This window comes from Lithobates pipiens, unplaced genomic scaffold (genome assembly GCF_037356315.1).
Source record: "Lithobates pipiens isolate NorthernLeopardFrog02 unplaced genomic scaffold, aLitPip1_a1.2 Scaffold_8, whole genome shotgun sequence".
NCBI classification, from domain to species: domain Eukaryota; kingdom Metazoa; phylum Chordata; class Amphibia; order Anura; family Ranidae; genus Lithobates; species Lithobates pipiens.
Window position 1 is genome coordinate 103,859,351 of NW_027507903.1, and position 258,573 is coordinate 104,117,923.

General features: G+C 44.3%; 5 protein-coding genes across 5 annotated transcripts; 3 read left to right on the plus strand and 2 right to left on the minus strand.

The window, feature by feature from the left end:
- Positions 1 to 10,347: 10,347 nt before the first annotated feature.
- LOC143963352 (cathepsin L-like) lies at positions 10,348 to 49,884 on the plus strand. Its single transcript, XM_077472967.1, has 8 exons — positions 10,348 to 10,401; positions 16,473 to 16,576; positions 19,323 to 19,465; positions 29,702 to 29,893; positions 31,614 to 31,796; positions 33,929 to 34,088; positions 47,463 to 47,580; positions 49,573 to 49,884. The coding sequence occupies exons 1-8, from the start codon at positions 10,367 to 10,369 to the stop codon at positions 49,670 to 49,672; spliced, it is 1,035 nt and encodes a 344-aa protein (XP_077329093.1). The 5' UTR covers positions 10,348 to 10,366; the 3' UTR covers positions 49,673 to 49,884.
- Positions 49,885 to 94,369: 44,485 nt separating this feature from the next.
- Positions 94,370 to 171,091, minus strand: LOC143961979 (uncharacterized). The gene is made up of 4 exons (XM_077471324.1): positions 171,001 to 171,091; positions 168,351 to 168,418; positions 95,094 to 95,244; positions 94,370 to 95,001 (listed from the first exon to the last, which is right to left on the minus strand). The coding sequence occupies exons 1-4, from the start codon at positions 171,089 to 171,091 to the stop codon at positions 94,844 to 94,846; spliced, it is 468 nt and encodes a 155-aa protein (XP_077327450.1). The 3' UTR covers positions 94,370 to 94,843.
- Positions 132,280 to 134,093, minus strand: LOC143961242 (olfactory receptor 6N1-like). The gene has a single exon (XM_077470479.1). It carries the CDS (start codon positions 133,874 to 133,876, stop codon positions 132,947 to 132,949), a length of 930 nt encoding a protein of 309 aa, XP_077326605.1. The 5' UTR covers positions 133,877 to 134,093; the 3' UTR covers positions 132,280 to 132,946.
- On the plus strand, positions 171,085 to 218,844 carry COMMD4 (COMM domain containing 4). Its single transcript, XM_077472564.1, has 8 exons — positions 171,085 to 171,202; positions 185,850 to 185,921; positions 186,810 to 186,875; positions 187,079 to 187,118; positions 200,066 to 200,185; positions 202,097 to 202,177; positions 212,131 to 212,301; positions 218,322 to 218,844. Exons 1-8 carry the CDS (start codon positions 171,200 to 171,202, stop codon positions 218,360 to 218,362), a joined length of 594 nt encoding a protein of 197 aa, XP_077328690.1. The 5' UTR covers positions 171,085 to 171,199; the 3' UTR covers positions 218,363 to 218,844.
- An 11,302-nt stretch (positions 218,845 to 230,146) lies between these two features.
- NEIL1 (nei like DNA glycosylase 1) lies at positions 230,147 to 254,891 on the plus strand. The gene is made up of 11 exons (XM_077473050.1): positions 230,147 to 230,257; positions 232,502 to 232,585; positions 234,908 to 235,331; positions 238,980 to 239,099; positions 239,303 to 239,366; positions 239,512 to 239,611; positions 243,318 to 243,442; positions 244,923 to 244,950; positions 245,861 to 245,916; positions 251,355 to 251,799; positions 254,671 to 254,891. Exons 3-11 carry the CDS (start codon positions 234,910 to 234,912, stop codon positions 254,697 to 254,699), a joined length of 1,389 nt encoding a protein of 462 aa, XP_077329176.1. The 5' UTR covers positions 230,147 to 230,257; positions 232,502 to 232,585; positions 234,908 to 234,909; the 3' UTR covers positions 254,700 to 254,891.
- The last annotated feature ends 3,682 nt before the right edge of the window (positions 254,892 to 258,573 follow it).

Below are 258,573 nucleotides of genomic sequence, written 5' to 3' on the forward strand. Positions count from 1 at the left end.
CATACTTTGCTTAAAGTCTTCTGAAGACATAGGCGGGTTTTATACCTTCATTCACAATAAACGTTATCACCACACGCTGTTCCATATACACACTAACACTGTTGTCTATCATCTTCATTAACGGTCTCTGTACTGGCCCACGACATGTGCACTGTTTTCAGTAATAGGACACACTTGCCACTTACTACTGTGTGTAGTACTGCCATGCTAGCATACCTTTTTATACCTGTAAAAATGAAAAGTCACAGTTTCAATTGAATATCCCTTGTATTTCAAGTCTGAAATCATGAATGTCTTGATCTGTGGAAATAATGACAAGCACCTCTCAGGTAAGTCAGTGGACTTTTCACCTTTTTGGCTACCAACTTACCCTCCATGTGTGACTTAAAGGGATAACCCCTATCTTTCAGACAGCTTTTTTCTATTTTTGTGTATCTGCACAGAGTGCGACAATAGATCCTTGTCCCAAAGAATTTGTTTAAGCAACTGAATTTTGCCATACAATCGTTTTAAACTTTCTTTCTGAGGAACACACTCCCTATCTATGTTTAAAGCAAAGCCAGCATATCTATAGCATATCTGTATACAGGCAGTCCCAGGGTTACAAACAACAGTTCTGTAGGTTTGTTCTTAAGTTCAATTTGTATGTCCTTTGGAACAGGTACATTTTTGAAGTGTTATGCCACGTAAACACGATCAGATTTTCTGACAACAAATGTTGGCTAGCAGGTTCTCAAATTTTCCGCCAACAAAAATTTGTTTCAGAATTTCCGATTGTGTGTACACAAGTCTGACGCACAAAAGTTCACGCATGCTCGGAATCAAGCAGAAGGAGCTGCACTGGCTATTGAACTTCCTTTTTCTTGGCTCGTCGTACATCTTGCACCACATTCCCACGTTCATAATTGTTGTCCAACATTTGTGTGACCGTGTATATGCAAGACAAGTTTGAGCCAACATTCTTCAAACAAAATTCCATGGTTTTGTTGGCGGAAAGTCCGATCGTGTGTACGGAGCATAACTCCAGCCATTAAATATCATTTTTATGTTTTTGGGATAGCATAGGGAAGGGTTAACACCCCTGTAATGTTTGTTTTGCTCTGTGCCCCTGTTCACAAGATTGTCCCTGTGACAACTGGATTTAGAAAATTTTGGGTTGTTCTGGAAACAAGGATTGGTGATAAAGCTTCCGTGGATTTTTCCCAGGTTAGCTCTTATGCCCTGTACACACGGTCAGACTTTCCGACTGAAAATGTACAATCGGACTGTGCTGTCGGAAATTCCGATCGTATGTGGGCTCCATCTGACTTTTTCCATTGGAAATTTCCGACACACAAAGTTTGAGATCTAGAGCTAAAATTTTCCGACAACAAAATCCGATTGTTTCAACTCTGATCGTTTGTATTCAATTCCGACGCACAAAGTGCCACGCATGCTCAGAATATATTACGAGGCGAAAGCTTTTGGCGGCTGGCCACTTTATAGTCCCGTCATACGTGATTTACGTCACCTCGTTCTGAGCGATCGGATTTTCCGACAACTTTGTGCGACCGTGTGTATGCAAGACAAGTTTGGGCAAAAATCCGTCAGAATGTCCGACCGTGTGTACAGGGCATTACAGGAGAGAATTTCCCTTCCTAGGGGTAGATTTTCTCTCGCTTCCTGTTGTGTCCCTCCGTTTGTAAGTAGCAGTCATATGTAAGTCAGATGTTTGTAACTCGGGGACTGCCTGTATTTTGAAAATAATGTCCAGCTATGGAACAGTACTTGACTCAGAGGGTTGCTGTTATGAATCCAGTAATCCTAGTTGATATAAAATGTGGAAAAAGTCTCTTCTACAATGTAGGCTATTTTTCTACCATTAAAAAATCCATTATGACATGTATCTAGATATAAAAAAAGACAGCACTCTGAGGCCGCGTACACACGGGCGGACTGTTCGCCCAACTTTGTCCGCTGAACAGTGTTTCAGCGGACAGTCCGCTCGTGTGTGGGCTTCAGCGGACAGTTTCAGCGGACAGTTTCAGCGGACAGTCTGACGAACAAAGTTTTTCGGAATTTCCGTAAGACAGTCCGCTGAAACTTGGTTTTGTCCGTCCAAACTTGGTTTCAGCGGACAGTCCGCTCGTGTGTAGGCAAGTTGGACGGACTAAGTATCGCGCATACTCAGAAAGGCTTTACACGGCCGAAGGTTGCATTGCAGTGTATAGGACGTAGTTTTTCTTGTCCCGTCGTACGTGCCGTTCACGTCATCGCGCACGCTTTCAGCAGACTGTTCGTTCATCGTGTGTGGTCAAGTCCGTTCATGCAAATTTTGAGCGGACTGTTTGTCGGATTGTTTGACGAACAAAGTTGGGCGAACAGTCCGCCCGTGTGTACGCGGCCTAACTGAACTTCCGGGATGACTGTTTACTCTACATCCCTGTAACATTGAAAAGGAGGGTTTGCGATCCTAAAGCCGCGTACACATGACCGGAATTTTCGAGGGACTAGGTCCGACGGTCTTTCCGACAGACTTTAGGCGGAGTTCCGACAGACTTTCCAAATGAACGGACTTGGCCACACACAATCACACCAAAGTCCGACGGATTCGAACGTGATGACGTACGACCGGACTAGAATAATGAAGTTCATAGCCAGTAGCCAATAGCTGCCTTAGCGTCGGTTTTTGTCCGTCGGACTAGCATACACACGAATGGATTTCTCGGTCCGGCGGAGTTCCGGCGGAAAAATTTAAAACATGTTCTATTTCTAAAGTCCGCCGAATTTTTGGCAAGCAAAGGCTATTTTTCTACCATTAAAAAATCCATTATGACATGTATCTAGATATAAAAAAAGACAGCACTCTAACTGAACTTCCGGGATGACTGTTTACTCTACATCCCTGTAACATTGAAAAGGAGGGTTTGCGATCCTAAAGCCGCGTACACATGACCGGAATTTTCTAGGTCCGACGGTCTTTCCGACAGACTTTAGGCGGAGTTCCGACAGACTTTCTAAATGAACGGACTTGGCCACACACAATCACACCAAAGTCCGACGGATTCGAACGTGATGACGTACGACCGGACTAGAATAATGAAGTTCATAGCCAGTAGCCAATAGCTGCCTTAGCGTCGGTTTTTTTTTTTTTTTTTTTTTTTTTTTTAAATTAGTTTTTATTGAAGAAAATTTTACATACAGAATATAGTATAACAGATAGCAAAATCACACAAGAAATGAGTGGGCTTCAAAACAGTCGTGGCTGGTGCCACCTTTAAGATTAATCATAGATACATATTAGCATCAGTGCAGATAAAGAGGGTTATTAGTCATGCTCATATAGGTTGAAGGCCATAAGAATAGATAGAGAATAGAGATAAGGGAAAAGAAAAAGAAATATTAGGAAGAACGGAAACAGAAATCTGGTGGATGGACATCAGGAGGAGAAAAGCTACTTATTACCCTAGAACTTGGCAAGGAAGTGCAATAACAAACTCAAAATACAACGTAACCATTAATGATTAACAATTGGAGACATCTAAACATCAGTGAGCTGTTTTAGACCAGTCGACCCAAACTTTCCATTGGTCATCAAAACTTGCTCTGTTCCCCCTTCTACCAGCTAGCAATGATTCATACACATAATTTTGTTTGGTAATGCTAAGCACCTCTGACAGGTTGGGGGTGTTGTTGGATTTCCAATTTCTGGTAATTGACAATCTAGCCGCTAGTAGAATGTGTGTGACGACAGAGCGGCAGAAAGGAGGGAAATGGTCGATACCCAAATTCAAAACTGCCAATGTAGGATTCACCGGAGTCAGGATCCCTGTAACACTGGAGATACATCGAAACACACTGCCCCAAAAGCTGGAGAGGTGTCTGCAGAACCAGAACATGTGTGAAATGTTGCCCACCTCCCCACACCCCCTCCAGCATAAGGGGGAATTAGCCGGTGAAAACTTTGCTAAGAGATACGGCGTCAGATACCACCTCAAGGCTATTTTTTGGGCAAGCTCCCAATGATTTACACATCGAGATGCCGTATAGATCGCTTGAAATGCCTTCTTCCACTCGCATGGATCAAAGCTTTTAATAAAGTCTATTGACCATTTAGTGAAGGGCCGTGTGTCGGTAAACAAAAGTTTATTTTGGAAAGTGGAGTAAAAAAGGGAGATACCTCTAGTTGGGGATGGGGTTTTTGTGTAGAAGTGCCACAGATTGGTCTGTACGGAAACGCGGGGGCGTCCTAGAGTTTTAAGGAGATGTGAAGTTTGTAGAAACCGGTGGAGGTCTGTAGGAGGCAGATTAAATTCTTCTCTAAGTGATACGAACGAGTGGAGGGAGTTATCCCTATACAGGTCTTCGATCTTAGATATTCCTTTTGTTTTCCAAGACGAGTAATCTGTATTGGGAATCATGTGGGACAGTAGCTCAATGGGGACAGGGAGTGTTGTGACTTCAGTAGCCTTAGTGGTTGATCTTTGTAGATCCCGCCATGCAAGTAGCGAAGCCTGAAGGGTAGGGGCAAGTCGACACAAGGAGAGAGGTCTCCAGATGTCCAGCAGCAGGAGCATACGCAGATCGGAAGTGGGGCTGAGGGCCCGCTCTATGTTGTACCAGAGTATGTCTGGCGATGGGGACATCCAATGTTTAAGTGCTGTAAGCATGGCTGCTCTATAATAGTCTTTAAGATCAATCAAACCCATGCCACCCACCGATCTGTGTTTGATTAGAAGGGGTCTAGAACACCTAGGTCTCCTGCCCCCCCAGATGTACTTACTAAGGATGCCGTTTAACGCTAACAAATGTGTATTTTTGAGAGGAATGGGCAATGTGCGAAACACATACAGAATCTGGGGGAGCAGGAGCATTTTAAAGGATGCCAGTCTACCAGACCATGTGAGTTCTGTCTTGGCCAGTCTTTGTGCCTCTTTTTCAATTTTAGCTATAAGGGGGATATAGTTGGCATCTGCCAAATTAAGGGGGTCTGGCGTTAGCTGTAAGCCAAGGTAAGAAATACTAGACTCTGCCCAGGCGTAGGGGAAACTATTCTGGAGACCGGTTCGGATTTGGGGAGGCAAGTTAAGGTCTAGAATAAGGGACTTTGAGAAGTTTACTTTGTAATAAGATATACGGCTAAAGTCATGAAGGATAGAATGTGCATGTAGGAGGGAGGTCTGTGGGGAGGTCAGGAAAAGAATAATATCATCCGCAAATAAGCTAATGGTGTGGGACTTGTCAAGAAACTTAAAACCGTGAATGTCGGAGTGTGTTCTAATTTTTTCAGCAAGGGGTTCTATGAGAAGGTTGAAGATGGAGGGGGATAAAGGGCAGCCCTGCCTAGTACCGTTAGAGATAGTGAAAGGAGTGGAGAGTATGTTGGAAGTGTAAACCTGGGCACAGGGGGAGGAGTACAAGGCCAGGATTGCCGACAGGATAGGACCCGAGAACCCGAACTTGCCAAGAGTCTGGGACATATATCCCCAATGTATCCTGTCGAACGCCTTCTCCGCGTCCAAAGACAATAGCAGAGAAGGCGTCCGACAGGAGTGTGCGTGATGCAAAACATTAACGACTCTTCTGGTAGCGTCCGATGCCTGCCTTCCCTTTGTGAACCCGGTCTGTTCCGGCTTAATCAGTGACGGCAGGATCGGAAGAAGTCTATGGGACAAGATCTTAGCAAATAATTTTACATCAGTATTTAAGAGGGAGATAGGCCTGAAATTAGCTGGAGTCGTGGGGTCCTTCCCGGGTTTTGGGATAGTGACTATAAATGCCTTAAGCATTTCAGGAGGGAACGAGGCAGAGGACATTGCAGCAGAATAGACCTCTCTCAAGGTTGGGGAGAGAGTCTGGGAAAAGATCTTGTAATAGCTATTCGGAAGGCCATCAGGCCCCGGGGATTTGCCGTTTGGAAGAGTTTTGATAGCCCGTCGGATCTCAGGTTCCGTAAAGGGCGAATTGAGGATCTCTAATTGTTCACTGGTCAGGGAGGGGAGGGTGAGGTCGATGAAAAATTTCTGGATGTCTTGATCCGTGGGTTGTGGGGTGGAGGGGTCATCCCTTAAATTGTACAGAGAGGCGTAATAATCCGCAAAGGAGTTTGCAATGTCGCTAGGATCATATAATTTACCATGATCTGATTTACGAAAAAGAAAGGGGATCTTGGTTTTAGCTTTACGATCTTTTAACCTCTGAGCCAGTAATTTACCAGCCCGGTTGCCAGATGAATAATGGGATAATCTCAGCGAGTGGACGTGTTTATCATATTGCTCTAGCAGTAGGAGCCTGAGATCCGAGCGTAGTGAAGTCAATTTGTGCAGAACACTCTGATTTGTAGCAGTTGAGGATTTGTTTTGGGCTTCTAATAATTTAATCTCCGTAAGCAAGGAGTCTAGCCTTTGTGTCCTCTGCCTTTTTGCCCTTGCACTCATTTGTAGAAGTATTCCCCTAATAAAAGCCTTATGGGCACACCACAAGGTAAACGGACTAACATCAGAAGTAGCATTAAAAGAGAAAAATTCTTGCAAATGTTTAGTTAGGAAAGAGACCTGCTGTGGTTGTTGAAAGAGGTGGGGATTAGCCCGCCATACACTAGCAGGAGTCAGAGGGCGCCCCCCGTCCACCGTAATGGACACGGGGGCGTGGTCCGACCATGTAATTTCATGTATGGACGAGTTTGTAATTCGTTGAAGAAGTAGCTTATCAGTCAAAATTAAATCTATACGTGAGTACGAGTTGTGTCTAAGAGAGTGAAAAGAATAGTCTCTTTCAGTGGAATGTTGGCAGCGCCATACATCATACAGGTCCTCCGTGTGGAGCAAAGGTTGTAGAACAATTCTCGGGCGCTGTGTTTTGGAGGTCGTGTCCATGCCATGATCAGGAATGACGTTGAAGTCTCCGCATATGATCAGGTCGCCCTTTTTTAGTAGATCCACTTTCCGGAGAAGTTTCCTCAGAAAGCGTATTTGACGGGTGTTGGGTGCATAGACATTTACTATAGTGTAGGGCTTGTCATTGAAGCTACCAAGTATGATTAGATATCGACCGTCCGGGTCTATAAAAGACTGTTGAAGAGAAAAAGAAACGGTGTCTTTGATAGCAATTAGAACTCCTTTTCTTTTGGTAGGAGCAGAGGCTCTAAAGATATGTGGAAACTTGTTGTGTTTGAAGATGGGTTCGCTCAGAGAGGACCAATGTGTTTCTTGTACGCACAAGACATCGGATCCCAGCCTGAAGGCCTCTTTCCAGAGCGATGCGCGTTTGGCAGGGTGGTTCAAGCCACGCACATTAAAAGAGGTTACTTTGATAGACATATTTCAGGTAAGGGAAAGATGCTGAAAAAGTACCTTGTTGGTCCAGGTCCGCTCCATGAGGCCGTAAAAGTTGAGTTGGCTGTTCGTCTCCATGGGTATTCCTCCGTGTCCATTCACCAATAAGTAGTAAATAAAAATAAAAGAAGTAATTAGAAGAGCAGCAAAAGTCAGATAGTAACAAAAGGGTAAGTTGGTAGAGAGCTAAAAAGGTGGATTCCATCCGGAATCTGTAGGCAGATATACTGCTTAAACACATAAACGGGGGTAAAACATGGGTCTTGAGCTCCAGAGCGCAAGGGATCTCGTCGTTCCACTTGGAATATTAAGATAGGTAAATCGAGGCAGCTAAACAGCAGGTTTCTTAGTGTGCTTCTTGCGAGATACTACTTGCCAGTCGTCGCTGGTGTTCACCCCATGGGCGGCAGAGTTAGTGTCAGGAACCTGGGCTGGCAGGATATCCCAGGACCGGAGCAGGGCCAGACCCTCTTCCAATGTTGCTATCACAGAGGTTTTGCCATCCCGCGTGGCAATAATTTTGGTGGGATATCCCCATCTATACACAATGCTGTGGTTCCTAAGAGCCTTGGTAATCGAGAGAAGGGACTTGCGTTGTTGCATCGTGTGTTGCGAGAGATCCGCGAAAAGTTGCAAAGTGGAGTATTGCTCCGGGGGGTTGGGGTTCCTGCGGTAGGCCGTCATGAGTTGGTCTTTTATATGATAAAAGTGGACCCTCATCAGGACGTCTCGAGGGACATTGTCCGAGAGGTGGGACGGCTTGGGCAGGCGATGAATTCTGTCAATGACCAGTTCGGCAGGTGGAGCTGAGGGGAGAAACGCCATCATGAGGTCTTTGGCATACTGCTGCAGGTGGTTCGGCAAAACAGATTCCGGTACCCCTCGCAGTTTGACATTATTTCTACGCGACCGGTCCTCGAGGTCCGCGAGTTTGTTTTTAAGCCAGGACACTTCATCTGCCTGATCGTTATGGGAGTCAACTAGGGTATTATATGAGCTTGCATATTCACCCATTTTTTTCTCTACATGATCTACTCTGGTCCCCAATTCAGTTACTTCAGTTTTAAAGTTCCGCATGCATTTCATGAGGTCAGAGTGTAGTGAACCTCGCAGAGAGATCAACATGTCCTTGAGTGTTGTGTCTGTGATAGGCTGGCTTGTAGTTGGGAAGGAGTTAATGGTGTCAGCAAGCTCTCTTGTGTCTTCTAGAGAACTATTGATTACACTAACCTTCTCCCCTAGAGGCTCCTCCATCAAGCGAGGTCTGGATTTGGCAGGACTGCATGAAAGAGGGGTTGAAGCAGCCGGAGAGTGCCGCTGTGATCCTCCGTCGGATCTCGGGCTCGGCGTTACAGGAGGGGAGCCGTCTGCAGACAGTGGGGAGTTGGCGCCGGCGCCATCTTGGCTCGCTCGGCCCACAGTTGTGAAGAAATCCCTCATTTTCTTCGGTTGCGCTGCACTGGCCCGCTTGCGAGTCATCCTCCGGTGTTAGGGATGAGCTTAGCTCCGGTCCCGTGTGTTTGTGAGCGAAAATCGCCGCCTCGGTGAGTGTGATGTCCCTTCGCTGGAGCGGAGCTCCTAGATCAGGCGTCCATTCCGCTGCGCGCTAGCCACGCCCCCCCTTAGCGTCGGTTTTTGTCCGTCGGACTAGCATACACACGAATGGATTTCTTGGTCCGGCGGAGTTCCGGTGGAAAAATTTAAAACATGTTCTATTTCTAAAGTCCGCCGAATTTTTGCCAAGCAAAGGTCTGATGGAGCCCACACAAGATCGAATTGTCCGACGGACTCGTTCTGTCAGACCTTTGCTTTCAAAAAGTCCGGTCGTGTGTACGTGGCATTACAGTCATCTTAGAAGCTCAGTTGAAGTGCTGGCATTTTTTTCTATATTGGATTTTCACGGTGTCACAGTTTAGCCAAGCAAACACCCCTATAGGTAAGATTTTTATGGTACAGTTTAATATATCACAAGTTCATTTGCATCTGGGGCAGGAGGAGAGATGTAGAAGCAAGTCTTTTCCAAAAAAAGATAGCATTTTGACAGAAATCTTTACTAAATACATTCATCAATAGGTTCATCTGCCACCAAAAATGCCATGGATATGGTCTATTCTGCAGGACAAATGGTGGAAATGGTCTATTCTGTGAGACCTCTCATGAACCTTTATTGTTTTTTCAGTGGTCTTGGTTTGTTATCACTGGTACTACACATGTCGAGAGAAGGTGGTACACAGCTGCATTCAGAATTCAGTCTTCTGGACAAATATGCCCGGTCTAATATGAACTGTTGATTAGGCCAACATACTGCATTTTATTAGCGTCCATTTTTATGCCATGATGATTCTAAATAACTATTGTTAGGTGGTAGGATCTCCAAATGGCCATGTAACATCTTTGGGTACCTGCAGACAAATCGAACTGTTACACATCTGATATTCTACTATATTTTCCAAAACTTTACACCTACTCAACATTTCCTAATAAATTCTTAATTGATATACTGGGAGTCTAACTTTAGGCAACCCTTTCTACAACGTATAAGGGCTCATACATATGGGTGTAATTTTAAAACTTTTTCTGAGCTTCAACAAAGCTCTTTGCTTTGGCTGGCCCAGGCTTTGTTCTGCCGTCAGAAAAGTTTAACAACACTGAAGAATTAAATTTTGTTAGACGAGCTTTAAAAGCTTTAGAAAGCTCTTTTCATATCACCTGCTGGTATGAACCCCTTAATGGCTTTCTAAAGCCTATTTAAGTTACCTATTTTTACATATCATTTTGACATCTCTTTGTATTTATGTACAATAGCAACGATTATCTTAACACCCATTATTTTGTGTTGTGGCAGTTTTTTCTCTTTCTTGATATGTGCTAAAATATCTTACGAATATTATCTAACCAACTGTTGCCACTTATCAGGTTCTTCCCTGGACCGTTGCAAGATTGGTTGAGTGATAATGATGATAACACTACAGTGGAGAATCTGAAGTATATATATATATATATATATATATATATATATATATATATATATAGATATGGGTTATCCATAGCACATGTCACAGCTCATCGGTTCACACAAGTCATTTAGGTAAGCTGCATATTCAAATGAAATTTTATTTAAAATGGGTAACTAATGCATATACTGTATATAATTCATACAGCTAGAGCGAAAAGATAATTGCACTTTTCAAAGTGCATAGTCTAATTTTCCTTTAGTAAATAAACCCCTCTAAGTGCCTGTTCACACCACAAAATGCCTCCAGATCTGTTCCGGATGCTTTTCAGCATGCACATTTTTTAATGCTTTTTTTTATGCATTCCAGTGAGCTTTTGATACTTTTTTAATGCCTTTTTGATGCGTTTCAGAATACATTCCAGATGGGTTCTTTTTCCTTTTTTTTGTTTTTTTTTTTATACTTTTTACCACATTCCAGTACAGTTGTGTGCAGGAAAAAAACAGCAGCATGTTGTATTTTTTTCTGGAACTGAGAACAACTGGAATGCATTGCAGTGGTGTGAACTATGCCACTGGAACCAATATTAACAACTTTCCATTGCATTTTAAAAAAAAAAGCACTGCATGTGGTGTGAATGGGTCCTAATACAGAAAGGTGTGTTACTGGTAGGGTCACCCTAGAGGGAAAAAAAAAAGTAAATTTTATTAATGTAATCACTACATCTAATGACTGGTAAGCTGCAATACATTACATTTTTGGTTTTGTGTTTAATACCGCTTTAAAGCTGAACTCTATGTGAACACTATCAATGTTATATTTTACATAAATTTATGAAAACTGACCATTGTAAGCACACCTATTAGTGGTAGATGGCTTGTCTCATCTCTCTAATGGCCATTTTTGCTGGACAGTTTGGTCTGTTAAAGTAAATTGAAAAATAACCATCTTACTGGCTGGATCACCATATGAAAAGAAAAAGCCATTAGTGAGCAGCAATTTAATAATTTTTTTTTACAGTTTTAACTTCCTTTATTGCAAAATGTACACAGATACCACCAAAACAAGTGTGCCCACCGGACATTTGTTTCCCTCACCTTCTGCTATTGTGACAATTTGGCTTTTCCATCACTCCAATCCTTCCTTACTTCATCAAAAAACGAAAGAAAAAGTTTCAATTTGGATGCATTTTAGGAACTGGTAATAATGAGCGCTCTGGTAAAACAACAAAGTACTTTATGTATGTTGTCCTGATTTCATAGATCTTCCATTATACACCTTTATTGTGCATGTGATACAAACAAATCACAAAGGTCTGCAGAACAGGTTAATATCTAATTACTACAGACAACACCTCTACTATACCTTTGTAGTACTGACTAGTAACTATGATGTGTTGTAACCTAATGGAATATACTACAGCAATCTGCTAAAGCATTTAAAGGGGCACTGTCATGGAAGATTAACAAAGGTGACCATTACTGAACTCTCCCAGTTCTCGCCCCCTGGCTGTCATTCTTATCATTTGACGTTATTGATATAGAGATAAGCAATTATGACACTTTTTTGATGCTCATTTAGAGCATGCTTGCTCCAGGACTAAGTAAATGCAGGTAGTCAGGCACGTGGACAAATTCCCAAATGGAAGGCATACATTTTTTACATTGTTACATACAGGGCTTTTTTCTGAAACAATAGGTGCTGGAACTTAACAATGGCCCCACAAACCCCTCCCCCTACACACAACCTCCAAATCACATCAAATAGTGGGTGTGTTCAGTCAAATTTCACAAAAACAGTAAAGGGTCTTAAAGGGGCATTAAATACCAGGATTGCATTACATACAGAGTACAGAGCTGTCACTTGTAAACATAGAAACCAGACTTCTGTGTTTACAAGTGATTGTGGTGAGCAGGAACCAAAGGGTCTGAGCCAGAGGTGGTGGAACTGAGTTCCACCAAGTTCCCCCTGAAAACCCTGGTTACATAGGTTCTACTGGCCACTGCTGCCCCAAGTTCATGGGACCAATGAGACTACAGAGAAAGATGGAAGGGAGGGGAAAGCGCTGTGCCAGAATAGAAACATTAATAAGCCCATTCATTGAATTATGTGAAATAACAAAAATCTGGTGCATCAAGCACGGTAAACCCCTCATGGATTTAGCAGACATATCAATATGTAAGTAAAAAATGTAGTTTTATTTGAACATCATATTAAAAGTACGTAGGTAAACATATATATAGCATGCGTGCTAAATATGTTTACCTATGTACTTTTATTATGCCGTTCAAATAAAACAATGTTTTTTACTTACATATTGGTCTGTCTGATAAATTCCTTATTAAGGTAAAGTCCAACATAGAAATACACATTGTACAATATATCTATATATAAATCTTTTCATTAACATACACCACACTAACCCCAGCCCGAGAAAACACACTGGGTCCTTGATCATGTCATCTTTAAAAGAGAGAAAGAAAGAGAAAAACAAAGGAAAAAACCCTTCCACTTACCTACCCATAACCAAAACTCAATTTGTGCAAAACATTATTCAAAGTATAATCAAGAATGGGGCTTTACAGCTCCCTATTATGTGTGTCAAACAGCCAAAGATACAATTAAAAAAAAAAAAAAATAATAATAATTCAAAAAAATATATACAAATAAAAAAAAAGTGTATAATTTTGAATTACTATTTTTGTGTCCTAATATGTTTAGTGTTTTAATGCAATATAATCTCACTCTACTATTTTATTTTTGTACCTCTCCACCTTTCATTTCAATCTACCCTTCTCTATGTAATTCCATTACGTGTTGCCCATCCCGTGCCTAATTTACTATTATAACTTATCCTCTTCCTTTAATGACATCAATCAGCTCTGCACTGTGCTTCCCAGAGAAGAAAAAAAAAAAAAAAGAAACAACACAAAAAAAAAAAAAATCCCACCTCCTACCAATTTCATAACGCAGTATTGCCCCCAAAAGGGTTTAATCCAACCCTATTTCTGAGGAGTAATACAGCCATCCTGCCCATGTATCTTTAAATTTATTCTGTTGGTCCTTATGTATCCATCTCTCTCCTTCCATTATATCTTCTACCTCCCTTTTTCCAATCCATTATAGTGGGACATCCAGACTGTTTCTTAAATCTAGGTATCAATATTTTGGCTGCATTTAGCAAATGGGGAATAACGCTTCTCTTATAAAACCTAGCAGATGATGGCATCCCATGAAAAAGAAAATGTAATGGAGAGAATTCTGGAGGAACCACAAGGATATGCCCCATGTGTCCTTATGCATGGAAGGCGGCCAGGAGATCCGAGGGCGTGCCTTTGAGTGTGACAGTCCACTGTCGCAGTCGATTTCCACATTGACCCCACTCCACGGCATGTCCTCGGATCTCCTGGCCTCCTTCCATACACAAAGACACACGAGGCACATCCTTGGGCACCTCCTAGCTGTGGCTGGCACCACTTTCCCATCCAGGTATCTATTCTGGCTCAGCGCATTCCCCTTCCCTCCATGTTTGTTCCTGGACTGTGACTGAAACATACCATATTCAGATACAACCAGGCATCTAGCATTTTCAGAAGGAGACCTGCTGCTTTCATGACAAAGTCACTTTAAATGAAGTTTGATCAATTAAATTAGCTGTAAGTGATGGAACTTTCTGAATTATTACTTTTGTTTTCAAGTACAGCCATATTTGTTTAGGAACTACTCCATTTGTATCTTGTACGATACTTGACAACATACTTTGCAAGGGGATTTTTCTTAGAGCTTAGGGAATGGGGTGAAATGTCACTTTGCAAAGATTATCCAACTACGCACAAGGAAAACGGAAAGTTAAAAATAAAAACACTTTTTTTTTTGCATGCACATGATTGGATGGTGGAAGTCAGCAGAGCTTCCCCTCATTTGCTAATCCAGGGGAAATTTCCTTTGAAAAGCAAAGAGTCTATTTGTCTTTAGTAAATCAACCCATAAATTCAACTTCTGTTCTCCGCACTAGGTATAGTAGGTAGCATGAGGGCCTACCTGACAAAACTGAATGTTTTTTTGAAATGCCCGCACTCAACATAGCTTTGGTAAATCTAAAGAAGATTGTACAGAGATTGTACATTCAGACTGCAATGTATGCAATTAAATTCAGAGGTACATAAAAGAATGACCAACGCTTTCCTGTTGGCTTTTGTGCCTCCTGTAGGGCCGCGTACACACGCGGGGACTGTTCGCCCAATTTTGTCCGTCAAACAGTTTCGGCAAACAGTCCGCTCAAACTTAGCATGGACGGACATGGCCACACACGACGGACGAACAGTTTGCTGAAACCGTGCACGATGACGTGAACGGCACGTACGACGGGACGAAAAATACGACGTCCTATACACTGCATTATAACTTTCGGCGTGTAAATCCTTTCTGAGCATGCGCGGAACTTAGTTTGACGAACAAGCCTACACACGAGCGGACTGTTCGCTGAAACAAGGTTTCAGCGGACAGTTTTTCGGAAATTCCGAAAAACCTTGTTCGTCAAACTGTCCGCTGAAACTGTCCGCTGAAAGCCCACACACGAGCGGACTGTCCGCCCAAACACTGTTCAGCGGACAAAGTTGGGCGAACAGTCCGCCCGTGTGTACGCGGCCTAGGAGATTGTGTTGGGTGACTGAAGTCTATAAAAAAGGTACCTGAAGGCTGCTGAGCTCAGCCCATCAAAATGTATCCATAACAAAAATGATTTTCTTATGAAAATAAATCACTATACTATATCTAAATGTATGTAACGTGTTCTATTCATTCATTGCTACTTTTTAAATAATTTTACATATTGTAACTTTTTGCAAATGTTTACATTTTGCTTTATATATATATATATATATATATATATATATATATATATTTGGTACAGTTGTAAATGTTTTGATTACTATACTGTTCTGGGGTAGGGTCACACATATGCAGGTTGGAGAAGGTGAGCATAGGTGCATAATTCCCCAAACAGCAGGTGAAAACTGCTGCTCTTTTGCAGATGCACGGTGGTGTTATTACTTGTTAATGGCATCTCAACGCATCAGATCACATGTTTTCCCTGCGTTTTTGCACAGGTAGAGCAGCCCATTCAAATGGATTGGCTGCTATAGCCGCACAAACATGGCATGCATTACTTGCCTTTCTAAAAATGTTTCTTTTGTAAAATACAGTTAAAGTGACACTTAAAGTTCGTATTTTTTTTTATTTTTTATAAATAACAAACATATCATACTTACTTCCACTGTGCAGCTCGTTTTGCACAGATTGGCCTCGAACCTGCTCTTCTGGGGTCCCTCGGCGGCTCTCGCGGCTCTCGCGGCTCCTCCTCACCATCAGATAACCCTTTAGGAGAAGCGCTCTCTAGTCCAGCATTCAAAGTCCATAGAGGCCGGATGCAGGACTTGCCTGCGTCATTGGATTTGATTGACAGCAGTGGGAGCCAATGGCTGCGCTGCTATCATTCTATCTAATCAAGAGCCGAGAACCCCAGGCAGAGAGTCAGTGCATCCCCGTGGGTCAAGTTCGAGGGTTCAGGTAAATAAAACTGGGGGGTTGGGAGGCCGGTCACTGACAGGTGTTTTTTTACCTTAATGCATAGGATACATTAAGGTGAAAAAACACCAACTTTTACAACCCCTTTAACAACTACAAGTCAGCATATGTGTTTGTCAGGATACACGTGGGGCTTTCATTGATGACCTTGTTCTGAAAATGGAGGTTAGAAATGGGAGCCCAATCATTAAAAAGTAAGGTTAGTGAAGATTAGCTATGTCTGTCCTGCTGATCCACTGATTTCAATCTCTGACCCAAGACACCCCCCTGCCAGAACACAATAGAATAGCAGGGGAGATTGTTGTACTAACATCAGATCGTTAGTTCCACAGCTTCAACCGGCTGAGTTGAACAAAAAAAAAAAAAGTGTGTACCAGGCTTTATTAAAGCTATTAATGCTGCTTTAATAGCGGTAAATAAGATTAAAGTGGTTGTAAACGCTATAGTACTACTTGTACCCCTCCGTCAGAGCTCTCCTGCGAGCGCTCTCAGCCATTGGCTGAATGCCTGCTCTTTTTTTTTTCTTTACATGTTCAAATACTGGAAAATACATTGAGCTGAACAATAAAACACCATATATGAGGAATGATGGCTCTAATTTCTAATATTTTACATTTAGGATGAATTTGGATAAGTACCTCCTGGTTTTGTCCGCTGTCATAATTAGCGTGTCTTGTTCACAATTCCTGGACCAAGAATGGGAAGCCTGGAAAACCAAATACGGTAAAAATCTAAAATATAAGCAGCATTGTTATTTTATATATAACTGTATTATAATAAGAGCTGTAGCCTTAGTTGGAAATTCTAAGTATTTTGAATAAACATAGTAAATAGAATAGTGTGAGCAGAAGTCTTTCCTAAGTTTTTTCTTTTTGTTTTGTATAAGTAACGAAGGGTCAGCCCCCCTTTTTGGCTATTTGTGTACAATTGGGGAAATTCCCATTCACTCCATGTCTCGGAGTTGCAAGTGAAAGTTAATGGCAATCTCTCAAAGGGGAATTCCCGAGAACAAGTGTCCCCGTTCAGGAGATTCCTGCTCACTCTTTGTTGTAGTGACAACTTTAAAATGTTGGAATTCTCCTCACCAGCAGCAATAAAAAAATCCACAGAAATTCTAATCCTTCCCACTCTATCAAAAAGTAAAAGAAATACGTTTTGCCTAGAGAAACACTTAAAAAAAAAAATAATAATTTTGTTCTTAGCTTTGCGTAAATTAAGGAAACAGTTAGATTAGCTAGGTAACCCTGTAAATTTTCCTCTTTTTTTAAAATTTTTATTTGTTTTTTAGTCTTCGTCCTGTTGTGCATATTTCTCCTGGCCATACACCAGTAGAATTAAATTTTTATCTTCGTAAGTTCAGCCAATAGTACCATTATGGACTCAAGTTTCAAAAGAAAACAAAGAAATATTTTTTTTTTGATTGCCATGTTTTGAATTCTACATTTGCTCTCGGGATGCGCATAACAATGCATATACGATTTTTCATGAATGAAAACCATATTCACAATTAGAATTTTGTTTGTTCGAGAAAACATTTCCATCCTTTTCCTTCCATTTTTCTGGTCACTTTCTGAACTAAATTCTACCAAACTATGTCCAGCTTTCCTTCCTAATGACACAATTGTTGCTGGAAAGTGAAGAGTAATCTCCAGTGAGAATAAAGAGAGCAATTAAAAGCTAATCAGGCTTTTAGACTTCCCTACACTAATAACAAATAATGGTTGATTTAGTAAAGGCAAATCGACTGTGCACTTTGCAAAGTGCAATTACACGTTGCAAGTGCAGTTGCTCCAGATCTTAGTCAATGAGGTAAAGCTTTACTTTGCAAAGAATACCCAATCACGTGCAAGAAACATTTTTTGCTTGCATATGATTGGATGATGGATTTCAGCCTAGCTTTTCCTTATTTACTAAGCCCTCGAGCAACTGCTCTCGCAGAGCGCAACTGCACTTTGCAAAGTGCACAGTCGATTTACCTTTAGTAAATCAACCGCATAGTGTTTTTATTGCCATTGCATCCGTTTGAGAGAGATCTACCCTCATTCTTCTGGTGTCAACTTTGTCACTGGGACAGGAAGTGAAGGAATATCTTTCAAATGGGGAAAGAGAGTGCCCAAAGAAGAAAACGTGAAAAGATATCTTATTGTTCCCAACTTTTTCTAGATAAAAAATATTTTGGCCTGAGATATACAAAACTATTTAGACAAACATAAAGTGCAAAAAAAAAAAAATTCAACTTTTTGTCGTTCCATTTTTTTCAGCTCTAGTGCCAGGACAAATTCCAGCTTACCAGCTGCAGGCTGCAGATAATGATCACTACGCTCTGTGTAAAAGCAGCAATCTGCAGCAGCCCAGCGCCCCCTGCTAAGACAAAACTAAAGCATGCCATAGATGATGAGATTTGCAAAACGCTCAATTAAACCAATTAATCGCTCAATTAAACATAGTTAGTGTTGATGGGGGAATCCCTCTTGCATTGCTGTTGTGCACAAGCCGCCGGCAGTAATTAAATGCAAATAATCCAACAGGCTGATTGTACTGAAGGATGGATTGAATCTTGGCTGGTTTCTGATGAATCGGCTGAGAATTGGTCCAGCTATGGCCAGCTTAAGAAAGGGGCATATTGGACCACTGCCTTAAAACGGAGGTCCAGCTGAAAAAAAAAATGTTAAAAGTCAGCAGCTACAAACACTGTAGCTGCTGACTTTTAATAAGCACACTTACCTGTCCAGGGTACCCGCGATGACGGTGCCCGAGGCCAATCTGTCCATCGGATCGGGTCCGGCCGCCACCAATCGAACTAAGGGAAACAGGCAGTGGAGCCTTGTGGCTTCACTGCCCATTTCCTACTGCGCATGCGCGAGTCGCGTGGCGCTTTGTGAATGGCCGGCTGTGTTCTGGGACACACATAGTTCCTAGAACACAGCACGCCCCATTCCCCAGAAGACAAAGCGAGGAGGAGAAGAATGAGGATCACCAAGTGGCAGATTAGGAAGTGGCAGATTTGGATGATCTGCCTAGCAACAGCCATTTCTGGTAAGTAAAAAAAAGAAAAATTTCTAGTTTTTTTTTCAGATTTTTAGGAGCATTTTTATGTCATTTTTATTTTATTTAGGGTGGACCTCTGCTTTAAACAACATTTGGGCTTTAAGCTGCCATTACCCACCCCACTCTGGCTTAGAGGTTTCATTACTGTATAATGAATCTTGCTGTATGTAATAGGCCCTGCACTGAGAAAGGGCATCTTCAAAGGGTTAGACGTCTGTTAAGGCTAATTTGATGCTGGCCATATATGATCCAATGAGAGCAAATAACAGATCATTTTAGACAATCTGGTCATCTAGAGACTGGCTTCTAGTAGTCACTATGATGGTGAAGAGAACAACTGTAGTTTTCTAGTGCTGTACATAATATCCAGCTATGTTGCTCTAAAGTGGTAATCTGGAATCCTGAGCTTTCCTTTTTGCAGGAAAGGGATATGTCACTGCACATGATGCAACATTTCGCAGAAAGGCCTGGGAAGCAACATGGCATAAAGTGCAGAATCACAATAAAAAGTATGAACAGGGTCTCACAAAGTACAGAATGGAGATGAACAAGTTTGCAGATATGGTAAGATTAAACATTACTGCTACAACAAGTTTAAACATAAATGCAAAGAACTAGTTAATACCCTATGGTTGGTTTGTTAGGCTGGTCATATATAAGAAGAATATCGATCAGGGGCTAGCAATCTGGCATTTTTAGCAATAAGCAAAACATGGGGTCCCAGAATATTATTCATTGGCTATTCACCAAATCTCAATCAGATGTCCATTAGTGAATCTACATGTTACTTAGTGAATAGTAGATAGAGGTTGTTGCTGCCATGTAGGGATGAGCTTCGTGTTCGAGTCGAACGTACGTTCGACTCGAACATTGGCTGTTCGTGCGTTCGGCGAATTCCGACCGTTTTGGCCGTTCGCGTCAAAATTCGAGTGACGCGCGCGCGGACCACAATGCACTGCGTTGGCGCAGTGCATTGCTGCCCGATGATTGGCCAAGCATGCACTTTGACCCCGCATGCTTGGCCAATCGCAGCGCCGGCAGCGAGGAGAGCCATGATTGGCCACAGGCATCCTGCCTGTGGCCAATCATAGCTCAGGCTGTGTAGTGCACGCCCCACACTATATAAGGCCGCCTTTAAGGCGGCCTCCTGTAGTGTGTTACTTTGCATCTGTAGCAGTGGGTGTTCTGTGTACCTTCAACACAGTACACACCAATCGTTTTTGGCTGATTTCCTATCTTGCTGCTGTGTAGTGGTTGTTGTCTGTGCCCTGACTGCAGTATACACCACTATATTCACCTCACCTATATAGCTAGTGATCTAGCTTTAACCACTTAACAACTGCCCATTGCCGATTAACGGCTTCAGGGCGGTTGTTTAACTCAGAGAGGCCGTTAATTAACGGCCTCCCAGAATTCTGCTCTCGCGTGCCCCGAGGTGTGCGCACTCGAGAGCATCCGTGACCGCCGGGTCCATAGCGTCCATAGCGCTCATAGCGGCCGTTTACCACGTGATTGCTCCGTCAAATGACGGAGTGATCACTTGGAAACAAACCGGCGTCATGTTATGACGCCTGTTCCTCCCTCCCCTTTCTGTACCGATCGGTACAGCGGAGGGGAAAGAGATCGGTGTCAGCAGCGATGTGGGCTGCATCTGCAGTGCCCACATCGCTGCTCAACGAATTTAACCCCTCAATTCCCTGCCAATACTCTGCAATACCAGTGCATACTCTGCAGTACCCTGCCATTACTCTGCAGTACCCCGCCATTACTCTGCAGTACCCCGCCATTACTCTGCAGTGCAGTACCCCGCCATTACTCTGCAGTGCAGTACCCTGCCATTACTCTGCAGTGCAGTACCCTGCCATTACTCTGCAGTACCCCGCCATTACTCTGCAGTACCCCGCCATTACTCTGCAGTGCAGTACCCCGCCATTACTCTGCAGTGCAGTACCCTGCCATTACTCTGCAGTGCAGTACCCTGCCATTACTCTGCAGTACCCCGCCATTACTCTGCAGTACCCCGCCATTACTCTGCAGTGCAGTACCCCGCCATTACTCTGCAGTGCAGTACCCTGCCATTACTCTGCAGTGCAGTACCCTGCCATTACTCTGCAGTACCCCGCCATTACTCTGCAGTACCCCGCCATTACTCTGCAGTGCAGTACCCCGCCATTACTCTGCAGTGCAGTACCCTGCCATTACTCTGCAGTACCCCGCCATTACTCTGCAGTACCCCGCCATTACTCTGCAGTGCAGTACCCCGCCATTACTCTGCAGTGCAGTACCCTGCCATTACTCTGCAGTACCCCCCATTACTCTGCAGTAACCCCCATTACTCTGCAGTACCCCCCAATACTCTGCAGTACCCGCCATTACTCTGCAGTACCCCCAATACTCTGCAGTACCCTGCTATTACTCTGTAGTACCCCGCCAATACTCTGTAATACCCTGCCATAAATTGCCATACCCAGCCATACTCAGAGATACCCAGCCATACTCGGTGATACCCTGAAATACCCAGCCATAGACGCCCCCCACCCCTCACCGCCCTCCGGTGCTTCTACCAACTCGCCAGTACGATCAAAGCCAGAATCTTTTTTTTATTTTTTATTTCAGGCTTCCCAGCCTAGAGGTGAGATGTGGGGTCATATTGACCCCCCAGATTTCACTGTAAAGAGGACCTGTCACCCCATATTCCTATTACAAGGGATGTTTACATTTCTTGTAATAGGAATAAAAGTGATCAAAAATATATTTTTGGGAAAAAAAATGTCAAACTAAAATAAATAAAGTAAAATGAACAATAAAAAAATAAAATAAAAATTAAAGCGCCCATGTCCCCATGTGCTCGCATGTGCCACACATGTGAGGTATCGCCGAGAATGTTAGAGCGAGAGCAATAATTCTAGTCCTAGACCTCCTCTGCAACTCAAAACATGTAACCAGTAAAAAAATATTTAAAGCGTCGCCTATGGGGATTTTTTAAGTAGCGACGTTTGGCGCCATTCCACGGGCATGTGCAATTTTGAAGAGTGACATGTTTGATATCTATTTACTCAGCATAACTTCATCTTTCACTTTATGCAAACATTGGGCTAACAAGTGGTTAATAATAGAGCTTGCAGTCAGTAGTGTTAGGAGATAGTGCGTGCTGTCTGCGTGCTCTGTACCCAGTACATACCGCTATAATATAGGGCAGGCCCCTACTTTCAAACATCCAACTTACAAACATCTCCTACTTGCAAACGCAAGGAGACAGCAGCAAGTGAGATGAAAAAAGATGGACGACAAAACAAATTATACAGGGGTGATAACCCTTCCCTATGTTTTCCAAAAAGCTTAAAGATAGTTTTTTTGACTGGAGCTATACTTTAAAAATGTACCGGTTGAAAATGACAAACAGATTCAACTTAACACAACAAACCTACACAGTCCCTGTCTTGTTTGCACTGCCTGTATACTGCTGTTCTGAGTATATAGGGCCTGGGGGCCACACGCATTTCCTTTTTTTAATATGGGTACGGGGTTCCCCTTAATATGCGTACAAGACCCAAATAGGCTGGTAATGGGCAGGGAGGGCTACCCATGCCATGTTTCTCAATGATTTTCAACCATATTGCAGGAACCAGATATAACATTAAAACCGCAAGCAGTTTTAAATGGTGTTATTTCCGTTTAATGTCATTTTGTGCAGGGACTGTTCTAAACACGGGAAACACGTGGCACTTCACAGGCATACTACAGACACCCCGCAGGCACCATATTTAAAGGAATATTTCACTTTTTTTTTTCACTTTAATCGTCATTAAAATCAGTGCTCCCGCCAAAACGGTAGTTTTTAAAACTTTTTTTTGCAGTGACCCATGTCCCCTGAGGCAGGAGGCAGGTCGCCAAACCCTTTTTAGGACACTATCTTGCATATTAGCCGTTAAAATTAGCCCTTTCCAATTCGAACGTTCGAGTCCCATAGACTTCAATGGGGTTCTAACGTTCGTACCGAACACGGGGGTCGTTCGCAAGTTCTGGTGCGAACCGAACCGGGGGGTGTTCGGCTCATCCCTACTGCCATGTGTAATGCCTTGTACACACGGTTGGAAATTCCAACGGAAAAGATCAGATCGGATTATATTGTCAGAAAATCCGACCATGTGTGTGCTCTATCGGACTTTTTCCTTCGGAAATTCCAATGGAAAAAATTTGAGAACAGGATCTCAAATTTTCCGACCAAAAAATCCGATTCTACTTTTTCCGATTGTTTGTAGAGAATTCGGATCAGACACAGTGCCACGCATGCGCAGTTCAAATTACAAGACCAAAGCTATTGGCTACTAGCCTCAACGTGGTCCCATTGTAACGAACAAATGTCATCACGTTCCGAACGATCGGATTTTCCGGCAGCTTTGTCCGACCGTGTGTATGCAACACCAGTTTAAGTCAAAATCCGTCTGAAAAAATCTGACGGATTTTGTTGTCGGAATGTCCGACCGTGTGTACAAGGGCTTAGACAAATGTGGTTATATATTTAAGTGGTACAAATAGAAGTCCTTAGCTCAGCCCAATGACTTTGAGGTTTGGCAGCTCTCTACAAAATGGGGGTCCTTACCAAGGTGCAGAGGTAACCTGACTTTAATGATCTATGTATAATTGAGCAAGAAGGAGCACCAAATACTTGGTTTGAGTCCAAAAGTATTTATTTGTTTCCGCAAGTAACCGAAAGGAAGCCAAAAGGCAGGCAACATGTTTTGGAGGCCCAAACAATCCCACCTCATCGGGTGGTTAAATCGGTATCTAATGGACTTTAAAGCGGGATTCCACCCTAAAGTGGAACCTCCGCTGATCGGATCCCTCCCCCCCTCCGGTGTCACAATTGACACCTTTCAGGGGGGAGGGGGGTGGAGATACCTGTCAAAGACAGGTATTTACACCCACTTCCGGGCATAGACTCCCGTGGGAGTCTACGCCATTTCCTGCCCTGCCGCGCTGTCTGCTGGGACACACACGGGTCCCAGTGACAGCGCGGAGATTTCCTATTGCGCGACGCGACTCGCGCATGCGCAGTAGGGAACCGGGAAGTGAAGCCGATTCGCTTCACTTCCTGATTCCCTCACCTAGAATGGTGGCGGCAGCAGCCGAGGGCCGAGCGATCGATCGGCCTCGGCTGCCGGCGTCGCTGGAACCCGGGACAGGTGAGTGTCCATTTATTAAAAGTCAGCAGCTGTAGTATTTATAGCTGCTGGCTTTTAATATTTTTTTTTTTGGTGGAATCCCTCTTTAAGGTCCCTTTCAGACGAATGTTCCAATCAGGTTTGCCTGTCAGTTTTTCAGGTGGACCTGATCAGAAGGTCCATGCGTTCCTATGGACAGGTTTGTGTAAACTGACTTGTGTCCATTTTCACTTGCCTACCTCCAGGTCTGATCGGGTCTGCTACAAAAAAAAAAAAAAAGAAGAGAGAAGACTCTATTCTCTGTCATTTAGGCAGCCAGGTGTAAATGGATAGCAGAGTCTGTCTGTGTCCGCTCAGAATTAACTGAGCGGACATGGATGTGCCATCCACATGCTCTTCTCTGATCAACAGGGGATCATCTTACAGATTCCCTGCTGATCATAATGAAATCATCCTTGTGTGAAAAAGGCCTAAGTGTTACCTACCTGGTGGAAATCAAGCTAAAGAGGAGACTTCTACTGCACCTCTTGTCCAATACCCCTGGTAGTAGTGACAGGCGATGTGGCGACAAAGAGTGGCAGAGGGGCAATGTTGCATACAGCACCAGCTTCCAGATGTGAGGAACAGATGTAGTAGTCCACTGATTAAGAACTAGATGCAGGAACAAGGTAGCACCCAATAAGCAGACAAGAATGAAGCCAGGAAACAAGCTGAAGGTTGTAAACAACTGAGCAGCAAGGTACTGAAACAGAAGACAGGAACAGCATCAGGATACAGGCCAAGGTCTGTAACAGCTGGACAGGGAGGTATAGGAGCATAAGGCAGAGGCAGTGTCAGGATACAGGCTGAGGTCAGTTAACAGATGGGCAGCAAGGTACCAAATAAGAAGGCAGGAAACATAGGCCAATGTCACAATGGACAGACAACAATCCAGAGACAGGACAAAGGCATACTTTATGCCAGTGTTTCTCAAATCCAGTCCTCAGGCCCCCCCCCCCAACAGGTCATGTTTTCAGGATTTCCCTCAGATGAAACGGCTGTGGTAATTGCTAAGGCAGTGAAACTGATCAAATCACCTGTGAAAAATAATGGAAAACCTGAAAACATGACCTGTTGGGGGGGCCTGAGGACTGGACTTGAGAAACACTGCTTTATGCACACAGAAGTTGAAGTAGCAGGTCAGGTCACAGGTAAGTCAGAAACTAGCTGAAGACCACTTAGCAATCTGTTCATTCCACACTCATATTTTGAGGCCAGTCCCGAGCATTCACATGAGCCTACGTACGCACCGCTAATAAATAAATTACAAATGCTAATACACGTCTGTTAGTGACCTTAGGCACAGATACATGAGCTTGTGCATGTCCTGGTCTTCTCATACTGGAACAAACTAGACCATGGAAACCTCAATCAGAGCTAGGACAACATTCATTGTGTGAATGCCGGGGTTAGTGAACAATCAGCAACTACGTTGGCGGTCTTCTCTGCGTTGCCTGGCTTTTGTTCACCTTTTGGTCTCTGGTGAAATCAAACAATTACTTTTGGACCCAGAGAAACATTTGTTTGGTGCTCCTTCTGGTTCAGTTGCACACATTTTATTAAATAGGAGGTTAGCACGCCTTGTGTTTTAAGCCTGATAGACGCTATTTCTTTTTTGTTTTTGTTTTTTATTTAACCCAGCGGGCTGGGATGTTAGTACAGTGATCTACCCCGCTGAGTTATTGTGTTCTGACAGGGCGATTTCCCCTGCAAGAACACTCCTGTCAGGAAGAGTTACAATTTCCGTCAGGTTTTTCTTGCCCAATTCAGCTCTAACCCTTCCCTGCCACATCCAAAACTAAAAAAAAGCTCTAACCCTTCCCCGCCATATCCAAAACTAAAAAAAAGTTTTAGCTGGAGTTACACTCTTTTACTGCCTGGTCAAAGTACAAATTACAGTATGATTTTACCAAACAATGTTGTATAGAACTGATAGTGATATTAAAGGCTAACATTTTTCTGAATTAAAAATTGTATTTATTTATTACAGGTACATTACTGTATATTCACATTAGTCCCTGCCCTCGAGGAGCTTACAATCTAAAAATAGGTTATACTTACCTGCTCTGTGCAATGATATTGCACAGAGCAGTCCCTTACCTCCTCCTTGGTGGTCCCCCAACAGCTGCTCCTTCTTCCTCTGACTGCTCCCTTAGCAAGCCATGTGCTATCGGGTCACTCATGCAGGAATGCTCCCAAACTGGGCTGCGTGTGTCTATAGACACACACAGTGCTGGTAAGACATACCCCTGCTCCCTCCTCACAGGAGTTTAACTGATAACAGCAGGAACCTATGGCACCTGCTGCTCTCAATGTCGTCTGTGAGACCAAGAAGTGAGTGAACTGCAGCCAGGGCAGTGCTGGATTGGTGACAGGAATCAGGTAAGTGTTTGGGGACAAGCTAGAACAAGCAGTATTTTTTTTCCTTATCCCCAGAGAATCTTGTAAGGTAAAACACCTTTTGAAGTTAGATCCATTTGAAGGTAACAGGTATCTCATGGTCACATATTTACAGCCTTACTCACTCCAGCCAAAGTGGGGAAGAGTTCAAGTTCCTTTTAGGATTTATATTTCTGTCTGTGCTCACATTGTGGATATATAGTGTATCTTTTTGCCTCATAAGAGTGGAACTCTCTCCAATAAGGACAAAGAGAAAATAATAACCTGAAAGAGGCTCCAACCCTTCTCTACCATACTCGAATCTAAAATAAAATGAAGTCCTTTTCCTCCTCTTCTTTCTTCTGACTCTCTTCCCTTCTCTAAAGCCCCATACACACTATCAGATTTCCTGCTGATTTTTTCCTTCAGATTTACCAAAACCATATAATATGAGGTCAAACCTTAGGAGTTTCAATTTATATGCAATCAGGCAGGCCCTTGCACTACATGGTTTTGGTAAATCTGAAGACAAAAATCTGCAGAAAATCTAATAGTGTGTATGGGGCTTAATACAGAGTAGATTTGGATGTCCTCCACTATTCTTTTCCTATTATGCAGAGTAAGCCTTAACAGATTTGGTACTTGCTGTCATCATTGATTGTACAGTTTTAATATTATTCAATGAGCACCCAGATTTTAACCACTTGAGCCCCGGAAGATTTTACCCCCTTCCTGACTAGAGCATTTTTTGCGATTCGGCACTGCGTCAATTTATCTGACAATTGCGTCATGCAATGCTGTACCCATACAAAATGAACGTCCTTTTTTTCCCACAAATAGAGCTTTCTTTTGGTGGTATTTGATCACCTCTGCGGTTTTTATTTTTGCGTTCTAAACAAAAAAAGACCGACAATTTTGAACAAAAAAAAGCAATATTTTTTACTGTTTGCTATAATAAATACCCTCAAAAAAATATAAAAAAACGAATTTCTTCCACACTTTAGGCCGATACGTATTCTTCTACATGTTTTTGGTAAAAAAGAAATTGCAATAAGTGTATATTGATTGGTTTGTGCAAAAGTTATCGCATCTACAAAATAGGGGATCGTTTTATGGCATTTTTATTATTATTTTTTTTTTTACTAGTAATGGCGGCGATCTGAGATTTTTATCAGGACTGCGACATTATGGCAGACAGATCGGACACTTTTGACACAATTTTGGGACCATTGACATTTATACAGCGATCAGAGCTACAAATAGCCACTCATTACTATATAAATGACACTGGCAGGGAAGTGGTTAAACAATAGGGGGAGATTAAGGGGTTAAGTATGTTCCCTGGATGTGTTCTAACTATAGGGGGGATGGGCTCACTACAACATGACAGAAATCACTGCTCCTGATGACAGGGAGAAGTAGATCCCTGTCATGTTGCTAGGCAGAACAGGGAAATGCCTTGTTTACATCCAGCACTGCCCTGGCTGCAGTTCACTCACTTCTTGATCTCCCCATTCTGCCTCTCACCGCAATCGCAGGTTGCCGGCCAACATTGAGTTTGCCAGACCCATGGAGCAAGGTGGGCGTGAGCACACTAGGCGGCAAATTCAAAGGGACGTACGGATACGCCCTTTTGCCTGCCTGCGGCATTCTGACGATGTAAATCGGCGTGCACCCATCGGCAAGTGGTTAATGTATATGTTTACTTTGTTGACGAGGTGACTCATTTCATATAAGACCAATATGCTTCTCCAGAAAAAGTATTTTTAAAGTTGTTCTAAAATGTGTTTTTTTTACCTAAAACAATAAACATGTTATACCTACCTGCTCTGTGATCCAGTCAGTAAGTCTGTTATTTTTTACCTTTAACAGACTAAGCTGTTGTGCAAAAGTAACAGGTTGAGACATTTACCCATGGCAGGGGTACTTACGACGGTCAGCTTTTATTAGAGTGATATTAAAGGCAAGTTAAAAGAAAAACAATTGCAAACATGTTATACTTACCTGCTTTGTGCAGTGGTTTGGCACAGAGCAGCACCAATCCTCCTCTTCTCGGGCCCTCTGCTGGCGCTCCTGGCTGCCGAGTGCCCCCAGAGCAAATAGCCCAAGCTGCTGCTCTGTGTGATCATTCAGACACAGAGCAGCGGCTTGGCCCCACCCCCTCTCTCTTCACATTGGCTCACTGGCTGTGATTGACGGCAGTAGGAGCCAATGGCTCCCGCTGCTGTCTTAGCCAATGAGGAGGGAGAATCCCCAGACAGCCGAAGCTACCGTGCATATCACTGGATCGCAAAGGCGCTAAGGTAAGTATTAGGGGGGGCTGCTGCATACAAAAGGTTTTTTTTACCTTGAGCCTTTAGAACCACTTTAATTTTGTGTAAAAAAAAAAAAAAAAAAAAAAGGTCAAAATAGAGGAAACAACGCTGAAGAAATGAAATGCAGCCACCACATTTAAAGTGGAGTTGCCCCCCAAAAAATAAAACTACTTAAAAATCTTAAAAAAAATCAAAAAAAAATAATTGGCAAAAAAAAAAATTTTTACTCACCTCTAAATACCGGTTGCTAGGGGGTCCCTCGTAGTCTGCCTTCTTCATTGCCCGGGCTGGTGACATCACTTCCCCTCGCGCCGCACATTCACCTGGGACCTGTCACGTGTCCCAGGTGACTGTACGGCGTATCACGGCGCCCTGCGCCGCTCGCGCATGCGCAGTGGGTGCCTGGCTGTGAAGCCACAGCCGGGTGCCCACAGTATGCATGACGGCGCCGCGAGCGGAGCGGGGAGCGAGGGGGGGGCTTCGTTCCCCCGCATCGCTGGAACCCGGGACAGGTAAGTGTCCGATTATTAAAAGCCAGCAGCTGCAGTATTTGTAGCTGCTGACTTTTAATTTTTTTTTTTTAGGGGGTACCCCACTTTAAGGACTTGTAAGCTGCAATATAAATTATATGTTTGTTTTTGGGTCTGATACTACTACGTTTATTGGCAACTTGTAAACATCATTGCTAGCTGCAGAATAAAATAAAACTGTAAAATGTATGGAAAAACGAATTACATGAATACTAACAATTATGTGCTCTGTCGTGCATTATATATATATAGTTTTATTTGTAACATTTTAACACTATAGTAAAAGTAAATGTATGCTATATTTGCAGTTAATAAACTAATTATCATACTTTGGTTATAAAATGTACTAATGTTTGATGTTTTTTCCTCCAGGCACCAAAGGAACGGAGCTCCAGGAGCTGCCTTTCTTCGCAAAAGAAAAGCGGCACTATGAGGACAAACTTTCCTGTGCGGACCTATTCAAGAAACTTAAATATACCAGAATCGGTTGACTGGAGAGACTCAAAGTGTGTTACCCGTGTTAAAAGCCAAGGCGTTTGTGGATCCTGCTGGGCATTTGCAACGGTAATCAAAATACTTCTGAAACTTTAATGCAGCATATGGTAGAGGTGACATATACAGTCTGTGCACACAGGGGGTACAGTTCTACCCCTCCCATTGTCTCTGCACTAAAGACTGCTGTATTGACATACACTTCAGTAAAAACAAAAGATTTAATCATCCTAGTCCAGATCAACAGAGCGCAACTCATGAGCTACTAGAACTTAAATGTATCTGAGCACCACATGATTGGATAATGGAAGTCAGCAGAGCTTCTGCTCATTTACTAGGCTCTGGAGCAGCTGCACTTGCAGAGTCCAACTGCACTTTGCAAAGTGCACAGTCTATTTGCCTTTAGTAAATCAACCCCATTGTCTACTCCTACTGATGCTGGTGCAGTTTCTACTCACACTGGCCACAGTCTGGCCCTCTAAAGTCGGAAAAAAACGCAAATTGATCCTTTCTTTAGAATGTCTGGAGACCCCTGAGCTAAAGGATGGATACATTATTATTATTATTATTATTGATTTATATAGCGCCAACAGTTTACGCAGCGCTTTACAATGTATAGGGGGGACAACACAATTACAGTAGAATACAAAAGGTACAGGAGGGCCCTGCTCATAGAGCTTACATTCTAAAGGGAGGGGGTGGTGGTACAAAAGGAAATAGCTGCAGAGAATGATTTGATGGGGGTACATAGTTCATCAAGTCCAACCTATGTGTGTGATTATATGTCAGTATTATATTGTATATCCCTGTATGTTGCGGTCGCTACATCAAAGGGAACATAGGTTCCTTATAGCATGCTCTGTGATTTGGGTTTCTCAACCAGGTTTCAATGGAACCCTGGGGTTCCTCCAGATGTTATTACAAGTTCCTTGAGCAATGAGCAACTTTTGCCTCTTAGATAAGTTCCCACTCACACCATTGATGTTTCTAACTATATGTAAGGTGGTAATTCATCCCAATGACCACAAGTGTAAGGAGTATTCTTCCCACTGACCATCACACTAAGCCCTTGTACACACGGTCGGAGATTCTGACAACCAAATCCGTCGGATTTTGTCCGTCGGATTTTGTCCGACGGATTTTGTCCGAAACTGTTGTATACACACGGTCGGACGAAGTTGTCAGAAAATCCGATTGTTCAGAACGTGATGACGTTATTTCGTTACGACGGGACTACGTTCAGGCTAGTAGCCAATAGCTTTGATGTAGGAATTTGATCTGAGCATGCGTGGCACTTTGTCCGATCGGAGCATTTTGTCGGAAAATATTTGGAAAATTTGGTCCGATGGATATTCCGACGGAAACAGTCCGATGCAGACCACACACAGTCGGAATATCCGACAAAACGCTCCGATCGGACACATTCCGTCGGAATCTCTGATCGTGTGTACAAGGGCTAATACACCTTGAGTTGTAGATACAGGGTTCCCTGAGACCACAAAGTTATTTCAAGGGTTACTCTGTGTTGACAAGGCTGAGAAAGGCTGCTCTATAAAGACAGATTCTGTATTAAATATCATTCTCATTATTTGCTTTTATTGGGCCATGTTTGGACAGCCTAAACATACAACCTTAGAACATTTTATAAATAATAACTGACATGACACCATTGGCTTGTGGACTCCTTGTTCTGTTTTTGTAGTTCCTGACAATTGTTTTCTCCAATTGCTGTAAAGAAACAGTTCAAACAAAGTAGTTTATTACCATTATATGTATTATTGTATAATTTCAGGTGGGTGTAGTTGAGGCTCGTAACTGCATTAAGACCGGTGAGCTTATTGAACTAAGTGAGCAGCAGATTGTGGACTGTGACACTGACAATGACGGATGCTGTGGTGGAGATCCAGCACATGCTATGAACTATGTTTCACACAATGGTATCATGAAGGCTCAAGACTATGAATACTCAGATCGGGTAGGCTCCTTTAAAGTGATTGTATTTCTGTAGATTTATTTTGTATCATTAAAGGCTAAAGCTGTCCATACAAGTAAACATTTCACTTGTTCAGCTGGCTGAATGAGAGAAATCCATAGGTTCCTCCATCCACGCTGTACAGCACAGATGGATGAATTTCCATCTGCCGATTATTGTATCTGTAGCTGTCATAGCTAACAACCACAGCTGTCAGAATACCCAAACAGTGACTGCATGCTAACTGGCTGCAGTCACTGTTTGGCTTTGTCAGCGGGGCCGCCAATGGCTCAAATTTCAGACAATTCACATAAATTGGCGTAAATTTGAGCTTTGTCTGTCCAGTTTAAAGCAGAACTTTACCCATGGTCCTCTCCTCTGCCTCTTTCCCCTTCCCTTTTACACATTAGCAAAAAAAATGACAAGCCACAGATTTCTGCCATTTCTCTAGCAGAGACCCCACAGAGTGGGGCGTCTTTTCCAGGTCTATGAGATTCATGATTTGTCTGCACATGTATTGGATCTCTATTAAAGATTGCAACTCTGTAGTAGAGGGGTAAAGAGAGAATGTTTTCTTCATGCTAGCTAATGCTGGACTCCATAGATATTAGGTATTTTTCTTTTCTTTTCTTTTTTTCCATGGGGGGGGGGGGTGGTTAGGCAATGTGAAGTTTCTCTTTAACTTGTATATGCCAAAAAAGTTTTTTTTAGTTTTATATATTGCAGAAGATTTGCAATTACTGTCAAGTTTTTATTTCTTTTAATGATCCCGTTGAGATTTTCATTCACGTCCGGATCTTCTGATGTGTGTGTATAAGAAATGCGGATTAGTTGTCACCAGTACAGGAGAGTATTGACAAAAATGAAAACATTGCGACAGTTCTAATCTTTTTGTACTTTATTAAAAATGGCAGAGGGAGGAAATTTTCATAATTACTGTCTTGATCTCTCCAGTAGGGGGAGAGATGACAACACAAATCAGACAGGGTCTTACCAGCTCCATCCCTGCGGGTGCCAAAGGCTAAAGATAGGTTCACATCTGTGGGTGCGGGAAGACGCATCAAACACATCTCTGCTTTTAAGAAAACGTGCAGAGGTGCCATTAACTCTTAAAGGCACCCCCATGCACTGAAAAATGTGGTGTGGTTTCCCACATACGAGAACGCATACTGTCAAAATTTTGGGAACCTTTTTTCTGCAGGAAACACAAGTACAGGCACACCCCACTTTTAAGTACACAATGGGGTTTATTTACTAAAGCTGGAAAGCGCAAAATTAGGCTTGTTTCTGCACAGAAACCAATGAGGTTCCAGGTTTTATTACCAGGCTTAATTGAACTAGCTGGGGTTAGAAGGTCATTGGTTTCTATGCAGAAGTGAGCCTGATTTTGCACGTTCCAGCTTTAGTAAATAAACCCCATTGTGTAGTTAAAAGTGGGGTATGCCTGTACAGCAGCCCAATGAAAGGACCAGCGAAAACTGCGCAGAGCAGAACTGTGAATATCTGAATCTAGCCTAAAGGTGATGTCCATTATACCAGTAAGATTAAGTATTATTTTTTCCATTACTGTAATGTACACACGACTGGACTTTTCAATGGACTAGGTCCGATGGTCTTCCCGACAGGCTTTCCAAATGAACAGACTTGGCCACACACAATCACACCAAAGTCCAATGGATTTGAACGTGATGACGTACGACCAGACTAGAATAAGGAATTTCATAGCCAGTAGCCAATACCTGGCCTAGCGTCGGTTTTTGTCCGTCAGACTAGCATACACACGAATGGATTTCGGCCCAAAAATTTGAAACATCTTCTATTTCTGAAGTCCATCAGATTTTTGGACAACAAAGGTCCGATGGAGCCCACAAACTATCTAATTGTCCGACGGATTCATTCCGTCTGACCTTTGCTGTCGAAAAGTCTGATCGTGTGTACGCGGAATTAGTCAATGTTCATCTGCCCTGTGAAGATTCTCATGAGACACAGTTATTCATGCACTGAGCTGCATGGAACTGTAAAAGATATTTAGCATAGATACTTTACAAACGAACATAGCAGGATTGTAGATGGCAATAAATCATAATATTCAGAATTTATGGTTGTTTATTTTATTTTTATATATTTTCTCTTAGCAAGCAGTGTGCGCCTACAACCCTAAAAAGTCATTAACATTTAATGTGACCAAATACTACAACATGTTTCAAGAAGACAACATGGCATCTTCTGTGGCACTAGATGGACCTATTGCTGTGTCAATTGATGCAAGTGATGATTTTGGTTTGTACAAAGATGGTAAGTTACAACAGGAAAAAGTAAAATATGCACTATAGAACCTAATACATTTAGGTTGATTTACTAAAGGAGTAGTGGCTGTTCACTTACCAATGCGAATATTAACCACTTGGGTACCGCGCTATTGCCGAATGACGGCATTAGCGCGGACCTAGATTTCCAGGACTACGTCTATTGACGTCGTCCTGGTTACGAGCGGCCTGCGCGCCCCCTGAGGGGCGCGCGCGGCGCGCTCTGTGATCGGCGAGTCCGTGAGACTCGCCTGATCACCGATCCGTGTAAGGGGTCGATCCCGACCCCTTATCACGTGATCAGCTGTCAGCCAATGACAGCTGATCATGTGATAGAACGGAGCCGGTAATTGGCTATTATTCCTCCTCGCGACAGCGCGAGGAGAAAAAAAAAAAGCCGATCACCGGCGGCCGTGATCGGGACATCAGTCCCGATCACGGCCAGCAATGAAAGGCACCACATGCCACCTGCCAGTGCCCACCTGCCTCCCGCAGTGCCATCCTGAAAAATAACAAAGTAAAAGTAAGTGCCCCCCGTCTGTGCCCATAATGCCCACAGTGCCACCCCACAGTGCCACCCACAGTGCCACCCCACAGTGCCACCCCACAGTGCCACCCACAGTGCCACCCACAGTGCCACCCACAGTGCCACCCAATCTGCCTCAAAGGTGCTGCACCCCAGTGCCGCCCATCAGTGCCCAGCAGTGCCGCCCATCAGTGCCCAGCAGTGCCGCCCATCAGTGCCCAGCAGTGCCACCTATCAGAGCCACCTATCAGTGCCACCTATCAGTGCCCATCAGTCCCATCTATCTGTGGTACCTATCAGTGCCCATCCGTGCCACCCATCCGTGCCACTTATCCGTGCCACCCATCCGTGCCATCTTATCTGTGCCCATCTTTGCCCATCAGTGCCGCCTTATCTGTGCCCATCGGTGCCGCCTTATCTGTGCCTATTAGTGCCACCTTAACTATGCCTATCAGTGCCCACCAGTGCAGCCTATCAGTGCCCACCAATTCAGCCTATCAGTGCCCACCAATGCAGCCCATCAGTGCCCACCAATGCAGCCTATCAGTGCCGCCTAATCAGCGCACTTCAATGAAGGAGAAAAATGACCCGTTTGCAAAATTTTATAACAAACTATTAAAACATGATTTTTTTTAATTTTTTTTTTGCATCTTTTTTTGTTTGTTTAGCAAAAAATAAAACTCCGAGCTGTAACTAAATACCACCAAAAGAAAGCTCTATTTGTGGGAAAAAAATGATAGAAATTTCATTTGGGTACAGTGTTGTATGCCCGCGCAATTGTCATTCAAAGTGCATCAGCGCTGAAAGCTGAAAATTGGTCTGGGACTGAGGGGGGTTTAAGTGCCCAGTAAGCAAGTGGTTAAAGTACACAACATTCTTGGTCTGAGGAAGACAAGTTTCGCATCATGCATAGACAATACATACCTTTTAGAGAAGCCATTCTCAACTAGGGTTCTATGAAACCTTAGGGTCCCTCCAGGGGTTGATAGGGGTTCTTTAAGCTGCGGCTGGTTGACCTATTTGATGCTGCCTGTATAGTCCCAGGGCCAACACCACTTAGTAGAGCCAGCTGCATAACACCAATTATATTGTTAGGAGAATTTCTCCCACTTACCGCCAGTGGTTTTAGCAAGTGTTCCTCAAGACCTAAAATGTATTTTAACCCTCCTGGCAGTATTCCGGAGTGTGACTTGGTATTAAATTTCAGTACTATTAGCGGTAACCCTGAGCCACACTTGGGATTGCATTACAGAATCCTGGTACAGCATACTTAACTCATCACCAGGATCCTGAGATGTCCCCGTGCCGTGTCCTCCACTGGATCATACGCCCGATGCTCTGTGTTCCGGGCTCCATTCCCTGCAAGCGTCGCCCAGCAGCAAATTCAAAAAGTACAAAATACATAACACATACAGTACATTGTAATCTTACAGATTACATTACTGTATCAAATCTTTTCACCTCCCGTTTGTCCCTAGTGCTTTGTGCTTTGTCCAATACCCTGCATACACTTTTTTTTTTCCCATGAAAATTTTATTAAAGGTAAAACGAGTAACAGCTCAGTAAGTAGCATTACAGAAGTAAACAGTTTTACAGAGGATATGGTCATATCATTTATCCAAGACAGAACGTTCATCTAGAACAAAACATCATTTAGGTCAAAAGGAAGCGGCATTAGGTTGGGGTGAAAGATGAAGCAGGGTACACTGTAGAACCATTTGTATATACTTTATCGTCATCCGTGGTCCAAGTAGTTTGGCCCCCATATTGGGCCGAGTGTGAAATATTCATTTGCTCTTACGCTCACGGTTCTGCAGTGTGCCAGGGTGCGGCATGGGAGAAAGTTTATTGACATCATCACCTCTTGCAGCGTAAGGGAGAATAGCTTATTCAATCTGGGATGAGTCTAGGTTGGATATCGCACTTCTGCATGCGAATGATGGGCATCAGTGAAAATAAAGAAAGGGTAATGGGCTGACAAGGGGTGGGTAGGGGAGTGGTGGCGGTTAGGAGCAAGGGGAGATAGAATGGGTGCCATCTCTCTCTCCCCCCATAGGGGTAAAGTGCACAGGGGGTATAGATGGGTTGGTGTGTTCAGAGATCGGGAGATACCAATTTTGGAGTATGTATTAAGAACCTAGGACGGTAGAGGGTAGGGGGCTGTCATCTTAGGGTAGGGCATCTTCCGTGGAGCTCGCTTGTCGCGCCACGGGGGATGTCAGGTTATAGTATTCTGTCGTTGTGGTGAAGTGGGTCCAGCAGGCTCATTTCGATGCAAATTTTGTGGGTGTGTCATTTGCCTGGGAGATTAGTTGCTCCATTTCAGCAAGGTTAGCTATCCTGTAGAGCCATTCTTTGGGTGAGGGGATTTGAGTAGTCCCCCAGTGAATTGAGATGCATTGTTTAGCCGCATTAACCATATGCATGGCTAGGGACTTAAAGTAGAGTCTATTTATGTGGTGTGAGTGATGGAGAAGGAATTGGGCTGGTGAGAACTCCAAATTGAGAGTGGTAACTTTCACAATGATGTGGTGGACCTCGGCCCAGAATGGACGAATTTTGGGGCAGCTCCAGAAAATGTGTAGAATCAAGCCTCTCTCTTTTTGACATCTCCAAGATATATCTGGGAGGTCTGGTTTATATTTATGGATTAATGTAGGGGTGCGGTACCAGCGTGTTAGAATTTTATATCCATTCTCTTGTGTTGTAACGTTCACAGAGCCCTTGTGTATGGTCTGGAAGATTCTGACCCAATCTTCTGGAGAGAGTGACAGGTCAAGGTCTTTCTCCCAGGACAGGCAGGCCTTGCCTGTGTTTGGCGGGGTGTTAGAGAAGAGAAAAGAGTGGATGGCTGATAGATGATGGCGTTGTGAGGTACCAGTGAAGCATAGAGTTTCAAATGGTAGTAGGGGTCTGGAGGTCTTGTGTTTACTATCTAGGTTGTTTAAGTAGTGGGCCATCAGTAGATAGTTCCACGGGGAGATGGGGGGCTTCCATCATTAGAAGGTAGCTTGTCCCGTGGTAAGAGTTTGCCTTGTGAGTAAAAATGATATACTAGCGCATTTTTATGTGGCCAAGAATCGTTTAGGAAGTTACTGCGTAGTCCGTGTGGAAAGTCAGGGTTCTGGCAAACTGGTGTGAGGGGGCCCGGAGTGGAAGAAAGGAGTGTTGTCCTGCAGGCATTTTGGAAACTTTGAAGGTAGGGCCAATAAGAGGGTGGAATAGGATATCAATTGGTATGTGTTTGTGGGTTATCCATGGCAGCGAGTGTAATGGTAGTGGGGAAAAAGGCCTCAAGGTGAACCCATTCTTTCGTGCCACTGTCGATGTTCCAGTCTGCTACCCTGGTGAGCTGGCAAGCATAGAAATAGTTTCTTATGTCGGGTAGACCGATCCCTCCTTTAGTTTTAGGAAGCGAAAGAAACTGGAAGCTGGCTCTGGGTTTACAGTCCCCCCATAGGAAGCGAGTACAGAGACTCTTGTAGTTCTTAAAGCGGGAGTCCACCGGGACTCCGCGTTTTTTTTTTAAAAGCCAGCAGCTACAAATACTGCAGCTGCTGACTTTTAAAATAGTGACACTTACCTGTCCAGCGCGCCCGCGATGTCGGCACCCGAAGCCGATCTCTAGATCGTCTTGTCGGGTGCTGTCGCCGCCATCTTGGGTATGGGAATCAGGAAATGGAGCCTTTCGGCTTCATTTCCCGGTTCCCTACTGCGCATGCGCGAATCGTGTTGCGCAATAAGGATGGTCCCCGCTGCCTCTGGGATCTGTGTGTTTCCCAGCAGGCAGCGGGGCACTTGCGGAAAGGGGCGGGCACTTGCGGAAAGGGGCGTAATCTACGCCCCTTTCCGCAGAGAGCTATCCCGGAAGTGGGTGCAGAATACCTGTACTGTACAGGTATCTGCACCCCCCTCCCCCCTGAAAGGTGCCAATTGTGGCGCCGGAGGGGGGGAGGGTTTCGATGAGCGGAGGTCCAAAAAAGTGGTGGGTATGTGGATTGGTGCGGTTTGCATAATATATAGCAGGCGGGGCAGGGTCGTTCATTTTTAATATGGCCGCTCTACCAAACCAGGAAAAAATGGGTTTGTTCCATCGCTTGAAGTCATCGGTGAGGCTTTGTAGAATGGGGAGGTCGTTTTTACTATATAAGTCTGTCAGGCGCCAGGGGAGTTGAATTCCGAGGTAGGTTATATGATCTTCCTTCCACTTGAATGGAAAGTTACCCTGGCATTGGGCTACTAGACTGTTGGGAAGGGAAACATTTAGGGCGTAGGACTTAGGGAAATTTATCTTGAGGTTGGAGATCAACTTAAATTGGTGGAATTCTTTTAAGAGGTTAGGCAAAGAGATGTGTGGATCAGTTAGTAATAGGAGAATATCATCGGCAAAAGCCGATACCTTATATTCCTTACTGGTCGTTCGAACTCCTCTAATGTCTGGGTTGTTTTTCAGGCATCGTAGAAAGGGTTCTAGGGTGAGCACAAAGAGCACTGGGGAAAGGGGACACCCCTGCCTCGTACCATTACGGATGGAGAAGGCGTTTGACAGAAGCCGTTAACTCGGACCTTTGCAGTGGGGTTAGAATATAGGGCCATTATGTAACTTAGGAGGCGGCATCCTATTCCCATGAATTTCAGAGCTGCTGTCATGTAGTCCCAGGCTACCCTATCAAACGCCTTCTCCGCATCCAATGATAGAAAGAAACCTGCAGTGTTAGGTTGAAGTCAGGAAGTGATGTAGGTTAATCGCTTTTAAGGTATTATCCCTGGCTTCTCTGCCAGGGACAAAGCCCACCTGATCCTGCTCAATAATATTGGGAAGAAGGGGGAGCAGGCGATTTGCTAGGATTTTGGCGAAAATCTTTACGTCCAGGTTTAAAAGGGATATCGGTCTGTAATTTGCTGTTTGTGAGGGGTCCTTATCTTCTTTTGGTATCACTGTGATGTGAGCCTCCAACATGGGTGGGGGAAGTGGGCAGTCTGAGGAAATAGAGTTGAACGCTTTATAGTATACTGCTGAGAGGCCGTCTGTCCCATTCATCTTTCCTTTAGGGTAGGTCTAGCTGAGCCAAGGTTTCCGGGGGTATTGCTTTGGGGCAATGGGTTTGTAGAAAGCTTTCACACACTTATGTGCTTCCCATTGGATCAGTGATGTGGTGTCGGGATTGTCATTGTCTATGAAATAGTTGGCAATGGTTGTTTCTAGTTTGTGTCATTAACTTGGTCGGTGAGTAGGTTGGTGTCAAGTCTCCAGATTTTGGTACTATGGTTAGTGAGCAGGAGAGTTAACAGCAGAGTAATCGGATTGTGGTCTGAGATAGTCATGGGTTCGATTGTGGAAGACGAGATAAGCGGTAGGTCTTGTTGACTGATGAAGAGGTAGTCTAATTGAGTGTATTTATTGTGGGGGGCTGAGAAGAACATGTAGTCCTTGGTTTGGGGGATGCATGGATCTCCAGGTGTCATGCAGGGCGAGTTCTTGTAGGGCTAATCTAATTTCTTTTAAAGCATGGAATGCCAGTTGGGCCGTACCCGTAGATGAGTCAAGTAGAGGATTCAAGGGGACATTAAAGTCTCCCCCCAAAATTAGTATTCCCGATTGAAAGGTGGTTAATAGACGAATAACTGATCTAAAGAAAGGAACCTGTGATGTGTTCAGGCTGTAAATGTTAGCTAGCGTTATGGGTTTGTTCCTTATCGTTCCTTTAATGAAAATATATCTCCCTTGGTCGTCTAGGAGGGTGTCTTTTATTTGAAGAGGAAGGTTCTTCGCTATTAGAATCGAGACTCCTTTTGTTTTGGAGCTTGGGATTGTTGCGTGAAAGGCTAGCGGATACCAATGGTTTTCAAGTTTGGGGGCGGATCCAGTTTTAAAATGAGTTTCCTGTAAAAATGCGATATGCGCCTTCATGTTATGCATTGTGGTCAAGACCTGTGATCTTTTTTCTGGCTTGTTGAGTCCCTTTGTGTTCAGGGAAACAATCTTAAGCGAGAGAGGCTTGTATGTGGGCCGAGGGGAGGTCATGGCTAGTGCGTTGCGTACAATTGGGTGTATAGATAGCTAGTTTGTATGATACACTCTATCTTCTAGGGTTTCAAGGGTCGGTGAAACGCTGGGCTGTGGGGGAGAGAGAGATGGCGGGCCAGTTAGGGGAGAGCCGGGTCAGAGAGGGGTAGGGGGGAGGTGAGGGTCTGATGGGGTGTCATTCAGGGAGTTCAAAGGGATATATCTGGTGTGGTTGGGGGATGGGAGTTGGGGTGTGATGGGAGGGGAAAGGGTTGTGTGTCCGGGGGTAAGTGTTTGGAACTACTGACTTACCCAAAGGGAGGAAAAGGGGGGTCCGGAACAGGTCAGCAGGGACTACCAGAGTTTGCTGGGTCGGGGAGAGGTAGAGAGGGGTTTCCGATTGGTCGAGATTTCAGCTACCATGGAGGTCCATAGTGCTAATGCGGAGGCTCGTATTTGGTGTAGTTGGAAGTTACGGGTTGCGGCCGTTACGTGAGGAGGTGTAAGTATGCGTGGATAGGTGGACCGGTTGGTCAGTTGGGTGTTGGACGTGATGTAAACACTTTTATATTATATATATATATATATATATATATATATATATATATATATATACCATATATACCATATTTATCGGGGTATAACACGCACCGGCGTATAACACGCCCCCCAAGTTTAGGAGGGCATTTTAAGGAAAAAAGTTTTAGAAGGGAAGTTTAAGGAAAAAAAACGTACATTTAAATGCCCATCAATGCAGCCTTATCAGTGTGCATCTGCAGCCTTGTCCATCATTGCAGAATGATCAGTGTCATTTGCAGCTTGCCCAGCGCTGTTTGCAGCCTTGCAGAGTGTCATTTGCAGCTTGCCAGTGTCATTTCCAGCTTGCCCAGCGCCGTTTGCAGCCTTGCCCATGTTTAAATATCCCGCCTCCGAGACAGACCGAGCGAGCGCCGCCGAAAAACACTGAGCGCTGCCGAAAAAGACCGAGCCGTCTGCTCGGCTCCGCTCGTAGTCCCGCCTCCCTGCTGTTTCTGGAGCGAGCGCTGCCGAAAAAGACTGAGCCGACTCTACTATGTATTCGGCTTGGCTCGGTCTTTTTCGGCTTGGCTCTGTCTTTTTCGGCGGCGCTCAGTATTTTAGCCTCACAGACAGTGGGGATCGGCGTATAACACGCACCCACGACTTCCCCCGATTTTAAGGGGGAAAAAGTGCGTGTTATACGCCGATAAATATGGTATATATATATATATATATATATATATATATATATATATATATATATATATATATATATATATTATATATTTATATATATATATATATATATATATATATATATATATATATATATATATATATATATATATACTGTTATTTCTGCCTGGAAACTTGAGATTGTCCATGGGAACCAAAAAGTTTCCCTTTACGTCAAAGCTAGAAAACAGTAATAGTAAATAAGAACACTTGCAGGCTTGAGTCATAGTGAATTGTTGGGAAATTAATTTTATTATTATTATATTATTATTTTTTATAATTATTTTTAGTTATTTATTATATTATAATTTATGATTTCGTGTTTTAAACATTATGTCTACTATGTCTACTACTTGTTTGGACAGAATTATGTGAGTTATTACTAAAAATTACAGGCCTACAATATAAAATGCCAAATTTCTATGCAAAACAATGTACCACTTTGAGATTCAAAAATCTGACATAATTATTATTATTATTATACACGATTTATATAGCACTAAAAGTTTACGCAGCGCTTTACAATGTATAGGGGGAACAACACAATTACAGTACAATACAAAAGGTACAGGAGGGCCCTGCTCGTAGAGCTTACATTCTAAAGGGAGGGGGTGGTACAAAAGGTAATAGCTGCAGAGAATGATTTGATGGGGGTGGCTTGGGGACAGTTAGGTGGGTGTGGGATAGGCTTCCCTGAATAAATGAGTTTTCAGGGATCTCCTAAAGGTGGACAGGGTAGGGGCTGATCAGATATACTGGGGCAGGGAGTTCCAGAGGATGGGAGAGGCTCTGGAAAAGTCTTGAAGGTGAGCATGGAAGGGGGTAACAAGGGAGACAGAGAGCAGGAGGTCCTGGGAGGAGCAGAGGGGATGATTTGGGCGATATCTGTAGATGAGGTTGGTGATGTAGATGGGGGCGATGTTATGAATGGCCTTGTATGCTGTGGTTAGCATTTTGAATTTTACACGGTGGGATAGGGGGAGCCAGTGAAGGGATTGGCAGAGAGGAGCAGCGGTCATGGATCAGTTAGTGAGGTGTATTAGTCTAGCAGCAGAATTCATAAAAGACTGAAGGGGGGATAGCCTGCTTAAGGGTAGGCCATTAAAGAGAGAGTTGCAGTAGTCAAGGCTGGAAATAATCAAGGAGTGAATAAGTTGCTTTGTGGTGTCATTAGTCAGGAAGGGTCGAATTCTGGAGATGTTGTGGAGGTTAAGGCGGCAGGATTTAGCCAGTGATTGGATATACCGCCAGGGAGGCTACAGGTTTCTTTGGAGCAAAAGGGCTGAGAAAGTCTATCTAAAGCCTCGTACACACGATCTGATTTTCTGCCGACAAAACCTCAGACTTTTGTCCGAAGGGGTGTGCCTGGATTTTGTCTTGCATACAAATGGAAAGGAATTGTCGATCAATAAACACGAATATATGTACATATTCGTACATACATAGTGACGTACTATGTGTTTTTTCAGCTCTTTAGTGCCACCCTTTGCGCTCCTTCTGCTAATTTTGTGTTATTAGAAGTTTGGCGAGTGTTTATTTGCGCTTTTCATTTTGCGCTTTTCATTTAGTGCTTTTCAGTTTGCTTCTGAATGGCCATTCGTCAACTAGCCATGCTGCAGAATCGGGGGAGATAACATGTTATTTATTATTGGCCTTGGAGTTATTGCTTTGACTCAAGTCCAGTCCAGGAACAGGAGGAGGACCAAAAATTGGTTGCTTTAATAATCTTGACCAATTATGTCATATACCTTTGCTGCGGGGGCTCCAGGAGAATAATCCAGATGTTTTTCAGAATTATCTCCAGATGACGGACCTCTGCTTTCACCAACTCTTGGCATTGTTGACCCCCTATATTAAGAAGCAGGACACATGCATGAGGCTTTTATTTAATTCTTTGGTTGAATAATAATGATTTCATTTGTTATATTTTCTTTATTTTTGAATGCACTTTTTGGTCAAGTTCTATTGGCAGATAGCATGTCTAACTGTATTTGTTTTCTTTTTTTAAAGCACAATTGTGTAGAATAATACATGGCTATGTGTTTTACTTCAAATTACATTTTGGGAGTAGGTAGTTACATTTAAAAAAATACAATGAAAAATTGACAAGGAACACCAACATAGTTAAAAACTACGGGATAATGGTGTTGTTGTAACTTGCCCCCCCCCCCCCCAAAAAAAGCATACCAATATTATTCTTGATATCACTAGAAAAAAAAGCCTTTTAAAATTTGTTTGTAATAACTCCATCAGTATCACCAGCAAAGAAGCTTCATTATTATCCCATTAAAGAAGAAGAGATTGTGTGCTGCATTTCGAGATTTCATAATTTGCCATGTCACTAATGTTAATTCTCCATTACGAACGCTAGTTTACAATACAGACTGCTTCTGGATCATCCTTTGTTCCGAGTAGGGATGAGCCGAACACCCCCCTGTTCGGTTCGCACCAGAACCTGCGAACAGACCTAAACTTCGTGTGAACTTTAGAACCCTATTAAAGTCTATGGGACTCGAACGTTCACAATCTAAAGTGCTCATTTTAAAGGGTAATATGCAGGTTACTGTCCTAAAAAGTGTTTGGGGACCCGGGTCCTGCCCCAGGGGACATGGATCAATGCAAAAAAAAGTTTTAAAAACTGCCGTTTTTTCCGGAGCAGTGATTTTAATAATGATTAAAGTGAAACAATAAAAGTGTAATATTCCTTTAAATTTCGTAGCTGGGGGGTATCTATAGCTGGGGGGTATCTATAATGAGTGTTCTCTGCATTAGCCGACAATTCATTCATTCATTGATAAAAAAATAAAATAAATAAAAGCGTGGGGGTTCCCCTAAATTCAATTACCAGGCCCTTCAGGTCTGACATGGATATTAAGGGGAACCCCGCATCAAATTAAAAAAAAAATTGACGTGGGAGTCCCCCTAAAAATCCATATCAGACCCTTTATCCGAGCACGCAACCTGGCAGGCCGCAGGAAAAGAGGGGGGGGACGAGAGAGCGGCCCCCCCTCCCTCCTGAACCGTACCAGGCCACATACCCTCAACATTGGGAGGATGCTTTGGGGGTCTGTGACCCCTCAAAGCACCTTGTCCCCATGTTGATGAGGACAAGGGCCTCATCCTCACAACCCTGGCCGTTGGTTGTGAGGGTCTGCGGGTGGGGGGCTTATCAGAATCTAACCCCCCAGATCCCGCCCCCCCCCCTGTTTGAAATGGTAAGGGGGTACAAAAGTACCCCTACCATTTCACAAAGAAAGTGTCAAAATGGTTAAATAAGACAAACACACTTTTGAAAAATTCCTTTATTAAAAATAAAAAAAAGATTCCAGCGGTGCTAATCCACTCTTGCTATCCAGCGACGGGTCTCCGGGGTCCAGCGATGGATGATCATATCCAGCGACGGGGATCTCTCAGTCCAGCGCTGTCCATACATCCTTCTTCTGTCTCCACTCCGGAGACACTGCAGAGATCCCAGCGCTGATGTTTCTTATATTAGGAGGGCAGGCCACCCATCACCTGACCCCGCCCCTCTGACGCTGGAGAGGGAAGCCAGGGGTTCCCCAGTGACGTGTGGGTGACCCGCCCCCTCTGATGTAACGCAGGTTTCCGTTACATCAGAGGGGGCGGGGTCACCCACACGTCACTGGGGAACCCCTGGCTTCCCTCTCCAGCGTCAGAGGGGCGGGGTCAGGTGACGGGTGGCCCCGCCCTCCTAATATAAGAAACGTCAGCGCTGGGATCTCTGCAGTGTCTCCGGAGTGGAGACAGAAGAAGGATATATGGACAGCGCTGGACTGAGAGATCCCCCGTCGCTGGATATGATCATCCATCGCTGGACCCCGGAGACCCGTCACTGGATAGCAAGAGTGGATTAGCACCACTGGAATCTTTTTTTTATTTTTTTTATTTTTAATAAAGGAATTTTTCAAAAGTGTGTTTGTCTTATTTAACCATTTTGACACTTTCTTTGTGAAATGGTAGGGGTACTTTTGTACCCCCTTACCATATCAAACAGGGGGGGGGCCGGGATCTGGGGGTCCCCTTGTTAAAGGGGGCTTCCAGATTCTGATAAGCCCCCAGCCTCAGACCCTCACAACCAACGGCCAGGGTTGTGAGGATGAGGCCCTTGTCCTCATCAACATGGGGACAAGGTGCTTTGAGGGGTCACAGACCCCCAAAGCATCCTCCCAATGTTGAGGGTATGTGGCCTGGTACGGTTCAGGAGGGAGGGGGGCCGCTCTCTCGTCCCCCCCTCTTTTCCTGGGGCCTGTCAGGTTGCGTGCTCGGATAAAGGGTCTTATATGGATTTTTAGGGGGACCCCCACGTCAATTTTTTTTAAAATTTGATGCGGGGTTCCCCTTAATATCCATATCAGACCTGAAGGTTCTGGTTATGGATATTTAGGGGGACCCCCACGTCAATTTTTTTTTAATTTGACACGGGGTTCCCCTTAATATCCATGTCAGACCTGAAGGGCCTGGTAATTGAATTTAGGGGAACCCCCCACGCTTTTTTTTTTTTTTTTTTTATCAATGAATGAATGAATTGTTGGCTAATGCAGAGAACACTCATTGAGTGTTCTCTGTATTACGGGACCCGACAATAGCCGCAAGTGATTTTAAAAGACTTTTTTTCCTGCACAAATGACACTTTGTGCAGGGACAGTTCTAAGGACCAGAAACATGCGCCCCTTCACAGGCATACTATAGATACCCCCCAGCTACGAAATTTAAAGGAATATTACACTTTTATTGTTTCACTTTAATCATTATTAAAATCACTGCTCCTGAAAAAACGGCCGTTTTTAAAACTTTTTTTTGCATTGATCCATGTCCCCTGGGGCAGGACCCGGGTCCCCAAACACTTTTTAGGACAGTAACCTGCATATTACCCTTTAAAATTAGCACTTTAGATTTCTCCCATAGACTTGTATAGGGTGTTCCGGCTTTTCGAATTTGCTGCGAACAGCCCAAATTGTTCACTGTTCGCTGAACAGGCGAACAGGCAATGTTCGAGTAGAACATGAGTTCGACTCGAACTCCAAGCTCATCCCTAGTTCCGAGCATGTGTGCTTGTACTTTGGAGTTCTGTCCGACTGACTTGTGTACACACGCTTGGAAAATCCGACAACGTGGAAAATTTTAAAGCCTGCCATCTAACATTTTGTCCTCGGAAAATCGGTCAACAATTGTCCGATGGAGCGTACAAACGATCAGATTTTCCACCAACAGCCTGTCATCACACATTTCTTATGGGAAAATCCAATCGTGTGTACGAGGCTTTAGTGTCTGACTATGACTGGGGTTTGGGAACTGCCACATTCATCATTACAGAGCAGATCGTGGGACTATAAGCCCTATAGAGATGACCACCACACAAATTTGGGATTTGTAGATCTATGTGCTATGGTGGTGCTAACTTGTCTCATAAAAGGTTCTAACTGTGGCATGTAAAAAACAACAGAATGATAACAGAAAATATTATTTGCTATCTCGGTAAGGTTGCCTATCCATGATCATAAAGTAGGCAGCTGACCTGAAGTAAGTTAATTTCTCACTCTTTCAATTTTTATCAGGTATCTTCACTGGAGAATGTAGTGAAGAGCTCAATCATGCAGTAATTGTAGTAGGATATGGCACAGAATACGATGAAGAGGAGGAAGAGGATGTAGATTACTGGATAGTAAGGAACAGGTATGTATCATAATGGTCAAACATTTTCATTTAATTTTGTCTAAAACTTGGGATGGATAAATGATACAAAGGGATGACTGATTTGATCTATTTATAGGACAGTCTGCCTATAACCAAAAGCATATGGCGTCCATTTCTCTTTAAGCATTGGTTTAGAAAGATTATAGGGCTCTCTCAATTAGGACAGAAACACCAAGATGCAAGCCTGTTAACAAATAATTTCAAATCTTTGCAATTTTTTTTCCGATCTTGAAGTAAAGTCTAGTTTTTATGTACTTAGGCTTCGCTATTTTGTACTTCTGTTGGCACTTACAAGTACATTGAGGGAAACTGATCAAAACTGGAGCAGCCAGAATGTAGAGCAGCTGTGCATGGCAAACAGCTTCTATCTTCTCCATATCCCAAAGGGCAATGCCAATGAGAAATCGTTCAGAGCACAAATTCTAAAATGTTCAATTTAATATACAGTGCCTTGAAAAAGTATTCACACCCCTTGACATTTTCCACAATTACTCATGTTACATCCAAAAACGTAAATGTTTTTTATTGGGATTTTATGTGATAGACCAACATAATTGCGCATAATTGTGAAGTTCAAGGAAAATCATAAATGGTTTTCACATTTTTTTTTACAAATAAATATCTGAAAAGTGTAGCGTGCATTTGTATTCAGCCCCCTTTACTCTGATACCCCTAATTAAAATCTAGTAGAATTGATTGCCTTCAGAAGTCACATAATTATGCCGTGTACACACGATCGGAATTCTCATCGGAAAAAGCTCTGATGGTTTTCCCGACGGAATTCCGACGGAATTCGGCTCAGGCTGTCTTGCCTACACACGGTCACATCAAATTCCGATCGTTTGTAACGCGGTGACGTACAACACCTACGACGTGACTAGAAAAAGGTAGTGTCGCAATTGTGTGTTGGTCTATCACATAAAATCCCAATAAAATACATTTACGTTTTTGATTGTAACATGACAAAATGTGGAAAATGTCATGTATGTTTATGGGTGAGATAAAAATCCCTAAAGCTTAAATAAATGAAGGCCCAGCCCCAGATCTCCTCACTCTTTAGGCCCCTTTCACACATGCGGACCGTATGTCTGTATTTCATCCATCCATTTGCGGATGAAATACAGACATACATGCATCCCTATGGGATAGCGGGTGTCTGCAGATGAACATTCGCAGACACCCAATATCGTCCGCCTCCGATATTGTCCGATTCTGCAGATGGAGGAAAATCCTATTTTTCTATCCGTCTGCAGAGCAGATCGGATGAACACGGACAGACGGTCCGTGCTCATCCGATCCCCCATAGAGGAGAGCGGAGAGCTGACAGTGTGCCGGGACCACCCTGTTATCCGCCGGCTCAGCGGGGACAACAGAGCGATCCCCGCTGAGCAAGCGGATCATCACGGGGCGGATCATTACTGATCCGTCCCGTGTAAAAGGGGCCTTAGGGAGTGTCACTCTTCCTGCGGTATTCTCTAAGTGTACAGTACATATAAAATGAAGTAAACTTAAACTCATGACTACATCAAGTATGCAAAGCGGGAACCCAACTGCATCACATGGGAGCCATAACGTCTTATATAGACAGGCAAATGCAGTATGCTTGTAGGTGCATTCAGTATTTATTCAGAAGTTTATGAACCTCTTCACAGGAGCTTCTGAGCCTCCTAGTATATAGATTGAGGTATACTTTGCAGTTGGGGAGAGCTTAGTGTTATAGTGGTAGAAACATTTGTGGAACATTTTAATTTTTTACTTGGCTTTGACACCCACTATTCTTGGAGCAAAAGACACATTGTCACACTGAAGGTAGAGTCATGTTGTAACTGTGTAAGATGATTGAGCAGATAATTACATCCATGTTGACCTGGAAGGATATCTACTTCTATAACCCTTTTCATTTAATTGGCTGTGAGTTTAGTTAATAAAATGGCAACCGTTTCACAAATGTTTATTATTTTGTTTTCATAGCTGGGGAGATGACTGGGGAGAAAATGGTTATATCAAGATGCAGCGTAACGTCAACCTGTGTGGTATCGCCACAGAAGGAGCTGCTATAGACTTGATCTAGTAGTTGCTCAGACTCATCTACTGAAGACTTGACAGAAGTGTGTATTCCAGGGTCTAACTTTAAATAATTAAATATCTTTTTAGCAATGTCCACGGAGCTCATAATGTATTTGTTATTCTGTACTGCTTGCCATAATAATTATGCACAAATATTTTTTTTTGTATCCTGAATGATTTGCTGACTTGTTTTAAAATAAAAAAAATTAAAGCAACTGTCCAGTTTTTGAATGTTCCTCATTTATTGGTGATGCTGTCTGCTAGCTAGCTAGCTACATATGTAACAGTCTTTGTTGATGGAGATTTAATACATTGCTACCAGACCCGGTAGCAGACCCGCATGCAGAAGGTATCTGAAAGTGGCTGTAAAGCTTGAATTTTTTTAATTAAAATAAAAAAAATGTCATACTTGCCTGCTCTGTGCAATGGTTTTGCACAGAGCAGCCCCCATCCTCCACTTCTGGGGTCCCCCCTGCACTCCTAGCTAGCTCCTCCTCCTCAGCGAGTGCCCTCATAGAAAGCCATTTTCTATGGGGGCACTCATGCAGGCTCAATGCCAAGCCGCCCTGTCTGCGTCTATAGACACAGACAGTTAGTCTCAGCTCCACCTCCAGTCACAGGATTTGATTGACAGCAGCGGGAACCAATGGCTCCCGCTGCTATCAATCTGCCCAGTGAGGAGAGAGCAGAGACAGCTGCTGGTCTTGCGCACAGTATTAGATCAAAAATAGGCTTAAGAGGGCTGGGGGTTACTCTGGCACAAAAGTTTTTTTGTCTTAATACATAGAATGCATTAAGGTAAAAAACCTTAAGGCTTTAGAACCACTTTAACCACTTGCCGACCATGCTATAGCTGAATGACAGCTACAGCGCAGCATTCTAGTTCTGGGAGGCCGTCATATGACAGCCTCCCGTGCTCGCGCTTCTCACACGCCCCCTGGGACACGCAGCCAGAAGTGTCCATGATGGCTGAGTTCTCGGAACTCAGCGCATCACAGATCGGGGTAAAGAGCCAATCACAGCGGCCCTTTACCACATGATTGCTCCGCCCAATGACAGAGTGATCACTTCTCAACAAACCGGCATCATGGCTGGTTCAGTTCGCACTGCTGTAGTGTCTCTCTCCCCTTTCTTTTCTTCAGATGCTGTATCAGTGCAAAGAGAGGAGCGAGAAACAACGCAGCAGCGCGAATGCCCTTCAGTGTTGCTACGATGCGATCACAGTGCCATTAGTGCTCCTATAGTGCCATCACAGACTATGTTGCCTGACAAGTCGCCCCAGTGTGAACCAAGCCTTAGGCCGCGTACACACGCGCGGACTGTTGGCCCAACCTTGTCCGCTGAACAGTGTTTGGGCGGACAGTCCGCTCGTGTGTGGGCTTTCAGCGGACAGTTTCAGCGGACAGTTGGACGGACAAGGTTTTACGGAAATTCCGAAAAACTGTCCGCTGAAACCTTGTTTCAACGAACAGTCCGCCCGTGTGTAGGCTTGTTCGTCAAACTAAGTTCCGCGCATGCTCAGAAAGGATTTTCAAGCCGAAAGTTATAATGCAGTGTATAGGACGTCGTATTTTGCGTCCCGTCGTACGTGCCGTTCACGTCATCGCGCACGGTTTCAGCAAACTGTTCGTTCGTCGTGTGTGGCCATGTCCGTCCATGCTAAGTTTGAGCGGACTGTTCGCTCAAACTGTTGGACGGACAAAGTTGGGCCAACAGTCCGCGCGTGTGTACGCGGCCTAAGACTTTCTACAGTTTTTGCATTTAGCTAATCTAAACTGGACGTTCAATTGGGCTTTACGGCAGGGCCAGCCCTACCATGGGTCCTGTTGGGTCCATGGGACCCAGGCAGCAGTTTAAGAGGAGCAGCACCAGGGCCATCTTTAATGTGGGGCCGCCGCATGATGCCACTGACATTGAGGCAGCTGTAGTCCACAGGGAGTAGGAGAGGCAGCGGGCCGGGATCGCCACTGACTCTGAGATCTGGCCCGATGCAGCCTGTATGGTCAGGAGAAGGCAGAGGCTGCAGGTGCAGCTAAGTAAGAGTGTCCGGAGTGGGAGCTGCGCTGAGATCCCTAGAGCACAAATTGGTTGGGAAAGCGAGCTGGCTGACATGTAGGTTCTTCTCCCCAATGTGGTGTGCACTTGAACTGGCTGCTTGTGTGGATTGTCTGACAAGGCTGCACTGATGGGCACAGAGGTGGCACTGATGGACACTGATAGGCTGCACTGGTGGAAACTGATGACTTGGCACTGATGGACCCTGATAAGATGCACTGGTTGGTAATGATGAGGTGGCACAGATGGAAACTGATGTGCACTAATATGCTGCACTGATGGACACTGATGGGCTGCACTGGTGGGCACTGATGAGGTGGCACTGATTGACAATGATAGGCTGCACTGGTGAGCACTGATGAGGCGGCACTGATAGGCTGCATTGGTGAGGTGGCACTGATTGACACTAATTGGCTGCACTTATAGGCAATGATGAGGTGGCACTGATGGACACTGATTATGCTGTACTGGTGGTCACTGATAAGCTGCACTGATGGACACTGGTGGGCACTGATGGACACTGATAGGCTACACTGATGGGCACTGATGAGGTGGCACTGATGGACACTGATAGGCTGCACTGGTGGGCACTGATGAGGTTGCACTGATGGGATTGGCACTGATAGGCTGCACTGATGGACACTGATGGACACTCATAGGTTACACTGGTGGGTACTGATAAGTTGGAAATTATGGACACAGGTGGGCTTCATTGGTGGGCACTGATGAGGTGGCATTGATGGGTACTGATAAGCTACACCGATAGGCACTGGTGTATGGCACTGATGGACACTGATAGGCTGCACTGATGGGCACTGATGAGGTGGCACTGATGGGATGGACACTGATAGGCTGCACTGATGGGCACTGATAGGCTACACTGGTGAGTACTGATAAGTTGGAAGTTATGGACACAGGTGGGCTTCACTGGTGGGCACTGATGAGGTGGCATTGATGGGCACTGATAAGCTACACCGATGGGCACTGGTGCGTGGCACTGATGGACACTGATAGGCTGCACTGATGGGCACTGATAGGCTGCACGGATGAGGTGGCACTGATGGATACTGATAGGCTGCACTCATGGGCATTGATAAGCTGTAACTGATGGGCACTGATAGGCTGCACTGGTGGGCACTGATGACGTGGCACTGATGGGATGGGCACTGATAGGCTGCACAGATGGGCACTGATAGGTTACACTGGTGGGTACTGATAAGTTGGAAATTATGGACACATGTGGGCTTCCCTGGTGGGCACTGATGAGGTGGCATTGATGGGCACTGATAAGCTACACCGATGGGCACTGGTGTGTGGCAATGATGGACACTGATAGGTTGCACTGATGAGGTGGCACTGATGGACACTGATAGGCTGCACTGGTGGGCACTGATGAGGTGGCACTGATGGGATGGGCACTGATAAGCTGCACTGATGTACACTGATAGGCTACACTGGTGGATACTGATAAGTTGGAAATTATGGACACAGGTGGCCTTCACTGGTGGGCACTGATGAGGTGGCATTGATGGGCACTGATAAGCTACACTGATGGCCACTGGTGTGTGGCACTAATGGACACTGATAGGCTGCACTGATGGGCACTGATAGGCTGCACTGATGGATACTGATAGGCTACACTGGTGGGTACTGATAAGTTGGAAATTATGGACACAGGTGAGCTTCACTGGTGGGCATTGATGAGGTGGCATTGATGGGCATTGATAAGCTGCAACTGATGGGCACTGATAGGCTGCACTGGTGGGTACTGACAATGTGGTACTGATGAGGTGGCACTGATGGACGCTGATAGGCTGCACTGGTGGGCACTGATGAGATGGCACTGAGGGACATTGATGAGGTGCCACTGATGGGCACTGATGAGGTGACACTGATGGGCACTGATAAGCTGTACTGATGGGCAGTGATGATGTGGCACTGATGGGCACTGATAGGCTGGACTGGTGGGCACTGATGGACACTGACGGCCTGCACTGGTGGGCACTGATGAGGTGGCACTGATGAACACTGATAGGATGCACTGATGAGGTGGCACTGATGGACACTGATAGGCTGCACTGGTGGGCACTGATGAGGTGGCACTAATGGACACTGATAGGCTGCACTGATAGGCTACACTGATGAGGTGGCACTGATGGATACTGATAGGCTGCACTGGTGGGCACTGATGATGAGGCACTGATGGGTATTGATAGGCTGCACTGGTGGACACTGATAAACTGCACTGATGGGGTGGCACTGAAGGCTGCACTGGTGGGTACCAATGAGGTGGCACTGATAGACACTGATGGGCACTGATTGGCTCCACTGGTGGGCATTAATGAGGTGGTGCTGATGGACACTGATGAGGTTGCACTGGTGGGTACTGATAAGCTGCACTGATGGGCACTGGTGGTTGACACTGATAGGCTGCACTAATGAAGTGACACTGATGGACAATGATAGGCTGCACTGATGGACACTGATGAGGTGGCACGAATGGACACAGATGGGCTTTACTGGTGGGCACTGATGAGGTGGAATTTATGGACACTGATGAGGCTGCACTGATGGGCACCGATGGGCACTGATAAGCTGCACTGATGGGCACTGATGAGGTGGTACTGACGGACATTGATAGGCTGCACTGGTGGGCACTGATGAGGTGGCACTGATAGGATGGACTGATGAGGTGGCACTGATAGGCTGCACTGATGAGGTGGCACTGATGGACACTGATAGGCTGCACTGGTGGGCACTGATTGGATGAACTGATGAGGTGGCACTGATAAGCTGTACTGATGGGCACTGATGGAAATTGATAGGCTGCACTGGTGGGCACTGATGTGGTGGCACTGATGGGATGGGCTGATGAGGTGGCACTGATAGGCTGCACTGATGGGCATTGATAAGCTGCACCGATGGACACTGATAGGCTGCACTGGTGGGCACTGACAAGGTGGCACTGATGGACACTGGGAACTGATAGGCTGCACTGGTGGGCACTGATGAGGTGGCACTGATGGATAATGATAGGCTGCACTAGTGGGCACTGATGGAAACTGATAGGCTGCACTGGTGGGCACTGATGAGGTGGCACTGATGGACACTGGAGGATGACACTGATGGACACTGATGGGTACTGATAGGCTGCACTGATGGGCACTGATGAGGACGAAGCAGCTAAAAACATATAATCACCGCAAGCGGACATTTACGGTCAAATGCTCCACCCATAGGCTATAGAAGAATTCTAATGTTGTTTGACTATTAATAATAATTAATAATTAATAATTATAATTATTACTAGTCAAACAACATTACAGTACAGTTTAGCTGCTCCATCGAACCTTCTTAGAACATCCACCAGATGCCATCAGCCTTCAATTGACAGATTCAACCTTAATTAATTCAGATTATCGTACGAATGCATTTTTTTTAACTAAACAAAATAAATAAAAACTAATTTCGGGAGTAACTAAATAAATATATTTAAAATACATTCTGAAATTCCAAAACAAAATATTTCAGTATGCACATGTCTACTGTCCATATATTACCCTAGCCTGTCCATATATTACCCTAGCCTGTCCATATACTGTCCAGTGTCCATATACTGCCCTAGCCTGCCCCTATACTGCCCTAGCCCACCCCTATACACCCCAATGACAGTGATATATCATCCATGGGTGCAACTTGTTGACTGCACATGGGCCCTGAGAGGTGGGGGAGGGGGTCCCACTGTGCTGACACACACCCATGGATGCCCTAAGGCTCCAAGATGGGGGAGCAGTAATATGGTGGTATGTCATATAATTTTGCATATAGACAAGGTGCTGTTGCATGTAAAACTGACTTCCTGATAAATGTAATTTAATTTAAATTATCATGATATAAAATAATGGATGTGAGGGCCTTTTGGTGGGCATGACTTTTTCTTGGGGGGGGGGGGGCAGCATTTCATTCTTGGGACCAGGCAGCACAATGTCTTGAGCCAGCCCTGCTTTAAAGTATTAAATTGAGTTATTCTACACAAATTGAACAAAGTTGTTTCAAAAAGATCCTAAGTTGTCCCCTTATAGCTATAACTTTGAATCATGCTGGTCTGCTTGCTAGAGTAGAGTACTTTATAAAACTTTACAATAAATTATAACACACTGCAGCACAATCAACACACTTTTCAAATGACTTAAAGCAAGTCCCTCAAGAAAAAAAATCCAATGTCTCTATTGCCAAAACTGTCCTAGGATTTTTGAACTTTCTATATACACTGCATTGTGCAGTGTGCATCTTGCCTCATTCTCAGGATGCTGGCAATAGAGTCAGGTGTTGGGGACAATGTAACTTCTGCATCTTTGACTGAAGAGAAGAAATACAGTATCTCACAAAAGTGAGTACACCCCTCACATTTTTGTAAATATTTTATTCTATCTTTTCATGTGACAACACTGAAGAAATTACACTTTTCTACAATGTAAAGTAGTGAGTGTACAGCTTGTATAACAGTGTAAATTTGCTGCCCCCTCAAAATAACTCAACACACAGCCATTAATGTCTAAACCGCTGGCAACAAAAGTGAGTACACCCCTAAGTGAAAATGTCCAAATTGGGCCCAAAGTATCAATATTTTGTGTGGCCATCATTATTTTCCAGCACTGCCTTAACCATCTTGGGCATGGAAATCACCAGACAGGTTGTCACTGGAATCCTCTTCCGCTCTTCCATGACAACATCACAGAGCTGGTGGATGTTACAGACCCTGCACTCCCCCACCTTCCGTTTGAGGATGCCCCACAAATGCTCAATAGATTTTACAGGACAGGAAATGTTGAATGCCAGCCAGGTACAGCCTGATGGTGTGTGGGATAAAGTCAGTTGCGTGTGACAATATGATCCGAAGGTCAAGAAAGCCTTGATATCGCCTGTCCCTGAACCATGACATGAGACTCGAAACCTGCAGTAAGTGTTCCAGGCAGTGTGGTAGGCCTTCAATGTGTTGTGGGACAGAGACTGGTATATCAGTCGGGTAGCGTTGCGTAGGTGGTCGTTCAGCCCATCGTCAACTGCGACCAAGGTGGGGCGGAAAAAGTGGTTGGCTCCAGGATTCCTACCTTCATTTATGATTTCGGCCATGGCCAGGTTGTCAGTGGAGAAGACTGCGGTTTGCCCTATCCAGGTGTGGTCCCAAACCTGCACTGCTGCAACAATAGAGTAGAGTTCAAATAAGGAAGACAACTGGCTAAACCCAGGGATCATGAGAATCTCTTGTGGCCACTGTCCTGTGAACCAGTGATGGCCAAAAATTGCTGTAAAGACTGTGGAGGCCATTACATCTGTCAGTACATGAGGTGAGGAGGCAGATGCTACCGGGATAAACATCAAATTTTCCAGGAACTCACCCCACATAGCCATATCAGCTGTTTCTGCTTGGTCCAGTCTGAGGACTTGATTAGTGTCCTAAGCCTGCAATAGGAAAACCAGGAGGTGTGAGATGAAGGAACTCCCCTGAGGAATAATCCTCATTGCAAAAATTAAACATCCCTAACAAGGCCTGTAGTTGTTTCATGGTACAGACTCATGAACGGGTGAAGGCATGAGTGACTGACCTGATCCAGGACAACTTGTCGGGCAGTAAGCTGGCCTGCATAGAGTGGGTGTCTTGACTATTGCCTAAAAGTTGATGGACTGCGCCGCACCTTCCACTTTATGCTCTGCGATAGGCACGTTCAGGTTGCCAAACACTAACCTTAACTTATTCTAATCTCAAGGTGGACTCGCCAGGCCGTTCGATCAGCAAGAAGTCATCAAGGTAGTGGATTACTTTCTGGCACTGCGCTTGGTGGGACAGGATCCAGGTGAGATTGTGTGAAAGTGTTGAAAAGCCACGGACTGCTCTTAGAGTCAAAAGTCAGTTTGGTGGCGTAAATGTTTGAGCCTTTCTGCTTGATATCATGCTATTGCCACAAGGACGACTTCATAGGCAATAGTTTGAAGGGGTCTGAAATGTCCACCTTGGACAGCCATGTGCCCGTGCCTGTGTTAATGATGCACTGTTTGGCTAGGATGACAGACATATAGTTTAGGGAGAACTCTTCAGACATAATAAAGGGAATCAAACTAGGAACATGGGAAGAATGAGGCACGGAGAAGTCATAAATCAAGTGTATTTTATTGGAGAACTTGCCTTTAACAAGCCCAATAGGGCTGACTCTCGCTAAATGGCAGTACAGAAAAGGGTCCAATGATGAACCCCTGGTCCAGTTTGGTCTGCAGCAGAGAGTCTATGGCTTGCATGTCAGTAGAGGACTGTAGAAGATTCCTGCACTCGTGGGTGGTTTGAGGCAATGTGATGAGCCCGCTGTGGAACCCTAAGGTGAACCTGCACACTAGAAAGAGTGCAAACGAGGGAGGTGGGTGAGAGGGGAAGTAGAACACCAACCACTGTAAGTCCATTTGGCTTAATCATGAATCGTTGGAGTGTTTGGGGGTGCATACAGTCTTGGGATGTGTTCTGTGGCAGATGATGCAGATGTGGAGCAGCCAGCATTGGCTGTACATGCAGGTAGCGTAATTGTAATTGTTGCAAATTTGTGCTTTCCCCAGCGACTGGACAGGCTGCCCCAACTTGTCCACCTGAGAATGCTGAGTGGGGTCAGGCATGCCCTGGGCAGCACTGGAGGTGGAGAAGAGTGTCAGGGAACGTCTGGAATCCACATTGGAACAACAGTTCACTGTATGTGTAGAGGATTGGCAAATGGGAAAGTAAACCCACAAAGTGGTGGCAGAAGAGCTCGGTATCGATGATGCTCCAATTGGTACCAACTTGACCTGAGAGAGTTTGGCTGCTGCCTTTGCTTTGAATGATCGATGGTAGTCGTAGAAGCTGAAGCTATGGCATGGAGGTACATATCCAGCTCTTCCCTCCTGCTAGGACTGACTGAGCACAGGATATCTCTGAAGATGCCAAAAGCCAGCACAGGCTCGGGGATGGAAACTTCCAGTTGAGTCTGGGATCCTTGAACCTCACCAGCACAGAGACATCATCCCAGGCGTAGGACTTGTTCTCGGGCATGTCATGGACTGAAATGAGGAGAGAGGCCAAATTCATGTCCTTGTCCTCTAAAATGTCCTTACTAATACTAGCTTGGATGAAATGTGCTGGGTTGATGGTGGGACTGCCATCCGTCGGAGTACTTTGACGCAGTAAGTGTGCTTAGCACTATATAACCATATAGTGTGACCAAACCCCCGTATTTTTTGAATAGGTTCAGGTGTTTTTAACTAGCCTGCAGGAAATGTCATTCTTGAATGTGTGCACTGTAATATGTTTTATACTGTTTGTTGGTCTTATAGCAGCACCATCTTGAATTTAAACGCATTAGGGTGTGCCCCCCAAATATGTTTTTTGTATATTGTAATAGACCCTGACCAGGTTTTTTTGGGCTGCAGCACCCCTCCCCCTCTTCATTACCTCTTATTTGGTGGCCACCAGTGCATATGAGGAATCCCTTCAGTTTCCCCACATAGAGGAGTTTGGCTCCCATGGTTGAGACACAGGATCTTTCATTCTATCACTAGGGTAGGACCCACTAATCGGGGTACTTTGATGCAGTAAGTGGGCTTAGCACTATATAACCATATAGTGTGACCAAACCCCCGTATTTTTTGAATATGTTCAGGTGTTTTTAACTAACCTGCAGGAAATGTCATTCTTGAATGTGTGCGCTGTAATGTTTTGTACTGTTTGTTGGTCTTATAGCAGCACCATCTTGAATTTAAACGCATTAGGGTGTGCCCCCCAAATATGTTTTTGTATATTGTAATAGACCCTGACCATTTTTTTTTGGGCTGGAGCACCCCTCCCCCTCTTTATTACCTCCTATTTAGTGGCCACCAGTGCATAGGAGGAATCCCTTCAGTTCTCCCACATAGAGGAGTTTGGCTCCTATGGTTGAGTCGCAGGATCTTTCATTCTATTACTAGGGTAAGACCCACTAATTGGGGTACTTTGATGCAGTAAGTGGGCTTAGCACTATATAACCATATAGTGTGAACAAACTCCCGTATTTTTTGAATATGTTCAGGTGTTAACTAGCCTGCAGGAAATGTCATTCTTGAATGTGTGCGCTGTAATATGTTTGGTACTTGTAGGTGGGACTGCTGTGATAGGGGCTGAAACCATGCCCAGGAGCCCGCTGCTGGGCCTACCTCCAGGACACTCATTCTTGCCTGGACAACGACCGACAACAACGCAGAGGCTTGCAAAACTATGAATGAGTTTAGGTTTGCGAGATAGGTAACACGACAAATTGCAACATCGCATATGGTACGAAAAAGGTTTGAATTCAGCCAGCGAGCAAGAACCGCCAACGATGACCCCAACACTCAGCCTCCGTTCACACGGTCGGACATTCCGGCGGAAAATACCCAATCCGACTGTGTTGTCAGATAATCCAACCGTGTGCGGGCTCCATCTGACTTTTTCCGTCGGAATGTCCAACCAACAAAGTTTGAGAGCTAGATATAAAATATTCCGACAACATGATCCGATTAGACTTTGTCCGATCGTTTGTAGAGAATTCCGATCGGACAAAGTGCCACGCATGCTTAGATCAAATTACGAGACCAAAGCTATTGGCTACTAGTCTGAATGTAGTGCCGTCGTAACGAACGAACGTCATCACGTTACGAACAATCGGATTTTCCGACAACTTTGTCCGACCGTGTGTATGCAACACAAGTTTTGGACAAAATCCGTTGGAAAAAATCCGACGGATTTTGTGGTCAGAATGTCCGACCGTGTGTACGGGGGCTAAGTTTCACGACCACAAAGTGAGCTGGGAAGAGTTGGCCTAGTGACATAACAAATCGCACACCGGAACCGACAAGGAATACAGGTGAGTGGGCTGAATATATACCCCCCTTGCTCCTCCCATAAATTCAGACCACCATACTGGCCTTCTTTTATATATATATATATATATATATATATATATATATATATATATATATATATATATTTATATATACACAGTTTTTATTGAACACACCATGTAAAAATTCACAGTGCAGGTGGAAAAAAGTATGTGAACCTCTAGACTAATGAAATCTCCAAGAGCTAATTGGAGTGAGGTGTCAGCCAACTGGAGTCCAATCAATGAGATGAGATTGGAGGTGTTGGTTACAGCTTCCCTTCCCTATAAAAAACACACACCAGTTCTGGGTTTGCTTTTCACAAGAAGCATTGCCTGATGTGAATGATGCCTCATACAAAAGAGCTCTCAGAAGACCTACAATTAAGAATTGTTGACTTGCATAAAGCTGGAATTGGTTTTAAAAGTATCTCCAAAAGCCTTACTGTTCATCAGTCCACAGTAAGACAAATAGTCTATAAATGGAGAAAGTTCAGCACTGCTGCTACTCTCCCTAGGAGGGGACATTATGTAAAGATGACTGCAAGAGCACAGCGCAGACTGCTCAATGAGGTGAAGAAGAATCCTAGAGTGTCAGCTAAAGACTTACAAATATGCTATCATCCCTGTTAGCGAATCTACGATACGTAAAACACTAAACAAGAATGGATTTCATGTGAGGATATCACAGAGGAAGCCACTGCTGTAAAAAAAAAAAAAATTGCAGCACGTTTACAGTTTGCACAAGAGCACCTGGATGTTCCACAGCAGTACTGGCAAAATATTCTATGGACAGATGAATCCAAAGTTGAGTTGTTTGGAAGAAACACACAACACTATGTGTGGAGAAAAAGAGGCACAGCACACCAACATCAAAACCTCATCCCAACTGTGAAGTATGGTGGTGGGGGCAGCTTCGTTTGGGGCTGCTTTGCTGCGTCAAGGCCTGGATAGATTGTTATCATCGAAGGAACAATGAATTCCCAAGTTTATGAAGACATTTTGCAGGAGACCTTAAGGCCATCTGTCAACCAGCTGAAGCTCAACAGAAGATGGGTGTTGCAACAGGACAACGACCCAAAGCATAGAAGTAAATCAACAACAGAATGGCTTAAACAGAAGAAAATACGCCTTCTGGAGTGCCCCAATCAGAGTCCTGACCTCAACTTGATTGAGATGCTGTGGCTTGACCTCAAGAAAACGATTCACACCAGACATCCCAAGAATATTGCTGAACTTAAATAGTTCTGTAAAGAGGAATGGTCAAGAATTACTCCTGACCATTGTGCACGTCTGATCTGCAACTACAGGAAATGTTTGGTTGAAGTTATTGCTGCCAAAGGAGGTTCAATCAGTTATTAAATCCAAGGGTTCACATACTTTTTCCACCAGCACTGTGAATGTTTACATGGTGTGTTCAATAAAGACATGGTAACATTTAATTCTTTGTGTGTTATTAGTTTAAGCAGACTGTGATTGTCTATTGTCAACTTAGATGAAGATCAGATCACATTTTATGACCAATTTGTGCAGAAATCCATATCATTCCAAAAGGGTTCACATACTTTTTTTGCAACTGTATCCTAAATGTGTGGAGTATTTTGTAGGAGCAAAGATTTCAGAATATGTGTGTACTGTATTCTGTTGCTAATCTCAGACCTTGATTGTTCCTAATATCTAGCACAATACTTTTCTCTCTTCAGTCTAGTCCCAGTGTCTAAAACCTAAAACATATCAAAGCTAAAGGAAAAAAGGTACAACACTACAAGCTAAAAAAAAGCCATTAGTAGACACCCATTTCTTCCTCTTAAACCCTACAAAGTGCCCCTCCTAATAATTTTTAGATGTTGGCAAGTATGAATTGTACGTCAGAAAATATATCCATACCTCCCAACCGTCCCAGATTCCGCGGACCGTACTGAAATTTGGAGTAAGTCCCGGGGTCCCGCGGATTTGGGCTGTAGTCCCGAAGCCCAGTGCTGGAACAAGTTCCGACACTAGGTTCCACTCAGAGGGAGTATCCTCACTGCAGCCAGTAAGGATTTTTGCCAGTAAGACATTTCAGCTTCTCCCTCCCCCCTCAAACTTCTTTCTAGTCATTGGTTGCCAGAACCACCAGTGTCCTGGCAACCTATGACACGCTCTGTGGGTGCGCTGTTCCATCTCAAGGACATATAGCTAAACCGTCTTGTCCCAATAACTTCAGATACCATATTTCTTTGATCTCAGTTTTATTAGAACAAGCCAGGAGAAACTACGAGTACAATATTGCATACAATACAGCATACATTGCAGAAACAACAATATTCAATATAGGATCAGACAGTAAAAACTTGCTTTTTAAGTTCTCTAAGGGGTGATGGCAATAGATTGAGAATGACATGTTTTCCTTCCTGCAATGTCTTGTAAAAATGGTGTCTGGTTCACTTCCTGTGAAAATTCTACCCAGAAGTCCCTGCATATTGACAACTTCCTTAACTACACATAGCAACTCTAAATAAACAGAACAACTGCAGCAATATCAAAAAGGAACGCTAGATGGAGCCTGCACACCACTTATGATTGTCTTATGTAAATTAAACATCTTACATGTAAATTTAACAACACAGGTTCAAATAATCAACATAACATCTGATGGACAGAACATGCGCACTGTGGAGGAAACTATCTCTGAGCAGAGTGTCAGCCCCCCAGCCCCGCCCCCTGACTCCTTGCTGCAAGTTGTTCCTGCACAGTAAGGTAAGAGAGGGGCCGGGACAAAGGGCAGACAGGTTCCCTAGAGGTAACGATTACATGGGAGAAGGAGGGGAGGGAGAGGAGCATCACATGGTAGTGCCCCCTCCATGCAGTCTAGAGCACATCGGGCTGTGCTTTCTATAGCACCCCCAGTCCCCCATTGGCAGCACAAGTGATAGCAGGACCCTGGGATTTCACTCACTGAGCACTGAGTTCTCCTCCTGGCTCCTGCTGCCTGTATTCACTGAAGAAAGAGAGATCCGCTCCACTAGGCCTCAGCTCACCCATGCCCCCCATGTGTAGCAGAGAGTGCCAGGAGTCTACAAAGAAGGTCAGCAGGTGTGTCTCCATTTGCTGTAATGCAAATGCCTAATGGGAATTGGGGGGGGGGGGCTGCATTGAATGTCTGGGGTTCTGTAGTGTTATGGTGTCTGCATGGGGGCAGAACTTTTTGGCATTGTTGCAATGATACACAAACCCCCTTCTGCATGCAGACTCCATAGTGCTACAGCCTCTTAGCCCCATCACTGTAGTCAGCTTGGCAATGGAAAACTGTAAGGAAGGGAGAGGGATCTGATCCAACAATGAGGTTTACTTTACTGACAACAATGATGGTTATTTTAGGTACTGATGGCAAAGGTGGGACTTATTTCACTCAGGCAGCAGCCACTGGCCTTACTTTAGATGCAAACAGACTGCAATATCCATCAAGCTTTAATGAAAGTATTTGAAGCTCAAAGGTCATGATTTATGGTGACCATACACTATACAAGTTGATTGTACAATACTCTTTAGCTCTGCCAAGAACTATATAGTGTCAAGCCTTGTACACACGGTCGGAGAATCTGTCGGAATGAGTCTTATCGGACCATGTCGTCAGATAATCCGACTGTGTGTGGTATGCATTGGACTGATTCCGTCCGAATCTCCGTCCGACCCAATTTTCCAACATGTTGGAAATATTTCCCGACCAACTGGGCCGGACGGACCTAATCCGATCATGTGTAGAGCATTTTCATCGGACCAAGTGCCACGCATGCTCAGATCAAATTCCTACATCAAAACTATTGGCTACTAGCCTGAATGTAGTCCCATCATAACAAAATTATGTCATCACGTTCTGAAAGAACACAATCCGTCGGACTAAATCCGGCAGGCAAAATCCGACGGATTTGGTTGCCAAAATCTCCGACTGTGTGTACGTGGGCTAAGAGTCAGTTTATTTTATACAACTGGAACGAAAAAAAGGGAAAAAAAACTGCGCTACGGAATACAAATGGTATTGAACGGAAGCTGCAATTCAAAATGTACACCAAAAATACACCAAACAGAAATGGAAAAAAGAAAGAACTGCGCTAACCACGAATACCCAAATGTGAGTAGGGTATGTATATGTGCCAGACCCACGATAAGGGTCTTAGTATCTTAATGTCTCCAAGACCACCTCCAAAGTATAATGCAAACCATATACAAATAAGTGCAATTTAAATGCAAAAACAAACCATAAATACGTGTCAAGAGTGTGAGTTCCCCAAACACAATAAGAGTAAATCAAACTCAGTGCATATACCTCTAAAGAATAAAAAAATAGAATAGAATATGAAAAAAATATTTGCAATTTTTTTACATAAATGAAATATCAAGAAAAAAGATTATATTTAGAGACACCCTATATAATGTCCATATAGTCATATGTCAAAAAATAATAAAATGTCCATATAGTAAACAAACACCAGTGAAGTAAAGCTTCAAGTGGAGTGCAGCAGTGAAGGACAAACTTCAAACAGCTGAATCATAAGTACACAAAATAAAATCTTCTCCAAAGATGTACTGTGCTTTTCCCAACACCGAATGAGTGAATTGGCTTCTTACCAGATCCAAGCGACCCCCCGTTACAGAGGGTCACCACAGGCGACAATAGTCAAAGGATATCCGGATAGCGATTCCTCCTCAAGCGATCCTGAATCTTTCACGCGATAGGGTTATGGCTGTTATTCCACATATCACTCCCAACTCAACGTGGTATCACATAGGGAAAAACATAGGCTCCAGATAGTGTAAAACCAAATGACTTTAATTTGCAAAAACGAACGTATACACTTACATAAAAGACTTTAAAAGCAGGTTCAAAACAGAAGCGTGCACCGGCCGGATGCACGCCAACGCAGAGACCGACCCGTCCTTCCTGGTCCAAAAAGCACGAACACGACTGGGGTGACGTCGACACGTTCGCATCGCCCTACGCGTTTCGTAATAATTTACGTCGTCCAGGGGCTCCTGGAGCCTATGTTTTTCCCTATGTGATACCACGTTGAGTTGGGAGTGATATGTGGAATAACAGCCATAACCCTATCGCGTGAAAGATTCAGGATCGCTTGAGGAGGAATCGCTATCCGGATATCCTTTGACTATTGTCGCCTGTGGTGACCCTCTGTAACGGGGGGTCGCTTGGATCTGGTAAGAAGCCAATTCACTCATTCGGTGTTGGGAAAAGCACAGTACATCTTTGGAGAAGATTTTATTTTGTGTACTTATGATTCAGCTGTTTGAAGTTTGTCCTTCACTGCTGCACTCCACTTGAAGCTTTACTTCACTGGTGTTTGTTTACTATATGGACATTTTATTATTTTTTGACATATGACTATATGGACATTATATAGGGTGTCTCTAAATATAATCTTTTTTCTTGATATTTCATTTATGTAAAAAAATTGCAAATATTTTTTTTCATATTCTATTCTATTTTTTTATTCTTTAGAGGTATATGCACTGAGTTTGATTTACTCATATTGTGTTTGGGGAACTCACACTCTTGACACATATTTATGGTTTGTTTTTGCATTTAAATTGCACTTATTTGTATATGGTTTGCATTATACTTTGGAGGTGGTCTTGGAGACATTAAGATACTAAGACCCTTATCGTGGGTCTGGCACATATACATACCCTACTCACATTTGGGTATTCGTGGTTAGCGCAGTTCTTTCTTTTTTCCTACTCTTTTTCTATTTTATACAACTGCAATGCATTGTTTAGGATTGTCCTCATATTACATTGTTTTGGTAAGTCTAAAGGAGATTGTATAATCACATTGTGTAGTGTATGGCACCCGACAACCCCCCGTGCCAGCTGCACAGGAGGATTGGGCTCAGGATGAAGAGCAGAGGGGCTGGTAAATATGTCATATTTGTAGGGAGAAGTGGTAGAGACACACAGAGGATGCCAGATTGCCCCTTCCCGACCATCACAATTTAACCACACCCACTTTTATAACACACTTTTCGCCACGGCGAAATGCTTTCCACAGGTCAATCTCCCCCTAAATGTCCCTCATTCTCAACTTCAAGTTGGGAGGTATGATATATCCACTGTGTTTGAAAATTATTATCCACCTTGTTAGGTTACTAAACTATAAAATGTCCTTGTATGTCCAATCTGATAACTTCTCCTATATGTGTGATGTGATTATAGTTGTGACAGCATCTCTCGTGGATCAATTATCATTTATTTTCTATGGGGATACTATCACAACCATAATCTATGAAAAACTGCCAATAGGCTTTTTGGTTTGAAGCATTACTGATATGCTTTATCTCAAGGTTTCTGATTCTTCATCATGTAAAGTCCGTTACCATGTAGTTCTCATGCTAAATCGTTTTTCTTTCTTGTGAACATCCATTGGAATTTGCAGCTTAAAGGTTTTGTTACACTGATGATTTTATATTCCTTTTGATCTAGTTTTTCATCCATTAGCCCACATGACTGATTTATTATTTTATGGGCAAATACAGCAAATATCACGTGTGTATGTGTGTGTATATATATATACATATTCATGCGCGCGGGAGACTTCTTTCCGGCAAGGTCCGGCATCTGCCAGACCTTTCAACCGGGAAATTCAGAGCACATGCACCGCTGAAGTCATTGCAGGGGGAATATCTCCTAAACTGCAAGTTCCAATGGATGTTCACAAGAAAGAAAAACTATTTAGCATGAGAACACAAAGAACAGGGAGAAGGTGCGCCAGACAAAGTGCAGTATAAAAGATAAAGTTCAGAGAGATTTAGGCATGTAAATGAAATAGGGATGTATCCATGTCTCAATCCGGTCCACGGGGTTTGCAGAGCTGATGGAGTATAAAAGCAGACAGGGGATGACAATAGGCTTGCCTCTGTATTCAAAAAGCTGATTTGGAGCAGCACCTCTGTATTTCCAATTGTTTTCATCGGTTTCCAGCTTTGTTAAGCGTCCGGATGGTCGGATGGCCAGAACCGGAAGTGCGTTCCAGCGTGGAACGCAAGCTCTGGAATCCGGAAGTGACACGTGGCCCACTCAGAAGACGCGTTTTAGCATGAGAACTACATGGTAACGGCCATTACATGATGAAGAAGCAGAAATATTCATGAGATAAAGCATATCAGTAATGTTTCAAACCAAAGAGCACATTTAAGCCTTTTGGCAGTTTTTCATAGATTATGGTTGTGATAGTATCACCATAGGAAGGAAAATGATCATTGATCCAGGAGAGATGCTGTCACAACTATAATCACATCACATATATAGGAGAAGTTAAAGTTATCAGATTGGTCATACAAGGACATTTTATAGTTTAGTAACCTAACAAGGTGGATAATAATTTTTGAACACAGTGGATATATCCCCCCAGCCATGCCCCAGTGATGGCCATGAGGTGGTTTGGGTGCCACCCTGCTGTGAACATGGTTCCTCCTCTTCCATCTCCTCTTCCTCATCCTCCACCTCGTCATCCTCCTGTGCCCTTGTTGGACAATTATGTACCTGGTGCGCAACAAGGCACACAGGTCTCGCATTGAGGCCCAGTTATTGGTGGTGAAGTGGTGCTGTTCCGCAGAGCGACTCATGCTTGCCTGCTGCAGCTGAAACTCCACTATCGCCTGCTGCTGCTCGCACAGTCTGGCCAGCATGTGCAAGGCGGAGTTCCACCTTGTTGGCACGTCACATATGAGGCGGTGAGCGGGAAGGCCGAAGTTACGCTGCAGAGCTGACAGGCGAGCAGCAGCAGGGTGAGAACGCAGAAAGTGCGCACAGACGGTCCGCACTTTCTGCAGCAGCTCTGGCATATGGGGGTAATTTTTAAGGAACCTCTGGACCACCAAGTTCAGCACATGCGCCAGGCAAGGGATGTGCGTCAAACCGGATAGGCCCAGAGTTGCTACGAGATTTCGCCCATTATCGCACACCACCAGGCCGGGCTTGAGGCTCACTGCCACCAACCACTCATCGGTCTGTTGTTCCATGTCCCTCCACAACTCCTGCACAGTGTGGGGTTTTTCCCCCAAACAGGAAAGTTTTAAAACTGCCTGCTGTCGTTTACCCCTGGCTGTGCTGAAGTTGGTTGTGAAGGTGTTACGCTGACCGAATGTGGAGGTGGTAGAGGATGAGGAAGCAGAGTAGGAGGAGTTAGCAACAGGAGGCAAACTGAAGCGCCCTGCAATCCTCAGTGGTGGAAGGACATGCGCCAAACTGCTATCCCCCCCAGGCCCAGCTGCCTGTGTGCTGTTAGGGAGATATAACGTCCCTGACCGTGCTTACTGGTCCACGTATCCGTAGTTAGGTGGACCTTGCCACAGATGGCGTTGCGCAGTGCACACCTGATTTTGTCCCCCACTTGGTTGTGCAGGGAAGGGATGGCTCGCCTGGAAAAGTAGTGGCGGCTGGGCACGATGTACTGTGGGGCAGCCAATGCCATCAGGCTTTTAAAACTCTGCGTCTTCACCAGACGGAATGACAGCATTTCAAAGGCCAGGAATTTTTAAATGCTGGCATTCAGGGCCAGGGATCGTAGGTGGGTAGGGGGGTACTTTCTCTTCTGCTCTAGTGTTTGGGAGATAGAGAGCTGAACACTTCCATGGGACATTGTGGAGATGGTTGGTGACCCAGGTGGTAGTGTTGCTAGCAGATCCTCTGTTTGCGGGTTGGCAGGTGCCACTGTCACTATAGAGGTGGATGATAAGGCCGAGACTGCAGCAGAAGAGGAAGCAGGAGGAGCCAGAGACCTTTCTTGGTTTTTGAGGTGTCTACTCCACTGCAGCTCCTGCTTTGCACTTAGATGCCTGGTCTTGCCGGTTGTGCTCAGGTTGAGAATGTTTATGCCTCGCTTCAGGCTCTGATTGTCTAGGGGACAGACGCACCCTGCTCCCTCTTCTGCTGTGCTTTTGGCTCTGTGCGACCACTGCCTCTTCCTCCGAACTACACTGGTCACCTGCATGACATTGATTCCATGTGGGGTCGAGGACCTCATCGTCCTCCACATCATCTTCCACCCAGTCTTCACCCCTGCCCTCCTTGTCGGTCTGCACAATTGCGAAAGCAGCATCAGTTTGCACCTGTGTTTCGTCATCATCCGAGATGTGCTGTGATGGTCCTCCCATGTACTCATCTTCAAACATAAGTGGTTGGGCATCAGTGCACTCAATCTCTTCCACTTCTGGGGCATCAAAAAGCAGAAGAGACTGATTTGGGGCTCAGACTGCTTGGCAGATTTGCAAGGGGGTGCGGTGAAAGACTGATGGACATCAGCTGCAGGTGCCAACTCTGATCTTTCAGCAGTAGACTGGATGGGAGACAATGAGAAGGAACTGGAGGCACTGCCAGCAACCCAATCTACTATCGCCTGTACTTGTCCTGGCCTCAACATGCATAGATTAGGCCCGACCAAATACCGCTGCAGGCTCTGTCGCCTACTCTCACCTGAGGAAGGTTTTTCACTTGTGCATGTAGCTGGCACAGATGGACCACGTCCTCTACCTGCAACAGGAGCTCCACCAGCAGCACCACGACCGGGGCCACGTCCCTTATTTGACGTTCTCCTTATATTTCTCAAATTTAGGATCTTGCCCTAAATGGGTGTTTTTTTGAATAGCAGAATAGAAGAACAGCATCTAAAGGTTGTATCTCACATGTACAGATATGAAGTAAATGCTATTGAAAAAAAAATATTTTTGCCCTAAAGTTTTTTTTTTGAATAGCACAATACAAGAACAGTATCTAAAGTGTGTATCTCACATGTACAGATATGCAGGAAACACTGTAAAATATTTATTTTGGCCCTAAATGGGTGTTTTTAGAATAGCATAATAGAGCAACAGTATCTAAATGGTGTATCTCACACGTACAGATATGCAGAAAATGCTATTCAAAAAAACATTTTTTTTGCCCTAAATTCTTTTTTTTTGAATAGCAGAATAGAACAGTATCTAAAGTGTGTATCTCACAGGTACAGATATGCAGGAAACACCATAAAATATTTTTTTTGCCCTAAATGTTTTTTTTTAGAATAGCAGAATAGAGCAACAGTATCTAAAAGGTGTATCTCACAGTAACATATGCAGTGCTGGTGCACTGAGCTGGCATAAAATGCCTGCCGACGCCAACCTAACTGACAGACAGATAAAAGTTATATTTTCTCTGGCACTGGGCTTGGGGCAGTGTAAAAAAAATGTGCACTGCACCCACACAACTAAATCAAAGTAGAACGTTGAGTAATTCGATTTCTGAAGCAGGACTCCTATCTAATTCTCAAAGCAGAAACAGCAACCTTTCCCTACACTATCTAAAGCAGAGTGACATGCTGTGCTGTGTGCCTCTAGCTTATATAGAGGCTGGGTCACATGCTGCACTGGCCAATCACAGCCATGCCTACTAATAACAAATATTTTGCAGTGTTTCCTGCATATGGCTTCTAAGGGCACACGAGTTAAATGAATGTTAATTAGCTGCCCTAGAGCTGTTAAAAAAGCGCCATTACATTACCGAACCCAAACATACAGTAAATTGTTCGGGTTCGGGTCCGGGACCCAAAAACCCAAAAGTCCGGTACGAACCCGAACTTTACAGTTTGGGTTCGCTCAACCCTAGTTATCAGATTGGTCATACAAGGACATTTTATAGTTTGGTACACCCCTCACATTTTTGTAAATATTTTATTATCTCTTTTCATGTGACAACACTGAAAGAATGACACTTTGCTACAATGTAAAGTAGTGAGTTTACAGCTTGTATAACAGTATAAATTTGCTCTCCCCTCAAAATAACTCAACACACAGCCATTAATGTCTAAACCGCTGGCAAAAAAAGTGAGTACACCCCTAAGTGAAAATGTTTAAATTGGGTCCAAAGTGTCAATATTTTGTGTGGCCACCATTATTTTCCAGCACTGACTTAACCCTCTTGAGCAGGGGTCTCAAACTGGCAGCCCTCCATTGAGCATCGAGTTCACCAGAGCTTCATAGTTTGCCCCTGGAGTCCTCTTCCACTCCTCCATGATGACCTCACAGAGCTGGTGGATGTTAGAGACCTTGCGCTCCTCCACCTTTCATTTGAGAATGCCCCACAGATGCTCAATAGGGTTTAGGTCTGGAGACATGCTTAGCCAGTCCATCACCTTCAGCTTCTTTAGCAAGGCAGTGGTCATCTTGGAGGTGTGTTTGGGGTCGTTATCATGTTGCGGTCCAGTCTCCAAAGGGAGGGGATCATGCTCTGCTTCAGCTCTGCCAACAGTATATGTTGGCATTCATGGCTCCCCCAATAAACTGTAGCTCCCCAGTGCAGCCCCAGACCATGACACTCCCACCACCATGCTTGAATGTAGGTAAGACACACTTGTCTTTGTTCTCCTCACCTGGTTACCACCACACACGCTTGACACTATCCAAACCAAATAAGTTTATCTTGGTCTCATCAGACCACAGGACATGGTTCCAGTAATCCATGTCCTTAGTCTGCTTGTCTTCAGCAGACTGTTTGCGGACTTTCTTGTGCATCTTCTTTAGAAGAGGCTTCCTTTTGGGACAACAGCCATTCAGACCAATTTGATGCAGTTTGCGGCGTATGGTCTGAGAACTGACAGGCTGGTTCAACCTCTTCAACCTCTGCACCAATGCTGGCAGCACTCATACATATGTAGCAGGTACCTCTTCAGGCTGATTCAATCCATGAGGGGAGAGCTGCCTGCTAGCAGCTGCATGTGCCTTTTCACTCCCTTCTTCTTTTCTCACACACACAGAACTGCTTGCTCTTTAGCCTTCCTATTGGAAGAGATTGACAGCCAATCACCAGGAAGCAGCAGCAGAGAAGTGTGGGCTATGAAGTCATAACACAAGGCAAGCTGAATGACTGTTTAAGAGACTAGACCACAAATCCCAAGATGCATCGCTCAGAGTCAGGAGGATTGTGGGAAGCACTACAAAGGAAAGGACGGGACTAGGCCAGGGCCTTGTTTTCCTGGATCCCATGAGGAGAGCAACCCCTCTGTTGCTGTGAGGGAGATTGCGGCCTGCCCAGTGACACACAGTCAGCAGCCCAGAGGAACAGAACCTGCATGCTCCAGCAAGACGCTCTGCCGCCGTGGAGAATATTCACAGGAGAGGCTATTTCAACAGCTCAAAGACAGGACGCCATTGTGACACACCTTCAGCCAGGAGAGTCAACCGATCGCTCTGTGGAGGACCAGTGATTGTGTAAAGTATTGGTGAGAGGGCTTTGCCCAGGAACTTTATTGCGTTCCATAAGATACCACACTTGAATGCTGTGTACAGGCCCTGTTATCTGGAACACATAAAGAAACGTTACATCACAGCACCAGCTACTTACATTCCTCCTCATCACTCTGCTATGTTGAGAGACCTTTTATCCAGTTAGCTCCTACATGCCAGTGAAGAGACTGAATGCAAAGCTTTACTCAGGGTACATTACTGAGGTATCGCTTAAAGGGGACACGCCACGGTTGTTTAAAATCCCTTCCTTGTGTGTATTGGAAGTGTTATAGCCCGGCCTGGGGTTCCCCTTTAGCCATAGCATTTGTCACACATCTATAGCGTGTTTAGGGGAACCTACTTAACTGGTGTATATTGTTATTTACCCTTTTATTTGTTGCATAGTGTCAATGACTGTTTTTTTTCTTACTGTTACAACCAAGTCCTGGTTATTTACACAGGCCTTGGCTGACTAATGTTAATCTAAACTTTATTCTACTCCAAGTAAACTTGAAGCACAGCACTGTGTTGGGTGTTATTATCAGGTTATTCTGTTTACCACCTTGCTAGGTGTGCCAGAGGGGCTGGGACAGGTCTCTGGGGTTGAGAGGCAGAGCAACAGATTGAACCAATAACCAAAAGCAGCTCCTTCAGGGGTTTGTTACATATATATTTCCCAAAGACAACCTCTGGATATGAGGCTGAGCACGCACACTCAACTTCTTTTGTCAACCATGACGAGGCCTGTTCTGAGTGGAACCTGTCCTGTCAAACAGCTGTATGATCTTGGTTACCGTGCTGCAGCTCAGTTTCAGGGTCTTGGCAATCTTCTTATAGCCTAGCCCATCTTTATGTAAAGCAACAATTCTTCTTTTCAGATCCTCTGAGAGTTCTTTGTCATGAGGTGCCATGTTGAACTTCCAGTGACCAGCATGAGAGAGTGAGAGCGATTACACCAAATTTAACACTTCTGCTCCCCATTCACACCTGAGACCTTGTAACACTAACAAGTCACATGACATTGGGGAGGGAAAATGGCTAATTGGGCCCAATTTGGACATTTTCACTTCTGGATGTACTCACTTTTGTTGCCAGCGGTTTAGACATTAATGGCTGTGTGTTGAGTTATTTTGAGGGGACAGTACATTTACATTGTTATACAAGCTGTACACTCACTACTTTATATTGTAGCAAAGTGTCATTTCTTCGTCATATGAAAAGATATAAAGCAAAACAAAAAAGTTAAGAAATTAAGAAGTTATGTGAAATAAAATGGAATGACACAGGGAAAAAGTACTGAACACATGAAAAAAGGGAGGTGCAAAAAGGCATGGAAAGCCAAGACACCAGCCGAAGTCTATCAGTAGAATTAGTATTAGTATTAGAAAGCAATCCTGCTCCTTGTCAGTGCAAAATAATATCATCTGGTTCACTCTCAACTGAAGGCCTATAAAAAGGTGTCTTATTACCAAGGTGTCACACGAGAAACATCTCATGATGGGTAAAAACGAAGAGCGCTTTCAAGACCTTTGCAACCTTATTGTTGCAAACATGGTGATGGCATTGGTTACAGAAGGATTTTTAAACTCACTCAATGTTCTAGTGAGCACTGTTGGGGCCATAATCCGGAAGTGGAAAGAACATAATTTCACCATAAACCGGCCACGACCAGGTGCTACTCACAACATTTCTGACAGAGGAGGGAAAAGAATTATCAAAAACGTTGTCCAAGAGCCAAGGGCCACCTGTAGAGAATTTCAGAAAGACAAGGAACTAGCAGGTACAATTGTTTCAAAGAAAACAATAAGTAATGCGCTCAACAGCCATGGCCTGTATGCATGCTCACCACGCAAGACTCCATTGCTGAAGAAAAGGCATTTGGATCCTCGTTTATCCCCCACCCCCTCATGACCAGGCCATTTTTTGCAATACGGCACTGTATTACTTTAACTGATAATTGGGCCATGCTGTACCCAAATAAAATTTGTGTCCTTTTTTTTGCACAAATAGAACTTTCTTTTGGTGGTATTTGATCACCTGTGCGGTTTTATTTTTTGCGCTATAAACATAAAAAACATAAATTTTGAAAAAACTAAAAAAACTATATCTTTTACTTTCTGCTTTAAAACATATCCAATAAAAAAATTAAAAAAATGTAATTTCTTCAAAAAATGTAGGCCTATATGTATTCTGCTACATATGTTTGGTAAACAAATCCCAAAACGTGTATATTGATAGGTTTGTGCAAAAATTATAGCATCTACAAACTATGGGATATATTTACGAAATTAGTTTTTTTTTATATTACTAGTAATGGTGGTGATTAGCGACTTATAGCGGGACTGCAAGATTGCGGCTGACAAATCGGACACTGGCACTTTTGACCCTTTTTTGGAAACCAGTGACACTTATACAGTGATTAGAGCTAAAAATATGCACTGTCGCTGTACTAATGACACTGGCTGGGAAGGTGTTAACATCAGGGGTAATCAAAGGATTAAAGTGGTTGTAAAGTCAGAAGGATTCCACTGCTTTTAAAAGTAATCCAGTGGCCCAATTTGGACATTTTCACTTCTGGATGTACAAACTGCGCATGTGCAGAGTGACTCCAAGGCCCTACTCTATCAGCAGATGGGTTGGTGACAGTGGAAGAAGGGGAGGATCAGAGAATGCATGATTAAACCTTTTTACACAATGGACAGGATTAGCCCCTTAAAGAGGGATTCCACCAAAAAAAAAATATTAAAAGCCAGCAGCTATAAATACTACAGCTGCTGACTTTTATTAAATGGACACTCACCTGTCCCGGGTTCCAGCGATGCCGGCAGCCGAGGCCGATCGATCGCTCGGCTCTCGGCTGCTGTAGTCACCATTCTAGGTGAGGGAATCAGGAAGTGAAGCGAATCGGCTTCACTTCCCGGTTCCCTACTGCGCATGCGCGAGCCGCGCCGCGCAATAGGAAATCTCTGCGCTGTCACAGGGACCCGTGTGTGTCCCAGCAGACAGCGCGGCAGGGCAGGAAATGGCGTAGACTCCCACGGGAGTCTATGCCCGGAATTGGGTGAAAATACCTGTCTTTGACAGGTATCTCCACCCCCCTCCCCCCTGAAAGGTGTCAATTGTGACACCGGAGGGGGGGAGGGATCCGATCAGCGGAGGTTCCACTTTAGGGTGGAATCCCGCTTTAAGTTCCACAGTGAGTATAACAAGCATGCTTTACTGCATATAAAGACTGATTTTACTGTTGTGGGTTTAGTAACACCTTAAATACCCTTGGTAGCATACACAGTAATCCCAAGGGGCACTTCTCCTAGTAATGAAATAAAAATCACCACCGGCAGAGTAATCCACCATAACCCAGCTCACAACAATTCAATAAAGTCCCGGCTTCTTATTCTATATCAAGCCACTGAGGCAGGCCAGAACAATAATTGAATTGTTGGGAGCCGCATTGCGGAGAATTATTCTGCCTGATCTCGAGATTAGTAATATAGTCCCCTCTCTATCATTTGCACCTGGTGTTTATGAGACCCAGGGGACTTTTATTTAATTGCCAGGAGCCATAGCTGGTGGGATTACTGTGGAGGAGGGCCTGACAGGCAGGTTGTATGGGGTGCCATGACTTCTAATGGAGGCCCTGTTTGCAAGTAGCAAAACACATCTTCATTACAAGCCGGCTTGGCCAAGTTCCTTAAATGTGGTGACTCTCGATTGCCATTACCTGGGACTATGCATAGTCATGTCACTTGCTGCATAGAGCTTTCCACTGGATCGACAGTATTGTGTCTGGAAGTTTTTTTTTTTTAATCTGTAGTATGGTGGGGGGTCAGGCCAAACAACTGCTTTATGAATGTAGTCCTACGTTTCTGAATTCCTCTTTTTAGCTTTATGTATTAATACTGTTATGTGCTTTTAAAATCCTGTAACAAAAGGACATATCTAATCACTAAAAAATGTCCAACAGTTGCTAGTTATCAGATTCTTCAGTGAGCCATGGTTAAGTCCTAATGATAAGAACATTACCATGGAAAGTTTAAATCACATGTGTGTGATTACATCAGTTTTTTTCAACCAAGGTTGTAATGCTGCATGATAAAAAATCTGTGGTCTTTTGTAACAAAAATTGCAAGCTTGATCCTCACGCTGGCTTGTTGACAATTTTTGGCCAATTTGGGGCAATTTTTAGGCATTTTTCAAAGAGCACCCCTGAAAAACCCAAAAGGCACACCCTGGTGTGTCTTTTGTCCTCACTATGCTCCCGTGCCTCCAGGAAAGCCTCTTCCTTTTGTGTCTTTGGCTGGATCCTTCCAGCACCCGAGCCTGGCCCAAGGCAACTCACCCCTCCCAGAATAGGGGGTAACCCTCAGGGCCACCAACAGCCTCCTCAACACTGCATCTCCATCTTCCACCTGACTGCCCACTGTTGGCATGGCCCATGAGGCCCCACAAATATTCATGGCAGCCTCTCCTAACCCCCACCCACCCTAGATCTAGAAGATTCTCCAACCTTTGAGACTAGGGGGAGGTATCAGAGAGAGCTGTCAAGAAAAGTCATCCAGCCCTGGCCTCTAAATAACCCTGACCCAATTCCATGACTCAGGTTATTACTGGCCAGAACTATGCTTTTTGGGTGCTACATAAGGTGAAGCTTTGTTCATTATGATTACTCTATAATGTGCAAGGCAAACTAAAAGAAAACAGGCATTTTGTTTGAACTTGATTGGATAATGTAGCACTGACTCCCGAAGGAGCGGCTGGTTTTGTTGGGCTTACCATTACCTTCTCCACCTCGTGCTCGTCTAGGGGTTTCCCGAGGTTGAGGTTGAAGAATTTTTATTTGCAAAACTCTGAACAGAACACAGTCTCTCAGTAGGGAATAGAGGGTATGAGCTCAGGTACTCTTGGAACTGCTGACACTTGAAATTTCTCTCTCTAGGTGATCCAGGGAATAGCAACTGGATATTTCAACTATCAGATAACCAGACCGGATGGACCAGAACCTCGAATCATGTGATCTCAGCACCTTAAGTACCCTCTCCCGAAATACACAGCGAGACAACGCACCCACTGATTGGCTCCGGGAGAGAGATTGGTACCCAATGCGTCCAACCAGACTGCGTTCCAATGCCTGCCAAAGGTGACACCCACACCTATGACCAGGCAGAACATAGCACCATCCAGCCAAACTGATACAGAGACCATCATTTACTGAACGCAAAAATGTGTAGCTGCGCTATCTAAATGCTCCCACCCAGCTGTGTGTAGATGACTAATGCTACTACAAAATTGTTACAAACAATCACCGATTACGGTGATGGTTTGTATGTTGTAGTAACATTAGTCATCTACACACAGCTGGGTGGGAGCATTTAGATAGCGCAGCTACAGATTTTTGCATATTGTTTTTCTGATGTGTATCACATCTTAGTAGCTGCAGCTTTAGAAATTTAGGTGATTTTATATTTTTTAGATTAAGAGCGCAGTATTTTTTCCACTTTTCCATAATTTACTGAAATTAACCCTAAAACCTAGCTATGGTTTTAGGATTAAATTGACAAAAACATAGCGCGTGCTCTTCAGGAGTCCGACGCTACAATAACATAGCCTGTCCTCATTCATTAAGCGAAGTGAACTTATACTATACATAGTGAGCTCTATAACGTTATTGAATCAACCCAATTGTCTATGTAAAGTTGTGATGCACAGTTGCAGAATAGTGAAGGCTCTAAAGTGATTTGATAGTTCATGTACGCCAGTGTTCCTCAACATATGTTCAGTCATGGCATCCTTTAAAATTTTGCACAATCTCGAGGCACCCCATTCAAAAATGTAAAAACTGAACTAACAGTTTTACACATTGCAGCATCATCCACACATGTAAGACACCCAATATTAGAGGTAATTTGTTCTCACAAAGCAAATACACCTTTGTACCCTGGTACTGACTAGTGTTACAGTATTTCTCTTCTCCCCCAGTTTCCCTCACTCAGTTAAAGTGACCCTAGTACTAACGGAGAGGGGCAAGTGAAGATGTTGTGCAGAAGTTCTCCTTATCAACCGATGACATAATCACATGGTGCCCAAGGTTGTCATGCGACTTTGTGTCAAAAGTTGCATGTCAATTCATACTAGTGGAGCCTTAGTCTAGGTTTCCACTATTGCAACTATTGCAACCCCAAAGTTGCACAATTTAGAGCGTGACTTTGAGTGCAGCTTTGATCCAACTTTACGCTTTCTGGATCAGTCACATGAAAGCATTGCAGGTACATTTTCAAAGTCGCATTGATGGGAATGGGTGCCATTGAAATCAATGGGATGTGACTTGTCATGCGACTTTATGTGTCCAAAGTTGCATGACAAGTTGCACTAGTCGAAACAGAGCCTTAGTGTGGCTGCCTGTACTATAATCATTGTAGTCTGTGAGCTGAGACCCCAGAACACTTCCAGCTACACTGACAGTCCCCCTCGCCCCCCGTGTCCAGCTCCCTTCTTCTGTGCACAGCTATACTGTATATGTGCACTGCAAAAAGCCTGAAGAAAAAAAAACAAATGCAGCCACCACTTCTAAAGAATGGTAAACTGCAATATTAAATGTTTGTTTTGGGGTTTAAATATGCTTTAACTACTTGTTGCCCGCACTATAGCCGAAAGACGGCCACAGCGCAGGCCTTAATTGCCAGGAGGGTGTCCATGGACGGCCTCCCAAGCAAGCGTTGTCTGCGCATCCCTGCAGGTTGCACGCGGCGTGGTCTGTGATCACGAATCTATGAGACTCGCCTGCTCACAGATCGGAGTAAGTGATCGATTCCGGCCCCTTTCTACGTGATCAGCTATCAGCCAATGACAGCTGATCACGTGATGTAAACAAAAGCTTGGTAATCTGTATTTTTTTTTCCTCTGTCAGTGTGTGTGTGTGGGGGGGGGGGGGGTTCCGGGGTGGCAATCACCAGCTTCTGTCAGAGGGACATCGGCTGCATTTTCTGTACCCACCAATGTCAGCTGCAAGTGCCCACTGTGCCACCTATCAGTACCCATCAATGCCCCCAGTGCTGCAAATCAAAGCCCATCAGTGTCTCATTATCAGTGCCACAGATCAGTGCTGCCTATCAGTGTCACCTACCGGTGCCTACCAGTGCCCATCAGTGCCACCTATCAGTGCCCAACAGTGCCAGCCATCAGTTCCACCTATAAGTGCCATCAGTTCCACCTATTAGTGCTGCCTCATCAGTGCTTATTAGTGTCGCCTTATCAGTGCCTATCAGTGCCCATCAGTGCAGCTTCATCAGCACACATCAGTGAAGGAGAAAAATTACCTGTTTTCAAAATGTTATAACAAACTAAAAAACAGGTTTTTTTTTTGTTCATTTTGTTTTTTGTTTTATTTAGCAAAACATTAAAAACCCAGCAGCAATTCAATACCACCAAAAGAAAGCTCTATCTGTGTGAAAAAAATGATAAAAATTAAATTTGGGTACAGTGCAGTGTGACCGTGCAATTATCATTCAAAGAGTAACAGCACTGAAAGCTGAAAATTGGTCTGTGCAGGAGGGGGGATTAAGTGCCCAGTAAGCAAGTGGTTAATATAAAATAATGTCAGAGTGTATGCATTGTATAATCATGCCAGCTTTTGTAGGAGAAAGCTGGATGGACTTCACAGTATAGATTCTATTTTAGACGAGGATAGAATGTCTGTGTTATGGGCTGTTCTGTAACAATGTTAGATATTATTGTTCATTTCCGTCTATTATGAGATAGTTAGGGATTCAGATATTAGAACAAATAGGATTTGTGTGTCTCTTGTGTTTATCTGCAGGAACTTTTAAAAACCAAGAGGAAGGAGAAGAAGATCTGCAGGATTATCATACTGCTAAATAATGCTGGGGCTAATCACAGTAAAATGATGGAATAAAATGATGTGAGCGAAGAAATGTTGGTTTCACTGCTGTGACGAATGGGGGGAAATGACACATATTCCCTATTCTTCTGCTATTTTCCTTGTGATGACACAATGGTGACATCAGCCACCTTATAATTAGAGGTGCTGCAGTTGGGTTCACAGGAATTGAAAATTCATAACTGAATGCTGACTTTATAAACAAAGGTAGGAATCCCCTAGGAGTCAAATCTGGTAGCCAACTTGAGGTCACAGCGAGTCTAATTTATTAGGCAGGAACATGATGCAAATCATTGTTCTCTGCGGAATACCAGCTTAATCTTGGTGTTAGGCTTATTCAGGTGTGGTAGTGACCAGACAGTATTATGAATTCTTTAACAGAGCTACTGATTTTACATTGAAGTTGTGAATCTGAGCTTCTTATATTAATGCTATCTGTAGAAAGAGATATTAAAATGCTGACACCCCGGTGAGAAAACATTGGTAGCGGTAGCCACGGGAGATCTGCAGTAGCCACGAGTGTGGCTGATCCCCTTATGAGATGTAATATTAGTCTGCAGTGACCTCATTTTAAACATGTTTCTTAGAATAAATATACATGTATATTTTTAACCAACGTAAGAGCAAAGTTTACCACGTTCTTTCCTTATGTAAGCACACTTTAAACCAGGGGTCCTCAAACTACGGCCCACGCGCCGGATATGGCCCGCCAAGGTCTTTTACCCAGCCGTATGTTAGGGCCAGTGTTCTATCAGAATACCGCTACCCATCAGCAACCGAAGTGACGTGCTGTCGTGGCCATCTTGGTACACGCACACTCGTCCGCCGTAAGCCTGCAGTCAGAAGGCGGTACTTGACCCCCACCAAAGTTTTGCATTTCACACTTATTTTTACCAGTAAACTCAGCTTATATAGTGAAATACAGTATTTTGAAATCTGTAATACTGTTTTGATGTTGAATTTTAAAAGCAGCCATGTTCTGTCAGATTAGCAAACCTGTGAGATCAGCAGGCTTACCGATGCTTTTAAACCAGAACCGTGCCGCATGTCCTCCATCCGAAACCATGCAGCTCTCGGCTGGTGGGACACTGCTATGGGAGGGGAAAGGAGGGGGGCAGAGGACACTGTTGTAGGGGAAAGGGGGGCAGAGGACACCACTATGTGTGGGGGGAAGTGATGTGAAGAGGACAATGTCACATGCAGGGCCACCCACATAGCAGTGTCCTCTGCCACCTCTCACATCACTACCCCCCCCCCCCCCCCCAATTCCTGCATTCTGAGTGTAATTCAAACCTAATCCCTGAATTCTGAGCCTAACGCACTCCTGACCCCTGCGTTCTGAGTACAACTTGATCCATGCGTTCTGAACACAATGCACGCCTTATCCCTGCTTTCTGAGCACAGCGCTCGTCTGATCCCTGCGTTCTGAGCACAAGGCATGCCGATCCCCTGCATTCTGATCGCAACGCACACGTGATCCCCTGCATTCTGAGCACAACACGCGCTTAATCTCCTGCGTTCTGAGTGCAACACACCCTTAATCCCCTGCGTTCTGAGTGCAACACACACCTAATCCCTGCAATCTGAGGGCAATGCACTCCTGATCCCTTCATACTGAGCATAACACACACCTGATCCCTGCGTTCTGAGCCTAACGCACTCCTGATCCCTGCATTCTGAGCGCAACACACACCCAATACCTGCATTCTGAGCACAACACACACCCAATACCTGCATTTTGAGTGCAACGCATTCCTGATCCCTGTGTTCTGAGGGCAACGCACGCCTGATCCCTGCATTCTGAGTGCAACGCACACCTGATCCCTGCGTTCTAGCCTAATTCACTCCTGATCCCTGTGTTCTGAGCCTAACTCACTCCTGATCCCTGCATTTTGAGCGCAACGCACTATTGAACCCTGCCTTCTGAGCACAATGCTCTCCTGAACCCTGCATTATGAGCGCAACGCACTCCTGAACCCTACATTATGAGCACAACGCACTCCTGATCCCTGCATTCTGAGTGCATTGCAGTGCTGAACCCTGCATTCTGAGTGCATTGCAGTGCTGAACCCTGCATTCTGAGTGCATTGCAGTGCTGAACACGTCATTCTGCATAATAAGATATGTGCAGTGTGCATAGGAATTTGTTCATATTTTTTTCAAACTATATTCTGGTCCCCCAACAGTCTGAGGGACCGTGAACTGGTGCCCTGTTTAAACAGTTTGAGGACTGCTTTAAACTGTAAGAACGTGGCTTTATCCACAAAATAAATAATATTTTCCCCACCAAAATAGCTTAGGCTGAAAACTAGGGATTTTGATATCTGAATTGCATCCCCAAGATAGTTAAAAAAAAGTGAACTTTTCCTTAAACTTTTCTGTCCTGTAGCGAGGATTCTACACCAAATGATGTTATGAATAGCAGGATCCCCCACTTTATTTAAAGTGATTGTAAATGATCACTTTATAAAAAAACAAAAACAAATTCATTTTAAAATAGAAATGAAAGGCAAAACATTTGTGTATATACACAAACAAAAACATTCTAAATACCTTTTTCCCGTTTTTTCTTATAAATGATCACATTTCCTCTGTTCTCAGCTGCATAAGAGCTGGGGGAGGAAAAGAAACGGCTCACTGAGCTTCCCATTGTATGGTTGTGCAGTGAGGGCGTGCCATGACAAGTCTGATGATTGGAGGAGAGCAGGCTGAGTTCCCAGCATGGATAGGAACTGACCACTGTGTGTTCTCTGGTCAGTACAGCCGCGTACACACGGGCGGACTGTATGGCCTACTTAGTCCGTCATACAATCCGACGGACAGTCCGTCCTACTTTCGAATGAACGGACTTGACCACACACGGATAGCCAAACAGTCCGTCGAAAGCTTGTGCGATGACGTGTACAGCACGTACGATGGGACTAGAAATAGGAAGTCGAATACACAGCAATGCAACCTTCCGCCGTGTAAATCCTTTCTGAGCATGCGCCATTCTTAGTCCGTCGAACTAGCCTACTGACGAGCGGATTGTCCGCTGAAACCAAAGTATGACGGACAGAATTTCAAAAAATCCGAAATACTTAGTACGCCAGACTGCACGCTGAAAAAGTCCGCTGAAGCCCACACACGAGCGGACTGTCCGCTGAAATGTGTTTCGACGGACTAAGTAGGCCATACAGTCCGCCCGTGTGTACGCGGCTTTAGAAGGACTGGCAGAAACACCAGAGATTTCACACAAAGGAAGCAACACAAAGAGGATAGGCTAATTTCTCATACAAGTACTATACATGGTACAGCAGGCACATACCAGGAATATGATATGTTGGGGTAACAAAAACTTTAATTCTACTATCAAATCCCATTAGAAAGGGTTAATTTCCAGGTCTTGCCGTGAATTAAAGTATACACTGACACTTTTTGTAGCATGCTTTGTCCTAAATAGCAAAGCAATTCTAAAAATTTACATATTGTTTATTTTTTTGTAATGTGTGTGTGTATGTATATATATATATATATATATATATATATATATATTGCTTAATTCAAAAATACTATTTTTAGTATGCCTGTTTACGTATGTGTGCACGTGTAATTTTCACTCTCAGGTAAATTCTATGATTTCCAATACATTCCTATAAACTCACTACTGACCACATTTGCTGCAGATTTGACAGGTACCTTCAACATTTACTGCCATTAGACCCTTTGCAGCAATTGCCAGCCAGCACAGACATAACAGAGAATAATGCAGGTGAATGATGAATGTGGGATACCAATATTATATACAATATTTTGTACAGACCCTACATTAATTAAAAAAAAAAAGAAAAAAAAATTACACACACACACACCAGCAAGTAGGATTTAGAGTGGTATGGCTCCCTCTTGTGATCATTGCTTGGAAAGGAAATTAAGCAATCGATAATACAAGTTGTAAGCACATATTAAAACCCCTGCTACAGTTCTCAACATGATACTGAGTATATTCTTTCTCTCAAACAGGCATCTTTTTCATTGTAGTTAATAATATGTGGGTCACTGGCATGGGATTACAATATTCTATGCAGCCAAATTGTATTCATTCCACATTCCCATCTCTTATTGATCCCACTATCATAACAAATATAAAAATAGGTTAGCATATCACCTCCATTGTTCTCTGCGCTACAGTTTATTTTTTACATCAAATTTCGATTTAGTTTTAGTTATAGTCTTTTGACTAAAATTCCATTTTATTTTAGTCGCAATTAAGTCTCCAGTACATTTTAGTTAAATTTGAATGCATTATGTAAGCATTTCTTTATATCATTATATACGCCTGGGGTGAAAAATCGAACATGTTATAAGGTTTGAACATGCATTACAGACACAGATTTAGTTGTTGCAAAATATAACGTCTAAAATCAAGTTTTATAAACAAACAAATATATTGCTTTTTGACAAAGCAGAAGCACAGCTTGAAAAGATAAAAAAAAAAACAGAAGCACTGTAAACTCTATTGGCTGTAATGCTATTGCACATATTACCTGAATATATTACTAACATTAAATATTAAGAAAAAAAATAAATTTTTCTTCATTTTCTTTTTTCTCGTAGCAGCTTAGTAGATGACCCCTACATGTTCTTATGAAGTAGTGAAGTGTTAATTTTGACATCAAATTAGTCATAGTCTCTTGACTAAAATGCCATTTTAGCGTTAGATGTATTTTAGTCGTCCCAATTGTTTTAGCTTTATTCGACAAAATGAAAACTGTTTGAAGAATAATATTAATATCTACTATTCTTGTATCTCAGGGGCATTTCTGGATGAATAGCAAAGTCTTTGTGTAATATGTCAGTGTCCTCTCTCCTAGAGGGTGTATAAAGGAGAAGTGTGTCTGTCTTTATCTAAAGCCGCATCTCCACCTTACTTTTAGGCATTAGTTTCATATTAGAAATTGTAGAATCCTTAGTTTGTTCAATACTTCAAGAAGAGTTGTTTTATTGTTCAGAAAGATAAGCAAAGAAAACACATAGTGACATCTGGTAACATATGGTATGGTGATGGCTTCAGAAGGAGGACGAGATATCAGATGTTACATTCTCCAAAATGTAAGGTTTCGTCCCTCTCTTCTCACCTCTCTTCCTTACTACCATTCGACCCTACTCCATTCTTATACTGCTTCATAATATTATGTCAGCATATCCTAGAGTAACACCCATTGTTGTATATATGCTTTATATGGGCTTTAGTCTATAGATAAGATGCATAACTCCACCCATTGTCCTGACATAGTAACTCAGAATAGAAGTACCTACACAGCAAAATGACCTCTCTGTCCTCTGTCCTGTAACCTTCAGAGACTAACACTAATTACATTATAACATTCATGTGTTTCATATATTTTTCAGAAACTTTTATCACTTAAAATATGAATTAACTCAAAATCTTCTAACACTGCTGCTCTAGAAAATCATCAGAAACCATTGTTTATTTTTTTATTGTTTTCTGGATAATTTGTACAAACAGTGATCATACAGAATGTGTCAAATAACGCTAAGGCCGCGTACACACGGGCGGACTGTATGGCCTACTTAGTCCATCATACAATCCGACGGACAGTCCGTCATACTTTCGAATGAACGGACTTGACCACACACGGATGCACAAACAGTCCGTCGAAAGCTTGCCCGATGACGTGTACAGCACGTACGACGGGACTAGAAATAGGAAGTCCAATACACAGCAATGCAACCTTCCGCCGTGTAAATCCTTTCTGAGCATGCGCCATTCTTAGTCCGTCGAACTAGCCTACTCACGAGCGGATTGTCCGCTGAAACCAAAGTATGATGGACAGTATTACGGAAATTCCGAAATACTTAGTACGCCAGACTGCACGCTGAAAAAGTCCGCTGAAGCCCACACACAAGCGGACTGTCCGCTGAAATGTGTTTCGGCGGACTAAGTAGGCCATACAATCCGCCCGTGTGTATGCGGCATTAGATTGGATGTCATGTTTCACATGCTTTGTGATATGCCTTTAAATGTTACATGTATTCTTCTGCCCCTAGCGCCTCCTTCCCCATATCTCAGTTTATCTTGTATAGTTAGCTCCACACTTTGTTCATTTTTCCCAGTAATGCATCTCAGCCTCATGTCTCATGGAGTGTATCACATGATTATCTTTTGACCTATCCGATGTTCAGTGTTGTAAGATCCTCACAGTTTATGGATTAAACGTCACAAGATCTTCAAGGTGTCTGTTTATCCAGCTAAGATTGGATTTTCGATAGCTCATCACAATTTTAAGTTACAGAGATCACACTTTCAATGCTTAGGTTGGAGAGGCAGAACAGTCAAAAGATCTTTAGAAATACTAGTGACAGCCCTGGGTGGCAAGGGCTAAAAAAATTCCAAAATGCCTCACTTAGGCGGACGCCTTCGCCAACGCTCCTCTCTTGACCAACAGAAGACAAAACTACGTTTTGCACGATACTGTAACCTACTGGAGTCAGGAAAAAGTTCAATAAAATTTATCATGCCCTCAAGAGATTTTACCTTCTGCACTCTCTGTGGGGACGGGATGAGTTCTGAGACCTCACCCTTATAACGGTGGTCAAGAAGGATTGCCAACCAGTAATCATCCTTCTCCTCTATGCCACATATTCTTCGGTCCTTTCGCAGGCTTTGAAGCATGAGGTTGCCCATGCATCTCAAATTTGCCAAGGCTCGGGGTCACTCAGGATGACAGCAATTGGAGCTTCCTCCTCCCAGCCACGTACTACTCCCAAGGGTCCTGGGGTTGGAAAACCATCGCTTACAGATTGGCGCATATCTTCCTCTTCTTCGAAGCTTGTGAAAGTGCCAGAATGCTCCTCCTCCCCTCTCTCCTCCTGTGTGTTCTGTGACATAGAAATGATGGTGTCTGGATAAAGTGGGCCTTGAGAGGGAAGGAAATCCTCCTCTTCCTCCTGCTGCTCTGCCTCCAGTGCCCTGTCCCTAATGCCATGCAGAGTCTGCTCCAGCAGGAACACAACAGGGATTGCGTCACTGATGCATGCACTGTCACTGCTCACCATCCTTGTGGTCTCCTCAAATGGTGACAATACAGTGCATGCATCCTTAATGATCAGCCATTGGCGTGGGGGAAAAAAAGCAGAGGCGGCCTGAGCCTGACGTTGTGCCATACTGACACAGGTACTCGTTGACAGCCTTCTACTGCACCTATAGCCGCTGCAGCATTCCCAAAGTTGAGTTAAACCTGGTGGGCATGCCACAAATCAGGAGGTGTATGGGCAGGTGGAATTCCCGCTGAATTCCAGTCAATTGAGCACTGGCTGTGTATGACCATCTGAAATGGCTACAGACTCTTCTGGCCTGTTTTAGTATATCTTGCAACCCTGGGTACGTACTTAGCAAACACTGCACTGCCAAATTGAGGACCTGTGTCAGGCATGGCACATGTGTCAACTTTCCCTGTCTAGGGGCGGACAGGAGGTTTGAGCCATTATCGAACACCACCATTCCTGGCTCTGCTGGCATGGTGTGAACCACCTCAGGGCCTGTCCCTGCAGAGCTGCAAGAATCTCTGCTCCAGTGTGGTTCCTGTCCCCTAAACACACCACCTGAAGCACTGCATGGCACATTATAGCCTGACTCAGGGAATAGCCCTTTGAACGCCTAGGGGGTACCTGATGTTCATACGACAATTCTGCAGCGGAAGGCATGGAGGTGACAGAGGAGGAGGAGGAGGGGGTAGACCTTACAGGTCTGGCATCATCACCACCAGCTGTATGGAGATGTGGGGGCACAACAAGCTGCAGCACCAAGCCCTGTCCTGCATCCTTTCGAGTTGCAATCATCGTTACCCAGTGTGCTGTGAATGAAATATATCATCCCTGCCCATGCTTTCTGGACCATGTGTCAGCAGTAAGGTGGCTTTTACGGCTGACTACCTTGCCCAACGATGCTAGAACATTCCCTTCCACGTGATGGTAGAGAGATGGAACGGCCTTACGTGAAAAGTAGTAGCGACTGGGAACCTGCCCTTGTGGTACAATACATTGTGCAAATTCACGGAACGGGGCAGAATCCACCAGGCTGAAAGGCAGAAGTTGGAGAACCAACAGCTTTGACAAGCTTGCATTCAGACGCTGGGCATGTGGGTGGCAGGGACTGTATTTTTTTTCTTTCAAATTATTTTATTATTTTGTATATACGAAAGTACAGAACATTGTCAGGTACAACTATGAACAGAAGTAGTGTGGTAAACAAAGAAAGTACAGAAGTATACAAAACGTGCCTTGAGGCCAAAAATTTCTTAGTACATCATGCAAGTCGCGCTTAGGTTAAGCCGGATTGAGAACATAAATAATCTGCTATAGTGAGTTATTCGGAGAAAATGATGACATTAGGATTAACCATCAGACCATAGAGCGAGTGTTAGGGGTGAGGGGGGACATAGAGTGGGTCCAGCCAGGAGGAAAGTAACATTCCCCACCCGCCCCCCAGACTTCACGGCGGAGCAGACAATGGGAGACCTCCCCAGCCGCCCCAAAAGGGATCTTGCTGCGACTGAGGGCTCCCCCCGTCATCTCTCCCCGTGTGCCCCCCACCCCCACCCCAGCAGGGGAATAATGACAGATGGGTACCACAACGTCCTCCAAGGAACTGGGACAAAGGGCCATCTCACTACAGCATCGTCACCAAAGCAACATAGTGTGAAACATGTATAAGCCTCATCACCGTAAAACAAAGAACAGTGGATGTGGGGGACAGGAGGGTATACCCCCCTCTCCCACTCTGTAAATGTGCAGCACAATCTAACCAAAACTGGTTCGGCCTAAACCAGCAGGTAGCAGGGATAGGTGGAAGATAGAGCCATCATTAAGGAGAAGCAAGAAGGGGAAAGATAGAGAAAAAGAGAGGAAAAGTAAGGGGGGGGGGGGGTGTGTGGGACACCCAGCGGCACAATCAGCTAGAGAACTGATAGCCCGGGTATAATGGAATGTGGCAATATTTGGCCCATGGTTCCCATATAAGTTCAAAACTGCGTTTTTTATCTTGAAGGATACTATTTTCTCTTGCGCCATGATCCAGGACATTTTATTTTTTACCGCTGAGAACGGAACTGTCATCTTTTTCCAATGGGCCTCTACTGTGATTTTCGTGCCTAGTAGAATGAAAAAGACCAATGCTTGTGAGTGCTTGGTTAAACCTTCAATTTTGAGGTTGAGTAGCGCTATATCCGGTGTCTGAGGGATCTGGGCAGACGTAAGTTTGCGTAGTAAGGCGAAGACTTTGTTCCAGAGACCCCTCAAACGTGGACACGACCACCATATGTGCAGCAAGGTACCAGTATGGTTGCACTGTCGAAAAGCATAGCGGGGATGTGTCAGGGTAAATTTTTGCGAGGAGAGAGGGAACCCTATACCATCGGAGAAGGACTTTGAGACTAGCTTCAATCAAGAAACATTCATTATGCCTCTGTAGGACCGTTGGAGACAGGCGAACTATTTGTCCCTCTCCCATTGCAGGTCCAGGTCCTTTTACCATGCTAGGGCATAAGATGGCTTGGACAATGCCGAGGCTAGGGAGGAATAGATGATGGAGATCCCACCCCTCTGATCAACGATATCCGAGCACCATGCTTCATAGTTCGTAACTCTTGGGGGAACTGATTTATCAGGCCAGATAGAGTGGAGAAAGTGTGAGATCTGGGAGAAGCGGAACCTTTCATCATTTGGCATTTCTAATTTCTTGAAGCAATACGTGAGGGATAAGGGGCCCGAGGGGGTGAAGAAATTCCCTATTCTGAATAGACCTTTATTGAGCCACCAAGTGAAGGCCAGTATATTTATTCCAGGAGGGAATTTAGGATTGTGAAAAATATGCGTTAGAGGGCGTAATGGTGAGATCAGGGCCGAATTTCTATGAATTTGGTCACAAAGGGACAGAGAGTGAGAGAGTGTAGGGGCCATAACTGGAGGTCTCGTTTTGGGGGGGGCCCAAATGAGGTAGTCAATAGTGTGTCTAGGGACTGCCTGTCTTTCCATAGCAACCCAATCAGGTTTAGCACCCCGAGCATAGACAATGGAAATCTGGGCCAGCCTTGCTGCTTGGTAATACCACCAAATGTTAGGTAGAGCGAGTCCTCCTTGTGATTTGAGACGATATAGGACTTGTTTAGAGCATCTCCTCCCCTTGGCGCCCCATATAAATTTCAATATGCTAGATTGGACTTTATGTAATTGTGACTTGCATATGGGGATAGGAAGTGCCCTGAATAAATATAAAATGCGTGGAAGGAAAGTCATCTTAATTGAGTTTATACGACCCAGCCAAGAAAGGTCATGCTTGGCCCAGGAAGCAAGATCAGAAGAGAGTTTTTTTAAAGCAGCGGGATAGTTTGCAGGGAAAAGGAATTCAAATTTAGGTGTGAGATGAATCCCAAGGTATGGGATGTGTGTCGTGCACCAATGAATAAGGAAATGGCTCTGAATATTGTGCAGTAATTCAGGAGGGACCGTGATATTTAAAGCCGTTGATTTAGAGATATTAACGAGCAGCCCTGATACTTTACCAAACTTGTCTAGTAGAGAAAGTATATTGGGCGTTGAGATCAGTGGGGATGTGACGAATAAGAGTATATTATCCGCAAATAGCGCACATTTGTGTTCTTGCCTCCCACAAAGGACTCCCTTTATGTTAGGATTATGTCTAATTGCTATGGCCAAGGTCTCAATGGCAATAGCAAAAAGGATGGGGGAAAGAGGACAGCCTTGCCTAGTCCCTTTCTCTATGGGGAAGGGATCAGAGTAGCAGCCCTGCAAACGAACGCGCGCACTGGGATTCGAGTACAAGGCACGTAAGATTCCTAGGAATCGTGGACCAAAACCCCAGCATTCAAGGACCCTGAATAGGTAGGGCCAGGTCACTGTGTCAAATGCCTTTTGAAGGTCAATTGATAATAGGTACCCTGTTTGTGAAGGGCCTCCGTCCCATTGTGAGTTGAGGAGAGAGATGATATCAACTGCTCTTCTAATTTGGTCTGGTCCCTGTCTCCCCAGGATGAAGCCCACCTGGTCTTTGGGGATGTAGAGTGCGATGTAGGAGGAGAGCCTGTTGGCCAAAATTTTCGTCAAGATTTTGAGGTCATTATTGATTAGAGAGATCGGACGATAATTAGCTATTAAAGTCGCTTCTTTGCCCGGTTTGGGTATGACTGATATATAGGCCAGGTTCAGCGATTCATCCAAGGGAGATTCAGACCTTATATGGTTGAAGAACCTGGCCAAATATGGGACCAGCTGGGTTGAGAATTTTTTATAATATGCTACTGAGAAACCATCGGGACCCGGGGCTGAGTTCGGTTTAAGTTGCTTAATTACCTGTGTAACTTCAGCTTCCGTAACAGGGTCATCTAGGAGGTCAGAGTGTTCCGTGGAGAGTTTCGGGAGAGGGATAGAATTTAGAAATTCTTTTAGGGGAAGATGAGAATCTGTGGTGTCTGCTTTGTACAGTGATGTATAGAATTTCTGAAATGCCTCCATGATACGACGCGGATTTTGGGTTAACTCCCCTGTTAGGGTTCGTATTTTAGGGAAATGATAAGTGTGAGGCTTAGGGGACAGTTTTGCTGCCAATTTAGCACCAATTCTGTCTTTTTGGGAGTAAAAGCGGGCTCCTGACCACCGTAGCTGTTTTTCAGCCTCGGTAGTCAGGGCCAAATTTAAAGCTGCCCTAGCGGATTCTAGGGACTCCAAGGAAACCTTGGTAGGGTTTTGTTTGTGGGATTTACTGAGGGTTTGATATGTCAATACTTTGACACAAGCCCGGTCCATGAACAGGGAGGGGAGGCGTTTGTGGTCCAAGAATTGGTTGCGCCAGTGTCACCAGTTCTCACACATGCCTTTGCTCCGTGAGATCCACGAGAATAATCCTGATGATTTCAGGAATTATCTCCGGATGACGGACCCCGTTTTTCACCGTCTGCTGGCTTTGCTGTCCCCTTATATCACCAGGCAGGATACCTGCATGTGGCAAGCCATCACTCCAGAGCAGAGGGTCATCGCCACGTTGCGCTACTTGGCGACAGGGATAAGTCTTCAGGACCTCAAGTTCTCTACAGGCATCTCCCCCCAGGCTCTGGGGATCATTATTCCAGAGACCTGTTCTGCCATCATTCAGGTCCTGCAGAAGGACTATATTATGCTAAGTTTTATCCTTAAACATCACATTCTATGTATTTCATGATTGCTAATGTCTTGCATTTCTTTCCTCATTCCCTAATTACCATCATTGCAATATGCTCTAATTCATATACTCTGCCCCTTTGTCCTCATGCAGATTTGCCTTACTAACTTCCCCACCATGCTCTTCTTGGCCCATAAAACTATAGTCTAGTCACTTAACAATGTCTTTTGGCAGCTCCATAGTATTGCTTTCCCCTAAACACCCCCTAAAATCTCGACAAATGTGATGTGTGTGCTTCAATTCATGCAAAGTGACCTTTTTTTTATGGGGTTGTGCCAAACTCATTAGTAACCCCCCCTCTCCCCAACTGCTAGCTCAGCTGATAGCAATCCTCTATCTGATGACTTGACCCAACCCAATACACACTCTACCTACCTTTTTGATGATCACATTTATGTACCAATTCACCAAAGCATGTAGTGTAAGGGCCTGCCTCAATACTTTCAAATGTTTTTGTTATTTTTTTAACACATTAATTTTTTTTCTATGTACTAGCAGAATGTCAAAATGTGCTTCCATTTTGTTATTATGACACTTCTTACCTGTCCGGTGGGCTGCCAATAGTGTAAGTAAGGAGGGGCTTCCCAAAGTATCACACATTATTTAGGCATTCAGCTCTCAATCAAGTGGAGAGGGTTACCTGTCCAAAACATCCCCCCTCATTTTTTAGCAAGGGCCCATCATATGGGGGTGGATGGGGGGTGATGACTCTCATAAGGGGACCTTATACTTTAGGCTTTAAATACTCAGTTCCCAAAATGTTAGAAGAATTTATCCCAAAAATGTGGGTGTCTAATCTGCTTGCAATGTTGATTTGTCCAATTACTAGTTTTTGTTCTTGTTTCACTACACAGTGTCCTTCAACGCCACAGGAATGGCAGACTGTGGCCTCCCACTTTGCCATTTTTTTTCAAGTTGTGCCTTTTTCACCAACAGTGCAAACCCAAGTTCAGAGTGAGATGAGGGGACAGTCTCTTCTTCAGATAATCTTATTATGTTGTGGGTCTGCTACACACACACCTTGTTTTCGTTAACTAATGTATGTTGTGAATTACTGCCCAAAATCTTGCTCATTTTCAGCACCATGGCAGGAAAATGGCATGATTGTCCAAATTTACACCTCACTCTGGGTGTTTTTTTTACTAAAGGCACATCCACTATGCAGTACAAGTGCACTGCAAAAGTACACCTGAAACTGCACTTGGAGTGCAAAGTGGAGTTGCCTTTAGTAAGTCACACTCCTTCTCAGCACAAACTCAAATTTGACTACAAATACATTTTATGCCCAATGAAAAAGGAAGCCACACATTGTTGAGAATTCAACTTTTTAATACAAGCACATTCACATGTGCGTTTAGTAAAGGTTTTTACAACAAACCAAGAGATTTTGTGTATCCAAAACAGAGTTTAATCAGATTTTTTTTTCCTTGTTGTTTTTGTGTAAACAGGCATGTATCAAACCGTAAAATACAGAACACAGGAACTTACAAAGTTCAACTTCGAAAAGTGAAGACAATATCAGACATGAGTATGTACAAACTGGGCTGATATTGCCTTCATCACATGGGGTGTGACCCCTGAAAAAAACAAATTTGGAAGATGCACACAGTGTGTCAACATGTGCTATCTCCCATCATGGGGGATCAATGTACATGCTTTGGGGCTGCAACCCCTTCATCTCAGACACTTTACACAAAACATGTACATTGATCCCCCATGATGGGAGATAGCGCATGTTTACACACTCTGTGCATCTTCCAAATTTTAAATTTTGCAAAGTACATTTTTTTTTTTAAAAGCAAAAATAAAACCCTATCTAGTTTTTTTGGTTTCACACTCTCCCCAAAACATCAATGATGTTCTTTATTTTATTTTTAACATCATTGATGTTTTGTTGGACAATTTCCAAATCCCGATTGCACCCCATTATCTCCCCGATCAAGATCTGGGCACTTTCACTGGTAAAACGGGAATCTTCTTCCACATCACCTACAAAACAAAGCAAACAAACACACCATGTAATCCAAATATGGTGATATACATTGATGAGCTTACCGGAAGCTGTGTTCTCCGACACTCACCTGTTGTGGTGACAATTTGTCCAACCTCCACAATCTCTTCTTCCTCCTCCTCCTCCTGCTCCTGCTCCTCTGTTTCTGCTTTTGGAAGTTGCCCTTCTTTGGGAGGGGTGTGGTCCCTGGTGTCCTCATACTTGCCGAGTCTTCTCTGACCCTATGAGAATGTAAACAAAAATTAATTAGCACACATAGGGCAGAAATAGGAATATGAAACATTGCTTGGAAGTGTTGTACAATTGTGTTTTTGGGCCGAGTTACAAGGTGAGAACATTATTGGGGACACTTTGTTAAGCTGGAATAATTCCCTGCAGAACGATGTTTCATACGAACGAACTAAACCATGACCTTGAAAGTGGCCATTTTAAAATGCACAACATGAAATCAAAGCACATGGAGCATGTATGCAAGCAAGAATAATCATATGAACACACGACAACTACTTCCTTTTTTTAAGAACACGCTTGATCCTTAGGTACTGCTCGTGCTCCCTCAGTTTCGGGTCTGACCAGCGTTTTCTCAGTTGATCCTTGGATCGGTGTACCCCAAAATTCTTCAGAAGACTCTTCACAACTTTATTCATGATCTTGGCCTTTCTGATATTTGGGTTTGGGTAAGGTCCATACTTCCCATCATAGTCGGTCCTGTTCAATATGTCGACCATCTCCAACATCTCTCCAAAAGACATATTTGAGGCCTTAAATCTTGTCTTCCTGGATCGGGACGTTTCAGGCTCCGGGCTTTCCTCACCCTCCTCCTCGTTAGTGGAACTATTATTAGTGCGCACCTGCGTTCTCTCTGCCATGTGCTCTCCCCACTGCGTGGGAAGCGAAGGGGCGGGGAATAGTCTGGAAAGAACGTCAGGGGCGGGCGGAGTTTCACGCATGCGCACTGTATATAAAACGCAACACGTGTGTAACGTCCATACGATCTGGGAGGAGAGTGTGAGGCGCGGACGCGATGAATGTGGAAACGAAGGTAACATTTTTAACTTGGTGCTAGACTAGACTGCTTCTATCTAGGCCCATGTTGGGACAAGATTAGGAGGGATTTTAATTGCATTATTAGTATTTGAGGGTTTGTCTTGTGTTGTGTCTTGCAGACAATATGGATCCATTCACAAATGCAAACTTTATGGGGCTATTCATAGAACTGAACATGGAGATGCCCTGCCTGTGGCAGTTCCACAACAAGTTTTATACTGACAGAACAAAGAGGAACACAGCACTGGAGAAACTGCTTGCTTTGTTGCGGATCATGGTCCCCACGGCAGACATGGCCTATCTGATGGTAAAATTGGGGACATGAAGCTAACATATCTCAGGGAGAGAAAGAAGCACCTGGAGTCCTTGAGAGCAGGAGATCCAGATGCTGTTTATTACCCCAGGATGGTTCACTTTTAGTGATGGCCGAACGGTTCGCCCGGCGGTCGTTTCGCGGCGAATTTCCGACATTCGCGGTCCGCACGTTCGAACGCCTTTTTCCGTCGTTCGCCGCGGCGGACTTACGTGTTTAATGTATACAAGAACTTTAACCTTTGGTGACACGTTTATCATGTGATACAGGACAGCCAATTGAGACATGACAGCACATGGACACTTGTACATTCCCCCTAACCTATAAATACACCCGATCCGGTGGCCATTTTACATTCTTTCTTCTGTTACGATAGGGACAGGTTCCTGTGTGGAGTAGGGAGAGATAAACCACTAGCTATTTGGTACACAAAAGTTCTTTTCAGGACTGGTATAGGTGTTAGGTGTTGATAGGTTTGCTGTGCTGCTGATTCTTGCAGCAGCCTGAGTGTCTTTTGTTAGTTTAGAGAAAGGGAAAGGACGGTGTATGCTACAGGGACAGCCAGATTAGTCTTTCATCATCATCATCATCATCATCATCATTAGCTGTTACTATCAAGGTCCACAAAAGAGCTGTTCCAGTAACCACTAATCGTTCTCTTTTTTTGCCAATTTGTATAGGGACAGGAAGGAAGCAGTGTTGTCAGGCAGTGAGGGTAATTTTAAAGACTTGCTGTTATTATTAGTTCCACAAAGGTTCTTTTCAGGACTGGTATCAGTGGTACAGTAATAGGCTTGTACATGTATAATATTCTTTCTTCCAAATATAGAAAGGATATTATACTTGACTGCTGCCCTTCTGCTGCAGTCTGCTAAACATTCACAACTCACTTGTTCCACAAAAGTTCTTATAAGGACTGGTAACTTGGTATAGGGTGCTACGGTACATAGGCTTGAGTGCGGTACAGTCTGCTGTTCTGTAAGGACCGCTATCGGTCCACAATAGATAGGGTTGACGTGCACCACTGCTGACCGCTGCCCTATACTGCAGCAGTCCTTCAGCGGTATAGGGACTGACGTACAGTCTGCTAATCACTAACACACAACCTGCTTGTTCCACAAAAGTTCTTATAAGGACTGGTAACTTGGTATAGGGTGCTACGGTACATAGGCTTGAGTGCGGTACAGTCTGCTGTTCTGTAAGGACCGCTATCGGTCCACAATAGATAGGGTTGACGTGCACCACTGCTGACCGCTGCCCTATACTGCAGCAGTCCTTCAGCGGTATAGGGACTGACGTACAGTCTGCTAAACACTAATACACAACCTGCTTGGTCCACAAAAGTTCTTATAAGGACTGGTAACTTGGTATAGGGTGCTACGGTACATAGGCTTGAGTGCGGTACAGTCTGCTGTTCTGTAAGGACCGCTATCGGTCCACAATAGATAGGGTTGACGTGCACCACTGCTGACCGCTGCCCTATACTGCAGCAGTCCTTCAGCGGTATAGGGACTGACGTACAGTCTGCTAATCACTAACACACAACCTGCTTGTTCCACAAAAGTTCTTATAAGGACTGGTAACTTGGTATAGGGTGCTACGGTACATAGGCTTGAGTGCGGTACAGTCTGCTGTTCTGTAAGGACCGCTATCGGTCCACAATAGATAGGGTTGACGTGCACCACTGCTGACCGCTGCCCTATACTGCAGCAGTCCTTCAGCGGTATAGGGACTGACGTACAGTCTGCTAAACACTAATACACAACCTGCTTGGTCCACAAAAGTTCTTATAAGGACTGGTAACTTGGTATAGGGTGCTACGGTACATAGGCTTGAGTGCGGTACAGTCTGCTGTTCTGTAAGGACCGCTATCGGTCCACAATAGATAGGGTTGACGTGCACCACTGCTGACCGCTGCCCTATACTGCAGCAGTCCTTCAGCGGTATAGGGACTGACGTACAGTCTGCTAAACACTAATACACAACCTGCTTGGTCCACAAAAGTTCTTATAAGGACTGGTAACTTGGTATAGGGTGCTACGGTACATAGGCTTGAGTGCGGTACAGTCTGCTGTTCTGTAAGGACCGCTATCGGTCCACAATAGATAGGGTTGACGTGCACCACTGCTGACCGCTGCCCTATACTGCAGCAGTCCTTCAGCGGTATAGGGACTGACGTACAGTCTGCTAATCACTAACACACAACCTGCTTGTTCCACAAAAGTTCTTATAAGGACTGGTAACTTGGTATAGGGTGCTACGGTACATAGGCTTGAGTGCGGTACAGTCTGCTGTTCTGTAAGGACCGCTATCGGTCCACAATAGATAGGGTTGACGTGCACCACTGCTGACCGCTGCCCTATACTGCAGCAGTCCTTCAGCGGTATAGGGACTGACGTACAGTCTGCTAAACACTAATACACAACCTGCTTGGTCCACAAAAGTTCTTATAAGGACTGGTAACTTGGTATAGGGTGCTACGGTACATAGGCTTGAGTGCGGTACAGTCTGCTGTTCTGTAAGGACCGCTATCGGTCCACAATAGATAGGGTTGACGTGCACCACTGCTGACCGCTCACCTATACTGCAGCAGTCCTTCAGCGGTATAGGGACTGACGTACAGTCTGCTAAACACTAATACACAACCTGCTTGGTCCACAAAAGTTCTTATAAGGACTGGTAACTTGGTATAGGGTGCTACGGTACATAGGCTTGAGTGCGGTACAGTCTGCTGTTCTGTAAGGACCGCTATCGGTCCACAATAGATAGGGTTGACGTGCACCACTGCTGACCGCTGCCCTATACTGCAGCAGTCCTTCAGCGGTATAGGGACTGACGTACAGTCTGCTAATCACTAACACACAACCTGCTTGTTCCACAAAAGTTCTTATAAGGACTGGTAACTTGGTATAGGGTGCTACGGTACATAGGCTTGAGTGCGGTACAGTCTGCTGTTCTGTAAGGACCGCTATCGGTCCACAATAGATAGGGTTGACGTGCACCACTGCTGACCGCTCACCTATACTGCAGCAGTCCTTCAGCGGTATAGGGACTGACGTACAGTCTGCTAAACACTAATACACAACCTGCTTGGTCCACAAAAGTTCTTATAAGGACTGGTAACTTGGTATAGGGTGCTACGGTACATAGGCTTGAGTGCGGTACAGTCTGCTGTTCTGTAAGGACCGCTATCGGTCCACAATAGATAGGGTTGACGTGCACCACTGCTGACCGCTGCCCTATACTGCAGCAGTCCTTCAGCGGTATAGGGACTGACGTACAGTCTGCTAATCACTAACACACAACCTGCTTGTTCCACAAAAGTTCTTATAAGGACTGGTAACTTGGTATAGGGTGCTACGGTACATAGGCTTGAGTGCGGTACAGTCTGCTGTTCTGTAAGGACCGCTATCGGTCCACAATAGATAGGGTTGACGTGCACCACTGCTGACCGCTGCCCTATACTGCAGCAGTCCTTCAGCGGTATAGGGACTGACGTACAGTCTGCTAAACACTAATACACAACCTGCTTGGTCCACAAAAGTTCTTATAAGGACTGGTAACTTGGTATAGGGTGCTACGGTACATAGGCTTGAGTGCGGTACAGTCTGCTGTTCTGTAAGGACCGCTATCGGTCCACAATAGATAGGGTTGACGTGCACCACTGCTGACCGCTCACCTATACTGCAGCAGTCCTTCAGCGGTATAGGGACTGACGTACAGTCTGCTAAACACTAATACACAACCTGCTTGGTCCACAAAAGTTCTTATAAGGACTGGTAACTTGGTATAGGGTGCTACGGTACATAGGCTTGAGTGCGGTACAGTCTGCTGTTCTGTAAGGACCGCTATCGGTCCACAATAGATAGGGTTGACGTGCACCACTGCTGACCGCTGCCCTATACTGCAGCAGTCCTTCAGCGGTATAGGGACTGACGTACAGTCTGCTAATCACTAACACACAACCTGCTTGTTCCACAAAAGTTCTTATAAGGACTGGTAACTTGGTATAGGGTGCTACGGTACATAGGCTTGAGTGCGGTACAGTCTGCTGTTCTGTAAGGACCGCTATCGGTCCACAATAGATAGGGTTGACGTGCACCACTGCTGACCGCTCACCTATACTGCAGCAGTCCTTCAGCGGTATAGGGACTGACGTACAGTCTGCTAATCACTAACACACAACCTGCTTGTTCCACAAAAGTTCTTATAAGGACTGGTAACTTGGTATAGGGTGCTACGGTACATAGGCTTGAGTGCGGTACAGTCTGCTGTTCTGTAAGGACCGCTATAGGTCCACAATAGATAGGGTTGACGTGCACCACTGCTGACCGCTCACCTATACTGCAGCAGTCCTTCAGCGGTATAGGGACTAAGAGTTTTGTCACAGGGTCATTTAAAAAATGACATGCAGAGGAAGAGGCAGGCCCTTCCGCAGGGGTGGTAGGGGTAGGGCAGGAGCAACAGGCTTGAGCCAAAGTGGGAAGTTGCAGAAGGTGCGTTCAATTACTTTAAAGGATGCACCAGACTTGGTTGAGTGGCTCGCTCAGCCTTACTCTTCTGCACCCTCCTCATCCTCTCGATCTGCACCCTCTTCTTCACTCTCTGCTATGTGCACCCCCAAAGACACTACCACCAACAACACGACCACCACCACCACCACCACATACCTTCCGCTTGAGTCACTGGAATTATTTTCCGATCCATATCAAGAGGACATTTCTGATGCGCAGCCACTCTTGGTATTGGATCAGGAAGAGGAGGTAGCAACAAGCGCTACTCAGCAGTCTGACGCCAGTACCCAGATCAGCCCAAGGAGGAGGTTGGTCCCCGGTGTTGCTGCCTACTCCGAGATCTCTACTTATAGCGGTGGGGAAGGTGACGTTGATGATGACGTGTCTAGTGATGTCACGTGGGTGCCCACAAGAGAGGAAGAGGAGGGGAGTTCAGAGGGAGATATGGACCAGCAGATAGGGAGGAGAAGCAGCAATGACTTACATTGCACAGCAGGGACAAAGCAGACTGCAAATGTATCAGGAGCGAGTCATCGACCATGTACGGTCACATCTGGCGCTCCCAGGACACCGGCACATGGCTCCGCAGTGTGGGCTTTTTTTAACGTGTCCGCTGCTGACAATAGCGTTGCCATCTGCAATCTTTGCAGTCAACGCGTTAGTCGCGGTAAGCCCAATACTCACCTAGGGACGACCGCCTTAAGAAGGCACATGAGCAGCCATCACCGAGCCCAGTGGGAGCAACGGAACACACAAAGCCACACTGCAGGCTCTCACCGTCCAGCCTCGTCTTCTACTTCTCCTTCTCCTCTCTCCTCACAATTGTCCTCCACTCCACCTTCCATCACGCCAAGCTCACATTTTTCTGCAAAAAGGCAGGCTTCCGTGGGCCTAATGTTTGAGCGTAAAAAAATGATGATGCCGGATAACCCTCTTGCCCAACGGTTGGCGGCTGGCTTGTCAGAACTCATAGCCCGCCAACTACTGCCATATAAACTGGTGGACTCGGAGGCCTTTCGCAAATTTGTGGCCATTGGAACACCACAATGGAAGGTCCCAGGAAGGAAGTATTTCTCAGAGAAGGGCATCCCAGAGCTATATGGCCATGTTCAGCGGCAAGTGAATGTATCTCTGGCACACAGTGTCGGTGCCAAGATACATCTGACCACAGACACGTGGTCTAGCAAACACGGGCAGGGAAGGTATATCAGTTTTACTGCCCACTGGGTGAACCTTCTGACGGCCGTCAAGCATGTAACCCGTGGCACCCGTGTAGATTTGGTTTTACCGCCACGGATTGCATGCAGGCCTGACTCTTCTTCTCCTCCTCCTACTCCATCCTCCTCCCTCTCCTCCTCAGCTGCCTCCTCCTTTTCCGCTGCTAGCGTCTCTTCCACTGCACCGCCCAAGCTCCCCAGAACCTATTCCACATGCCAGGTGAGACGTTGCCATGCCGTGCTGCGTCTGTTGTGCCTGGAAGCAAAGAGCCACACTGGCCCGGCACTCCTTTCAGCTTTGCGTTCACAGGCAGATGAGTGGCTAACACCGCTCAATTTGACAGTTGGTAAAGTGGTGTGTGACAACGGTGCCAATCTGCTTAGCGCATTGAAACAGGGCAAAATCACGCACGTGCCGTGCATGGCACACGTCTTAAACTTGGTCGTGCAGCGATTCCTTGTCAAATACCCTGGGGTCCAGGACATCTTGCGGCAGGCAAGGAAAATCTCGGCCCATTTCAGAAGATCTTACACGGCCATGGCTCGCCTTGCTGACATTCAGCGGCGACACCATCTGCCGGTCAGACGTCTTATTTGCGATTGCCCGACGCGATGGAACTCAACCTTCTATATGCTTGATAGGCTGCTCCAGCAGAAACGTGCAGTTAACGTCTACCTGTATGAACTCTGCGAAAGAAACGGTTCTGGGGAGCTGGGTTTTTTTTCACCGCGCCAGTGGCTGCTCATGCGCGACACATGCAGACTTCTGCGGCCATTTGAGGAGATCACCAAACTGGTCAGTCGCAGCCATGGCGCCATCAGTGACATGGTACCTTATGCCTTCTTTCTGGAGCGTGCATTGCGTCGTGTCATTGATCAGGCTGTGGAGGAGCAGGAGCGGGAAGATGAGGAAGTCGCAATGCTGGATGAATTCCCAGGGGGGGCTACTCTATCTGAGACAAGTCAACAACAGGAGTCTGATGAGGAGTCAGAGGAGGATGGTGCCGGGGCGGATGAGCAGGAGCAAGAAGAGCATGCTTTAAACCTTTCTGGGATCCCTGTTGTGCGTGGATGGGGAGAGGAGAATGAAGAGGACGACATTATCCTGGATGATGAGCAGGAGCCAGGCCACCACACCGCTTCCACTTTAGTGCAAATGGGGGCCTTCATGCTCCAGTGTTTTAATAGGGACCCCCGTATAAAAAGCATGAGGGTCAAGGACCAGTACTGGGTGGCAACGTACTTAGACCCCCGGTACAAACACAAAATGGCGGAAATGTTACCGCCGTCGCAGAGGGCTGTCAGAATGCAGCACTTCCAGGCCTTGCTTCGAGAAATGCTGCATTCTGCTTTTGCGTGCGCTGGCAGAGGAGCAATTCCCACTCCCAGAGAAGGATTTGCGGGTACCAATCCAACAGCGCCTGCAAGAAGAGGCCGGTTTGAAGATGTGTTGGTGACTTCGGATATGAGGTCATTCTTTCAGCCGACCCATCGACAGGTGTCATCCGGATCCAGCATCAGGGAACGCCTAGACCGTCAGGTGTCCGACTACATTGGGTTAACGGCCGATGTGGACGCTCTGAGGAGTGATGAACCCCTAGACTACTGGGTGGGCAGGCTTGACCTCTGGCCAGAGCTTGCCCAATTTGCAATCGAACTGTTGGCTTGCCCCTCATCCAGTGTCCTGTCCGAAAGGACGTTCAGCGCAGCAGGGGGGATTGTGACCGATAAGCGTACTCGCCTAGCTCACCACAGTGTTAACTACCTCACATTTCTAAAAATGAATGAGGCATGGATCTCGGAGGAATTCAACACATGTGACCAGTAGACCATGTATATGTCTATAAACTATTTTTTTAATCAAGCACACAGACCTTCTTAATTCATTTGGCTCACTTCCTTGACCCAAAAAAGCACACCGTACTATATGCCCCTACCCTCCTCTTTGAAGAGGTTGAGCGGTGTCATATTTCTACTGGGGCTGCTTATGATATCCCTGTGCTGTGCTGACTTCCTCCTGGGGGTTCTTATTATGAAGGGATCACACTATCCCTGTGCTGTGCTGACTTCCTCCTGGGGGTTCTTATTATGAGGGGATCACACCATCCCTGTGCTGTGCTGACTTCCTCCTGGGGCTGCTTACGGTGCTGCTGTCAGTGCTGTATGTCACGGTGCTGCTGTCAGCGCTGTATGTCACGGTGCTGCTGTCAGCGCTGTATGTCACGGTGCTGCTGTCAGCGCTGTATGTCACGGTGCTGCTGTCAGCGCTGTATGTCACGGTGCTGCTGTCAGCGCTGTATGTCACGGTGCTGCTGTCAGCGCTGTATGTCACGGTGCTGCTGTCAGCGCTGTATGTCACGGTGCTGCTGTCAGCGCTGTATGTCACGGTGCTGCTGTCAGCGCTGTATGTCACGGTGCTGCTGTCAGCGCTGTATGTCACGGTGCTGCTGTCAGTGCTCTGTATTACGGTGCTGCTGTCAGATGCCTCTATCACGGTGCATGTGTCATTCCGGTATGTCACGCTGCTGGTGATCATCTCCTGCACCCTCTTCTTTGCCTACCCTGGTCCCTGACCTTCCCTCTCCTCCATTGCCTTCATTAGCTCCATAGTCCTGAATTGTTAGAACAATTTCCCAAATAAAATAAAAATGCTTGTAGTTATCGATCCCAAATTCACCTCATACATGTATTATGTCATTGTCCAGATGGTGGGACTACGTTTTACCCCCTAATAATTACCACGTGGCCGCAAATTCGACATGAAGGTTTGCAAAGTTCGCCTCCCATTGAAGTCAATGGGGCCCGCGGCGAACGTTCTGTTTCGCGAACGTTTGGGTCCGTTCGCATTTCGCGTTCGCGAAACGTCCCGTCGGAAGTTCGTCCATCACTATTCACTTTGACAGGCTGCATTTTCTGGTAGACCAAGGGGTACCCAGGCCACCACTCAGGCCACCACTCTCCAGGCTTCCTTCAAGGCATCCTTCACCCCCAGCTGAGGCTTCTGATGTACAGCCTGGGCCTTCCATGCAGCACCATGTGGTGGGGCCCAGCTTGAGACAGGTATTGCATTGTTGAACATATTACTTGTGTTACATTTAATGATGTTAACTAGATGTTCTTATTGATCAGTAAGTTGTGATTTCTCAAAGTGGTTTACATCTCAATAGACAGTAGTGACCAAAAATGTTTGGGACGGGAAAGAAAAATGCTGGTGTCAGAATGATAGTCTGTTCTATTTGGTAACATTCAATTAGCAAAAGCCAGGAGCACAAAATGATGTGATTGATGATCAAAAAACTAAAACTATGTCCCCTTTTCATACACAGGAAGACCTCAGTCGGGGGGAGGCTGTGGCAAGTGGCAGCCAGGAGGTTGACCAACGCGCTCCTCCTCCTGCCCCAGCTACAGGAGCCCAGCCACAGCCTGGAAGGATGCCTGGTGGGAAGTCCCGAAGGAGAGTGATGGACTGGGTTGAGTCTGGTCTGCCAGAAGATGCAGCCTCTTGAAGATCCACATCCTGGGGACAGAAATGGCATCTGAATTTCCTGCTCTCTAGGACTTCGGGACCAGACTTTTCTCCCTGAGATATCTACTCCTCAGGCCACCAATTTTTTCTATTAGAATTTGTTCATGTCTGCCCTGGGGGCCAAAGGCTGCACCAAAGTTAAGAAGTTTTTCCAGTGCTGCGTTCCTATTTTTAGTTTCTAGCAAACAAAATACTTTTTTTTTTTGTTTGATGAAATACTTGTGTAATGTGTTTTCCTTCCAAAAGTACAGTTTATTTGTGAGCAGGCAGGTACATTTCAAAAATACAAAGTGAACTAAATAACAAGGGGTAACAACACTAAACAACCTCCTGTAGATTAAAAAAGAAAATATAAAAAATACAATAATGTTGTTGTTGTAAGTTTACACATAAAAAGAAAAAAAAATAAGGAGAAATTAGCAAACTGTCTTTAAAGGAGATTTTTAGGGAATCCCCCCCCAAAAACATTGAAAAAAGAAGAAACCTAATCTAAAATTGTGTAGATGTAACGCAAAATAAAATTGTATTGCTGAAATGGTTAAAAAAGAGTAATGAAATCCGTTCGGGAGAAGTGTGCGTGACTATGAGCATCAAAAGAAGTTCGTTCTTGCAGCATTGTAAAGAACAAGAGAATGCGCTTGATGAAAGAATTTTTAACATTGCAGCGTGACGAATGTGCTATATCGCTTACGAGCAGTAGTTTTACCTGAACGAGCGCTTCCGTGTCAGAATTTGAATGTGAGCATGCGTGGCACCTTGTCCGTCGGAGTAGGCTACACATGATCAGATTAGGTCCGACCGGCCCAGTTGGTCGGGAAATATTTCCAACATGTTGGAAAATTGGGTCGGATGGATATTCCGACTGAATCAGTCCGATGCATACCACACACAGTCGAGTTATCCGACAAAACGGTCCGATAGGACACATTCCGACGGATTCTCCGACCATGTGTACAGGGGCTTAGTCTTTTTTGTATGCCAGAACTGCATCCTACGTGGTCCATTTGGATGAAGGTTTATGTACTTACTCGCTAATTTCCTCCATAGTCACTAGTACCCATTTGTAGCCCTCCTCGACACCTGAGAGCAAACCTAACTAAGACCTGCATTGTGCCTCGGCCTGTAGGTCAGTATACCTGAAAAGAGGGCATACCCTGTATGAATGAACTGCCTGAGTATGAGTACCGAGAAAGTGGGAAACCGGGAGGGTGGGTACCCGGAAATAGTCACAGACGCAGTCCCAGACAGGGAGGGAGGCCTAAATAGTGCCCTGGCTCCTCCCACAAATACAGGCTGGCCTGCGGCCAGCTTTCCAACTTGTAATCAGAGCCCTCCTCGACACCTGAGAGCAAACCTAACTAAGACCTGCATTGTGCCTCGGCCTGTAGGTCGGTATACCTGAAAAGAGGGCAAAAGACACGTGGATAGGTGAATAAATAGAGTGTTTAATGGTGCTGCACAAATTCATTTAACAAAGAGGCGAACGCCCTGCTGACTTCTTCCTGCGGATCGGGGATATACCTGCTAAAACAGTAGGAAATCCAGCACCCCATGTGCTTGATGATATGAGGGGGCACCCCCTGTTTGGATGTGGCAGATGCTGCCCCGATTCTGAATGAATGGCCAGTGTATGATTTAGGGTCCAACCCCAACTTGGCGATTAATAACCTAACATGTGCCATGAACTGTTTGGATGTCAATGGATCGGATGGAAATGGTAACAAAGGGCTGTGCGGGGGAGATGCAGCAAAAAACGCACCAAGCGCATCAAGTACCTGGAGTGGACACCACCTGCTGCTGGTACCATAAAACTTAACTACATAACCCTGACCCACCTGCCTGGTCTTGTTGTTGTTAAGCTGCAGGGCGAAGTGGTCCGAAAAACCTGCTAAGACTACCCTTGAACAGAAAAGGTGCATGATTGCTGACCCGTGACACCTCCCTTGGTCTGAGGAACCCAAAGAAACTTAAATATACCGCCGCTTTGATCACCAGACTGGGACCTACGCCAAAAGGGGATGCCGGAAGTAAATCCGAAATATTCCGAACCATCCGACTGGAAATGGGCAGCCTGGCAGCCCGGGCTTGACCCTGAGATTTATGCACACCCCTCAGCAAGGTTTTGAGAGGGTGAGTGGCAAAAATAGACGGACTAGCAGGGTCTTGGATGGACCTGAAATGCTGAATGCCTGTGAGATAAGACTTGATGGTACCGGCGGACAAAGCCAACTCACTGTGGCAATAGGCCGCAAATACCATGACAGATCTGATATCCCACGGTCTGCTGGTAGGATGCTGCCTCAAAAACCTAAGAAAACTCCTCCACCCCGTGGAGTAGACTTTGAACGTGTTGCTTGATAAGGATGCGTTGGCCAAACCGATCGCCTGTGTCCAGAATCTTGTCAGTCCATGGTGAGAAGGCAAAAAGAAGGGACTGGCTTGCCCACCCGTTCTGCTTCCGGGTGCTGTAAGAAAAATTGATTGAATTTGAAACGTGACAATGCATCGGCAGCCCTGTTGAAATCCCCACTGATGAATTCCCCCTGAAAATGGAACCTGTGACCAAGTCGGCGCGTGCGTCAGCTTGCAAGCTGACGCGAGCGTCCACATCCTGGATGAGGGACAAGAGGGCCAAAAGTCTAGAAACAAAAGCCCTGCCTTGCGGAATGATTCGCATCGCATGATTGAGCATGCCCAAGAGTGACTGCAACTCCCTTTTTGAACAGACGAGAGAACAGACAAACGCATGGATAGTCAGACGAATTCTGTCCAGCTTAACCTTGGGCAAACTCGCAATCATGCGACTGGAATCCAGCGTGATGCCTAAAAAATTTATGACGTTGGTGGGACCTTCCACTTTGTGGACAGCCAATGGCATGTTTAACTCTGTGAACAAACTCATGAGACACTGCAGGTCCCTAGGAGCCCTGGAGGGATCCTCCACAAGCAAAAAATCATCGAGGTAGTGCACCACCCCCTGGCAGCCTTTGTGATGGCCCAGGATCCAATGGAGAGCCTGGGTGAAAATGTTGAACAAGCAGGGACTGCTATTGGCCCCAAAAGTTAATTTTGTGGCAAAATAGTAACAGTCACGCCACCTGATGCCATGCCATCGCCAGAGTGCCGCACTGATTGGGAGTAACTTGAACGCATTGGCAACGTCCGCCTTGGATAACCAAGCCCCTTGACCTGGCTGAAGAATGAGCTGAATGGCTGAATCTACAGAAGAATACTTCAAAGAAAACTCTTCAGAAGGAATCAGTAAATTGATGCTTGGGATGAGTGAACAATGAAGAACGGACAAATCATAGATGAGACGGTATTTATTTGAAAATTTGCCACACACAACCCCAATGGGGCTAACCCTCCACATGCCGAACGGTGAGGATGAAAAAGGCCCAATCACAAAACCTTTGGCTACTTCTACTCCCAACAAATGATCAACTAATGAGGCATGTTGGTCAGCAGACACAAGGTTCCTACATTCAAACGTTTCCGTAGGCAAAGTTATCAACCCTGTATGGAAACCAACCGTGAAGCCATTCAACAGAAAATCCCTAACCACCGCGGATGGGTGGTCCTCTAAATAGCCCCCTAAAGCAGCAACATTCACCTGGCTTAGTCATGCGGTCCCGAATGGTTTGACCAGACAGGAAGATTTGGGATGAGCATGGAAACAATTGAAACACACATGCAGGAGTCTACACTGGTTGTAATTGCAGCCAGCATGATTGAAATTGTTGCAAACCTGTGATTTCCCTAAAAAATGAATGGTCCTACCCAGTTTATCCACCTGGCCTAAAGGTCCCGTGGAAGAGACACCAACCCCCTGTCTGCTAACCCCTGACGGACCCGGGGCCTCAACCACAGGACACCAAGCAGAGGAATGCACCGAAGACTGACAGGAGCTGCATACCGGGGATTTCTGATTGCAAAAAAGCTCCATATCTACGTTGCTCCAACACATGACCACCTGGAACTGAGACCAAGTGGCCGCCACCTTGGCGGAAAAGGAACGGTGGTAATCATAGAAACTGCAACCCCCATACTTGTGAGCCAGATCCACAACCTTGTGGAGATATAGATCCAACTCCACCCTCCTATCCGGACTGACTGCGCAAATGATGTCACTGAAAATGCCGAAAGCCAGCACAAACTCAGCCACATTGAGTTTGCGATTGAGTCTGGGGTCTTTGACTTTCAGCACAACTGACACCTCACCGGAAGCATAAGACTTATTCTCAGTGATGTCTTGCGATGCAATTAGTAAGGAAGCTAGATTCACATCCTTCCCATCCAAAATGTCTTTCTTCAAATTAGCAGGAATGAAGTGGGCTGGTGACACAGACGGGGGAGCTGCCAAAGGAGACGGAGCTGTGATAAGCAGGGAAACAGCCACGTTACCTGTGAGAGCACTGGAAAGGACTGGAGCTGGGGACACAAGAAGCGCCTGTGCTTCCACCACCTCCATTCTGTCCTGCATCTTAGACATGGAAGTAGATAATGTGTTCAACAAAGCATGAATCTGCGTGAGTGAATTCTGCACTGAAACCTGCGACATGCTGTTATCAGGGAGTGGCTGAACCGTGCTAGAGCACAACAGTCTAAAAAGTTCAGCCTTTCTGGCCGTAGCTGGAAAAGAAATTTCCCTGCTACGAAGCTCTGCCGTGAGCCTGGGCACCGTCCAGTTCCTCAATGAAGGGATGCTGCCGTGCACAGACCCCCCGGTGACTGATGGAGGAATAAACGTCACTCTCAGATACATGTGACATGATGAATCTGCGGTAAAAACACAAGAACATGAGAAATTACATACCGACCCGACCCCCTCCCTGAAAGTACGGACCTAACCATAACCAAGAGTGTAGTCATGTAACAATCAGCGTGTGAATGAAACCTAATGCGCCCCCCCACCTGAATGTGTGTGCTGAGTAAGCCCGAGCAACCTGCGGTGCTACGACAGGTAAATTAATAACGAACACTCAGGGCTACAAAAAATACCCACAGAGCGTGGTGGGTACCGAAATAAGCGTATGAAGTGAAGTGCAACGTATGACGTATGAAATGTTGGCCGCGAGCCTGTAAACTATGAAAATTTAAGTGAATCCCGTAAGGATCTAAAGACGAGATGAAACCTGACCTGCACCATGTATAGAACCCATGAAACCTGAAAGAAACACATGCACCTGCTGATTGCGAAAAGTTGCGACAAGACGATCGAATCATCCGCGAGGTGATGTACCTAACATGAGTTAACACGGACAGAAAATCAAGCACATCACTTACCTTGCTGGAGAAATGAAACACCGAAAATCCCCTGACAACCCCGACCCCCCCCCCCCCCCCATCCCTGAACACACCTGATAATAGAAAAGCAAAGCACAGCTTCCCGAGAATCAGACAACGCCCGAGCTAGGAACAGAACCTGCGAAACTAACGTGAAACCTTAAAAAAGGTACAATGCCTGAACGACCATCAGATGCACCAACCCCCCCCCCCCCCCCCCGCTGCTACCAGGAACCTAACCCCCCCACAGACTGAGCCCACAAATGAACGTGCTGCATGCCCCAAACGCCCCTGCATGCTCCTGACAGCCCTGAAATACCCCAGTGGTTGCCAAGAGAAACACCCCCCCAACGACCCTCCCCCCTCGGCCGGCCACCTGTGGTATAACCACCAGACAGCGATGTAGCTGCCCCCACCCCAAACCCGTCTACCCATGACTGACATGGAATCTTAATGTAAAGGAAAATACCAACCCCATGTGTCATTCCCAGGACCTGAATGAGTGATTCGAACAATGAATGAATGAAACAAGCACTGAGGCATGCTTGCAAGCGAACGCTATGATGTACCACCCAAAGCCGATGATAACCAACATGTTGCATGTGTGACTTTGCAAGCGCCTAGCATCAGCTGTGACACATGGCGACCGGGGCACTGCCATATTCCCTGATACTGAACATTGCTAAGCAGACTGCACACAAAAGAAAGGGGAGGAAGAGAAAAAAAAAACGAAGACTGACCAAGCCAGCTTGTGACCGGGGATCAGCTGCCAGCCGCAGCTCCCCTACATGGATGTGGATGTGCCCCCACTCGTGAATGAGGAGGTGCCCTCACACGTGGGCCAGTAAACATGCCCCCATACATGAACAAGCAGATGTGCCTCCACACACATACATACCCCACCATCGGCGCCACCAACGCCATCAGCGCCATCCTCCCCCACCCCCCAACACCAACGCCACCTACCTGTCCATCTGCCCGTCCGACCCGAGCCACGATAGGCTTGGTGTTGCGGTTTGCAGAAACCACGGCTGGAACGCAAACCGGAAGTACGATACCGGAAATGATGTCGTGACCTGGAAATAGTCACAGACGTAGTCCCAGACAGGGAGGGAGGCCTAAATAGTGCCCGGGCTCCTCCCACAAATACAGGCTGGCTTGCGGCCAGCCTTCCAACTTAACCACTTGCCGACCGCCGGCCGTCAAATGACGGGCAGGCGGCGCACCTATTGTGGCGGGAGGGCGTCATATGACGTCCTCCCATTTAAACAGGGAATGCGCGCAATCGTGTGCGCGCATCCCTTTTCCTTCGGTGGTGGCGTGTCACGGAGACACCGATTGCCACCGAGGGGGGTGAACAGCCATTGGGTATGGCTGTTTACCACATAATCGGCCGTGATGAAGTCATGGCTGATCACAGATGGTTACACCTCCACTGTGCACGGCGTACGTGCGTGCACGTTGGTGGCGGTGTGTTCCCAGGAGCACTGCTCGTCACCGACGCTGGTAAACAGCCATTGGCTGGCTGTTTACCTACGTGATCGGCTGTGATCGTTTCACAGCCGATCACTAAATGTAAACAAACCGTGGTAACGAGATGTTACTGGGTTCTCCGGAGGAGACTGCAGTAACATCTCGTTACCGCTTACAGTACACACCAATCACACTGATTGCCCCCCCCAATAAAGAGGACCTGTCACCACCCATCATAGTACCTGTCACTCACAGTCCATAAGAGTATCCAAGTGCCTGTCACAGTCCTGTCACAGCCCATCATAATACCCGAATACCTGTCACAGCCCATCAAAGTAACCGAGTACCTGTCACAGGCCATCAAAGTACCCGAGTACCTGTCACAGTCCATCCGAGTACCTGTCACAGCCCATCAGAGTACTCGAGTACCTGTCACAGCCCATCAAAGTAACCAAGTACCTGTCACAGGCCATCAGAGTACCCGAGTACCTGTCACAGTCCATCCGAGTACCCGTCACAGCCCATCAAAGTACCCGAGTACCTGTCACAGTCCATCAGAGTACCCAAGTACCTGTCACAGCCCATCAGAGTACCCGAGTACCTGTCACAGTCCATCCGAGTACCTGTCACAGCCCATGAGAGTACTCGAGTACCTGTCACAGCCCATCAGAGTACCCGAGTGCCTATCCCAGTCCATCTAAGTACCCGAGTACCTGTACCAGTCCATCTGAGTACCCGAGTACCTGTCCCAGTCCATCTGAGTAGCCGAATACCTGTCACAGTTCACCTGAGTACCTGTCACAGTTCATCTGAGCACCCGAGTACCTGTCACAGTCCATATGAGTACCTGAGTGCCTATCACCGCCCTTCAGAGTACCCAAATACCAGTCACCAGGCCATCAGAGAACCTGCCACCAGGCCATCAGAGTACCCGAGTACCTGTCACCAGGCCATCAGAGTACCTAGAGTACCTATCTGCAGCCCATCAGAGTACCCGAGTACCTGTCACCAGCCCATCAGAGTACCAGAGTACCTATCTGCAGCCCATCAGAGTACCTGAGTACCTATTTGCAGCCCATGTCTCATAGAATATACGTTGGGGTGTTTGCTTTCCAAAATGGGGTCATTTTGTGGGTAATTCCATTGTCCTGGTGCTCCAGGACCTTCAAAAGTGTTATAGGTAGGAATGAAATAAGATCAGTGTCATTTATGCTCCTATAACGCCTGAAGGTACTACTTCAATGTTCGGCCTCTCTATGTGGCCAGGCTGTGTAAAAGTGCTACACATGGGGTATCGCCATACTCGGGAGGAGTAGCAGAATGTGTTTTGCTATATACATGCTATGTGTTAGAAATATCTTATAAATTGACAACTTTGTGTAAAAAAAAATGCGTTTTCATTTTTTCCACATTTTCCAAAAACTTCTGGAAAAAATGAACCGTTCAAAAGACTCATTATGCCTCACAGATTATACGTTGGGGTGTTTGCTTTCCAAAATGGGGTAATTTTATGGGCAATTCCATTGTTCTGGTACTCCAGGGCCTTCAAAAGTGTAATAGGTGGCTGTGAAATGAGATGCGTCATTTTTGCTCGTAGAACACCTGAAGGTATTACTTCAATGTTGGTGCTCTGTATGTGGCCAGGCTGTGTAAAAGTCTCACACATGTGGTATCGCCATACTCGGGAAGAGTAGCAGAATGTATTTTGGGGTGTAATTTGTTGTATGCATATGCTGTGTGTGAGAAATAACCTGATAATATGAAAATTTTGTAAAAAATAATAATAGTAAAAAAAATCTTCATTTTGCAAAAAATTGTGGGAAAAAATGACAACTTAGCCAGCAACCTAAGCCTCTGTGCTGCACATATGCGGCCTCTGTTCTCTAAGGCTCACCCCCACAGAGTGGGGTACATCAGTTATGTCCACTTAAAGCACCTCCAGAAGAAATCCAAACGTATCTTAAACTACAATCTATATATCTATTTATATATATATATATATATATATATATATATATATATATATATATATATATATATATACAGTGCCTTGCGAAAGTATTCGGCCCCCTTGAACTTTTCAACCTTTTGCCACATTTCAGGCTTCAAACATAATGATATAAAATTTTAATTTTCTTGTAAAGAATCACCAACAAGTGGGACACAATTGTGAAGTGGAACGAAATCTATTGGATATTTTAAACTTTTTTAGCAAATAAAAAACTAAAAAGTGGTGCGTGCAAAATTATTCGGCCCCTTTACTTTCAGTGCAGCAAACTCACTCCAGAAGTTTAGCGAGGATCTCTGAATGATCCAATGTTGTCCTAAATGACTGATGGTGATAAATAGAATCCACCTGTGTGTAATCAAGTCTCTGTATAAATGCACCTGCTCTGTAATAGTCTCAGGGTTCTGTTGAAAGCGCAGAGAGCATCATGAAGACCAAGGAACACACCAGGCAGGTCCGTAATACTGTTGTGGAGAAGTTTAAAGCCGGATTTGGATACAAAAAGATTTCCCAAGCTTTAAACATCCCAAGGAGCACTGTGCAAGCGATCATTTTGAAATGGAAGGAGTATCAGACCACTGCAAATCTACCAAGACCTGGCCGTCCCTCTAAACTTTCAGCTCAGACAAGGAGAAGACTGATCAGAGATGCAGCCAAGAGGCCCATGATCACTCTGGATGAACTGCAGAGAACTACAGCTGAGGTGGGAGAGTCTGTCCATAGGACAACAATCAGTCGTACACTGCACAAATCTGGCCTTTATGGAAGAGTGGCAAGAAGAAAGCCATTTCTCAAAGATATCCATAAAAAGTCTAAAGTTTGCCACAAGCCACCTGGGAGATACACCAAACATATGGAAGAAGGTGCTCTGGTCAGATGAAACCAAAATCGAACTTTTTGCCCACAATGCAAAACGATATGTTTGGCGTAAAAGCAACACAGCTCATCACCCTCAACACACCATCCCCACTGTCAAACATGGTGGTGGCAGCATCATGGTTTGGGCCTGCTTTTCTTCAGCAGGGACAGGGAAGATGGTTAAAATTGAGGGGAAGATGGATGCAGCCAAATACAGGACCATTCTGGATGAAAACCTGTTGGAGTCTGCAAAAGACCTGAAACTGGGACGGAGATTTATCTTCCAACAAGACAATGATCCCAAACATACAGCAAAATCTACAAAGGAATGGTTCACAAATAAACGTATCCAGGTGTTAGAATGGCCAAGTCAAAGTCCAGACCTGAATCCAATCGAGAATCTGTGGAAAGAGCTGAAAACTGCTGTTCACAAACGCTCTCCATCCAACCTCACTGAGCTTGAGCTGTTTTGCAAGGAAGAATGGGCAAGAATTTCAGTCTCTCGATGTGCAAAACTGATAGAGACATACCCCAAGCGACTTGCAGCTGTAATCGCAGCAAAAGGTGGCTCTACAAAGTATCAACACAAGGGGGCCGAATAATTTTGCACGCCCCACTTTTCATTTTTTTATTAGTTAAAAAAGTTTCAAAAATCCAATAGATTTCGTTCCACTTCACAATTGTGTCCCACTTGTTGGTGATTCTTCAAAAAAAATTAAAAATGTATATCTTTATGTTTGAAGCCTGAAATGTGGCAAAAGGTTGAAAAGTTCAAGGGGGCTGAATACTTTCGCAAGGCACTGTATATAAAACACTGCAACACACACCCAAAGAATAATGCACACCTCCACAACATATACAAACTTATCCTAATCTACAATATATAACACTCCTATAATAAAACACGCCCAAATAACAATAAAGAGGCGTACAGTGGTCCCCAAATTAGCAACACAATGGAGCTAAATATTCCATTCAAACTTAGGTCTCATTCACATGGAGGGTATGAATCCATTTACCAGAATGGAGATGCACAGGTGTTCCCAGCATCCTGTGTAGGCAGTCCCATTGCTGTCAACTGGGGTGCAGCATCTGTACCCAATGTGGCATCTGTGCCAGCGCACAGCCCCAAATGCACCCAGGGTGTGTCCGCGCAACTGCACCTGCACGGATGTCCTTTTTGGGGTTAACGCAGCCCCCACACAGGGTGCAGATTCATACACCCCGTGTGAGTGAGCCCTTGGACGTTTCCATAAAGGACTTCACTGGTGGGAAGAGTTGTAATTTCTCCTGCAGAGAAAGGCTAAAGAAAGCCAGAAAGACTCCTCCCGCCTCTGAAGACAAAAAGAGTTCCAACTTCCCCTCATAGCTGGTCCACCACAGGCCTCAAAAACATACCGGCCTTCAACCTCCCCTCATAGCCGGTCCAACACATGCCTCAAAAACATACCGGCCTCCAAACTTCACAACATAATCAATTACTTAATGTTGATCGACAATACATCAATCAAACAGAATCGCCTGTAAAAAAAGGGCCTGAGATGTTGGTGGTAAACAGCCTGCTAAGCCTCGTGGGAAAATGAACCAAGTCTTCCAAAAACTGCCTCATATCCAAGAGTTGCCAAATGTACACATTTAGCTTTAAGGTTAATCAAAAATATCACATTCTAAAGGGAAAGATAGAACAAGGTGGGGGGAGGGAGTATGGAAGAGGTAGAGAGGGAAGAAAGGAGAGGGGGAGGGAGGTTGGAAGAAACAAGGCAGTGAGGGTTGGAGGGAACCCCACACCCCTTCCTTTCCCCCACACTCCCCCCTCCTTTCCTCCCTCTCTCTCTCTTCCATACTCCCACTCTCCTTTGTCCTACTTTTCCCTTTAGAAGCTCCAGAAAGGAAAATAGAAGGCTGATGGGAAGGCCCTCCGGTTACTGGAGTGGCAGCCACGACCAATGTGCATTCATAGTTGGTGATTCAGAAGCTGCAGAAAGAGAAATATAGAGCTAATGGTAAGACCCTCCGGTTACTGAAGTGGTAGCCGCCACCAGTGTAGGGACTTGTGTTGGTACAGTTGTACGTGGTCCCTGGGAGGCTTCCTCAGACTTTTTGTTGAGTTTTCTTCTAGGAACAGCCAATTGTCTTGTTTGTCCAGCTACATTGATGGTGAAGCTCCAAAAACAAAAATGGAGGCCTGATGGGAGGACCCTCTGGTTACTGGAGTGGCAGCCACCACCAGTGTAGGGATCTGTGTTGGCACAACAGTACCTGGTCCCTAGGAGGGTTCCTCAAACTTTTTGTTGAGTCTTCTTCTAGGAACAGCCAATTGTCTTGTTTGTCCAGCTACATTGATAGTTGGTGATTCAGAAGTTCCAAAAACGAGATTGATGACATAGTGGATTCCAGTGATGGCATGAATTGAAGATTCTCTCCCTCATATTCACTAGCAAATCCTCCTCTAATCCCTCCTCACCCCTCCCATTTAAGTGCAATCCATCACTACTATAAAGATGGTAACTGCCTGAAAAGTCATCCCAGTTCGCCATGAAGCCAAACCCCTCCAACCCTGCACTAGTTCCTCAGCCACTTGTTATGTACCCTAAGCTCCTGTTGCCTCTCTGTTGTGGCTCGAGGTACCGGTAGTATTTCTGAAAATATTGCCTTGGGGGACTTTTTCTTTAACCACTTTCAGACCGGACCATTTTGCTGGTCAATGACCAGAGGTCTTTTTACAATTTGGCACTGCGCTGCTTTAACTGGTAATTGCGCGGTCATGCAATGTTGTACCCAAACAAAATTTGCGTCCTTTTCTTCCCACAAATAGAGCTTTCTTTTGATGGTATTTGATTGCCTCTGCGATTTTTATTTTTTGCGATATAAACGTAAAAAGACCGCAAATTTTGACAAAAAATTATATTTTCTACTTTTTGTTATTAGAAAAATCCAATAAACTCAATTTTAGTCATACATTTAGGCCAAAATGTATTCAGCCACATGTCTTTGGTAAAAAAAAAGTCAATAACTGTATATTTATTGGTTTGCGCAAAAGTTGTCACATCTACAAACTAAGGTACGTTTTCTGGAATTTACGCAGCTTTTAGTTAACGACTGCCTATCTCATTTCTTGAGGTGCTAAAATGGCAGGGCAGTACAAAACCCCCCCAAATGACCCCATTTTGGAAAGTAGACCCCCTAAGGAAATTGATAAGAGGCATGTTGAGCCCATTGAATAAAGTTGTCACTAAATGATATATTGCTCACACATGCTATGGGCATATGTGAAATGACACCCAAAAATAAGTTCTGCTGCTTCTCCTGAGTACGGGGATACCACATATGTGGGACTTTTTGGGAGCCTAGCCGCGTACGGGGCCCCGAAAACCAAGCACCGCCTTCAGGCTTTCTAAGGGCGTAAATTTTTGACTTCACTCCTCACTACCTATTACAGTTTTGAAGGCCATAAAATGCCAAGATGGCACAAACCCCCCCCCCAAATGACCCCATTTTGGAAAGTAGACACCCCTAAATTTAGGGGTACACTAGTGAGACTCACAGGTAAAAAAGCACCTAGGCTGTCAGCGACTGTATCAAAACGCTACAAGAAAAACTGTTAGCGATCGCAGGGATCAGGCCTGACTCTGCGAACGCTGCAGTTATGCGTGTTGTGTTTTGTAAGTGACAGTGATCGATCGATACTGCACTTGGGTGGGCTGGTCTGGGCTTGGCGGAGGGGCTAAACGCAGGTGCTAGCAGGTATCTGGGCTGATCCCGCTAACAATGCGTTTTGGGAAAACTAAACTGCTGGCGACGCTAATATAGATCTGATCAGATACTATATTACTAAGGGAGGTGTATGCTTTGTGCGTGGGTGTTAGCGGTACTGGCACTAACCTGATGCTGCCTGGGGCGACGCAGACCTTATCTGACCCTCAAACTTATATTACCCGCCGGGTGATCAGGGGGTTAAACCTTTATTAGGTAATAAATGGCGGGTGCCCTGAAACTATAAAAAAATAACTAACCAACCAGCGTCACCTGTAACAGTTATATGGTGATCACTGGTGAAAGGGTTAACTAGGGGGCAATCAGGGGGCTTTATGCGGTAGTATATGGGGGTCCCTGGCGCTATAAAAAGCTGCGGCGAACCTAAATACCTACCTGCCTAACTAGCGTCACCTGTGACACTAATACAGCGATCAGAAAAATGATCGCTTATTAGGCTGGGTTCACACTGGAGCGATGCAGGAACGCCACGAATCCGCGGCGGGTTCCCGCATCGCATGCCTCCCAGCGGCAGTTCACACTGCCCTATGCGAACTGCTGGGAGTGTCGGTGAAATGTTAATGACACCCCCAGATCAGTTCGCATATCGCAGTGCGATCTGCAAACTCGGATCGCATGGTGTGAACACCCATGCGATCCGATTCTGCTGCGGACCAAAAAAAGGGTCCCATGCGAATTTGCGGCGGGTGCGACGCAAATTCAGCCATACTATCTGTATGGCTGAACTCGAATCGCACAGAGATCAGATGTGATTTGCACTGCAGTGCGGTGCGAATCACATCCGTTCTCATAAACCGCTGCAATGTGAACCCAGCCTTAGTGACACTGGCGACGGGGGGTGATCACGGGGTTAAACCTTTATTGGGGGGGTTAGGGGAGTACCTTAGAACTAAAAGGGGCTAACCCTAACTGCCCTAACAGTTATTACAGTCACAAATGACACCAATGCAAAAAAAAATGCAATTGGTGTCACTGTGACTGGGGGGGCAGGGGTGATTGGGGGGGTGATCGGGGGGTGAAGGGGGGGTGAGAGTGTGCCTGGCATGTTCTACTGTGTAGTGTCGTGTTGGTGCAACTCACCGATCCTCTCTCCTCGGTGCCGGAACGAAAAATACCGACACGGAGGAGAGATTACATCACTTCCTCTGCCTGTGTTTACATTACAGGAGAGGAAGTGATGTCACGCCTCACTTCCATTCGTCAGGAGCGATCGCGAGGGGTGGCCATGAACGAATGGCCGCCCCCTCATCCTGGATCGCTCCTGAACGGATACCGACCGCCGCTGGCACCGGGGGGGGGGCCCGATCGGGCCCCCCACCCGCATGCAGGCAGGGACGTATATATACGCCCATATGCCTGCCCGTGCCATTCTGTCGACGTATATCGTCGTGCGGCGGTCGGCAAGTGGTTAATATAGCCCCTAAGTCCCTGAAATAATTTTGTAGGGCGCTCCATCTTTCTCTAACTTTGTCATTGGTACCGATATGAACCATGACAGCTGGGTCCTCTTCAGCGCTATCCAACAATCTGTCCATGCAATCTGCAATGTTCTGAACCCAAGCACCTGGTAAACAACATACTGTTTGGTGATAATGGTCTTTGTGACAGATTGCCCTCTGTATCTTTGTAATAACTGAATCCCCTACCACTAGTATGTGCCTATCCTTTCTTGTAACCTTGCCCCCATCTTCGTCACATGCTGATGGAGTCTCAGTGTGAACGTCACATTCTGGTGGAGTCTCAGTGTGAACGTCACATGCTGGTGGAGTCTCGGTGTGAACTGCACATGCTGGTAAATTCTTTAAGTGAATGTCACATTCTGGAGCAGTCTCATTGTAAACATCACATTCTGGAGGAGTCTCATTATGAATGTCACATTCTGGAGGAGACTCACTGTGATCGTGAAATTCTGGAGTAGTCTCATTGTGAACATCACATTCTGGAGGGGTCTCATTATGATCACATTCTGGAGTAGTCTCATTGTGAACATCACATTCTGGAGAAGACTGATTGTGAATGTCACATTTGGGAGGAGTCTCATTTTGAACGTCTTTGTGGGAAAGTTACATTCTGCCTGAGTCTCAACAGAATCGTTGCATGCTGGAGGAGTCTCAATGTGAATGACACATGGTTGATTTAACATTTTTTCCAACTTTTTGGTTATTTTCTTTCCCAACAGAGCTGCACCCTGCTCATTTAAGTGTAGTCCATCCCTGCTGCAGAGCAAGTAACCAAGTGAAAAGTCAGTCAAGGTCTCCAGGAAGCCAAACCCCTCCTTCCTGCACCAGTTCTTCAGCCACTTGCTGACAGCTGGGTCCTCCCCAGCCCCATCCAACAATCCCTCCATCAAATCTGCAATGTCCTCACCTTGTGCAACCAGGAAACAATATACTGTTCGTCGATCGCAGTCATTCTGACAGATTGCCCTCTCTGTCCCTCTAATAACAGAATTCCCTACCACCAAGATCTGCCTATCCTTTTCTTTAACCACTTCAGCCCCGGACCAATTGTCAGCCTAAGGACCAGAAGTCCTTTTACAATTTCGCACTGCACTGCTTTAACTGGTAATTGCGCAGTCATGCAATGTTGTACCCAAACAAAATTTGCGTCCTTTTCTTCCCACAAATAGAGCTTTCTTTTGATGGTATTTGATTGCCTCTGCGATATTTCTTTTTTACAATATAAAAGGAAAAAGACTGAAAATTTAAAAAAAAAAGATATTTTCTACTTTTTGTTATAAGAAAAATCGAATGAACTAAATTTTAGTCATACATTTAGGCCAAAATGTATTCAGCCACATGTCTTTAGTAAAAAAATGTCAATAAGCGTATATTTATTGGTTTGCGCAAAAGTTATAGCGTCTACAAACTAGAGTACATTTTCTGGAATTTACACAGCTTTTAATTTATGACTGCCTATCTCATTTCTTGAGGTGTTAAAATGGCAGGGCAGTACAAACCCCCTCAAATGACCCCATTTTGGAAAGTAAGGAAGTTAAAATTGCTGAGGGGCATGTTGAGCCCATTGAATATTTTTTTTTGTCCCAAGTGATTGAATAATGACAAAAAAAAAAGTTTACAAAAAGTTGTCACTAAATGATATATTGCTCACACATGCCATAGTTATATGTGGAATTGCACCCCAAAATATATTCTGCTGCTTCTCCTGAGTATGGGGATACCACATATGTGGGACTTTTTGGGAGTCTAGCCGCGTACAGGACCCTGAAAGCCAATCACTGCCTTCAGGATTTCTAAGGGTGCAAATTTTTGATTTCACTCCTCACTACCTATCACAGTTTTGAAGGCCATAAAATGCCAAAATAGCACAAAACCCCCCCAAATGACCCCATTTTGGAAAGTAGACACCCCAAGCTATTTACTGAGAGGCATGTTGAGTCCATGAAATATTTTATATTTTGCCACAAGTTGCAGGAATATTACAATTTTTTTTTTTTTGCACAAAGTTGTCACTAAATGATATATTGCTCACACATGCTATGGGCATAAGTGAAATTACACCCCAAAATAAATTCTGCTGCTTCTCCTGAGTACGGGGATACCACATGTGGGGGACTTTTTGGGAGCCTAGCCACGTACGGGACCCAGAAAACCAAGCACTGCCTTCAGGATTTAAATATAAAACGCTACCAAAAAAAACTGTTAGCGTTTGCAGGGATCAGGCCTGACTCTGCAAACGCTGCAGTTATGTGTTTAGTGTTTTGTAAGTGACAGTGATCGATCGATACTGCACTTGGGTGGGCTGGGCGGAGGGGCAAAACGCAGGTGCTAACAGGTATCTGGGCTGATCCTGCTAACAATGCGTTTTTTTTTAACCCCAAACTGCTGGGGACGCTAGTATAGATCTGATCAGATCAGATATTGATCTGTTCAGATTCTATACCACTACGGGAGGTTTATGCTTTGCGCGTGGGTGTTAGCGGTACTGGCACTAACCTGGCGCTGCCTGGGGTGACGCAGACCCTGACCCCAAAACCTAATTGATAACACCCGCCGGGTGATCAGGGGGTTAAACCTTTATTGGGTAATAAATGCTGGGTGCCCTGATACTATAAAAAGCAAACTAACTAACCAGAGTCACCCGTAACACTTATACGGTGATCACTGGTGAAAGGGTTAACTAGGGGCAATCAGGGGATTAAAATCTTTATTAGGTAGTATATGGGGGTCCCTGACGCTATATAAAAACCTGACGGGAACCTAAATAACTAACTGGCTAACCAGCGTCACCAGTGGCACTTATACGGTGATCACTGGTGAAAGGTTTAACTAGGGGCAATCAGGGGGTTAAAACCAATATTGGGTAGTATATGGGGGTACCTAGCGCTATAAAAACCTGGCGGTGAACCTAAAAAAATAACTAGCTACCTAGCGGCACCAGTGACACTAATGCAGCGATCAGAAAAACGATCGCTTAGTGACACTGGCAAAAGTGGGTGAAATGGGTTAACTAGGGGCAATCAGGGGGTTAAAACCGTTATTGGGGAGTATATGGGGGTACCTAGCGCTATAAAAACCTGGCGGTGAACCTAAAAAAATAACTAGCTACCTAGCGGCACCAGTGACACTAATGCAGCGATCAGAAAAACGATCGCTTAGTGACACTGGCAAAAGGGGGTGAAAGGGTTAACTAGGGGCAATCAGGAGGTTAAAACCATTATTGGGTAGTATATCGGGGTACCTAGCGCTATAAAAACCTGGCGGTGAACCTTAAAAAATAACTAGCTACCTAGCGGCACCAGTGACACGAATGCAGCTATCAGAAAAACGATTGCTTAGTGATACTGGCAAAAGGGGTGAAAGGGTTAACTAGGGGCAATCAGGGGATTAAACCTTTATTGGGGGGGTAGGGGGGCTACCCTGGACCTAACACTAACTGCCCTGACAGTTTTTACTGTCACAACTGACACTAAATGCAGTGATCAGTAAATAAATGATCACTGCAATCAGTGACACTGTGACTGGGAGGTGGGGGCGGGGGGGATCGGGGGGGGATTTGTGTGCCTATGTGTACCTACATGTCAGTGTAGTGTTGGTGCACTTACTATTGTGTTCTCCTCGCAGTCCGGTCAAAAAGACCGCCCCGAGGAGAATGACATCACTTCCTCCCTGCCTGTGTTTACAATACACAGGCAGGGGAAGCTTCTCATTCGCCAGGAGCGATCGAGGGGGGATGGCCAACGCTCCTGAAGCAAAACGGACTGACGCATCCAGCGGGAGGGGGTCCGATCGGACCCTCCACCCGCTGGAAGGCAAGCACGTACATGTACATGCTTGTGCCTGTCGGTGCCATTGTGCCTACGTACATTGGCATGCGGCGGTCCTTAAGTGGTTAAGCTTGACCTCATCTTCATGGGAGGAGATATTCAAATGGCTGCCCTGGTATTTTGGTGGGTTCTCAACATGAATGTGACATTCAGGTGGTGTCTCAATGTGAATGTCACATGCTGGTGGAGTCTCCATGTGAACGTCACATGTTGGTGGAGCCTCCGTGTGAACGTCACATGTTGGTGGAGTTTCCGTGTGAACATCACATGTTGGTGGAGTCTCCGTGTGAACGTCACATGCTGGTGGAGTCTCAGTGTGAACGACACAAGCTGGTGAAGTCTCCGTGTGAATGACACAAGCTGGTGGAGTCTCTGTGTGAACGGGACATGCTGATGGTGTCTCTGTGTTAACATCACATGCTGGTGGTGTCTCCGTGTGAATGTCACATGCTGCCAGAATCTCCATGTGAACATCACATGACTTGTTATTTTGACAATTTTGTAAAAAAACAAAACAAAAAAAATTCTTATTTTTCCCAAGAATTGTGGTAAAAAATTACAACTTCAAAAAACTCACCATGCCTCTTACTAAATATCTTGGACTGTCTACTTTTCAAAAAGGGGTCATTTGGGGGGTATTTGTACTTTCGTGACATTTCAGAGCCTCAAGAAATGAGATAGGCCGTCAGTGCATCAGGTGTGATCAGATGTGATCAATTTTCAATGATTTGCACCAGAGCTTGTAGACTCTATAAGTTTCAAAGAGACTAAATAATATCCACTAATTTGGTTTATTTTTACCAAAGAGATGTAGCGGTATAAATTTGGGCCAAAATTTATGAACAAAAATTACTCATTTGCAACATTTTATCATAGAAACTAAATTTTCACTCTTTTTTCACTTATGTCGCAAAAAATAAAAAACCCAGTGGTGATTAAATACCACCAAAAGAAAGCTCTATTTGTATGAAAAAAATGATAAAAATTTTGTTTGGGTACAGTGTTGCATGACTGAGTAACTGGCATTCAAAGTGTGAGAGCGCTGAAAGCTAAAAATTGGTCTGGTAAGGAAGGTGTATAAATGCCCTGTATTGAAGTGGTTAAACACCAGGCCTCTTTTATTGTAATCCCTTGAATTGTTGCGGTGAATTGATATAGAAGAACCCAGGAACGGGAACTGATGCATTGCAGATTACTCTGCCACACCCCAAAGTGAAGAAATAGGGGTGGCCCCTCATCAATGTTCATGGCAAACCCTATACATGTGTACATATTGGGGGTGGCCACTCATCAATGGTTGTGGCAATCCCTATACATGTGTACATATGGTGGGTGACCCCTGATCAATAGGAAATAAGGATCCAATAAAGGGTTTCAGTTATTTTGTATCTATCAATAGTTTTCAAAGAATTTTAGAAGAGAAGGGGATTTTAATGGTGCCAAAACACAGAAAATTTTTTTGTTATAAAAACATCTTTATTGGAGTCCAAAGTTTTAAAAGAAATGGGGGACAATGAATGTTATCCACATTTCATAAAAACAATTCAGTGCAGATGTACAATATACACATAAAGTAGCTACTGTAACCAGTGTGATGCTTGTTGCTCAACATGTTTCGCTTTTCAGCTTCTTCAGGAGATTATAAAACAATATGTATTTACAAAAAGACAAATACAATTAAAACAAAAAATACCAACAATAATGCAAACAATTTGCATAAACAGTTATTAATAAGTATGCATGACTGTAGATAAACATTTCTGTTATCAAAGTAAATGTGTATCAAAAAGATATAATATAAATAATATGTTCAATGAATATCCATGAGGGTCTGAGCACTATACAGAGGGGCACACAACATGAACATAAAACTCACCATGTATATAGAATGTAATCAAGCTAATGCACACTACTAAAGGGTCCAAAACTGATGTAAGAAGAGGTGCCAACACCAGTGATAGCAATTGATGGCAGGAGGAACACAATGGGGCCGGTGGAAATACTAGAAATGTCAAAACAAAAAGGGTACAGCCACAGTGCTGGCCATGAAGCGGGAGGTGGCCGCTATGTCTTTGTTCTGACAGGTGCGCTGAGTTTTGAGGATACGCTTGGTAGGTTTGATCTTCAAGCCCTTCCTATGTGTATGTTGGTCTTGCTGATAGGTGCATGATCTCTATTTGTTATCAGATGGGACACTGTAGGTGGCCTGGGGGATGCTATTGATTTAATGTGTCTGCATTCATCATGGCTTTATAACATTGTTCCTTCATCACTTTGGAAGAAATAGTTCCAGATTGGTCTTTTGCTATTTACATTCTGTGGAAGGAGCATTTGAATGACATTTAAGGAGCTTTGTGAATTCAGCCTGTAGGATCAGTTTACGGATCTAATAGGTATACGGCTCCTGGAAGGACACGTTTTTCTTGAAGTGACAGTTATTGTGAATGAGATTTAACCCATGACTGAAATAAAGATCTCTATTCTTATGATATCATTGTGAATGGAGCCTTATCAATCCTCCCTGCACATCAAATCTTTTCATTTCTTTTCTTTTATCATTCTCATATTACACACCAATTATTTTCCAATGTTTAACCATTTCATTGCCAAATCAAATGTTTTTCCTTTTTTTTTATTAACCCCTCCCCCCCTTTGTTTTTAACCTCTTCACTGCCAAACTTTTTTTTTCATTTTTAACCCTTTCTATATACCCTTTTTTTCAAAACAGATCTTTTAAAGTTTTATTTTTTAACCCTTTCAGCGCCACACCAGCTTATTTTCTTTTTTAACCCTCCCCATTTTTAATCCTTTCACCGCCGAAAGCAATGTGTTTTTTTTACATTTCTTGCCCATATGTTAAAGTATAACTAAAGGAAAATCTGTTTATTGTTAGTGTTGGATGGAGTGGAGAGGGATTACAACCCCTGTCAGGTTTTTATTGCTGTCTGCACCCCCTTTAGGGAGATTTATTCTCTTCAATTGCCAAATTATTTTTTCTTCTTTCAGTTTTTAACCCTTTCACTACCAAACTATATTGTTTATTTGTTTCAACCCTTTAAAGCAGCGTTCCACCCATATTTTAAAATAATTGGCATCTAAAGCCACTGTGTGTGTTTAAAAAGAATGAGCATATCATTTTTTTATATTCACTATTATATTTAGGATTCTAATCTTCATTTCCTGTGCTCGGTCATGGCTGATCGCTTTGTTTCCAGTTTGCAATGCCTCCTGGGAGATGTTTGCCATCAATCCGAGGAGGCAATAGGCATCGCTGGGCCACAGCATCACGTTGTTTCAAAACCAGAGATGACGCAATTCAAGGTGGCGGCCAGCGCCATTTTAAATAAGGGCAACCAGGCTTTTGTTGCCATGGTTACCAAAGCTTCTTATACACAGTGATGTGAGGTGGTGGAGGCACCTGGAGAATCTCAGCTCTGAATACAGAGCCTGGGGGAGAGCATAGCCACACCATTACTATTGATTTATAATAGAGGAATATAATGGAGGCAATTTTGATGGGGCATTTTTGATGGCGGCAATATGATGGGGCAATTTTGATGAGGCAGTTTTGACGGGGCAATAGGATGGGGCAATTTTAATGGTGGCAATATGATGGGGCAGTTTTGATGGTGACAATTTTGATGGTGACAGTATGATGGGGCAGTTTTGATGGGGCAGATTTGATGGGGCAGTTTCGATGGGGGCAATTTTGATAGGGTAGTTTGGATTTTTATAATAAATGGCACTACACGCGTGAGGCACATATTTTTGCATGTTCCGGGATTGTGTGGAAACGTACATTTCTGTGCGCATTACCGGAATGCACAAATGTGACCAGAGACTGATATGGTGGTGGCTTTCACTGCAGCATGCCGTGTTCTGCCATATTTCCATTTTGTATCGGTGACCACAATACAAAATATTTTTTTTTTTAGAAGCGGGCAGACACGTGTAAAGTGTGCATGTTTTCTTTGGATGGAAATTTTGGAGGAAAGTTCTTTGTCTCTTTTACTCCAGAGTATGAATGTAAAATGTGCTGTAAATGTGAGCAGACAGGGAATGTCTATGGATCTGATCAATGAATACTGGACCTTCCTAAGATGAGTCCCCACAAACCACAAACCTTCCCAAAGCTGCAGAAGACGAAGGAAAATGGGGGGCACATTTTCTCAGAGGGGGCTCCTCACAATTTCTGGGTTAAGGGGGGGTCCCACTGTTGCTATGGAGATAAAGGGTCTTGCTGTGTAATTGGCCGTACAAGTCCACAGGACCCCCCCGCCACCAACGAACCTGTCCACAGGATTGGCAGGAAACCTGCAGGTATCAGCAATGGAGAAGAGGAGTCTGCAGAGCCAATCCAACAGGTAGGCCATGCGATAATGGTCAGTCAGTACAGGGGACAGTCATCTATTTCCATCCTGTATATGGTATTGGCTGTGCTGGCCCAGCTCCTCTCCTCTTCTGGGAGTCTCTATTGTTTGTGCTGACCCAGCTCCTTTCCTCTTCCCGGAGTCTCTAATTATTGTCAGTGCTGGCCCAGCTCCTCCCCTCTTCCTGGAGTCTCTAATTATTGCCTGTGCTGGCCCAGCTCCTCCCCTCTTCTGGGAGTCTCTATTGTCTGTGCTGGCCCAGCTCCTCCCCTCTTTTGGGAGTCCCTAATTATTGTCTATGTTCACCCAGCTCCTCTCTTCTTCTGGCAGTCTCTAATTATTGTCTGTGCTGGCCCAGCTCCTCCCCTTTTTTTGGAGTCTCTAATTATTGGCAATTCAAATGTTATTCTATTTGAAATTTGAATTTCAGAAGATGGTTATATTTATTCTATTATTTTTATATTCTATGCTATGCTATTAGTCTCTATTCTATTTTATATTCTATTTTGTTCTGTTTTACTCTTTTATGTTAAATTCTTTTATTTTTTGTTATATTCTTTTCTATTCTATTTTTGTCAAGTCTATTCCTTTATTTTCTATTCTATTTTATTCTCTTTGGATATTAGAAAACTTTTTGAATTAAAAAAACTATTCAAAATTGATTCAAAATCTATTCAAATTGATTTGAAAAACGGTTTGAATTTGAATTTTTTTTCATTATTTCGGATTAATTTAAATTCGGTACTATTGTAATTCTGAAATATCGGATACATCCGATTTTATGAAAAATTCGAATTCGTCAAAATTTCAGAAACAAAACTAACTTCACATGCACATGTCTATCCCCAAGTACAGTATAGTGGCCACCAAATCCCTGGAGCTTAAATGTATACACTTCCAACTGAAGTTTACAGATAGCGGATTACTTGCTCTTTACCTCCTCCTTTTAGAAAACATGCATTCTTTTTTACAGAGTGGAAGGCAATCTGTGAATGGAGAAGGTGCAGACGAAGGCCACAATCTGCCCTCCTCCAATCACAAAATGACTTGGAATTAATGTGTGATATTTACTAAATGGAAGAGGTGCAGAATGAGTAACCTGTTATCATCTGTGTCCCGGGCGGGCGCTACATACATTGCCTTGTAGAGAACGCTGCGCTGCATAGCCTCTGTACTAGTGTGCAAAGGCTGAGGGCGCTCCTCCCGTTGACGTCCCAGGCGGCATGACATCATCCAGAGGCCGGCTCAAGAGGCTGGTGGAAAAGAGTGTGGGTAGTGCTGGTGCCACTGGCAGCAAGAAGGCAGAAGCACCAATCAAGAACAAGTAAGCTCTGCCTCTGCATGTGGCTGGGGAAGTCGGGCAGATAAGTGCAGCTCAGTGTACTGGCTCTAGCTGAAGTGGGTTTACTGTTTGGAAGGGAGGGCGGGTGGGGGGGCTGTCAGTGCCTTCTAGGCAAATCACTACCAGTGCTCATTAGTGCAGCTCATCAGGGCCAGTGCCACCTATCAGTGCAGCTCCTCAGTGCCAGTGCCACCTATTAGTACCAGTGTCACCTATAAGTGCAGCTCAACATTGCCACCTGTCAGTGCCAGTATCACCTATCAGTGCAGCTCATCAGTGCCACCTATTAGTGCCAGTGTCACCTATCAGTGCCACCTGTCAGTGTCAATGTCACCGATTAGTGCTGTCCATCAGTGTTAATGCTTTCTCATCAGTGCTACCTTATCAGTGCCTGTAAATGCCCCATATCAGTGCTACCTATCAGTGCCTATCAGTGCTCATCAGTGCTGCCTATCAGTGCAGATCATCAGTGCTGCCTATCAGTGGAGCTCATCAATGCTGGTTATCAGTACCAATCCATAATTTGTTAATTGAAAGATTAAAGAGCTTGACTTGGCTTTTGTTGTTTTTTTTTTGTTACCTGAAAGATGGGTTTCAAATGTTTTGACAGGGGTGCAGTTTCAGTGCTTGTTATAGGCACTATTTTCACTACATACACCTCTGACTGCATGGTAGCCTCTTGTGTACTGACTATGGGCCCTTGCTTTTAAATGAGGATCTGTTCTTTAGGAGGTATGTGCCTAGGGGGCCTTTGGGGTGGTTTTCCTTATGATTTGGGTCCATGTCTCCCTGAAAAACCTAGGACCTGGAAACAGATTTGGGGCCTCTGTGCCAAAACCAGCATTGACTGTTTCAAGCCCCCACCCCAGACTCAGAGACTCTAAGCAGAAGATTATAATCAGCTTACAACAAACTGATGCTGAGGTCTCCTGCTGCTATGTGTAATCTTTTTATTAAGGTGTCTTTTCTCTCAGTGTATAATTCCCCACTGTATGCCTCCTAGGTGTGAATCCCCATTGTTAATTGATTCACCCGTTGTTTCTGTCTGTCTGCTAGTATTGTGCCAACTTTACCTAGTTACCAAACTATAATGGTATGTTTATGTTAGCTGTACACTAGATGTATTGATATTACTGTTTACAGTTTGCATTGCTTAGGATAATGTGATCAAGCTCTTACCTGATTTTGTGTGGTATATAATTTACCATAAAGTCAATTCCAGTTTGCTCCTAAGCTAGTGTTGTCTAGTTCTTGGGTGCAATGCTCACCCAAGCGGGGTGCCAGGTGGTCCGTCACACCAGGTATGGCATTTTTTACATCTTTGGACCAATGCAATTATGAATATACCATACCTGTGGGATCCCTCTAAATGTTGGAAACAGTAGTAAACACCACTCCAAACACTACTCCACTACTCCAATGATCTTCACTTGCTTTCAGGTTATGTGCTGAGCACCTGCCCTGCTGCATTATGAACAAAGGAGGTCGGGCACTTGGCACAGGCACCATTTAGAGAATGCTTTGCATTTTCTCAATTAATAAAATGTGTTCTCTGGTTGTACGAGGTGGAGAAGTGTGGAGGTGACTGTTAAAATACAGTTTTTATGGTATTAATATTGATATTCTGTAAATTATATTGATGAGGAAAGCTCCAAGAAAATCCGTTCAGTTCTCATGTAAAAACTCAAAAATGTTTTTAATAGTAAAATAGCAAAACAATATCAAAACAATATCAAAATGTAAAATGTATAATGTAATTATTTCTTAAGATAAAGATTGAATCAGATGTGTCTCTTTGAAGCTGTGTGTCAAGAAAGGGTCCGTCTGCTGGTAAGATCCATCATTTGGCGTGCATTACCGAGGTCCACCAGCACGTGTCTCCTGGCAGTTTGTAATTGTCAGGGGAGGCTTTATCTGCTGGTGTTATGTCATCATTGGCATATCCACCAGCAGATGGATCCTGGCAGTATGGAGCAGACAACACTTCTTGCGCTCATGTGTTACATGAGGACAATTACTGCAGTCTCATAAATACGGGAAAGCCCTCACATGCTTGCCTTGGTATCTCTCTCCCTGTGCCCTGACCTTGTTGCCTGTATTCTGACCTTGAGCCTGCATCTGACCTGATCTCTCCCGACCCCGAGCCCATCCTGGTCCTGTCCCTCCTGTCTCTGCAGCCCATCTATCTGTTCTCTCACTGTCCTGTTGGTTTCCCATCCTTACCCATCTGCTGACCCCCCCCCCCCCCCTCATGTATGACCTCGGCCTAGCTTTTGTTAAAATTTCCGGTATTTCCCATTTATTTATATATACCATTTGTTGTTTGTGGGTTTGGGGTTGGTTGTGCACTGTTATATTCACTTACTTGTCACCTATGTAAATAAACACCATTACTATTCACTTACATGCATTACATTGTACTTTACATTGTAGCAAAGTGTAATTTCTTCAGTGTTGTCACATGAAAAGATAAAGATAAAATAATAATTATTTACAAAAATGTGAGGGGTGTACCCACTTTTGTGGGATACTGTATATGTGTATTTCAATACTTTACAATAGTGTGTTGACTGTACATAGCCCCATCTCTGCAATGTACCACTGACAAAAAATTTCCAATACTGTCAAGTTTTACTTTACTGTGATGGATACATTTGGGGAGATTTACTAACTTGGTGCACACAGAATCTTGTGCAGCTGTGTATAGTAACCAATCAGCTTCTAGTTTTTTTAATTGAACAAGCTGAAGTTAGAAGCTGGTTACTATGTATAGCTACACCAGATTCTGTGTGCACCAATATTAGTAAATCTCCCCCACTGTTTTTAATCACTCCGAGGATCAAATTAATACATTTTAAAATATCTTTCAAGGGTTCTGAAATAATTTGTACTAATTATATTGAAGAGATCACATTTTTTGAATTCTAAGGTTGATCTGAAGACACTTTTTAAGTGCCTTTTTAATTTCTTTATTCCTTAGACTATACACCAGTGGATTTAACAGGGGTGTCAGGACTGTATAATTAATGGTCACTAGTTGATCATATGCTGGTGCATAGATTTTTTGGGGCCTAATATACATAAATGCTACACTTCCAAAAAATATCAGCACTACAGAGAGATGGGCAGCACAGGTTGAAAATGCCTTTTTGCGTCCCGCTGCGTTCATAGTCAAGATTGTTATAAGGATTTTGATGTAAGTCAAGGCAATGAACAATGTTGTCAGTATAATAATACACGAGTTTATAATAAAATCAGCAATGACATTGTCTGATGTGTCTGCACAAGCCACGTGTAGTAGCGGCGACAAATCGCAAAAAAGATGGTGTATTGCATTAGATCCACAAAATGGCAAAAAAGATACTAATACCAGCTTGGTCACAGGACTCATAAAGCCACAGAGCCAGCAGCAGAAGACTAGAAACTTACAGCACCTAGAAGTCATAATGGTAGTATATCGTAGAGGATTACAAATGGCTAGGAAGCGGTCATAGGCCATCACAGTCAGAAGATAATTCTCAGTAATCCCCAAAGAGTGAAAAAAATACATTTGTAGGAGACAGCTAGAAACTGCAATGTATACCCTTCCGATCCAAAATATCACCAGCATTTGAGGAATGGTTACAGCAGTGTAACATATATCCAGAAAAGACAACATTCCAGCAAACATGTACATGGGGGTATGAAGCTGTGGATCACCCCAGATCACAAGAACTATCGTTATATTGCCAGAAATGATGAGAAAGTACACTAAGAGCAACATAATGAAAATAAAATGGCGAGACGACTCCAGTCCTGAAAACCCCACAATCATAAATTCAGTTATTGTCTGGTTCATTGAAGCTTCCAGTTGTAGAGATTATTTATTGGTTAAATTAAAATGTTTTGTAATCTACTTTGTAATTTTATATGACAATGATGTTGTATTCGGGTACAATATCAGAAACCTTGCAAAGTGCATTTTTTTTTTTAAAGCAAGATAAATTCTGCAAAAACTTGTGCTTAATACGGCATGTCTTTGTTTCATGATTTAGTAATGAAGCAGCTTCACAAGGCTTTTCAAGGCTCTGTATAAACCTTACTATGGTCTTAATTTAAAAACAAGCAATTCCCTAATCTAAGCATATGATGTCTAGAGAGGAGGCCAATTATTTTCTCATCCCGTGAGGCCACCCTGTAATACTCACATGCACACAGGTATTTTTCTTAACAGTTAATTAATCAAAATAAACAAACAATCACCTATTCTTAGGTTAAATATGTATGTTTTATTTGGTTTTTCATTATAAGTAGGCCATATTACAGTAGGAGACAAATCTTTATAATATTTTTGAGCACATTCCGAACTGTTGCAATTTACTGTAATATATTTACTTTAAATAATCTATAGTAGCATTTTGCTTCACTTTGAATTACCACGCAAATCTTGGTCTTCAGCCAGATTGTAACTGCAAGGGGTGCACATTTACCCAGGCCCATGGGTTCACAAGACACAAGAATAACTATGGATGTTCTGAATGCCCTTTGATCACATTATGCTCCCTGCAGATTCAAGTATCTTTTATCTTTCTATTATTCTTTTCAGTTCTGGCATTTGTTGTTCTCTAGTGGGTTTCTTTAATGCATTAAAAAGGGCAGCAGTATACCACACTGCAATAGAAATAGCAGCCCATTTACTTTAGCTACAAGGACATTTTAGGAAGTTTATATGAGAATAGACAGCGCTCCTGTTTCTTATTTTTTTTTTCCTTCTTTTTTGTTTCTTTTTATAATGATGTTATCTTCCCTCCTACTCCCTTAATTGTAGGAATAGTAGAGAGGGGAGAGTTATGCCCCGTACACACGACTGGACTTTCCAGCAGACTAGGTCTGACGGCAGGGCAGCCATCAGAAATTTTGGGGCCCCTTACACAGCTTTAGAACTGGGCCCCCCTAAGCCCCCCCTAAATTCCCTAGGGCCCGTCCACTCACTGTCCCACCAAATCCACCCACCGGCCGCCCCACCAAGTCTCATTCCATGTCCTCCTCTTTCTCCAGTCCCATCCCCTATCCCATGTCGTCATTGTCCTCCTCCTTCATCCCATGTCCTCCTCCTCATCCATCCCATGTCCTTCTACTCCTGTACCATTCCCTCCATCCCATGGGCTTTTTCTCCGCCATCCCATGTACTATTCCTCTTCCAATCCCATCCACCCATCCCATGTTTTCCTCCTCCTCCTGTCCCATCCCCCATCCCATGGCCTCCTTCTCCATCCCATGTCCTCCTTCTCATCCAGTCCCATCCCATGTCCTGCTCCTCCAGTCCCATCCTATGTACTCCTCCTCCATCCCATGTCCTCCTCCTTCAGTCCCATCGCATGGCCTCCTCCTCCTCCAGTTCCATCCCATCTCCTCCTCCTCCAGCCCCTTTGCATTGCCTCCTCCTCCTGTCCCATCGCATGGCCTCCTCCTCCTGTCCCATCGCATGGCCTCCTCCTCCAGTCCCATCGCATGGCCTCCTCCTCCAGTCCCATCGCATGGCCTCCTCCCCCAGTCCCATCGCATGTCCTCCTCCTCCAGTCCATGTCTTCCTCCAGTTCCATCCCATGTCCTCCTCCTCCAGTCCCATCAGATAGCCTCCTCCTTCAGTCCCATTGCATGGCCTCCTCCTCCAGTCTCCATCGCATGGCCTCCTCCTCCTGTCCCATCGCATGGCCTCCTCCTCCAGCCCCATCGTAAGGCCTCCTCCTCCAGTCCCATTGCATGGCCTCCTCCTCCAGTCTCCATCGCATGGCCTCCTCCTCCAGTCCCATCTCATCTCCTCCTCCTCCAGTTCCATCCCATCTCCTCCTCCTCCAGCCCCATCACATGGCCTCCTCCTCCTGTCCCATCGCATGGCCTCCTCCTCCAGTCCCATCGCATGGCCTCCTCCTCCATTCCCATCGCATGGCCTCCTCCTCCAGTCCCATCGCATGTCCTCCTCCTCCAGTCCATGTCCTCCTCCAGTTCCATCTCATGTCCTCCTCCTCCAGTCCCATCACATGGCCTCCTCCTCCAGTCCCATTGCATGGCCTCCTCCTCCAGTCTCCATCGCATGGCCTCCTCCTCCTGTCCCATCGCATGGCCTCCTCCTCCAGCCCCATCGTAAGGCCTCCTCCTCCAGTCCCATCGCACGTCCTCCTCCTCCAGTCCCATTGCATGGTCTCCTCCTCTAGTCCCATCGCATGTCCTCCTCCTCCAGTCCCATCGCATGCCCTCCTCCTCCTCCAGTCCCATTGCATGGTCTCCTCCTCTAGTCCCATCGCATGTCCTCCTCCTCCAGTCCCATCGCATGCCCTCCTCCTCCTCCAGTCCCGTCGCATGGCCTCCACCTCCAGTCCCATCGCATGGCCTCCTCCTCCTCTAGTCCCATCATATGTCCTCCTCCTCCAGTCCCATCTCATGGCCTCCTCCTCCAGCCCTATCGCATGGCCTCCTCCTCCAGTCCCATCGCATGTCCTCCTCCTTCAGTCCCATCGCATGGCCTCCTCCTCCAGTCCCATCGCACGTCCTCATCTTCCAGTCCCATCGCACGTCCTCCTCCTCCAGTCTCATTGCACGTCCTCCTCCTCCAGTCCCATTGCATGACCTCTTCCTCCTCCAGTCCCATCGCATGTCTTCCTCCTCCAGTCCCATCGCATGGCCTCCTCCTCCAGTCCCATCACATGACCTCCTCCTCCTCCAGTCCCATCGCATGTCTTCCTCCTCCAGTCCCATCGCATGGCCTCCTCCTCCAGCCCCATTGCACGGCCTCCTCCTCCAGTCCCATCGCACCTCCTCCTCCTCCAGTCCCATCGCACGTCATCCTCCTCCAGTTCCATCCCATGTCCTCTTCCTCCAGTCCCATGTCATGGCCTCCTCCTCCTCCAGTCTCATCCCATGTTCTCCTCCTCCATCCCATGTCCTCCTCCAGCCACCCCCTCATCCAATGTCCCCGTCCTTGGTGACACCAAGACAGAAAGTGAGGGGAAATCTCAGTGGGACAGCAATATACTGAGATTTCCCCTCACTTCCAGTCTATCCAGTATATTACATATAATGTATAATATGGACATCATTTGACATTCTAAGGCAACAACACTCCCTGTTTGTGGGTCAGAACTGGAGAAGCTCTGCCCAACACATATCCAGCTGAAAGCAGCCAGCAGGGTGCCATAGATGAAAGAGTTCAGCCTGCCCTGGGTGCCAGCACTGACCAGAATGATCTGGAAGCATGGGGTCCTTCTCTCTAAGACATCCTCTACTTAGCCAGCTGCTTCTCCCCCACATGCTCGTTATCCTCCCATGGGATTCTGGCTCTGCACTCTGCTGACAGGGGAGGTTGGGAGCGCTTTGCTGGGTGAGCATGCAGCAGGCGTCTCGGAGTGACCAGTACCGGCTCCTTCCCCTAACATTGCAGAGCCCGCCCACTCCTGTTTTCTGAACAAAATTTCCCATCTGGAGTTCCGCCGTTATCCTGCAGAGGTCATCTGTTCAGAGATTAGTGAGGAGCAAGAGGACAGTCAGTCTCCTGCCAGTGATAATGAGCTGCTGTCTGCTAACATGGTCCAGGCTCAGGGACGGTGCACACAGGCGAGTGGGGATTTGTACCACCCCCTGCTGGAGCCGACCCAGCCTCCGGCAGGGCCTGGGCCCCTTGGAACGCCGGGGCCCCTTAAATGTGTACTGGCTGTACCCCTCTGATGGCTGCCCTGTCTGACGGTCTTGCCGACGGACTTTCGGTGGAGTTCCGATGGATTTCCGGGTGAACGGACTTGATCACACACGAACAGACTTAATAAATCCATTCGTTTTGAACGTGATAACTTAATGGGACTAATCAATAGCCAGTAGTCAACAGCTTCCCTTGCATCGTATTTGCTCAGTCGGACCAGCACACAGACGAATGGTTTTCCCGATTTTAGTCCGTCTGAATTGAGTCCATCGGATAGACTTGAAACATGTTCTTTTTCTAGGTCCGTCTGATTTTTTTCCCTGAAAAACGTTCGGATTAGCCCACACATGATTGGATTGTCCGACGGACTAATCCCTTCAGACCTGGTCTGGTGGAAAGTCCGGTCTAGTGTACGCGACATTAGATTTCAACAATTGTGCCAACATTCGACCCACCTTTTCTCCTTCTCCAAAAGAACATTGTTTCTGAAAAAGTTTCTTATTCTCAGCCTTCCTGATAATAGCCATTTTATAATCTTGTGTGTCCAAGTATATCTGGCGTAGAAGGAACACTGCATTTCATAAAAAGAACATTATACCAACAGTAAAATATGGTGGTGGTAGTGTGATGGTCTGGGGCTGTTTTGCTGCTTCACATCCTGGAAGACTTGCCGTGATAAAAGGAACTATGAATTCTGCTGTCTACCAAGAGATCCTGAAGGAGAATGTCCGACCATCTGTTCGTGTACTCAAGCTGAAACGAACTTGGGTTCTGCAGCAGGACAATGATCCTAAACACACCAGCAAGTCCACCACCGAATGGCTGAAGAAAAACAAAATGAAGACTTTGGAGTGGCCTATCCAAAGTCCTGACCTGAATCCTATTGAGATGTTGTGGTATGACCTTAAAAAGGCCGTTCATGCTCGAAAACCCTCTAATGTAACTGAATTAGGACAATTCTGCAAAGATGAGTGGGCCAAAATTCCTCCAGGACGCTGTAAAAGCCTCATTGCACGTTATCGCAAACGTTTGGTTGCAGTTGTTGCTGCTAAGGGTGGCCCAACCAGTTATTAGGTTTAGGGGGCAATCACTTTTTCACACAGGGCCATGATGGTTTGGATTTTTTTCACCTTTAATAATAAACACCTTCATTTACAAATTGCATTTTGTGTTTACTTGTGTTGTCCTTGACTATTGTTTAAATTGGTTTGATGTTCCGAAACACTTAAGTGTGACAAACATGCAAAGGAACAGGAAATGAGGAAGGGGGCAAACACTTTTTCACACCACTGTAGAATGTAGTTTTGCACTCCAATCTTCCCGCCGAACTCGCATTTCGGCGGACAATCCGGCCGTGTGTATGCCAGTCCGCCGTACTTTTGAAATGAACGGACTTTTCCCGCCCGGAGAAAAGTCCGCTCATTTCGAGCGGGTCTCCAGGTAGGCGGGGCCCGCGAAGGAGACGTCGCTGGCCCTGCCGCCTGGTATGGACTTAAAGGGGAACCCCAACGCCGAAAAAAATCGGCGTGGGGGTCCCCCCCAAGTCCACAACAGACCCTTGTCCGAGCACGCTACCCAGCCGGCCAGGAAAGGAGGGGCGAGCGAGCGCCCCCCCTCCTGAGCCGTACCAGGCCGCGTGCCCTCAACATGGGGGGTGCCTTGGGGAAGGGGGGCCGCGCGCCCCCCCACCCCAAAGCACCTTGTCCCCATGTTGATGAGGACAAGGGCCTCTTCCCGACAACCCTGGCCGTTGGTTGTCGGGGTCTGCGGGCGGGGGGCTTATCGGAATCCGGGAGCCCCCTTTAATAAGGGGGCCCCCGGATACCGGCCCCCCACCCTATGTGAATGAGTATGGGGTACAATGTACCCCTACCCATTCACCTGTAAAATAAAGTACAAAAAAAAACACAACACACAAGATAAAATAATTTATTGCACAGCTCCGGGGGTCTTCCGTCTTTGGGGGTCTTCTCGCCGGACTCCTCCGCTATCTTCTTGTAGCTCTTTTACTAGCGGAGGAGCCCAGCATTCTTCTTCGTCGCCGCGGCCTCTTCTTCCGACTTCGGGGGTCTTGTCCCCCTCTTCGGTTCTTCTGCCAGGCCACCGCGCCTTCTTATAGCTCTTTTACAGGTGGTGGCCCGGTCTTCTGTCGCCGCCGCCTTCCGTTCTTCTTCATCTTCTTCTTCTCCTGGAGATGTTGACTCGACGTTCTCTCCGGCCGCAATGCCAGGGACGCGCTGCGCTGCCACTTATATAGGGACAAGGGGCGGTGTCACATGGGTTGATGTCACATGGGTCCAGACCTAAATCCAATTAAGAATTTGTGGCAAGACTTGAAAATTGCTGTTCACAGATGCTCTTGATCCAATCTGACAGAACTTGAACTATTTTGCAAAGAAGAATGGGCAAAAATGTCACTCTAGAAGTGCAAAGCTGATAGAAACTTCCCCAAAAAGACTTGGGGTCTGAATACAAATGCATGCCACATTTTTCCACTTGCCATGTCGCCTGCCACCAGATGCAGATTGTCACTTGTCACACGATGGAATGTCACCTACCACATGTTGTGGATTGTCCACTTGCCACGTCCCGGATTGTCATTTGCCACGTCACCTGCCACACATTATGGATTGACACTTTCCACGTACTGGATTGTCACTTGCCACACATTACAGATTGTCACTTGCCATTTGCCACATCACCTGCCACACGTTGCGGATTGTCCACTTGCCACGTCGCCTGCCACCAGATGCAGATTGTCACTTGTCACACGTTGGAATGTCACCTACCACATGTTGTGGATTGTCCACTTGCCACGTCCCGGATTGTCATTTGCCACGTCACCTGCCACACATTATGGATTGACACTTTCCACGTCCTGGATTGTCACTTGCCACACATTACAGATTGTCACTTGCCACATCACCTGCCACACGTTGCGGATTGTCCACTTGCCACGTTGCCTGCCACCAGATGCAGATTGTCACACGTTGCGGAATGTGACCTGTCATGTCACCTGCAACATGTTGCGGATTGTCCACTTGCCACGTCCCAGATTGTCTCTTGCCACGTCACCTGCCACAATTACGGATTGTCACTTGCCACGTCTCGGATTGTCACTTTCCACACATTACAGATTGTCACTTGCCAGGTCCTAGATTGTCACTTGCCACACATTACAGATTGTCACTTGCCACACATTATGGATTGTCACTTGCCACGTCCTGGATTGTCACTTGCCACACATTACGGATTGTCATTTGCCACACATTACGGATTGTCACTTGCCATGTCGCCTACCGCACGTTACTGATTGTCACTTGCCACGTCACCTGCCACACATTACGAATTGTCACTTGCCACGTCGCCTGCCACATGTTACGGATTGTAACTTGCCATATCACCTGCCACACATTACGGATTGTCACTTACCACGTCCCGGATTGTCACTTGCCACGTCACGTGCCACACATTACGGATTGTCTCTTGCCATATCCAAGGTTGTCACTTGCCACATTTCCTGCCACATGTTACGGATTGTCACTTGCGACGTCACCTGAAACACATTACGGATTGTCACTTGCCACGTCGCCTGCCACATGTTACGGATTGTAACTTGCCATATCACCTGCCACACATTACGGATTGTCACTTACCACGTCCCGGATTGTCACTTGCCACGTCACGTGCCACACATTACGGATTGTCTCTTGCCATATCCAAGGTTGTCACTTGCCACATTTCCTGCCACATGTTACGGATTGTCACTTGCGACGTCACCTGAAACACATTACGGATTGTCACTTGCTGTGTCACTTTCCTGCTGTGTCCCAGAGTCAGGCAGTTATCAGTCAGGCTGCAGAGGCATAATGTCATCTCTCTGCTTTCCGTGGCTGCCTGCACAGTGAGGGGGAACTGCACTGCAGGGATGCAGGGCGGGCACCGGGTGGTGAGAGATGATGTCATCTCTATGCTCCCCCACCCAGCTCCCTGATTGGCCAGCCCACTCCAATCGCAGAGCCACTTACTCTCAGCTGCGGAGCCGCCCGCTCTCACCCGTGGACCCACCCACGCTCTCACCTGTGGACCCGTGGAGCCGCCTATCTTCACTGGACCCCACTAGGCTGTGGGCCCCATAGTGCCCATGTGTGTCGCTATGGGGGTAGTTCCACCACTGGGTGCATGTAAGATGGTAAAGGTATGAAAAAGTTGTAAAAGAGAAAGTGGCTCACGGCCCACAATGCACTGCGCCATTGCAGTGCATTGCTGGCTCATGATTGGCCAAGCATGCACTGTGACCCCACATGCCTGGCCAATCACAGCGCCAGCAGCGAGGAGAGCCATAATTGGCCACAGGCAGGATGAATGAATGAATGAATGAAATACTTGTATAGCGCACAATGCGAACTGAATCGCCTCTAGGCTCTGTGGCGAGCTTTGGTCATCTGCTAAAAGAGGAAGGTCTTGAGTTTTTTCCTAAAAGCCAGGTGATTTTCTTCCAGGCGGATGTTGATTGGTAGAGCATTCCATAGCCGAGGCCCTTGGACAGCGAATCTCCGATCACCCTTGGATTTATACCGGGCTTTGGGCACGAGGAGGAGGTTTTTGTTGGCTGATCGAAGACTGCGGTTTGGTGTGTAATGATTTATTTTCTCCATTAGGTATTGCGGAGCTTCTCTATGCACGCATTTGTGGGTGAGGCAAAGGGTCTTGAACGTGATCCGATTTTTTACGGTTAGCCAATGTAAGCTCCTCAGTGAAGGAGAAATGGATTCCCAGGGTTTTTTTCCTGTTATCAGCCTTGCCGCCGTGTTTTGGATCAGTTGTAATCGCGCAAGTTGATATTGTGGTAATCCTATGTAAAGCGAGTTTGCGTAGTCCAGTCGTGAATTAATGATTGTTCCAACAACCACTGCTTTGTCATTCTTTGGGATAAAAGGGATGAGTCTGCGAAGCATGCGCAGCAGATGGTGAGATCGACTGACTACAGATCCTATTTGCGCATCCATTGACATTTGTGCGTCTAAAATAACCCCGAGACTCTTCGCTTTGGTCTTTGGGGAGATAGTCTGCCCAAAGACGGTTGGTGGAGACCAGGAGGTTTTGGTTGCGGGCTTATGATTTGGGTGTAAGATAAGAAGCTCTGTCTTTGATTGGTTCAGCTGGAGGGAGTTGGTGGTCATCCAGTCCTCTATTGATTTGAGGCAGTTTTCAAGTTGTTGTTGGTGATCTTTTTTTCCATTGATCCGGAAATAAAGTTGTTTGTCGTCAGCGTAAGAGTGGAAGCAGAGATCTGAGCATCTGATGATTTGAAGGAGTGGGCGAATGTAAATGTTGAAGAGAACAGGTGACAACGGAGAGCCTTGAGGGACTCCGCAGGTGACTGCCCGAGTTTCGGAGAGGAAGTTTCCTAGTTTCACTGTCTGTGACCGATTTCCTAGGAAGGACGCGAACCATTGGAGATCTATGTCTTGGACTCCGGCTACTTCTGTGAGGCGGACGAGTAGAGTATTGTGATCTACTGTATCAAACGCTGCACTTAGGTCTAGCAGTACGAGGAGACACGGCTCTCCGTCATCTGCTGCTTCGAGGGCGTCATCCCAAATCTTGAGGAGAGCTGTTTCTGTTCCATGACCCGGGCGGAAGCCTGGATGCTCAGGGGGTTTAGCACACACCCCACTCTTTATAAAGCTGCCAGCGCAGCAGCCTTGTGTAGTGTGTTCCGGCGTGCAGGAAAAGAGCAAGATAGGCAGGGACAGTGTGTTCTTTTCTCAGGCATCTGCAGGAGTTAAAGTGGGTGCTGTGTGCCTCCAGCACAGTATACACCTGTATCTATCCTTTATTTCTGGTGTTTTCTAATACAGGCATCTGCATGAGTTAGTGGGTGTTGTGTGCCTCCAGATCCGGCGGCCATTTTACATTCTTTCTTCTGTCACAATAGGGAGAGGTTGCTGTGTGGAGCAGGGAGAGACTGCAGTGACTAAAATCGCTAGCTATTAGGTCCACAAAAGTTCTTTTAAGGACTGGTATGGTATAGGTGTAGTTCAGGATAAGGTTTGAGGCACTGCTATTCAAGTCATTGTTGCTGCAGATTGTCTTTTGTCAGGGCTGAGAGAGGGACAGGACGCTGTGTGCAGCAGGGACAGTCAGTTTAATCATTAGCTGTTACTGTTAGGTCCACAAAAATCCTTTTCAGGACTGGTATGGTAAAGTAGTACAGGATATAGTTTTGAGTGCTATTCAAGTTCTTGTTGCAGGAGCCTGTGTTTTGTCAGTTTAAATAGGGACAGGCAGGAAGCTGTGTGTGGCAGTGAGGGACAGTCAGTTTAATCAGTAGCTGTTACTATTAGGTCCACAAAGGTTCTTTTCAGGACTGGTATGGTAATAGGCTTGTACACGTATAATATTCTTTCTTCCAAATATAGAAAGAATATTATACTTGACTGCTGCCCTATTCTGCAGCAGTCCTTTATGAGTATAGGGACTGAGGTACAGTCTGCTAATCGCAACCTACTATTTGCACAAAGGTCCTTCTAAGGACTGGTAAGGTATAGCGTACTACAGTATATAGGGTTGAGTGAGGTACAGTCTGCTAATCCTTAAGGACTGGTATAGGTCCACAATATATAGGGTTGAGGTGCACTACTGCTGACTGCTGCCCTATTCTGCAGCAGTCCTTTATGAGTATAGAGTCTGAGGTACAGTCTGCTAATCACAACCTACTAGTTCCACAAAGGTCCTTCTAAGGACTGGTAAGGTATAGCGTACTACAGTATATAGGGTTGAGTGAGGTACAGTCTGCTAATCCTTAAGGACTGGTATAGGTCCACAATATATAGGGTTGAGGTGCACTACTGCTGACTGCTGCCCTATTTTGCAGCAGTCCTTTATGAGTATAGGGACTGAGGTACAGTCTGCTAATCACAACCTACTATTTGCACAAAGGTCCTTATAAGGACTGGTAAGGTATAGCGTACTACAGTATATAGGGTTGAGTGAGGTACAGTCTGCTAATCCTTAAGGACTGGTATAGGTCCACAATATATAGGGTTGAGGTGCACTACTGCTGACTGCTGCCCAATTCTGCAGCAGTCCTTTATCAGAATAGGAACTGAGATACAGTCTGCTAATCACAACCTACTATTTGCACAAAGGTCCTTATAAGGACTGGTAAGGTATAGTGTACTACAGTATATAGGGTTGAGTGAGGTACAGTCTGCTAATCACAACCTAAAAAGCACATCGTACTATATGCCCGTACCCTCCTGTTTGAAGAGGTTGAGTGGTGTCATATTTTTGGGGCCCAGCAGCAAGTTGCTGGTATCAGTGCTGCTGTTAGTGCTCTCTATCTCGGTGCTGGTGTCAGTGCACTCTATCACGGTGCAGGTGTCAGTGCTGTATATCACGGGGCTGGTGATCATCTCCTGCACCCTCTTCTTTGCCTACCCTGACCTTCCCTCGCCTCCATTGTCTCAAGAGTCCTGAATTGTCAGAATTTCACATATAAAAAAAGAATGCTTGTAGTTGTCGATCCCAGATTCACCTCACACATGTGTTAGGTCACGGTGCTGGTGTCAGATCACTCTATCACGGTGCAGGTGTCAGTGCTCTATATCACGGTGCTGGTGATCATCTCCTGCACCCTCTTGTTTGCCTACCCTGACCTTCCCTCGCCTCCATTGTCTCAAGAGTCCTGAATTGTCAGAATTTCACATATAAAAAAAGAATGCTTGTAGTTGTCGATCCCAGATTCACCTCATACATGTGTTATGTCACGGTGCTGGTGTCAGATCACTCTATCACGGTGCAGGTGTCAGTGCTCTATATCACGGTGCTGGTGCTGGTGATCATCTTCTGCACCCTCTTCTTTGCCTACCCTGACCTTCCCTCGCCTCCTTTGTCTCAAGAGTCCTGAATTGTCAGAATTTCACATATAAAAAAAGAATGCTTGTAGTGGTCGATCCCAGATTCACCTCATACATGTGTTATGTCATTGGCCATGTGGTGGGACTATGTGTGCACAGCTAGTAATTATTTTGTGGCTGCAAATATGACCTGTAGGTTTGTAAAGTTCACCATCTCTGTGCTGTGCTGACTTCCTCCTGGGGCTGTACCTCTGCTGTGCATATAATGAGGGGCTCCCACCATCCCTGTGCTATGCTCATTATGAGGGGCTCCCACCATCCCTGTGCTATGCTCATTATGAGGGGCTCCACCATCCCTGTGCTGTGCTGACTTCCTCCTGGGGCTGCTTATTATGAGGGGCTCCCACCATCCCTGTGCTATGCTGACATCCTCCTGGGGCTGCTTATTATGAGGGGCTCCCACCATCCCTGTGCTGTGCTGACTTCCTCCTGGGGCTGTACCTCTGCTGTGCATATTATGAGGAGCTCCCACCATCCCTGTGCTATGCTGACTTCCTCCTGGGGCTGCTTACGGTGCAGGTGTCAGTGCTTTATGTCACGCTGCTGATGTCAGTGCTTTATGTCACTCTGCTGATGTCAGTGCTCTCTATCACGGTGCTGGTGTCAGATCACTCTATCACGGTGCAGGTGTCATTGCTGTATGTCACGCTGCTGATGTCAGTGCTCTCTATCACGGTGCTGGTGTCAGTGCTTTATGTCACGCTGCTGATGTCAGTGCTCTCTATCACGGTGCTGGTGTCAGATCACTCTATCACGGTGCAGGTGTCATTGCTGTATGTCACGCTGCTGATGTCAGTGCTTTCTATCACGGTGCTGGTGTCAGATTACTCTATCATGGTGCAGGTGTCATTGCTGTATGTCACGCTGCTGATGTCAGTGCTCTCTATCACGGTGCTGGTGTCAGATCACTCTATCACGGTAGAGGTGTCATTGCTTTATGTCACGCTGCTGATGTCAGTGCTCTCTATCACGCAGCTGGTGTCAGATCACTCTATCACGGTGCAGCTGTCATTGCTGTATGTCACGCTGCTGATGTCAGTGCTCTCTATCACGGTGCTGGTGTCAGATGACTCTATCACAGTGCAGGTGTCATTACTGTATGTCACGCTGCTGGTGATCATCTCATGCACCCTCTTCTTTGCCTACCCTGACCTTCCCTCTCCTCCATAGCCTTCATGCGCTCCACAGTCCTGAATTGTCACAATTTCACATATAAAAAAAGAATGCTTGTAGTTGTCAATCCCAGATTCACCTCATACATGTGTTATGTCATTGGCCATGTGGTGGGACTATGTTTGCACAGCTAGTAATTATTTTGTGGCTGCAAATTTTACCTGTAGGTTTGCAAAGTTCGCCTCCCATTGAAGTCAATGGTTCGTGAACTATCGGCCACGTTCGCGGTCCACATTCGCAAAACGTCCCGTCGGAAGTTCGTCCATCACTATTGTTCTCCAACATAGGCATCTGCAGGAGTTAGTGGGTGTTGTGTGCCTCCAGCACAGTATACACCTGTATCTACCCTTTATTGCTGGTGTTCTCTAATACAGGCATCTGCAGGAGTTAGTGGGTGCTGTGTGCCTCCAGCACAGTACACACCTGTATCTACCCTTTATTGCTGGTGTTCTCTAATACAGGCATCTGCAGGAGTTAAAGTGGGTGTTGTGTGCCTCCAGCACAGTATGCACCTGTATCTACCCTTTATTGCTGGTGTTCTCTAATACGAAAGAGCCGAACACCCTCCCGGTTCGGTTCGCACCAGAACTTTCGAACGGACCGAAAATTCATGCGAACTTTAAAACCCCATTGAAGTCTATGAGACTTGAACGTTCAAAATAAAAAGTGCTAATTTTAATGGCTAATATGCAAGATATTGTCCTAAAAAGGCTTTGGGGACCTGGCTCCTGCCCCAGGGGACATGGGTCAAAGCCTAAAATGATTTTAAAAACAGACGGTTTTTCGGGAGCACTGATTTTAATGAAGATTAAAGTGAAAAAAAAAGTGAAATATTCCTTTAAATATCGTGCCTGGGGGTGTCTATAGTATGCCTGTGAAGTGCCATGTGTTTCCCCTTTTTTTGAACAGTCCCTGCACAAAATGATATTTAACGGAAAAAAGTCATTTAAAACTGCTTGCAGTTTTAATGTAATATCTGGTTCCGGCAATATGGATGAAAATCATTGAGAAAAATGGCATGGGTAGCCCCCCCTGCCCATTACCAGCCCCTTTGGGTCTTGTACAGATATTAAGGGGAACCCCATACCCATATTAAAAAAAGGAAAGACGTGGGGCCCCAAGGCCCTATATACTCAGAACAGCAGTATACAGGCGGTGCAAACAAGATAGGGACTGTGTAGGTTTGTTGTGTTAAGTAGAATCTGTTTGTAATTTTGAAATGGTACATTTTTAAAGTTTAGCTCCAGTCAAAAAATCTATTTTTAAGCTTTTTGGAAAACATAGGGAAGGGTTATCACCCCTGTAAAAAAAAAATTGCCGTACGTCTTTTTTCATCACTTCGTGTTGTCTCCTTCTGTTTGCAAGTAGGAGACGTTTGTAAGTTGGATGTTTGAAAGTAGGGGCCTGCCCTATATGCTCTGCAGAAATGGTGGAACAAGGTGTTGGTGTTGCCAAAACATTGTAAGCCCTCAAAGTGACTCTTGGTGGGCGCTGGAGCGCCCTGCTGTGAACGATTATATCAAGAATTGTAATTACATGCCATTGTTGAACAGTGGTAGAAAAATTGGGCCTTTGGTGGTTGTGGTGGTGGTGGTTCTGGTGTCACCACTCTATAAGTCCTCACAGTTACTCTCGGTGGGCACAGGAATGGGCCCTGCTGTGAAATATTATATCAAGAATTGTAATTACATGCTCCTGTTAAACTGTTAAATTGGGCCTTAGGCACTGCTTGCTGGTGCCACGACACTGCAACCTCTCCAATATACTCTAGTTGTAGTGCAGGAATGAGCCCTGCTGCAAAGCATTGCATCAAAAATTGTAATTACATGCCCCGGTTAAACAGGGGCTGAAAAATTGGGCTGCTGGCACTGCAACCTCTCCCATATACTCTAGTTGTAGTGCAGGAATGAGCCCTGCTGCAAAGCATTGCATCAAAAACTGTATTACATGCCCCTGTTAAACAGGGGCTGAAAAATTGGACCTATACACTGCAACCTCTCCCATATACTCTAGTTGTAGTGCAGGAATGAGCCCTGCTGCAAAGCATTGCATCAAAAACTGTATTACATGCCCCTGTTAAACAGGGGCTGAAAAATTGGGCCTTAGGCACTGCAACCTCTCCCATATACTCTAGTTGTAGTGCAGGAATTAGCCCTGCTGCAAAGCATTGCATAAAAAATTGTAATTACACGCCCCTGTTAAAATGCATCACCCAGAACCAAAAATCTTCTTCCAAGATATCAGCGGAGGAGGAAGAGGATAGATAGTCAACATAACAGGACAGTCACTCAGCATCAGCATAGGCAGTCTTGTAGGGATGTGATATTTCAAAAAAAATTATTCGGTTACATCAGCTTCAGGTGCTTGGTAGCTGTGGGTGATCCAAGACTGATTAATCTTTATGAAGGTCAGTCGATCAACTGAGTCGGTGGACAGGCGCACCCTGTGATCGGTAACAAAGCCACCAGCAGTACTGAATGTGCGTTCCGAAAGAACATTGGCTGCAGGACAGGCCAGTAGCTCAATTGCATAATGTGCAAGCTCTGGCCAGTGATCCATCCTCAAAACCCAGTAAGCCAGAGGATTTTCGGTGGGAAAGGTGTCCAAGTCTGACCTTGCCCCTAGGTATTCCTGCACCATGTAAATCGGATGCTGGCGATGGTTGCTGGAACCGATCATACCTTGGGGCTGTGGACTAAAAAATTGTCTGAGCGCATCGGTCAGACGGCCACCTTCTCCACCGCTCCTTCTGACTGATGCCTCAGCAACACGTTGTCCAGGACCAGAAGTTTGTAACCTCCCAGTCTCTGGGAACGCGTTGCACAGACCTTTCTGCAAGGCCTCCCGGAGACCTTACCCTTGTACCGTGGATCAAGGAGAGTGGCCAGCCAGTACTGGTCCCTCTCCTTGATCCGAAGAATATGAGGATCCTTCCGCAGGCTTTACAGGATCAGGGAGGCCATGCAGCGTAGGTTAGCTGAGGCATTCGGTCCAGAGTCCTCTGGGTCACTAAGGACAACATGATCCACAGCTACCTCCTCCCAGCCACGTACAAGTCCACGGGTTTCATGGGACTGTAAATCATCCCTACAAGACTGCTGCTGCTGATGCTCAGTGCCAGCCTCCACCTTCATGCTGACACAATCATCCTCCTCCTCGTCCTCTTCCTGTGTGATGGGTGGGACAGCAGGAACACTGTCTGGATAAAGGGGGCCTTGAGAGGCAAGGCATTCCTCCTCTTCCTGCCTCTGTTCTTCCTCAAGTGCCCTGTCCATTATTCCATGCAGCGTATGCTCCAACAGGTGGACGAGAGGTACAGTGTCACTGATGCATGCACTGTCACTGCTCACTATCCTTGTGGCCTCCTCAAACGGTGGCAGGACAGTGCATGCATCCCTGATCATGCCCCACTGGCGTGGTGAGAAAAAACCAAGCTCCCCTGACCCTTTTCTGGTGCCGTAATCGCACAGGTACTCATTGATGGCCCTCTTCTGCGTGTGCAGCCACTGCAGCATGGCCAACGTTGAGTTCCACCTGGTGGGCATGTCACTTATAAGGCGGTTCTTGGGCAGGTTCAACTCCTTTTGGAGATCAGCCAGCCGAGCATAGGCATTAAATGATCAGCGGAAATGCACACAGACTTTCCTGGCCTGCTTCAGGACATCCTGTAAGCCCAGGTACCCTGCCCAAGAACCGCTGCACCACCAGGTTAAGGACGTGAGCCACACAGGGCACATGGGTCAGTTGTCCCTGTCGGAGGGCGGAGAGGAGGTTGGTACCATTGTCGCAAATCACCAATTCTGGCTTAAGCTGGCGTGGCGTCAACCACCTCTCGGCCTGCCCGTGCAGAGCTGACAAAATATCTGCCCCAGTGTGGCTCCTGTCCCCCATATAAACCAGCGCAAGCATGGCATGGCATCGTTTTGCCTGAAGCCTTGAATGCCTACGGAGCACTGCTGGTTCCGAGGACAGAGCACTGGAAGAGGCCATGGAGGAAGAAGAAGAGGAGGGGGTGGAGGAGAGAGGTGTGTCACAACCAGTATTATCATTTTGGAGGCGTGGTGGCAGAACAACCTCCAACACTACTGCACCTTGTCCTGCATCCTTCCCAGCTACCAGAAGAGTGACCCAATGGGCCATGAAAGACAGGTAATGTCCCTGTCCATGCCTGCTGGACCATGAGTCAGCGGTAATATGCACCTTACCGCTGACCGCCCTGTCCAGCGAGGCAAGGACATTGCCTTCCACATGCCGGTAGAGAGCCAGAATCGCTTTCCGTGAGAAAAAGTGGCATTTGGGGACCTGCCACTGAGGAACCGCACATTGCACAAACTCACGGAAGGGGGCCGAGACTACCGAATGAAAAGGTAGCAGTTGAAGTGCTAGCAATTTAGCCAAGCTAGCATTTTACCGCTGGGCATGTGGAAGGCTGGGAGTGAACTTCTTTCTACGGTCCAGCAGCTGGGGCAATGAAATTTGCCTGCTACAATCGGACGTGGGTGTACTGCTAGCAGAGTGCCCGCAAGCACTTGGCTGTGACACACCTAATTCTACACCTTCAGTCCTCTCAGCGCAGGTTTCAGAGAGGACTGAAGGTCTAGTGGGGTTAGAGATCCCAGCTGATGAGGAGCAAGGAGAGGTCCGCTTTGTTCTTTGGTGTGGGTCTTTGAGGTACGCTTGCCAACAAGCTGCATGGCAGGTCAACATATGTCTGGTCAAGCATGTGGTGCCCAAGCGGCTGATGTTTTGGCCACGCGAGATACGCTTGAGACATGTGTTGCAAATAGCAGCGGTGCAATCTGGCGCACTCGTCTCAAAAAAGGCCCACACCAAAGAACTTTTAGAATAACGTGCAGAGACAGCACCCTGCACAGGTGGAGCTCTGCGGTGTGATTCAGTCAGTGTACTGCCCCTAAGCTGGCCCCCGGAGGGCATCCTGCCTCATTGGAGATGTGCCTCCTCCTCATCTCTCCTACCAGGCACCCACGTGGAGTCAGTGCCCTCATCATCCCCTACCTCTTCATCGCTGGAGCAAACCTGGCAGTATGCTGCAGCTTGTGGTACATGACTGCTAGATTGCTGTCCTTCTTGAGCATCCCCTCTCTCTGCGCTCACGCTACTGCCTTCCTCTAGCTGAGTATCATCATCAGAGCCTACAAAACACTGGGCATCCTCCTGGAGCATGTACCCAACACTGTGCTCAAAGAGTTCAGGGGACTCCTCACGAGGATGTGGTGGGTCCAGGGAAGGAATCACTGATGATGACATTCAGACAAGGGAAGAGGATGCGTTGGCAGCTGCTTTGTTAGTACCCTGAGCCTCGGTGAGAGAGGATGAGGAGAATGAAGAGGGCTTGGTCATCCACTCTACCAAGTCTTCAGCATGATGCGGCTCAACACGTCCAGCTGCTGAAAATAAGGACAAGCGTGTCCCATGGCCACGTCCTGATGACGATGCACCGCGTCCACGACCAGCACTGTTGTCTCTAGACGCAGAGCCTGCTTGCCCTCTTTTTTCGGCTCGTGCCTGTCTGCCTCTCCTTGTTGGCCTTCCAGACATGGTAATGGCCTGAAGGGAGATGGGAAAACCAGAAATTGGGTAGTGTATATTGTGCTGGAGGCACACAACACCCACTAACTCCTGCAGATGCCTTTATTATAGAACAACAGGAATTAAAGGGTATATACCGATGTATACTGTGCTGTGCTGGAGACACACAACACCAACTAACTCCTGCAGATTGCAGATGGCTCAATTAGGGAAGAGCAAAATAGGTGGATAAAGGTGTATACTGCACTCGGGGCACACAGAAAACACCCAGAAACTCCTGCAGATGGCTGATAGCTCAATTACAGAAGAGCAATATAGCTATATAGGTGGATAAAGGTGTATACTGCATTCAGGTCACACAGACAACACCCAGAAACTCCTGCAGATGGCTAATAGCTCAATTACAGAGGAGCAATATAGCTATATAGGTGGATAAAAGTGTATACTGCACTCAGGTCACACAGATAACACCCAGAAACTCCTGCAGATGTCTGATAACTCAATTACAGAAGAGCAATAATGCTAAATAGGTGGATAAAGGTGTATACTGCACTCAGGGCACATGGACAACACCCAGAAACTCCTGCAGATGGCTAATAGCTCAATTACAGAAGAGCAATATAGCTATATAGGTGGATAAAGGTGTATACTGCACTCAGGTCCCACAGACAACACCCAGAAACTCCTGCAGATGGCTGATAGCTCAATTACAGAAGAGCAATATAGCTATATAGGTGGATAAAGGTGTATACTGCACTCAGGTCACACAGACAACACCCAGAAACTCCTGCAGATGGCTGATAGCTCAATTACAGAAGAGCAATAATGCTAAATAGGTGGATAAAGGTGTATACTGCACTCAGCTCACACAGACAACACCCATAAACTCCTGCAGATGGCTGATAGCTCAATTACAGAAGAGCAATATAGCTATATAGGTGGATAAAGGTGTATACTGCACTCAGGTCACACAGAAAACACCCAGAAACTCCTGCAGATGGCTGATAGCTCAATTAAAGAAGAGCAATATAGCTATATAGGTGGATAAATGTGTATACTGCACTCAGGTCACACAGACAACACCCAGAAACTCCTGCAGATGGCTGATAGCTCAATTATAGAAGAGCAATATAGCAATATAGGTGGATAAAGGTGTATACTGCACTCAGGTCACACAGACAACACCCAGAAACTCCTGCAGCTGGCTGATAGCTCAATTACAGAAGAGCAATAATGCTAAATAGGTGGATAAAGGTGAATACTGCGTTGAAGTTACACAGAGAACACCCACTAACTCCTGCAGACGCCAACACACTACACAAGGCCGCCGCGCTGGTGGCCTTATATAGTGTGGGGCATGTACTACACAGCCTGAGCTATGATTGGCCACAGGCATCCTGCCTGTGGCCAATCATGGCTCTACTCACTGCCGGCTCTGTGATTGGCCAAGCATGCGGGGTCACAGTGCATGCTTGGCCAATCATGAGCCAGCAATGCACTGCGATGGCGCAGTGCATTGTAGACCGTGAGCGACACACGAATTTGGCGCGAATGGCCCGCAGAGTTCTGGCTTCGCCGAACGGGCGAACAGCCGGCGTTCGAGTCGAACATGCGTTCGACTTGAACACCAAGCTCATCCCTATTCTCGAATACAGCCATCTGCAGGAGTTAAAGTGTGTGTTGTGTGCCTCCAGCACAGTATACACCTGTATCTACCCTTTATTGCTGGTGTTCTCTAATACAGGCATCTGCAGGAATTAATGGGTGTTGTGTGCCTCCAGCACAGTATACACCTGTATCTACCCTTTATTGCTGGTGTTCTCTAATACAGGCATCTGCAGGAGTTAGTGGGTGTTGTGTGCCTCCAGCACAGTATACACCTGTATCTACCCTTTATTGTTGGTGTTCTCTAATACAGGCATCTGCAGAAGTTAGTGGGTGTTGTGTGCCTCCAGCACAGTATACACCTGTATCTACCCTTTATTGCTGGTGTTCTCTAATACAGGCATCTGCAGAAGTTAGCGGGTGTTTTGTGCCTCCAACACAGTATACACCTGTATCTACCCTTTATTGCTGGTGTTCTCTAATACAGGCATCTGCAGGAGTTAGTGGGTGCTGTGTGCCTCCAGCACAGTACACACCTGTATCTACCCTTTATTGCTGGTGTTCTCTAATACAGGCATCTGCAGGAGTTAAAGTGGGTGTTGTGTGCCTCCAGCACAGTATACACCTGTATCTACCCTTTATTGCTGGTTTTCTTTAATACAGGCATCTGCAGGAGTTAGTGGGTGTTGTGTGACTCCAACACAGTATACACCTGTATCTACCCTTTTTTGCTAGAGTGCTCTAATACAGGCATCTGCAGGAGTTAGTGGGTGTTGTGTGCCTCCAACACAGTATACACCTGTATCTACCCTTTTTTGCTAGTGTGCTCTAATACAGGCATCTGCAGGAGTTAGTGGGTGTTGTGTGCCGCCAGCACAGTATACACCTGTATCTACCCTTTATTGCTGGTGTTCTCTAATACAGGCATCTGCAGGAGTTAGTGGGTGCTGTGTGCCTCCAGCACAGTACACACCTGTATCTACCCTTTATTGCTCGTGTTCTCTAATACAGGCATCTGCAGGAGTTAAAGTGGTTGTTGTGTGCCTCCAGCACAGTATACACCTGTATCTACCCTTTATTGTTGGTGTTCTTTAATACAGGCATCTGCAGGAGTTAGTAGGTGTTGTGTCCCTCCAACACAGTATACACCTGTATCTACCCTTTTTTGCTGGTGTGCTCTAATACAGGCATCTGCAGGAGTTAGTGGGTGTTGTGTGCCTCCAGAACAGTATACACCTGTATCTACCCTTTATTGCTGGTGTTCTCTAATACAGGCATCTGCAGGAGTTAGTGGGTGCTGTGTGCCTCCAGAACAGTACACACCTGTATCTACCCTTTATTGCTGGTGTTCTCTAATACAGGCATCTGCATGAGTTAAAGTGGGTGTTGTGTGCCTCCAGCACAGTATACACCTGTATCTACCCTTTATTGCTGGTGTTCTCTAATATAGGCATCTGCAGGAGTTAGTGGGTGTTGTGTGCCTCCAGCACAGTATACACCTGTATCTACCCTTTTTTGCTGGTGTACTCTAATACAGGCATTTGCAGGAGTTAGTGGGTGTTGTGTGCCTCCAGCACTGTATACACCTGTATCTACCCTTTATTGCTGGTGTACTCTAATACAGGCATCTGCCGGGGTTAGTGGGTGTTGTGTGCCTCCAGCACAGTATACACCTGCATCTACCCTTTTTTGCTGGTGTACTCTAATACAGGCATTTGCAGGAGTTAGTGGGTGTTGTGTGCCTCCAGCACAGTATACACCTGTATCTACCCTTTATTGCTGGTGTTCTCTAATACAGGCATCTGCATGAGTTAAAGTGGGTGTTGTGTGCCTCCAGCACAGTATACACCTTTATCTACCCTTTATTGGTGGTGTTCTTAAATACAGGCATCTGCAGGAGTTAGTGGGTGTTGTGTGCCTCCAGCACAGTATACACCTGTATCTACCCTTTTTTGCTGGTGTGCTTTAATACAGAAATTTGCAGGAGTTAACTACCTTCAGATGTATGTACAATCACTCGTGCCCCATACTTGGGGAAAAGGGAAAAATTGGAACAGGAAACAATGCTTGACACAGACCAAAGGAAATGGTTCCAGTAATCCATGTGCTTAGTCTGCTTGTCTTCAGCAAACAGTTTGAGGCCTTTCTTGTGCATCATCTTTAGAAGAAGCTTCCTTCTGGGACAAAAGTCATGCAGACCAATTTGATGCAGCGTTTGGTCTGCGCACTGATAGGCTGACCCCCCACCCCTTCAACCTCTGCAGCAATGCTGGAAGCACTCATACATTTATTTCCCAAAGACAAACTCTGGATATGACGCTGAGCATGTGCACTCAACTTCTTTGGTCGACCATGGCGAGGTCTGTTCTTAGTGGAATCTGTCCTGTATGGTCTTGGCCACCGTGCTGCAGCTTAGTTTCAGGTTCTTGGCAATCTTCTTACAGTTTAGGCCATCTTCATGTAAAGCAACAATTTTTTTTTCAGATCCTCAGAGAGTTCTTTGCCATGCTGAACTTCCAGCGACCAGTATGAGAAAGTGAGAGTGATAACACCAAATTTAACACACAAAAAGAAGGAAATTTCCCAAGTAACAGCCGGTATTATCAAAAATATAAATAATTCTTTATTCAAAAGAATCCACATAAACACTAGTAACTAATGAATGTATAAATGACACACATCCACCACATACAGTAAAAATAGACAACGTCGTCTTATACACAGATGGCCACCACAAGCAGACTCCCAAAAGGTGCAAGTCCCCGACCACTGTCATCACTTCATGACATCACGCGTGATTACCACGTGATCACAAAGTGCAGGATTATCCTGGTAGAAACAGGACTGTAGTCATTTCTCGCTTTATGTTTGAACAATAACTCAAATCTTGATTGAATGTTTTTCTTCCCTGTACGTCTTCCCGGCAGGGTGTGTATTCCCTCAGCCACCTGTGTGAGTGATTTCCTTTCCGGCAGCGTCTTCGTTTACTTCTGGACGTCTCATGCCATGCGGGCACACATGGTAATCTGTGCGTGCATGTGACATCATGGCGTTACGTGTTTACGGCGGAAGTGGCGACAGTGGTCAGGGACTTCTGCCTTTTGGGATGCCAAGGAAGCCACATGAGGTGCGCCTGCATGGCGGCCATAGCCTCCCTCAGTCTGTCAGGTAAGGGGGCTGGGGTCACCAGCACCTTGCGGCTTGTTTTCGGAGTGCTCTCCTTATCAAGGACACTTTATAATCATTGGGATGAAGGCTGACCTGGAAATTATCCCTTCATATCCCTCTTGAACGGTCAGACCCTTCTTAACACCTTAGGAGTAAGTAATATTTATTAATCTGTTTATCATTGCAGGCCTCTTGTCATGCTTTGCTAGGTTGTGTCCTAATATGACATTCTAACTAGTAATCTTTGATAATAGGCACATTGGTTATAGATCCTCTATGTGAACCTACCTCTGGCTATAAAGTTACATCTGGGATAGTGCTTCCATCATCTAACTAGTAAGGTAAAATTAAGTTTCTAATAGTCTAACTGGCACATCTGCAGCATGAACATATATTCATTTTTACATCTCGCATTCATCTTATTATCTTTAGTCACTCACATTTCCCAGCACCTTTTCGTTCTACTGTTTTTCATTCTTATTCACTCATTCACTGGCTGTCTTCACTAGGGATGAGCCGAATACCCCCCCGGTTCGGTTCGCACCAGAACTTTCGAATGGACCGAAAATTTGTGTAAACTTTAGAACCCCATTGAAGTCTATGGGACTTGAACGTTCAAAATAAAAAGTGATAATTTTAATGGCTAATATGCAAGATATTGCTCTAAAAAGGGTTTGGGGACCCGGCTCCTGCCCCAGGTGACATGGGTCAATGCCAAATTTTTTTTTTTAAATGTCGGTTTTTCGGGAGCACTGATTTTAATGACGATTAAAGTGAAAAAAAAAGTAATATTCCTTTAAATATCGAGCCTGGGGGGTGTCTATTATGTCTGTGAAGTGCCACGTGTTTCCCGTGTTTAGAACAGTCCCTGCACAAAATGTAAAAAAAAGTTAATGTAATATCTGGTTTCCGGCAATACTGATGAAAATCATTGAGAAAAATGGCATGGTTAGCCCCCCTGCCCATTACCAGCCCCTTTGGGTCTTGTACGGATATTAAGGGGAACCCTGTACCCAAATAAAAAAAAGGAAACGCGTGGGGTTCTCAGGCCCTATATACTCAGAACAGCAGTATACAGGCGGTGCAAACAAGACGGGGACTGTGTAGGTTTGTTGTGTTAAGTAGAATCTATTTGTAATTTTGAACTGGTACATTTTTAAAGTGTAGCTCCAGTCAAAAAATCTATTTTTAAGCTTCTTGGAAAACATAGGGAAGGGTTATCACCCCTGTATAATTTTTTGGGCCGTCCGTCTTTTTTCATCTCACTTCCTGTTGTCTCCTTCTGTTTGCAAGTAGGTGACGTTTGTAAGTTGGATGTTTGAAAGTAGGGGCCTGCCCTATATGTGCTGCAGAAATGTGGGCCTAAGTTGTTGGTGTTGCCACAACACTGTAAGTCTTCAAAGTGATTATTGGTGGGCGCTGGAGCGCCCTGCTGTGAACGATTATATCAAGAATTGTAATTACATGCCATTGTTGAACAGTGGTAGAAAAATTGGGCCTTTGGTGGTTGTGGTGGTAGTGCTGGTGCCACAACACTATAAGCCCTCACAGTTACTCTCGGTGGGCACAGGAACGGGCCCTGCTGTGAAATATTATATCAAGAATTGTAATTAGGCACTGCTTGCTGGGGCCACGACACTGCAACCTCTCCCATATACTCTAGTTGGAGTGCAGGAATGAGCCCTGCTGCAAAGCATTGCATCCAAAATTTTAATTACACGCCCCTGTTAAACAGGGGCTGAAAAATTGAGCTGGTGGCATCACCCAGAGCCAAAAATGTTCTTCCACGCTATCAGCAGGATCATTGAGGAGGAAGAGGATAGTCAGACAACATAACAGGACAGTCACTCAGCATCAGCATAGGCAGTCTTGAAGGGATGTGACATTTCAAAAAAAATATTCGGTTACATCAGCTTCAGGTGCTTGGTAGCTGGTGGTGATCCAAGACTGATTAATCTTTATGAAGGTCAGTCAATCAACCGAGTCGGTGGACTCCAGGTGTTTCTTGGGACTATAAATCATCCCTAAAAGACTGCTGCTGCTGAGTGCCAGGCTGCACCTCCATGCTGACACAGGCCTCCTCCTCCTCTTCCTGTGTTATGAGTGGGACAGCAGGAACACTGTCTGGATAAAGGGGGCCTTGAGAGGCAAGGAAGTCCTCCTCTTTCTGGCTCTGTTCTGCCTCAAGTGTCCATTATTCCACGCAGCGTATGCTCCAACAGGTGGACAAGAGGTACAGTGTCACTGATGCACGCACTGTCACTGCTCACCATCCTCGTGGCCTCCTCAAATGGTGACAGGACAGTGAATGAATCCCTGATTAGGCCCCACTGGCGTGGTGAAAAAAAACAAGCTCACCTGACCCTGTCCTGGTGCCGTAGTCGCACAGGTACTCATTGATGGCCCTCTGCTGCGTGCGCAGCCGCTGCAGCATGGCCAACGTTGAGTTCCACCTCGTGGGCATGTCACATATAAGGCGGTTCTTGGGTAGGTTCAACTCCTTTTGGAGCTTAGCCAGCCGAGCACTGGCATTAAATGCTTGGCGGAAAAGCACACAGACTTTCCTGGCCTGCCTCAGGACATCCTGTAAGCCCGGGTACCTTCCCAAGAACCACTGCACCACCAGGTTAAGGATGTGAGCCACACAGGGAACATGGGTCAGTTGTCCCTGTCGGAGGGCGGAGAGGAGGTTGATGCCATTGTCGCAAACCACCATTCCTGGCTTAAGCTGGTGTGGCATCAACCACCTCTCGGCCTGCCTGTGCAGAGTTGACAAAATATCTCCTGTCTCCAATGGCTCCTGTCCCCCAAACAAATTAGCACAAGCACGGCATGGCATCTTTTTGCCAGCGTACTTGCATAGCCCCTTGAACGCCTACGGAGCACCGCTGGTTCCAAAGGACAGAGCACTGGAAGAGGACATGGAGGAAGAAGAAGAGGAGGGGGTGGAGGAGAGAGGTGTGTCACAACCAGTAGTAGCATTTTGGAGGCGTGGTGGCGGAACAACCTCCAACACTACTGCACCTTGTCCTGCATCCTTCCCAGCTGCCAGAAGAGTGACCCAATGGGCTGTGAAAGATAGGTAATGTCCCTGTCCATGCCTGCTGGACTATGAGTCAGCGGTAATATGCACCTTACCGCTGACCGCCCTGTCCAGCGAGGCATGGACATTGCCTTCCATATGCCGGTAGAGAGCCAGAATCGCCTTCCATGAGAAAAAGTGGCGTTTGGGGACCTGCCACTGAGGAACTGCACATTGCACAAACTCACGGAAGGGGGCCGAGTCTACCAACTGAAAAGGCAGCAGTTGAAGTGCTAGCAATTTAGCCAAGCTAGCATTCAACTGCTGGGCATGTGGATGGCTGGGAGTGAACTTCTTTCGACGGTCCAGCAGCTGGGGCAGGGAAATTTGCCTGATACAATCAGACGTATGTGTACTGCTAGCAGAGTGCCCGCAAGAACTTGGCTGTGACACACCTAATTCTACACCTTCATTCCTCTCAGTGCAGGTTTCAGAGAGGACTGAAGGTCTAGTGGGGTTGGAGATCTCAGCTGATGAGGAGCAAGGAGAGGTCCGCTTGGTTCTTTGGTGTGGGTCTTTAAGGTACACTTGCCAATGAGCTGCATGGCAGGTCAACATATGTCTGGTCAAACATGTGGCGCCCAAGCGGCTGATGTTTTGGCCATGCGAGATTCGCTTGAGACATATGTTGCAAATAGCAGCAGTGCAATCTGATGCACTGGTCTCAAAAAAGGCCCACACCAAAGAACTTTTGGCGGAGCTCTGCGGTGTGATTCAGTCGGTGTGCTGCCCCTAAGCTGGCCCCCGGAGGGCATCCTCTCTTGTTGGAGACGTGCCTCCTCCTCTTCCTCTCAGGCACCCACGTGGAGTCAGTGACCTCATTATCCCCTCCCTCTTCATCACTGGAGCAAACCTGGCAGTATGCTGCAGCTGGTGGAACATGACTGCCAGATTGCTGTCCTTCTAAAGCATCTCCTCTCTCTGCGCTCACGCTACTGCCTTCCTCTAGCTGGGTATCATCATCAGAGCCTTCAAAACGCTGGGCATCCTCCTGTAGATGACTCCTCAGGACATGGTGGGTCTAGGGAAGGAGTGACAGATGACATTGAGACGAGGGAAGAGGACGCGTTGGCAGCTGCTTTGCTAGTGCCCTGAGCCTGGGTGAGAGAGGATGAGGAGGATGAGGAGGGCTTGGTCATCCACTCTACCAAGTCTTCGGCATGATGCGGCTCAACATGTCCAGCTGCCAAAAATAAGGACAAGCGTGTCCCATGGCTACGTGCTGATAACGATGCACCGCGTCCATGACCAGCACTGTTGTCTCTAGACACAGAGCCTGCTTGCCCTCTTTTATTGGCTCGTGACTGTTTGCCTCTCCTTGTTGGCCTTCCAGACATAGTAATGGCCTGCAGGGAGATGGGAAAACCAGCAATTGGGTAGTGTATATTGTGCTGGAGGCACACAACACCCACTGTAAATGCTGCAGATGCCTGTATTAGAGAACACCAGCAATAAAGGGTAGATACAGGTGTATACTGTGCTGGAGGCACACAACACCCTTTGCTAATCTGGACTGAAGGTAGCGGTCTCTCTATGGAGGCTCTTCATAGAGAGACTGCTATCTCCAGTCCAGAGGCCTCAGCATAAGGTGACTTACACCACTAATTCACTGGGCGGGGCCCCTCTATAGAAAGACAACTATCTCCAGTCTAGGGTCCCCTCCACAGAAAAACTGCTTCTTCTAATCTAGGGGCCCCCCCTATTGTAGAGCCCCGTACACACTATCAGATTGTCTGCTGAGTTTTTCCTTCAGATTTACCAAAACCATATAATATGAGGTCAAACCTTAGGAGTTTCAATGCGTATGCAATCAGGCAGGCCCTTCTACTACATGGTTTTGGTAAATCTGAAGGAAAAACTCAGCAGACAATCTGATAGTGTGTACGGGGCTTAGGTTAACATTAGAATGGTAGAATACAAGGTACTCAAGCGCTGGTGCGGCAAAAATATAAAAAAAATGCCCCAAAATTTATAAAAAAATAATATATATAAATAGAAAATGAATTCATTAATGATAAAAGCTGCACCAAAAAAACTGTGATCCCTTACTTGTGAGAATATGAATAAAGTATATAAATTATTAGTGCGCTAAAATCAATCCTCAATACTCAATATGTACCATGAAAATTAATAATAATGAATAAATAAAATAATTTAATATTAATAAATCCCCATGCAAATACAAAATTGTAAGTGCGAAAATGTGAAAATAAATAACCGTGTAGGTAAATAAATGTGATTTACACAGACCAATTAACCGTTAACCTCCCTAGCGGTATCCCCGAGCGTGACTCGGGTTTGGTTTTTTATTGTACTATCGGTAACCCCGAGTCACGCTCGGGGTAACATTGCAGAGCGGCGAGCGGAGATCTTACCTTCTCCCTGCGCTCCAGTGATGTTCTCCGCTGTCCTCCGTGTCCTCCCCTGTGATCGCCGACGCAATCGCCGGCGAGGTCACGCCATCCTCACTTCCTGGTTCCGTTCTCTGCGAGCAGCAGCGGCGCACGGGAGCGGAACTGGGCGGGAAATTCAAAAAGTTACAAACACACAAACACATAAATAGAGGTGATACATTGTAATCTGAGAGGATTACACTGTATCATCTCTATCTGACTGATAAACCATACAGTGCCCCTTGCCTCCAATAAAATAAAATCTAACATGGCATCAAAAAAGCGCCAATTCGCTACAAAATCGCCATTGGACCAGCTGAGTGACAGCGATAGCGACACGGAGTTGCTCGCAGAAATTAGCGATAGTGAGTCGTGGGGAGATTTGTCGTCTGACACTGACACGGATCTGACAAGTGACAGCGGTGATGATCCTGCACCTGACCTCAGCGATGTGCGCAATTGGTGCCCTATCGACTGCGATACAGACCAGGTAGCGCCGCCAAGATTCCCTTTCACTGGATCACCTGGGATGAAGGTAGATGTCGAACGTGACAATCCTCTGGCATACCTGCAATTATTTCTCACTGAGGATGTAATTGAAAAAATTGTCACAGAGACAAATCGCTACCAGGTACAGCAATCCGCTACGCTGCATGCCAGGTTTTCCCGAAGCAGAAAGTGGGAACCTGTGACCAAAGAGGACATCTGGCAGTTCCTGGGACTCATCATTCTTCAGGGAGTGGTGGGGAAACCGCTCCAAAAATGGTACTGGACCACCAATAAATTACTGGCCACTCCGTTTTTTGGCACCGTGATGTCGGAATACCGTTTTTCCCTCATCATGAAATATTTCCATTTCACGAACAATGAGGAGTTTGATGAGGCCACGCATCCTGCACCCAAACTCAAAAAAATCTGGGAGGTATCGCAAATTATACAGCGGACCTACATGCCAGAAAGGGACGTCTGCGTGGACGAAAGCTTGATGGCCTACAAGGGACGCCTGAGCTGGATACAATTTATTGCATCCAAAAGAGCGAGATTTGGAATAAAGTCCTACATGCTCTGCGAGTCATCCACCGGGTACATATGGAATGCGGTCATTTACACCGGTAAAGGCACGAAGTTCAACCCCAGGTACAGCGGCTATGGGATGACCACATCATCAGTCCTCACACTGCTGGAGCCATTGCTGAACCAGGGATATTGTGTCACCATGTACAATTTTTATACGTCTCCGGAACTTTTTGATGTTTTGCTAAAAAACAAGACCGATGCGTATGGTGCGGTTAGGCCCAATCGACGTGACATGCCATCTCTGTTCTCCCGGAAAAATCTAAAAAACGGAGAAATGGTTGCCTGGCAGAAGGGTAAGATGATGGCAATGCGATGGCGAGATAAGAAGGACGTGTGTCTGATGAGTACCGTGCACAATACCGCCACTGCCATGGTCCACACCAAACGTGGGAAAGATGTGCTGAAGCCGCAAGTCGTCATAGACTATAATTGCACTATGGGAGGCGTGGACAGAGCCGATCAGGCAATGACATTTTATCCGGCTATGCGCAAGCAGCAAAAAAATATTATAAAAAGATTTTCCGGCATCTTCTGGAGCAATGCCTTTGGAACGCATATGTCCTATATAGAGCACAGAGTCGCAAGCCTCTTATTCATGCTGATTTTACCTGGAAGGTGGCTGAGCAGATTTTCCTCCAACACCAGACACCATCAGGATCTGGGATCAGACCTGGACGACATGCTGTTGACGTTGTCAACCCAGAACGCCTAACAGGTCGTCACTTTGTGGACTACATACCACCAACCGCAAAAAAAGCAGCACCTACCAGGATGTGCGTGGTTTGCTGCTCAAAGAGAGATAGCAGTGGGAAAAAAGTCCGAAAAGAAAGTCGGTTCTATTGTCCGGATTGTGATGTTGGACTGTGTGCTGTACCCTGCTTCAAAGTGTATCACACTCAGGATGTTTATTGAATTTTCTTTGTTTGACAAATTTCATTATTTCACGTTACATTATTGAATAAAATTATATTATTTATAAGATTATAATTCATGATTTTGTGTTTCTAACTTTATCACATCTGGGATGTCTACTAGAGCCTTGTTTGGTCAGGTTTTAGTAAGTAATTACTAAGAATTACAGGCCTATGATACATAACACCAAATTTTCATGCAAAAGAATTGTACCGCTTTTGGAATAGAATTCCTGACAAAATCATACCGCCAGGGAGGTTAAATATATCCTCCTAGTAATTAGATATCAAATTAAAAATTAAGATTCCTGAATATATACCTTCTGTGTTAATAAATATAAATATAAAGTGCCTTCCGTGCATAAATTGCTCATTCCCAATGCAATAAATAAATCAAATAGATCAAAAGTCTAATTGCATACAGCTTCTGCTACTGCACTCTAATTCAAACACTCCTGTGCGCTGAACTCCACAGAACTGCATATATAGTCTTTAAGAATGACTTATCACCCTCAGTCCTTTAGACTCTGTCCACAACACACTTTTATCCCACTGCAACTCATATGGCATTTTCCTTCTTGCTCTTTACTTTGTATTTTGTATCTATCATTCCGCCGTGGATGGAAACAAAAGGAGAGAGAGAACAAGGGATAGCGTGTTACTGTGACACAGGATGAAATTAAAATCTATACACCAATTCACTCACGAAACCAGTTAAAGCGGAGGTCCACCCTAAAGTGGACCTTCCGCTCATTGGAACCCTCCCCACCTCCGGCGCCACAATTGGCAACTTTCAGGGGGGAGGGGGATGCAGGTACCTGTACAGTACAGGTATCTGCACCCACTTCTGGCGTAGATTCTGCAGAAGGTACGCCCCTTTCCGCAGAATCTACGCCCCTTTCCGAAGGTCCCCCGCTGCCTGCTGCCACACGGATCCCAGAGACAGCGGGGACCATCCTTATTGCACAGTGCGACTCGCGCATGCGCACTAAGGAACCGGGAAATGAAGCCGAAAGGCTCCACTTCCTGATTCCCATACCCAAGATGGCGGCGGCAGCACCCGAGAGACGATCGAGAGATCGGCTTCCAGTGCCGACATCGCGGGCACGCTGGGCGGGTAAGTGTCATTATTTTAAAAGTCAGCAGCTGCAGTATTTGTAGCTGCTGGCTTTTAAAAAAAAAACGGCGGACTCCTGCTTTAAAGCATGGGCATTAGGCAGAGCGTCAGATTGTACTCCTCCTCACAGCCTCTCCGAACACTGAGGGCTCGACATCACTGGCTCCTCCTCCCGACGCATTGCGTCACAGGTCACGTGACATTCTCAAGGGAAATGACACCTACACGGTTATTTATTTTCACACGTACAATTTTGTATTTGCACTGGGATTTATTAATATTTTATTATTTTATTTATTTATTATTATTGATTTTCTTGGTACATATTGAGGATTGAGTTTAGCGCACTAATAATTTATATACTTTATTCATTTTAACATTAGAATGGAAAGTCTCTGGGATAGTAAATCAGAAATCAGTTCAGAGTGCAGTAACAGTAGTGCAGGAATATTGTGCTCCCTACAGCAGTTTACAGGTTAAGGTGCCCGTTTGGTGTGTGTCCCGTATGTGGTCTCACCTGAATTGACTCAGTTGAGCCCAGTCTGGCTCTCGCCTCCTCCACCTCCCCAGTGTGGCCACAGTGTGGCATGCAGCACTTGCTGTGTGGTGAAGGGAACACACACTGTCACAGTAGAGCCTTGGGGTGGGTGGGCAAGGAAGCGGACAGCCCCAGACTCCCAGCACGCACTGGCACAGCAGTGGCAGTGTCCCCAGGGGTAGTGCGAGGAGAGGAAGAGGACAGATTACTCTTCTGTGTCAGGGCTGCAGTCAGCACTAGAGGAGGCAAATTCAGCCATCTTCCCCTTCTGTGGCTGATGCCGGAAACCCTGGACAGGAAGGGAATCCAGCAACCGTGGCTGCACCCTAGGCGACCTCCTAGTTTGCCTATGCAAGAAAGATAGGAAGTGACACAGCACCAGTGACAGTCTTCCATCCCGGTATATACATAAGTATGCAAAGAACAGTGGTCATGGGACTTTGAGTGAGGCAAATCACTAAATCAGGTAAAGGTACAAAAAGAATATTTGAAGTAAAAATTGATTTATGATACAGACAAGAAAAAATATTCTCAAAATACATGATGCAATCATAAAAAACAAATGCCTGGCAAAAGCCTGGAAAACGCCTAATGTTTCACCCAGAGCAGCAAAGAAAAAAATTTCCTGGATCATGAACCAGGAAAAAATGGCCGGTGTAATCCTGGATCGTTCTGAGAAATTCTATCACACTTGGGAACCTTGGGCATCTTTTATTGGGATCACCCTTCCACATTGAAATAGCTGTACTACTGGCTGTGGCTCACTTCTCCAGATGACCTTCTACACCGCCCTCTACCTCCTTTCATACTCTTCTATGCTACTTGTCCTTCTCCTTTACCCTTCCTCTACCTTTCCTGCTCTTATTTTCTTTGTCTATCCTTTTTTCCTCCTATACTCCCTTTTCCCCTTCCTGTAGGGGATGCTCCCTTTGATTGCAAATATTTGTTGTGATTAGTTAACATTTCAATTATTGGATTTCCTAGTCTATACACTGCAAGGAAATTTTTCTTTTGTTCTACTATGTTCTTTTGCTCTCCCTCCCAGAAATTGAGTATATATCGCGTGTGCCTTATTCAGTTGCATAACTCAAAACTCTCACTTGTACTATTTAGTTTACAGAACCAATGAAGTTTGTTGGCCAGTTCCTTTCGCTGGGGGGTGGGGGGGGGGCCCTGGGGAGGTGCCCAGTCGCAGTGTGATCCCATTTGGGGCGGCAGGGTGATCTTCCCTGGGCCCGCCTCGGCCTCTGGTGGAGGGTACTATGGAGGGATCTCCGGGTCCCCGTGACTTGAGGTGGGGCCTCGCTGATCCTTTGTTATCGAACATATCTTTGCTAATACGCGCTCTCATTCTCGGGTTGGTCCAGGTTTATTCTCTTATCTCCTATATTGCAACCTTGGTCTGGGGGGGGGATATGTTTTTCTTACTTGTGTTCTCCTTATATGCCTTACCAGTATGATTCATATGTCTTTTAGGGGGCGTCTTGCCCTACTATCACTTATTATTGACATGTTTTGTAATCTGTTATTTTACTTAATAACAATAAAAATCTATTGAAAGTAAAAAACAAATGCCATAGAAAGCTGACATACATAAATTTAAAAAATGATTTCATATTATATAGCTACATGATGGCATAAATAAGCAGGTACATAGTAGAGCAGCGCTTTGCAGGCAATTTTAACCCTTTTTCAGACGCTAGCGGGGACTAAAACCGCCCCGATAGCGGCCGAGTAGTGCCGCTAAAACGACGGTAAAGAACCGCTTTACTGCCAAAGCCCGTCTGCCCCGTGGGAATGTAGTCATAGCGTGTACTACAAAAAAATTGCCGTGTGCCATGAAATTGTTTGGGTTTGGATTGAAGAAAAGGTGGCAACCCTACTGCAGATTGAAAAGGAAAGGTCATTTTTAATAACATTCAATTACAATATGATTAGTGTCACAATTATATGCACTATATTATTTTTTCTTTATTTGCTATTTTTTTCCCCCACGAAAGTGGAGTTACCCTTTAAAGTGGAAGTCCATGCAAAATCTAAAGACACCAGGGATCTAACACTAACCTCTCTACCCCTGTAAAGAAAAGATGAGTATAGATACCTTTTTGGAAGCTGATCTGACCCGATCTCCAGCCCCGGAAGCTCTGTAGAGGACATGGCTGACAAGGGCTGTTAAATGAATGGGAAGTGATGTCACCTATAGAGTTACTATGGTGCTTCCGTTGTGCTCCGTCTCCTCTGCACCCGCCTCCACAGAGAAGCCATCGCTGACAGCTCAGAGTGGCATCTGGTCAGAGCAGGTCAGACCGGTATCCAGAAAGGTATGTATCCTCGTTTTTTCTTTACAGGGATAGAGAGGTTATTCTTAGATCCCTGGTGTCTATAGATGCAGAGATTTTAGATTTTGCATGGACTTCCACTTTAAACCCACAAGTGCTTCTTTTTTTCCACTACTATTCCTTTATATTGGCTTTTGAGATTTACAAATGCAGCAATTTAGAATTGGATGAAAGGTTTAGCACTGGGAAACACTTTTTGAAAGATAAAAAGTGCATTTTATATACAAGTATATGGATCAGATCAAAATTCATTTTGCCCGTTCAGGTCTGGTATGGATATTAAGGGAAACCACGTGTCAAATTTTTTTTTAAAAATGGACGTGGCCTAAATATCCATATCAGACCCTTCAGGTCTGGTATGGATATTAAGGGGAACCCTGCATCAAATTTAAAATAAAATTTGACGTGGGGGTCCCCCTAAAAATCCATACCAGACCCTTTATCCGAGCACGCAACCTGACAGGCCGCACGTCAATTTTTTTTTTTAATTTGATGCGGGGTTCCCCTTAATAACCAGACCTGAAGGGCCTAGTAATTGAATTTAGGGGAACCCCCACGTTTTTTGCTTTTTTTTTTTTTTATCAATGAATGAATTGTGCTCCGTAATACAGAGAACACTCATTGAGTGTTCTCTGTATTACGGGAGCCGACAATTGAAAGTGATTTTAAAAGACTTTTTTTCCTTGCGAAATGACACTTTGTGCAGGGACAGTTCTAAGCACGGGAAACATGCGTCCCTTCCCAGGCATACTATAGACACCCCCCAGGTACGAAATTTAAAGGAATATTACACTTTTATTTTTTCACTTTAATCATTATTAAAATCACTGCTCCTGAAAAAACTGCAGTTTTTAAAACTTTTTTTTGCATTGATCCATGTTCCCTGGGGCAGGACCCGGGTCCCCAAACACTTTTTAGGACAGTAACTTGCATATTAGCCTTTAAAATGAGCACTTTAGATTGTGAACGTTCGAGTCCCATAGACTTTAATAGGGTTCTAAAGTTCACACGAAGTTTAGGTCTGTTCGCAGGTTCTGGTGCGAACCGCACAGGGGGGTGTTCGGCTCATCCTTAGTCCTCGGTTTCAGGGGACAGTCCCCGGATTGAGGACACTGTCCCCGGACCAATTCTGTCCCTGGTTTTGTCCCCAGATATGACTTCAACATGAGCTGGGGCAATTTTCAAAGACAGTCAGTGCAGAATAAAAAAAAAAAAATCTGAATTGCACACCCCTGCTCCTACTAGCTTAGGGGGGTGTATTTTTTCCATTATCTGTGTCCCTTTCTGATGATGATGTACTGGTCAGAGCGGATGGACTATTTCTTCAGTTTCCGGCACATGCCCATTCAGCTCCGCTCACATGTTCTTCTGCCTTGGCTCAAATCCCAGCCAGCCACCTGCCTGCTCATCTCCTTGTCTTCCCTGGCAGAGTCATTCCTCCGCTCCCCACCCAGTAGTAGCCGGGGCCCGGAGAGTGAGACCTGAGAGGCTGTGAGGCCGGCAGAGGCGGCATTGGGGCAGAGAGAGGCAGCTGAACTCAGCTGAAGATGTCCAGCAGCAGGAATAGAGGGGAAGCAGATCCAATCATGGGGCTGCCAGTGTCTTCAAGGCTTCAACACAGGTGTGCTTTGGGGGTGTCTGTGAATAGACTAAATTGCACTGTATCTGTGTCTCTGGCATAATGCATGGTAGCAGAACTCACAGGCAGCGGGGGGCACTTATTGGTCATAAATTAACAAAATCAGCACCCAGCAGCCATGTTATGTGACACGCTGTGACAGAGCCAGCCAGAGCCATGATAGAGTGCCCGCTGCCTGTGAGTTATCATAATGCTGATGATCTTAACCAGTTTCCGATCTCCTGATTTAGTGCTACGGGGGGTCGCACTCATCTGACTTTTTTTTCTCGAAAATTCTGACAGATCTAGAAAAAGAACATGTACTAAATATTTCCGACTGAACCATTTCCTATCGGGAAAACCACTCCTTTGTATGCTGTTCTAACGGACCAAAAATGACGCATGCTCTGAAGCAAGTACGAGATGGAAGCTATTGGCTACTGGCTATTGAACTTCCTTTTACTAGTCCCGTCATACGTGTTGTACATCACCGCGTTCTAGACGGTCGGACTTTGGTGTGATCATGTGTAGGCAAGACAGTTTCAGCGGAACTCTGTCGGAAAAACCTTCTGAGTTTATTCCCATGGGAAAAACGGTTGTGTGTACGCAGCATTAGTGTCCCATTTGTCCACCGCAATATCGTAGACCCGCTGTGAGTCGCTGATTGCTGCCATTACTAGTAAAAAAAAAAAATATGTCCTCGGATTTCTTTTTAAATATCTGGTCACCTTAATGTAGCAGGCAGCCTGCCCTCTCTATATGATAATAAAGCACACACTCTCTGTCTTTCTCACTTTCTTCAGAAGTCTCGTGTAAGAAATAAAGAAATGGAGTCTTTATAGATGATAACAACTCAGCCTGGAAAAGAACAGCACAGAACCCCATCAGTGAAAGATAGGCTCCGTGTTCTGTTCTAATAAAGTTGTTGAAGGCGGTGAAGTCACATGACCGGTGTGTGGTCAGCTGACAGGAAGAGCTCGTGTTGCTGACAATATGGTGAGTGTGTGTAGTGCTGGGTCTGTCATGTCTTGATTGCGGTGACAGACAATGGCGGCTTCACTCTGATATTTGTCAGGGAGGTGATGGGGATTACAGTTCTGTGCTGAGTTGTACATGTGAGATCTTTATCTCCTTCCTCCTGGTCAGTGATGGAAGGTGTCCCCCCCCTCCCCCATACACAGATACACCACCGCACTGATCAATGTCATGTCTCTATTGATGTGACAGTGTAATAACAAGATTTGTCTGGAAGCTGCCAGGAGGAGTAATAATAAGTCTGTGATGTTTAGGGCTATGGAAGGTGCTGACTCCATGCAGATGCTTACAAATGTTCCATGTTGTTAAATGAGTTCTCTGGTCACAGCATACACATTCGTCTTATAACGTCAGCATTGTAATAAGAACCCAGTAATAGTTATGTTTGACAATCCTATATTTACGCTTACTTGGAAAATCTCCTTTAACATCTGCAATATACATTTAATAGGAAAAAATGTAGACTGCAGTGTCTGCGCTTATTATAAAACCGGGTGATCTTTCCTTGCATGTTATACAGTTATTTTAAAGGATAAGTTCAGCTTTACATGTTATATCCGTATCCAGAGTGTAACATGTTACTAAATTAGCAACCCCCACACTCTCCGATCCCCGCTGTGATGGTGAGCCAGGTATCTTCTCCCCGCACTCGCTGTCACAATTTAACCACTTAAGGACCAAGCCTCTTTCTGAGATTTGGTGTTTACAAGTTAAAAACTGTTTATTTTTTTTGCTAGAAAATTACTTAGAACCCTCAAACATTATATGTATATATATATGTGTGTGTGTATATATATATATATATATATATATATATATATATATATATATATATATATATATATGTGTGTGTGTGTGTGTGTGTGTGTGTGTGTGTGTGTATATATATATATATATATAATCTATACCTAGAGAATAAAATGGCAGTCGTTGCAGTACTTTCTGACACACTATTTGCACAGCGGTCTTACAAGCACACTTTATTTAATTCGAAAAATTAGGCAACAATAAAGTTAGCCCAATTTTTTTTTTAAATATTGTGAAAGATAATGTTACGCAGAGTAAATAGATACCCAACATGTCACGCTTCAAAATCCCGCTTGTGGAATGGCGACAAACTTTTACCCTTAAAAATCGCCATAGGCGACGTTTAAAAAATTCTACAGGTTGTATGTTTTGCGTTACAGAGGAGGTCTAGGGCTAGAATTATTGCTCTCACTCTACCAATCATGGTGATACCTCACATGTGTGGTTTGAACACCGGTTTCATATGCAGGAGCTACTCACGTATGTGTTCGCTTCTGCACGCAAGCTCGGCGGGACAGAGCACTTAAATAAGAAAAAATCATCACTTTTTTTATTTTTAGATTTTACCTTTTTTATTTTTACACTGTTCTTTAAATAAAAAAAAAAAAGAAAAGTGTCACGTTTATTCCTATTACAAGGAATGTAAATATCCCTTGTAATAGAAAAAAAAGTACGACAGGACCTCTTACTTATGAGATCTGGGGTTAAAAAGACCTCAGATCTCATATTTACACTAAAAGGCAATAAAAAATAATAATAAATAATTAAATGTCATATGAAAAAAAAAATCCCTTTTAAGAGCTATGGGCGGAAGTGACGTTTTGACTTCGCTTCTACCCTGCAATGATTATGGAGACAGGTGGGGGCCATCTTCCCCTCACTTATCTCCATGCCTAACAGGGAGACGAACCCGACTGCCTCCGCCGCTACCGATAGATCGGGTAAGAGGTGGAGGACATCAGAGCGTGGTGGGCCTCTCCTACCATCAATTAAAAGTGATTTTGCATCCGCCACAGAGTCCACTTTTATCTGAAAGCGGACCGCCCGCTGAAGAGCAGGATACCAGGGTTATGGCAGCTAGTTGCTGCCATAACAATGATATTCCTCTTCAAATTAGCAACGTAAAAGGACGAGGGGCGGTCCGTAAGTGGTTAAAAGATGCCTGCTCTTCCCACCCGGCCGTGTCATTCATTCAGAGTTCTGTGAATGGCAGAACAACAACTGCCGTCTGCTTATAGTTTTCATTGAAAGTGTGCGTTTTGTTACTTGCAAAAAAGATGTGCATTTATTTTTTTTAAGAAGGTGGACTTATGGTTTAAAGTGCAATTAAATGCCACTTTTGAACTTTTATTTTATAATTTTTTATGAAATAAGTATTTGACCCCCTATCAATTGGCAAGATTTCTGTCTCCCAGGTGTCTTCTATACAGGTAACAAGCTGAGATTAGGAGAACTCTCTTAAATAGAGTGCTCCTAATCTCAGCTTGTTTGCTTCAGTGAACAAGTGTCTTTTTTATACAGCTATCAATCAATCAGATTCCGATCTCTCCACCATGGCCAAGACCAAAGAGCTGTCCAAGGATGTCGGGGACAAGATTGTAGACCTGCACAAGGCTGGACTGGGCTACAAGACCATCGCCAAGCAGCTTGGTAAGAGGGTGACAGCAGTTGGTCCATTTATTCGCAAATGGAAGAAACACAAAATAACTTTCAATCTCCCTCGGTCTGGGGCTCCATGCAAGATCTCGCCTCGTGGAGTTTTAATGATGGGAATGGTGTGGAATCAGCCCAGAACTACACGTGAGAATCTTATCAATGATCTCAAGGCAGCTAGGACCATAGTCACCAAGAAAACAATAACGCACTAGGCTGTGACGGACTGAAATCCTGCAACTCCCCCAAGGTCCCCCGCTCAAGAAAGCACATATACAGGCCTATCTGAACTTTGCTAATGAACATCGGAGTGATTCAGAGGAGAACTGGGTGAAAGTGTTGTGGTCAGATGATACCAAAATCCAGCTTTTTGGCATCAACTCAACTTGCCGTGTTTTAGAGGAGGAGGAATGCTGCCTATGACCCCAAGAACGCCATTCCCACTCTCAAACATGGAGGTGTAAACATTATGCTTTGGGGGTGTTTTTTTCTGCTAAGGGGACAGGACAACTCCACCGCCTCAGTGACGATGGATGGGGCCATGTACTGTCAAATCTTGGATGAGAAGCTCCTTCCCTCAGCCAGAAAATTGAAAATGAGTCGTGGATGGGTATTCCAGCATTACAATGACCCAAACACACAGCCAAGGCAACAAAGGAGTGGCTCGTGAAGAAGCACATTAAGGTCCTTGAGTGGCCTAGCCAGTCTATAATATTTAATAGAAAATATGTGAAGGGAGCTGAAGGTTCAAGTTACCAAACATCAGACTTGAGTCGAAACCTGAGAGGAATCTGCAAAGCAGAGTGGGACAAAATCCCACCTGAGATATGTGCAAACCTGGTGGCCAACTACAAGAAACGTCTGACCTCTGTGATTGCCAACAAAGGTTTTGCCACCAAGTACTAAGTCATGTTTTGCGAAAGGGTCAAATACTTATTTCACTTATTAAAATGCAAATAAATGTATCTCTTTTGAAATGCGTTTTTCTGGATTTTTTTTTTTTGACTCTCGCTGTTAAAGAGGAAGTAAACCCTTATGAGTTTACTTCCTCTTTCATTCCCAGCAAAGGTAAAGCATAATGGACTACTATGCATCGCATAGTAGCCCATCATGTGTCACTTACCTGACACAGGAGCCAGCGATGTCACCGCTGTCCCCTGTAGTCCGGCGCATCCATCTTCTCGGTGGGGTCTCGCTGCTCCGCCGCTGTCATTCGGCGAAGCCACGATGACGTCACTCCTGCGCATGCGCACGGGAGCCGAGACGCGCGGCATCTTCGTCGTTGACGGTGCCGCGCTCAGTGCGCCTGCTGTCTATGGTGCATGCTCCGTCTTTTGGCAAATATCTCCTAAACCGTGTAGGTTTAGGAGATATTTCTTGGACCTACAGGTAAGCCTTAATCTAGGCTTGTCTATCAGAAGGTGGAAAGAAAGCAAATCTATCACTTGAAATGCAAACAAAGGCACCTAGTGGCGCTAAACAAAATCCACACTATTGAATAACAGTGTGCTGTAATACCCAACGTGAAAAGAATGTGCATAAAAAAATGATCAACAATACAATCAATATTGATGAAATAGCAGTACAAATAAAAATGACAATCAAACAAAAAAAAGGATAAGCGGTCAAAACAATATTATATAAATCCCACAAATAGTGATGCTGTGAGTAAGTGACATAGTGAAAAAAATAAAAAATGAACACAAAAAACAAATAGGTGCTTTTAAAAAATGTGTGATTCCAAAGTGAGTTCGATTAATCTTCAATCAAGAAAAATTGATGAAAAGCAGTAATCCTAATGGTGGCAATAGTTCAAAAATTGATTAATTCAAAAAAAAAAAAATTCTGTAGCCAAGTGTTCATCAAGTGTAAAGCCTCCACCGCACCCTTGGTGCTCGTGCCCCCCTTGTATAAAAAACTCACCAAAGGTATTGCCCAGCACTCTCGTGTCAGGCAAAAGCGCTTATAATGTATACAAATGATGATTAGTTTCTCCAAGCCACTTCTTATGAGAACTTCGCAGGCAGAGGATAGTCACTTATTATCTCAGAATTACCTCAAGGAGACAAAAGGAAACTTCCCATAGTGCAATAATGTAAAGCTAGTTTAATAAACGTCAAATTTTAAAATCACACTCACATGGGTCCAATTAAAAACAGGCACTTCAAATAGACAATCCACTGGTCAATTCAAAGGTTCTCCCCTCATAAGCATTGGTGGGTATACTGGATGCAGGCTAGGTAGTGTCACATAGCACCGTCTCTATACAAGGTATCTGTGTGGTACCTGACAGCAGATATCTCAAATTGAAAACAGTGACAAATGGTGATATTCCGTCCTTCAATCTGTATGTTCTCCTCCCTCCGCCTTCTATCAACTTGATTACTGTGTGTGCTGGTCACCGTATAGCCACGCCCCCGACATGTTTCGTCCAATGGACTTCCTCATGGGTTTGGCTATCCAGCTATAACAACCCCCCTTTTATTTGCAGCCATAGGTGACCAAGCACTCCCCCTTCAAGTAGCCACTCCCCCCCCATATCTTCCAATTGGCCGACGAAATCCCACAATGGGTGGATCAACGTAAATGCCATCCCCAACCAATAGGTGTGACAGGCACTCTCAATATCTCCCCCATTGCTCACATACCGATCAGGCAAGTACAGTCACATAATGCAAAGAAGGCACATTTAACTTACCCTTCTAACTTATTGTCCGGTCATAACGTAGCAGTAAATCTTTTTATTCACTCGGCGCGCATGCGCGGAACATTCAGGGACGCTCGTAAATTTCGTGTGCTGATTGGCCAGATCTAGGCGTCGCTGTCATCACGCACAACATCGTCCACCTAACCAGACCGCCCACTCCACCCGCGCCATTATAGTACACCCCGGTGTCACTAATGTTCTGCGTAAACGCCAGTGATTAAACCTCGTTATGACGAGCGGCCCAAAAGACCTCCCCCTTCCGCCCACGTCCTAACCAAGGCTCTCCCCCTACACCCGCGCCATCTTGATACACCCAAGAATCAACAGTCACATGACCTGCGCAAACACCAAGCACTGAGCGATATCATAGAAAGAAAAAATATTGAAGATTTTCAGTCATCTGCACTGCACTCATATCAAGATGTCATCCAAATCAAAAAATGGGAACAGTGCCACAGACAATGTTATTTTAAAGCGGAATCCCATCATAAATGCCAAAGATGTGCACATAACTATATCACACATAGCACACCAATGACCCCCTCACTTCCAATAAGCGAGTCCTAAAGCAGTGTGTATATGCAATAGAAACCGCATGTCCTCCAACTCATAGTAACCTAAGTGGATCCACCATAACTATGCCATACAATAATAACAAATAAAATATAAAAAAAATATAAAATATAAAAAAAATATAAAATTGAAAAAAAATAAAAATAAAAATAAACATAAGTGAAGATAAACATAAAATCACAAATGAAATAAAAAAAAAAAAAAAAAAAAAAAAAAAATACAAAATACAAATAAAAAGAAAATAAAAATCAAAACCAAAATACAATAAAAAACAATACAAGTAATCGGTCAGAGGAGGAGAGCATACGGAGAATTTACAACAAAATATGAGTAGATTTAACCCCCCCACTTCACATCAAAATGCTCAATGTCATCCTTAATTATTAAGCATCAAGCTTACACAACCAATGCCCAAGAGTTCACATAATAGTAGGAATAATAAAAAATACATATATAATGTATAAGTAAAATTAAACTTTCTCATCAAATATGCATGAGAAATGTACATAAAAAAATTAATAAAATAGGCTACATTATCCCCCAATAGGGATCATGTCATCCCAGTTCAAACAAAATCTAAAGAACATTTAATAAAACAACCACAGGATAGCGAAGCGGCCAACCCCCCAACACACAAACAATCTTGTTAGGAGTTATTGATGAAACTATTGACATCCAGCTCGATATTCATACCCGCTGGTGCCAAACTCCTCATCAAGAAAATCCACCTCGTTTCCCTTTGTGACAGGTCTCTAATACGGTTTGAACCCCTCCAAGAATGGTGGACATGGTCAATACCGCAAAACTGTAACAGGGATGGATCCTGCTGGTGGTGCTCTTTAAAGTGCATAGACACACTATGGTACTTGTACCCCTTTCGTATATTCGCAAGGTGCTCAGAAATTCGGACCTTCAATTGTCTTTTAGTGCGTCCCACATAATAGAGTTTACATGGGCACCACAGTAGATAAACTACATAAGTCGTGTTACAGGTCATGAATTCCTCTATCTGGAAGGATTCCCCGGCCCCGTTAGTCACTGTAGCAATGCCCCTATTGATCTCTGAAACCGTCCTGCAACATATGCACTTCCTGCATGAAAAAAATCCTTTTAGATCCCCAGAGATGGTCATTTTCAATGGTGGATCCAAAACCTTCTTGACAACCCTGTCACCAATATTTGGAGCTCTTCTGTAGATGAATCTGGGAGCAGTTGGTAAAACCGCACCCAGATATCTATCTTTCCCCAAAATGTGCCAATGTTTAGCAAAAATAGATTCTATGTCTCTATATTGGTGATGGAAACCCGACAAGAATTTAAATTGATGTTGTGTTCGATCATCGCTTTTTAACCGGTCTTGCAGACATGCATCCCTAGGTGTATTGCCCACTTCCTCTATCACTTTCTCAAGGTAAGTGTGATCATATCCCTTTTGCAAAAATCTTTCCTTCAATATGTTTGACTGGGACGCAAAGTCCGTATCTGTGGTACAATTTCGGCGGACTCGCAGGAACTGGCCTTTCGGTACATTCTTTATCCACGAGGGGTGATGTCCACTCCTCGTTGACAAAAAACTATTTTGATCCGTAGCCTTAAAATAAACCATCGTACTAAAGTGATCACCGTCTCTAGTTATAGTGAGATCCAAAAAATTGACAGAAATAGAACTGATGTTGAAGTCCAATCTTATGTCATTTAGATTGGAGTTCAATTGTTCTGCAAATTCGTGGATAGCGGGCTCAGTACCCAACCAGATGATCAAGATATCATCAATAAACCTCCGGTAAAAGATCAACTGATGTGGTCTATTAGAGTAGACAGCCCTATCTTCCCACTCCGCCATGAAAAGATTGGCCAGGCTTGGGGCATACTTAGCACCCATAGCCACGCCAACCTTCTGTGAGTAGAAATCTCCCCCATACCAAAAGTAGTTATGGGACATGCAAAAATCCAAGGCATGTCCCACAAATATCTTCTGAGCATGGGGGATATCGTCCCTTCTGCTTAGAGCCCAATTTTTATTTGTACTGCTATTTCATCAATATTGATTGTATTGTTGATCATTTTTTATGCACATTCTTTTTACGTTGGGTATTACAGCACACTGTTATTCAATAGTGTGGATCTTGTTTAGCGCCACTAGGTGCCTTTGTTTGCATTTCAAGTGATAGATTTGCTTTCTTTCCACCTTCTGATAGACATATTTAATTTTTTTTAAGTGGCAGCTGGAGGGAGGGGGGGTGTGAGCGCTGTGATGATACACTAATTGGGAGGTCATTGAGAGTGTATCTTAAGTTGTTCTTAACCACTTTCAGACCGGACCATTTTGCTGGTAAATGACCAGAGGTCTTTTTACACTTTGGCACTGCGCTGCTTTAACTGGTAATTGCGCGGTCATGCAATGTTGTACCCAAACAAAATTTGCGTCCTTTTCTTCCCACAAATAGAGCTTTCTTTTGATGGTATTTGATTGCCTCTGCGATTTTTATTTTTTGCGATATAAACGTAAAAAGACCGCAAATTTTGAAAAAAAATGATATTTTCTACTTTTTGTTATTAGAAAAATCCAATAAACTCAATTTTAGTCATACATTTAGGACAAAATGTATTCAGCCACATGTCTTTGGTAAAAAAAAAGTCAATAATTGTATATTTATTGGTTTGCGCAAAAGTTGTCACATCTACAAACTAAGGTACGTTTTCTGGAATTTACGCAGCTTTTAGTTTACGACTGCCTATCTCATTTCTTGAGGTGCTAAAATGACAGGGCAGTACAAAACCCCCCCAAATGACCCCATTTTGGAAAGTAGACCCCCTAAGGAAATTGATAAGAGGCATGTTGAGCCCATTGAATATTTTATTTTTTTGCCTCAAGCGATTGAATAATGACAAAAAAAAAATTTTTTTTTTTTTTTTACACAAAGTTGTCACTAAATGATATATTGCTCACACATGCTATGGGCGTATGTGAAATGACACCCCAAAATAAATTCTGCTGCTTCTCCTGAGTACGGGGATACCACATATGTGGGACTTTTTGGGAGCCTAGCCGCGTACAGGGCCCCGAAAACCAAGCACCGCCTTCAGGCTTTCTAAGGGCGTCAATTTTTGATTTCACGCCTCACTACCTATTACAGTTTTGAAGGCCATAAAATGCCAAGATGGCACAAAACCCCCACAAATGACCCCATTTTAGAAAGTAGACACCCCAAGCTATTTGCTGAGAGGCATGTTGAGTCCATGGAATATTTTATATTTTGCCACAAGTTGCGGGAAAATTACAAACTTTTTTTTTTTTTTTTTTTTTTTCACAAAGTTGTCACTAAATGATATATTGCTCATGCATGCCATGGGCATATGTGAAATGACACCCCAAAATAAATTCTGCTGCTTCTCCTGAGTACGGGGATACCACATATGTGGGACTTTTTGGGAGCCTAGCCGCGTACGGGGCCCCGAAAACCAAGCACCGCCTTCAGGCTTTCTAAGGGCGTAATTTTTTGAGTTCACTTCTCACTACCTATTACAGTTTTGAAGGCCATAAAATGCCAAGATGGCACAAAACCCCCACAAATGACCCCATTTTAGAAAGTAGACACCCCAAGCTATTTGCTGAGAGGCATGTTGAGTCCATGGAATATTTTATATTTTGCCACAAGTTGCGGGAAAATTACAAACTTTTTTTTTTTTTCACAAAGTTGTCACTAAATGATATATTGCTCACGCATGCCATGGGCATATGTGAAATGACACCCCAAAATAAATTCTGCTGCTTCTCCTGAGTACGGGGATACCACATATGTGGGACTTTTTGGGAGCCTAGCCGCGTACGGGGCCCCAAAAACCAAGCACCGCCTTCAGGCTTTCTAAGGGCGTTACAGTTTTGAAGGCCATAAAATGCCAAGATGGCACAAACCCCCCCCCCCCAAATGACCCCATTTTAGAAAGTAGACACCCCTAAATTTAGGGGTACACTAGTGAGACTAGGTAATAAATGGCGGGTGCCCTGAAACTATAAAAAAATAACTAACCAACCAGCGTCACCTGTAACAGTTATATGGTGATCACTGGTGAAAGGGTTAACTAGGGGGCAATCAGGGGGCTTTATGCGGTAGTATATGGGGGTCCCTGGCGCTATAAAAAGCTGCGGCGAACCTAAATACCTACCTGCCTAACTAGCGTCACCTGTGACACTAATACAGCGATCAGAAAAACGATCGCTTATTAGGCTGGGTTCACACTGGAGCGATGCGGGAACGCCACGAATGCGCGGCGGGTTCCCGCATCGCATGCCTCCCGGCGGCAGTTCACACTGCCCTATGCGAACTGCTGGGAGTGTCAGTGAAATGTTAATGACACCCCCAGATCAGTTCGCATATCGCAGTGCGATCTGCAAACTTGGATCGCATGGTGTGAACACCCATGCGATCCGATTCTGCTGCGGACCAAAAAAAGGGTCCCGTGCGAGTTTGCGGCGGGTGCGACACGAATTCAGCCATACTATCTGTATAGCTGAACTCGAATCGCACAGAGATCGGATGTGATTTGCACTGCAGTGCGGTGCGAATCACATCCGTTCTCATAAACCGCTGCAATGTGAACCCAGCCTTAGTGACACTGGCGACGGGGGGTGATCACGGGGTTAAACCTTTATTGGGGGGGTTAGGGGGGTACCTTAGAACTAAAGGGGGCTAACCCTAACTGCCCTAACAGTTATTAGTCACAAATGACACCTGCCGGGTGATCAGGGGGTTAAACCTTTATTAGGTAATAAATGGCGGGTGCCCTGAAACTATAAAAAAATAACTAACCAACCAGCGTCACCTGTAACAGTTATATGGTGATCACTGGTGAAAGGGTTAACTAGGGGGCAATCAGGGGGCTTTATGCGGTAGTATATGGGGGTCCCTAGCGCTATAAAAAGCTGCGGCGAACCTAAATACCTACCTGCCTAACTAGCGTCACCTGTGACACTAATACGGCGATCAGAAAAATGATCGCTTATTAGGCTGGGTTCACACTGGAGCGATGCGGAAACGCCGCGAATCCGCGGCGGGTTCCCGCATCGCATGCCTCCCGGCGGCAGTTCACACTGCCCTATGCGAACTGCTGGGAGTGTCAGTGAAATGTTACTGACACCCCCAGATCAGTTCGCATATCGCAGTGCGATCTGCAAACTCGGATCGCATGGTGTGAACACCCATGCGATCCGATTCTGCTGCGGGCCAAAAAAAGGGTCCCGTGCGAATTTGCGGCGGGTGCGGCGGGTGTGGCGGGTGCGGCGGGTGCGGCGAATGGCTGAACTCGAATCGCACAGAGATCGGATGTGATTTGCACTGCAGTGCGGTGCGAATCACATTCGTTCTCATAAACCGCTGCAATGTGAACCCAGCCTTAGTGACACTGGCGACGGGGGGTGATCACGGGGTTAAACCTTTATTGGGGGGGTTAGGGGGGTACATTAGAACTAAAGGGGGCTAACCCTAACTGCCCTAACAGTTATTACAGTCACAAATGACACCAATGCAAAAAAAAAAAAAAAAAAAAAAAAAAATGACATTGGTGTCACTGTGACTGGGGGGCAGGGGTAATTGGGGGGGTGATCGGGGGGTAAAGGGGGGGTGTGAGTGTGCCTGGCATGTTCTACTGTGTGTGGGATGTGTTGGTGCAACTCACTGATCCGCTCTCCTCCGTGTCGGAACGAAAAATACCGACACGGAGGAGAGAATACATCACTTCCTCTCCTGTGTTTACATTACAGGAGAGGAAGTGATGTCACCGGGGATTTCCATTCGTCGGGAGCGATCGCGAGGGGGTGGCCATGAATGAATGGCCGTCCCCTCGTCCGGGATCGCTCCCGAACGAAAACCGACCGCCGCAGGCACCGGGCGGGGGCCCGATCGGGCCCCCGACCCGCGGGAGGCAAAGGACGTACATATATGTGCTTATGCCTGCCCGTGCCATTCTGATGACGTACATCGGCGTGAGGCGGTCGGCAAGTGGTTAATCTAGGCTTACCTGTAGGTCAAAGTTGGTTGTAAGGGTTTACAACCACTTTAAAAAAAAAAAAAAAGTATCATTTAAAATTATAGACTGATCATTTCTTTGTCAGCGGGCAAACGTACAAAATCAGCAGGGGATCAAATACTTTTTTTTTTTTTTTTTTCATCTCACTGCAGATGGGCCCCCCAGGAATCAATATTGATTTGTAAAGTGAGATTTCTATATAAAGAATTAACCTGATGGAAATATAGCTTAGTAAAAAAAAACAACAAAAATAATAATAGATAAATGAGCAGCACAGGGGCTAAATGGTTAGCCCTTCCACCTAGCAGCACTAGAGTTGTCTGTTCAAATCCCAAACATAGCACTACCGCTTGGAGTCTACATGTTCTCCCTGTGCCTACGTGGGTTTCCTCCAGGTACCACGCCCCCCCCCCCACTCTAAAGACATGCTGGTAGGTTACATGGTTTCTTTTTTAAATTGGCACTAGCTCGAGTTGCACGGATAATCATTGAAGAATCTCCTCACAATCTTAAAATAGCTTTTTATCGATTCTATTTAACAAGTGCAGAGAGATCTCTGCTCCACTTCTAACAGCTGACAAAAAAATAAAATAAAACTTGTCAGGTAGAGTAAAATTGTAACATGTTCTTTTCGATCAAAGGAATGAATCTCCGTCTGTAAGTTAGGTCAGTTTAACTTAAAAAATAAACCTTTTTCTGACACTTGTTGCTTACAAGTTAAAATCTGTTTTTTTTTTTTTTGCTAGAAAATAACTTGGAACCTCCAAACATTTATATATATTTTTAGCAGAGACCCTGGAGAATAAAATGGCGGTTGTTGCAATACAATATTTTATGTCACGCTGTATTTGCGCAGCTGTCTTTCAAACGCAACTTTTTTGGGGAAAAAATACACTTTAAGCAATTTTAAAAAAACAGTGAATCTCATTTTAAACCAGAATCATGCAGCTCTAGCCCTAGCATATGAATGTGAATTCGGGACCTTAGATTGTAAGTTCCTTGGGGCCAGGGACTGATTTTAATGTGCAATTTATGGTAAAGTGCTGCATACAATTGACAGCACTATATTTTAAATATAAAAAATAAAATACAATCACAAATCATTTATAGCTTTGACTATAACATTCTTTTGTGGTTGAACTGGATGGACTTGTCTTTTTTCAATCTGACTAACTATGTAACATATGGAATATTTAATATAGTATTATAATAAAAGTACTTGAATTCTTTTTATTTTTATTTCTGTGTGATGTGGTGGCGGTGGTTAAAGTTGGACCCAATGTGCAGGGAAGACTTGTTCCCTGGCCCATGTGCCACTTACTTGTACCAACATTCTGTGGAAACCAGTTAGACTCCCAATGGTTGTCTAAGTAAAGGAATCCTATCTTCCTGGTGTGCCGTATTCCCCGTTAAGCGTGACGGGATACAGGTAAAAGTCCTTATTTAGAAAGGCAGACCGAGGAGAAACATACCACAGCCAAGGACATTGAATCTGTCTGTTCTCACAGCTCATGTGTACCTGATGCTGAATCTCTGTTTGGTTATTTAACTTGCAGTTCCTGTTTGATGCCCCCAAACAAACACTCCAGCGGCCCGTTCTCTTTGTCTTTAGTGTTTTAGAAAAGAAAAATTCAGTATAAGGGTGGGGAAAGCACCTCGATGATAAAATTGGTAACGATGAAAGACCAGAGATGGAGGAGTTGAAGTTTGAGGAGAATGCATGTGAGCTGCTTGGACAACTAAAAAAAATTCAGGCCAGCTCTTTACTTGTGTCAGCTGTGCATTAGCTTTTGAATTCTCATTGTATGAACTTTGATGAAAACTCTTCTGTGGGGCCCTTTTATAATCTATGATTCATCAAGCTATAGGAAAGTCAACTTCTATCTGCAGCTCTGCAGTCTGCCTGGCAAATAAAAGCATAGAGCAGTGATGGCGAGCCTTGGCATTCCAGATGTTTTGAAACTACAGTTTCCCATGATGCTCATGGATTCTGCAGTGTAGTTGAGCATCATGGGAAATGTAGTTCCAAAATATCTGGGTTGCCAAAGTTTGCTATCACTGGCATAGAGTATATACTATATAGCCCAAACTTTTATTTAATTTTTTTTTTTTTTTTGGATCGAGTGGGCAAGGACTGGAATGCCTTTCTAGTTATTATTGCAGTCTGCATCCCAGCTGGGTACATTTTTCTCCAGGTGACCACTGACACAGATAAAGTGATGGAAAATGCTAAATATTCCAGTTCGGGTGACAGCTGCCTAACGGGGGCATCCCTATCACTTACCTCCCGAGGAAATCAAGTGAAGAGAAATCTTCCCAATAGGACTACAACAGCAAAAAAGAAACTAATAGGGGTAACATGCATTGTTTTGGCTGTACGTAGACTTTAAAGCCCCATTCCAAGCGAAATATCACTGCCCCCCCCCAAGCCCTGAATCCTGGGAGTAAACCACTACTGGACAGCCATTAGGAAGTGTGTACTTCACGCAGGCAGTGGCGTGGACACCCAAAGAAGGACCTTGTAGAAAGTAAACAGAAGGGGAAAGAAGGCTCAGAACTGGAGTGCCACAAGACCACAGCTTCAGGTAAGTAAAAGGGTGTTTTAGATTTTATTAATTTTGCATTCCATTGATCAGGGGAGGGGAGTGAACTTTATTACAGAGATGGGCTTTAAGTGTTTTTATATTGTTTTTATATTGTTGCTCTTGGTCATCAGAAAATCCACATGCCAATTTATAAAACTGTTTACTATTCCTATCCCCTATCATCTTTGCTTCTTGTTATGGTAATATGATATTTTATTTTTTACCAAATAACATGTAATTCTTTATTTCACTTTAGAGGTTCCGTTTCTGCGGTGACTTGGATTGCCCTGATTGGGTTCTGGCAGAGATCAGCACATTGGCTAAAATAGTTAAGTAGAATGTTTTAACATGTTCTATATAAAAGGCATAATGCATTTGTCTAGTTGATAATGGCTTTGTGAAAACATTCTGTTCTGATTACCCTGGAGAATGTTTTGGCAGCCTCCATGTTTATGTCAAGAATGGTCTCCTTTTTAGGCTGCATTCACACCTGAGCGTTTTCAGCTCGTCAAACGCCCTAAAAAACGCCTGGAAAAAAAACCCAACTTGCAAAATCCAATTAATTTTAATGCCACCTGTTCACATCTGAGCGTTTTGTTGCCTGAAAAATGCCCTAAGGTCAAAAAAGAACGAGCTTCTTTGGGGCAGGTTTACAGGCGTTTTTCTGCCTTTTACATTGGTGACCTGATCAAATGCGCGGCAAAAACACGGTAAAAAAAGTGGTAAAAATGCCGGACTTTGAAACGCTTAGGTGTGAATGCAGCCTAAAGGATAAGTTCACCTTTTAGAAAAAAATAATAAATACACGTTTTTTTTTTGGCAGGTAAAAAAAAGTGCAATTATTTATTTTTTTCTTTTGGAGCCCGTAAAGTATGCATGTCTTCAGATCTGTTAGTATATCATTGTGCCTGTACATCCCATACGGGCAAGCAGATACACTGACAGGAAGAAATCAATGAACTACCACCGCACTCCACAAAGCCATGGTAATTCATTGAGAACTACAAGCTGACAACTGCAAAGGATACCTGGGCTTGTAGTTCATTCACACACATACAGCTGTATGAATGACTGATGTGGCAGTGTGGGCGGAACGTGTTACACCCTAAAAACAGATGGAACATGTAACATATTCCCAAAGGTGAACTTATCCTTTTAACATCATACTTTTTTTTTTTTTTTTTCACATTTTAATTTTATCCTTTTCTATTTTCAGTCCTCTGTTAAGCTAAAGTTGATCTGTGCCCAAGTGCTAAAAGAACAGTTGGGAGAAGCCATTGATGTAAGTTAAATATTGGTTGAAAATGATCAAGCTGTATTCCAGCCTTACCTTCAGTCTTGCACAGTTGTACAGGTTCCCCTCCTGTAATGAAATTGCTTATCCTGATTACTTTAATAAGACAAACTTCAGCTTTAAGAGAAAGTTTACAGCTCATGCCTCAGTTGTGTGTTTGTTTTAGTTTTTTTGTTTTTTTCCCCCAACAGTATGAAAAAATTTTGAAGCTAACATCTGATGCTCGTTTTGGTAAGAATGTTATCATTTGTGTATAGTACATTAGTTGTGTAAATCTGTTTCTAGGCTTAGTTTCCACACTACCTACTTAGATGGTGACTGGAGTTCCTGAGGCAGAACTGTGCCAGCACACTTTGGGCTTATATTGATGGGCAAATGCAGAATGGTTTCAGGTGCACCCAGCGTGTGTTTCAGTTCTGTTTTTAGATGCTTTTGAGATTCTTGAGTTGTTTGACAAATGCAAATGACCTCCTTCTAAGCTGCTTTAAGTTTCTTTGAGCCGCTTTAGCATTACTGTTGGCTTGTATAGTGAGAAAGGAAGTGCTAATGCAAATTAAGGCAGTACATACACTCATCATTTTTTTTTTTTTTTTCAACCAGTGAGTTGAATGGAAAAAAAAAAAGATCCAATTTCCCCATCCAATCCTCCCCCTGGAAGCCTTCCCCACCATCAGAATACAATGATCAGTGCTTCTGGCACTGATCAATTTGGAAAAACCTGACAGCTGGTTGTACAGAAGACAATTGGTAGATCGACTTCTGTACAGCCAGTGTGCCCATACATGGATTAATGTATGGCCAGCTTAATGCCTGCGTGCACAAGCTAGTTTCTTTGTTGATTTTAAAATGCTGACATAACGGACAACTTTAGACTTTACATACACAAAGAACTTAAGTTTAACTGCTCTTATTTGGTTTGTTAAATATTCACTAAGCATGTTTTGTTGTATCTGTTGATATCTTGCAGTCTTATCTGAAACAATATAAGGAAGTGTGTTTGGACTACAAAACACCTCTGCCCATGGTTTGGAAAGAGGGGGGAGGTGTTCTAAACCACTTCTTGACCTAGAATGATAATGCTGCTTCTTCATACAGTACAATTAGTGTTGTCACTTTAAGACAGGAAGCGTGTTAATGGTAGTATAACCAGGTAAAGTAAGGGAAAAGCCATCTAAATGCTTGTAGTCTGCAGAGCGTTAACATTTTATTCTTTACAGTAAAAGCTTGGATTTGAGAGTAACTTTGTTTGAAAGCGTTTTGCAAGACGAGCTACATTTTTTTTATAAATTTTAACTTGATATACAAGCGATATCTTGATATAAAAATAGCATCACAACTGAGTATAAAATAGAACAGAGGCGCCTCTAAGTGTAGTAATATGATTGCATTTAATGAAGGTGCAACACTTAGCAAGTCACATGATTGATTATTAAAACGGGCACATCTAAGTATGCAGGCATCCAGGGTAAAGATGTCCACATAGGCCATCTTGTGATGGATTAGAACTATAAATTAGTTCTTGGTTATCTGCTGCTATTCCTAATTAAAAAGTATAAATGTGCATGCACATTAGAAGTAAACACTCTCTGAGATACGTTCAGTTCAGGCTACTTCTAAATACTGATTTATTCGTGGGCGGTGTTAATATTTTATACAGAAAGATACGTCATTACTATGTCAGTCTAATTGGTACATCTTATTGGTTACAATACAAGAGAAATGAAGAAACTTGATGCTTGAAGTTTGGTTGAAGCTGGTTCTGTTATCTCGAATGCATTCTTTTAATGCGGGGGATGTAGGGTATAGACGCCATCTTGGCTCCGCAGAACAGGGTCAATCTGTATGCTACATAATAAGTAAGGAGCATAGAAACATGTATACACATAAGCAAATAGACATTTTCTGATTATCATTATGTACATTGGATTCCTTAACAGTCCCCCCTAAAATGGCTATTTTCTTCTGTCCCTCATCTAAAAGGTCCTACTCACCTGGCCCATTCTCCTCAGCAACTCTTTTTAAGCTGTATATAGAGTTGGGCAGCAACTAGTTCACTACCCCCCTCGATACAGCTGGAGAAGGGCAATCAGGTGCTATCTACCCCTATAACCCTAGAGGATTGTGAGATTTTGGACAGGGAGTGACTGTAGAGGAGTGAAGGGTTTGTCACCCTCCATCATAAGAGGGTCCTCTTCTTCTTAGTGGAGAAATGTAGGTGGGCTGTTGTCTACAGCCTTGCTCATTAACTTCTTTACGAAAGGTAGAATACAGCATACAATCGGGGGGGTAAAAGAACCAGGATTATTAGTACCGTTACCCCTATCTGGGCGAGCACCTTCTGACACCCACTCATCCAGCTAAAATATTGATCCCATGGGTCTGTAATACCGGAGTTCTTCTTCAACTCCAATGACAAATCTTCTAATTTCTTTATAGCTAAAGTTACTTTACCATTTGGGCCGGTATTATCAGGAATGTAGGTGCAACAGGTTCCCGTTTTTTCTATTTTTACAGACACTTCCTTTCTCAGCTAACAGCATGTCTAAGGCCATCCGGTTCTGGAATGTCATGTAGGAAGTGGGGGGTAACTGGCCAGCAATTCCCTGGCTTTGAATTCATCAGGGACCCCCCTTGGGACCCCTATAGCATCTATGTGCACATGAGGGTCAAAGCTTCCGGAGAGAGCTGCTCGCTTCCTCCTCTGACTGTGTGCTGGGTCAGTGTATGTGTCAGGGGTATCTTCTGCTAGGATATGGAGGGGCGTAATCACCTTTTCAGGGCACATTCACCGGTCCAGATACCCTCTAATCTGGTCCTATGTTTCAACCCACTGTCCCTCCCAGGAACCACAATTCTGGCCCCAGTAACTGTCTGTAAAACACACATATTACCATCAGGGATGTCTCACCTTACCAACAGGGATGTCACTGTACCAATGGCATTGCCATGAAAGAGTCAAACGGACAAGGTACTATGTCACAGTAATCAAAGGTAAAGGTGGTCACATGTGTACCTGAAGAGTTGTACCAAAATGTAATTATGTTATCATTTTTTTTTTTTTTTTTTTTTTTGTGATGACCACCTCCTGGGCCTCCCCTCTAGACCAAACAGAAAAAGGATATGCAGCATGGTTGTCATGAAGTGGGCGGGATCTTGTCCTCGGGGGTGGAGCTTTCTTGCAGTGGGAGGCGTATATTCAGGTATTCTTCCCGGCCAATTCCACTGAGGTGGCTGTGGTCAGCAAAACTTGGAATGGACCATCATATCTGGGTTCAAGAGAATGTTTTCTCACAAATTTCTTTACCAGCCCCCAATCTCCAGGTAGTAGTTGGTGTGTTCCTGTATCTAATTCAGGATCTGGAATGGAAGAAAACACCTGGACATGCATTTGGGTTAATTCTCGTGATAATGCGGTTACATAATTAGTCAACACATCAGATTGCAACTGTAACTGTTGTGGAAAGTGACAGCCAAGTCTGGGGGCTGAACCAAACTAAATTTTATAAGGAGATAGGGCATATTTCCCCCGGGGTGTGTGTCTGACACTGAACAGGGCAATGGGCAAACTGTCTGGCCGACTCATGTTAGTCTTTTGGGCCATCTTTAACATCCTGTTTTTCTAGTGTCCCTTTCATCCTTTCTACCTTCCCGCTACTTTGAGGGTGGTAAGGGGTGTGTAGAGCCAACTGAACCCCCAGTGCTGCCCTAATCTTTTGTAAGGGTTGCTGTGAAGGCTGGGCCTGATCACTCTCTATCACCTCTGGGACCTCAAATCTACATACTATCTCACTCAGTAGTTCCTTAGCTGTGGTCCTGGCAGTCATGTCCACCTCCACTAGGGCGTATTCGAATCTGTCACTCCTTTGACATTTGGGAGTGATCAATTTGTATCCTCTGGAAGGGGTATAAGAGCTTTTGCCAGGTGCTTCTTCTGTGCCTTTTCTGTACATTCTGGGTTACATTTGTTGCAGATAGTGCATGATCTGCAGAAGTTGTTGGTCAATGAAGTAACTCATAAGTTCATAAGAGTCTTTGTCAAGTGGGCAGTTCCATTTCCCCATTGCACCATGGCTGGGTACATACTCCTGGGTAGACAAGGCTTCTTGTTGCACTCGAATAGTCCATCTCTGAGAGTTCCTCCTCTCCGTTTCCAGCTTTCCTTCTCATCCAGACTTGCTGCTTCCTGTAATTATTTCAGATAAACTCTGTCCACTGGGAGAGTCTGTAGGGTAAGCATGGAGTGGTCTTCTACCACCCTGCTGTCCACTTCCCGTGGACCATTGGCTGTCTGTTTGGCAGCTGAATCGGCTAGATTGCCTCGAGCTTCCTTCAAGTTGAGTTTGTTGTGTGCTTTTACTTTTAGAATAGTCACTTGGGTTGGGAGAAGCAGGGCATCCAAGTCCTTGATGGCTGAGCTGTTTCACAGGTGTTCCTGCAGCCGTTAGGAACCCTCTGTCCTTCCAGATAACACCAAAATAATGGGCAACGCTGAAAGCATATCTTGAGTCCGTATGAATGTTGGCTCTTTTTCCCTCTGCCAATTTACATGCTGTAGTAAGTGCTTGCAGCTCTGCCACCTGTGCAGACATCACCGGCGGTAAGGTTTCAGTTTGGAGAACCGAGTTTTCAGTGGTGACCTGGATCCTGCAGGGGTATTTCACTCACGGTGGGGAGATGCGTGGTTTCCAGCTGCATTAGTTCGATGCAGTTATGGGGTGACAAGTCAAGACTCGACTCCTCCTCCTTACCCCCCTCGAGAAGTGGAAGAAGGGTGGTAGGTTTTGGTGTTTGACAACGTAATAGAGTAATGCTGTCTAGAAGGTAGAAACACAGGAGTCTCAAGTGTCTGGCAATGGACAGATGTTTCGGCTGGATCTTGGTGGAGTATGGGAGCAATGTCATGGGGAACAAGCAGAACAAGGCAGAGTCCGAGAGCCAAGTTTGAAGTTTTGTCAAACAAGGCTTGTGCAGCAAAGACAGCTCACAGACACGATGGGCCTCCTCTTGCTATCGCATCCAGCCGACAGGAATAATATCCTATAGGGCGTAGGCAGATGCCGTGTGATTGGGCGAGTACACCTGTAGCATGTCCCAGATGTTCGGATACAAAGGGCTTGAACGTTTTGTCGTAGTCTGGGAGCCCTAGCGCCAGAGATGGTGTGCTTGAAGGCCTCAAAGTTGGATATTGCTTCAGGAAACATCTGGAAGGGGTCTGCTTTCAGGGTATCATACAAAGCTTGCATCAGTAGGGAGCTTTCTGGAATCCATGCTCTGCAATACGAAATTAGTCCAAGGAAGGAATGAAGGGGCTTCTGGCCTTGTGGCAGTGGGATGTCAGAGATTGCTTTCACCCTGTCTTCAGTGAGGTGTCTTGTCCCATGGGACAAGACAGTGTCCAAGAACAATTACAGATGTTGAGCACCACTGCAATTTGGGCTTTGAGGTTTTGCAGCCCTGTTTGGCAAGATAGCACAACTGGCTTTCTGAGGTGACTTCAACAGTGGGTAAGTCAGCTGCACAGTGGAGAAGGTCATCAACATATTGGAGGAGAATCACTTCCAGGTGATCCTCTTGTTATGTGTCAAGGATGATAGCCGTAGCATTTGCAAACTAGCTTGGAGAGTTCTGTGCCTCTTCTGGCATAACTGCCCAGGTATACTGTTTCTTTTCGTGGGAGAAGGCAAAGAGGTACCTGCAGGAAGGATGCAGGGGTACACTGTAGAATGCATTTGCCAGGTCCACCACAGTGAAGTACTCAGCCATTGGAGGTACAGCTGATAATAAGGTATGTGGATTTGGCACAATTGGGGTGTCCAACACTGTGACTTCGTTAATTGCTCGCAGATCCTGCACCATCCTGTATCTGTCAGGTTCTCCCTTAGGTGTTTTCTTCTTGACAGGAAAAAGAGGTGTATTACATGGTGAGGTACAGGGGATCAAGGCCCCATTCTGGACCAAGGCAGCTACATGTTTTGAGATAGCTTCTGATTGAGCCAACTTAAGTGGGTATTGTGGTTTCTGGGCAATGATGCGCCCTCTTTGAGCTTGACTGAAACTGGTGGCACTTTTAAGTGACCAATGTCTTCCGGGCCTGTGGACCATAGACACGCAGGAATTCTGTCAAGTACTTCTTTTGGTATTGAACTTGGAGTTATTGCTTCATGAAGTGTCATCAGGAGAGGCAGAGAATACAAAGCAGATGAGTCTTCCAAGGATAGGGGAGTATGTAACTTCACCCCCCCCCCCATAGGTGTGAAAATGATTGACGCCTGTAGTCTTGACAGCACATCAGCTCCTTGTAGATTCAAGGGACATGTAGAGGACACCACAAATCTGGTAAGCAAATCAGGAAATGTCCCCACTTGGAGAGGCTCAGTGAGTGGACTGGAGCGGGGCACCCCATCCACTCCCACGCAGGAAACATCAATAGTGGAAAGGAAAGAATTATCAGGCAGGTCCTCAGCCCTCAACACACTCCTGGCTGCACTCATGTCAATGAAACAAGTGGTAGGTTTTCCTTGTATAGGTAACGTGACCTTTGCTAGGGGTCCCCCAGTCTCATTTGAGGACACTGTCATAAGGGGTGACACGGGTTTTCTCATTTCCTAGCATGAGTTGGGGCGTGGTGGTGGAGGTTCATGTCCACGTTGCACTTCGCGGGGATCCCTGTCTTGTCTCAGATGTCTTGGGGCTCTACGTACTCTTCTGATGTGACCCCGCTTCCCACAGTTGTAACAGATGATCTTTTCCCTGGCATTGGGCAGTGGTGGTGGACGAGTGTAGGCAGGATCTTCGTCTTGTGTTACCATGAGGGGCGTTGGTTTTTTTCCTTTTTGGTTTTCTATCCCTCTGGCCACCAACAGTAAATTGGACATTTTCATTGAGCGATATTCAGGGCGGGCCACCATCAGGATTTTTCTGATATCCTGTCTGAGTCCTGAGACAAAAGCAGATGATAACACGTGTGTGTGTGTGTGTGTGTGTGTGTCTTTTCATAGAGGGAGAAGCCCAGATGTTCAAAGGCCTGTATGAGTCTAGCATGATACTTCTCCACAGACTCCTCTTTATCTTGGGCAATATCTTGGATTGTGGTGGTCTGATCTGCCAATTTCTCCTTTGCCCAGTCGCGGAGTTGTGCACAGAACTCCAAGCCTGAGGTATAAGAAGTGGCACTTGCCAGGCAGGCATCATTGAAGGCTGTCTGCATGACTGGCCAAAAGACATGTCCTGCTTTAATTTGGCATAGGCTGATCAAGTCTCTCCAGGCAGCTGAGTAAGCTTCTTGTATCTGCACTATCCTGCGGTAGAAGGGCATTGGCTGTTTCTCTGGGTCAGGCAGACTTGTCACTAAGGTTGCTGCTTGTGATGGGGTAAAAGCGACATACATCACCAGTGCCCCTTCTGGTAACCGAGACTGGTGTTGAGGCGGGGGGGCTGAGAATGGGCACTGTTTCTCATGGTTGTCAGCATATGTTTGAGATCCTCTCGGAACTGTGAGTCCGGAGCCGGATTAGGGGTTAAATCAGCAGGTGGCCTTGCTGCCTGTTGTTGGTCTTCCCACTCGGACACTTCTTCATCATTAACATATCCGGCCTGTGAAGGTAGTGCTTCCATATTAGGGAAGACAGGTGTGTGGTAGGAACCATCCTGGTTTAAAACGGGAAGAACTGGTTATATGCCATGGCTGGGCCTATTGGGTGTACCAAAATGGCCGCCAGCAGGAAGTGCACTGGGCTGTGCCTGAAGTGAGGGCTTGGGTGTACCAAGATGGCCGCCTGGGAGTGGTCACAGTGGGTTGTGCTCAAGTTGGGGTGGTGAGAAGGGAGTGGGCGGATAGCAGGGTTGTCCCTCTCCTCCTTCGTTCCAGTTTTTGTATATGGGGGCGGTACAGCCACATTATCAACTCTGTGATTCACATACATAGTACAATTTGCATCTTTCTTGATTTCCTCTTCTATCCAACCTTCTTTGTGCAATGACCTTGCCGTCCTGTACCATGCTTCTGCCACATCCAATAAGCCGTTATCACACAGACTCTACTTTGTCTGCTTATCAGCACATGCCATTCCTCTGCTTCTTGCAACATCTTCTCTCCTCTTCTAATATCACATTCTAGCATTCCCTTCTCTCTCTCTCTCTCTCTCTCTCTCTCTCTCTCTCTCTCTCTCTCTCTCTCTCTTTTTCAGCGGACGGCTTAAGAGGAGAATACAGACAACAAAGTGGTTAATACTCCTCTGACTGCTGTCTTATCAAAGAATTCCTAGGGTGGGGGCTCACATCCCTCCGAGAGATCTGTCTCCTCGCACACTCCTCACTGTTCGAGGGTCAAAACTAGCACGTCAGAGGTGGTGTGGAGCAGTGGCTTATGGCCCAACTGATCCTTCAGGTAGCCACTTTCTCTCACCATCACCCTCTTCGTGTATATCAAACAGTAATGGACAAATACACACAGGACATGACACCTGACACTCTTTGAACTGCAAAGATAGCTCTCGGGAAAAGCTCACCTGAGTCACAAGACTGCCAAATTCCAGCTAGCCTTCATTCAAACTGCCCTAATTCACAGTTTGAGATAAACCCTCAGGAAAGCTTTCCCGAGCAGAACATTCATAGACGTTTTGCAAGGCTGCCACTTCCGCAAGCCTTCTTTCAAACTGCCCTAATTCACAGCTTGAGATTAACCCTCAGAGGTCCTACACAGCCAACCTCGAGTAACCCCATCTATAAATGCCTGCAGAATTCCACCCCACCACTAGAGGTAGAATCTAGGGGTGAGGATGGACACACGCCTGCAGCTGCACTTTCAGTCTGCTAAATTTGCAATCCTTCAGAATGACAGACACTGAACAGATAATAGTCAGCAGAAAACCATTAGCAGGTTCGTTAAAACGGCTTCAGGCGAGAAATAAGTTACCTGCCTCTTTGAACAATCAAAAGGAGCCAACAAGACCAAATCAACCAGCCAAACCAGAGAGGTCGTACAAATGGTAAGGATAAATATGCTTACCGTACTGTTAGGGCTGCGCGCTTAACCCCCTTCTCTGATCTGGCCAGCCGTTCAGTCCTGGAATGCGGTCTCCCTTCGATTGTGGCCTGAAAGCCGCTCCACACACGGGCGCCAGTTGTGATGGATTAGAACTATAAATTAGTTCTTGGTTATCTGCTGCTATTCCTAATTAAAAAGTATAAATGTGCATGCACATTAGAAGTAAACGCTCTCTGAGATACGTTCAGTTCAGGCTACTTCTAAATACTGATTTATTCGTGGGCGGTGTTAATATTTTATACAGAAAGATACGTCATTACTATGTCAGTCTAATTGGTACATCTTATTGGTTACAATACAAGAGAAATGAAGAAACTTGATGCTTGAAGTTTGGTTGAAGCTGGTTCTGTTATCTCGAATGCATTCTTTTAATGCGGGGGATGTAGGGTATAGACGCCATCTTGGCTCCGCAGAACAGGGTCAATCTGTATGCTACATAATAAGTAAGGAGCATAGAAACATGTATACACATAAGCAAATGGACATTTTCTGATTATCATTATGTACATTCGACGACATAGCTTCCACGCTGCGCATGAGCCTCGCTTTCAAACCGCTCTACTGCAGGGTAGTCTTCCCGGCCACAATTGCAGACTGAAAGTGGTAAAGGCCGGCGGTGCAGAGGACTGTCTATGTTGACAGCTTTACCCTGGATGTTGGCATACTCAGATGTCCCTATTTTAATCATCAACCATGTGAGTTGCTAAATGTTGTACCTTCATTAAATGCAACCATATTGTTACACTTAGAGGCGCCTCTCTTCTCTTTTATACTCTGTAGCTCCTGCTGGATTTTGCTTCTAATCCCCTTGTGGAGGCTGCCATTTGTGGATGGGCATTTTATGGTTACACAACCTATCACATTGCGATTATTCTTTTTATATGGACTAAACTAAAGGACTTCTGAATAAATGGTTGTAGAACGAATCATCGGAGTAGGGCTGCAACTAACGATTATTTTCATAATCGATTAGTTGACCGATTATTGTTTCAATTAATCGGTTAATAACCTTAAAAAAAAAGTGTGGTGTATAATTTAGTTAATATGTAAAGTCTTAAAAAAAGGCAATTTTTCTATGCAGTGGTAAATATAAATAACCAACTATATGGTTAGGGAGCAATATCTAATCCACTCTGAGAATAACAGACAGAAGAGATATTCTGTATATATTAGAGGGGGATATATAATGTGTATATATTAGAGGGGATATATACTATTAGAGGAGATATACTATTGAAGATATACTGTATATACTATTAGAGGATATATACCAGGGCTCGACAAAACCCGGGCGCCAGGTCGCATTGGCGACTAGAAATAGCGACCTCGCGCCTGGGGCAGCACAGCTGGGGGTATCCTGTCTCTGTGGACCCCCCCAGCGTGATCGCGTCGGGCCGTTCCGCCGGCGGCCGAAAATTTAGGCCGCGGCTTTGAGGCCTTCTGCGGTCCTATGATTCCTTATGGAATCTGGCGCCCTCTTGTGGTCGCTGTTGGTATGACAAACCAGCAATGCTAATTTCCTCTGCAGTTTCCTCTGCCTGTTTTATATTACCTGCCTCTTCTTCCCTTTATTTAGAACCCCCTAAACATTATATATATTTTTTATTCTAACACCCTAGAGAATAAAATGGTGGTTGTTGCAATACAGTCTGTCACACCGTATTTGTGCAGCGGACTTACAAGCGCACTTTTGTTGGGAAAAATAATTTAGTTAATAAAAAAACAAAACAGTAAAGTTAGCCCAATTATTTTTTATATTGTGAAAGATAATGTTACGCCGAGTAAATTGATAACCAACATGTCACGCTTCAAAATTGCACCCGCTCATGGAATGGCGACAAACTTTTACCCTTTAAAATCTCCATAGGCGACGTTTAAAAAAATTCTACAGGTTGCACGTTTTGAGTTACAGAGGAGGTCTGGGGCTAGAATTATTGCTCTCGCTCTACCGATCACGGCGCTACCTCCTATGTGTGGTTCGAACACCGATTTTATATGCGAGCAGGACAGGGCGCGTTTAAAAATTATTATTTTTTCTGCTTATTTTAACTTTTTTTTTATTCCACTGTTCTTTTAAAAAAAATGTTGTGTCACTTTTATTCTTATTACAAGGAATGTAAAAATCCCTTGTAATAGAAAAAGCATGACAGGTCCTCTTAAATATGAGATCTGGGGTCAGAGAGACCTCGGATCTCATATTTACACAATTGGAAAAAAAAATTGTCATTTGAAAAAAATAAATAAAATGTCCCTCTAAGAGCTATGGGCAATGACTTGGAGGGGGGGGGGGGGGGGGCGCGGCGACGGCGCTGCTATCTTCCCCTCACTCGTCTCCATGTCAGGCCAGGGACAGGTCCGGATCGCCGTCACGGACCTGGCTCCTAACTTTTTAAGCTGACTCCTAGATTCCAAGCTAATTTGTCAACCCCTGATATATACTATTAGAAGAGAGATATACTGCATATACTATTAGAGGAGATATACTGCATATACATTTAGAGGGGATATACTGTATAAACCATTAGGGGAGAGAGATACTGTATATAACATTTAGGGCTGAAACGATTAATCGATAATGAAAATCGTTGTCAACGATTTTCATTATCGATTAGTTGGTCCGCACCGTGCGATCCGTGGAGCGGTCTGTGGTCCAGCTCCGGAGCTGGAGGCCATCTTGGCACACCTGGCGGCGGTGTTGTAAATTGTAACCCAGTCCCTTCCGGTGCGGCTCCGCCACTGAAACAGCTGACGGCGGCCCTTTAGCGCGCATGCGCCACTTCAATGCTATTAACAGCGCATGCACAGGATATTTCTTTAGCGGCAGAGAAAAAGTATGGACTTAAGCGGGTGGGCGGAGTTGGACAGATAATAACAGAAAAAAAGGGGTTTGCGCTATGAATAAGCTGCAAAAAGGAACGGTGGATATAAGAGGGCTGCCACTACTCCAGGCTCACAAAAAGTTGGAACAGTATACCAATGTTATAAATACAGGTAGTAAAGGCGCTCTACTCTGATGTTTTATAACCCCAGGAAATGTAAAAAATGCAAAAATTAAAATTAAATTAGTGGGTGTGTTTTTGTAAAATCTGTGCAAAGTGCAATGTGCAAATCTTGTTAATTAGAGGACTAATATTTGCATTATTGTACCTGCACAATTTAAATTCAATTGTGACAAGCGTTCTTTCATATATATTTTTTTAATAGTATTGGCTTTTTTATTTAGTCATTGTGCACTCTGAGATATATATTCATCATGTGGTATAATTTATAGATCAACATTTGATAATTGATTCATTTTTACATTGTGCGTTTATTTTTCATTTTGTGCGTTTTTTTTTAAATATGATTTTATCCGATTAATCGAAAAAAATAATTGGCCGATTAATCGATTATGGAAATAATCGTTAGTTGCAGCACTGATACCATTAGAGGAGAGATATAATGTATATACTATTAGAGGAGAGATATAATGTATATACTATTAGAGGAGAGATATAATGTATATGCTATTAGAGGAGAGATATAATGTATATACTATTAGAGGAGAGATATAGTGTATATACTATTAGAGGAGATATATAATGTATATACTATTAGAGGAGAGATATAATGTATATACTATTAGAGGAGAGATATAATGTATATACTATTAGAGGAGAGATATAGTGTATATACTATTAGAGGAGATATACTACTAGAGGAGAGATATACTATTAAAGGGTCAATCTGGTAAATATCATCAGACTCATTAACTTTAACCCCATTTTGTTACTGGCCGATTAATCGATTATGAAAATAGTAATCGATTAATTTCATAATCGATTAGTTGTCGATTAATCGATTAGTTGTTTCAGCCCTACATCTGAGTTTCCATTATTTCCTATGGGGTAATTCGCTTTGCTATACAGTTGCTTTGGATTACAAGCATGTTTCCGGAACTAATTATGCTCGCAATCCAAGGTTTTACTGTACTTGTCAAGCCATTTTATTTACTACCATATGCCGTCTCTAAAATACAGTGACATATGATTATTTAGGAAAATGTATATAAATTAAAATGATTTTTTGGTTGAATATAAGGAATGAATTGAATGAATATAATTTAATTTTGCTTTTGGCTCTCTTCCTGTAGAGTCTGGTGACATTAAAGCGACCATTGCTGTACTTTGTTTTATTCTTTCAAGTGCAGCCAAGCACAATGTTAGCAGTGACAGTCTGTCCAGTGAGCTTCAGCAACTGGGGCTTCCCAAAGGTAAGAATGGAGGAATCCATTGTTTTTAAAACTAACGATTTCTAGGCAGTCAGGCTTTTGTAGACCCTGTGTGGTTTCAAACAGTCAATCAAGAGAGAAATCTGGGGGTCTGACATTTTCAGAAAGAGATCAGCAGTGGGAGTCGTATATTTCTCTCCATTACATGTTTCCATTAAAAGTATTGTTAGCATTCTGGTAATTCTTAGATAATTTCAGGGCTTAAATAGCTTATACCGTATATACTCGAGTATAAGCCGAGATTTTCAGCCTCTTTTTTGAGGCTGAAAGTGCCCCCCTCGGCTTATACTCGAGTCATCGCTGTCTGCCCGCTCGATCAGCGTGTCGAGCAGACAGACAGCGGCCATTCTATAATTCAAAAGCCGCGCCTCCGGCTCCGCCTTCGCCTGTGATAGGCGGAACACTGAATTTCCCAGCAGCCTGTGTTCCGCCTATCACGGACATCGTATCATCCTCGTACTACGGACGAGGATGATACGATGTACGTGATAGGCGGAACACAGGCTGCTGGGAAATTCAGTGTTCCGCCTATCACAGGCGAAGGCGGCGGCGCAGCTTTTGAATTTTACAATGGCCGCCGAGGCGCCGACGAAGAGGGCACGGGACGGAGGCAAGGCAAGGCACGGCACGGGACGGGACGGAGGCAAGGCACGGCGGCGAGGCAAGGCACGGGACGGAGGCTCGGGACAAAGGCTCGGGACACAGGTAGGCTGGACACACACACACACACACACACACACACACACACACACACACACACACACACACACACACACACACACACACACACACACACGGATGGATACACACACACACATGGATGGATGGATGGAGACACACACACACAGGGATGGATGGATGGATGGATGGAGACACACACACACAGGGATGGATGGATGGACACACAGGGATGGACGGACACACAGGGATGGACGGACACACAGGGATGGACGGACACACACACAGGGATGGACAGGCATGTCTTACCCTCGGCTTATACACGAGTCAATAAGTTTGCCAGTTTTTTTGGGGGTAAATTGGGGGCCTCGGCTTATATTCGGGTCGGCCTATACTCGAGTATATACGGTAATTGATATCCGAAGAATTGTAAAATAGCGAAGCTTAAAGTGGTGCTAAAGCCTCAAGGTTTTTCACCTTCATGCATTCTATGCAGACCTTTCCCTTCCTGCCTGATGAAGCTGTTGTCAGCAGGATGGGAAGTTCTAATCCTTCCCCACTTTATCCAAAACTAAAAAAAAGATGTTTTTTGGCAAGAGATGCACTTTAAGGCCCAATTGAACTTTCAGTTTAAATCAGCTATATACCAGGTTCATCAAAACCTTAACTTGTTCCAGCTGGTCTTCTTTAAATCAGGCATTATACGGCAGAGTGGGACTCTTGCTCTCTATGGGGAAGCAGTGGTCTTTCTGTAGAGGTCTAACACACCCCCTGCTGAGCCAGAGCATGAACTTTGCTGATTGCAAAGCTATAGGTCTGACTCAATAGGAGGTGTGTCTTACCTCTGCCATGAGATCACTGCTTTTACACAGAGAGGAAGGGTCCCAGGCTGTAGTTGTATTTGTAACTATTAACTTTAAAATTGTTGTTTACACAATGAAAATCCTCTTTAAAGTTCATTCAGGCTTTAAGACATTTTAGACAGGTGATACTACTGAAAAAAACTTGCATGAAGCAATTACACAATATTTAATATTATTGATGTAGTTTGACTCTTTGTTTGATTTACTGCATATTGCTTTACACTTTTTATCAACCTTTTCAGTGCTTTGTTTTTTAACAGCAAGAATATTGATTCTGAGAATTTTTTATTTTTTTTGCTGGGCAAGATATGGGTATGTGATCTTACATTAAACTATTTTATCACATTTCCAGAACATGCAGTCTCTTTGTGCCGCTCTTACGAAGAAAAGCAGACCGCTTTACAAGAGACATTGAGGGAGAGTAGCCTTCGCTGTGAGTATATAAGTTGTGCATTCCCAAATCTCCCACTTCAATGAGACTGAGGATATGTTAAAAATACTATTTCAGTTTTGGGATAAAAAAAAAAAAACATGAGAGTCCCCCCCCCCTCTCTTTTAACTTCAGAAACAAGAGACCCATTCCTTACTGCCCAGCCCTCTGCACATTTGGAAAATGTTTACTTCTGTTCTCACCCAGGTGCCTGTGCTGCAGTGTGCAGGCATGACTACTGGTTCTTTATGGATGAATGAAAGAGCCACCTTGGCAGCTTTTCAATGGAAATAAAAATAGTCTTCCATTTCTTATCCTCCTAATTCAATGCGAGCGACCCCTTAAAATAAGCAAATCTCTTAGCAGTGGAATCCTGTCCCTATGGTTTTTAGTTGCTGACTTGGAAAAAAGGATGCAGATAAGGTGTTCTGCCTTTTACACGCGGCTGCTTTGGTTCAGGTCAATAATTTAGAAGCCAGAAAATCGTGATGGTTTCTTGACTGATTTCTTTTAAAATAGCACTGCTAACAAAATATTGTTTAAACACTCAAAACAATGATTGCACTTTTTTTAATTGATTTACACAATGATTAGTAAATGTAGCAAAGACATAGAATGCACTTACAGTGGGGAAAATAATTATTTGATCCCCTGCAGATTTATTTTGTAAGTTTTTCCACTTACAAAGAAATGAAGGGTCTATAATTTTTATCATAGGTTTATTTTCTATTTCAATAGATTTTTATTGAAAGTTTTAAAAACAATAACAACTTATAATTTAATACAGTGCACTCTTGTATTAAAACAGTCAAAAGAGAACCGAATCGACAGAAAATAAACCCTGATAGTGATTGATCGAGACAGAGCAATAAAAAATATCTGTTAAGAATCAGGCAAAACTTGGAATAGACACAGAGTTTTTCCATAGCAACATTTTCCTAGCATTAGAGCCCATGGTTCCAGAGAACCCATAAATGAAATTTAAGAACGAGTCTCGTGGATCCAACACCCCAAATGGGAACACTGCTGTGTCGGGACCCCCGAGACCCCACCCAACCCAGGCTCTGGGTTCCATGAAACCTCCTACTGTAAAAGAAGAATCGGAAAATAAATGCTCCGAAATTGAGGACAATGAATAAAAATAATCTAAAGATAACTAATCCCAGTGAACCAGATATGATAATAAAAATCAAGAAACATAACTGAAGCTAGCGGTTTATGATCTTATTGAGGGTTTAAACCTCTTGATGTACGTATACTAGTCCTGATAAGAGGCACTAAATCATAGGTAAAATATAACCAAAAGAAAGAAAAGAGAAAGAGAAGAATAAAAGAAAGGAAAAGAAAAGGAGACAGGAAAAAGATAGTAAAAAAAAAAAAAAAGGGAAGCGGGTCTCTCTCTCCCTACAGCAACCTGTAGTCCCTGGTCAAGATAGACACTTGGAGGTATAATTTATCCAAGGATCCCATATCGCTGTATGTTTGTCCACCGTATCTAGGAATATGCTTACTGTTTTTTCTTGTACCATGATCCAAGAAATTTTCCTTTTGATCATTCTCAGGGAAACCGACGTGTTTTTCCAAGCCCTGGCAATCGTGATTTTAGTTCCGACCAGAATAAATCTAATGAGTTGTTGAGTTAATTTCGGGACCCCATGCAAGGGGAAATTGAGTAAAGCTATTTGAGGTGTTTGAAGAACTGGGAAGGTCGTGATCTTCCGTATGATTTGGAAAACCTTGTTCCATGTATGCCTAATTTTCGGACAATCCCACCAGATATGTAACATAGAGCCTATATGGCCACAATTTCTGAAACAAAGGGGAGAGGCATTCGGATAGATTGTGGCTAGTCTCAAAGGCACCATATACCATCTCATAAGAACCTTCAAGTTAGCTTCCATGAGAGTTACATTCAGAAAGCCTTTGGAGGCCATAAGAGACGCCGAATGCCACTCCTCTAAGGACCATTGTTGTTGTAGATCTGTTTCCCATGCCCGCATGAAAAGTGTTTTACCTTCCGCCCTGGCAAGAGCACGATAGATCACCGATATCCCTCCCTTCTGCTCCATGGCTTGTCCACACCAAAGTTCGTATTCAGTGATAGAAAGAGGGGGGTCAGATGAAGACCGTAACGACTTTAGAAAATGGTAAATTTGATTGAATCGGAATCTTTCAGTAACGGGCAGGTGATGCTTTTTAATATAGTGATTCAAAGAGAAAGGACCAGAGGGAGAAATAAAGTGGCCAATCCTATATAAACCTTTATCTAGCCACCAACGGAAGGCCCTAATATCCTGCCCCGGAAGGAAGAGTGGATTCCTAAAAATGTGGGAGAGTGGTTTCCAGTGTGAAGTGATATTATGATTATTTTTCAAAGAGTCCCAAAGTGCTATGGAGTGGGAAAGGGTAGGTGCCATCACTGCTGGTCTGGACTTAGGTGTGCTCCAGAGGAGGTAATCTAAAGTATGATTAGGAACCGCCTGTCTCTCCATGTGTACCCAATCTGGCACAGAAGTTTTAAAGTAAATAGTAGATAATTGTGAAAGCTGCGCCGCTTGATAGTATGCGAGGATGTTTGGGACCCCTAGACCCCCTTGTTTTTTATGGCGGAAAAGCGTATTTTTTGAGATTCTGTGACCCTTGGATCCCCAAATAAATTTCAGGATTCTAGACTGAAAACTACGAATGCGGTCCTTAGGGACAGGGATAGGTAACGACCGAAAGAGATACAGTATCCTTGGAAGAAGCGTCATTTTAACTGAATTGACTCTTCCCAGCCAGGATAACTTAAGGGTATCCCAGAAGGCCAGATCTTCCTCCAACTTTCGGAATGTCTGTGGAAAATTAGCTGAGTACAATTTGTCAATGGAAGCCGTAAGGTATATCCCTAAATAAGGGAGGTTCGATTCCGACCAATCAAAGCGGAAAGAATGTTTAAGGTGAGAAACTAGAGTAGGTGGTAGGTTGACATTAAGCACTAAGGACTTGGCATAGTTGACCCTTAACCCAGAGATATCGCCAAAATCTTTAAGGAGTTTGCATATCACAGGGAGCGAGGTGGTCGGAGAGGAAATGAATAGTAAAACATCATCAGCAAATAAAGCACACTTGTGAGTTTTTGGTCCACAGCTTATACCCTTAATATCAGGGTTCGCTCTAATTGATATGGCTAATGTTTCAATGATCATGGCGAAAATCAATGGAGACAAGGGGCATCCCTGTCTTGTGCCCCTGAGGATCGAGAAGGGGTTCGAGAAATATCCCTGCATCTTTATTCGAGCCTCTGGAGTCGAGTAAAGTGCGTGGATGATGTTCAAAAAAGAATGTCCAAAACCCCACTTTTCAAGAGTGGGGAACAGGAACGACCAGGAAACTGAGTCAAACGCCTTCATTAGATCCAGTGATAGGAGACAACCCTGTTGAGAAGGACCCCCGTCCCACTGGGACTGCATCAGTGAGATTATGTCCACGGCCCTCCTTATTTGATCTGGGCCTTGTCTCCCCGGGATAAAGCCCACTTGGTCAGCATGTATATAAAGGCTAATGAATTTAGAGAGACGATTCGCCAAGAGCTTAGTTAAGATTTTAAGATCGTTGTTGATCAAAGATATGGGTCTATAATTAGAAACGCAACTGGGGTCCTTCCCAGGTTTGGGAATAACCGTGACAAAAGCTGAATTTAGGGCTTTATCCAAGGGAGAGCCAGATCTGAGGTGATTAAAGAAGCGTGCTAGATATGGGGCAAGGGTTTGCGAGAAGTGTTTATAGTAAGGCACCGAGAATCCGTCTGGCCCTGGTGCCGAAGTTGACTTAAGGTCCTTAATGACCCCTTCTATTTCTTCTGCAGAAATTGGAGCTTCCAAATCATCCCTGTGGTGATCCTTCAATGTGGGGATTTGAATAGACTGTAAGAAAGAATGAATGGCGTCGGAATGCGAGCCACTATCTGCCTTGCCATAGAGGGATAGATAAAAATCATGAAATGCATCCAAAATTTTAGGGGGATTCTGGGTTAGTGAACCATCCTTCATTCGGATTTTGGGAAGTGAAAACATTTTGGTTTTAGGGGTAAGACGTTTAGCCAGACGGGTACCAATACTATTATTATGTTGGTAATGGCGACCTCCCTCCCATCTGAGTTCTTTTTCAGCCACCGCAGTAAGTGCAAGATTTAAAGCGTTACGGGCTACTTCCATCCTATTTAACGAGAGTTGTGTTGGGTTAGCTTTATGACTTCTGCTAAGGGAAGAAAATTCCCTTTCAAGATTGTGAATTTCTGTTTTACGAGCCTTGCGTAACCTAGAAGAAATTTGGATGAGGACTCCCCTTATGGTGGCCTTATGAGCTGCCCATAGCATTGAGGGGGAAATGTCTGCCACATCATTTAGACGGAAGTAGTCTTGGATATGTTGTTCTATTTCCGTAACATGTACAGGGTTGCTGAGAATGGAGGCATTTAAGCGCCAATGAAACTCTGAACGAGGGATCGAGCCTCCCTGAATGGAGAGCAGGACCATGGAATGGTCCGAGTAAGCAGAGTCCCTGATGTAAGACCGACTCACTAGTGGGATATGTTGTTGGAGGATAAAGAAATGATCAATTCTTGCAAAAGTTTGGTGAGGACTAGAGTAGTGAGTATAATCCCGAACCTTGGGATTAAGCTCCCTCCAGGCATCGATCAGACCATAGTGATATAATTGTCTGGCTACCTTAAGGCTCTGCTTAGTCGGACGAACCCTATCCCTTCCGTGGGGTCGTGATTTGTCCACCCCAGAGTCAAAGGCTAAATTAGAATCACCACCGAAAACAACTATTCCTTCCGTTAGTGGAGATAAGGTGCTAAGCATGGATTGGAAAAACTTTGCTTGCCCCTTGTTGGGAGCATAGTATGAAATAAGAGAGTAAATTTGATCATCGATAACAATTTTAAGAAGAAGAAATCTACCCTCTGGGTCTTTAAATTCGGAAATTAGAGAAAATTGTACCCTTCCGGAAAAGAAGAGGCCAACTCCCTTGGTTTTGTTGTCAGAATTAGCTAAGTAAAATTTGGGGAATTTTGCGTGAATGAAAGAGGGTTGATAAGATATCGGGAAATGTGTTTCTTGAAGAAAGAGGATATCAATTTTTAGGGAGTGACAATGCTGGAAAATCTTTTTACGTTTGATTGGTGAATTAAGACCTTGCACATTGTGGGAGGCTAGTCGCAATATTGGTTTGTGGTGGGGAATGTTAGCCATGGAGCAGAAAGGTATAGAAGGTAGGGATACCCAAATGACCTACCTTCTCGCTTGTTACCAGCTGCAAACTGCGAAACGCCGGGGACAACCACCATGCTTTCCTAGGAACCATAAGGGAAAGAGAGACCGCTTCAGGGGCTATTTCATGGAGAGAAAGAAGGAAAAAGAAGAAAATGAAACAGACAATAAAAAAAAAATAAACAGACACAATTTTCCCTGGTGGGGGATAATATCGGCTCCTCCCACCGAAGGAAGTTGTCATTTCTATCCTCGCAACGGAGGAGACGTCCAGACTAGATGCAACAGGCCCCTCAGGGACTGTCCCACCCAGAAAGGAAAGAGTGCGCAGTAGGAACGTCCCAGCCCCCACAACACCCTTTGAAAAACAATCAGTACAAAATCAGCAAAAAAAACTGAACACCTGTAGCAAAGCATAACTAAAAACTGTGATGTATGACTTGGACACCACTGAGGCGTTGTAAAGGTTGGAAAATGATATAAAACAATAAACTGAAGGACCAGCAACCTAAGAACCTAACAAGGTTCAGACTCCATAAAAAGAGATGAAAAAACCACATGGAGTCCCATATAAAAAGAAAATTTTTGAGCCAAAAATAGGACTATGTCCTTATCAAGGAGGAAGACCGTCTTTCGCTTTCTTGTGTTTGGGGGAGATCCAGAGAGAGGTGAGAGGGCTGGAGGGTGGCGGGCGTTTGGCCATCCCAGAAGAGGCAGTCTGCATGGGGGACGGTGGATCCACCTGGAGGAGGCCTAGCTTGCGGAGCAGCAGTTCTCCTTCATGGAATGAGGTGAAGCGGTGCGGTTTTCCGTTAAAATCAAATTTCAAGCCGAATGGGAATAACCACCAGTACTTAATGTTCTTCTGAGTCAGGATCGTCAGCAATGGTTTGAGTGATCGCCTTTTTTGGATAGTAAAGGGAGAAATGTCAGCATATAATTGAATTTGGTGACCCAGAATTTGTAGTTGGGGTGATGACCGAGCTCTCTTCATCACCTCTTCCTTGACGCTGTAGTAGTGCGGTTTAACCACTATATCGCGTGGGAGCCCATCTTGGCGAGTGGGGCCCAATGCTCTATGAGCGCGATCCAGCTCTAATCGGTGTGATCTGATATCAGGGATTAGGGTCTTAATGAGTGAATGAACAGCTTCTTGTACGTCTGTTACCGATTCAGGGAGCCCCCTGATGCGGAAATTAAGTCTGCGGGATCTATTTTCCAAATCGTCGATTTTGGCGTAAGCCCCCTCAAGTTGATCGTGAAGTTCCTGGAAACGATCGGAATTCTGGTTCACTCGATCGATCGTGGCATCCATCTTAAGTTCAATACTTTCAATGCGGGAGCCTAGCATATGGAGATCAGATTTAATATCAGAGGTAATTCTTGAAGCCGTTTGCGCTAGTCCCTTATCAAGTAGCTCTGCAAATTTGGCGAACATAGCAGCCATGTCCTGTGACTGAGGGGACTGGGATGGCTGAGGTATGAGCTGTGCTGCATTTAAAAAACCATCTGTATGTGGTGATCTGTGTTCCCCTTCAGAAGCTAGGATAGGAAAGTCTTCTAGTGTGTGCTGGATGAGCGATATTGTGGAGGCAGGGGACTGTGGACATCTCTGGGGCTGTTGTGGGAGGCCCCCTCCACATACCTCTGCATGAAGTATGTCCCTCCAGGGAGAAGAGCCTGTCACTCCAGTGAGGGCCTCGTGAGGCGGCTGCTCCGCCGCCATCTTAGCTATTTCGGCCGCTCCGGGGAGGACAGCGAGACGGGTGTTCAGCCCTCTCCTCGCTTTCCCTTTAGGCATCCGCTAGTACCCTGGTGTCGGTGGGAACCTCCGCCGTTCGTTTCGCCGCGTTATTCGGCGGCGTTCAGCTGCTGGGCGAGCGGAAGGGCTGGGACGTTGCGGAGCCCTGTGTTCAGGCGGCCATCACAGGGCGCCGCGCATGCGCACTCTCATAGGTTTATTTTAAATGATAGAGACAGAATATCAACCAAACCTCCAGAAAAAACACATGATACAAATGTTCTAAATTGAGCTTCAATTCAGTGAGTAAAAAAAGTACTTGATTCCCAAGCAAAACGTTACATACTTGGTGGAGAAACCCTTGTTGGCAAGCGCAGAGGTAAGACGTTTCCTGTAGTTGGTGACCAGGTTTGTACACATCTCGGGAGGGATTTTGGTCCACTCTTCTTCACAGATCTTCTGGCTGTCATTTGCCAACTCGAAGTTTCAGCTCCTTTCATAAATTTTCTATAGGATTAAGGTCTGGAGACTGGCTAGGCCACTTCATGAACTTAATGTGCTTCTTCTTGAGACACTTTTTTGTGGTATGTTTTGGGTCATTGTCATGCTGAAAGACCCATCAACAACCCATCTTTATTGTTCTGGCTGAGGAAAGAAGGTTCTCATCCAAGATTTTACAATACATGGCCCCCGTCCATTGGCCCCTCAATGTAGCCATGTCGGCCTGTACCTTTAGCTGAGCAACAGCCCCGAAGGATAATGTTTCCACCTCCGGCTGTAGCGATGGTGTTCTTAGGGTCATAATCAGCATTTTTCTTCCTCCAAACACGATGAGTCGAGTCGATGCCAAAGAGCTCAGTTTTGGTGTCATCTGACCACATTACTTTCTCTAAATCCTTCTCTGAATTGTTTAGATGTTCATTGGCGAACTTCAGACAGGCCTGTACATGTGTCTTTTTGAGAAGGGAGACCTTGTGGGTGCTGCAGGACTTCAATCTGCAGGACTTGGTGACTGTAGTACCAACTGCCTTGAGATTTCACATTCACAAGCTTCTCCCGTGTAGTTCTGGGCTGATCCCATACTTTTCTCATGATCATCTTTACCCCATGAGGCGAAATCTTGAAAAGAGCTCCAGACCGAGGGTAATTGATGGTTATTTTTGTCTTTCTTTCATTTTCTAATAATCGCTACAACAGTTGTCTCCTTCTCACCAAGCTTGTTGCTGATGGTCTTGTAGCCATTCCCGCCTTGTGCAGGTACAATCTTCTGCCTTACATCATTTGACAGCTCTTTGGTCTTGCCCATGATTGCTAGGTTTGAAAGGAAGAAAGATTCTGTGGACAGGTGTCTTTTATACACAACGAGTTGTAGTCAGGATCACTTTCTTAAATTGACAGGACTAATCTATGTACCACATGGGCACATACTGTAGCCAGTATGTGGGAGCCAGAATGATTGTTTTTTGGTAGGGGATTAATTACTTATTTTACTCACTGAACTGCAGCTCCATTTATAACATTTGTATTGTGTATTATTTTTGGTTGATATTCTGTGTCTATCATTTAAAATACACCTATGATAACATAATTTCTCTCGTAATTTTACAAAATCTGCAGGGGATCACATAATTATTTCCCCCACTGTACCTTGATCTTTGAACTGTCAACACTTCAAAGCACCAGATTTAAAGGTGTGTGTGTATATATATATATATATATATATATATATATATATATATATATATATATATATATATATATATATATATATATATATATATATATATATATATATATATATATATATATATATATATATATATATATATATATAATATATATATATATGGCTTATTATTTTATTTTTTAGACAACAAACATGTTATTCTTACCAGCTGTGTACAATGGAATTGCACACAGCAGCCCCAAACCTCTGCTTCTGGGGTACCCCGCTGGTGCTCTAGCTTCCTCTTTTGAGTGCCCCCATATCAATAATTTTGCCACATTAATTTAGATATGCGTTTATTCTAATACGTCAGGAAAACAATCCAAAGTGTTTCAGGGGTCCAAAGATGCCCCTTTCATCAAGGCTTAATATCTAAAATAATGTGAGTGGACTAGAAGTGTACTGGACCAGAAGGAAGACTGGGAGAAGATCGCAGTACCGATAACAGCTGAGCGCACCGACTCCACACATCTGGAGGGGATTGTTTGGCAGATAAGAGTGCCCTAATTTGCTGATATGCAACAGTATATTATGGCAGAAAACTCTCGGGGGCCATTTTATTTATTTATTTTTAAATTTTTTTGTTACGTTCCATTACAAGCCAAGACGGCCGTGCCGGGAACCCAGATTGCTTACGTCAACAGGAATACCTTGATATAGCAATACCAATAATACAACCTTATGGATCCAACACTATTTTTCTATAATAGTGTTGTGAATGTGGCCTTGAGTTTTAAATGATATACCACAAAAGACACATAAAATGTTATAATTACCAAAAGTTTAATTAGTCATTCATTGCATTGTATTTATCCGAGGTTTGTGCTTGTGTGCTAGATTAGGTTGATGGCATTGTCTACTTTATTCTCTATCAGTGTGCAATAAATAGTTGCGTTTACTCTTATAATTCAAGGATACACTTTTAAAATGCACAGAAATAACTTTTCCCTCTGTTATCTTCAAAGACAGGTCATGAGACACAGAGCTCCTAACCCCCCCCCCCCCCCATATAACTCCCCTCTGTGTACAGATAGGTGCGGTTGTGGTGTTCTCTGCTTTCAGTACCTGGTAAAGGTCTGTACTTGTGGTGTGTCTCCCCACTGCCAGCCTTTCATAAATGATACAGTCACAGTAGTATCTGCCATTCTTTCTTGTACAAACAACTATTATTAAATTGAGAAAGGCATATAAATGGTAACGAGTAATAGTTGGAAATGTTCTTATGTTTTTGCAGTATCGCGCTTATCTTCAGTAAGCTGGCGTGTAGACCAGACTCTTAGCTCCAGTATTCTCCAGGAAGTCAATGAGCCCTTGGTCCACCTCAATCTTCATGTGGCTGATGCTAGAAACTCCAGTCCAGTTGCTGTGACTGTGTCTTCCAGTAAATTAAGAGTGTTACTAACAGGTAAGATTGTTACTTATCCGATTGTCCTATCCTTGCACCTGCATTTAGTAACACGTAGTGTAGATAAAACTGATTATTGCGCATGCAGTATAATAACATTTCCTTGTGAGGGAAATCTGCATAGTAGTAATCCTTTTAAACAATATTCCACGTCACCACTAAACAGGTTTACCTTTTTATTCTCTGGGAAAGTTGAAATATGAGATGTGATTGTTCTCTGTGGGCACATTCTCACTTCAGCGTAGATTTTATATTTTTTCTCCCTGTTTCTATAAATGGGCTCCATGTTTTGCCAATAGTCTGCAGATTTTTACATTTAAATGGGTAAAATATTGCAGAGCTAATATATAAAACACAGAGGCAAAAGAAAGATGAGATCTGTTGTCCAAGACAGCTAACCATTTTCTTTCATCCTCTAGCCCAGTGGTGCTCAAACTTATGAAGAGCACGGGCCACTTAAAGTGTAACTTTATCTATAACAACTTGTTAAAAATGTTTCTATAGCTAGGAACATCCATTCCACATTAATAAGCATAAGCTACCATAGATTAGTGTGTGCTGCATTGCTCCTATATCTGGTTGCTTATTTTTCATGTTTTACATAAATGCATCTGCAAAAGGGGCCTGAAGTGGTCTAGCAGGACTTAATTTTCTGGCTAAAATTCTACTTTAAGTGATTTAGTAGCTGATTGTGGGCCGCTATGAAATGGCTCAAATTTTCAAATTGTTTTTGCCAATAGATGTAATCCAATCTGCTAAAGGCTCCTCTCCTTGTGTGAATCAATACACTGGTGCCAAAGCAAACTAATTCCAATTAAATGAGATGGCAGCTTCTGTTCCAACCTAATGAGTGAATTGCTAAATGTGCACAAACCTAATTGGGCAAACAGCACTTGCCAATACCACATAAGTGATAAATGTGAACTACATGTACCTAGTGCAAACAAATCAATAACAAACTGTAATATAAAGCAAAGGAGGGGGACTGTTTAAATAAACAGACCCTGTGCTATAAAACATTAAGTGCCCAAAGAATATATATAGATAATTATATGCAATGGGGAGCTGCGCTGAATAAAATGGAAAAAAAAAAGTGTTTCTGTGGCCACAAAACTAAAACCAAAACAAATATACTGAATATCAAGTATTATTACCCACATACTTTCATATAAGTGAATATGTAAATCAATAACAAGTGACTGATTATGTGAATTAAATAAAGTGTATGAGATAACCAATTGATAAATTGATTTGTTATGTGTATAAATTAATATCATACATTTTATTTAATTTACATAATCAGTCACTTGTTATTGATTTACATATTCACTTATATGAATGTATGTGGGTAATAATACTTGATATTCAGTATATTTGTTTTGGTTTTAGTTTTGTGGCCACAGAAAAACTTTTTTCATTTTATTCAGCGCAGCTCCCCATTGCATATAATTTAGAGTGTCATAGTGTAACGATTTGAGCTGCTGCTTATAGGGCGGTGTATCTGAATAGCGCAGTTTCTTCCTTTGTAATATATAGATAATTGAATAAAGTCCAAACAAGTGCATTAAGTTGAATGTGAATAAATTTGAATAAAGTCCCCAAAAAATCCTTAGACTAATCCAATGAAAATGATTCCTGCTACATGGCTCATACGATGAAAGATTAAGTGTAGATGTACACTCATCAGCTGTTGTAGATTCTGCTGCCTTTGACAGGAAGGATCATAAGAGCTTGTGGGGTCTTCCCGACCTCCTTGGATCTATTAAGCAAATTCCTCCAATCTAGTCCTCGTCAAAGTGGGACGTATCTTCAAACGGGATATCACCAGTGATATGAGTAAGAAAAAAAAAAAGACAGACTTCTCATAGTGTGAAACTGTAGAGGTAGTTTTATTAAAGCCTCAATGGCTACAGCAAGTAACAGATTGAAACAATCTATGAACCTCCTATGCAAAAAAATGCAATAACCGGTGGAGGCTGTGGAAAACCGCAACACCCACACCGTCGGTGTGTGTTTTACCAGGACATGATGTAGCGCAACGTGCGTTCCAGCCTCTCATCCAACCTGTGTCTTTGTGTTATGAAAGGAGAAGAGCGGGGAGCCGGCCGCAATAGTGGCTTGTGTATGACAAGGAATATGGAGGACGGACAGTCATTCAGTAGAATGGCATGCACCTGAAGGAGGCTGTGTGGGTAGATTTAAGGTTGCGGGCCACATCAGACGGCTCCATCGGCCAGACAACACACAGGGTGATATATTTCAAGCATTTCTGATGATTATGGCTTACAGCTACTGAAAACCCCAAATTCGTTGTAATTAGAATATTGTGAAAAAGTTCAATATTGTAGAATCGTGGTGTCACACTCTAATCTGCTAACTAACTCAAACCCCCTGTAAAGGTTTTCTGAGCCTTTTAAATGGTCTCAGTCTGGTTCAGTAGGTTACAAAATCATAGGGAAGATTGCTAACTTGACAGTTGCCCAGAAGACAGTCATTGACACCCTCCACAAGGAGGGTAAGTCACAAAAGACCATTGCTAAAGAAGCTAGCTGCTGTATCAATGCATAATAATATAAAGTTGAGTGTAAGGAAAACGTGTACTAGAAAAAGGTGCACAAGCAAGAGGGATAACCGCAGCTTCGAGGGGATTGTGAAGCAAAGGCCATTCAAGAATTTGGGGGAGATTCCCAAGGAGTGGCCCACAGCTGGTGTCAGTTCTTCAAAAGCCAACACACACAGATCTATACAGGACAAGGGCTACAACTGTTGTATTCCTAGTCATGCCACTCCTGAACCAGAAACAACATCAGAAGAATCTTACTGAGGTTAAAGTGAAAACGGACTGAACTGTGTTGCTCAGTGGTCTAAAGTCCTTTCTTCGGATGAAAATACATTTTTGCATGATTTTTACATTTTGCATGATGATTTAGGGAGCCATGTCATCTTCTGGTGTTGGCTCACTGTGCTTTATCAAGTCCAAAATTAGCAAAGCCCTCTACCAGGAAATTCTAGAGCACTTCATGCTTCCCTCTGCTGACCAGCTATATGGGGTGGCTGATTTAATTTTCCAGCAGGACTTGGCACCTACCCACACGTACCAATACCTAGTTTAATGATCATGGTATCACTGTGCTTGATTCACCAGCAAACTCGCCTGACCTAAACCCCATAGAGAATCTGTGGGGTTTTGTCAAGAGGAAGATGACACCAGATCCAACAATGCAGATGAGCTGAAAGGTATTGTAAAGTCAGAAGGTTTTTTTTTTTCATAATGCATTCTGTTTGCAGCAGCCCCCCTAATACTTACCTGAGCCCCATCTCTTTGCAGTGATGTCCAGGAGTGTCTCGGCCATCCAGGACTCTCCCTCCTGATTGTCTGTCTAAGACACAGCAGTGGCGCCATTGGCTCCCGCTGATGTCAATCAAACTCGGCCAATCAGGAGAGATAGGAGATGGGGCCGAACTGCAACTCTGAATGGGTACAGGGAGCTGCAGCTGGGCTTGGGTGCCCCATGGCAAGCTGCTTGCTGTGGGGGCACTTAACGGGAGGGAGGGGCCGGGAACACAGAAGAGGCACCTGAGAAGAGAAGGATTGGGGCTGCTCTGTACAAATCCACTGCGACAGAGCAGGTAAGTATAACGTGTGTTATTTTTAAAGAAAAAAAAATGGGACTTGCAATCACTTGAAGGCCTCTATTAAAGCAACCTGGACTTCCATAACCCCTCAGCCTTGCCACAGGCTGATCGCCTCCATGCCATGCCGCATTGATGTAGTAATTCATCCAAAAGGAGCCTGACCAAGTATTGAGTGCATGCTATACTGTACATAGATATACTTTTCAGTAAGCCAACATTTCTGTATTAAAAATGCTCTTTTTTTTTTTTCTTTTTTATTGGTCTTATATAATCTAATTTTCTGAGATATAGAATTTTGGGTTTTCACTAGTTGTAAGCCATAATCATCAAAATTAAAAGAAAGAAATGCTTGAAATATATCACTCTGTGTGTAACGCATCTATATAAAATATGAGTTTCACTTTTGGAATTTAATTACTGAAATTTAACTTTTTGAAGATATTCAAATATTTTGAGATGCACCTGTATATGTTGGGGGTCAAGGTTTGGTAGGTATTTACATCCTTCTTGGCAGATTCAGCTTTCCGTCAAACATTCCGTTTAGTGACAGCAAAAATCCTGAATGTTCTTCTGTATATAAATCCTTATACTTATACTTTCTGATTTTATGAAGCTACCTTAATAATTAATCATTCGTTTTAAGAGTACAATTGTTAATGTTAACATGTATGCACACTAATATATTATGAACAAGAAGTAAAAGCACTTTACATTCTCATACGCCTTTTGGAGCTACAGGTGATATGAGACCATCTAAGTTCACAACGGAGGCATAGAAATCTTTTTGGTTTGTACTGGGACCGTTCACACTACTTGCGGTGCTGGTGCCATTAGTTCTTAATTGCACCCTAAAGGATCTAGCAAACTTCAGTGCGTTTGCAGCCAACAAAATGCATGGTATCTCAGAACAATGCAGTTTGGTGTGGCGGGAATTTGAAAGTCATGTCTACCATATTTTATGTGTTCGAGTGTGTTGGGCAGCCCAATGAATTGAATGGGTTGTGGAAAACGTGCTGTGTTGGAATGTGCAAAAAACTGCACAAGGTCGGAGGTACCTAAATGGTGAGACGGAGCCCTTACACCAGGATCTTGGCAGAGCCTTTCAGCCCTCTAATGTAAATACACAGCAGATTTTTCTGAACTGTTGAAGCTCTCTGAAACCTGACGTTAGATTTTTGTTGTGATCTTTGAGGATTGACTACTTTATAGCTGTAATTGTATTCCTTATTTTCCAACATCCATTCTTCAAATACCTCTGAAAGACTATGTTTGAGGAACTTCCCATAAATAAAATTGCCGTCCCAAATACCAGGCCATGGACATTCATTGAAAGCACCTGTGCAAGGCAATCCTGAAACATGACCTGTTGGTTGTACTTAAGGACTGAGATTGGGAACCACTGCCTTATCTGAAGAAAATAACTATATAGCATTTTGGGGAGATTTACTAAAACTGGAGCACTCACAATCTGGTGAAGCTGTGCATGGTAGCCAGTCTGCTTCTAACCTTCAGCTTGTTCAATTAAAGAGGAAGTAAACCCTGATGGGCTTACTTCCTCTGTCTCCCTGCAAAGGTAAAGCATAATGGGCTACTATGCATCGCAGAGCAGCGATGACGTCACTCCCGCGCATGCACACGGGAGCCTCCACTAACGGCATATCGCCGCTAGCAGCGGCATGCTCAGTGCGCCTGCGTGCCACTGTGTACGGTGCATGCACCGTAGACAGCTGTGCCTGTCTTTTTGTAAATATCTTCTACAGGTAAGCCTTGGACCCACAGGTCATAGACCTACAGGTAAGCCTTTAATCTAGGCAACCACTTTAAGCTTTGATAAAGAAAAACCTGGAAGCTGATTGGTTTCTATACAGAGCTGCTCCAGTTTTAGTAAATCAACCCCAAAGTGTATAGTTTTAAAGCTAAAGTTTGTCAGTCGGTTATTTCAGAAAAAAAATGTTTAGATGTGTCCATAACCATTGCATTAGCTCTGTAAAACTGCATCTGTTTATGGAAGGCAAACTATTGCTATTAATGTTTCTCAACTGCAGTCCTCATGTACCCCCCAACAGGTCCTGTTTTCAGAATTTCCCTCAGATGAAACGGCTGTGGTAATTACTAAGGCAGTGAAACTGATCAAATTACCTGTGCAAAATAATGGAGAACCTGAAAACATGACCTGTTGGGGGTACTCGAGGACTGGAGTTGCGAGACATTGCTCAGGAATGTAATAAAATATTTCACATATACTTGTGTTGAAGAGCAATCATTTAATATCTGTATTCAGTCGTCAAGTATGGCTTGTATTTGCATTATACTGTCAAAGCTCTTCTCTGCTTTTTTTTTTTTAACCAGAGTTAAAAATAAGCATTTGTTTTTTGTTTTTCTAGAATTAAAACAAGCCCTCGAAATGATGAATGCCATCAACTGACACTGCTGATCTTTGTCAGCGCTGCTGTCTAGGTCTTCATTTCATAAGAGACTACAAGAACTTTGATAAGAGGCTTTTGCTGATGACAATTACATCCTCAGTAAAGTCAAGTAGCTCTTTATAAACACTGAGCTCTCCAAGCTATTCATGCTTTCAGAAGATTGGCATTCTGGAACTGTGCCGCATTATGGACCAGGATACATGCAGTGGACTGGAGAATATAACTTGACTCTACGCTATTGTGATGTCTAACAAAAAAAGTCAAATTGATTCATCGGTGTTCAGCTGGAGACTTCAGCTTTCTGAATTTGTGGCGCTTATATTTTCTGTGTTATGTATGACTAAGTAAGAGAAATCGGATTTTATTCCCAGCACTTTCATCTTATTACAATGGTCATTTTCTATGTTGTGATTCAAAGCTTCCCTGATTGTTGTTGGCATGGTTAAATTGTCCGCAATTAATAAAATGCTTTATTACTATAGGAGCTGCCTAGATGTTGGGTGCTTGATTCATATCTATAAATCATGAGTTGATGGATACATTTAAACATTTAATTGTAGGTAAGAATATGTGATAATATAAGTAGTGCAATGAGTTTACAGCAGCAATGTACAAACACTATGTTTCTCAAAGTCACTCTTTTCCACAGATATGCCTGTCGCCTCTATTTCGCAATGTTCAGGTCACCTGTTAGGTCTATAGGGCCCCAGGAATTGCATGGCTGGGTGGGGCAGGAGATGTGTTCTCTGTGGGGGCCCATTATAGGGGGACACTGTAACAGCACATGAAAAGGTATGAGCTGAGCACTTCTGCTGTCATTTGCAGTGCTTGGTTATTGAACTCCACTGACCTAGGGCAGCCCACCCCTTTTTTTTGGAACCCTAATAGGAATAAAAAGCCCAGTATTCAAATTATTTTCCAAAGGGCATGTACCCTTTGAGTTATGAAAACCTATTTTTATTTTATATCTTTAGGAGACTTGAGCATCTGATCCATTATGAGGGGATCCCACTCTACCTGAATTTTTTTTCTTTTTTCTGTTGTTCTAGTGCAGCCTTTCTCAACCTTTTCAACACAGAGGAACCCTTAAAATAGTTCTCGGGGAACCCCTGCTAAAAATTAGAAATCTACAACTCATGATACATTAGTGTGATGGTCAGTTGGATGAATGGTCCTTACACTTGTGGTCTTTGAGAAGAATTACCCCCTTACAGATAGCTAAAAAGATCAATGGTGTGAGTGGGAACTTATCTGAGAGGCAGAAATTGCCCAATGCTGAAGGAACCCCTAGCAACCTCTGGAGGAACCCTAGGGTTCCACAGAACCCTGGTTGAGAATCACTTTTCTAGAGAATGTATCAGGAGGTGCTGCAACACATAATGGTTGATGGAGACACCCAAACCTCCCAGTTGGGCAGAAACAATCTGAAATCATGGAAGGGAGATCTCGTTTTGGAAATATTCAAGACATATGAGAAGCCAAAACATACAGTTCAATGAGAGGACCAAACATGTCCAAGAGTCCAAAGTTTTTAATGATAATATTGGTTTATAGTGTAATTTTTTTATTTATTTTTTTAATCCAGCGTGTTTAAAGGGCCAGATAAACTTCACGTTTCTCAAGGCTTGAATTTTCTATTTCAATAATTTTGTACGTTTTTATATTTTTACAGGAAGAAAAATAGAGCGTATCTGAGGACATCCATACATTAAAGATAAACAAGAAAGTGTAGAATACCCATTACATAATCAAAGAGAATAATATTACATAGGAGTGGAATTAGAGGGGGAGACTGAACTTCTGATTGTTGCAGCAGATCAGGGATAACAATACAACATGAGGGAAGTAGTGTTGGCCTTACTACAGAGCAGAATTGGTCATGGATAACAAAGATGTGTGTCCAACACCACGTGTGTGTGTGCAACACAATCCCCCCCTCATTTTCCATCATAAAATAATGCAGAAAGCATACAATAGCCTTTCCTTATTCAGGAAACAGGAATGTGATATGGACGTCCGATGCCTATAATTCCAGGAAAAAATAGAAGTAGTATAAGAAAGACAAAGAAAGGAAAAGAGGAGGCAAGTATAGCTTGCCCGCTTATGTCCAGCTCTCCCACCAACCCAGCAGTGACATTCTGATGGAATTTGCAAATAATGCATCCAGGGGAGTCCAAACCTTCTCAAAGCTCTTTTGAGTATCCTGCATTATACTGACCATTTTCTCATTAAGCATTATCCAGGCAGGTTTACGTTTGGCCACTAATAAATCTAACACTGAACTTTTCTAAGCTGTGGCTATAGCAATTTTGGCCACTAAGAACATATAAAAGATCAGCAATTGCATGCTTTTGTGACACTATCGACCAGTTCATTTAATAGAGCCGTTCAAGCATTTTTCGAGATAAGGGCCCAGGAATTTCTACTGTGCTTAAATGGGTTCGGATGTGTAGGTACCAGATAGATCTGTGGTTTTCTGCTTGGAACAGTTTCAAAGGGCAGTTAAAGTGACACTAAAGTCTCGGGCGGGGGGGGGGGGTGTGTTAAAAATAAGCAGCAGCCCAGATCCTCCTCTTCTGGGGTCCCTCTTTGGTGCTCCTGGCCCCTCTCTCCTGTTAAGTGCCTCCAGACCAAGCAGCTTGCTATAGGGGCATTCAAGCTGAACCACAGCTCCCTGTGTCCATTCAGACATTGAGCAGTGGCCCAGCCCTGCCTCCTTTCTGCCTTGAGGAGCGGAGTCCCGGCCAGCCAAGACACTACTGCAATGTTGCTGGATCTAGATGGATGTTGGGGGCCAAGGGGGGCTGCTGTACACTGAAAGCTTTTTATCTTAATGCATAGAATGTATTAAGATAAAAAAAAAAAAACTGCCTGTACAATCACTTTAGGACAGTATAACAAGTGGACAAAGGAGACTGTTTGAGCCCTAAAACATGGCTTTTTTTCTGCTATGAACTAAATTGTAAAAACTTTGGACACTTGGGTGTTTGGTGCAGTCATTGGACTGCATATACACATAAATGAATCCAACAATGGTTTAGAGGCACTTGTGGGTCTTCCAGAGGAGGAAGATCAAAACAGCAGTGTTTTTATTGTCCATGTTTTTGATGAAGCTCAGTCCAACGTTCTGAAGACAAATAAATGAATATACTGTATTTTTCGCTCCATGGGACACGCCTAGGTTTTAGGTTGAAAACAAGAAAAAAAAATATTCTGAACCAAATGGTGTACTAAAATATTTTCCAGTGCCCATGAAATGCAGAGTGACCATTACCATAGAAAGTATTGGCAGGATATAGGCTGGGTATGGCAGAGTAATGGCAGGGAATGGAGGGATGGCTGTGACTGGACTTGTCACAGAGCAGCGCTGTGGGCACTACAGATGCAGCCCACAGCACTGCTGCCATCCGATCTCTCCCCTCTGTGTACAGATCTGTACACAGAGGGGAGAGAGGAACCGGCGTCATCATGAGGCCGGTTTGTTTACAAGTGATCGCTCCGTCATTTGACGGAACGATCACATTGCAAACGGCTGGGTGCACCAAGATGGCCGCCGCTCCGGAGCTAGGCCGAAGCTGCAGCTTTTCCTAAGGCCGAGACCGTGGAGCTCGGCGGGGGTGGTGCCAATCGTATATTCGCACCATAAGACGCAGGCACATTTTCCCCCATATTTCTAGGGGAAAAAGTGTGTCTTATGGTCTGAAAAATATATTATCATTCGAATGAAAACATGTCAGGCTGGCTATGAGACACAAGCACGCTGAATGCCGTAGTGTTTTGTTTTATGATGATCGTTCTCTTAGACCGTACATGTAAGTTGCTACAATAAATCCTTTCACAAGTGAGACGGGCTTCACTATATGCTGCTTTATTTCTATTTGGTGGCGATATCCCCTTGATTGGGTGAGATGCCCACTGACTGCTAGAAGTTTACTGCTTTGTTGCTGCCTGGGACAAGTGAATGGATGCGAGCTTTGCAATGTATTTTAACCATCTACCTACTGGTGATTGAGGAGTTCAGATGGGATCCCTTTGGAATTTATTAATCAATGCCCATCACTTGCTGATATCTGGTAAGCAGGTTTGATTATCACATGGTGTGGTGTGCTTCCCTATACACACTGAAAACTGGTGAAGGTATTATCATCTTTTCCTATTTTACTACTTCAAAGACTGTTGCTTTTTATTAGCGCCGCATGTGGACTTTTTATATATTGCTAAAAGTACTGGGAACTTTAATGGCGTCTTAGTCCGTAGGGTTCAATATTGAGTTGGTCCACTCTTTGCAGCTATAACTACTTCATCTCTTCTGGGAAGGCCGTCCACAAGGTTTAGACGTGTGTCTATAGGAATGTGTGACCATTTTTCCAGAAGCGAATTTGTGAGGTCAGGCACTTTTGTTGGACAAGAAGGCCTGGCTCGCAGTCTCTGCTCTAATTCATCCCAAAGCTGTTCTATCAGGTTGAAGTCAGGACAGTGAAGTTCCTCCACCCCAAATTTTCTCATCCATATCTTTATAGATCTCATTTGTGCACTGGTGCGCAGTCATGTTGGAACAGGAAGGGGCCATTCCCCAAACTGACCTCAACCCAATAGAACACCTTTGGGATGCAATAGAGTGGAGACTGTGAGCCAGACCTTTTCATCCAGCATCAGTGCCTGACCTCACAAATATGAACATTCCCATAGACACACTCCTAAACATTATGGACAGCCTTCCCAGAAGAGTTGAAGCTGTTATAACTGCAAAAGGTGGGCCAACTCAATATTGAACCCTACGGACTAAAACTGGGATACCATTAAAGTTTGTGTGTGTGTGAATATATATATATATATATATATATATATATATATATATATATATATATATATATATATACCGTATTTATCGGTGTATAACACGCACATTTCTGCGTGTTATATGCCGATATCTGTTTTTTTTTTCTGGGGGGGGGGGGGGTAAATCAGGTGTTTGTATGGCAATTCAAACCCCTCCACCAGTGCCGCTCTCCTCCTCCCGCTCCGCCCCCTTCCTCAAGTGTAGCTTGTGATTGGAGGAGGAGAGCGGTCATGTGCCCATAAATGTTTCAGAGCAGAGATATGTCACATGACCGGGTCCACGGCGCCAATGGAGGTGTTCAAAAGATCCACAGGTGACACAGGAGGAGTGACACACAAGAAGGGGCCGGCAGCAATGGCAATGCAGGTATTCAATAGCTCCGATCCAGAGCATGCTGGCAATGCTGTCCCAGGAGACTTGGTGGTCTCCTGGGAGTGCAGAGGAGGAGGGGGGCTTTATAATTAAAGGGGCCTGTGTACCATGCGGGAGCTTAGTGTGTCATGCAGGGGGCTCAGTGTGTCATGCAGGGGGCTCAGTGTGTCATGCAAGGGCTCTGTGTACCATGCAGGGGGCTCAGAGGTCTGTGGAAAGGTTTTTTCCTGAAACTTTCCTCTTAAAGTTAAGGTGCGTGTTATACACCGATAAATACGGTATATACTTTATTTGCATCCCAGTCTTAGTCCATAGGGTTCAATATTGAGTTATATTGTGTGTGTGTGTGTGTGTGTGTATAGATATAGATATATATATATATATATATATAGATAGTTAGGTGTCCCAATACTTTTGGTAATATAGTGTATAATCAGCACTGATCACTACCCAAATCCTTCTCATACACAGAAACATACATTAGCAAAAGCCCATATGTGTTTCATATATATCCATATTCATTTCATTCTAGGGCATTGGGCACGATTGCCTTGTCTCAGCTGCAGCTCATAATAGGGTGATATTCACAGCACGTCTATTTCACACATACAAATTTATCAATTTTTTTTTTAGAAACCATTTTTTTTAGACCCATAGCACACTGAATGTTTACACCACGTGGGATTTTTTTTTTTTAAAGTCATGGGAGCTGCATTCTGATATGATTTTTTTAAATTTTATTTGTTTGGTTGGTGAAAGGGGGTAAAGTCCACTTTACAATCTGTTCCTCAGTAGTAGTGTGTTTATGTAAAAATCTGGCGTTGGTCTTTGAAAAAAAAAAAAAAGTGCATATAAAGTGGTTCTGATGTCTGAAGGTGTTTTTTTTTTTAAATATTCTATGCGTAAACGTAAAAAAAACTTCCGTATGCAGCTGTTCCCCATTCCTGCCCCCCCCCCCCCCCCCCAAAAAATGCTTAACTGAGCCCGGTCTCGATCCAGCAATGTGCACAGCTGTTCTACTGGCTCTCTTCCTCCGCTCTGGCTCAGAAACAGCAGCAGGTGCCATTGGCTCTCACTGCTGTCAATCACAGCCAGTGAGGAGGAAGTAGAGGCGGGGACGAGCCACTTTGTCCATAAGACACACAGACCCGGCACGGGAGGGAGCATGCACGAGTGCCACCATAGCAAGCGGCTTGCTATGGGGCACTCAGCAAGGAGGATCCAGGAGCGCAGGCAGGGGACCTTTAGAAGAGGAGGATCGTAGCAGCTCTGTGCAAAACCACTGCACACAGCAGGTATGACATGTTTTTGTTATTAAAAAGGTAAAGAAACATTTTTTAATTACTTTAACACGAGCAAAACATATTGCATTTTATGAATGTTGCAACCGTAGAAAACAAACTAAAAGAGTGCTAAATCTAGCAGTCCATGGATCTACAGTATCTGACAAAAGTGAGTACACCCTTCACATTTTTGTAAATTTTATTAGATTTTTTTCATGTGACAACATTGAAGAAATGACACTTTTCTACAATGTAAAGTAGTGAGTGTACAGCTTTTCTAAAATATTGTAATAAAATAATTTTCATTTTATCTGGATGTTTTGCTTCTGATGGTACCAAAAAAAAAAAAAAAATCCTTCTGCTCCCCTTTCTCTGTATACAGTATTCATTTTGGCTTGTAAACACATTGTTTTAGGATGTGGGTCCCTTTTTTTAAAAAATTATTTATTTATTTTGCTTATTATATATTAGTTAACTACATTCTCAATTTCATATGTAGGTTGAAACACATTAATTAACCACTTCAATACTGGGCATTTAGACACCTTCCTGCCCAGGCCAATTTTCAGCTTTCAGCGCTGTAGCAATTTGAATGACAATTGCGCGGTCATGCTACACTGTACCCAAACACATATTTTATCATTTTGTTCCCACAAATAGAGCTTTCTTTTGGTGGTATTTGATCACCTCTGAGATTTTTTTTTTTTTTGAGCAACAAATTAAAAAGACCGAAAACGTTGAAAAGAAAACAAGTTTTTCTTTGTTTCTGTAAAAAATTTTTGTAAATAAGTTTTCTTCTTCAATGACGGGCACTGATATGGCTGCACTGACGGGCACTGATATGGCTGCACTTCAGGAGAGCCACCAAGGAAAAGCTGATCAATGGATTTTCCTGTTGTTTACATCGTGATTAGCTGTGATGTAGTAAAGAGCCTCCGCTGGAGGCTCTTTACCAAGATCACCAAGATCAGTGGAGAGGTGTGTCAGACTGACAACGATCCACCGTTCGCCGTGATGCGTGCCCCCACAGGCACGTGATGGCTGTTATCCTGAAGGACATCATATAACGCCCAGTCAGGATAACAGAACACCTTCACGGACGTTAATCTGCTATTGACTGGGCGGCAAGTGGTTAAGAGCCCTTTCACAGTGGGGGGGGGTGGTAGCGGTAAAGTGCTGCTAGTTTTAGTGGTGCTTTACCACTGTTACTCGGGCAGGAGCGGGTGCTTTTAACTCCCTAGAAGGGGTTAAAAGCACTCATGTAGAGCCGCTTCTAAAGCGATTTGCAGGTGCTTCGGCAGCGCTACCCATGCATTCCAATGGGCAGGGACGGTGGAGGAGTGGTGTATACACTGCTCGCAAGCTGCCCCAAAAATGCTGCCTGCAGGACTTTTTCTAATGTCCTGCAAGCTCACCGCCCCGGTGTGAAAGCACTCAGGCTTTCACTGGGATTGTAGATCAAGCATTTTTCAGGCGCTTTACAGTCGCTATTTTTAGCTCTAAAGCACTCAAAAAACTTCCTAGTGTGAAAGGAGTCTAACTGAAACAGAAACCGCCGTGTAGGAGGCTTAAAAGAGAAGTATGTTTTTTGTTGTTTTTTTTTCCCCTCAAGAGTCCGATGCTGCATCTGTCCCCTGGCACCTCTGCACTGAGACTGAGCGATTGAACACCGCTGATCGGTTCTAACAGCTCCCCAAGCAGAGAGCTGTTGCCTGTCAATCAATCAGCTGCTCTCTGCTCTGCCGCCCACGCTCCTTGGAGTGCTGAGCTGTGGAGGGGTGGGGAGTGGCCATCGCTGTCTCTCAGTGGCTCACTGAGAGGCTGAGATGGGTATCAGTCCAGGCACTTGGCAGATCCAGACTTTATTGTCATGATGACGTGTTACCTGCACTGATTCCTGTGACGTCAGCAGAGAGGGGACTCTCTCTGCTGAAAACGGGTCACAGATTCCTATACAAATTGCACTCCTGTGACCCGTAGGAGAAGCCCAGCCAAATGAGCTCAAGCTGGACTTCTCCTTTTAAAACTAGGTGAGGAACAGCTAAACTTCATGTCACAGGTCATACACGAGTGCAAGATTGATTACAGCAACAAGATACAAGCTAGGTACTGTATACTGCATCAGCAAGTTCTCTCCCAGGCAAAGATTTCAAAGCAGACTGGGGTTTCAAGATTTGCTGTTCAAGCTCTTTTGAAGAAGCAAAAGATACGGGCAATGCTGAGGAGCATCGTGGCAGTGATCAACAAAGGAAACTTAATGCAGCAGATGAAAGACACATCGTGCTTATGTAGCACGCCCCCCTTGAGATTTGCTTGGATCTACCTGTTATGCATCGCCATGACCCTGTGAACATTCCAGCCCACCTGACACTCTGGGTTCAGACATCTTCCACAATACCTTTAAATGACACGTCACATAAGTCAAATATGTTTATAGTATGCACACTTTTACTGGAGTAAGTGCTGTGGTACTGATGCACAAAAAAGGGGGATTGGTTAGCCAAGTGCTGGATAACAGCCGACTCTGAAGAATAATTCCCCTAAAAGGCAATTTAAAACAGTACAAAAGCACAATTTACACATATGTACAATGAATTACCACATGAAGCATAACCTATAAAGGCAGTAATAGGTTAGCTATCTAGGACAGGCAGCCTCACACTAAAGGGGAACCCCAGGCTGTCCTATTCGACCTTTATATCCTTATGAGAGATCAGACGAAATAGGGGATAGAGTTGGGGCCCTTTATATGTTAATAACAGCAATGTTCAAGATGCAGTCCTGATAGTCTTCGCCAGCAGTTGGAGCTCATAGCTTGTATCTGATAAGGGACAGTGGTGTGGTAATAGCCGAAGGGCTTAAACAAGTTAGTGATGCTCCTTGAAGTGGTTTTAAGTAAAGGTGTCTATGTACATTGTTACAAACAGCAATACAATAAAGTGTTCCCAAGGTAAAAGGTGTCTGTACACAGTGTTCAGATATAGTAGCAAGGAAGGGTTGCAAAGGATGGGCAATTGCCCTCTCACCAACGACCAGACTAGCTTACACCTTGCAGACAGCTATCCTGGAAGAGACGTCCTTCAGCAATGACCGGCCCATGGATGCAGGTGACAGTAGTGTAGATCTGCTGTGTAGGTGCCGTATGGATGTCTGATGAACAGCAGGCAGGCTTAAGCCCTCCGGTGCTGGGTTGGAATCACTCGTTCAGCGTGTGGTAGGCCTCAGCCTCTCCCCTCCCGCATGGAAGATGTGCGCACAGCAAGACCCAGGAAGAAGGAGTCTCTTTGGGTTGTAGCCAAGATCCCTGGGATGTGTGGTCCAGATCTCATATCACGTGAAGGAATTTCTGGTCTGAAAGACTACTAATACCACAATTCTTTGTGGTCAGGCTCACAGATGTGATGACAGTCACTGGCGCCCAGCACTAGAGGGATATGTCTATAGATAAAGAATGATGGGGAATTGTACCATGTTATGAGTATATTCTACATCACTACATTTACTCCCTTTCAACATTAGAAGATGTCAGTAGTGCCATTGGCACAGAAATCGCGGGACCCAGGTACACCTAGCAGTGGCCAGAGAATTCTGTCCAGAAGTCGTCTTCTTGGAAGAATTGGAATAAAAAATCTATACCTCTGATGTATAAACAAGGCAGAGCGACTCGTAGAAAACAGAAACTGGAGTACAAAAACGTTGCAGCAGGTGCTCTGGACTGATGAGTCAAAATGTTGAATATTTGGTTGTAGCAGGAGGCAGTTTGAAGGGCTGGAAAGCGATATAATAATGAGTGTCCACTGTCTGCAACAAGACACAAACCATTGCCGTTAACCACTTGCCGACTGTATTATTATTATTATTATACACGATTTATATAGCGCCAGCAGTTTACGCAGCGCTTTACAATGTAGAGGGGGGGACAACACAATTACAGTTCAATACAGCAGGTATGGGAGGGCCCTGCTCGTAGAGCTTACATTCTAAAGGAGGGGGTGGTACAAAAGGTAATAGATGCAGGGAATGATATGGACTGTAGGGCGTCCATGGATGTCCTCAGTTTGCAATGGTAATACCGGGATGATGCCCAGTATGAAAATTTTCAGTTGGCGATTTCCCTTTTCAGCAGCCAGTCAAGTTCCTCCACCCCAAACTCGCTCATCCATGTCTTTAGGGACCTTGCTTTGTGCATTGGTGTGCAGTCATGTTGGAACAAGAAGGGGCCTTCCCCAAACTGTTCCCACAAAGTTGGGAGCATGAAATTGTCCGAAATGTCTTGGTATGCTGACGCTTTAAGAGATCCCTTCACTGGAACTAAGGGACCAATCCCAACCCCTGAAAAACACCCCACACCAAAATCCTCCCTCCACCAAATGATTTCGACCAGTGCACAAAGCACGGTTCATAAAGACATGGACGAGCGAGATTGGGGTGGAGGAACTTGACTGGCCTGCACAGAGTCCTGACCTCAACCCTATAGAACAGCTTTGGGATGAATTAGAGTGGAGACTGCGAGCCAGGCCTTCTCTTCCAACATCAGTGCCTAACCTCACAAATGCGCTTCTGTAAGAATGGTCAAACATTCCCATAGACACACTCATAAACCTTGTGGACAGCCTTCCCAGAAGAGTTGAAGCAAAGGGTGAGCCAAGTCAATATTGAACCCTACGGACTAAGACTGGGATACCATTAAAGTTCATGTGTGTGTAAAGGCAGGTGTCCCAATACTTTTGGTAATATAGTGTGTATATACATTATATATATATATGTACGTGCACGTGTGTTTGAGATTTGGGGTGCACACCTATAACAAGTAATATTGGGGTGCACTCATATTGAATAATTTGAATTTCTCCTTTAAATATCTATACAAAGATTATAGCAAATATCTTTTCATATGATCTTTTTATTGATCCTTTTATAGATATTTTTGGACACAGATTTATTTTTAACCACCTCAATGTGAGGGCAGCCTAATATTACTTGTTTTATAAATATATAAATACGCTATAAATATACATACACTGTAAATATTAGTATAATATATCTATATATATATATATATATCTATATAGATATATATATATATATAGAATATACACATATATGTTATACATACACTGTAAATATTAATATAATATATACATAGTAGATAGGAGTGTGGAGGGATCGGTGAAGATGGAAGGATCATCTATATAATAATACATCTTATAGGAATTCAGTGTAAATGTTAATGACTACAACTTCCAGCATGCACAGCACCTCGATGACACGCCCCTCTGTGTGATCAGCCAATAGGAGGCTCGGGGGGGATTACACCAGGGAAGAGTTTGTTATGTAAGATTTGTAGGTAGTGTAATGGTCAGGATAGGAGGTGAGATCGCAGAGATTGGGGGAGATCGGTAAGTGATCGCATGCTGTAGGAGAGTGTATTAATGGATTGGGGGGGAGGGGCTGAGCCCAGAACAAGGAGGGGGCGGGTCTCCTGCACATGTCTGTGTTTTGGTGCTCATGGCAGTACATTCCTTGTAGTGCTATAGAGGGAGATCACCCTGATCTCTGTACTGAGGACTGGAGTCCCAATGCTTCCCATAGACTGCTCCTGATCTGCACTATAACCTCATGTACACTGTTTTTTTTTTATTATTATTATTTTACTTTTATTTTGTTAAACGCTTCTAAATGAAAACGCGGCATAACTGGCGTTTTAAACGTGGGTTACTATTTGTCAAGTTAAATCGTTCAGGTGAGGTTGTAGAAACGTCCCGTGTACATGAAGTCGTACAGTAACACCGATTTTTTTGTTTTTGACAGCAGTGACAGGAAGCAGGATGAGAGATTTCCCTGCATGAATAAATCACTAAGCGTTGCTTCAGAACGCATTGAAGTGTGCAGAAATAAGTCCAGACTTGTCTTGTTTAGGGCCCTTTCACACTCATCAGTTATTCAGTTCGAAAAAAAGTGGAAGACAAATTTCCCTTTTAAATCCAATGCAACTTCACACGGGTCACTTGCGTTTTTGACTGCTTTCGCACTGCGCCATTACAAAAACACAGAATCTTTTGCTTTTTCTTTTTTCAACTGAAAAACTGATCCCTGTGAAAGAGCCCTAATATGCCCCAAAATGCATCAAGCGGGACTTTTAAAAACGCAACTGATCAGCGTGAAGAATTTCATAGGATTTAAAGGGATGCATAATGCGTTTTTACAACAGAGCAGTGTGAAAGCAGCTAAAAACACGACTGAGCCCTGGGCCACAAATCGCATTACAATCGCACACTGTCCATGCAATCTGCTGCAGGTGTCAATGTTAGATAAACGACACCCCAAAACAGCTTAAACAGTGCGATTGCCAGAATCGGATCGAATTGGTGTGAACACTCAAGCGTCTATACTGTTTAAAATCCAGTAACACACTGGGGGTTATTTACTAAAGGCAAATCCACTCTGCACTACAAGTGCAAACTGCACTTTAGAAATTGCACTGAAAGTGCACTTGGAAGTAAAGTCACTGTAGATCTGAGAGGGACATGCAAGGAAAATAAAAAACAGCATTTTAGCTTGCACATGATTGGATGATAAAATCAGCAGAGCTTCCCCTCATTTCAGATCTACCCCTCAGATTTACAGGGACTGCACTTCTAAGTACACTTTGAGGTTCACTTTCATGTCAAGTGCATTTTGCCTTTTGTAAATAACCCCCATTATCTCACCCTGCTCTGCACATGCTCAGTTCTCTATTTTTCGTCATTTCCGAGTTTGTAGAGAACGATCTGCTGACAGCCAAAGTGATTGTAAAGGTAAATTTATAAAAATTAAATTACAAACATATCATACTTGCCTCCACTGTGCAGCTCGTTTTGCACAGAGTGGCCCCCGAACCTGCTCTTCTGGGGTCCCCTGGAGGCTCTTGCGGCTCCTCCCCGCATCTGATAACCCCCTCGGTGAAGCACTTCCCTGAGGGGGTTACCTTGTGGGCACGCTCCCGAGTCCAGCATTCGGCATCCATAGGCGCCGAATGCGGGACTCGACCCCGCCCCTGCTCACGTCATTGGATTTGATTGACAGTAGCGGGAGCCAATGGCTGTGCTGCTATCAGTCTATCCAATCAAGAGCCGAGAACACCGGGGAAAGAGAGACGGCGCGTCCCTGACGGGTCAAGTTCAAGGGTTCAGGTAAGTAATACGGGGGGGGCGGTCACTGACAGTTTTTTTTTTTCCTTAATGCATAGGATGTATTAAAGTGGAGTTCCGCTTAAAAAAAAGTAAAAAAAATTAAAAGTCAGCAAAAGCCCCACTCGTCTCCCCCTCCTCTCTGCAGCATCGGCATTGTAACTGTGGGCGCCTGGCTGTGGCTTTTTATAGCCGGGCACCCACTGAGCGTGCACAAGCTGCAACACGCGCCATGACTAGCCAGACAATCATCTAGGACCTGTGATGTGTCCCAGATGATTGCAGGGAGGGAGGGAGGGGAGAGGTGATCTCCTGGTGCCACGGTGCGCCCAGAGGAAGTGGGAGCTTGCCCATGAGGGTGAATATCTGCTTTAACACAATTCACAGAATCAGAGTGTTGTTGGATCAGAGTGATTGTTTGTCAGGCCGATCACATTTTTATATATTACATTTTACATTTGTTTTGAATTGCAGAAATCAGTTCCATTCATTTCCTGCTGCATCAGACACACTCACCATCTTGACTTCCTATAAATCTTGCTGCTTCTAACCAATCAGGTAAGATGTTATGGGTGCATTGCTGGCGTTTAGTGGACTGATGTATTTCAGGGGAGCATTCAATATACAAGCTAAAATTATTCCAGCTTACATTGTGCACTCCAGAGTGGCCAGGGACATTCAATGAGATCAGCTCCCTGACGTAATCATTTTATATTAGCAGAGACCCTAGGGAATAAAATGGCAGATGTTGCACACAGTCTTTGCGCAGCAATTTTGCAAATGCAATTTTTTTTTGTTGAAAAAAACTCATGAATTAAAAAAAAAAAAAACGCAACTTTGGTTTTGATGTTATGACGAACAAATAGATACCTGACATATCGAGCTTTAAAATTGAGCACACTCGCCGAATGGCACAAAAGTTTGGTGCTTAAAAATCTCCATAGCCCAGTTTAGAGTTACAGAGGAGGTCTTGTGCTTGAATTAGCACCTTGCGCTAGCATTTGCCATGATATCTTCCATGTAGTGTTTGAACAGCGCTTACGTATGTGGGTGCGACCTACGTATGCATACAAGCACTAGGGGGTGGGAGCGCCTAATTTTTTTTTTTACATTTTTTTTACACTTTCCCTTTTAATTTTTTGATCACTTTTATTCCTCTTACAAGAAATGTAATCATCCTTTGTAATGGGAATAAGGCATGACAGGTCCTCTTTACAGAGAGATCTGGGGTCTATAAGTCCCACATCCCTCTTCTATGCTGGAAAGCCTGAGGTTAAAAAAAAAATCAATCTCAGGCTTTCCAGCTTAAAAAATGGCAGTGTTTACTTGTGCTGGTGCAGGAAGTGGTTCCTCCGAGGGTCATAGAGCTGGCCGGGCACCATCTATGGTAAACTGCTGAAAGTGGATTCATTCTCCCGGCTCCCCGATCACACGGGAGAGATCAGAAAAGCGCCGCAGGGCTAAACAGCTGCTAAGATGGGTTTTTCATGTGGGGGAATATCTGGCTGAAAAAAGATATCTGCAGCTTTCATTCAGATATCACCACTTTAAGTCCTGGACGTCATATAATAATACAAACCACTTGGACCTACAGGTAAGCCTAGATTAAGGCTTACCTGTAGGTCCAAGAAATATCTCCTAAACCTACACGGTTTAGGAGATATTTGCTAAAAGACAGTGACAGCTGTCTACAGCGCATGCACCGTAGACAGCGGCATGCAGGCGCCCTATCACTGTTAGCAGCATGCCGCTGCGGGAGTGATGTCATCGCTGCTCCGGCGCTGTGAGTGGCCGGAGCAGAGATACCCGGAAGAAGATGGACGCTCCGGACTACAGGGGACAGCGGTGACATCGCTGGCTCCTGTGTCAGGTAAGTGACACATACTATGCGATGCATAGTAGTCCATTATGCTTTACCTTTGCAGGGAGACAAAGAGGAAGTAAACCCATCAGGGTTTACTTCCTCTTTAAAGCGTCATAAGATATTCCACATGGCAACATTATTATTATTATTATTATTATTATTATTATTATTATTATATTGGTCTGTCAAGTGTAAATGGCAATCAAACTACCCTAAAGCAATTTTATGCTGCGATGCTATAACTAAAGGTACAACTTTTTTTCCTTGTATAGAGCAGGCTTTCTCAACCTTTTAACCCTAGAGGAACCCCAAAAATATTTTTATGTTTTGAGGAACCCTTCCTAAAACCAAATCATCAGGGCTCAATAGGAACAATGCTCCTTATATTAGTGGCTAATAGGAAGAATGTCCCCCTTAAAGTGGTGTTCAGAATGCCACCCTTAAAGACAGCTAAAAAGATATTTGTTGTCATGCTGCTGGCTTTGCTAAGTGGTGCTGAACCTTCAACTCTGTAGACCTCATCAAATAAGTGGTTCATCAGCCACAGCTCAAGGAACACCTAGCAACCTCTGGAGGAACCTCAGGGTTCCACGGAGCCCTGGTTGAGAATGGCTGGTATAGAGTGACGAACCATTGGAACCCCTATATTAGGGTTTTATTGCTGTTTGTGCTCACATTAGGGAGATCCCTGTTTGTTTCTTATATATACTTTTATCGAAGTTAAAGCGCCCCCACCTCCACATTTGGCACCTTTTTAGGGGGGAGAGGAACGCCTCTTAAAGATGATCTCAAAGTTTAGGTGGTTATCAGAACCTAAAGGTTTATTCCATTTAATTAATACAATTAAAACTCATTTGATGAGCCCGTAAAACTTCTTCCCACCACCTTTTAAAAAGACTAAGATCCCATAGTTAGAAATATGTATATGTGAGCCTAAATGACTCGTTTCTCTTCTATATGTCTAAACCCCGCTTTGGATGTGATTTTTTTATATTTTATTTTTCCTGTTATTTTAGAGATGCCAGAGGGTCCTGAGCTCCATCTTTCCGGTCTCTTTGCAAATAGGGTTTGTGCTGGGCTACACTTTGCAGGCAAGGTGGAAAAATCTGCCGTCAGTAAAAACTCCGAAGTGCCGTTCAGCAGCCCAAAGTACACCATCAGCGCCGTGGCCAGAGGAAAGGAGGTCAAGCTGATCCTCACTCCGGCATCGGATAAGCATGAGGCCGCTTCTGTCATTTTCAGGTTTGGCATGTCAGGAAGCTTCAAATTCACAACAGAGGACAACCTTCCCAAACACGCTCACCTGCGCTTCTACACCAAAGATTCTCCGAGACGTGTTTTCAGCTTTGTGGACCCACGCCGCTTCGGAAGCTGGGAGTTCAATGGGTCGTGGCAGCCAGAGCGTGGCCCCTGTGTGATGACGGAGTATGAAAAGTTCAGGTGAATATGCAGAAGGGGGAATTGCAGAATTCCACTCCACTTGCAGAGTTTGTGATGTAATAATATATGTTTTAGGTAAAACCTCATGCACACTGGCCATTGGCACATGGGCATCAAATCCTAATGTTTCCAGACATTGTAGATTGGTGCAGTGCACTGCTGGCAGCATGTCAAATCTATGACAGACTGAAATATGTGGTGGCTGGATGGTGTACGAAGCTTGTGTTTAGGGCCACGTGTGCTCACTGATGTGTTCTCAGCAAGTTATAAGTCCTGGAATACATTCAGCCTTAAAGGTGAGTACCACTTAGTTTCAGCCTGTCATAGATCTTGACAAGCCGCAGGTGGCAGGGGCCAAGGCTGGATGATGCACCTGTACTTCCCAGGCTCCAAAAAAAACTTTCACGGGGCCTTAAAGTGATCTTAAAGGCAAGTTTTAAGAAAAAAAAAAAAATTACAAACATGTTATACTTATCTGCTCTGTGCAGTGGTTTTGCACAGACCAGCTCAGATCCTCCTCTTCTTGAATTCCCAGCTGGCGCTTCTGGCTCCTCCCTCCTTCCAAGTGCCCCCAGAGTAAATAGCTCGCTATGGGGCACCCAAGCAGGCTCGCTCCGGAGGTGCTTCTCTGTGTGTCCATTCACACACAGCCGAGGCTTGGCCCCGCCCCCTCTCTCACTCCTCATTGGCTCACTGGCTGTGATTGAAAGCAGCAGTTACTGCTGCTGTCTCAGTTAATGAGGAGGGAGTGTCCCGGAGAGCCAAGACTCTCGTGCACATCACTGGATCGTGATGGGTCTCAGGCACATATAAGGTGGGGATGCTGCACGTGGAAGGTTTTATTTACCTTAATGTATAAAATGCATGAAGGTAAAAAACTTTTGCCTTTTAGAACCACTTTAAATGGTAAGTTCACCTTTACAGAAAATCTGTAAGGTGAACTTACACTGAACCCCCTCGCCATCACCCCCCAGTCCCGCTGTATCAGTCTCGCAATCCTCCGCTGTCAGGCATCGGGGCGTCACTTAATCGGTCTGGGGATTTGAAATCCTTCTGGCTTTCTCGCCTCTAGCACTGACAGGATGGGCTAGACCAATTAGAATGCCTCCTTTCCGTAAAGGTTGAGTACAGATAGGAGATTAAGCTGCAGGGATTTAAAATCCTCAGACCAGTGAAGCGGTGTCCCAGTGTCTGACAGCACGGGATCACGAGACACTGGTAGAGCAGGACTGGGGGGAATGGGGAGGGGGTCCAGTGTAAGTTCACCTTACAGGTTTTCTGTAAAGGTGAACTTGCACTTTAAAGGGGTTGTAAATGTAAATGTTTTTTCACCTTAATGCATTCTATGCATTAAGGTGAAAAAACATCTGACAGTGCCTGCGCCCCCAGCCCCCCCGTTTTACTTACCTAACCCCTTGAAAGTCCCGCGCTCGTCCCCCGATGCCCTTTCCACTGTTCAGCCTGGCCGCTGATTGGCTGGAGTGGATGGATGGAAAGCAGCGCAGCCATTGGCTCGCGCTGCTATCAATCACATCCACTGACGCGGGGGGCGGGGCCGTGTGATACAGTGAGCGGCAATAGCCGCCGGCTGTATCACGGGAGCGCGCCCACAGATGCTTCTCACCATGCGAGGGAGCTCACATGAATGTGAGAAGCACCTGCGGGAGGAAGCCGAGACAGCCGCCGAGGGACCCCAGAAGAGCAGGTTTGAGGCCACTCTGTGCAAAATGAGCTGCACAGTGGAGGTAAGTATAACATGTTTGTTATTTAAAAAAAAAAAAAAATTCACTTTACAATCCCTTTAACCACTTAGGACCAGGCCTATTTTTCAAACTTGTTCACAAGTTCAAATCTTTTCTTTTTTTGCAAGAAAATTACTTAGAACCCCCAAACATTATATATATATATATATATATATATATATATATATATATATATATATATATATGTTTGGGGGTTCTAAGTAATTTTCTTGCAAAAAAAGAAAAGATTTTGAACTTGTAAACAAGTTTATATATATCTATTTTTTTTTTCAGACACCCTAGAGAATAAAATGGCAGTCATTGCAATACACCGTATTTGCACCGGTCTAACAAGCGCACTTTAAAAAAAAAAAAAAAAATGCACTTTTTTGAATTAAGAAATGAGACAACAGTAAAGTTAGCCCAATCTTTATTTTTTTATTTTTTTTTATTGTGAAAGATAATGTTATTCCGATTATTGATACCCAACATGTCACGCTTCAAAATTGTGCCCGCTTGTGGAATGGTGACAAATTTGACCCTTAAAAATCTCCATAGGCAAAAAATCTCTACAGGTTACCAGTTTTGAGATAGAGAGGAGAACCTTTGCTAGAATTATTGCCCTTGCTCTAACGATCGCGGTGATACCTCGCATGTGTGGTTTGAACACCATTTTCATATGCGGGCATGACTTAAGTATGCGTTCGCTTCCGTGTGCGAGCTCGACGGGACAGGGCGCTTTAAAATTTAGTTTTTTTTCTTAGTTTTTTTTAATAAAAATGGGTCACTTTTATTCCTATTACAAGGAATGTTTACATTCCTTGTAATAGAAAAAAAAAAGCATGACATGACCTCTTTAATCTGAGATCTGGGGTAAAAAAAAAATTTCCCCTTTAAGACCATTGGGAAGAAGTGACGCTTGACATCGCTTCCGTCATCCAATGTTATGGAGCCAAGTGGGAGCCATCTTTCCCTCACTCGGCTCCATGCTGCTGAGGGGATAGGATCGGATTGGGCAGCACAGTGGTGTAGTGGGTAGCACTCTCACCTAGCAGTAAGAAGGGTCGCTGGTTCGTATCCCAACCACAACACTACCTGCCTGGAGTTTGCATGTTCTCCCTGTGCCTGCGTGGGTTTCCTTCGGGTACTCCGGTTTCCTCCCACAATCCAAAGACATGCAGGTAGGTTAATTGGCTTCTTTCCAAAATTGGCCCTAGTATACGAATAGGGACCTTGGATTGTGGGCTCTTTGAGGGTAGGGACTGACATGAGTGTGCAATGTACAGGGATGGGGACAATTGTAGACACTCCCTCAGGTTGAACTGGATGGACTGGTGTCTTTATTCAACCTTACTAACTATGAAACTATGGATCGGCTCTGGTATTCGGCGGAGATGACCTGAACAGGGCAGGAGGGGGCAGCTCTCCCTTAGCACTCTCTGTACACTTTCTGTAAAAGTGATCTTGTGGCGAATCAGCCACAGAGACCACTTTTATCTGAGAAAGGATCGCCTGCCCTTGAAGAATATACTGGGGTTATGGCAGCTATATTCTACATCAAAATACCAACGTACAATGACGACTGTTTGCGGGAAGAAGTTAAGGTGTTGGGGCTGAACTGCCACCAGAGTAATGCAAAGAGCTGCTGCCAGTTAATGAGGACATTACAAAGTTCTGTACTAAGGCTTTGGGACACGTGTGAGACACGTGTTGAGACACGTGCAAGGGACAATAAACTATAAACGTCATGGGTGGAAGGGTTTGCTCCAGCTGTGTTGCAGATGCAGGCCATGCACAAACCCTACTTTTATACTTTTATACTTTGTCTAGAGTATGTATGCATTGTGTGTATGTACTGTGTGTATGTATTGTATGTAAGTTAAACATTTTTCCATTTTCATTCCAGGGAGAATGTTTTGAAAAACTTGTCTGACAAAGCATTTGACAAACCAATATGTGAAGCTTTGTTGAACCAGAAATATTTTAATGGCATTGGCAATTACTTGCGAGCGGAGATCTTGTATCGGTAAGCAATTTTAGGTTTACTATACTGCTGATTGAACACGAATGAAACAAGCAGATCCTTCTTCCTTCTTTTTATTTTATTTTAACTAAAGGTATAATAAAACTGAAGCGAGTAAATCAAGGAGTACATATTCCATTTGTATCTTTCTGGTTGTTATTTTTTGAGTACTTTGAATTCAGTGATCCTTTGTTGTTTTTGGCCAGGTTGAACATTCCACCATTCATGCAGGCTCGTGAGGTTCTGGAGGCCGTCAAGCATCAAAATCAGGTCAGAAGAAATTATATACTATTGTGACTAATAATAGTCCTGATTTTTAAATAATAACAACAAATGATATACTTGGTGTCTTGATGCTAGTTTATGAATGTGTTTTGTTGTATATCCCGGGACTGACTCCCTCCTGTTTCCATAGAACAGTGACCATTCACTCAGCAAGAAAATAAAAATTAAGAAGGAGAATCCAGACCTTTTGCAGCTCTGCAACTCCGTTCCATTGGAAGTCCTTGAGCTGGGTATGAGGAGAATCGCATTCTTATCCAATAATAATCTGCAAAGTGGTAAAGCAGTTTTTGCAGATCACTAACACTTTGCAAGCCCAAGTGCACAGCAGAACTTCCTGCCATGTCGGATTGTTCCAGATAAAAGAGACGTTTAGGATTTTTTTTTTTTAAGAATCATACTTACCTAAGTGGATGCTGCATCCATTCCTCACCGGCTCTAAGAGTGAGAACTGAGCGATCAAAGACTGCTGATCACTTGGCTCTCAGTGCTCCGCGAGCAGAGAATGGTGACTAGCCCATATACTCTCCCCCACCCCCGCTCACTGACTGGAGCGCTGAGCTGTGGAGGGGACAGGAGCGGCTGGCACAGGCTCTCGGCACCGCACTGAGAGCCTGAGCCAGGCGCCAGTCCAGGGTTCTGGGTGGATCACGATCTTATGGTCACGATCTTTCCTCAGCCTGGACAGCTCTGTGTAGTCAGCCGACAGCATTCTTCAGCCCGCTGTTGGCTGAAAACAGGTCACAGGAGTGTAAAATGAAGTGTAAAGTGATACACGGGAGAAGTACAGCAAAACGAGCTTTGGCTGTACTTCTCCTTTAATGAGCTTTGGGACCTATTGTCATGGTCCCAAAGTTAAAATTGGCCATACATGGTTAGATTTTAGTTTGTACAGAAATTATTCTTTACAACAATCTTTCTTGCCATCATTGAGTAAACTAATTTAGGTTTAATTTCAGCCAGACCTGCTATTTGAATGGAATCCCAGATGTTCAATACCGGGCACTTTCATCCCCTTCCTGCCCACGCCAATTTTCATCTTTCAGCTCTCTCACATTTTGAATGACAATTGCGCGGTCATGCTACACTGTACCCATATAAAAATGTTATATTTTTTTTGCGACAGTTCAAGCTTTCTTTTGGTGGTATTTATTCACCAGTGGGTTTTTAATTTTTTCTAAACAAATGAAAAAAGTCCAAAAATTTGTGGGGAAAAAATAAAGTTTTTCTTACTTTCTGTAAAATATAGCAAATAAGTAATTTTTCTTCACTGATGTACGCTGGTGAGGAGGCACTGATAATCAGGACACTTATGATCAGTGCCCCGATTATCAGTGTAAAGAATGTACTGAGAGCTTTGCCGGTTATCCGCTCTCCTCTCCTCCCACAGACACAGCGCGTGAGGAAAAGACAGGAGATAACCGGCAAGTCTCTTTACATGTGACTAACTGTGATTGGACACAGCCGATCAGAGCTCACCACAGGGGCTGTGGTTCTGGGATGACGTTTATGGACACCCTCCCAGAACTACAGAGCTGTGTTATAGCCGTCTTTTGGCTATAACGCAGTACTAAAGTGGTTAAACAGGTTTTGTAGTAATATGTATGATTCTTCTCAAATGAAAACCATATTCAGTGGGCAGCACAGCGGCTAAGTGGTTAACACCTTCACCTAGCAGCACTAGGATCATTGGTTTGAATCCCAACCACAGCACCTACCTCTCTGGAGTTTGCATGTTCTCCCTGTGCCTGTGTGGGTTTCCTCCGGGTACGCCGGTTTCCTCCCACACTCCAAAGACATGCTGATAGGTTAGTTGGATCCTGTCTAAATTGACCCTGCTATGTGTAGGTAGGCATGTGAGTTAAAGACCTTAGATTGTAAACTACTTGAGGCCAGGGACTGAGGTGAATGTAAAATATAGATGTGTAAAGTGCTGTGTCAATTGACAGCGCTATAGAAGTACCTGTAATAATTATAAATTCACACTTTGAATTTTGTTAGTCTGAGAAAAATATTTACATCCCGTTCCTTCAAATGTTCTCATCATTAGAGTAGAAAATGAACATCAGCAGTTACCACAAAACTCTACATAATGTGTATTTTGCTGAAAGTATATCAAGGATGCAGTAAGCAGGATTTTTTTTAACACAGCGCACCTAAAACACGCTGATATGAAGAAGGCTTTTTAGCTAGATAAAGAGCTAGCTCAGGGACCACAATACTTTTATGTGCAGCTATAAATCACTGGTTTGTCCTGGTCATCAGCTGCTGCATTGGATAACATGGAGTACTGAAGATGGCGATTTTGTAGCCAACACCAAATGCTGCAAAAAGTCAATCACTCAGAGACTGAGCTACAAATCGCTTTTTACAATTTTTGCAACACAGACCTGTCATTGATTGTAATGCATTATTTTCTAGCAACTTTGCTGCTGCAAAATTGACAGCGTTTATAAGGGGCCTTGAAAAGAAACCCTTTGTTTGCCAGGATAACTACAGGGCTTACTTCACGCCCTCACTACTGAGCAGCATATACCCACTTTTATTCACTCCTGTGCTGCTCCATTTGGCTATCAGGACCAGAGTAAGATATTGTCAAGTAAGCTCCAAACTCATGTCAGAGCTCACACTATAGACTCCTCCCTTTTATCCATGTGACAGCATTGGACCAATCAGCATGCACCTAGGGCTGTCAGATGGAGAGAGGGGTGAGTTATATGCTTATCGTGATGGAGCAAAAAGGAGCAGAATTAATATATTAATTTTATATATATATATATATATATATATATATCTAAAAAAATTTAGGTTCGCAAACGTTTTAAGAGTTTACTGTTGTGATTTATGTGATTTAGGATTTATCAGTTTTACTTTAAATCAGTAAGAACTTAAAGCGGAAGTAAATCCGTTGATTTAATAGTTTCAAAAAACAGTTAAATTCCCGGCATGCTGGAAATGCTAACTGTCACATGGGTTGTGCGTTCAACCAAACTGTCAAACCATCTAATGGCTGGTGTCATAACTGATCACACATGCAGTATCATTACAGTTACAGAGGCCAAGATGGCAGCTTCCATGGCTGAAAATGATAGGCGGGTTTACTTACACTTTAAAATGACTGATGCATTATGAGAAAAATTTAATATATGCAAAAGAAAACTTGATTTGTTTTTTTAAATAACTTTAACATGGTTTGTATTAAAAATTAAATTTTAATGTAATGGTACTTGTGTTCAAAATATTACTGATCAACCTTGGAAAAAATATAGTTTTTTTACTCCTTGTTTTTTTTTTTGTGTGTTTTTTTTTTTTTTTTTATATATTCCCATTAAAATGCAAAATTAAAAAATTTTCAGAAGACGTTAGGGTTACAAGAAAGCCCTGTCCCCCCCCCCCCAAAAAAAAAAAAAAAAAAAAATTATTTATAGATATCTCAATACTTGAATACTACTGAATACACACATAGCTGAAAATATGGTGTGGTCCATAGGGGGTAAACGTGTGAGCGCAGAAGTGGATGTACAGCTGCGATGGGTAGCTAAGTGACACTTTTACAGTGCCCCACATAGGTAAAAGAATCTCACTGTAAGCAGGAAAACAAGGACAAGCTGGGGAATTAACTAAGCTTATAATGGTGCAGGAAACTGTCTGGAGTGCCAGGGGGTGGTGGATGGGGCGAGGATGGTAAAGAGATGGGAGCATGCAGATAAAACTCTCCATTCTCTGTGCTGCCTGTTGCAGACATGGCAGAACAGAGAACTGATAACTCCTAATTACCAGCTTGCATCCTTTTTATTAATTAGCAGCAGCATCTGCTCCATTTTTTTATGTTTAGAAGAGTGGTGCAAAATCTTTGTTAATTGCCCCCAATGTGTTTTTAAGTAATCTGTATTAGAAATCACTGTAGTAATAACTGATTACATAACATATTTTCCTTAGGAGGTAAAGGATATGACCCTGATACTGCAGTTGACTATACTGCCTTTGGAGCGTGGCTGCAATGTTATTTTGTCTCTGGAATGAAGACTATGAAAGACGGCAATGGGAGGACCATCTGGTTTCAGGTAGGAATCTTGATGTCTTAACCACATCCAATACTGGGCACTTTCACCCCCTTCCTTCCCAGACCAATTTTCAGCTTTCAGCGCTGTCACACTTACAATGACAACTGCGCGGTCATGCTACGCTGTAACCAAATAAAATAGAACTTTCTTTTGGTTGTATTTATTCATGACTCCATTTTTCATTTTTTGCGATATAAGCGGAAAAAGAGCGGAAATTTGGAAAAAAAAAAAATATTTCTTTCTTTCTATTGTAAAAGAAATCCAATAAAATCGATTTTTGTCATGAATTTAAGCCAAAATGTATTCTGCTACATGTCTTTGGTAAAAAAAAATCCTGTTAAGTGTATAATAATTGTTTCGTGTGATCACGGATATATGTGTGCAAATAATCATTGGCACTTGTGATTTTACTCTTAAATCTGTGGGTGACAGGTGTTTTTATGTGGGAACATGTGTTTTGGGGACGTGTGTTTTACATTGTGTACATGTTTTACATGTGTGTTTTACACTGGTGATCAGTGTGTAAAAAGCTGTAAAAAAACAGCTCATACTCTCTGATCACCAGCCGGCTGCAGCGATCTGCTCTCCTCTCCGACAACTTCTGTGTGAGGAGAGCCAATTACCTAGCAACTGGCTCTCTGTTTACATCACATGACTGCTGTGATTAGACACGGCCGTCCTGCCGATCAGAGATGTGCCGTGTCCGGCTGACACGAGTGCATCGGGATCGTACCGATGCGTGGGCACGTGCGTGATCCGCCTCCTTCTGAGGGACGTTCCCGAACATCCACTTAGGAGAGAGCGCCCACCCAGCCGTTTATGTGCAGTGGCCAGGTGGGAAGTGGTTAAAGGATATGTAAAGGTTCAGGTTTTTATTTTTTTATTTTTTATTTTTTTTGAAAACAAACAAACATGTTATACTTACCTCCTCTGTGCAGTTGGTTTTGCACAGAGAGTCCTCCTCTTCTGAGGTCTCTCAGCGGCACTCCTGGCTCTTCTTCCCAAGTGCCCTGTTAGAGAAGAGCTGTCCCTCGGGGCACTCCTGCGGGCATGCTCCCGTGTCCTGCTGCTGCTTCCATTGACACAGACAGAAGGACTTGGCCATGCCCCCTGGCTCCCACGTCGTTGGATTTCATTGACAGCAGCAGGATCCAATGGCTGCGCTGCTATCAATCTATCCAATCAGGACCCGAGACACTGGCTAGAGCTGGTATGTTCCTCCCCATTGTTGGAAAGACCAGGTTCGGGTAAGTAAAAGGGGGAGCTCTGGGGGTCTGCTGCATCACAGGAGGTTTTTCACCTTAATGCATAGAATGCATTATGGTGAAAAATCTTGAGGGTTTACAATCCCTTTAAGGAAGAGGAAATGATTATGCCTATATGACATATTGTTGTCATGTTACTGTTTATTTAAAAAAAAAAAAAAAATTCACAAGAAGATGTAAAGAGTTTGGGTTTATCTAATGTTGTCTCATTACAGGGAGATCCGGGTCCACTTGCTCCAAAGGGTGAGTTTACATTCCTTTTACTGCTAATAGCATCAAAGTTCAGTCTTTCTGTTTTGGATCTAGGATCCAATATCTTGCATCCATTCTGTGCCTTTATCTGAGATGATTGGTATACAGGAATTATATTATAGCCCAACAGTTTGTGCAGCACTTTACACAATAAAGATAAAGACTCTTTCAGGGCAAAGTAAAAAGGTTCACTTAGCGAACCAGCTCCCCATCAACATACATACCTTTCCTTTGCCACTCCTTGACTAATGATAGTTAAGTGAAATGCCTAAATGCATTGCTAAACTTGAATTGCATACTGTATGCTGCTGCATGCAGGTAATGTACACACAAAGTTTTAATTAGTTCACATCATGCTTAGATCTGCGCACTGTAACAGTAATGGGCCTTGGTTTAAGGCACATTTGAGCTGTCCCCTGCCAGCAGCTGCAGAGTGGGACTTTTTCTGTCTGTGTGGAAGCAGTGGTCCTTCTGCAGAAGTCTAATGGGCCTACTAGTGGGGAAGACCTATACATTTGCAACCAGCAAAGCTTATGGTCCCTGTGGGACCTCTGCAAAGAGATTGCTGCTTCCACTAAGAAAGCAGAGTACCCACTGTATAGTATGCTGGTGGGACAGGCTTCTTAGTATATTATTATTATACAGGATTTATATAGTGCCAACATTTTACGGAGCGCTTTACAATATAAAAAGGAGACCATACAGTTATAATACAATAAAATACAAGAGGATTAAGAGGGCCCTGCTCAGAAGAGCTTACAATCTAATATCTACCCAAACTGTAGCTGCTTTTTAAAGAAAACAAACATTAAGGCTTTGAACACCTTTTGCTTTGCTGTATCTGCTAACATTTATAAACTACTGCTCTAATTTAATAAAAAATATTAATTTGATCTTTTAGGGAACAAAGTAAAGAAACCGCGTAAATCTTTGGTTGTAAAACCCAAACCAGTCAAGGTATGTGCTGTGGTGGAAATCAATTCTAAGTGTTTGCTGATAGAAGGATAAATTATATCCACTTCAATTTCTGTCATATAGATGTAACAGGAAGCGAGAGGGTAACTTTACAGGGGAAAATCACCCCATAAACAGTTGTCTTTGAAATGGGAATGAGCTCAAGTGGGTTTGGACATGAAGCTGAACTTGCCTGGACTATCCCACCGGGAAATTGACAGCCAATCATAGGAGGCGGAGGCGTTCCCCATCCCGCGACTGCATCTATACAAGGCTGTCAGCTTTGACCGCTTCCCAGAGTGATAGGTCAGGTGGGTTTGGCTTTCCTTCTAAAATTACCTGAGCTCATATGTGGGGCAAGATGCCGCTCAAAATGTACTCAGTGTATGGCCTCAGCCATTGCTGCTCTGACCGCAGCTTCTGAAATGTTTTGCCCTGCTTATTGGGGCTTGGTCACATCTGAACACTGGGTCGATTTTAAGCAGTGTCTTACCCCACATATGTCCACGCCTCTGAATTAGTGCCTGACGCCTGCTCCCACTTTCTGAATACCGGAGAGGACACCTCTTATCTTCCAGCTTTGATCGGCGCTCCAAGTTTACACGTGATCACACCTGAGCTCGTCATTGCTTGGGAGCAAGTATCCATTTTTAAAAGATTTGCCTATTCAAGTTCTTAAAATTTTGTCTTTTCCCTCACTTTTCATTCCTGGTGACACCACTGTTCAGGACAATTGGAGAGACTTAATAAATAAAAATGTGGGCACTGTTTCCTGCAACATTATTCTGTGTGCCTATGGTGGCTGAATGACTTACCCCCAGGGCTTACAGAAAATGTGTTTTCATTCAACCTGGACAAGGACTACGTTTGTGGGGGACAGCAACAGGAGCTGTTTTTTTTATTTTATTTCATTTACCCCCTGCAGGGCTATTTTTTTTTATTTCACATTTTATAAGCTGGCATTGCGCTTTAATTGGCTCCTCTGTTATTGTTATGACATTTTTATACATGCAATCTTGTGAGTTACCATATTACAGATTGCTACTTATTTAGGCCTTCAAGAGGATGTAACCCTAAAAAAAAGAGAGATCATGTTCCCTTATAGCAAGTTAAACAGCACAGTGCTTGTGTTGTGTAATCTGTACCTTTCTATGCTGTAAAAAACATGGTCGATCCTGCCTGTTTCTGTCTCTCTTATTGTGCTGACCACAGCAATCATAGCTGCTGATCCATGATACCATGGTCAGGTTATGTGCCTCCATCATCTCGCTGCTCTCCTCTCTCCCCCTCCCTCCCTGCCTGTCAGCTCCTGTGTTTGAGCCGAAATTCCCCCCCCCCCAGCACTATTAGTAGCTGGCAGTACAGATAAATAAAGATTACTGGCAGCCCCTCTGTTCTGCTAAGCCATACTACACTGTGTACGTTTGTATAAAATTGTGTCTGTATATCCCTTATTTCAGTTTTTCTAGCGGGTCATGTGACCTCCGGCTGATCGCCTCCCCTGATCTAAGGGCTACTGCGGGAGGGGCTGAGCGGACAGCACAGTGGTCATGTGACCTCTTGACTGATGTCAGAGAGGGATTTCGGCCCCTCCCACTGTAGCCCTTAGATCAGAGGAGGACAACGGTCGGAGGTCACATGACCCGCTAGAAAAACTGAAATAAGGCATATACAGACACAATTTTATACAAACGTACACAGTGTAGTATGGCTTAGCAGAACAGAGGGGCTGCCAGTAATCTTTATTTATCTTTACTGCCAGCTACTAATAGCGCTGGGGGGGGTAGATCGGCTCAAACATGGGAGCTGACAGGCAGGGAGGGAGGGGGAGAGAGGAGAGCAGCGAGATGATGGAGGCGCATAACCTGACCATGGTATCATGGATCAGCCAGAAACAAACTGAAATAGGGTATTTAGAGGCACAATTTTATAAAAACATGTACACAGTGTAGTATGGCTTGGTATACAGAGGGGCTGGCAGTAATCTTTATTTGAGTTTACAATCACTTTTAAGGTTGAATTTATACTGTTCCTGTACCAGGGATTAGCTCAGGCATGTTCGGATACAAGTCCATACCTGCCTGAGCTATCCCACCAGGAAGTTGTTACTGTGGACATCCGATCATTAAAGGCTAAGAAATTTCCACACAGCCACATGTATACATGTTCCTTGTACACATGTGACTACAAGACTGGGAATGCCTCAGCCGCTTATGATTGGTAACCCGCAGCAACAGTTTCCGGACAATAGCTCAGGCAGGTATGGACTCCTATCCGAACATACCTGTGTGAATGAAGCATGCATTGTAAGGCAACCATGTAACTATACACAAGTCTTGTAGGTGGCTTTTCATAAAATAGATGGGAGTTCGGGCTGATATATAAATAAAAGCCCAACTGAACTTCCAGTTCAAATTGGCTAAATACTTTCCAGGTGCATCAGAACAAGTCTTTCAGTTCATTTTCCTTTTTTTTTTTTTTTTTTTTTTTTTTTTTTCAGTTTTAGGCCTGGTTCATACCTATGCAGGTTGCAGTTTGCATACAGTATTTCTGGTGTATTTTGCATTTTTCAGTACACATTTTTGATCCATTAAAGTCGATGAAACCAAAAACCAAAAAATTGGTCCCTGGCCCTTTCCATAAAATGCACAGATGTGAACATGACCCATAGGAAACCATGTTAAATAGACTGTAGTGTGTTTCTGCATAACTAAAAAATGCATAGGCATGAACCAGGCCTAAGGTCTGACTCAGCACAGGACTTATCGGACTTCTAAAGAGAGACCACTGCTTCCTTACCATTAGCAAGGGTCCTTCACAGCATGCTGATAGGCTTTTCTTCTCAGCCTGTGTCTGCTTTCTAAAGAGAACAAACTGTAAATCTTGGAACACCTTTGGTTTTGATGCTATTTGAATGCATTTAGCTGATATAAAATTGACATTTAGTATGGGCTATAAAGTAAACCTGTCATGAAAGAAACAGGAATAGCTGCCATTGCTGAACTATCTGAAAATGCTTGTTTACTGGCTGTTACTCTTGCTTCAGTGCTTTGAATCACTGACCTGAAACAAGTGTGCAGATATTCTGACTTGACTCCAAGTTTTATAGAATCTGCATACTTGTTCAGTCAACGGTTCAGAGCATATTGAAGCCAGTGGGTCAGCATAACAGCCAGGCAACTAGTTTTTTCAGAAGGAGGATAATAACGGCATTCCCTTTAAATTTTCCCTCAAATTTACCTTAAGCTTCCCTCTGTTCTACTATTCATCTGATCTGCAGCCTGAGTTGCCCTAAGTGTTGGAGGTCTTCCAACAGACATTTATGGGCTTGGCTCCTAGTAGAGATCACATGGCTGCACAGAGACAATCTTGCTTAGACTGGAATTTTCATTTTAGGAGGCAAAAACACAGATATGAGTACAGTTCGCTTACAGAAATAAATGGCTTTATATATCCTTTAAATATTTGTGAATTTGATGATTTATATAAATTTTAACTTAGGTTTGTCTGCTTACACCTGCAGTAGCTTTAAAAAGCCCACAGATAAGGCTGAATGTTGGCCCGATCTGACTGGAACGGCTCCAGCATATTTGGGTAGTGTCAGATCTTGTCTCCAAGTACTGATGATTCTTTATGATGGGCTACTGTTCATGAAATCCCAATGACTCACATTACTACTGGTCCATCCCTATAAATGGCGAAAGTGGATTAAAGGGTTAGTTCACAAAAAACTGCCTATATAACTAAGGGGTGTCTTTAAATAAAAACAAACTATGCAACTCTGACTAAATTTGAATAATGCCCTTGCTGTTGGTGTAGACCATTTAAGTACCTCCTGAAACCTAACTGGAATACTTCCAGGACTTTGCTAAGTGAGGCCTAGTCCTTGCTGCTTACCTCCACCATAATAAGAGTGAGCTTTCAAACACTGAGCTCACACCTGTGATGGTGACGGAGAGTAGTATTTACTAGGCCTCACTTAGAAATGCCATAGAAACATCCTGGGAATATTCCAGTAAGGCTGCAAGAGATATGTAAATGGACTACACCCAGTGACGGCTGGTGCTCCATCGGTCGGGGGGGAGCATCAGCAGACAGACCCAACCCCCAGCAGACATTACCCCTCCGCCACTCCAGCCCGCCACCCCACAATAACCCTCCCCCATCACTCAAGGCAGCTTGCCAGGCCCCCCATCAGCCCTGCACTTACCGCATGCAGGTCACGGCGGCTGCTTCCCCCCTCTGTCTCCTCTGTGTCCCAGTCATCACTTCTCCTCCTGGCCAAAGGGGGTCTATGGACTCCTGGCCAATGGGGTCTATGGACTCCTGGCCAATGGGGTCTTTGGACTCCTGGCCAATGGGGTCTTTGGACTCCTGGCCAATGGGGTCTTATGACCCGCTTCCTGATTGGCCAGGAGGAGAAACAGGATGACATTCGCGAATATTAATTTGCTAATGTCATGCAAGAGGGTGGGCGCCTCAAGTCCACCTTTTTGAAGTCAATTAGAGCCTCAGGCTCTAATCATTTGTTTCCAAAAAAAAATCTATTGAAATCAATGCGTCCAGCACCCTGCATGTAGATTGGTGGCCGGAGGCACGGATTAGGGGGGGGCGGCCCATACGCCCCTTATAAGCAGCCACCACTGCCTACACCCATAACAAAGGCATTATCCAGCTTTAGTCAGTGCTGCACAGTTTGTTTTTATTTACAGACGCCGGTTACCTGCATAGACAGTTTTTTTGGTAAAGGTGAACTATTAAGTTTCAAGAGCTCACATATCTGTTGGTCCATCCCTATGAATGGGTAATGTTCGTTAAGTCCCAGTAACTCCACATTCCTATTGATCCATCACGATGAATGGTTAATGTTTATTAAGTCGCAACGACTCACGTTCCCATTGATCCATCACTTTTAAGGGCTACCTCCCTTGCCAGTAGGAATGAGCAGGAGCCAGGAAGAAATTAAAAGGTTTTGTATAAACGGGCCTTTAGCGATCTGCCTGTTAGAACAGCTTTGTATTTGGTGACATCTGAAGGCCCTTTGAGGCTGCTGCAGGTATATGCCGACACCACTAGGTGCATGGACATTATACCCGCAGCAGTTTTTTGTGTTTTGCTTTAGAGAGAGTCTCTTTAAAACAGCCTTCGCAGATTTATAAGATAACTTCAGCTTTAGTAACATGTTGCATGTGTATATTGTGTATACCTCAGGTGTAACATGTAACAAGCTACTATGCAGCAACTGATCGTGGGTGCAATGCTCTGCAGTCTCCTGGGGGTAAAAAATAAATAAATGCACAGTTTTTACCTTCAAAACATGTGCATTTACTGTATTATTTTTAAGGTGTAACCCACTCTCTGCCAAAAGGTTATGTGCCCTCCATTAATAGATAACAGGAAGGCAGACATACTCCATTACTAATCTATATTTGCCTTGTTAGGTTGAGAAGACGGCCTCTAAAAGAAAAACCTTGACTGTGAAACAAGAAGAAAAACTGGAGATTGATGGTGAAGAAGGAGGAGGGGAAACGCAAGCAAAAAGGAAGAGGAGAGTGAAAGAGGAGAATGTGGTTCAAAAAGAGGAAACAAAGAATGTACAAAGAGCAAAGAGGATACCGAGAGGGAGGAAAACCGGCAAAGAGCCTAAGAGCGATGTGAGCAGGAGATCATCTCATCGAGGTTCTGCACGGAAAACTCCTTCTAAGAGAGGCAGCGCTACCCAATCAAAGACGGAAGATGCCGCAACCCCAAAACCCAGATCTCAGAGGCTGAAATCTGAGAAGCCCCAAAAATCTCCAAAACCTAGACCACAAAGACTAAAATCTGACATGAGCGCAACACCACGAAATTCTCCAAAGGTGAAAACGCGAGCAAAAAGAAAATCTAGTGAGTGTTCAATTAATATTACTTTTTGTTCCTTTTTGCTTCTGTTGGAGGTATACATAAACTAATTATAATAATAATAGTATACTTCATAATGATGGTGTTATTATTCATATTTTTATTAATATTAGCATTATTTGTATCTGTCAGATTCACAAAACACTAGATCTAGTGGTCCTTTAATCCAGAATCCAGTGCTAGTGTAGACTATGGGGGGGGGGTTGTTATTAAAACTGGAGAGTGCAAAATCTGGTGCAGCTCTGCATAGAAACCAATCAGCTTCCAGGTTTGTCAAAGCTTAATTGAACAATATGAAGTTAGAAGCTGATTGGCTACTATGCAAAGCTGTACCAGATTCTGAGTGCTCCAGTTTTAGTAAATCAACCCCTATGTCTAAAGCCGCGTACACGCGATTGGATTTTCTGTCAGGAATTGTGTGATGATAGGCTGTACGCTCCATCAGACAATTGTTGGCCAACTTTCCGTGGACAAATGTTGGATGGCAGTTGTATAAATTTTCTGCGGACAACGGCCTGTCGTCGCATTTTCCAAGCGTGTGTACATAAGTCTGTCAGACAAAAGTCCAAAGTACAAACACGCATACATAACCGGAAGAAAGGACGAGCCAGAAGTGGTCGATGTTGTAAACTAGCGTTCGTAATGGAGAATTAACAATCGTGACGTGGCAAATAATGAAATCTCGAAATGCAGCGCACATTCTCTTCTTCTTTAATGGGATAAAAATGAAGCTGCTTTGCTGGTGATACTGATGGAGTTATGGCAAACGTATTTTAAAAGGCTTTTATTTTCTAGTGACATCAAGAATAATATTATTATGCTTGTTTTATTTATTTATTTATTTTTTGGGGCAAGTTACCACCATTATCCCCTAGTTTTTAAGATCAAAGATACAACTATGTTGGTGTCCCTTGTTAATTTTACATTGTATTTTTTTAAATGTAACTACCTACTCCCAAACTGTCATTTGAAGTAAAACACATAGCCAAGTATTATTCTCCACAATTTTTTTATTGTGCATTAAAAAGAGGAAAACAAATAAAACTACACATGCTATCTGCCAATAGAACTTAACCAAAAAGTGCATTCTATGCATCCAAAAATATAGAAAATATACCAAATCAAATCATTATTCAACCAAAAAATAGAATAAAAGCCTCATGCATGTGTCCTGCTTCTTAATATAGGGGGTCAACAGTGCCAAGAGTTAGTGAAAGCAGGGGTCTGTCATCCGGAGATAATTCCAAAAATCATCCGAATTATTCTCCTGGAGCTCCTGCAGCAAAGGCATATGACATAATAGGTCATGATTAATAAAGCAACCAATTTCTGGTCCAATAAATTTTCCTCCTCCTGTTCCTGGACTGGACTTGGGTCAAAGCAATAACTCCAAGGCCAATAATAAATAACACGTTATCTCCTCCGATTCCGCAACATGTCTGGTTGACGAACGGCCGTTCAGAGACAAACTGGAAAACGCAAAATGAAAAGCGTGAATTGACACCAAACTTCTACTAACACAAAATTAGCAGAAGGAGCCCAAAGGGTGGCGCATGACAATTGAACTTCCACGTACTGTATGTGTTTTTCATTTGGTTAAGTCCATTTAGTCAAAAATCTAATACTAAAAGCAAAAGAAAGTTTAAACTACTCTCGAACGACATTCATCAAGCCAATTTTAAAATGTTATGAATTTATTTCTAAAAACTACTAGTATATAGACAGTTTTAGGGTATCTGTATATTTAAAAAAAAATTATAATGGTATTTTTATATTCAAAGCTCCGTGCCAACCAAACATTTTATTAAGCTTTGAATAGAGTCTGGAAAAGTTAGAGGCTTTGTCGAATATTATTTTATTTATTTATTTATTTATTTTGAGGTCTGCATTCCTGCTGGGAAGATTTATATCCGCTTTCTGTCAGGGGTAACATTTTAAGGCAAATTAATGGGAGTACAGACAAAAACACATTCTAAGTAGATTCAGGAAAAATAGGGGAAGGGTTAAATTTTTCTTTTTTTTTTCTTTGTGCCTTCCTATCCTTGTGACAACTGCACTCCCCCCATTTCTTTTATGGACCACAAATTGAGGGAAACCTGTTCCCTTATAGCAGAATAAACAGCACAGTGCTTGTGCTATCTAATCTGTCCCTTTCTATGATGCAAAAAACCTGGTTGATCCTGCCTGTTCCTCTTAGTGTGCTGACCACGGTAATCATGGCTGCTGGTCAGCTTAGGTGCCTTTGTCATCCTGTTGCTCTCCTCTCTCCCCCTCCCTCCCTGCCTGTCAGCTCCTGTATGTGTGTGAGCCGATCTGCTTCCCACCCCTCCCCTCTCACCCTGCTGCTATTAGTAGAAAGGTAAAAAAGATTACTGCCACCCCTCTGTTCTACTAAGCCATACAACCTTGTGTATGTGTTTGTATAAAATTGTACCTTATTTCAGTTACTTTCTGGTTGGTCACATGACCTCCGGCCGTTCTCCTCCCCCGATCTAAGGGATGCAGTGGGAGGAGCTGAGCCAACAGCACAGCGGTCACGTGACCTTCCCAGCTGATGTCAGAGGGGGATCTCGGCCCCTCCTGACGTATCCCTTAGATCAGGGGAGGGGAGTGGCCTGAGGTCACGTAAGCGGCCAGAAACAAACTGAAATAAGGTATTTACAGGCACATTTTTTATACAAACACATACACAGGGTAGTATAGCTTAGTAGAACAGAGGGGCTGGCAGTAATCTTTATTTTACTTTACAACCACTCTAACTCCTCTTTACTTAAAAAATTGAGACTTTACATATAAAGTAAAATTAACTTTATCCTCCTTATTCTAAACCTTTTATGTTTTTTGTTCCCTCCTCAGCTGTACGCGATGCAGAAGCCAAGACTTAGATGCAGATTCTATAAGCCTGGTGCAAGAAAAATGTAATCTGTTGGCCTTTTGACATTAAATATGTGTTTAAGTGCATTTTAAATGTAAACTAGCTTTTGATTAATTTGCCTTTTTCTATAACAGATTTTATGAAAAAAAAAAAAAGATTTATACAAGTTTAATAAAATACACTTTTTTATCATTGTACAAAATGCCCTGCTGTTGTTTTTATTTTGTGGTTTTGTGGTATCTTCTGAATAGTTCTGCCCTGAAGTAGGGAGGGATGCTTAATCCCATCAAAGTAATGCAAATCAGAATTATAATGGAATGGATGGGTAAGAGGTGATGATTAGACCTGCTGAAGGAAAGTAAAGTGAGGTTTGGTGTGATATGACTAGCAATGGTATGCTTTTGGCACTAGTTAGTATCGAGAACTAGACATAGGGGAGCAGCATACTTCAAGAGGAACTGCAGTCTGCTCACATAATTTGTAAACATCTTTGCCATTTTGAAGCTTCTCCAACCACTTTGCATATTATTTTATATATTCTGCAGAAATCTCCCTCCACTGAGTCTGGCTGCAGCCATTTTAACTGTCGGCAGCTGAAGCTGCTGCCTGTTCACTTCCTGGATTTACACAGAGGCACACCTCCAGCTCTACATCTCTCATTGGCCCGCTTATGATGCCTCTCCCTTCCTGGCAAACTCTCACAATAGAGAGCTGTGCATGATATCATAAGCCTAGGCTTATTACCAGACAAGAAACAGGAAGTGGGCTGTATAAGGTATTTGCTGGCAGAAATTTTTTTTTTACTTTTACCTGTTAACAACAAGGGCAGAAGATTAAAGCGGAGTTCCACCCAAATAAATATCAGCAGCTACAAAAAAGTGTAGCTGCTGACTTTTAATAATCGGACACTCAGCAATGCGGGCGAACTAAGCCTCACTCCTCTTCCCCTCCTCTTCGCAGCGCCGGCAATCTGACTGTGGGAGCCCGGCTGTGAGGCACGCATTGCGCATGCGCGAGTTGCACTGCGATTGGCCGGGCAATCTTCTGGGACCTTTGACATGTCCCAGAAGATTGCATGGAGGGAGGGGGGAGAGGTGATCTTCCTTCTGGCTCCACCGAGCCCCAGGAGGAATTGGGAGCTGGGTGCCTATAAAAAGAGGATACCCCCCCCCCCCACAAAATTTACATGCCAAATGTGGTATGCCGGAGGGGGGGGGTCACCTTCACTTAAAGCGAAAGATTAATTTTTGGGTGGAACTCCGCTTTAAATAGATGGAAGGATGAAAAAATGACTGAGGGTCCGCTTTCAGAAGAGTGCTGTAATGAAGAATTGGTCTACTCTCTAGAGAACCAAATGGCTGTGCCACCAGTTGGTCCAGTAAACTCTTCCCCCATTCTAATTATTATCCTCAGTCTCTTGGTTGTATTCTAAATTATTATTGTGAAAGCTGCATTAGAGTGGAACTAAAGTCTAAAAACAAAACAAACAAAAAAACTGTGAGCAGGCAGGCTCTTTGTTGCAGAAAAGTCATGCAATGTCTCTTCTGTAATAACCTACCGGCCTGCTCAAAGTCTTTTGTAGAATATACCCTGAGCTGCGCATGCTCAGCTCAGTCTAAAATCCTGCACAGTGCCTGTGTGCTGGATGAGTGCACTGTTGCACATGTGCGAGAGTGACATCACCCCGTACCGGCCAATCAAGATGACCAAAGAAGGCACCCTGAAGAAGCTGGGGAGAGGATGCCAGTACCAGTGAGGAACATCACAGGTATCAGACCATTGAAGCAGATGTAAATACTGTGGACTTTAGACAGCAATATTAGGTTGTGCAGCAGCTTAATATTGCTGTATATTTTTAATTTAACCACCTTGCGCCCGCGCTATAGCCGAAAGACAGCTACAGCGCAGCTCTCAATTGCCGGGAAGGCGTCCCTGGATATCCTCCTGTTTACATCCCCCATGCGCGCCACCGTGGGCACACATAGGGGGAAGTCTGTGTTGGCCGTGTCCCTTGGACATCGCGGACTCTACCTCCTCACACAGAGACCATGTGAGTGTGTGAACACATACACATACCCACAGTGCCATTTGTCCCCAGTGCCACCTGCCCCCAGTGTCACGTGCCATCTGTTATCAGTGCCACGTATTAGTGCCATCTGTCATCAGTGTCACGTGTCATTAGTGCCATCTATCAGCAGTGCCACGTATTAGTGCCATCTGTCATCAGTACCACATCAGTGTCACGTGTCATTGTCCTGGTGCTCCAGGGCCTTCAAAAGTGTAATAGGTAGTCAACAAGTTAGATGTGTAATTTATGCTCCTAGAACACCTGAAGGCACTCCATACATGTTGGCCAGGGTATGAAAGAGTCCCACACATGTGGTATCGTAATACTCAGGAGGAGTAGCAGAATGTATTTTGGGGTGTCATTTGTGGTATACACATGCCATGTGAGAGAAATAACCTATTACAATGACAATTTTGTGGGGAAAAAAATCTTAATATTGCAAAGAATTGTGGGAAAAAATGACAACATCAAAAAGCTCACCATGCATCTTACTAAATACCTTGGAATGTCTACTTTCAAAAAAGGGGTCATTTGGGGGGTATTTGTACTTTCCTGACTTGTTTGGGTTGCAAGAAATGGGATAGGCCACCAGTACATCAGGTGTGATAAATTTTTTATGATTTGTACCACAGCTTGTAGACTCTCTGACTTTCACACAAACCAAATAATATCCACTAATTTGGGTTATTTTTATCAAAGATATGTAGCAGTATAAATTGTGGCCAAAATGTATGAAGAAAAATTAATAATTTGGAAAATTTTATCACAGGAACAAAGAAAAATTAGTTTTTTTTTTTTTTTCAATATTTTCAGTCTTTTTTCATTTATAGCGCAAAAAATAAATAACCCAGAGGTGATCAAATACCACCAAAAGAAATCTCTATTTGTATGAAAAAACAGACAAAAAATTAGTTTGGGTACAGTGTTACATGATTGAGTAATTGTCATTCAAAGTGTGAGTGTCACTGAAAGCTGAAAATTGGTCTGGTCATGAGGGGGGTTTAAGTGCCCAGTAGACAAGTGGTTCATTGCTTTGTGTTGGGGTTTCACCAATACCACTTTTTTAAGACTATGTACAAGTACTGATACTAAAGCACAATACAGACTAACCATATCTTCTTTATAATTATGAAGAACTGTAACTGGCAGTGGCACTAATGAGGAGGCCCTAATATGCAGCAGCGCTGATGCTTACTGATAGGTGGCATTGACTGATGGGCACTGATAGGTGGCACGTACTGATGGGCACTGATTTGCAGCACTAATGGCTGGCACTGACATGCAGGACTAATAGGTGGCACTGATTTACGGCCACTGATTTGAAGCACTGATGACTGGCACTTTTGGGCACTGATAGGTGGCACCGATATGTGGCACTGATTTGCAGCACTGATAGGTGGCACATACTGATGAGCACTGATTTCCAGCACTAATGCACACAGTAGTAAATTGTTGCAGGTTTTTATGGGTTATATCAGTTGATGAGGAAACAATATTATGCTCCCTTACTGCCTGCCAAACACCCTCTGAAAAACGATCCACAAGGTTTTTTCCTATGGAAATGCGATTGTATTAACGAACAGTCTTGATGCTTCCATACAATGCACAATGATTGATCATATTATGCCTGACCAATCCGATCAACTTAATCTAATCCAATATAGTTCAATCAGAAGGGAAGTTATGGTTGTTCGATAACTTTCATTAGTGGGTAAAGTGCATAGTTCAGGGGTCAGGAGTGGTTAATGTACATAGTTCAGGGGTCATTAGTAGGCAATGTACATAGTTAAGGGATCATTAGTGGGTAATGTACATA

Coding starts and splice junctions, on each gene's coding strand:
- LOC143963352 (XM_077472967.1), top strand. CDS start 10,367: ATGTCACAGCTCATCGGTTCACACAAGTCATTTAG. Junction 10,402..16,472: donor GGTTCACACAAGTCATTTAG/GTAAGCTGCATA, acceptor TTTTACATTTAG/GATGAATTTGGATAAGTACC. Junction 19,466..29,701: donor TGAACAAGTTTGCAGATATG/GTAAGATTAAAC, acceptor TTTTTCCTCCAG/GCACCAAAGGAACGGAGCTC.
- LOC143961242 (XM_077470479.1), bottom strand. CDS start 133,876: ATGAACCAGACAATAACTGAATTTATGATTGTGGGGTTTTCAGGACTG.
- LOC143961979 (XM_077471324.1), bottom strand. CDS start 171,091: ATGGGGTTCTGTGCTGTTCTTTTCCAGGCTGAGTTGTTATCATCTATA. Junction 95,245..168,350: donor TCAGATCAGCTTCCAAAAAG/GTATCTATACTC, acceptor ACATTCTCATAG/GGTCAGAGAAGACTCGGCAA. Junction 95,002..95,093: donor ACAAATTGTCACCACAACAG/GTGAGTGTCGGA, acceptor TTTGTTTTGTAG/GTGATGTGGAAGAAGATTCC.
- COMMD4 (XM_077472564.1), top strand. Junction 185,922..186,809: donor TCAGCACATTGGCTAAAATA/GTTAAGTAGAAT, acceptor TTCTATTTTCAG/TCCTCTGTTAAGCTAAAGTT. Junction 200,186..202,096: donor GCAACTGGGGCTTCCCAAAG/GTAAGAATGGAG, acceptor TCACATTTCCAG/AACATGCAGTCTCTTTGTGC.
- NEIL1 (XM_077473050.1), top strand. CDS start 234,910: ATGCCAGAGGGTCCTGAGCTCCATCTTTCCGGTCTCTTTGCAAATAGG. Junction 235,332..238,979: donor ACGGAGTATGAAAAGTTCAG/GTGAATATGCAG, acceptor TTTTCATTCCAG/GGAGAATGTTTTGAAAAACT. Junction 244,951..245,860: donor GGGTCCACTTGCTCCAAAGG/GTGAGTTTACAT, acceptor TTGATCTTTTAG/GGAACAAAGTAAAGAAACCG.